The sequence below is a fragment of the Ceratotherium simum genome, chromosome 2 (assembly GCF_057802395.1).
Source record: "Ceratotherium simum simum isolate JZ-2026a chromosome 2, ASM5780239v1, whole genome shotgun sequence".
Lineage (NCBI taxonomy): Eukaryota > Metazoa > Chordata > Mammalia > Perissodactyla > Rhinocerotidae > Ceratotherium > Ceratotherium simum.
In genome coordinates, this window is record NC_141901.1 from 76,771,925 (window position 1) to 77,060,282 (window position 288,358).

General features: G+C 37.4%; 2 protein-coding genes across 5 annotated transcripts; one reads left to right on the forward strand and one right to left on the reverse strand.

Moving 5' to 3' along the window:
* Window positions 1-2,068: 2,068 nt before the first annotated feature.
* HS2ST1 (heparan sulfate 2-O-sulfotransferase 1) lies at window positions 2,069-195,156 on the reverse strand. 4 transcript variants are annotated; one of them, XM_087448068.1, is made up of 7 exons: window positions 194,725-195,156; window positions 42,260-42,498; window positions 31,304-31,389; window positions 23,346-23,484; window positions 12,061-12,158; window positions 10,051-10,208; window positions 2,069-9,093 (listed from the first exon to the last, which is right to left on the reverse strand). In XM_087448068.1, the coding sequence occupies exons 1-7, from the start codon at window positions 194,846-194,848 to the stop codon at window positions 8,864-8,866; spliced, it is 1,074 nt and encodes a 357-aa protein (XP_087304194.1). In that variant the 5' UTR covers window positions 194,849-195,156; the 3' UTR covers window positions 2,069-8,863. The 4 variants fall into 4 exon arrangements, with proteins under 4 accessions (XP_087304194.1, XP_004442969.1, XP_087304181.1 ...); XM_004442912.3 differs by having other exon boundaries at window positions 2,069-9,090; window positions 194,725-195,153; XM_087448055.1 differs by lacking the exon at window positions 194,725-195,156 and adding an exon at window positions 80,335-80,581.
* Window positions 195,157-195,574: 418 nt separating this feature from the next.
* On the forward strand, window positions 195,575-233,414 carry SELENOF (selenoprotein F). Its single transcript, XM_004442913.3, has 5 exons — window positions 195,575-195,883; window positions 204,291-204,458; window positions 223,865-223,928; window positions 230,249-230,298; window positions 232,535-233,414. The coding sequence occupies exons 1-5, from the start codon at window positions 195,662-195,664 to the stop codon at window positions 232,664-232,666; spliced, it is 636 nt and encodes a 211-aa protein (XP_004442970.2). The 5' UTR covers window positions 195,575-195,661; the 3' UTR covers window positions 232,667-233,414.
* Window positions 233,415-288,358: the final 54,944 nt, after the last annotated feature.

The window sequence follows — 288,358 nt, forward strand, 5'->3', positions numbered from 1 at the left end:
AACTATGTTTTCTCTATTTCCCTATAAACTCTCTCAGTGCTAATGATGTGAAACATTTCCAGGCATACCTTTAATTTTGAAGCTTCAGCTCTAGGGAAGTCACAGAGACAAGGTAGGGGCTGAGGTTGATTGGTGTGTTTCCCTAGATGCCTTTGTCATCAACCCACACGGCAGTAGGGAAGTTTTGGGGAGGTTCTTTGCCAAACCCTAACCCAGGACACAAAAATCTGATTGAGCATAAGGAGGCATGGGAATCAAACATTTGATAGCGAGACAGTGAATTCTGTCTTTGTCATCCTGGGTTCTTTGGGCAAACACTAGCCTGTTCTATAAACTTTCACCTGGAAAATAACTGTCATTGCATAACTGGGGCCAAGCAAGGGATGTTGGACATATGTACAGATGTAGTGTTTTGCAAACCCAAATTATCGCCTCCACTCTCCATTTACCGATCACATCTCATCTGTCACCAAATGTTGGGGTTTCGGGCTCTGAGATCATCTGCTTCTCCCCAGTCTTCTCACCACTTGCCTTGACAACTGCAGTAACCTCCTCAGAGGCTTTCCTGTTCCCACCTTTCAGCCCGAGATCCCATTCTCTACACTGCTGTAATTATCTTTCAAAAACTACAGTGTGACTACTTCATCCTCTGTTTACAACCCCCATCACCCACAGGTTAAAATACAAACTTCTTAGCTTAGGATTCAAGACTGAAAAATTTCCTTGGGGAAAACAGCAGAAAAACACAGTAAGCCCACAGAAGGACACGGGTTTCTCTGCTCTAATGAAGGGATAAATCTATGAATGTTTAGATTAAACTAACTTTTGTGAATAGGGCCCACATGGATCATATTGGTTCTACACAGATTTCAAAGAGCCAGTTTATAAGGAATTCTGAGAACACATTTGTTAAAATTGGGACTAGGTGTATTGCTTTATTTGTATTTCTTCTTGTTTAAATGACTTTGGAATTGAAATATAATAGAATTAAAAATTACATCTTAATGTCAATAATGCCTCTCACAGTAAAATCTTATCATTTTAACCTATGAACCCAATTAGGTGTCTAGCAAAATGGGAGGACAGATTCATTGGTCATGAAATTAAGCCTATCGTATAGATGAATATGGAGCATTACATTTTAGAGCAACCTAATGGGTACCAGGTGTCTAGAATTTGACTACCTGGGCTAGGTTGGTGCTTCTGCTATTTCAAGGTTAAAACTAAGAGATGAAGCTGTTAAGTGTATTAAATTAAAAGGGGGGTGGGGTGGGGCATGAATCCTTAACAAGAGGTGATTTGTCAGTAAGGTAAGAGAGATTCTTGCACAATGCTTTGTATTTCTTCTTTACCTCCTCTCTTCTCAACAACTAGAGGCCACGCCCCTTTTGTTCATCTTTCAGTCCTCATGCCTCAATCATGTTAATGGACGAGTGGATATACACTTCAACACAGTATATCCAAATAGATGATTCCTCTTTTTCTTTCATATTTATCATAGAAGATAATGTGAGCACTTCTTTAGTGCTTACTACGTAACAGGAACTAGGTAAGTACTAAGGAAGTTTACACATATATTATCTCACTTAACCCTCAAACTAGCTGTTGATATTAGTGTTATTCCCATTTTACAGATGAGGAAACTCAGTCTTAGGGAGGTTAATTTGTTCAAGATCAGAGAGCTAGTAAGTGGCGGTGCTCCAGATCCCACATTCTAACCACCATACAAACGCGCTGTACCTTGTATTTGCATCTTTCAAAAGTGACTTTCAGTTGTCCAGCTATGAGAATCTCCAGAAGCAATATGTACGTGGTGAAGGATTGGGGAAAAGGAGGAGGCAAGTACTGAATCTTATGGGAATATGCAAGATCAAATGTCATCTGAGACTTCAGTTTTCAAGGTAAAAAGCCAGGATATCAAGTTTTTCCAAAAGGAGCATGGTGATCTGACCAAGCTGGTCATCTGGTTTTGCATAAACACAGGGCAGAAAGGTGGGAGGAAGGAATAACTAGCCACACTTAGGGATCATCTTTTCACAAATCCCCACATGATTTTCAAACCAAAAAATAATCTATTCAAGGGACTTTATTCTCTCTCATAGAATGAAGTACATGAAAGGCAACAAAACCACAAAAAACAAAAAAAAACCCTCTTACATTTTCCTGTTGTTTCCCCTCACAGGTCTTAAGTGCTAAATATATTACCTAGGAGTCCATTATGCCTTAAGTAGGCCCTTGAAATATTTTGAAGCTTTCTTATCTGTTTAGTCTCATGCTGCTAGAAGTATAGCAAAACATAAAGAGAAGAGTGACCTTATAAACTTTTTCCTTGTTTGCTCAACTGGTTATTCCTGAAGTGGAAAGGGGGAAAACTTGCATTTCAAAGTCAGTTTTGTGGTGGATGCTATTGTTGCTGTTGTTGATGTTATTATTATTTTTTGTTTTGTTGCAAGGCTTTTGTTGCAAGGTGTACCACACCTATGCTCTGTGGTAACAAAGGTGAGCCAGGGTGGCATGCAGACAAGGAAGGGTAACGGAAGGGGAGATTCCTTCAGAGAAAGAAAACCAGTGGACGGTAATTTGGAATTTGCATTTTTGTGGAAGTAACAAGTAATTCAGAAAGTTCAACCGCTGCTTTAAAAAATAGCGAAGACAGGAGTACAGTGAAATTATGCAGGTTTAGGCAACAATCATTGCATACTAAGTTTATTTTTCAGATATCCTAAAAACCTGGAATTCTAAAATGATCAACTGACTTATAACTCTACGGCGAATGTCCTCTTTTCTTACAGAGTATAGATAGTTTCCTTTCTGTTGAAAAAGTGCAAATCATTTTACTCTAGGTACCCTGAGTTTTAAACATATAGTACTTGGCAGTCCACACTGCTCAAATATAATAATATGTGAACACAGCCACTTCTGGAATAAGCGAGTCCAACCTACTTTAGAACAATCAGCACTGCCCCCCTTTTCTCATAGGAAATTTGTAAATGGAAACAATAGCAGGTATCAGAACCAAGAATATCTACTCTATAGGCACATAAGTAAGGAGACATCAACAGTTTCTCAGTAAAAAGTAAAACTCAGTGGCATTCAAAAATATTTATTAAAATATCTTCTATAAAGTGACACAACTAGTATCCTGCAGGGTCAGAAGGGCAGGTCAGCTTCCTGACAATATTCCAACATAGCATATAAAAGCTATTGGTTATCAGTCAACCCTGGGCCAACCTTTACACCAATACTGTTCTTTGCATTTACTAAAGTCACACTGCTAAATGCAAGTCTGCTGAACACTCAAATCCATGCTGTCTGTTCTGCCTCTGTGGGTACAGAGCAAATTCCATTTAGAAAATTTATCACTGAACTGGTATTTTATTCAATCCAATATCATATAATATAGGAAGAATCAATTACTTGTACAGAACAATGAGCCAGGGGCTGGGAATCGGAAATCTACATAATTGCCAGTTTCTCTTTTAAGGGTGAAAAAACAATCACTAGAAATGTGTATTCTCAAAGAAACATTATGGACATGTCTAAACTGTGCAATAAATGTTAATCAGATTAACTTTTTCCTTTCAAATTTCCCTGTTTGGTGATGAAGATTTGCTGTGAGCTAACATCCATTACCAATCTTCCTTTTTTTTTTTTTTGTTTGAGGAAGATTGGCCCTGAGTTAACATCTGTGCCAATCTTCCTGTATTTTATATGTGGGTCACCACCACAGCATGGCTTGATGAGTGGTATAGGTCTGCGCCCGGGATCTGAACCTGTGAACCCAAGCTGCAGAAGCAGAGTGTGCCAGACTTAACCACTATGCCACTGGGCTGACCCCTCAAATTTCCTTTTTATTCTAAGTTGACAGCCCTTTCCTCATTTCCTTTTTTCTTCTAATTAAGTATATATCCTAAGCATACCCTGTAAATTCTCCATCTGAAATTTCAATACCAATGATGAAGTACAAAGCGAAAAGCAGCAGAGACATGTCAGTCTGCATGTCACAAATAAGCCAGAAAATCACGACCAATGATGATGCACACCTCTCTGGTGGCAGCGATATCCGAGAGCTAAGCTGATGACACTGAACACTGAGTCCACTTCGAAAATGTCTGTCAGCATCAAGGCTACGGAAGAAAATATTAAAACAGGACACCAAACCATTTTTCCCCTTCCCACTGAGTGTTTATTTTATAGCTTTTGCATCAGGTAATCAACTGAGACACTTCAACAACAGAAAGCTGGCAGAATGTTAAGGGAAAGGAGTGATTATCTCTCCAACAGATGTGACAAAATGGTTTCAAGTTGGAAACAGTATTGCATAAATAAGTCAACTGAACGGGGGAGGGGAGAGAGAAGAGAAAAAAAGCCGAGTCAGATGAAGGAGTGAGCATCTTCCAACATAGATTGGGAGGGAAAAAAGGCACTGTTTAGCTGTGTATTTATAAAATAAAAGTAAAAATATACAACCCATGTTTCTCAAAATTACATTCGATGCTGCTTTAGAGATGCTCACATAGCTGACTCGCAGTAGAAAGCTACAAAAGCTGTCTAAAGACCAGATAGACAGCACCAGCGTGTCTAACTCACAGGGTTAGCTGCAATGTGTTTTAAAGAGATCATCACCATTAGGGTCCTTTTATAAATAGTACTGCAAAGGTCACAAAGCTGCATGAACTTAAATTATAGGATAAATCTGACTGACTGATGGGCCATTTCAGTTTCTCAAATTCCCACTGCAGGAAATCAGGAGGTTAAGCTCCGCTCGGAGGAGCTGAATTGGCAGTGCATTTGAAACAGGGCTGCTTTTCCCCTCACCAGGCTGCCTGAACAGCAGGTTAGCTGGCAACACACAGCAACTTTGCAGAGGGTGAATGGATGCAAAAATTTAACAGCAACCACCCTGCTTCCTCTCAAAGTAAATAGCACTAATTTATGAAAAGGCGAATTTTCAAATCATAAAGTAGAAGCACCTGGGCCTCTTCAAGACAAACTTCATAAAAGGTTACTGTAGCGGGTGCTTCTCAGAATAAAGGATTCTAGGACTATAGGTGTGTTTGAGAATGATCAGTGGGAAAACCCAGAGAGATGGTTTACACAGATGTTCTCTATGTAGAATTTGAATATAAATTAAAATACCAGCTATGCACTTGGGAACCAGCCTTTAGTTAAATTCTCTAGTGCTTTTAGAATTTTTATTTCATTTTATTAAAAAAAGAGAATCACTGTCTACAAACTATTTTCTTTCTAACTATGCAAATACAATAAGCAAATCACCTGCAATATCAAAATACTCTTTGTAAATCACTGATGGCACTAACAATTTTAGGAATTTCCAATAGGACATATATTGAGAGAGATCAACAGTAGATTTCAAATTATAGGCATTAACTGAATTTTAGGAATAGAAAATAAAATTTAAAGTTTAAACATTAAGTTTAAGTTCTCTGATTCTCAATAATTTAATCCAATCATCAGGAATTCAGAAGCACCCAATATGTTCAAAGTTGCACAAATGCATATGGATGACAGAAAAGTAATCCCCATGCGGTATTTTAAGTGTTGCTATCAGATATATTTAAGTGATACTGCACAGATTAAAGCTGGGGTAAAATCAAAATATATCCTCCCCATTACATTTTAAAACAGTCACAATAATTTAGCAACAGTTGCCATTTCACAGCAATTAGAAACAAGCAGTTGATACAAGTTGAACAAAAAGGTACTCTCTTTCCTCTTTTAGGAAATAAACATATATAGATATAGATATATACACATACACACAACACATTATCTTTTGAAATTCAAAGTGGTTAATTTGCTTTAGTATTATATAAAAAAAAATTTCCCTATGATCAAAATACTGAAAAGCACAAAGGCTGAAAAAAGAAAACCACATTTGCCACTTTAAAAAAATACATTATTGTCCCAGTGGTTCTATTTATTTGATTATAAAGTTAGGTATTATAAGGGTCTGCACTGGGCAGACTCCTAGGACTATACTGGACCAGATGGAATTAAGTCTAACCCTTTCTCAGTCTCCAGGAAGGATACTCCTAACCCGCCCTAAAGAATGACAGAATAAATGCCCCTATTCTGAACTGTTAAACTGGGAAAGAAAACACGCCCACCTAGAAGCAATCTAAATCATAAAAGTTTACAAATCTGTGGGAAAGACCACCTAAATCAGAAAGCTATTCTTTGGATATAAGTTGGGAGCTTTTGGAAGTATATAAACTCTTTTAGGCCACTAGAGTACAGATCCCAAAATGATTTTTCCATAAATAATTTCTCTTATTACAGGGGTTGGAAACTACAACCCAAAGCCCATATCTGGCAGGTCACTTGTTTTTGCAATAAGGTGTCATTAGAACATAACCATGCTCATTCATGTATGTATTGTCTGTGGCTGTTTTGGGCTAAAATGGCAGAGTTGAGTAGTTGTGACAGAGACTGTATGGTCCACAAAGCCTAAAACATTTACTCTTTGGAGCTTTACTGAACAAGTTTACTGACCCCTGATCCAGTGCACTGAGTGCTGTTCTAGTTACCCAAACGAGTTAACGCACCTCAAGAAGATTCAGCATATACTCCAAGAATAACCTGCATCCTGCGGTTCCTCAGCAGATAAACATCAAACACCCCACCTTGAAGTGGTGCCTTACTTTCAGGCAAGGAAATAGTTTGTATGTATTTCAACAAATAACTGTAAAAGTTAACAAGTACAAAAAAAAAAAGAAAGAAAGCCAAATAAGAAAAGTATGCCTGTCGGTGTTCTCTTAATATTTTCCTATTATTGGGGGGAAAGGGTGTTAAAATGATTCTTTCTGTCAACTTCCTTTAGCCTTTCTTTAAATTTGTTTATAAGTGTTTTTTGATAAGTACTGCTCCCTCCTCACCTCCCATACAATTAATAACCTTTAAAGCAACCTGCCTAAAATGCTTACATTTAGTGAGGCCCTGTTCAGGAATATTTATTTAAACTAAACATATTAAAGATCATTCTTTTAGAAAATGTTTCTAAAATTCTTTATCTCTGTTAATCTAAGAAGGGGATGAAGGTAAAGAATGTATAAGGAAATTAAATGCTGCAAAATATACCTTAAAAACCAGAGGTATAAAATAGCTACCATTTCTGAATGGTAATGTAAAATAAAAACAGAAAAATCTTCCGAATTTGAAGAGCCAATTTCCCCTGCCCTGAGTCGACTAATGAAGTCTTTTTCAAACAGGGAACCTCCTCAACTCAAGCAGCTGCTCACGAATCTTTAAGAGTTCACAGATGTTTCATATCTCAATAGTTGTTGAAACAGGGAAGATAAAACACTGAGAAGATATTTATCAAACACAAATTTATATCAAGATTAACTTTTTCAACCAGTTTATAAGTGGACTTTTCCCTTTCTTTGTTAAAAAATGAATGGTATGAAACTACATGTTAAAGATGTTTCCATAATACCTTACATTTATAGAGCGCCTTACAAAGTGCTTTCATATGCCATCTCATTAAATCCTCACAACACCCCTGTGAGGTAGGTACAGCAGGTATTATTATCCTCATCTCGAGATGAGGACACTGAGGCAAAGAGAGGTTAAGTGACTTGCCCAAGGTCACACAGCTGATAAGTGGCAGAGCCAGGACCAGAAATCAAGTTTTCTGACTCCTTGTCCAGTACTCTTTCCACTGTAACTACTGCCCCCAATTATGAATAATGTACTGTATATCAAAAGTGGAAGGTTATTGAAGTTGATTTCAGTGATATCTTAACAGTAAAGTTAAATGAGAAATACAAGAACAGTAGGTCTGATGGTTTTACTTGACATAAAATTGGTGCAAAACCATTTTTGTCTAATTACTTATAACCTTTTGGTCCAAATACATAAAATATGCAGTATTTACAGCATTTTCCTTTTTTTTGTAAATGCAATGCTTTAAAACACATTATAAAGCACCTTAGTAAAAATAGTCTACAAGTAAAAGTACAGAATAAGTAGGAAAATCCTACCCATACCACAGCTCACTAATGGAGTTATAATATGGAGTCACCGATATCTCAGTTTACAGCTTTACAAATTACCCATGGAGAAACAAATACCAAACTTACATTTTTGATATTAATGTGTGGAAGCCTTAACTAAAACTTCAGGCAATGCCAACATTCTTTGAAGTATCTCCCCAATCTTAGATCACAGGGAGAAAGGAATGAGAAATACTGCTTTGACTCTTTGTATAGTATTAGTAATGGTTTAAATTGGTTTTCAACACTAATGATTATTTTTTTAAAGAAAATTAAAATGACATATAAATATGGGCAATTCCATCTACAGCAGAGACATTTCTTAGCAAACATGATCAAACGTTCCAATAAACTTCATGACACGTGATTCACAAAAACAAAGCACACACTGCCAAACAGTCCATAACACTATTCAGTGGAGGGCAATAAACCAGACCTCCAGGTGAAGGTGGAAGAGACAGATGGATTCATCTTCGTTCATGATTAGTGGAAAAAAATGCTTTATCAAAAACAGAATGTCAGAACTTTTTCTGAAATTGAATTTGCCTTCAATTAGACCTGCTATGTGTTTATTTTAGGTGATGTGTAGGTTTTTTCCCAGGCAGGAGATTATATAACTCCCACCAAAATTTAACCAGAAAAAAAAAAAAGGCTGAAACTTAAACTTCTGAGACCACTGACATACCAGCCAGTATCTACTTCCTTGACGTTACTGTGTGTTTCCTAACTCGGCTCAACGCAAACTGTCTTATACACCTATCAGCAATCCAGGTTGTGGAGCTGAGAACTAAGGTGAAGACAGGGGCAAAGTTATAGTTCAAGAATCTAACAGTCACACCTTGTACTCAGTTCGATTTAGGGTATATTTTTTCATAGAAAAAGTTTTGTGCGAGGATGTAGAGGTCTCCATCTTTTTCCCGTACAGCATGCGCTCTGATGAATTGGAACTGCTCTAGTGCAAATTCATAGAACTCATTCTCCATCTTCCAAATGTCAGATTGCTGTAGTTTTGCAATGGTTTGTTTAGTGGGGAGTTTCTTCTCTGTGGTTTTCCTAAGATGCGATTTCTTTCCTACTTAACAAAGGAAAAAAAGAAAAGGTAAATAATTCTGAGAACACACAAAAGGTCAATGCCTCTTTATTTGAAGACATGGTTTAAGTTAATATGACACAATGAAGGACAGGTAACATAACTGTTTAGTATTAATATCATTCAGGCAAAAATGCTTACCTAATCATACTAGAACTGTGACTTATTGTATTATAATGTAAATCATTAACCTGTTAAAGACTTAATGAGATGTCAAATAGTAATATAAAGACTGCCACTAAGTGTAGGCTGTCACCTTACATGCTATATTCTCAAATATTTGGTGCTATCACTAGTTCATTTTTTAAAATATGATAAAATATCTATTTTCAAACTTAATACTAATTTTTTATAATCTATATTCTCTATAATTATGTGTTAGAAGCTAGGGCATATACAGACCCTAGGAAAAGAGTTCCTATGATTGTATCTTACCAAAGAACAGCACAAAAACCCTAGAATTAGACTGGACCAACACAGTCACTTTCAGATATGCGATATTGTCAAAGCACACTTTTAGGAGTACTATAATGTAACAGACATAGCATATGATGATCACTATTAATGTGACTCAGTCTCATCTTCCCACCTCTACTCTAAATGGCATCAGGCAGGTCTAAGGGTGGAATACAGAGTTTGGTATCTGCATTATTGAATATTACACATTTCTAAGGCTGGTTCTGTAGTTTGTATCCTTCTGCTATGCTTACGATGCCTTCTAATTATCATCTAATGCACATTTATTAATTCAAAAAATATTTAATGAACACCATCTGTGTGTCAGGCACCGTTTTATACTGACAATGGTTAGGAGAAACAGACAATACACCTGCCTCTGGAGTTACTTTTTATGGTTTACTCAAGAACGTCAAATCACACATATTTTTCAAGTTGCAAACAAAGTGAAGGACAGCTTTCAGAAGAAACCTGTCCTTTATATACCTGTACGGTAGAGTTCTGTAGCACCCCTGAAGAAACGGGGCAAAGCTGCCTCCAATAACATGATAAAATCTTCAAGCTCTTCAGTCACTCCCACTAGAAAGTATTCATTAATTAGGTTATACTTGGCTTGATCCATAGCCCACCTGCTTCCCACATTCCTAAAACCAAAGGAAAGGAATTAAAAACCTGGTTGTGAAATCAAAGTATCTTTGATGCCTCTGACACTATATATTATGGAGAAAATAGATAAACACATGTCCATCCAAAGCCTTAATGCCCTTTTATTGATGTCCTCTGGGAGGCACACCTGTTCTGAATTTCCTTTGCCTCTATCCCCAGTTTCTGCTCAACTATGCAGTGCTAATTTAGACTTTACTAGAGGACACTTAATATACACAACGTTTAGTTTGACGGCAGTTAAAAAATGTATATGTATATAACATATATTCCCCCCATCTGATTTAGTGTGAGTGCATTTGATTTTTTTAACTATTCTAAACTAAACTCTGTTCATTTTAAGAGCTCTCTAGTAAGGAAGGTCTAAGCAATTTGTGTTTAGCGCTTATCTTAATTTAATTTGTGAGTTTAGGCTTTTCTGAAGTTTCTAAGGAACAGAAATAAGAAGCAGCTCTGCTAAGAATCTTTTATTTTTATTTTTTACATTGTCAGCTAATGGCTGTTAATAGAGATTTGGCCCTAAATAAACTCCACTTTTGGGTTCTTTTTAGCACTGACATTCCTTAATCCTAACTCCAGCCCTCCTTTAAGCAGTGTGATATTGAGCTGGTGACGTCACCTCTCTCACTGTGTTTTCTCAGCCATTAAAAAGCTGGGGGTGGGGAGGGATAAATTAGTTGATTTCTAAGGTCCCTCCTAGTTCTATGAATCTACGAAACATACTAAAGATGTTTAATTAAAATCTCCTCAATAATGCCCAATAGAACAATATCCTTTATTGTTTTAAGGCAGGAGTTGGCAAGCTTTTTCTATAAAGGGCCAGAGAGTAAATATCTTAGGCTTTGCAGGCCATATGGTCTTGGTCACAATTACTTAATGGTGTCTTACAGGGTGAAAACAGCCATAGACAATAAGTAAACAAATGGATCTGGCTGCGTTTCAATAAAAATTCATTTATATAAACAGGTGATGGGCCAAATTTGGTCTTCAGGCTATAGTTTGCCAATCCCCATTCTAAGAAAATGATTAAAAATTGAGAAGACATTTTTCCAATGCTTCCAATTCTTTTAATGCTATTACTATGTTTTGATATAATCTACTGAGTAGGACTTTAAGGTTCACAATAACCACATAACATGTCTCAAATAATGAAAAAAAGAACAGAAAGCAGTCCTTGCATTTCTCATTATGGTTTTAAGGAAGATACTAACTTTGAATGTGTTCCTGTGTTTTTCTAATTTTCCTATTAAAATGATTGATTAGAGCAAATAAATACATACAGTAATTTTTAAAAACTGAAAACTCAGCACATCCTGAGAAAATAAACTATTAAGGATAAAATATCTTTATTTTCCACCTCACGTTTATTAGCAGATTAAACCACATCTGTAACCTTGGCTTCTCCCAAAGCCAAAATCAGTTTAACAGTAAAACCAGGTGAATCATTTACCCACTAAGCCTTTTCTTGATCTAACATGAACAGGCTAAAACAGTAAGCTAGGGAGAAAATGAGGTTTTTGAAATGACCCCTGACCTCTAATTAAGAGCTCTGCTGGAATATAGCAAAACATGTAACATCAAAAACTAACAAAAAAATTCAAAAAACCAGCATCTGAGAAAACATTGCATGGATATTATATATGAAGAATCTACTTAATGCACTTAAAGGTAACCACAAAACTAGATATTACTTAATTACATGTTTATTTTAGTCTGGTCTTTCACTAACTTCCTTATCCTCCTGGCCCTTGACTAACACATTCACACTTGTGAAATACAAATTATAGAGATAATAAAGGAGATTATCAATTTAAGCCAACTTTATCTCCCTACCAGCATTCCGAGCTGTGGCCACAGAAGAACGGGATTTGAAGCCAGAGCTTCTCTGGAGCACAGTCCGAGCCGCCCTCAGCTACACATTCATCGAAGGTCTGGAACCAAGACAAAGAGCACACGTGAGCCATAAACCAAGTCTCACCTATCAAATGTCTTAATGTGGTAAGTTATTAAATAAACGGGCAGCACGGGTGGGATGAGACAGTGAATGAAAGGGGCAGGCAGCTTACATAGTTGAGATACTGAGGAAGGCTAATCATGGATTTTTCTCACATCTTTGTTTTATGCCAATGTTTATAAGAATTCTTTTACTATATGAATGGAAACCCCTCCAGATAATTTTCTGTCTTGAAAGTAAGTACTGGTTTATGTTGAATTTGTGTATTTTTATTTTCTTTCTCCTTACCAAAGGAAATTAAATAAAAACAAGGCTAAAGATACTCTTTTGTGAAATAATTATTTAAAAAGAATATAAAGTAGGACTATACTTGTCTTTTCTCCTTTTCTCATTAAAACAAGCAAAAAACAATTGTACAAAGAAGAAACGACCTCAGACACTTACGACTTGCATGCCCTCCTCTTCAAATGCATCTGACTGAATTAATTAAAAGAGAAAGAGACTCATAGGTTATAAATCTAAAATGAATCAACTTCACTTTCTTGAGGACTTACTGTCTGTCACAGGCATTTTAGCATTAGGCATTATCTATCTGAAAAGATATAATACTGAGATACCAGAGAACAAACTTGGGAGCTTTGTGTGTTGCAGTCAGGCATCTACAAATACAACCTGTTGTTTCTGAGAAGAGGAAGTGTGAAGGAGCAGAAGGAGGACTCGTCCTGAGTCCAGGTGCTCGAGTTTCCAGAACCAGGTTTGACCTCTATTTTAAGTAAGTCTTTAAGGCCTTCAAATCTCACTTTCTACTCCATAAAATTAGATAAACTCAAAGGGCCCTTTCAACCAAAAATCTATGAGAATAGGGCCAAAAAATCCTCAGATCTGGTACAGGTGGAGCTATAGTGGAATGATTCTCTTGATTCTGGCAACATTCAAGAGGCAACAGCAAACTGCAGCCCACAATTTATTTGCCCATTTCATTTACAGATGACTTTCGCTACGATATAGTGAAAAGCTCTTTTGATCTTGAATCCTGAACCTGGAAAACTTAAGTTTTGTGTTAGTTTCCTTATTTAAAAAAGGAGGACATAATCTTACTTTGAGGAAGAAATAAAATCAGGGATGTAAAAGAATCTACCACAAGGACTAGTTCACTGTAGGCATTCAATAAACGGGATGTAGTCTGTCTGTGCGTCTCTCCACCCCTCCTCGCTAATAGTGAACTACAATGTTTGCTGGTTCTTGTTCTCCTCGACCACCATAGCACGTGGCCCACTGACCACTCCTCCTTTCTGAAAATCTCTTGGTCTCTCTGCCACCAATAGACTGTTGTCTTTTTCTTTGAACACTCCCCTTTCTGGCTTTTGTTGGTTCTCTGTATCTTTCTGAATGTACCATCATCTTCTTTGAAGGCATGTTTTGTTCCTTCTACCAAGTACGGCAATTCATCTCAGCTCTCAGCTATCTTCTCTCTGCCCACTCCCTTCCTTAGCTTATTCACACTTCCTTGGCTTCCTTTATGATTCCTAGGCAAAAGGCTTTCAAATTTGTACCCCCATATCCATCACTTATCTATTTTCTAATACCTAGTGTGCATTTTCATTTGAATTCCTAGTATTACCTCATATTCAATATTTCTGGCAACAGAATTATATTGCCCCTTGTAATTCAGACTCAAGATCTCAGAACATTTCTTAATCTTTCTTTTCCCTTACCTCACATCCTTGAGGTAATGTCTTTCCAATCCATCTTTTCTTTTTCAATCTTATTTCCATCAAGATCTCACAATGTCATGTCTCGATTCTTACAATCACTTCCTAATTGGGCTCCCTTCCCTCCCTTCCTTCCAGTCTGCTCTGTACAGTTGCCAGATTAATCCAAGTAGTCAACTTCCAACATTCTCTACTCAAAAACTTTCCATGGCTTCCAATATCATAAAAAAAAAAAAATTCCAAAGTCTTTATTCTGGCTTTGAGGAATGCTTCATACTCTGACCTCAGTGTGCTAGTTCCAGCCTTATCTCTATGTGTAACTTCCCTCTTGACCACATTAACCTGTTTTGCAGTTTCTCAAGCACGTCATATGTATTTCCAAATCTATATACCTTTGCTGACTACATTTTCTTCCTCTGACAGTGCCTTCCCTCTCCCAAGCTGGTTTACATGAAGACTATCTTTCCAATGACTACTCTGGCCTAAAGTCACTCCTATTTTCCTTGAACTCGCATAAATTAATTATATACTGCCTCATAACAGCCAGCTCTGAGGATCCAGGTATATATATCTATATATACATCTTTATCTAAAGAACTTGCTTTGTGTACTTTTTTTTTTCACTGTAGTGAAAACTTCTTGGAGGGATCATACAATATCCACTTGTGCCCTCCATGGTACACAATATATTGCTATAGAAGTTGTCTGCACAATCAATGTTTGTAAATGGCTGGAAAGACTGCACTTTGGGGATTTACATGGGTATTAAAGGCACAATTCTTGTGGAGATGAAGACACGGGCAGTGAAATTTTTTCATGAAGAATTTTGACAATCCCTGAGAGTTCTCTCAAATTCTCTTGAGATCTCTCTCTACACACACACACACGTACACATACATACACACATATAAATAAATCCATAAATAACTTTAAGTGAAAAGACCTCAGTTTACACTTAAGACTCAATAAATCCATTTCAATAGCCATTACATTATTTCTGAATTTTACTAGATGGTCTGACTTAGATTTGCTGGCCTAAGTCACTTTCTAAGAAGTTGTTTTATCATCATTTATGCTAATTTGTAGCTCATAAAAATAAAAATAAAACCACCTATGTGTCTATCTATCTCTACCATGTCCCAATTTCTAAGAAATCTTTGGCTTGATGAACCAAGTAATGATATAGCAGAAGGTTTCTGACTCTATGCCTCTCCAATTTCAGACAGGCCCTAGATCATAGTATGGTGCTTCTGAAGCTCAGAGGTGCTTTGTTACACCTCTACCTGAGGTGTAGAGTACCAGACAGAAAAATAATGAATTGCTAAGGTAGACTGTGAGTTCACCCACAATGTCTACCACCATTTTGTGTGTGTGTGTGTGTAAGATTCAAAGACATTAAAAAGATTTTGCTTAAATGTAAGAAACTAGGATATTAAAAGAGGCTGCAGTATTAAAAGTTTCCATAGAGTTACTATGTGAACAACTTTGGGACTTGAAATATCCACTATTGGAATTAAAACTGATTAATGAATAAGCAAACAGGATGGCTCTTTTAACCCAAATTCTGTAGTTAGCCAACTCCTATATCCTGTGCTCTTGAAGTATTTTAGTGTTTCAAGCAAAGACAATCTGTAGATAATCTCCAAGTCTATTTTTGGCCAGCAGTTTTAAATCTGCTAGCCTACTCTGGAAGTCCAAGAGTTACCTCCAAAATCCATTCTTCCTCTCTTCCATAGTCATAGAGTTTAGCCTCCCTTGCAGTTAGGTATGGCTACGTGACTAAGTTCTTACCAGCGGACTGGAGGCAGAAGCGATGTGAGCAAGTTCTGGGTCACTTGGTTAAAAGGAAATTGTTTGCCCTCCACTTCCCTTCTTCCCATGGGCTGGAAGGCAGCCACAGTGGTGATCCAAATTCAATCAAGCACATAAGGACAACCCCCTAAAGAACAGCAGAGTAACAATGTGGAAGGAACACAGGTCCCTGAATGACAGTGTGGAGCAAAGCTGCTCCAAGAACCTGGGCCCCTCCCCTGTAGGCTTTTATGTATGAGAGAAATAATCTGATTCAAACTATTTGGGTTTCTTTGTTTTAGAAGCTTAGCATCTACCCTAACTAATTCAGCTACCAAATGTTTTATTAGACAATCTAAAAGTGGAAAAATAGTTTGGGTTTTGCCTCCTTTATGGTTCCTTCTAATCATCTAGGGGAGGTGTTTCGCTCCTATCAACTAAAAGAAACAATCCAAAGATGGCCAGTAGTAAGGAAGATGTAGAGGGGAAAAAAACCCCAAAACTATGAATAATCAAAAATTGGTGAACATACATGTGTGTGCCAGATCTTAGCATATAACAGAAATTTTCCCATTTCTATATAAATATTTGATCAATAAAGTAAACCAAGTATTTCCTAGAAAGAGACAATCAAATCAGCACAACTCAACACCATCTTTACTACATACAACCTGATGAATCGATCCACTGAGATCTTAGGATGAAGTGCTGCAGTGACCCCAGCAGTGACATCAGCACTTGGGCTTCTCCACTCACATCGCAGAAGACTGTCACTCAAATGCCTGGTCACCATGACTGTCCTGTTTATTTGCTCACTTCTATTAGCCTTTTCCTAAACATTCTGGTCACATTTCAAAATAGAATTTTCTATAAATAAATATTTTTCTCTTATAAAACAAACAAATCAAATAAAAACACTCCAAGCTCTCTTCCTCTCCCATAAAACCCAGCTCAGTCTACCATATAAATAAAGAGTTATGATCAGCTTTTTCACTTGAAAAAGATCTGTGCTTAGAAAGAGCAATTCTTTGTGAACTAGATACACATTTTTTTTAAAGGTTGATTTTTTTAAGTTTTTTTTTTAATGTTTTATTTTTTTTAAGAATTTATTTTTATTTATTTTTTTGTGAGGAAGATCAGTCCTGAGCTAACATCCATGCCAATTCCCCTCTTTTTGCTGAGGAAGACTGGCCCTGAGCTAACATCCGTGCCGATCTTCCTTCACTTTATATGGGACGCTGCCTCAGCATGGCCTGACAAGTGGTGTGTTGGTGTGCGCCGGGATCCGAACCTGGGCCGCCAGCAGCGGAGCGCGTGCACTTAACCGCTACGCCACGGGGCCGGCCCCAATACAAATGTTTTTAAAAGCATGAAATATTAAAATATTCTTGAGATCATTTAGATTATTAGTTTAGACATTTAACTCCTAAAATTGAAGGTTAAAAAAATTAAGCAAAATTTGATGCTTGATAGTGATGGCAATTATATTTACATTCAAACTCTTACTGCAAATGATCTTTTTCATATTTTACATAGAAAACTGAAGCTGAGAGTGAGCCCCCTCGATTTCCTGCTTAGATAAAAGCTCATCTGCATCTGTAGCCCCCCACTGCCTTCGTCTTTTAAGAGGTATTTCCTTCTCCTATCTTTGAATACAATTCTCACCCCCTTCTCAGACTCTGCTCCATCAATTTCTCTCCAGTTTCTTCTATCATCACCCCTTGCTCTCTTCAGATATATTAATATGCCCAAATGTCTGTCATCTTAAAGAAACATTTCTTCATGTTTTTTGTTCCTTTCAGAGTCAAACTTCTATCTCAAGAGTAGTCTTTCCTCTTGCTCTAACTTCATCTCTCAGTTACTTCTCAAACCCTTTGGATTCCCCTTAAACTCCTTTCTCTGACATCCCTAATGACTCCACATTGACAAATCTAAGGGACAGTTTTCAATCCCTAATTCACTAACCTCTTTGCAATTGAAATTATTTTCCCACCCATTTCAAGGACTCATCAGGTTTGTCTTCCGATTCTCTGACCTCAGTCTCCTTGGCATGCTCCTCTTTCTCTGTCTGCTCCTTAAATGTTGGCATTTCCCACAGCTACATATTTGCACCGTTCTTTTTCTTCTTTTTCATTCAGTTCTCTTTTCATACACTATATGCCTTTCAAGCGCAATTTCATTCAATCCCCTGTCTCAACTCTCACCTAATGTTGATGACTCCCAAATCAAAGATTTAGTGTAGACTTATTTCTTGAGGTACAAATACTATTTTTAGTGGATACCTCCACCTACTTATACATGACTAAAAATAATGTCCAATTTGAACTCATCAACTCTTTCTTCAGTTCCATTACAACTGATTCTTCCTTCTGTTTTCTCTCTTTTGGTGAAAGGAACCTCCTATGGTCCAATCAGAAACCTGGGAAGAAGACAGGTCAAGGCTGACTCTGGGCTGTGCTGAGATAGAGAAAACAGGTGTAACAAAAAGTTCTCAAACCTTTAAATATGTCATGTGCAAAGATATTATGTTACATTGCTTTCCTGTGGTGCTTTTTACATATAAAGTACTTTTTAAGCAAACAGTAATAAGTTCTCAAATGCCTTTGTAGGACAGACTAGTAAAATTCATGTTCCATAAGCAAACCATTGTCAGGGGATTGTAAGCTGCTAAGCACTATGGAGGTAACATTTTGTAAGCCAATGGTAAGATCAGATAGCGCTAAGTATGGATTTCTTCTAACCTCATTATTATCTTTTATAAATTAATACATATTTTTAGGTAGAATATTCTAAATTCCTTATAACTCCTATGCCTGTCAATAAGTCTAGTTAATTTACAGTAACAAATACAAAAATCAAATTGGGGTAGGCATTGTGATTTCTGGGACCAGGGAGTACTTACTTAACAACATAAACTGATTCTCCTTTAGATTGTTACTTTACTTAGAGCACGTAACTATTTACTCTTTCCATAAGTATAACCCCCTTGGTGTTCTGCTAATAAAACAACAATTAATAAAAAATGTTTAATAATCTATAGGGCAGTACAAAGCTGAAATCATATAGAATATTTACATATTTAGAAAATGTGAGTAATGAGATTATAGGTGCAGTTAATATTATCTGGAAGCCATAAGAAGGCCTATGCTGAAAGAAAGACTGAGAGACAAACTATGGCTTTTCAAACTTGCATATTTGGTAGATATTTTCTCAAAATGAACAGAGTGTGCCTGTTGCTTGAAAGAAAACAAGTAACAGTGTTAGCAGCCCAGTGATTCTCAACTGGAGCTGTTTTGACCCCCAGGTGACATTTGGCAATGTTTGGAGACATCTTTGGTCCTCATAACTAGGGGATGTGGGGGGGGGGGGTGCTACTAGGTAGAGGCCAGAGATGCTGGTAAACATCCTACAATGTATAGGCAGCCCCCCACAACAAAGAATCATCTGGTTCAAAACAACAATAGTGTTGAAGTTGAGAAATCCTGTGATAAAAGTTAAGCGTTCAAGCAAAAGAATAAAATTTTGTAAAACTTGATCTGCCACCATAAGCTTGACAGTTTCCTAATACCTAAAGAATTTTCTGATGAAATCAGTGGTGATATTAATGAATGTACAATTCTGATATTATACAATAAAATGTGTCAACATTTGGAAGGTCCACATAACTCAGTGAAATAACATATTCCAAATGACCAATGCAGGATGTTACAAAATTATGCTTGGTTAAAAAATCCATACAAAGTGTAAAATATATCAACGGATGTTAACGTAGCAGAGCATAAAAAGGTCACTGCTATGGTTTCAGATTCCACACTTCAACAACTTGAAGAAACGACAATTTGTCAAGTTTTAGTGCAGTATTAAAGAAGAATATCCATGATTTTCTGAAAAGGCTATTAAAATCTTCCCTTTTCCAATTATATATCTATATAAAGCTGAATTTTCTTTATATACTTCAACCAAAAGAACATACTGAACAGACTAATTCAGCAGCAGATGTGAAAATCCAGCTGTCTATATTAAGCTAGATATTTTAAAAACTTGTAAAAACACAAAATGCCACTCTACTTTTTTTCAAAATGGTTACTTGCATAAAAATATATTGTTACCATATGATAGGTTTCCTACTGTTATTTTTAAATTAATTAGTAGTTTAAAAATTTCTCAGTAAATTGGTACATTTACTGATATTGGTAAAGTTCAATGGCTATAACGCACACAAACAAAAGCTCTTTGGGTGTCCTCAATAATTTTTAAGACTTAAAAGGAGTTCTGAGACTAAACAGCTTGAGAATTACTTATTTATAGTTTTTAGGTGCTGACCCTTGGATTATTTAATATCCCTATTTTCCAGGTACTGGGCAAAGACTAAATCAAGTAAAATTCTAAAAAGCTATCATAGGTGTACATATGCCTGAAATGTGTTTGAAATTACTGTTTGACCGTGTAACCAGAAAGCAGTTCAGTACTACAGTTTAAAACATAACAGTTGCCATGAGTGCTGAACTATTATTATCTAATATGCTTCAAAGTATCACTCGAGGTGCAAACAATATACAATTTCATGGAAATGAAGCCATTGCAAGGTATTTCCTACATCATCATTGCCACTTTTTAATCCCCATTATCTTCAAATACCCTGCCATTTTCAAAAATGTTACATGCCATGCAGTCTTATCAACTTTACAGATACAAGTTTATTAATGAAAACTCTTGCCAGTTAAAGACATTGAGTTTTGCAATAAAACAACATCATTTAACTCATTAAGGCCCAGAATGTTACCAACATTTGTGTCATAAGAAACAAGCCAAATTATTAAAAATGTGTATGTTTCAAGACCCAAAAGGTCCATTTTGTCTATGACAAAACAAAGTAATTTTTCACTTTAATAAAGCATTTATAGATGGCCCTATCCTCATGAGAATTAAGGTAATGCAACAGTATCTTGCTGATGTTACAAATATTACATCTAAATAAACAAATGTATTCATATGTATTTTATAATGACATAAAAAAACAAAAACAAACCAAGCCCTATCAATGTCAGGGTGAAGAACGGTTAAATCTCCAGACTTAAGAGGGTATATCTACCTAAAACTTTCAAATGTGAAAAGGAAATCATGTTAAAATATCTGCCTCGATTTTTCTGTGAGTACTGAATATGCAACTTTGGAACACCTCTCACATAAAAATGCTGAGTAGCATGTTGCATTCCCGCTCTCCTTTTTAAAGGGATTAGGACTGTGAGCTCTGGAATTAGAGCATTTGGGTTTCAATTCCAGCTCTATAGTTCACTGGTAGTGTAACACTGGGCGAGGGGCTCAATGTTCCTGTGCCTCAGTTTCCTTATCTGTAAAATGGAGACAATGGCAGCAAGTATCCCCTAGAATTTATGTACAGGCTGCCTGAAAAAATACATATACGTAATTTAAAACAATGTTTGATACACAATAAGCACTCAATAAATGTGAGCTATTATTGTTGTTATAGTATTAAGTATTAATATTACCTAATTCCCCAGACTACATAGGATAGCAACCACAAAACCATGGCATCCAGAGCTGACAGTGACAAATGGTGGATGTAGGAACCTACATGACTGCAAATCTTTTCCTTAACCACTTTAATATTCTTTTGGTCAAAGGAGGGAGATGAATACTAACATTTACTGAGCAAGAGCTAAGTGTAAATGATAGAGCTAAAATAAAAAAAAAATTTTTTAAGTAAGTGTTGAAGTGGATTTAGAAATAACTGTCAATAAATTCTAAAGCACTAGTCACAAAATAGTTATATTAGTAGATCTTATAAAATTCTGTAGAATCTCCAAAATAACATAAGTATATATATCTTTAGAAGATTAAATAATGCTAAGAGATCAATGAACCCTGAAAAAAAAAGGTCTAGTCAGTTATCTATATTTGGATCAGTATCTTCTGCCTAAAGCTTTGAGACCAAGGAAAGAAACAGCAATTTCTAGAAAATAAAAAAGTAAAATACAACAAAAAACATTGCCTCCTCACGTGACATAGAGGGCACATATAACTTAGGAAAGAATTAATTGTTGGATGTTAATTATCATAATATATCAAGTATTTAGCATCACTCCTATGCAACACCTTAGGTTTAAAAGGTGCAGAATTTACTCATTCAACCATTTCTTAAGCACATGCTGATGAACTAGGTACTGTGCTAAATACTGGGGAAACAAAGATAAATGAAACGTAGCCTCCACTTCAGGAAGTTCACAACCTTTTGGAGAAGACACGTATGTAAACAATTCAAATACCACAAAATAAATGCTTAAAAAATAGAGATAGGAATAGAGTGCTCTGGGAGCCTTGAAAGGGACATGACTAACTGCCTGGGGCACCAGAAAAGACTTTATGGAAGAGGTAACATTTATGTTTTTTTATTTATTTATTTTATTTATTTTTATTTTTTCCCCCCAAAGCCCCAGTAGATAGTTGTATGTCATAGTTGTACATCCTTCCAGTTGCTGTATGTGGGACGCGGCCTCAGCATGGCCAGAGAAGCAGTGCGTCGGTGCGCACCCGGGATCCGAACCCGGGCCGCCAGCAGCGGAGCACGCGCACTTAACCGCTAAGCCACGGGGCTGGCCCAAGAGGTAACATTTAAACTGGATCTTAAAGGTGGACAAAGAGTTTTCCAGAGTAAAGGAGAGACATTCTAAGTACAGGGAACAACACGTGTGCAGAAAGTATGAAGCAATAATAAGTTTGGAGGACGATGACATTTTCCGTGGCTGAAGCACTGGGCGCCTGAGAGAAAATGAGGCAGGAGAGGTAGGTCTCAGATTATGTCAGATTATCGGCTCCCATATGGGCAATCCTGTGAGCAATGAGGTCCCAGCAAAGGTGTTCCACCAGAAAAGTCACAGATCAGTTTGGTTTCTTAGAAAAACAACTCTGATGCTCCCTTGGAGGACGCACTTAAATAGAAGACAACCCAAATCTAACCTGCTAAGTAAGAACTCTGTGGAGCCATTATTCTCTCCTTGCCTGAAAAAAAGAGCTGCTTTAGCAAAATAGTGTCCCTAAACTGATGGTCACAAATCAATATAAATTGAATCATCGGGCCGGCCCCGTGGCTTAGCGGTTAAGTGCGCGAGCTCCGCTGCTGGCGGCACGGGTTTGGATCCTGGGCGCATACCCACTCACCGCTTGTCGGGCCATGCTGAGGCCGCGTCCCACATACAGCAACTAGAAGGATGTGCAACTATGACATACAACTATCCACTGGGGCTTTGGGGAAAAAAATAAATAAATAAATAAAATTATAAAAAAAAAAAAAAAAATTGAATCACCAAGACTAAGAGAACCAAAGTACATACACAAATACATCCTATTAATGAATAATTATAATGGTCTCACAGAAAATTGTTAATAGGACTATAATGAAAGAAATATTCATCCCTAGAACAGCAGTAAAATGTTTTTTAAAGTGACAAAAAATTATGTATACTCCAAAATATCAACCATAAAGCAGCTTACTTTTGCTTCTTTATACTTTTGGGTTCTTTTCAAAATTTCCACAATAAGAGATTAGTACATTTATAATCAGTAATAAATTTTAAAAGCACACTGTTCATTGCATTTCATAAACAATTATCTTTATAAAAATCTTAAAACTAAAATATTACCTTTTTGTCTCCTTGTTTTCTTCTTCTTAATCCTGGTCTATAATCATCTCCAAATCTCAGAAAGTAGTAATAAGAAACTAGCCTCTCAATAGGATCCCTTATGACATTAATGTAAATTGGCTTTTTCTTCACACCAAATCTGAAATATAACAAAATTTAAAAGGTGAAATCGACATTTTCACTCTGTTTAGGGGTGTCCTGAAAAATATAAGTTTGAGGTATTGATTCTATACGGATTCTATATGGATTCTATAATTCATGATTCTACATGAATTAATTTAAATGAAACAGATTATATGAAGATTAGGAAATATTTTATGATTATTTATGATACAATAAAGTAAACAATAAAAAATTAAAAATTATGGCTTAAGATAAAGGAGACAAGGCAAAATTGAATGAAAAATAATTTTAAATTTTACTGGCAAGAATTACATAAAACATTTAAATTTTATGTAGCAATGATTTCTCATTTCTGGCCCACCAAACTACATAAACATCATCAACGGACACAGCTAAGTACACACAAGTGTGACCTCTTTTTTTTTTAATGTTCTCTCCCGCCTTTATTTTCTGGACAAAGTCACCACCTGTTAGGTGCATCTTCCATAGATGGCCACTCAGCCCCACAGTGGTCCCTGACTGGCCCCTTGGCTGGTGACTTCTACTACTGCTGATTTTAAAGACAAGATAGAAGAGAAAGACATCAAGTTTTCAGCATCACTTCCTTAGGGGACGACAGAGTTGAAGGCACACAGAAGGCTTTTACTTTACAACCCTTGCAGAGCCTAGAATGTCCAACTGGCTCCCTGCTCTAATACCCTCACTTCCCCCAGTCTTGAAACTTTAGTGTTATCCTGATTCTTTCCTTTCCTTTATTCTTCATTTAGGACAGTTTCCAAGACCTTTTGATTTTTTCTTTTGGAGGCTTTCTCACAGATTTGACCTGTCTTCATCATCCCCTTTCTTTTCACCGTTGCTCTCTTCCTGGGCTTCCTGCTTGGATTACTGCAATAACCTCGCTCGTTTTCTTGCATCCAGTTTCCCTCCCTTTCAATCTACCTTCCGAACCAATTCTCAACTGATATTCCTAAAACACCACTTGTTAGATCACTCTTCTTAGGAACCTGAAATAACTCTACTGTTTATGTTGACATCAAACCCAAACTCCTTTGCCTGGTTGTTAATGTCTCCTTGCCTATGTGTTACGTACCACCTTATTGATCTATCTTCAACTCTCCTCAAAGACACCATCTATCTGTTATAGGTCGGCCCACCTCTCCTACCTCCCTAACAGACCATACTTATTCCTATTTCTCCTTAAATGCCTTTGCTAATTCTGTCTCTCTTAATTAGAACGTCATACTCATTTTTCTATTCTTTTTTTCTATTACATTAATTCATTCAAAAAATACTTTTCTGTGTACCCAGTATATGCCAGGCACTATTCTGATTCTAGGAATACAGCAATGAAAAAAAAAAAAAGACAAAATTCCTTATCCTTCTGGGGGTAAGATTCTACTTGGGAGAGACAGAATATAAAAAAGGAAATAAGTAAATATGTCAGATGGTAAAAAGTACTGGAGAGAAAAATGATGCAGCGAAAGGGCATAGGGAGTGCCAGGAGAAGTGGGGAGAGGACAGTTCAAAATAGGGTTTTTCAGGAAGGCATCACTAGTACTATGTGATGAGAAGGGAGCCATATAGCTATCTGGGGGAAAGTGTTCCAGGAAGATGAGACTCCCGAGTGTGAAGGCCCTGAAGCAGCTAAGTGTCAGGTGTTTCTGAGGAACAGCAAGGAGATCAATCTGGCTGCAGCAGAATCAGAAAGGGGATAATAACAGAGAATGAGAGTAGAGAGATGGGGTGGGGTGGGGGAAGTGCAGAGCATGTGGGCCTTGTAGACCATTATAAGCATCAGGAGGAAGGCCTGACTGAGTCAGCAGAGAAGTGTCATGGTGTGGGATCTAAAGTACAGCGTGATGACTAGAGTTAACGATACTCTATCATGCACATGAAAGCTGCTATGAGAGTAGAGTTTAAATGTTCTCACCATAATAGTAGCAACAACAACAAAACGGCGATTATGTGAGGTAAAGGCTGTGTTAACTAACCTTCTTGTGGTAAACATTTAACAACATATACAGGTATCAAATCATCACACTGTATACCTTAAACTTACACAGTGTTATCTGTCAATGTTATCTATATCTAGCTGGGGGGGATAAGGCCATTGGCTGCTGTTTTGGAATAAACCGTAGAGGGACAATAACGAAATACATGGGAAAAATATGTTCTGTGGTCGCAGACTCCACCCTTAACCCTGGCCAGTCATGAGCTGTTCCTCAGGAGGGCTCAGGTAGATGAGTAGAGAACCCACCTTCACTCCAGGAAAATAAACTATTATTGACCTGTTAGAACGTGATCTTCCTAGGAAGAGAAGAGCATATTTGCTAGAAATCTGCGATGTTATGTGAGGATCAAAGGGGAAAAGTATAATCTGAGCAGCAGGTTGGTAAGGAGACATTTTAGGATCCTTATTCTTGCCATGTCAGCACATGTGGTTTGACAAGGCAAGGAACACAAACGAGGCTTGCTCCTTCACAGCTACACTCTCCACAGCTCGCATAGATGAGTGAACATCAAGAATGGTTAAAAGAACAGGTGCAGACTCAGAACATTTGGAAGGAATCTTGTCAACTGACTAGACAAAGCCTAAGTGGAAGATGATGAAGCTGGAAAAGGGCTGAACAGCCTTTGGGAAGCATCATGCTTTGAGATTTCTGCTTCAGACTAGATTTAACATCTCCAGTTAAGCAGCAGTCTCACTGGAGGCACTGCTGTCTTATACGTATTTATACTGGACCCTCTTAGCCCTCAAGTGTTCATAGAAACTTTGAAATCCATCTAGTGGCAAGTTCTCATTGTCTTGTTTCAAAAATAGTGAATGACTTGATGGTATTTGTTGGTCCCACTGATGACAATGTTGTGAATAAATGATTTTTAAAGTAATTATTTATTTCTTAAAAAGGGCATTCACCTACTATGCATCTATTAGAATGGCCCAAATTTAAATAAAAAGGTCTAACACCACCAAATGCTGGAGAGAATGCACAGCAACTGGAACTCTCACACACTGCTGGTGAGACTGCAAAATAACATAGCCACTTGGGAAAACAGTTTCGTAGTGTCTTACAGAGTTACCATAAAATCCAGCAATCCCACTTCTAGGTTTTACTCAAGAGAAATGAAAGACATACGTCCACACACAACCTGTATGCAAATATTCTAGCAGCTTTACTCATAATCAACAAAAGTTGGAAACAACCCAAGTATCCAGAAACTGGCAAAGGACAGAAATTATAGAGTATCCACACCATGGAATACTACTCAGTAAGGAACTAACTATTGATACATGCATCAAACTGGATGAATGTCAAATGCATTATGCTAAGTGAAAGAAGCCAGACTCAAAAGACTTGGTGACTGATTAGATACATGTGGTGAAGAAAAGGGTTGTCCAAGATGCCTCTCACTTCTTGCTTGACGTCTTGATAAATAAAGATGGATAAACTTCCCAAATGAGAGTAATGGAGGCAAATACAGAGTATTGAGCAATGCCTTATTAAGAGTTGGAATAGAAGGGCCAGCACAGATTCAGTCAGGGAGAAAAAGAAAACACCAGTAAGACAACATGGTAACTGAAAGAAGACAGAATTTTAAAAGAACATAACACTGCTCTGTGTGAGACACAGAACTATGTGCTTCACATACATTATCATATTTAATCCCTACAACCACCCATGAAGCAATTACTTTAATTATCCTCATTTCACAAATGGGGAAACTGAAGATCTGCAGTAATGCGGCTGAGACCGCAGAGCTGGTAAGGAACCGGCGGGGATTTAACTGCAGGTCCGTCTGACTTGAGAGATTGCTCCTTAGCCGTCTGCAGGATCAGTGCTGTAGAAAGAGCTAGTAGTACAGGGTCAATAAAAAGGCTACGCTCAGGGCCGGCCCAATGGCATAGTGGTTAAGTTCACGTGCTCCGCTTCGGCAGCCCGGGTTTCGCAGGTTCAGATCCCAGGCATGGACCTACGCACTGCTCATCAAGCCATGCTGCGGTGACATCCCATATATCAAGTAGAGGAAGAGTGGCACAGATGTTAGCTCAGCAACAATCTTCCTCAAGCAAAAAGAGGAGGATCGGCAACAGATATTAGCTCAGGGCCAATGTTCCTCACAAAAAAAAAAAAAAAAGGGCAACTCTCGTCTACTGCCTGTAATGATTAAAATAATTTAAAAAATGTCTCTACAGTGTTGTGACATATTTGTTGAAAGCTGTAGAAAACGGTGTAAACTTCAACTGGTTCAGCAGAGAAGCACAAGGTGAAAGGGACAATCTCACATGATCTATATACTACCAAACTCTATTTAGGCCTAAAATATTGTCACTTTATTCCTCTCTAGGATATTTCAGACCTAGTGAAGCATTTAATTATTTGGTTCTTGTCCTGACATATCTGCTTCTTTACTGATTCACCTCAGTTGTTCTGAAAAAGACAAGAGGGGTTATATGGAGACACCAAAAGGACAATGATGAAAACCCATGCTCATTCCTGGGGACGACCACAAAGGCACCCGCCTGATGTGCGCCTGAATAAAACTGACTATGTTGTATCTAAAATAATTTCCAAATACCTCTAAGATAGATGCTGACATGTGACCCCTTAGGTAGCTAGATCATGAAAAATCTCAGCAGAGTCTGATCGAAACCAGCATTAAAACAGTTTTCTTTTAGCCGAACATTATTCATTATAAAGGAAATGTTCCTGAAAAAGGTTTTTCAAAGACATGTTTTTCTTTTGTAAAATTCAAAGAAAATCAAAGTGCAGATAATAGATGCTGCTGATAAATGAGTAGTATGAATTTTAAAGGGAGGGTAATCTGTAATATTTACACTATTTATAACGAAACATAATGAACTGATAATTGTGGGAAAAATGGGGTTTCAGTGAACTCACTGAGGACAAGAACGGCACCTTATTCAACTTTATATTGCCCGCAACCTAGGAGATTTTGAAAATGTCCCACCTATACAATTGTTTTTAACTGGAAAATTTCTCAATTTATGACACTAATTATTATATCTACATTATTTAAAAATTTTGTTGTCCCCTAAGTGAAAGAAAATATAACAGTAATTCAACACTAGAGGGAAAAATGGAAGGGAGAACTAGGAATGTGCTAAAAAAGTCAAGAATAGGATTAAGACAAAAAGGAGCAAGACAAGATAGAAATGCAAATATGTAACAAGAAAATATTTCTGCTATTATTCTAAAAAACCAGATAAATATAACTAAAACATGGCTTGAGCAGAGGCTTGCAAACAGAATGTGTGCTTCTTATTGAGCAGTCTAAACTAGAAAGAACTTTTCATTTTTTATTTCTCTATCTTACTTCCTGGGTTTCCACTCTTTAATTTTTAGTGTCTCTGCTAAGGCAAGTGAAAAGTTATGTGATTAAATATTTCTTTCACCAAATTCAACTGTTCTCTCCTGAAGGCAAGTATTTTGATGGCCTCCACAAAGTACCATACCAGTCAAGAATATGTTTTGAAGAATAAAGTACTTTAAAAATTGGTAAAGTGATGTTTCTTTCCTCTTCCTTATTTACTTATGATGAGTATGGCTGTCAACCTAAAAATTTATTTTAAAAGATCCTAATTACAGCTACAATAGTTCTTGACTATATACATGAAAATACATTTCCTCTAGTTGATTTTTTTAGGTATTCGTTTAAAATCTTGTAAAAGTCTATTAAAAATTTTCACAATACTTTTCACTTCCAATAATATGAGACTGATTATGAAAACATTCAAACCCTTAAATGTTCATGTTAGTATTTAATAAGTGAGATTAATCTTTTCAAGAAGCTTTATACTTTTTCAACGGCAAGAATCCTAGCATATACCAAATCTTCATTCTAAGTACAAGACTTTTGCTAAAAGCAAAAGTACTCAATAGATTATTTTCATAATGAAAAGCTAAAGTATTAGAAACCAAGCTAGGGGCCGGCCCCGTGGCTTAGCGGTTAAGTGCATGCGCTCTGATGCTGGCGGCTTGGGTTCGGATCCCAGGCGCGCACCAACGCACCACTTCTCCAGCCATGCTGAGGCCGAGTCCCACATACAGCAACTAGAAAGGTGTGCAACTATGACGTACAACTATCTACTGGGGCTTTGGGGAGATAAATAAATAAATAAACTTTAAAAAAAAAAAAAAAAAAGAAACCAAGCTATGTGTGGAAAAAATAAATCATTTAGGTGAAAGGGTAACAAACAGTCAGTTGAAGGGTAATGCAGCCCTGAGGGAAAATATGCCTGTGAATGAAGTTATGAAATTGGTTTGACGCCTCTGTAAAGAAAAAACAGTTTATTTTAAAGCTGCCTATAAAATGTTTTCAATATTGCAGCATGAATTATTTATAGAAAAATGTACATCTAACTTTAAAGCTACCATTTTACTGAAAGATCTTGAGTACTGTGGGAGGAACTAGAAATAAGCATATATTGTTTTCTATATGTAATATTTGAGAGATTCCTTTTTAATTACATGCTTTTCAAAAAACTTAAGATTTATTATCAATCTGAATCAGTAATATTTCATTCAACTCTTTTTCTTTTCAAATTTAAGAAGTTAAAATGACAATGGGATATCAATTTAATTTTCAAATGTTACACAGAATGCTCTTTAAAGTTGACAAACACATGAAGGTGTATTACTTGGAGTCATGACTACTAACGAAATGACTGGGCGAACATGTCGAAGCTTAAATAATTAAAAAAATATATTTTTAATGTTTTTAAAGTTAGTGCAGAATCTTTTTTTTTTTTTTTTTGTCCCCCAAAGCCCCAGTAGATAGTTGTATGTCATAGCTGCACATCCTTCTAGTTGCTGTATGTGGGATGCGGCCTCAGCATGACCAGAGAAGCGGTGCATCGGTGCGCACCCGGGACCCGAACCCGGGCCGCCAGCAGCGGAGCGCACACACCCAACCGCCAAGCCACGGGGCCGGCCCAGTGCAGAATCTTACTAGAGAAAAGGTCTGATTTGAGATTTTGCGATAATGGTACCCTGTGTGCTACAAAAAATGTTCCAGTGGATTCATAAGCTGCATGTTTAGAAATATTCCTTTTGACCAGTTTTCTGATTAGTACTTCATGTGGCACAGGCTCTAGGGGGCGCCACATAGTGCTTGGATACTGTAAGCAGGCCTGTAGTTGTATGAACTTTTCTTGAGAGAATTATGATAGAAATATCCTGACTGCATCCCTCCCCCAAAATATGGAAAATGAGTTGTTTATCTCCTGTCTCAGGCAAATCACTATAAAGGAAAATCACCATTTTTTTAAAAGTTCTTTTGAACGTATCACAATTTTAAAGCTAAAACAAGGTGGCCCGAGGGAAAGTGCACATTTCACTGTGTCTTGGCTGAGAAGCAGACACAGCGGGGCACCAATAACTGAGTGACGGCTTCTTTGCTTTCTCAGTTCTCAGTCAATGATGGGGTAAGTCATAATCTGACTGGCCTCTAGGTTAAAACTTGACTCTCCTGGAATAGTGTCATTTGGTTGTATGAGAAACATAAACATGATAATGATAAATAACTTTAAAGGGTATTACCTAAATTTAATCTACCTTAAATTTCTAAAATTAATGACAATTATCAATTTATGAACACTAGAGGGCAGTAAAACACTAGAAGGTGTATTTAAATTACATATCTAATAGTGGCAAAGGCAAGCCAGTACATTTTTTTTTAAATCAAAATCAAAACAATTTTTATAAACCAAGGTTATCTCAATAAAAAAAAAATAACAATTTAATGAATTTATTCCTTGTTAGGTGGTTAAAGTACAAAGCATCCTTTAGTGTGTCATTTTAGGTATAACTTACTTTGCAAAATCCAAATAAGAAACGTGTCCATGATAAAACCCTGGTTTCATCTCTTTCCAGGAAGTTATATTCTTTACAAAGCGCACCTAAAAAAAGAAGAACATACTTATTACTTAAGTACAATTTAAAGAAAATGAAATTTGATGACAGTGAAACACTTTCCATTTAGGCATTTAAAACCAATCACACCAGTTTGATAATTACAGAGCATGAAACACAGGTTTCAACTAAAGAAAGCACAGTGTGATCCATAATTACTAATTCATCATAGAGAAAGCTACTATCACCATACACAGAAAAAAGTGAGAGAGGATCCTGAAGACAAAAATCACACAATGCAATCATTTACAATGCTGTACAGTGAGTACATTTACATGGGTGAGGGGAGGGTAGGTACCAGTGCACATGCTAAAGCAGGCAACACTCCAGTATAGGGACATTCTACTCAAATCTGTTTTCTTCTCAGAGACTCGTTATTCATAAAAATTCATATTTATTAACGACAACAAATAAAACGAAAATTAACTAATCCTTAAACCAAAATGATTCAAGAAAAGATGATGATTATCAGAAGACTTTAAAGAGCTAAGAGCAGATATCATAAGCTTGTTGGTAGAAAAAGATCAATAAAATTAGAGATGTGATATAGGTAAAACAAAATTTTTAAAAAATATCTACATATTACTATTTGAATTTACTGGAATTAAAACTACACAAAAGATTAGTTAATATGAAAAATTCTTTAAGTGTAAATATACTTAAAAAATTTTAAGAACTGGTTAATACAGAACTTAAACCTAGGTGTCATCAGCTGCAAAGCGGTAACACACAACTTCTCAAAGGAAAATGGCACATATTTTTGATAAGCAAATCCCTGCTTGATCAACGGCAAGTGGTTAGAATCTCTTCTGGAGCCGAGACACAGTGTGGGCGGGGGGTGGGGTGGAGTGAGGGGTAGGGGAACTACCACCCTATACTGGACTGAAGCATCCGCAAGCTGGAACCTCAGCCTCTAATGCACAGGACTGTCAACTGCACACTTCTGACAATTTATCAATCTTTCATTTACATTTTAGAATAGAGTTTGTCACATGGAGATATTCTGGAGCACTTCTTACCAGATTAGTCAATAAATTAATAGCAATGAATGATGATGGCTGCCTCCTGGAAAAGGCCTATTGGTAGGGCAGAGTAGGCAAACAGCAGAAGCAGCCATATGTTAGAGGATGTGAACTGGGGAAAAATGGAAAGTTCTTGGAAATTTATTTTTTAGGGGAAGCATTAATAACTCACATACTAAAAGAAATAATGAAGTTTTTAGAAGGGAAATGAAATGAACCTCAACTTACTCTCTTCCTCTTACACACACACACACCCTTAAAATAAAACCTGAAAATTGAATGTAGATAACAAAATTATGTTGCATTAGAAAACACACAATTAGGGCCGGCCCCATGGCTTAGCGGTTAAGTGCGCGCGCTCCACTGCTGGCGGCCCGGGTTCGGATCCCGGGCGCGCACCGACACACCGCTTCTCCGGCCATGCTGAGGCCGCGTCCCACATACAGCAACTAGAAGGATGTGCAGCTATGACATACAACTATTTACTGGGGTTTGGGGGGAAAAAATAAAAATAATAATAAAAAAAAAAAGAACAAAGGGAAAGAGTTTAAAAAAAAAAGAAAACACACAATTATATTTTAGCAGATATTTACAATTTTTCCCCACCAAAACAAAGAGCCATATAAATGTGTGATTTGATGTTCTCATGTTTTTTCCTATCTGTTCTTCAAGTAAGGCACCAAATAGAATAAAAATATCAAATGGCAAATGAAAAACAGAAAATAAAAATTTAAATAACCCAAAAGCTGCATCCTTAAAAAATTTTAAGGATTTGAAATGAAATGATTATGAAAAGTCCTTATAAGTGCCACTTAATGGTAAATTACTTCATATAAGCCTTTGGTTTTGTGAAAATCAGTTTCTGTATTTCAGCCAAAAATAAGGCGGAAATAGAAGGCAAAGAGAATAGGAATGGGAGGGTGCTTAAGACATACTTAGCAACTTAGCTCTATTTTCCAGATGCTGAGATTTAATATGGATATGATGGTGTAAAAGGGAAATGAAAGGAGATGCTGGACTGAAGTCTGAGAAAATGTTGTTATATAAGCCAAATATCATGGCGGACCACAGTACAAACCTAGAGATCGCTGTGCTCAAAGAGTCAGGCGGAGGGGCTGGCCCGGTGGCGCAAGCGGTTAAGTGTGCACACTCCGCTGCGGCGGCCCAGGGTTCGCCGGTTTGGATCCCAGGCGCGCACCGAGGCACCGCTTGTTAAACCATGCCGTGGCAGCGTCCCATATAAAGTAGAGGAAGATTGGCACAGATGTTAGCCTAGGGCCAGTCTTCCTCAGCAAAAAAAAAAAAGAGGAGGATTGGCATTGGATATTAGCTCAGGGCTGGTCTTCCTCACATAAAAAAAAAAAAGAGTCAGGCGGAGGTAAGAGTTAGGTATAAACCTCAAGTATCCTTTTCTCCTCCACCCTTCCTAAGGACAGTCAGGGTTAATCTAAAGCCTCCTAAGGACACACTTCATCCAGTGTGTGTCCTTCAGCGTGAGGTGAAGAGCCCAGGAAGCTGGACACTATCTGGGCTGCTGCAGGGCTTCTCAATGTGCAAACGAATCATCTGAGACTCTTGTTAAAATGCAGATTCTGATTCAGTAGGTCTGGAGCGGGGCCCAAGATTCTGCACTTCTAACCAGTCTCCACGTGATGGCCAGGTCAGCGGACCACACTGAGGAGCAAAGCTCCAGCATGTGTAGGTCCAGGAGCTAGCTCTTGGTTTTATTAAGGTGAGGCTTGTTTCTGTAGTGCCTGCAAAGGAGGCCTGAGGTCTGCAGAAGCTCTTCAGCAAGGATATATTCTCATATTGACTATTTTTATGATATAGAAAAAAATATACTGAAATAAAGCAAAATTTTAAAGATTAGAAGCTATTGCAATATATAAAACAGGAGGGGAGACAGGAGCAAAATGAACCCTGCCTACTCAATCTCCTCCTTCCACCCCCCACCAGTGATGCCCGAAGCTCACTGGAACCAAAGCGTTCCAAGATACATGGTTTAAAACTAATGAAATAAGAAAAAGGGCTGTGTCTCCAGTTGGACTCAGGGAAGAGTCTGGTGAAGGCAGAGAAGAGAACAAGGCATGACTCTTCCACTGCTGTCACCAATCTCAAGCTCTCTTGTTTAGAGTCATCATTTTAGAGGTGAGATATCCTGTACTTTTTATTTTATAGATAAAGAAACTGAAGCCCAATACCTTAGATTTTAGTCCAATCATCCTTCTATACCATTGGCTAATTTCCTTAATTTATTATTGTCCATTTTAAACAAGGGGAAAAAACAGAGGGATTTGAAAGGAAAGGAAAGCAGATATCATTCATATCATGATTCTGATCAACAAACTTGGACATTGAAAATTTCAGGTTTTATCCACTGCTATCCAAAATTCAATTTATTGGATTTTATCCAATATCAGGTTTTATCAGGAAACCCCTCAGATCCAGTCATTCAAAAACCCCTCAACCTCCAAGATCCACCAGCTCTGTTGATGTCTCTCTCTAATTGTTTATTTTCCTTATTACATTCGTTATAATCTCAACTTCCAATCCACCCTGTTCACTGCTCTCTTACTGGACAACTGTTTTTCAACCACAACTACTGACTTACTTTTGCCTCTTTATTGTCTTGGGTAACCTCAGGGATTGCTGAATACTGCCAGTCAAAACTAAGAGATTTATTCTAAGATTTTATTTATTTATTTTTTCCCCCAAAGCCCCAGTAGATAGTTGTATGTCATAGCTGCACATCCTTCCAGTTGCTGTATGTGGGACGCGGCCCCAGCATGGCCGGAGAAGCGGTGCGTCGGTGTGCGCCGGGATCCGAACCCGGGCCGCCAGCAGCAGAGCGCGCTCACTTAACCGCTAAGCCATGGGGCCCGCCCGAGATTTATTCTAAATGTCCACGTAGGACTTGGAATTTTATTTCCGAGATTCTTTCTGAGGCAAATTCAGGTGGGTTATTATTGCTTTTAAATTCTCTACACTCTCTTATTGTTAAAGTCTCCAAAACACACAGAATCTTTCTCTAATCTCCAACTAAGAGAATACTGAAGGCTACATACTTAATATATATCCATACGCATTTTTTCCTTTCATCTCATCAACATTTAACTAAGGCAGTATGTTAACGTCTCATTAAATAAAGCTGCGGCTGATTTACAATTTGCAATAAATCAAAAGATGCTGAGCTGAGATTTACCTTCCCTTTACAGGGAAGAACAAGTGCTAAGCAAACAAAGGATGTCAATAAGGTTCAAGTGGTGGTTCACACTAATCCACGGAATAGTCTGAGCATTCAGAAGCGTCATTCACATACTACCGCAATTCCCTTCCATTCTAACTGCTTCTTCAAAACGGATCTCCAAGGACAGAACAAACTAATTAACCCCCTTTGAAGAATAGTATTTATTTTGGTAAGGAAGATCAGCCCTGAGCTAACATCCATGCTAATCCTCCTCTTTTTGCTGAGGAAGACTGGCTCTGAGCTAACATCTATTGCCAATCCTCCTCCTTTTTTTTTTTACCCCCCAAAGCTCCAGTAGATAGTTGTATGTCATAGGTGCACATCCTTCTAGTTGCTGTATGTGGGATGCCACCTCAGCATGGCCCGAGAAGCGGTGCATCTGTGCACACCCAGGATCCGAACCCGGGCCGCCAGTAGCGGAGCACACACACTTAACCGCTAAGCCACGGGGCCGGCCCCCTTTTTTTGTGTGTGTGTGAGGAAGACCAGCCCTGAGCTAACATCCGATGCCAATCCTCCTCCTTTTTTTGCTGAGGAAGACTGGCCTGGGCTAACATCTGTGCCCATCTTCCTCTACTTTATATGGGACGCCGCCACAGCATGGCCTGACAAGCGGTGCGTCTGTGCGCGCCCAGGATCTGAACCGGTGAACCCCGGGCCACCACAGCGGAGCGCGCACACTTAACCGCTTGCACCACCGGGCTGGCCCCAAGAACAGTATTTTTTTTAAGTTTTCTTTTCGAAGTATTAATTTAGCCCCTTCTCCTTTTAGCCCTGTTTTGAGTACCCGTCCCTGTCTCTACTCTCTCCATCTCCATTTCTTCCCTTTCACCCTCTACTTGCAGTTTCTGCTCTTTCATTTCCGCTCTTCTCCTGCGCCACTGCCCTTGTCTTTCCGTTTGTTTCCTTCTGGTTTTCCTCTGCAGCGGGGCATTCTGCCAAGACCTCGAGACAAAGCTCAGGAATACAGAGAAGGGGGCTGGCCCCGTGGCATAGCAGTTAAGTGCGCGCGCTCCGCTGCGGGCGGCCTGGGTTCGGATCCCGCGCGCGCACCAACGCACCGCTTCTCAGGCCATGCTGTGGCGGCGTCCCATATAAAGTAGAGGAAGATGGGCACGGATGTTAGCCCAGGGGCAGTCTTCCTCAGCAAAAAAAGAGGAGGATTGGCATGGATGTTAGCTCAGGGCTGATCTCCCTCAGAAAAAAATAAATAAATAAAATAAAAATTAAAAAAAAAAAAAAAGGAATACAGAGGAGTAGGAGGAAGTGGAGATGAGGTGAGCAAGCTTCTACTCAGTTCACTTTGTGAAGTCTCACTGACTACACTTGGCACTAATGAAAGGTAAAGTGATAGGTGAAAAGGAGCAAAACTACTAGTATCAAACGGAGTTAAGGAGACACTGAAAACTGTGGCTTGGGGAGGGGAATTAAAGTCACCGTAGTGACTTTATTCAAAGAGAATTTCCATGCTCTGATTGAAATAGGCTACCAAGAAGGATGTTGCAGAAGTAGCAGTTAGATATGGTACATGAAAAGAGATGGTTTTATGGCTAGCCTGGAGCAGATCCTAAACTGTGATTTTTGTCAGATTTTATAACTCAAGCAGAGTCAGACTAGCAAGTAATCAGAAGAGACCTTTAGGGAAAACACAAGCAATGGAAGGAGTGGTGGTGTGATTTATTTGCTAGTTGAATCAGACCTGAACCAGTGCTGTAGGAAAAAACCAAGAAAGCACCATCTCACTAACAGCATATCTAGACCTACATTCTTAATAAGATTAATCTCAACATTATGATTATCTGTGATCACAAAAGAACATGTTTCACTATCTACAAGTAGGAATGTCATCCTGAACATCCTGGCCAAATTCCAACTTTGTAATTACTACCTATTGAATGAATACTATGATTAACTTGGGTAATTACTATACACCAAACTCCTACTCGAGCATATACTTAAAATAAACACTCATTGCACAGCCGTGGGTAGCTTTATGAGACTAAACTAGAGAGGAAGGCTTCTACACAAAGAGAAAAACTGAGTAATAGTTGGATAAAATACATGAAAGGTTCAGCGGCAATAGAGCATAATATCTTCATTAAAGTTCAGAATTGTGTTGTTCATCCTTTTTTTGTGGGAATGGTGGGTGTGTGTCCCAAATCAACTGACACAAGGGTAGATCTTATTACCATTAATCAGAGGGGCTCACTCTGCCAGTAATTACCATCATGATATTATGCTCAGCTAAGAAATGCCTTCAGAATCTAAATTGTTCATTCACTCATTTAACAGAAAATTTACACAGTATTTACTATGTCTCAGGCACTGTTCTAAGCACAAGGGATACAGTGGTGAACAAGACAGACAAGGTTCCTGCCCTTAAGGAGCTTATATTATAATAGAGAAACAGACAGACAGTAAACCAATAAATCAGTAAGTAATAGGAAAGATACAGAAAGAATGATGGTACACAGTAAGTTCAAGGAGGTATTTGATGTATAGGATGGCCAAGTAAGATTCTTCTAAGAGGGTGTCATTTAAGCTGAAACCTTAAATGGGTAACAGGAAGCCAATCCTGAGAAGCCGGGAGAAGTGCATTCAAAGAGGAAATGGTGTGCACAGAGGCCTTCAAGTGGGAAAGGCTTGGTGCATTCAATGAACCAAGAGCCCAGTGTGGCTAGTAAATAAGAGGTTGGAGCAATGGACAAGGGCTTGACTAAAAAGGGCCTATTGGCCTAGTTAAGGCATTTGGATTTTGTTGGGAAGGTAAGAATATGAATTTAAAGATAAGTACCTCACCATCCTGGGAAGATTATAACATGCATCTTCCCACAACCCCACTGAGAATCATGTTCTAGATCTTTGCTACCCAAACTGTGGTTCAAGGACCAGAAGCATCAATTTTGGCATCAAGTGGAAGCTTTTTAGAAATTTAGAATATCGGTCTCCATCTTAGTCCTTCTGAATGGGAATTTGCATGTTAACTGGCGATTAGGATACACATTATAGGTTAAGAAGCCTCAGTTAAAGTGCTGCTCTGAAAAGTTATTATCTACAACTGATTATCAAATATGTATTATCAAATAATACCAAACCATGGGCTCCAATGCAAATGACCAGAGGTTGGCTTAACAGTAAATTAAAAGAAAAAAAATTTACTACGTTGTCCCACAGAGAATGCAAATTCTGGATATTTCCAATGTCTTAACAGAAAGGTGTTAAATATGATCACAGATCTAAATATATGACAGCAGAAAAGAATTAAGAAAGATCATAAAAGATGCTGCCACTTACACCTATTTGACTTAGTTCCTTTAAAGATGTTCTCTAATGTACAGACATTTTCATGACAGCAGAGTAAACTTCATTTTCCAAGTAGAAAAGCTGACAGCTGAAAAGCTGTCTCTTGTCAATTCCTGTCTATTAACTGAGTAAAGCCCATCTCAAAAATATAACTCTCACGACTGAGTACACCTCATTCTTGTTACTTAGTCTTCTCATGCCTTATATTCTCCACTATCTTTTAATTTCCTTGTTCTAATTTTCCTTATTTTATCCCAACTTCTTAATTTTGAAAAATTCCTCATCTATAGAGAAGTTGCAAGAATAGTTCACTCTTTACCAAAATCCAGTGTTAACATTTTGCCACTTATCTCTTTTTTTCTCTCTACACGCACTCACACACTTAATTTTTCTCAACCATTTGAAAGCAAGAAGCAGACATTTTTGATCAAGGATCAGATCACATATTACATTTTGTTTCCATGTCTCTTTAGCCTTCTCTAGTCTAGAGAAGACTGTCCCACCCTACTCCTGACTCCGCCTGTCTTCTGGTTGTCATGACACTGACATTTTAGAAGAGTTCACAACAGTTGTTCTAGAGAATGTTCTATAATATGGATTTGTCTGTTTCCTCAAGATGAGGTCTAGGTTAAACACTTTGGTGAGAAACATTTTTGGTTAAACATTTTGGCGAGAATACCATAAACTGATGTTTTCTTTAAATGGTCCTCATAATTCCTGCATCTACATTTTACATTCCCACGTAAATTTAAATAAGCTCCTTGAAATATGGGGCCTTGCTTTTTATTTCTTTGGTATTTCCCTGAAGAATGTAGCACAATTTGTGTATATATTACATACTCAATAAATAAATGAAAACTTGAAAGCAGAGTTGAGAACTGTTTCTAAGGATGGCAGAACATACGTGGCTATTACAGATTTCATAGTTTTATACCAGACTAAAAATATTTGTGCTTTGCCTCTAAAATTTTTAAGAGAAATAATTAAGCATGTAAACAGTTTAGCACAGTGCCTAGTACAGTGTGTACAAAATACATCTAGGAAACAGCTGGGGCTAAAGGCAGATATTCAGCAGACTGGACTGCTGAGGTTGGTAGGTGACAGAATAAAGAGTTTGGGACCTATTATATCCCAAGATATTTTTATGAGTTAACAGAGCTTTAAATGGAATGTTGGGACAACAGCAGATTTAACAAAAATCTCATCTTTTAAGTCTCACTTGAGTCAGATATTGACTACAAACTATTTCTCAGAGAAGAAAGAAAAGCAAAATAGGTCATTTAATTCCTACTTTAATAAAACAGTTGAGAACAGTACACAAGAACAAAAATATGGTATTAAAATCAAAGTATGTTATACAAGATGGAGTTCAGGGAATATTTAAAAAATTATTTTCAAGGCATCCAATATAATTTAAAAGTTTACATTTAGATGAAATTTATTAGATTGAAAGTGAAATAAAAATGCTATCTGTCATGCCAAGAAAGGGAAGCAGTAACTATGCCTTGTTTGAAGAACTGCTTCCATATAGAACAAGAGACCAATAAACAATTGAAATATGGTATATTAGAGAACATTTGGCATCTAAGCCATTTCTAATTAAGACCAAGTTTTGCACTACCAGTTGACATTTTGAAGTATGTCAGCTAATGATTAAGACTATTCCTCTACTCTCCTCCACACAAACATGTTTTAAGCGTTGTTCGTTATGTAATCCAATTGCTTTTAAGATAGCATTTATGCTTTTCTTCTGCTGGTTTTTTTTTCCCTATATATAACTAACAAGCTAGTGAAAGGAAAACAGAATCTTTATCTCATCCAAATGCAACTGGGAAAATGTACCACCACAGGATGCCTATATATGTCATATGTGGTGAGCTTCTGTAGATTTATATGTCATGAAAAAAATGGTCAATGTCATTGTCAGACATCTTGTAGCTGCCAGACAATTTTGTAATGCTGGACACAAAACGACTCTAAAAACTGAATAGGTAAGCTAACTTTATTTTTCTAAAAAATACTACTAAAGAAACCTAAAATTATTATATGAACATTAAGAAATGTTCCTTTTAAATCAAGATATATTCTGAAAAGCAATCATGCAAACAGATTTAAAATCTACTACACACTGTATAAAAACTGATTATTTAAGATACTTGCCCTTGAGATACACAATATTATATAATGAACAGTTTTATGACCCACTTAGCTAAATAAGCTCATGTTTCTTCTCATTTATAGAAGAGTTATTTGGTTTGGCTGATGGATGTAGATTTTTGGTTCTGTGAAAAAGAGTAATTGGGGATACTGCAGACAGCCAAGAATTATATGAGCAGATAATATGCCATATACTATCAGCCTTTACAAACAGCTTTCTAGAAAGAAAGCGAACCTTAACCTTGGGTATTAATGTTATTCTCTTGCTTCAGTGGAAGGATTATAGGTATGCTCAAGAGTCCGATAACAGTCAATTCTGTAACAATAAAACAAGTTCAGCTGCTTTCAAACAGACAAATACATTCTAACTCTGACTATCACAACTACCTTTCTAATAAGGCTACCCCAATATGGTATTTGATCCTAGATTGTATTTTCAAATATTATCTTTTCTTCTCATGGGGCCCAATTTCCATTGCCTTCAATATTTGTAAGGAACTTTATTTATTTACAATCATACGCAGAACTCCAGTGTGGAGAAAATGCTAAAGAGATGAGTAAATTTCATTTCATGAGATAACTTCCTCCACTTTTCTTAAAACTGTTTCATAAAATTCTCTCTCCATCTGTTTATCTAAAGTTTCTTGACAACTTAAAAGGCAAGATTATGTTAAAAATATAAGCCAAAACCTCTTTTCCCCAGGAGTTTATAGCTAATATTTATATTACTAGTAAAGATAAGATGAAATTCAGGATGTTAGTCACAAAATTGAGTCATACAGAACACAGGTATTCATCAAATAAAGATTTCTCTATCATAAGTTGAGACATTATAGTGATTTTTATTGCAGGGTATCTTGCTAAAAATATTTCATATTTTCTCTTCAAAAATTCAAGCTATTCATTTATTTCACAAATACTGGAATACATACTTTATGCAACAAAATGTACCAAATATTGTAAAGAACGTAAAATTACAGAAAAGTTTGGTTGATCCCTTCCCCCAAGAGACTTATAATTCATTGGAATCAGCACAGATATCCCTTAAAATGCTTTGTTCCCTTGAGATACAAAATTTGAGTGAGGAAGTGTCAGAAAACATTTATGTATTCCCTAAGTAGTGTTTACCTGGTCTTGCAGTGACATCACTGGATTATTTTTGGTAGTGTTGATGTGAAGAACGTGGTATTTATTCTTTGCACACAGGTCATAGGCAATATTGGTAAAAGAGGTGCTTGCAGTTTTGGGGACTCTGTTGTAAATGATCACCATGTCCTCCTCCTCATCTAAAACCGCATCTTGCCGAGGGCCATCCATTGTATGTCGCTGCTCAATTTCTCGGACTTCATGTCTTGCAATAGCCCTTTCTGCAAAGAAAAACAGATATGAACTCAGGTTCTGTTTTTTTCGGTGAGAGAGAGCGGCCATGAGCTAACACCTGTTGCCAATCTTCCTCTTTTTGCTGAGGAAGATTGGCCCTGAGCTAACATCTGTGCGAATTTTCCTCTATTTTATATACGGCACGCCGCCACAGCATGGCTCAATAAGCGGTGCATAGGTCCATGCCCAGGATCCGAAACTGCGAACCCCGGGCCACCAAAGCAGAGTGCACGGACTTAACCACTACGCTACCAGGCCGGCCCCAGAACTCAGTTTTTAAAGACACTATAAGGAAGTTATAAAACACTGAAAATAATTTTCCGTTCTTGGAACATAATGTTCCTATTCAAGAACTGGGTAAGAGCAGCTGAAGAAATGTTTTGAGGACTAAAACTTCAGATTCACCTTTGAAGAGTAATACTTATGCACACAAAGAATAAACAGAGTCATCAAGTTTAAAATACCACAGACCAGAGAGTTCTTCAGTGTAGTTCAAAAGTCACTTTACATTCTAATAAAACTTCTAGGGCCAGAATTAATTCTCAAACACACAAAGACAGATTGCATGGAATACTAAATTTCACAGCAAAAAATGCATGTAGAAAATAAATCACTTATAATTTAAACAGAGATTTTGAAATTTGTTACTCAGGATTTAGTTACACCCTGGTTTATCAAAATGTAGCAGGGCAGTGATGATGCTTGTGTGATTTTAAGTAACAAGGGTAAAAACAACACCATAACAAATCCTTTTTCTTTTTGCTGTTGCATTACAGATAAGTCCTGGCTATGTTGATTCCTTAAATTCCATGGTTCCTCTAATTCAAATCACTGTCTACCATGCAGCTTGAAAAGCAGTTACATTTTGCTTTCTACTACTCTCTATTTAATATAAACTTCAAGTATTTTTTAGAATAAGGAAGGAAGAAAAGGGGAAGGAAGAAATGAGGGCAATAAAAAATCTCTAACAAGACTGTAAATTACTTTGCACAGAAGCAGCTGCTCACACATAGCATGCATCCTCCGACCGACCACCAGATCTGTCTGCAAGCTATCTCACCTGCCTTGAACACTCTTCCATTCTCCCTCTATCTTAACCCTGCCTGGTGAACTCCTCAACCTTCACATTGAATTTAATCATCACTTGCAAGGGAACCATTAACAGATCTCTAACTAGGTCAAGTCACACACACACACAACATATGTATACATACCTAATACTACACTTCTGGTACTTATCATAATTGCAATTTTATATCACATGTGTTATTATTAGTATCTGCCTACCATAATGCTGACGATTTAGTAAAGAGACAAGAAAAAGCAATGTGGTATAATTACAATAATAAGTTCAGGCTTCAAATATTGTCAGACCATGCATCTTAATTTTTGGTTCAGAAGATATGATCACCATGTTACAGAGAGTACACTCTGAGCTGAGGATTCACATTCAGAAGACTTGAATTAAAAGTGCCAGGCCTGCTGCTTATTAGCAGTCAGCTTTCCAAAACAGGAGGAGAAGCACGTATATGCTGTATGTATATGCATATGTATGCACCCTTTTTTTCCTTGGACGAGTTGGTTGGGAATGCGGGGAGAAAGAGATGAGCTCAATGTTGAACAAGTTGTTAGATTGCCTGGGTCATCCAGGAGATGTTATGTAGATAATTGGGCACATAGGTTGAGAGTTAAGAATAAAGGTTCAAGTAGAAGAAAGACCTCTGAGAAAACCATGGGAATGGATGAAACTGCCTAGATAATCTAGAATACGTAGCATGGGAGGAGATTCTAGGGCAGAATCTTAGGAAATACCAACATTTAAGGGGCAGGTGAAAAAGACAATCCACAGAAAGAGGCTAAGAATAAATGGTTAGAAAGAAAAAGGAACCAGGATAGACTTTTAAGAAGCACATACCACATGTTAGAAAGCATATCTCTCATTTTCCAAATGAGCCTATAAATCAAGGTAACATATGATGCTATAAGCATCTACATAGGATTCGGAAGTTGTTCCGGATTAAATTCAATAAGTATTATTGAAAGCCTGTGCACATTATTATATTCAATAATTAAAGGAATCTTATCTTCCAAACAACTTCAAATTGTCATCATAGTCCAAAACTATTACAGTATTGTTATGTCCACATATCCTCCTTTTTCTACTAAGAGAAATAAAACAGTGCTGTTGTCAGTCAAGTGCTGACAGAAGTGCGAGGTTTCCTCTAGCAGCCCAGATATGCATGAAATTGCCTTTAAAAGATTCACCTACAATCAAAAATGCTGAATTTACTTTCACTAGTTTTTCTAAAATTGAATATTTGGCAAAGAAGCAGATTTTATGTGTTATTTCATAAATAGGTATCCATTTTAACTATAGAAAACATAATGATTAAAGAAAAACTGCAATATTAATAGTTTTTATAATTACTCCATCTATTTATAAAATTTTACATGCCTAATAATTGCCTTGAAAATTAGCTAATAAATTAATTAAAAATATTTTTAAAAAGTTATTATTTAGTCTGGGGATTTTTTTATTTTTTAAGGTGCTAAAACTCTAGCTGGACTATGAAACTAAAATGTTTTAAAAATTAATCATTGTTCTTGGTTCATTATGCATATTAAATTATATGAACTGTATATTTCCCACAATTTTAAAAAATTTCTTAGATTATGAAAAGGTACAAATACGGCAGTCACTACTTTTCTCATTCAAATAATATATTTATATGCATTTCTTATTTTTCAAGTGTTTTTACTTTGCTTAAATGAACAGGATAATTATTAACATGATGTTATCCCTAAAACTACATAAAAGATAATGACAGTATAAAGAATTTTTATTAGCACTATCTCTTTAGAAAATCAAATCTCACTTAGTTGAACAGTAACAGTAACTACTGTTGATGGTAAATGACTATCTCTTTTCTCCTGTGACAATACTTAAAACCAGTAAGAGTGTTTGCAATATGGCCATATTCTTTACTTACTAAGTAGTCGATATTTCCAATTCTTTTTTTATCCAAGATGCTCTGCATCTAGTTAGTACAGCTTCTTCTGAGACTCTCTTAAGTCAACGGGGAAGGTTTATTAGTTACAGCACATTTGTAGTGCACTTAGAGAACGTAGGCAGTATATTTAAAATACTTAAGATGCATTTTGAAGTAATGTTTTTTCATGTTTGAGTAATCATTACAGAGAATCTGCTATGCAAGCTATTTCAGAACCACCACAAAATGTATAGCCTGCAAATAGCATGTGGTGCTATCTGAGAGTCATGAAATTACAGGCAGGTCAGGCACCACTAGCATTAATGTGCCCAACGCTGAAAATCGACATAGAACTCTATGGCAATTCTAGTTCTTTGGCTCCTGTTGAACGTGGCACATATCTCAATTCAATGAACCTTTCCACATGGCAGATTATCAACAAACTCAAGTCTGTTAAAAGACCATTCATAATACCAATAATTACCTATTTTTGTATTGACAGGGCATTAAAGGCCTCATTTATTAAAAGAATATAATGATAAAGCTAACAAAACACCAACCTAAATTCTACACAGCATTAAGTCACAAAGATGTGAATATCAGACCAAAGAAAAACTAGAAAACTGAAGAAAAGATTTTTTTTTAAATCACAACATTATCTCTTAATGACTAATTTTTTTAACATTAAGATTGCTGTTTTGGGGAACACCATTTCTCTTTGAACATTAATTAATATGTTTGTTCACTGTATTAAATAACTTAGAGAAGTAAGTTATGTGTTCTGTACAAATTAAAGGACTCATGAATATAAGCCCCTCCTCCTGCCAAAGCTCAATTTTGCAATGGTCTCAGCAGAAAATAAATTGTTCACAAATGCTCAAAATGTGTAGTATTTCTGTATTGTGGATAACAGTTTAGCACTAAAGGGATAAAAGAAACAGCAAAAGGAAAGAGCAATAAATTGCCTTGCCTTCAAATACTGAAACTTCTGCGTGTTCAAGTAAAAATATACCTATAGCTAGATAACAGGTAAATAATATATAAAAGGCAAAGAACATTACGGAAAAAATGACCAAATTTTTAATATCTATTATCAAAGAAAGAAAACATAGAAATTGTTAATAACAATATTAAGACTTCAGTAGATAATAAGCTAAGGTGGTTTATAAGACATTTAAGCTATATATGCATAATAGAGTAGAGCAAAAATATGCATTAGTGGCTTATAATGATTTCTTGGGTCACGGACTTCTTTGAGAATATAATGACAACTATGGACCCTCCCTCCAGAAAGGTTGACTTGTGCATTTCAAGGCTTCCACTTAGAGCCCACCCATGGGTAGGGGGGTCCATGACCCCAGATTAATTACTCCTAAAAAAAATGGCTCCTATCAGCAAGGCCTGAGAGTAAACTGCCTAAAGGCATTAGTACATGTATAGAAAAAAGAGGTTACTCACAAGTAAGGATTGTAGGCAAAGAGAAATCACAGAAGAAACTGGCAGCATCTATCTGAGAAATGTCTATGGGTGAGGATGCCGTGGCACAAAACTTGACCTGTCAGAACTCCCTGGCAAGTATGTCTATTGTAGAGCTAGATATGCTGGCCTCTAAGAGCTTGTGCTATCAGATACCTGAATTAAAGTGGATCCTTAGCATTTTCTAGGCTAAATCCTGAACTGTGTGAATCCCCAAATACTGTTCTGAAGAATAACTTATTCCCCATAAAATATGTACACAATGAGAAGTAGAAAGCAACAAAGTTGCACCAAAAGAAAGCTATGAGGCTATTTACCTGATTCTTTCTTTAGCACCATTTACTGTGAATGTACTGTCCAGCCAAACACTATCTGATCCTCATGGAAGTAGTATTTTGTAATCATTATGAATTAAATAAATTGATTGTCTGATTGCATGCATCATTTTCTTATGAATGTTTTTAGCCTGAATCAGTCTCCTTGAACTCAATCACCACAGGGACTGACAAAATAAATTTCTATATGGAAGGGTGAAGGCCAACTCTGAACACTGGCAAACGCTTTCTTGTGAGGTTTCCAGGCAGTCAACAAGGGATACATGTGTTATCATTACAACTTACAAATATGTTTACATGGACTGTCCTATAAAAAAGAGCTGATAGCACCTTCCACTTCAAGGCAGATGGCCTAGGCCTATGTTTCGCTATTCCTCCCACTACATACAACTAAAAACCCTGGACATTACACATAAGACAAACATAAGACTCTAAGAGGTGGAGAGAAGAAGGCAGACTAGTTAGGGCCCTTGGGACCTGAGGAACGACACAGTGGTGAATTCTCTAAGTTTTCTTTTAGCCTCATATATCCCAGATTTGGAGCAGTAGACAATGGCAACCCATAAACAGGCACACACAAAAACAATCTCAACAAAAACCTGCTCTCTCTAGCCAAAGGACTAGGAAAGGGACAGCACAGCAAGACAGAAAACTTCTAGACAATAACCACTCTACTCTAGTCAAACTCCACAGAAAAAACTGTGGCCCCACCTCCACATGCACAGGCCAAGTGGGGAGTCTAGACTTCCACCCTCACAAGGCTGTAACCAGGTGCCCAATATCCCTGAGGAGTGGTGTCAAACAAGGCCAAGTAGGGAGCCAGTATCTTCATCCCAGGCAGTAGGTAACAAGGCACCTCTGCAGTGTCAGTGGAGACCAAGAAAGGAGCTTGGATGTCTACCTCCACACGACAGTAACAAGAGGCCCCTTCCACTCCCTATTTGGGTGTCAGAGGAGACCTAGTGCAGAGTCAGGAATTTCACCATCATCCAGTGTAATGAGGCCACTCCCAACCCTGCTCAGCAGTAACAAAGAGCCTACTAGGTGTTGACAGGCCAGGGGGAACCCGGACTTCTATATCCACTTGGTAGTAACAAAGCAGCACCCCTTCCCTTGCCAGAGCAGTGTTGGAAAAAGTCAACTAAAACAGAAGGTTTAAATAAGATCCAGAGTCTCACAACATAATACAAAAATGTCTAGGTTTCAACCAAAACTGCTCAACATATCAAGAACCAGGAGGATCCCCAATTCAGTGAACAGAGACAATCAAGAAATGACAACACCAAGATGACAGAGACGTTAGAATTATCAAAGATTTAAAGCAGTCATGATAAAAACGCTTTCATGAACCATTACAAACGAGCTTGAACCAAAGGAAAAACAGAAAGGCTCAGCAAATAGCCTCAGTAATGAAATAATATACATAATGAAGAACTAAATGGAAATTTTACAACTCAAAAATAAAATAATCAAAAGAAAAAGCTCAGTGAATAGGCTCAACAGCAGGATGGAAGGGAAGGAGAAAAGTTTACTGAACTGGACAATGGAACAAAAGAAAGTACCCAATCAGAATAATAGTGAGAAAATATACTGGAGGAGGAAAAAAAAAAAGAGCCTCAGGGAACTGTGGGATATAACAAAGGATCTAACACTGGTGTCACAGAGTCTTGGAAGGAAAGAAAAAAGAAGGCAGGGCTGAAAGAGTACTCCAAGAATCATGGCTGACAACTCGACACATTTGGCAAGAGACATAAACATAAAGCTTCAAGAAGCTGAACAAACTCCAAATGAGATAAACCAAAGATATCCATGACAAGACATATCATAATTAAATTTCTGAAAACTAATGACAGAGAAAAAAGTCTTGAAAGCAGCCAAAGTAAATGAAGCCTTACCTATGGGAGAAACCTGGAATAACAGATTTCACATCAGAAATCATGCAGCCAGAGGAAATGGCCACAATGCTTTTCAAGTGCTGAAATAAAAGAATCCTATACCCAGAGAAAATAATTTTTAAGTATAAAGGGGAAAAGACATATACATCCTATGTTCATTGCATCATTACTCACATTTCCCAAGACTGGGAAACAACCAAAGTGCCCATCAGCAAATGAATGGATAAAGATGATGTGATACATATATATATATGTATATACACAATGGAATATTACCCATAAAAAAGACGAAATCTTGCCATTTGTGACAACATGGATGGACCTTGAGGACATTATGCTAAGCGAAAAAAGTTAGACAGAGAAAGCCAAATACTATATGATTTCACTCATATGTGGAATGTTAAAAAAAAAAAAAACAACAAACACAGGCACAGAGAATAGACTGGTGCTTACCAGAGGAGAAGGGGGTAAGGGGTAGGGCAAAAGGGGTAAAAGTGCATATGTGTATGATGATGGATGGCAATTAGACTTTGGGTAGGAAAAAACAAAGAATAAAGGGAAAAAGAAGATATTCTCATATGAAAGAAAACTAAGAGAATTTACTGCCAGTAGATCTATCCTAAAAGATTGTCTAAAGGAAGTTCTCTAAACAGAAAAGGATAAAAGAAGGAACCTTAAAACACTAGAAAAAAAGAACAAAAAATGAAAAGAGTAAACATATGGGTAAACACAGTGAGCTTTCAAAAATATTTTTGACAGGGGCTGGCCCCGTGGCTTAGCGGTTAAGTGAGCGCGCTCCGCTACTGGCGGCCCGGGTTCGGATCCCAGGCGCTCACCAACGCATTGCTTCTCCGGCCATGCTGAGGCTGTGTCCCACATACAGCAACTAGAAGGATGTGCAACTATGACATACAACTATCTACTGGGGCTTTGGGGAAAAAAAAAAAGGAGGATTGGCAATAGATGTTAGCTCAGAGCTGGTCTTCCTCAGCAAAAAGAGGAGGATTAGCATGGATGTTAGCTCAGGGCTGATCTTCCTCACAAAAAAATAAAATAAAAAAAAAATATTTTTGACAGAGCAAAAATTATAACACTATGTGATATGGTTCTAAATGTATGCAGAGGAAATACTGAAGACAAATATATTATAAATGGCAGACAGTAAAGGGATGTAAATGGAGGTAAGGTTTCTACACTTCACTTGAATTGGTAAAATGATAACACCAGTAAACTGTGCCAAGTGATATTTATATAATGTGATACATAAAGCAACCATGCAAAAGGCTATACAAACATTAAACTCAAAACGACTATAGATAGATGAAAACATAATTCAAAAAATATATAAAAGTAACCCACAGGAATGCAGAAAAACAAAAAACAGAACAGGAAACCAAAAATAAAAGTATCGAGGGAAATAAAAAAAATACATTGAAGTGAATGAAAATAAAACAAAATTTGTGGGATACATCTAAGGACTAAAAGGAAAATTTACAGCACTATGTTGCATATATTAGAAAAGAAAAGTAGTCTCTAATCAATAATCTGAGCTCCTACCTCAAGAACCTAGAAAAAGAGCAAAATAAATCCAAAGCAAGAAGGAATGAAATAATAAAGAGCAAAAATCAATGAAACTGAAAACAGAAAAACAACAGGGAAAAAAAAAAAATCAATGAAATAAATAGCTGGTTCTTTGAAAAGATCAGTGAAATGGATAAACCTTTAGCAAGACTGACAAAAACAAACAAACGCGGGGCTGGCCCCATGGCTTAGCGGTTAAGTGCGCGCGCTCCGCTACTGGCGGCCTGGGTTCGGATCCCGGGTGCGCACCAACGCACTGCTTCTCCGGCCGTGCTGAGGCTGCATCCCACATACGGCAACTAGAGGGATGTGCAGCTATGACATGCAACTATCTACTGGGGCTTTGGGGAAAAAACAAATAAATAAATAAAATTAAAACAAACGCAAATTGCTAATATCAGGAATGAAATGAGACATCCTACTAGAGATCCTGCTGGTATCAAAACAACAATAAGAGAATACTACAACAACTTTACACACATAAATTTGACAGCTTGATGAAATGGACAATTTCCCCGAAAAATATAAACTACCACAACTCACTCAATATAAAATTTATAATTTGAAACGCCCTATAACTATTAAGAAAATTGAATTCATAACTAAAAAATTCCCAAAAATGAAATCTCCAGGTACAGATGGGTCAGTGGAGAATTCTAAAAAATCTTTAAAGAAGAATTAACATGAATTTTACACAATCCCTTCCAGAAAATAGACAAGGAAACACTTCCTAATTCATTTTATAAAGCTAATATTACCCGGATACAAAAACAGACAAAACCATGACAAAAAAAAGGAAATTATACACCAATATTCCTTATGAATATAGATTACAAAACTCCTCAACAAAATATCATCAAATAGAACTCAGCAATATATAAAAAACAAAATTACACGGGGTCGGCCTGGTGGCACAGTAGTTAAGTTCACACGCTCCGCCTCGTTCACAGGTTCAGATCCCAGGTGCGGACCTACGCACCGCTCATCAAGCCATGCTGTGGCGGTGTCCCACATACAAGAAATAGAGGAAGATGGGCACAGATGTTAACTCAGGGCCAGTCTTCCTCACCAAAGAAAAAAGAATTACACACTATTACCAAGCAGGGTTTATTTTAGGGATACAAAACAGGTTCATATTATAAAATCAATAAATGTAATCTGTCATATTAATAGGCTAAAAAAGAAAAAAAAAACATAATCTATGCAGAAAAAGGATCTGACAAAAATAAACACCTGTTCATGATAAAAACTCTCAGAAAAAGTAAAATAGAGGGGAACTTCCTCTAGAAAAATCCTACAGCTACCATTATACTTAATAGTTAAAGACTAAATGCTTTCCTCCTAAGATCAGAAACAAGGCATGACATACAGTCTCACTACTCTTATTCAACATAGTGCTGGAAGTTCTAGCTAGTGCATTAAAGCAAAACAATAAAAAGAATAATAAATGCAGCAGCATACAGGTAAGAAAGGAAGAAATAAAACTGACCCTATTTGAAGATGACATGATTGTCTATGAAGGAAATCCCAAGGAATCTACAAAAAGAAAACAACCCTAGAATAAGTGAGCTCAGCAAGGCTGCAAAATATAAGATAAACATACAAAAACTAATTGTATTTCTGTAAACTAAAAATAAACACACAGACACAAAAATTAAAATTACAGTGTCATCTAAAATCAGACAGAAAATATCCAGTTGTAAATCTAACAATATTTATACAGGACTTGTGTGCTGAAATAAAGGTCGAAAACTTCTAAACTTTGATAAAAGACATGAATCCACACATCCAAGCTCAATGAACAACAGAAAGGATAAATTCAAAGAGACTCACACTGACACACATTGACTCAAACTGTTAAAAGACAAAGACAAAGCAAGAATTTTGAAAGCAGCAAGAAAAAAAGCAACTTGTCACACAAAGGATCTGCAATAAGATTAACAGTATATATTGGTCCACTTGATGGTGTCCCATAAGTTCCTTAGGCTCTGTTCACTTTTCTTCATTATTTTTCCTTTTTGCTCCTCAGACTCTACAATGTTAAATGATCTGCTTTAAGTTCACTGATTCTTTCTTCTGCCTGTTTGAGTCTGTTGTTAAACCTCTCGAGTGAATTTTTCAATTCAGTTTTTGAATTATTTAGCTTCAGAATTTGTTTGGTTCTTTTTCATAAATTCTCTCTCTTTACTGATGTTCTCATTTTGTTCATATATTGTTTTCCTGATTTCCTTTAGTTCTTTTTCCATGTTTTCCTTTATCTCTTTTAGCATATTTAAGATAGTTGTTTTAAAGTCTTTGTCTAGTAAGTATGGCGTGTGTTTTTTCAGGGACAGTTTCTGGAGATTTATTTTAGTCCTTTGAATTGGCTAAGTTTCCCTGCTTCTTTGTATGCTTTGTGATCTTTTTTAAAAAATTGGGCATTTAAAAAACAGTCACCTCTCTCAGTCTTTGCAGATTGTCAGGGAAGACCTTCACTAACTAGCGGATCCCAAAGCCTTAGGATCAGCTTGGGATGAAAGCTTAATGTCTCCTCAGGGCATAAGTCCTGACTGGACCTGTGTGTGTGCTTTTCAAAAAATTTTTATTTTAAACATTTTTGAAATTTTAAAATTAAAAAAAAATTTCCTGCATTTAAATATCTTAATTTCCCAGAGTCTCACCTCAGCTTCTACTTGGGGCCTTAGATTGTATTTCTATAATTTCTTGCCCCCAGGGGTCCACAGGTCTGCAGTCTCTTGCAGTTTTCTGCAGTATCCACCATTTCTTCTATGGCTTCCACCAGCCTGAGATCCAAACTATGCTGCCATTCCCTGTCTGAGCTCCAAGTCAGGTGAGATGGAAACCAGTCCCTTGAGCAGCCCACAGATGGGCCAGAATGTTGCAAACAGATTCTACTCTGCTCTTTCTGGCTCAAGGAAACAAACCACGAATTGGGCTACTTCTTCCCAACCACCCTGTGCCACAACAGGGAAGGGTGGGGCAAGGGCAAGTAAAAAGGCCATGAAATTTCCCACTGTTTTGAATGTGGCTTTTTCTGGATTGGGCATTTGTTTGGTTATTGTAGATCTCTGACTGGTTTGCAGAGCTCCTATAAAGTTATTTTAGTCTGCAGTGGTTTATTTAATGTTTCTGTGGAGGAACGAGGGCCTGGACCTTCCTAGTCTGCCATCTTGCTGAGTACAAAATCCTGATCTTGTACAGGATTTTGTGTGAACATAAGTCTTCATTTTCCTGAGGTAAATGCCCAGTAGTTCAATTGCTGGGTCATGTAGTACTTGTATGCTTAGCAATGAAAACATATATCCATACAAAAACGTAATAGCTAAAAAGTGGAAACAACCCAAATGCCCATCTACTGATGTATGGATAAACAAAATACAGTATATCCACTCAAAGTAATATAATGAAATACTGATTCATACTACTACAACATGGATGAGCTTTGAAAACATTAGGTTAAAGAAGCCAGACATAAAAGATCACATACTGTACGATTTCATTTATATATAATGGCCAGAACAGGCAAATCCATAGAGACAGAAAATAGATTAGCAGTTTCTAGGGGCTAGGGTGATGGGAGAAATAGGGAGTGACTGTTAATGGGTAGGTGTTTCTATTTGGGGTGATGAAAATTTTCTGAAATTAGATAGTGGTGATGATTGCACAACCCTATCAATATACTAAAAAACATTAAATTGTAAACTTTAAATGGGTGAATTGTATGGTACGTAAATTATATCTCAATAAAGTTGTTTTAAAAAACCCCAGAAATCTATGGGAGTGATAAACTGAAACTACACATTCTATTCCCCATCAAACTTTGACTGAAAAATCTTAGCATCCACTGATGATTCTTGCCTGAATCAATTATTAACTTTGATCATTGCAAAATGATGTTTTTCTAATTCTATCATTCCTTCTTTAGGAATTTACTAGTTTGGCAATTTTGTGTAAGGAAAGCCATAAAATATATTTTTAAAAATATAAAAGGGATTATACTCTACATACTACTTTGTAATTTGCTTTTTCATTTAGTATTATGCAGTACTATGATGCCACATCAACACATGTTTATCCATATCCAAAAAAAAAAAAAAAAGAGCTAGTAGTGAAAACCCAAGTTATGGGAAATTTTTATATGTAAACCTTAGAATATCTGAGCACCCATTTTAACCTTTAATCTCTTAATTTCTATTTATTTTAAAATTTCCTTTTTCTTATACATTCAAGAGGAAATGCACACTTACTTAGACAGACACATACTGATTGTGAAAAAGTACTCATGTGGGTGAAACACTGGAACAGACATTTCTCCTAAGAAGATATACAAATGGCCAACAAATACATGAAAAGATGTTCAACATCATTAGTCACTAGGGAAATGCAAATCAAAACCACAATGAGGTACCAGTCACACCCACTAGAATGGCTATAATTAAAACAAAACAAACACAGGATAATAACAACTGTTGGTGAAGATGTGGAGAAACTGGAACCTTCATACATCACTGGCAGGAATGTAAAATGGTGCAGCAATGATACCTAACAGTTTGGTAGTTTCTCAAAAAGTTAAACATAGAATTATCATATGACCCAACAATTCCACTCCTAGGTATATACCCAAAAGAACTGAAAACAGGTACTCAATAAATACTTATAAATGAATGTTTATAGTAGCACTATTCACAATAGCCAAAAGATGAGAACAACCCAAATGTCCATCAATAAATGAGTGAATAAACAAATTGTGGTATATACGCAATGGAATATTATTCAGCTATAAAAAGGAATAAAGTACTGATACATGCTACAACATGGATGAACCTCAAAAACATTATGCTAAGTAAAAGAAGCCAGATACCAAAGGTCAGATATTATATGATCCCATTTATATGTAATATTCAGAAGAGGTAAATCCACAGAGACAGAACATAGGTTAGTAGTTGCAGGCGATGGGGGTGAGGGGGATGGGGAGCACGTGCTTAATGGGTATGGGATTTCCTTTGGGGTAAACAAAAAGTTTTGGAACTAGATAGAGTTAGTGGTTGCACACATTGTGAATGCACTAAATGCCACTGAATTGTTCAATTTAAAATAGTTAATTCACATTATGACAATTTCACTTTAAAAAATTAATCAAAAATAATAAAGTAATCAGAACGTCTTATTATATGGGTTCATTTTAATAACATTAAAAACAAAAGCATTTATAAAACACTCAACAGTTTATAAAACACTTATTTATTCTTAATTTAACAAATATTTATTGTGCTTTCATGTGCAAAGACTTTTCCTAGGCCCTTGTAGATACGTTTTACGTATACATTATGTTTGCACGTTAATTACACATTAATTCTTAACATTAATGAAAATATATTATAAAATAAAAATCAAATTTTCTTTCCAAACTTCATCTCACTGATGAACTATCATTAAAAATATACTGGTAGGGCCGCCCCCATGGCTTAGCGGTTAAGTGCGCGCACTCCGCTACTGGCGGCCCAGGTTCGGATCCGGGCATGCACCGATGCACCGCTTGTCCAGCCATGCTGAGGCGGCGTCCTGCATACAGCAGCTAGCAGAGCGTGCAACTATGACATACAACTGTCTACTGGGGCTTTGGGGAGAAAAAGGGAAAAAAAAAAAAGGAGGAGGACTGGCAATAGATGTTAGCTCAGGGCCGGTCTTCCTCAGCAAAAAGGGGAGGATTGGCATGGATGTTAGCCCAAGGCTGATCTTCCTCACAAAAAAAAATATATATACATTGGTTAGGGCCCACAGCGGCATAGCGGTTAAGTCTGTGCGGTCCGCTTTGGTGGCCCAGGGTTCACAGGTTCAGATCCCGGGCGCGGACTTACACACCACTTCTCAAGCCACGCTGTGGCAGGCGCCCCACATATAAAAGTAGAGGAAGATGGGCACGGATGTTAGCTCAGGGGTAATCTTCCTTACAGAAAAAATAAAAAATAAAATAAACATATTGGTTAATGCTCTTGAGATAATCTATTAGGTAAGAATATTAAAGTAGCTGTTAAATATCTCATCAATCCAATAACGGCCAATATAATTCTTTTCTTTTTGTTGCTAAGGTTACTAAATTAAAGGAATATACACTGTACTTTACTTAATATACTTGCTAAACTTGGTTATATATATTCTTTAGTTACTACCCAAATTAAAAAATGTGAAATTCTTTTAAGTTACGACCTTCTTTTATTATCAATCTGAGAAATACTTAATCATCTATATAAAATAATAACATTGGTGACAGCTAACACTGAGTTCTCTCTGTATGTTTTAAGTGCTTTATATGCATCATCTAGCCCTGGTGGTCTAGTGGTCAAGAGTTGGCATTCTCTCTGCTGCTGCCTGGGTGCATTTCCCAGTCGAGAAGTACACCATCCGTCTGTCAGTTTTACTGTGGCGGTTGTGTGTTGCTGTGATGCTGCAAGCTATGCCACCAGGATTTCAAATACCAGCAGAGTCACTCATGGTGGACAGGTTTCAGCAGAACTTGCAGACTAAGACAGACTAGGAAGAAGGACCTGGCCACCTACTTCTGAAAAAAACTGGTCATGAAAACCCTATGAATAGCTGTGGAGCATTGTCTAATCTGATCTGACACAGCACCGGCAGGTGAGAGGATGGCGCAAAAAACTGGGCAGGGCTCTGCTCTGCTGCACATGAGGTCGCTAGGAGTCGGAATGAACTGGAGGGCACTGACAACGAAATGTATCCTCTGTTGTATGCATGCTCTGTGTAAGTGTTTTATATGCATTATCTCATGTTTTGATTCTTAAAACAACTCTAAGAGGCACCATTATTATCCCCATCTAGATGAGGAAACTGAGTCTCAAAGAAGTTAAGTGATCACCAGCTGCACACTGATGTCAGGACACCGTCCCAGGTCAATCTGACTGCAGAGCTTGTGCTCCACATTATACTGGTTGTCTGAGATTTAGTCTGTTTCTGTATTAGGAGGGAGTAGAGCCGCACAGCTAAATACAGCGTGATAATATTATTGAAGTACCTATTTTTTTTTTGCAAGTATCTGTTTTTAAAATACAAAATATTATAATTAAAAAGCATAGGTAAGCTGACTTCAAGACTTCATTCTTTACATATCTCAATCACTCGAAATGAATATTGACAGAAAATGGGGAGTCCAACTAATATGCCTTTTCCTTTTCTTGAGCTTTACCAAGATATTACATCTCAAAACATCTCTCACCTTTTTACAAACTTCTCAAATGATCTATTCCTATTTTCAATTTCCATATTGTACAAAATCAAACAAATGCCACTGTAATAAATGCCATAAGAGAGAAGAACAAAACACTTCTGGATCCAAGAATTGGGAGGAAAACCTTCTGGAGAAACATACACTGAGCAAGTTGAGCCATGAAAGAATGGGGCTGGCTTTCAAAATGTAGAGATGGGCCATGGGAAAGGCATGAAAGCCTGCATAGTGGCAAAAGTTGATAAATAACAAATACACTAGTATAATTTGATTATAAAATTATTTAATAACAGTAGTGTAAAACAGCCAAAAAAATCTATGACAATTTTAAGCTACACTGATAAGCATATAATCATCATAGTAACAACTGCTCTACTTATAGGGCCTTTACAATGGGCCAGAAGCAATGCTGCATGTTTAAATGTACATTATTTCATTTAATTCTTACAATAACCCTATACTTATTAAGGTAATATTATGGAAATTTAGACTCAGATTAATTACAGAGTTGTTAGGAACAAAGTCAGAATCCAAATCCTCAATCTGTATGATACCAAAGCCTATATTCCTATAGGTAATTATGGTAATTACCTATAGGAATGTGGTAATTAATGTTAGAAATCACAGGAAGACACAGTCCCTAAGAAATCTGTATTCAGTCACACAGGGATATTACGTATCATTTCAGGCACTCACAAAACTAGAGTATATTCAGAATGGGAATGAGCTGGATGCACCATGTCACACAAAGAACTGTTTAAAAAAATCCAACGCACTTAGCTAGAGTAGAGAAATTCCATAAAAGTACTAAAAGTAGAGGCTGGCCTGGTGGTGTAGCTGTTAAGAGCGCGCGCTCTGCTGCGGCGGCCCAAGGGTTCGCAGGTTCAGATCCCTGGCGCGCATGGAGGCACCGCTTGTCAAGCCATGCTGTGGCGGTGTCCCATACAGAGTAGAGGAAGAGGGGCACGGAAATTAGTGCAGGGCCAATCTTCCTTGGCAAAAAGAGGAGGATTGGCATCAGATGTTAGCTCAGGGCTGATCTTCCTGACAAAAAAAAAGAAAAAGTACTAAAAGTATCTCAAAATATTTGAAAAGTTATTGTGAAGAGGAGGCATCCTTTCTGTAGTATTACTCCAGAAGACAAAACAGACTGTGGCTCAAGTCTTTCAAATAATTAGTAGTGCAAAGTAAAGACATGCAGCTCAGGGGGAGACAAGCTCTCAGTCTCTAGAGATACTCATATAGAGGCTGCATGAGGACTTCCCAAAGGATGATGTAGATGGGATTTCTGCACTGATGAGAGCTGAAACCAAGGGACCTCTGGGGTCCCTTACCACCAGATAAATTCCATAAAGCTATGATATCAATTTCTCCTCTACAGTATAGTGTTTTGGAGGACTCCCTCTGCCCATCTACCCCCAGGGTCCCACAAGGTAGGAAAAAGCAGAAATAAAGACAGAAGCAGGCCAGAAGCAGCAGACAATTGAGCAAAAAGAGGGAGTGGAACGCTTACACCCCTCCCATAATCTTGCTTTATTCAGTGGCACCCAAATATATCTTTGTCTATCTTAAGAAAGACAAAGAATGTATCTCTAATGATTACTGCAAGAATTCAAATAATCAGCAGAGTCATACTGAACTATGTAGCTTTGAGTTATTAGAACACTGTGCTAATTTATAACCAAGTTTTTCACACTGGATTCATTAACTAATTCCATAAACAATTACCAAGAATCTATTAATTTATAAGTATTGCACCAGGTCCTGGAGATAAACCTACTCTTGGAGAGTTTGGTGGCACAGAATTATAATAAAAGTTATACAAGATGCAGTGGAGGTCCCTATGGAGGGATGGTTAGGAAAGCACTGGCAGAGGAGGTGATTGAGAATGGTAACGAAGTACCATCTGAGTAGAAAAAGAAAGGCATTCAAGGTAGAGAGAAAAGCATGAGTGAAGAAGCCCTTGGAGGCATAATACTGCATGGTGCATTTAGGCCCTAAAAGTCATTCTCACTAAGCTTACAACATGGGAGAAGGGGTAAGGGCAAGGTAAAACATGAGGCAGACAAGCAGGCAGAGGCCAGATTCACGGTATCTTAATCACCATGCTGGGAATATGAACCGTATTCTATAAGTCAGCAGTTCTCAAACTTCTTAGTCTCAGAACCTCTTTATATACGTAAAAATTGAGGACTTCAAATAGTTTTTGTTCAAGAAGGTTATATCTATCAATATTATATTAGAAATGAAAATTGTAAAACTTAAAAAATATTTACTAATTCATTTAAAAAATTAAAAAATATAGTAAAACATATTAGCATAAATGATATATTTTTCTGAAAATATTATTTTTCCAAAACAAAAAAATTTTAGTAAAGAGAGTGACAGTTTTTCATATATTTTTAAAATATTTTATTAGTTGCTTAGTTCACTCTTTTCTGATTTTGTAAACGTACAGTTTTTAAATTCTGCTTCTGATGTTGATTTTTTTTCTTTCTTTCTTTCTTTTTTTTGCTGAGGGAGGTTCGCCCTGAGCTAACATCTGCTGCCAACTGGGGACACCACCACAGCATGGCTGGTGAGTAGAACAGATCCATGCCTGGGATCCAAACCCGCGAACCTGGGCCCCCAAACTGGAGCATGGGGAACTTTAACCACTTGGCCATGGGGCTGGGCCCCAATTTTTTCACATTTTTGCATATCCTTTTAAATGTCTGGGGTAATAGAAGACAGCTAGAGTCTCAGACCTGCTTCTCCATTCAAAATATTAACTTATATTACTTGGGTTGGAGTCCATGAAGAAAATCGGACTCATACAGATACACAGTTGGAAAAAGGAATATTTTAAGAGATGTTGCAGATAATAGGGAATATTCTTCTTTGACACTACCCTAAAACTCAGCAAGTGTTGGTTGCAATGTAATATAAAACCATATTAATAAACTTTTCACACATTCTTATATTGACCTACCTTGTATTGTCATTTGGAAAATACTGGTTCATGGAGTTATGCAGACCCTCCAAATGTTAACACATTTAATTGTACAATTCCAAAAAAAAGCTCACATTCATTTGGGGCCTGGTCGGGTGGCGCAGTGGTTAAGTTTGGCAGCCCAGGGTTCGCAGGTTCAGATCCCAGATGTGGACCTACACACCACTCATCAAACCTTGCTGTGGCAGCAAGTCACATATAAAATAGAGGAAGATTGGCACAGATGTTAGCTCAGGGACAATCTTCCTCACACAGAAAAAAATCACATTCATTTTTTATCACCACCAATCTTATCAGAAAAGTCTCTAAGTATTGGAAAGCTACACGCTCATTGTGGCAGATACACGTTTTCTCAGATTTTATAACTGGCAACAAATATTGTCAGTTAGTTGTTTTCCTTGAAGTGACCAAGTTCACTTTGTTCATTTCTGAGAAAATGTCTGCCAGCTACCCAAATCTAAATAAACAGTTTGTCTGTTCGTTGTTCTTTCAAGTAAAAACAGCGTTCTAGTGAAAAAGTGGCTTGCAACTCAATCAACACAAGTGCTTTTCCTCAAGACAATCATTGTACTTTCATATGCAGAAGTGTGTGGTATACTTCCCATTTTGTCATAGAATATTAAAAAGACATGTACTAAATAAGTCAAGATGTAATAAAGTTAATTGTTTTGACTGCTTTATAAAGGACATTCTTACATAAAAATCTCTCTTTTTGGTATCTGTGAGTGCAAAGTGATAAAGAATACAATGACTGCTAGTAAAATTTGGTAGCATCACTGATTTTGTACCATGAGTACAAATGTCAACCAGTGAAAAGGGCAACTAACATCTTAAAATTATTATGAAAATAGTTGTGAACTACTATGTGAACCCCCAAAAGGGTCTTGAAGTCCTCCAAGATCCATGGACTACACCTGGAGAACAACTTCTATAAGCAATGTAGAGCCATTTTTGACGAGTTTTAAGTAACAGCACATGTGGGACTCCCACAATGCAAGACTCTACGAGGCATCACTTTATAGAGTGATTCCCCTTACAGCTGAGTACTAATGGACCGAAGACATAGTGAGGATTAAGACCTGAAGGCAACTGCAATAAGGATGAAGCTCAGGGACAGGTAGGGACAGGTAGGAGGTAAATTAATGGAATAGAAGCTTAGATGAAAAAAGTAGATGAGGGAATTGAAAGAGGATAAAGTGTTGTCTCTAAGCTTCTGCACTGAGGAAGAGGATGGTGCTATTCACTGAGTTTGAGAATAAGGGGCAGGAAAAGAAAAGAATTCAGCATATTTGGAAATCTACATTGAAGTTCAAACTGAGAAATTAAATACGTAGGTGGTCTTTTCAACAGTCTATTTTCATAAGGGCTTTTATTTTGAACTTATATAAGAATACCATCAACACTTACAGGTCTGAAAGATGGGGTAGAGAAAGCCCCACAGCAGAAAAAATCTGGACTGGAGAGTGTAATATGACATCTGCTCTCTCCCAGCCCCATGGATAGCCATAAATCCATGGTTTGAGCTTTTGGAGAAAGGGAATGCAGGAAGATGATAAAGGAGCTGTTTTAATGCAGGGCTCTGTAATACACAGGGGCACCATTTAAATTAGGGAAACATCAGCTACTAGAATAAATAAAACCTCAGTTGTTTACTACAACATCAGTTTAACTCCTGTTCAAGTTCCAATGTGAGTGCTCCTGGTTAGTAGGTGGCCTTTTATACAACGATTCAAGGAATCGGGGCTTAGTGGTTAAGTGCTCGCGCTCCACTGCTGGCGGCCCGGGTTCGGATCCCGGGCACGTACCAACGCACCGCTTCTCCGGCCATGCTGAGGCCGCGTCCCACATACAGCAACTAGAAGGATGTGCAGCTATGACATACAACTATCTACTGGGGCTTTGGCGGAAAAAAAAAATAAATAAATAAAATTATTAAAAAAAAAAAAAAAAGGAATCAGGCTCCTTCCGTCTCGTGACTTTGACATTCCCGCAGGACATCGAAGTCTTTTGCATCCAGCTAGCAGACGTGGCAGACAGAGCGGAGCAAATACAAGTTTCTTCACTATCTTGACAAACACTAGTTATATGGCTACACCTAGGTGCAAAGCTGGTTGTAAGAAATTCAGTCCTTGCGTAGGCAGTTGCTCCCTAGCAATAAATACATACTATGGGAGGGCAAGCATGAATAGTTGGTGTATAGTTAGCCATCTCCTCACACAGGCACACAAAGCAGATTCACAAGTGATAAAGTATGACATGGATGGGGGATACGAGACTTTTCTCCATTTCTACATGGAATCAATCTTGGCACCATGAGGGATCTAGTACTCTCTGACATTTCCTCTTGGGGCAGGAGCAGAGACAATGATACTTGATTGGGGATGGTTGTCCAGTGGACAAAAAGTTGACCAAGCAGGTGCTTGGAGGTAAAGGAGATTCTGCTTTTTCTTTTTTAAAACGTATGTGAAATAGCTCTGGACGATTTCCAGAAATATCAGAGAGGCATTTTAATGGAGAGTGAGGTCCTGGGCAAACATCTGGGGTCAAGAAGCTATTACATAACTCTGATTCCATAGACATTCACAGGGTCAGTGTGAAGGAAACTTGGATTATCAGTTTTTGCACATAGCGAGTTTTAGGTGCCCTTAGAACATCCGGGTAGTAATACGTGGGTTGCCGAAGACATACATCTCAGGAGAAAGTTCTGAACTAAAGATAGAAATTTAAGAGTCACAATACAAAGGCAACAGTTGACGTCAATGGAGTGAATGAGATCATGAAGGCAAAGTATAGAGTTAAAAATAAAGAACATTAAAACAGAATTTTGAGACCACCAGCCTTTGATCTAAAGATCTCTTTTACCAACACTACAACGTGTGCAACACAACCAAAAACAATCCTGTACTACCATTGCCTACTAATAAATATTTTAAGTGTTTTTGGACCACACTGTCCACTTTTAAATCTCCATATTTAGTACATTTCAACATATAAAGCAGTTGTAAGACATATATCCTTCCTTCACATCTCACTAATATGCCTTTGGAATGCTTTTTGAGGGCTTGATGAGTTTTGTAACTCACAAAGCACATATGTGTGCCTTACTACTATGGAATGCATTTAATTAAAATAAATTTCTACTAGCATTCTTTTTTAAAGTAAAAATAAAGATGTGATAATGTAGAAGATGTGAAGAAGTTGGAAAGTAAATTATTCAGGGAAGACACTTAAAAATTGTTCTTAAAATGTAAACAACGGAGGAAAAATACAATAGGAAGGACTTAATTACATGTAAGTTTTGTAATCCAGCTAAAATATTAATTTTGAATTAAACTGGCAGGAAGATCAAGAGATTTTCTTAAATTTTAGCAGAAGTTCAAACTGCCATTAAAATAGATGTGATCTGATTGTTGAAATACCATACCAAGAAGATTAAAGCATTTTCAAAATCAAGGAAGAAATGCCAATACGTCTACAAAGCTGAATTATTTTCACACTTCAACAACTGCACCTGGTGTTCCATTGACTAGTAAGTAAAAAGAATAAGGAGTAACTAGGACTCAACTCCAGCTGGGTTTGGAGATCATTAACTAAAACCTAATGCAGCAGCTGTTTGAAAATTAGAATTAGTGATGCTGAAAACTTGCCATTATCTCACTAGAGCTTGCTATGCATCATATTCTAGAGCAGTGGATTTCAATCTGAGCCCACATCAGAATGACTTGCAGAGTTTGTTAAAACACAGATTCCTGCCTTCCCACCTTCTTTAGTTACTAATTCAGGGCCCAAGAATTTGCATTTCTAGCAAGTTCCCAGGTGATGCTGATATGATGGTCCAGGAACACTTTGAGAATTAATGTTCTAGAGAGTATTTCTGTTGGTTTCTTAAGAAGACAGTTGCAGAATATTCTCTTTTCTATGTAACTAATTAATTAGTATCTCATTAATTTGGAATTTATGGTAATTTTAGATACAGTTTAGATATGTGAAAAATGCTACTCAATTTCATGATATAAACTAGGTGTGAGGGTGTTCTGGTCAAGACATCCATTACCTTTTAAATCATAGCACTGATTCTGCTAGGCTATGTGGGTGTCCGATCTCCCTCACTGCTCCCCACCAACCATTAGGTCTCCTAAGGCTAGGCAGTTCCTCCCTCAAGGAAGCTGTAACCATCATTATGGAAGCACAAGCGAAATGCTTAAATCATTCTTGAGAATAAACTGTTATCAAACCCTTTGAAATGCAATATTTATTAATACTGACTGACCCTCACTGCCCCCAACCCCTTTAGTTTGAAATCATAATTTCTGGATACAACCACTCATTCAAGAACTGTGTTAAAGTATTCATTTTGCAATATTTTACTACATATGAAGAAATTCTTATAAGACTATGATTTGCAGTCTTAGCTTGATAAACTATTAATCGAAGTTCAGGTAGACTGCACATTACCCACTGTGAAGGCTGAAAAAAACTTGTAATATCTTCTGAGAAACTGTGTTATAGCTTTTTAGTTGGATTCATGCTTTTAATGGGTCTCTAAAAACTAGTCACAGGTTTTAAGATTCTAGAGAAGTTCCTTTTTTTTTTTCTTGAGGAAGAGTGGGCCTGAGCTAACATCTATTGCCAATCTTCCTCTTTTTGCTTGAGGAAGATTATCCCTAAGCCAACATCTGTGCCAATCTTCATTTATTCTTTGTATGTGGGATGCCGCTACAGCGTGGCTTGATGAGCCACTGGTGTGTAGGTCCATGCCCGGGATCTGAACCCGCAAACCCTAGGCCGCTGAAGCAGAGGGCACGAACCCAACCACTATACTACCAGGCCGGCCTAAGAAGTTCATTTTTAAACGCCAATTTCCAAAATTCTCCTCCTTTGCATTATGTCTTGTGTAACAAAAAACAGTCATTATCCAGCATCCTGTTAACTACAATTCTTTACTAGCTGACAATTCCATGTGCCCACAGTGCAATGATGATTGGTATTCTCAGCGAGTTATCTTAAAATAGACTCAGGGGCAAAAGAGATTCCATAGGGCTGGGGAAGTACTGGAAATGAGTATTTTTTTAAAAACTCCCAAGGTGATATCTAAGAGTCTAGGTGACCTAAAAACTGTACCAATAGAAGCCATTACAAAGCATATTGGACAAGACTGGAACCTGGCTAATACATTTTTGTTAACTCTGGTTTACGACCCTGTAGGTATCATTCTCCACTTCATCCATAACTAACATATTATGGAAGAATTCTCTGTAGCATAATTTCTCATCTTTGGAGGTCAGTTTATTTCTAATGGAGTCCTAGTTTGTTTCTCAATTTTGGCTTTTTTTTTTTTTTTTTTTTTGGTGGCCTAAGATAAACTGCAAATAATAAGTCTCAACAAAACAAAATGGTTTTAAGGACAATTAAAATTTAGAAAAAAGGTTACAAGGTTACTTGATGGGCTCTACCAAATTACTCAAATTCTTAAATCCTTATTTATAATTACAAAAATTGATACTGCACATTAAGAGAAAGTTGACTATAAACCCCAGTGAAAAGGTAGAGATAGTCAGTCTGGACAAACAAGCAGGATTCATCTATATCCTGCCTACAAGAAACCCACTTTAAATGAAAGAAACAAATGAGTTACAAGGAAAAAAATATATCATGTTAACATAAATCAAAGGGAAGCTGGAGTGGCCATATTAATAACAAAATGGATTTCAGAGCAAAGAATATTGCTAGGAATAAAAAAGATTATTTCATAATAATAAAGGAGTCAATGTATCAAGAGGACATAATAATCCTAAACATTTGTTCACCTGTAAGAGAGTCTCAAAATACACAAAAATCTCAAAAAGAAAAATAGACAAATCCACAAGTATAATCAATGATTTAATCATTATTCTCTCAATAATTGATAGAATAAGTAGAAGAAAAATCAGTCAAGATATAGAAAACTTGAACAAACTATTAACTAATTGCCAATTGGCATTTATAGAACATTCCAACCAGAATTCAGATACACATTATTTTCAAGTGCACCTAGAACATTTAACAAGAAAGACTATATTTTGAGTTATAAAACAAGGCTCAATAAATTTGAAAGGATTCAAATCATACAAAATGTGTTCTCTGACTACAATGGAACTAAATTAATCAGTAACAGAAAAGACATTTAAAAAGTCCACAAATATTTGAACTAAATAACAAACATGCTTCAAGTAACCCATAGGACAAAGAAAAAACCAAAAAGAAAATTAGAACAGTCTTCTGAACCTAATAAAACTGAAACATACCAAAATTTGTAAGATGTAGCTAAAGCAGTGCTTAGAGGCAAACTTATGGCACTACATGTCACATTAGAAAAGAAGGTCTAATATCAATGAACTAAGCACCCTAAAAGACTAGAAAAAGAATAAATAAAAGCAGAAATCAATGAAATAAAAACCAGAAAAACAATAGAGAAAAATCAATGAAACCAAAGCTGATTCTCTGAGAAAAATCAATAAAAACTGATACTCTAGCCGGACTAATAAGAGAGAAAGAGAAAAGACACAAATTATCAATATCAAGTATAAGGAGAAGGCACCACAGAATATAAGAGAATATTATATAAACAACTCTATGCCAATAAATTTGACAACTTAAAAGAAACGGCCCAACTCTTTGAAAGACGAAAATTAACAAAGCTCCCTCCAGAATAGATAACTAAACCAAATAACCTTTTATCTACTACAGAAATTAAATTTGTAGATAAAAACCTTCCCATAAAATAAACAAACAAACAAACCCTCCCCCAGGTAAAACAATAGACCCAGGTGACTTTACTAGGAAATTCTACCAAACATTGAAGAAAAATACCAATTCAACACAAACTCGCAAAGAAAACTGAAAAGAACACTTCCCAACTCATTCTATGAAGCCAGCATTACTGATACCAAAATGAGAGAGATACTACAAAAACACTAGAGACCAAATCCCTTATGAACATAAAAGCAAAAATTAATAAAATATAGTGAGGTGAATATAATATATAAAAGGATAATCATCATATCCATGTAGTTTATCCCAAGAACGCAAGGTTGGTTTAACATTCAAAAGTCAATGCAATTCACCATATTAACAAGCTAAAAAAGAAATATCATATGATCATCTTAATATATGCAGAGAATGCATTTGCTAAAATCCAACATCCATTCATGATAAAAATCTCTGCAAACTAGGAACAGAAGAGAACTTCCTCAAACTGATAAAAGAATATCTTTGAAAAATCCACAGCTAACATCATACTTTATTGAAAGACTGGATGTTTTCACCCTAAGATTGGAATAAGGCAAAAATGTTCACTCTCATCATTTTTATGTAACACTGTCCTGGAAGCTCTAGCCAGTGCAGTGAGGTTAAAAAAAAAAAGAAATAAAGACACACAGATCAGACAGCAAGAAGTAAAACTGTCATTTGTCATAGATAGCATGATTGTGTAGAAATTCCTAAGGAATCTACAAAAAACCTACTGGAATTAATAAGTGAATTTAGCAAGGTTGCAGGATACAAAGGTCAATATACACAACTCAATTTGTTTCTATATACTAATAACAAATCAGAAATTTAAAATTTTTAAATACCATTTGAAATAGCATTAAAATACGGATAATTTTCAAAAAAATATGCTAAACCTATACAGTAAAAATTACAAAACATTGCTGAGAAAAATTAAATAAGACCTAATGTCCATGGTTGAAAGATTATTAAGATGTCAATTCTCCCCCAAATTTATATATAAATGCCATGCAATTCCAATCAAAATCCCAGCAGGCTTTTTAGTATAAATATTTTATATAATACAATTCTAAAACTTATATGGAAATGCAAAGGATTTAAAATAGCAATTTTGATAAAGAAGAACAGAATTGGAGGACTTATACCACTTTATCTCAAGACTTATTATCGTTACAGTAATGAAGATGGTGTGGTATTGGTGTAAAGACGGACATCAAGATCAAAGGAATAGAATAGTGAATCCAGAAATACAACCACACATATATGATCAATTGATTTTCAACAAAGTTGGCAAGGCAATTCAATGGGAGAAAGATCATTTTTTCAACAAAGGTATAGAAACAACTGGATAGCCATATATTTAAAAAATAAGAAAGAATCTTCATTCTTACTTCACACCATATACAAGAATGAATTCAAAATAGATCATAGACCTAAATGTAGGAACTAAAATTATAAAACTTCTAGAACAAACATAATCCTAGTAATCTTGGGTTTGGCTGAGATTTCTTAAAAACAACACAAGCAAGAACTACAAAAGCAAAAATCAATATATTCAACTTCATCATAATTAAAAGACACAAAAACTAAAAGGAAAGCCACAGACTGGGAGGTAATGTTTGCAAAATACATGGCGAACAAGATTTGCATCTAGTATATACAGAAAACCTAATTTTTTTAAATAGACAAAAGATTTGGACATTTTCTTAAAAAGGAGATATAAATGGTAGATAGAATATAAAAAGATGTTCAAAATTCTGACTTAAGGAAAAGAAAATTAAAAGCACAATGAGATACGATACATACTTATTAGAATGGCTAAAATTAAAGACTGACGTACCAAGTCTTCACAAGAATGTGGAGGAACTGGAATTCTCATGAACTGCTGGTGGGAATACAAAATGGGACAACCACTCTGGAAACCAGTTTGGCAGTTTCTTAAAAAGTTAAACATACATCTAGCCAAAGAACCCAGCCATTCTACTCCTAGTTATTTACCCAACAAAAATGAAAATCTATATCTACACAAAGTCTTGTGCCCAAATGTTCATCTTTATTTTTAATAGCCCTAAATAGGAAACATCCATGAGTCCATCAACAAATAAATGACTAAACAAATGGGGGCACAGCTATACAATGGATTACTACTCAATAAAAAGGAAAGACCTATTGATATATACACTATGAATTAATCTCAAAATCCCTATGCTGAATTAAAGAAGCCAGACACTGCCTCCCCCTAAAAAAGAGTACATACTGTACAATATATACAGTAATGAACAACAAAGTTGCTAGTTTCATAAAGTTGACCTTTCAGTCAACTGTTTGTTCCCCAACTAGTTTACACCAGTTATATTTAATATTGTAATTGCATAAATCAATGATATATAAGTGAAAAAAGAAGGCTGTTGCTTCCATGAAAATCAAACTAGATACTCTGGGAAGACCCAAGTAGCAACTGCTCTTGAATCAGATGTTGACAAGACAATTGCAAAAGACTTGAGGAAAAAATCTGGAGATCTAGATTGCTTTGCAAAGGTCTTAAAATTTTTTGTTACACTTTAAAGAAGCCTAAAGTGGAAAATACAGACTCTAAGTATCATCATAGATGTGCTTTATAAAACAAAAATAATGTGGAACTCCCATAAGTAAGGCCCATAATCAAAGAAAAAAAATATTTTATATTTTTGATATGTGCATGAATAAACGCACACATATATTTTGACTTAAAATATTTAAGGTACAATTTCCACATGCATCAAACAACAAAATAGGGGCTTAATTCCACGGAATAAGAAGGGTTCCTAAGGTCTTTCACATTCACTTTTTTTCTACTGTAAAAGCTAACATACTCCTGAAAAAGATGGATTCACAAAACCAGAAAGAAGAGGAAAAATAACACGTAATCTCACCATCCAAATATAACTACTATAAATATCTGGGAACATTTCTTTACTATTTTTTTCCTATGCTTTTATTAAACAATAATCATAAGATATAAACACTTGTATCTTGCCTTTTTCCCTTAACTTTACAAACATGCTAGTTCTCCAATCTTATTGAAAACATTCAAATAATGCATATAATTGCACCTGGCACAGGCTTTTAAAATCACAGAAGCCACACACATACATTTTGATGTCTATCTATACTGAGTACAAAGAGAGTCATTCATTTCTCTTCTTGAACTGAAAGGTAGAAGTTAAAGATAATATGGATTAGGACGAGCTAAAAATTGGATTCCTGATGAAGATACCATAGGCAATAAATAATTGCTACTTTACTTAAAAAAAAAAAAAAAAAGACCTGACCTATTATTTCTCCCTTTTATTCTCATTTATTACCTCAGTTTATTCAAATCTGTAAGAGCACCTTCTCAGAAGGACTAAGACAACCAGAAAATTACTGTTAACTCAAATAACAACCTGTGGCAATCATCAAAGCACTTCCCACTTCAAAGGAGAACTGGAAAAACAATTACCCGTGTGGAGCTTTTAAAAGTAGTTTCAAAAACATCCCTCACTTATGTGTTAAGACAGAACTATATCCTGACATTTCGTGCCTGGTGTCTAGCTGCTGCTTTCCTATGTTTGCATTCTAGGGAATCAATAAAATAAACATAATAAAGATGACAGGAATGGTAATGGTGTCAACTAAAAGCTAAGAACAAGTAGAGCTATAATGTCCAAAAATGTGGGTACTGCATGTAATTGCTGTTTACTTAATGGACTTTATTTTCTAATTTTCTAGCTCCATATAACAAAAGTAATGACGCATTTGAAAATTATGACTGAACAGCGCTATTATTCAATACCACACAACCCTTCTCCTGTTGAGTGTTTTGGCCTGTTGATTTTTTCCAAAGATTTGTTCCAAGCCCAACTTTCAATGGTTCTACACAAATTGTGAAGCATTTTACCTTAATTGCTCAGAGACTTAAAATACAAGGGTACTTTTCAGTTATCCAGCAAATTTTCTAAAATAAACATTACTTTTGGAATCCAAAGAAAATTTATTCTCACAGAACATATTATACTTATATATATTATGGCACAAATATAGCCACTCAGCCAAAATACACATTTCTATTCATGCATTTTGTGGCTACATATACACATCTGTTGATAAATAGTAAAACTGATATATAGAAACAAAGACTTGATGCATTTAGTAAAGTCCTATTTTAGAAGCATTTTTTATGCACATAAACAAAAACACATTTTTTTTTCAACAAGAAAGATGTCATTTTGGTTCCAAATAACCATGCTTACAGCAGGGCATACACTAACCAAGCAGAATATAAGATAGGACTGTAACAATAAAGTCTTTCTTTACTTTCACTTCTGACTACATCAGAATGTAGTAAACACCAAATCTCCATCAGTTGGTTCTTCGAGATAGGAAAAAAAATAAATCCAGTAACTGTTTTGCTTTACAATAAATTTAAAATAAAATTTTTTTGTTGATTATTAAACTAGTTACTTAACGTAAAAGGCACTTTAAATACGTTTATTTGGTCTCATAAAATGGTTCAATCTAAAGGCTTAACTTAGAGCCACCTATAAAATAACTCTACAGACTAGTCTTTACAATGCTAACCTTAAAAGTTTGTTCTTAAATTTACAAAATTTCTTACTTTCTACCCAGAATCATCAAGGGGAAATAGAATTAATTCTAAGGATATAGATCTAGGTTATTACCCCTTGCCATCAGCCCCTCTCCCCACAATATAGTACTTTAACTATTATGAAGACCCTACCTTTCTAATATCACTTCTTTCCCTTGTAGCATATTTTGAGTTAGAAGGCAGAATTGATGGAACTGTTTTCTATGTGGAAAGATTTGTTATACGTATCCCTTCACACAAATGTGTCTGTTATTCCGAGGGCAAAATCTAATCTTGAAAGAGTGAAAAAGCGGGAGAATAGAAATAATAACGTGGCTCCTCTTCACCTTCATTTTAAATCACCATCATGAAGAGAGCTGTTTTTAGACATGCTTTTAGCAGGCATGCAGTCATTTAACTTTTCCATGTGGTGTAAAGCTTTAAAAAAAAAAGTCTGGGCAGGAAATTCCTAGGAATCCCACACTTTTTACACAGCATTTCACTTAACATATTCCCTAACATATAGTTTTACAAAATACAGGCAGGTATAATCTATTCAATGATGACTATGGAAATACATACTATCCAATGGTACACTTATCATCTTGGTACTCTGGAAAAACTAAATAATATATAGGCTCTCTTCATCAGGAAGTTAATTTGTTTTGAAGAAACAAGGGTTATGCGTTTAGGCATGTCTGGTGGGCAATGCAAGAGAGCACTTTCTCTCTATTTAACACAGGTCTACCTATCCAAAAATATTAAGAGGAGGCATGCATAAAAAGAAAATGGGCTTTTCATTTTTATTTTTAAAATAATAACTGCTGTAAAAAGAGCAACTCAAAATGCATTAAAGACTTAAATGTAAGAATTGAAACTATAAAACTCATAGAAGAAAACATAGAAGAGCTTCATGACATTGGTTTTGGCAATGACTTCTTGTATATAACATCAAAAGCACAGACAACAAAAGCAAAAATAGACAAGCAGAACTACATTAAACTAAACCTTCTGCATAGCAAACAATCAACAGAGTGAAAAAGCAACCTATGGAATAGGAGGAAATATTTGTAAACCATCCTATCTGATAAGGGGTTATTATCCATAATATTTAAGGAACTCCCATAACTCAACAACAAAAATACAAAAACCCAATTAAAAAATGAGCAAAGGACTTGAATAGACACTTCTCCCAAGAAGACATACAAATGATCAACAGATATAGGAAAAGATGCTCAACATCACTCAACATTAGGGAAATGCAAATCAAAACCACAATGAGGTATCACCTCACACCTGTTAGAATGAATATTATGGAAAAAAACAACAGAAAATGACAAGTGTTGATGAAGATGTGGAGAAACTGGAACCCTTGTGCACTGTAGGTGGGAATACAGAATGGTGCATCCATTAAGAAAAACACTATTGAAGTTCCTCAGAAAATTAAAAACAGAAGTACCATATAATCCAGCAACCCCACTTTTAGGTATTTATCCAAAAGAACTGAAATCAGGATCTTGAAGAGCTATTTGCACTCCCATGTTCATTGTGGCATGATTCACAATAGCTAAAATGTAGAAACAACCTAAATGTCCACTGATGAATGAATGGATAAAGAAAATGTGGTATATACATACAATGGAACGTTATTTAGCCTTGAAAAAAGATGAAAATTCTGTCCTATGCAACAATATGGATGAACCTGGAGGACATTATGCTAAATGCAATAAGCCAATCACAAGAAGGACAAATATTGTATGATTCCACTTATACGAGGTATCTAAAGTAGTCAAACTGATGGAAACAAAAAGTAGAATGGTGGTTGCCAGGGGCTGGGGGACAGGGAAAGGGGGAGTTGCTGTTCAATGGGTACAGAGTTACACAAGATAAAAAAGTTCTAGAGATCAGATGTACAACAATGATGCTTATAGTTAACAATAACGTACTGCAAAAAAGTTCATGATGTTTTTACCGATTTGCTTTTTCCATCTGAAATTTTTTAAATCTTTACAATTGTATACAATAGGAGTTATATTAAAATGATAGAGTACTTTGAGAGGAAAACAAGCAATATATTCATGTGGCTGAAACATGAAGAAGTATTTTTAAAGGGATATGCAACAAAAAGTCTTGAGAGGTCTTGTATCCATCTACCCAATTTCCATCCTTTACAGTATGTAACCACTACTGTTAGCTCTCCCTTCAGAGATCAGTTTATGCATATATAAGCTAAAACAAAAAAATACCTCTTTTTTGACACAAGTAATAGGATAATATATACTTTTCTTCACCTTGCCTTTCTTTTTAACTTCAATTTATCTTAAGGATTTTCCCATATCAAAACATAAAGACCTTCCTCATTCTTTTCTTTTTATTTATTTATTTTTTTTCTTTGTGAGGAAGATCGGCCCTGAGCTAACAACTGCCAATCCTCTTTTTTTGCTGAGCAAGACTGGCCCTGGGCTAACATCCGTGCCCATCTTCCTCCACTTTATATGGGATGCGGCCATAGCATGGCTTGCCAAGCAGTGTGTCAGTGCACGCCCAGGATCTGAACTGGCGAACCCGGGCCGCCGCAGCGGAGGACGCGCACCCAACCCCCTGCACCACCCGGCCGGCCCCACTCTTTTCTTTTTAAAGCAACGCAGCACTTCACTGTGCAGATGTACCATAATTTATTTAACCAATCCTACCAATGGACATTTAGCTGGTTTCTATTCTTTGGCCACAATAAAAATATTCTGATATAACCTGGTACATACATCAAGTTACAGAATTTTTCAGATTCTTAAGAACAATAGTAAGAATGCTAAAGACTTCAGGTACAGAAACCTTTTTCTTCAACAGGTTTGGCTGACACAAACCTTCAATAAATGTTGTCCCTTATCTATAAAATGTAGGGTTGGGGCTAGATTATCTCTATGGTCTGACTATAATTTTTACTGGAGTTTCCAGAACATCTGTCACATACAATATTCTTAGCTTTAGTTTTATTACCTTCAATTAATTTTATTGAACTTATGTTTTCATTTGACATGTAATTCTGAAATGTTTTCACGACAGTAACCCTAAAAGTAGATGTTAGAATAATATACAAGGGCCGGCCCTGTGGCTTAGCGGTTAAGTGCGTGCTCTCTGATGCTGGCGGCCCGGGTTCGGATCCCGGGTGCACACCGACGCACCACTTCTCCGGCCACGCTGAGGCCGTGTCCCACATATGGCAACTAGAAAGCTGTGCAACTATGACATACAACTATCTACTGGGGCTTTGGGGCGAAAATAAAATAAAATAAATCTTTAAAAAAAAAAATAATAATATACAAAAGTAATTTAATTACCTACATGTATACTGGTTTCCAGGATGGCACCCCCAAACCCAAAATAAAATGCATAGGCTATTAAACATGTCATGTACTTAAAATAACTATTTCAGTGGTAGTGATAGACTTTGCTCATCTGTACATTCATCAGTACATTTCAATATCTTCCTTAGTACGAAAAGACTTGGTATGAGATAACCGCTGAGTGTTAAGAACACAGCCTATTGTCATAGAACAGACCAAAGCCACCATGATCAAATGGATGATCATGACCTAACCAAACATAATTTGACAATTTTTAAAACTGTAACATTAAGAAGGAGTAGGTTAAGTCTAGGGCTATTTATATCTAAAACATCATTGGTTAAAATAAAGTATGCGATCACTAATTTCATAAGACTTTTCATTGTTATTCTTCCCCCATAAAAGCATCCAAAATCAAATTCTACTAGATGAATGAATAAAACACTGACCAGGAAACAAACTCCCAATAAAATGTTAAATCAGAAAAGAAGCCACAAAAGCATATAGACAGTAGGATCTCAATTTTACTAAAAATAAAAATTATATGCATACACATAAACACAATACGTTGTGAGTATAAACTGGTATAATCACTCTGAGGGCAATTTGGCAACATAAAGAGGTGCGTCCTGTGCCAAGCAATTTTATTTCTAGGCATCTACTAGAAAAGCATTTGCTCCTGTGTACAAAGAAACACAAACAATAATGCTGACAGCTGAATTGCTTATAATTGGTTAAAAAACAAAAAAAAAATGGATACAACCTAAAAGTCCATCAGCAGAATAAATAGATGAAAGATGGCACATATATGTTACAAAGCAGTTAAAAGAATTAGTTTAGAAATATCAACATGGCTAGCTATCAAAATTATTGAGTGAAAAATACAAGCTGTAGAATGACACATACACTATGATAAACATCACTGCAAATAAAAGATTAAAATTTTTTTTCTATAGTTACATACATGTGTGTAAAAATATTTACCAAAAAATACTGGATAAATACACATCCAAATATAATAGTTAGATTACTTTTAAAAGAGAAATAGGGGATCAGAATTGGGAATGGTTGTCAAAAGTAACTTTAGCTTTATTTAAAATGTTCTATATTTTAAGAAATAAGTTACATAATTTTAAAAATGTAGCTATGGCTAAAAGTCTGGAAGTAAATATGCCAGTGTTAATATTTAATAATTCTGATAGAATAGGAGTGATTTATTTCCTTCTTTGTACTTTTCTGTATTCTTTTGATTTTTAAAATGTTTTTTAAAAAAAAATATTGAGGACAACCCTTGCACAGATTTATTGAGCCACAGAATTTTATTTTATACTATAATTACAAACATGCAGAATAAATGGAATGAATAGAAAACATTTTAACTTGTGCTTTTCAATAACAAGATACGTTGAGTAATTATAACAGTTATCCAACTCATAAACCAACTTAGCAACCTTCAACAGCTGTCTCACATCACAGGGAGACATTTTTCACTTTTGGAGCAAACGACAACTATCACCAAGATATTCAGAATTCACATTATATAATTAGTAAACATTCAGGTACCTCTTTTACAATCAGAAAATGAGCACATTCAAACAACAAAAACGCAAAAGTTTGGAACAGATAAAGCAAACGTCAGTATCCATGAATGTGATAAATTAGACAATAAGAGAAACGAATTTATATTATTCATTTCATTTAGAAGAGGAAAAAAACACTTCAATTACCAAAATGAATAACGCTTCACTTAATAAATATTGTCAGGAAATGAAGTGATATATGCAAGTGAATTTTCCAGATAACTGGAGCTTATCCTTCTAAACTCAAAACCTTTCAATTTAACCATTCTGATGAAAATCTCTCAAAAATTACATACTTCCCTGTGGCTTAAAACACATATATTGAATATAACCAAGGTTTTCTTTGAAAACTGTAGGTCAGCATTCATTCATTTATGCACTCATGCAGCAAATTAGATCTGTCTTCAAAGAGGTTGCAATCTAGATATTCTAATCTTGATATTAAATAGTCTGATTAAGGTTATTTTACAATTAGTTCATAAACTGAATTAAAAATAAAATTCTACACTGGAAATATCTAAGCACTTTTTCACTTCATTCCAGTATTATCTTTCACTTTTTCGCTAAATAAATCTGCTAGCCAAACAGTTATGTCTCCATAATCTAGTCCATGTTTTCACATCTTTTGAGTCTTTACTCAGTATTCACTCCACTTAGAATATCCTCCCTCTAAGTGCTGTCAAAAACCTACTCACCCTTCAAAGCCCATCTCAAATCTCAACTATAACGAGGTTTCTTCTATCTTCCCAGCGAAATCAACTGTGCTACAGATCTATGATATTCACTTTCCTGAACAACCTGTTTTACCTCCTAAACAATATTACTAGAAGTTGAACTTTAAATCCTGCTGGGACATAAACATTTACACAACAAATATTAATGTATTTCAAACTAACAAGTCACAGGGTCACACTCAGGATCCTCACTTGTAAAATACAGATAACATCAAATTTGCAAGGATATTGTGGAACTTGTAATACATAGAAGGTATCTATAACAAGGATGGATACATAGTAGATGCATAAAAAAGTGATAAATATTATGATCTACACTACAAGTGGAAAATCAAGTCAAGAAGCCACTTGCCAAATTATCATGATAATATCATTCTTTTCACGGCATGTGGGAACATTACAAAATCTTCTGGGCCCATGGAACTCAACTATGTGTTATCTCTAAGAGAAAAAGGTAATTTGGAACAGGGGTCATTTATTTTCCCTGAGTTCATGAAAAGTCTGAATCCTAAAGGAGAATAAGTTTTTCAAGAAAAGACATTTTAAAAACATTTTTAGGGCCGGCCCCGTGGCTTAGCTGTTAAGTGCACGCGCTCCTACTGGTGGTCCAGGTTTGGATCCCGGGCGCGCACCGACGCACCGCTTCTCCGGCCATGCTGAGGCCGCGTCCCACATACAGCAACTATAAAGATGTACAACTATCTACTGGGGCTTTGGGGAAAAAAAATAAAATAAAAACATTTTTAGAAATAATGCTTATAATTCCAATAGGTCAAAGCCACTTTTGAAAATTATTCATGGGTGTATTAGTTTCCTATTGTTGCTGTAACAAATTAGCACCAACTCTTGTGTCTCATGAGAACACAAAGATATTATCTTATAGTTCTGGATATTAGAAGTCCAAAAATCAAACTGTTAGCAAGGGTGCATTCCTTCTGGAGGCTATAGGGTAAAATCCATTCCCTAGAAGCTTCTTCCAGCTTCTAAGGGCTATCTGCATTCCTTGGCTCATGGCCTCTATTTCTACCTTGAAAGCCAGCACCACAGCCTCTTCAAATCTGTCTCACTGACTATGACCTCTGATTCTGTTGTCACATTTCCTTTTCTGAATCTAACACTTCTGCTTCCCTCTTCTAAGGACCCCTGGACTACACTGGGTCCATCTAGATAATCCAGGAAAATCTCCCCATCTCAAAATCCTTCATTAATCACATCTGCACAGTCCCTTTTGTCATGTAAAGTAACATATTCATAGGTTCCAGGGGACTATTATATGCCTACCACAATGGATATATTTATCTCTTTAATTTTATAAAGATTACTGACACTTTAACTATTTGATCCAATTTTTAATAATCTTTTAAAAGGAAAAGCTTACTACAAATACTTAGTAAAATGAATAGTTTCTCAACTCATAGAATTTGAAAGGTTTTTGAAACTTCAAGATTTTTTCAACATGAGATTTTGATTTCTTAGAGCCTCATTCTACTAGCCTGACACAATATATTTGCATTTTTGAAAATTTAATTCATTAAATGGTCACACTTATCAGCACATATACAACGAGGACAATTTTAGTGAATAATTTAAAATCTCATAATGAAAAGAATTACAATAGCTTGAAGAATAAAATTATCAGTCTATTATTAATTTATTTTCTCCCCTTCAGAATCTAGGAAAACCATACATAAACAGTTACCCTGGAGGCCACAGATCACAAAAATTGAAGAGAAAAAAAAAAACCAACTGCTCTAGCATAATAATTCTCCAAGTGTATACTATATATTGGTGATTTTCCTGTAATAATATTTGCACTCTAAAAGAGTTTACATTTTCATTTGTCATGGAATAACAACTCACTATTACCTTCTTCACTGGTATCTCACTAAGCCATTCTCACCACAAATTCCATTTTTTTTTAACACCTTGAAACAAAAAGTAGGGGGTCTACTCATTTTTTTAGCTTTAATCAAGATTAAGCACTATTTCTTTATATTTGAAAATCAATCCTCGCATATTCACCAAATATTACTCATTAGATAGGTAATGCAATCTGTTCAGCTACTGTCTCAATTGAGAAACCAGTAAAACTAATGTTTTTCCACACTTGTGCCATTATTCAGCCCATAACTGCTCATTGTGGTACTGAATATTATTATTCATCATAAGGAACTGTAAGTCCACTTAACACAGTAATGGCATTATGCAAACTAAAAAATTTACCATTTTAAATAAAAATGGTATTGAAGAATCAGAGAAAGAAAACAATTTAAGAGTTTTACCGTGGAGCTGCTGTGAGGGTATTTCATATTCACACTGCAGAATCTTAGTAATGTAGTTACTATGTGACAGTCTGAGCTCCAGCAGAAAATTCATATTCCCTTCTAGCAAAGATTCTTCATTATCTATTCCTTCTGAGCACGCAGTGGGGGGGTTCTTGGACTTCATCCACTCTGGTTCACCACTTACGTGTCAATAATCCCCTTGGGGAATATTTACGGATTAAATGATATGATGGCTGAGATATGCTACAGTGGGGGAGGTAGAGATGAAGTAAGATTGTATGTGAGATGACAATTATTACAGCTTGGTGATAAGCGTCTAAGAATTAATTTTACTATTCTAGTTATGTATATCTTGAAAGCATCCACAATAATTCAAATATATATATTCATATATAAGCATATAAATATATTTATATTCATAAATATAAATACATACATATATAAAATCTCAGCTTCCACAATTTATTAAAACATTTCAACAATGGCATTTATCATTATTATTTTTCAATCCAGAGGCTCATAATGATTAGAAGATTGGGTTTATAACACACAAAATGGATTAGGAAAAACCAAAGACTGAATGAGTCAGATGAAAGAAAGAAAATTATTTTTATAAAATCGGGCAGTAATCACAGATGGTCAAATTGAACGAGCTGTTCATCCAGAAAATCTGTGGGAGTTAATTTGGAGCCTATTCAAAACTTTTTAATTATACTGGTCTTTCATATATACATTCACAGCTTTTCAGGCCAAGAATCTCTGTTATCGGGACTACCTTCACTGTGAAAATAATTGAAAAAAAAACAATAAAATGGACAAAAAAAGCAAAATGCATTTTTATTAAAAATAAGAACTCAGAGCAGACAAACAGTAAGCAGGACCATGGATAAAAAGAATCTTGATTACTCTGGAAATTAACCCCTGATAGTAAATAGCTATCTACTGCCAATCTATAATAATCTTTGACAATCCATGAATATTTGCTGAGATAAAAGTTTCCTATATAACAATCTATAAATTAATTAAAATAACAAAAGAAGAAAGTCTCAAATGTATCAATAACAGAAATAAAGATGACCTTAACTTTATCGTAAGAGTTAGTGGTTCAAATTAGACCTTCAATTAAATTAGCATTTTAATATTCAGATCCATTTTGACCTTTAATATACAAATTTATGCAGAGTTGGGAAAGAGAACTGACATACCACAATTATTTTAAAACAGACTAATTTTCATCCAATACTGTTTATAATACTATCTTCAAATACAAAGGAGTTTATAAATTTATAAGTTTCACATCATACAATCAATTTTAAATGTTTTTCTATAATAGTCAAAACTTTCTCATGAGCCTGGTATTCTCAGTTCACTCACGAACAACCCTTTTGATATGAGTCGAGTTACCTACAGAATAATGTTTACTGATTGATACATTTAAGAGCAATTATTTTCTTCGGCTATTATTATTATTGGAGTCCTATTAAATATATCATACAATTTTTTAAATTTTAAAACTGCTTTGCAATCATTTTTAACAATTAACGACGTGTAATTCAATTATCTCTTGTGACAGAAAAAAGAATGGTGCATTGAAGCAGTAAATTATGTCATAAAATATTAGAATTAGAATTAGAATTAGAATATCATGGTGGTAGAGTAGAACATTTTCCATTTTCGAAGACTGACATCTAAACTTTTTCATTTGTTCTTTAAAAAATTGTCACCCAACATTTTTAACCTTTCAAACTTTGCCATCTCCATTATCTAAATAACATTCTCCTGTTTATTGTAATTTTAATTAATATAACAATAATTTAAATCAGCAAATTTTAAACAATAATATATTCAGTCACAGAATTTAAGAACCTGGAAAGATCTTAGAGAAGCTGCTATTCAAAGTGCTCGTCTGAATCCAAAGAAGGACCCTGTGCATGAGAGTAAATTAAATTCACTACTTCTTTAATCAACAAACTCTTGCTACCAAAAAAAAAAAAAAAAAATTCAGCCAAACTAAATAGCACACTAGTGCTTTAGTTGATTTACATTCTGGCATAAGCTCCACATGTCCTCCTGGGCTGGTAATAAACAATTTGTAGACTGCCAGGCGGTCCGTGGACCACACTCTGAGTAGCATTGTCTTAGAGATCATCTCTTTCAGTGGTTCTCAACCCTGGCTCCAAATGAGAATCATCCAGGAAGCTTTAGAAAATATGAACGCCTAGGTTCACCTTCAGAGATTCTGATTTAATTGGTCTTCGTTAGGGCTGGGGTGTAACTATTTCTGCTGATTTGGGCCCATTCCATTTTGCAGATGAGAACACTGAGGCTTAGAGAACCAAATACCTTATTCTTAGTTTACGAGACTTGAGAATCAAAGAACTGACTTTCCATACAATATACTTTCCACTATACCCCACACATATTAGCTACAATTACTACAGCACCATGCTATAGTCAGGATACAGGAGGAACAGAAACATTTGTGAAATTTTTGCTTTCTTATTACTGATGTAAGGGAAAATGAAGTAGAAAGAAAGCATTAAATGGTTAAGTTTAGCTTGCTTGAAGGATTAATCATATCTTCCTTAAGATACAAATAAATTTGTTACTTAAGAAAAATCTAAAAAGGGATATTACTAAGTTAAATACTCAGTGATTTTCTTCAAAATACTGATTTATGAATTCTAGAGCAACAAGCTATTAGCAAATTAACTTGACTATTTTAATGTCAAGTGGAAAGGCATATTTTTTTCTAATCTGAAAAGATTCTGTGAGCATAAAAGCCAAGTGGACTTCTATATCTTTCTCACCTGATTTAACGCTCACTGTAAAGAGTTAACCAACTCATCATGGTCAGTGACAAGGATGTGTTAAATAAGGGTCAGAGGGGGGCTGTGTATTTCTTTCTTTTTTTTTTTTTAATTTTATTTATTTATTTATTTTCCCCCAAAGCCCCAGTAGATAGTTGTATGTCATAGCTGCACATCCTTCCAGTGGCTGTATGTGGGACGCGGCCCCAGCATGGCCAGAGAAGCAGCGCGTCGGTGTGCGCCCGGGATCCGAACCCCGGGCCGCCAGCAGGGGAGCGCGTGCACTTAACCGCTAAGCCATGGGGCCAGCCCGGGGCTGTGTATTTCTTTCTGTAAGTCCTATAAACCAGCAAAGATAAGAGCAAGCTAGCATTAATATTTGTAACTGCTAGAGCGCTTTGTTTCTTCTGCATTTGAAAGGGAAACTTTCATTTTTCTTTTCCATGTTTTCATTTTCTTTTCTTCTGGGGCATGAAACCAAAAACGAGTGTGCATATTATAGGTCAAACTCAATTCTATTTATAAGACCAAGACGTTTAAACTTGGTCCTTATCCATTTGTACGTGTCCTTCTAGCTGTTTCTTCACCTTCTGGAGCTTCAGCTTCCTCACCTGGATACATCTCTCAGCCCCTTTCCCCAGCATCATCTTCCTGGCTGTCTTGCCCCGGCTGAATTAGGCACCTCTCTTTTTCGTTATTTTAACCCCCAATATACAGAGGGGTATCTCATTTTAACGAGAAGAATACATGGAACTGCTAAAGGAGAATATAAGGTAGCATATAACCAAGTACTCAGCTGTGTGGCTCAGATAATAAAAGCTATACATCTCAGAAGAAAGGTGGATAAATGAGACCTGGGATTGCTTTACACAGGAGATAGGATCTGAGCTGGGCTTTGAAAAATGGGCAGAATTTTAAGATGGAGGAAAGCAATTGAGCAGGTGTATTAGTGTGCTGGAGCTGCTATAACAAAATACTGGGTAGCTTCAACAACATACATTTATTTCTCATAGTTCTGGAGACTGTGAAGTCCAAATTCAAGGTGCCACCAATTTGATTCCTGAAGGTGAGAGCTCCCTTCCCAGCTTGAAGACAACCACCTTCTCGCTCTGTCCTCACATGGCAGAGAGAGTGTTCTGGTGTCACTTCCTCTTATAAGGGCACTAAATCCCATCATGAAGGCCCCAACTCATGAGCTCATATAACCTTAATCAGCTCCCAAAGGCACTATCTCTAAATACCATCACACTGGAGGTTAGGGCTTTAATATATGAATTTTGGGGAGGCACATTTCAGTCCATAGCACAGGGTATTCCAGAAGAGAGAATTAACATTAGTGAAAGCATTGAGGTGGTAACAAATATGGCATGCTAACAGAATTAGGGAGAAACCTGCTTCTTTAGAGCCAATGAACCTTGGAATACAGGAGAAAATCCAGGGGATAAAAAGAATGGGATAAGATTAGGAAAGGTCTAGAAAGCTAGCTTAAGATTCAACTAGGCAGGAAATTAGGAAATACCAAAAGTTACAGAGCCAAGTAGTGACAAAAGGAAAACATTCTTTAAGATTAGCATGGCAAAACTGTGCAGCACAACTTGCAGTAAGAATTAACACAAAAAGGGCTGGCCCCGTAGCTTAGCGGTGAAGTACGCACGCTCCGCTACTGGCGGCCCAGGGTTCGGATCCCGGGCGCGTACCGACACACTGCTTCTCCGGCCACGCTGAGGCCACGTCCCACATACAGCAACTAGAAGGATGTGCAACTATGATATACACCTATCTACTGGGGCTTTGGGGGGAAAAAAAAGAATTAACACAAAAAATACCCCAAATAACAACTTGAAACCAACGTATGTCCATTGTTAACTCTGTATACAGGGACCTTGGAGACCCTAGAGTTGAAGTAGCCTAGGAATAGGTATGAACTGAGATGTAAAGCACACTGTAACCCATAAGTTTGTATCAGATGTCAAGGAAGTTATATAAACAATCCAAAGGTAGAAAATTTGGGTCAGGAACTCCTTGGATAATTTATCATTTAACAGGAAAGCCTTGTTTTTATCGACCTCTCTCAAACATCATCATTATCCTATCAACATCAAAACAAAACACAAACAAAAACAACCCAGTACCCCCCACACCACCACCGCCACCACAATGAATTTAGTAAGAAAGAAAGCACTTGGGGAGGTTTGTTTCTCATGTCCAAACTAAGGATATCCAGTTATTTCAACCACGAATAAACACTAGGGCAAATTCTGTTTTGTTACCTTCATATAAAATAGTCTCTGATTTCAGTACAGGTTAAAAAAATAAATTATACTTTTTAAAAAAAACTTATTTTTCTGTAGAAAAATAATAAAAGAATGGTGGCAGTAAACTTGAGAAATATCAGCTTTCCTGTTTTTACACTAGTTTTTTTCATATAATCCTTTCCAACCATCCAGTCTAAAAGTGATGGGCCTCTATTACCTTTAGCCCTGGGGAACGAACAGCAATATCTCAGTTATAGGCTGTTCCACTCAAATAAGAGTACCTGCTCTTTAGAAATTTCTTTAAGAATATGTTGCTATCCTCCCAAAATTAGAGTCTACAAGTATGCATGTGTGCATGTATATATGTATCCAATATATAGTATATATCCACTGTTAAAATATCCAAAATGATAGGTTTTAGTTCCCTAATTTTTCCACAATTTATTTACAGGACGGTAAATAAAACAATGTTGTCAGTTTCAGATGGAAGAATAGAGAGTGAAAGCTCTTTACAAAAATAAAACTTCCCAAACTGAGTATGCCAACTATAAAAGGGAAAATGGTGTTATTTGTGCGAATGCTCTTCAATGGTTATCCAAATTTTTTTTTTTTTTGCTGGAGAAGATTCACTCTGAGCTAACATCTGTTGCCAATCTTCCTCTCTTTTTTTTCCTTCTCCCCAAAGCCCCAGTACATAGTTGTATATTTTAGTTGTGAAGTTCTTCTACGTGAGCCACTGCCACAGCATGGCTACTGACAGACGAGTGGTGGTTCTGCACGTGGGAACCAAACCTGGGCCACCAAAGCAGAGGAGCGCGCCGAACTTGAACCGCTAGGCCATCAGGGCTGGCTCTCAAATTATTTTTTTAAAGGCAATGAAATTATTTTCTCCCCCTAGCAAAGTTTTGAAAATAAATCAAATAAATAAAAAACAGAAGAATGTGGAAATGCTCGGATTTGAAGGGTGAGTCGAAGCTCAGCAGGCTTCTACCCTGGCTCTCAGAGTTGGTGTTGAAGCACCTTTTGTGGGGCTCTGAGGTTCACTGGTGCACTGTTGAGAAATCATGGCCCAGATTTACCTCAGCTAGGAGTTTCAATTTGGAGTTCTCCTGACATGAAAATCACTTGCCTAGCGGAGATATCTCAATTGTCTACTTAGAGTAGTTATTCTCTATTGTTAGACGCTTCAGAGAAATCGCATGAGACCTGGCAGAAGTGGGAGGGAGGTAACAGGTAATGCCAGAAAACATCTAGACATAATCTAAGGCAGTATTTCTTAACATTTTAAAAACTTATGTCCTATTCTGAAGAACAGAAAAGAAATTTTTGCCACTCGTCTCAGTTGAGGATCTGTAATTTTTCATCCCCACAAGTGACTGAACTTTACTCCTGTGGATTGTATTACAAAACAGTATCTTTTTCATTTTCATTTTCCCAGTATAAAATTATACTATCATGTTAAATATGCTTTTTCAAACCATATCACTACCTATTTTGATCTACTTCTAGGGTATGTTTCTAGTTGAGAAAGAATGGTCTAAGCTCTCTATGCTGCGCTCTCATTCAGGTTTCTAACATCGTGCCTCTTTCTTATAATTTTCAAACGTTGTCTACTGTATGCTTCCCTCCCACTGCTCAGTAGTAAAGTTACTTAATTATAGTGCTTATCTCACAAATCTCCAAGACATAGAGTGAGTTAGGGTATAAAACCACAATAATTTAACTATGCAATTGTCCTTATTTGATAAAGGAAAGTGGACACTAAAGGAAGAGTGTAGAAGCAGCTCATGAGAATACCAGTTAGACAGAATTCCAGTTGGAGAGAAGAAAGAGTTAACACAGGAAGCTGTACAGTTGAAAATTGACTCTGGCATTCCAATGGCATTCCATAACCAAAACTCGACACTGTTCTCAATTAGTGTTAATTAATTGACCTTCTTCATCTTCACCGCTGATAAAAATATGAAGAAAAACGTTTCTATAGGCACATTTCAATCTGTTTCAGACTCTTACCAATATACATAACATTGTTGTAAGGGTTCATTATGATTAATATAAATCAGAAAAACAAGTTGACTTTAAATTTCACCATTAAAATCAACATATTAATGAATGGGTTCCATTAAATTTCAGGATTTTTTTTTTTTTTTTTGAGGAAGATTAGCCTTGAGCTAACATCTGTTGCCAATCCTACTCTTTTTTGCTGAGGAAGATTGGCCCTGGGCTAACATCCATGCCCATCTTCCTCTACTTTATATGGGACACTGCCATAGTATGGCTTGATAAGCGGTGTGTAGGTCCATGCCCGGGATCCGAACCTGCAAACCCTGCACTGCTGAAGCAGAGCATGTGAACTCAACTGCTACGCCACTGGGCCGGCTCCAAATTTCAGGATATTTTAATCAAGAGTTTTCTGATCTTTATACCTAACATCTTTTTTTCTTTTAAACTGGTAATTGAAAATCTTTGTTTTCGGTTGGCATTCATCCAGAGGTTGTAGTGCAGGCTTCACACACCTGAAGCTGCCAAATATCCCCTCAGCCCCACCCCTGAAATGCTACTGAAGTTAGGGCATACAGTTTAAAGCTCATAATTGACACGAAGGGATACATCAAAAAGAACTTCTAAAAAATTTTGCCAATATTTTTTCTATTTTTTATTTAATAAGATATTCCTTATTTAACAAAAACTGCACCCAAACTATAAATTTTGAATAATTTTATAAAATGCTTACAATATTTGTTTTAATAATGTAAGACCTTACCTCCTCAAATAAAGGTATTAAGGTATTTTAAAGGCATTAAGGCTATTTACTAACATTTACTTAACTTCTATAAATCACTGCAATGCTGTATGTGACCAATTTACATGAGTCACCCATTGCCTGCCCACAGGCAAAAGAAAAGGTATTTAAAAAGTATGGCCTTACCCTGTTTTTACAAAAGCTGCATGCTAAAGCATGCTTTTAGAACAACTACAAGTATTCCTCCTTAGAAGACAAGAACATATCTCAGTGAAAACAAGGCCAATAAACAACTGCAGCTTCACCGGAAATTGTATAACCAACAGAAACTTAATGGACATGTCCAGCTGTAACAGAGCTGTGAGTGTGCCTTAATTATATCAGCACATCTGTTATGGAGACCAGTACCTGAAAAAAATGGACTTTCTTCAAAAATACCAAACTATTCTTAATAAAAAATGCAATTGTAATCTATTGGCTCACTTTTGTAAAGGAGGATAAGAACATATCTTTTTTTAACATAGTATCTTTTGAATCATAAAGACAGCCTTATTTCTACAAGTCTACTCTTCTCTAACTGCAGGAAACAAAAAAACCCACACTAGTAATTCTGTTCTAACGATAAATTTGTGATTGCACAAATGAAGTCATATTTCAGGTTACATTCTGCAAATCTTAATTCCTGCAAGAATCACATATTATAAAGAAGAGAAAGGTTTGCTAGAGATTCATGAAACTTTAGATCAAATTTTAAACAGAGTTGAGGAGGGAGTAAATTGTGTGGAATTCTTTGTGAACTCAGTCACCCTTTCTGACAAGAACACATCTTAAATCACCGATGAAAAGTATGTACAGCTAAATTCCTTCTACAGAGAAAAGGATTTCAAAAATGTAAGTTTTCCATGTGAAAAAAAATACATAAATGTGGTATTAAAAATATGATAATAGGGATATTCTACAAAGAGGTCTCTGTGCCATTTCTTAAAAGCTATTGCCTCTTAATTCCAAATTTACCCTCCTATACTCTGCTTTGTGATTCTGGGGCTGGGAATCTGCAAACTACATTTGCTCATTCAACCCTCAAACACCTTTTAACCAATTCCCTATATTAAATTCCCTCTGTTGAAACACATAGTGAATTTCTGTTTTACTGACAGAACCCTGGCTGATACAGTCTCTACTGTGATATTTGTAGCTATTTAACCTTTGGTAACTACTTTGACTGCAAAACATCTCTTTCCATTACTAAAATACACATTAAGCATGATTAGCACACTCTGGGGCATTTACTAAATAATTTCTCACAATTCAAAATTATATTCTTGCTATGATAATTCAATCACAGACGTATACAAATGTATACTTAAAACAATATGGAAAATGAAACAAAAAATATCAGCTTTAGAATGGGCCTTAGAAACCAAATACTATGACCTTGTATCCAAAAAAGTTCCTATTTCAATGGCAATAGCTGCCATTCATCGAGAGCCTAACATAACATGGCTTTGGGTACCTTACCTTTTCTTAACCCTCACAGCAATCCTATGAGATACATTTTATTATACTTGTTTCATAGTTAAGGAAATTTAAAAAGTTTTCTTGCCCAAGGTCACAACAATTTCTACGTGGAACAGCATTCAAACCCAGATCTGCCTGATTCTTAAAAAAAAACTATAAATGTCTCCATTTCAGCATTAATCCTGACAGAAATCTCTGTATAAACAATTGCTACCAAATGCCTTTATGATAATGCTGTTTCAATTGTTAATAGCTATTAGCATGCTCTTATATTAGGCCCTCTCCCTGTATCTTCTATATCCATTAGCCCTATTTTTGTCCTTTGGAGAAACACAGAACTAACTTAAATAATGCCTCCTGATGACAGCTCTTCAATTAAGGACTTAACATGTCTGTCCTTTGTCCTGTTTTCTCCCTTCTCCAATTTCCTCACTGGCTCTTCATCACTTAGTTTCTCTACGATGGATATGTTCTAGTAAGATGACCCCAAAGATGCATTTAAATCAAAATCCTGAAAACACAATACAGTTGGCCCTCCGCATCTGTGGGTTCCACATCCGGGGATTCAACCAACTGTGGATCAAAAGGTCTAAGATGGGGGCTGGCCTGGTGGCACAGCAGTTAAGTGCATGTACTCCATTGCAGCGGTGGGGTTAGCAGGTTCGGATCCTGGGTGTGCACTGACGCACCACTTGTTAAGCCATGCTGTGGCGGCATCCCATATAAAGCAGAGGAAGATGGGCACGGATGTTAGCCCAGGGCCAATCTTCCTCAGGAAAAAAAAGTGGGGGGGGGCTGGCATCAGATGTTAGCTCAGGGCTAGTCCTCCTCACACACACAAAAAAAGGTCTAAAATGGTTGCGTCTGTACTGAACACATACAGATTTTTTTTCTTGTCATTATTCCCTAAACAATACAGTATAACAACTGTTTACATAGCATTTACATTGTATTAGGTATTATCAGTAATCGAGAAATGATTTAAAGTATAGGGAACGATAAGCGTAGATTATATGCAAATACTACATCACTTATATAAGGGACTTGAGTATCCATGGATTTTGGTATCCTCAGGGGTCCTGGAACCAATCCCCACATATATGGAGGGACAACTGTAATGTTCTAAGTATAGTTTAAAGCTCAGTGCTTGAAAAAAACAATAACAAGAATGAATACCTTAGTGACTCATCACCCTGTTTGTTTTACATTTGGAATTTTGTGTGTCAGATTTTCTAACAGACATGAATGTTAAGAGATACATTCATTTATCCCATTCAAGATATCCTTATTGTGCACCTACTAAGAGCTAGGTACTACGAAACCTACTGAGGAGAGAGACATAAATAAGACATAGTTCTTGTCCTTAAGGAAGTCAAAGTCTGGCATTATCAAGATACTAGCATGAGCCTCAGTTTTATTGTGTTCATATAAGCACACATATATATATTAGTTTTATGCAAGTGATAGCATATTATACATACTGTTGCAAACCCCACTTTTAAAACATATCTTCAAGAACATTACACATTGTTTATATAAGTGGTTGTGCTTAACAGCAGCACCGTATTCCTCAGAATGCATAAATCAGAACTTTTTTAACCATTGACCTATAGATGTTTAAGATGTCCATAATTTCTTTTATTACAATTGCTGCAATAAATATCCTTGCAAATACATCATTTTGCATAAGTACTTATTTATCTCTAGGATAACTAGAATTTGTGGGTAAAAGGGTATGTACATTTAAAATTTGATATATATTCTCAAATTACTCTCCATAAAAGTGATACCAATTCGATCGGTTCTGCTATAACACTCACTTTGAAATGTGAATTTGTTCCAACACAACTGATATACTGGGAACAATTTGAGCATAACAGAAATTTGCGTTTGCTTATGGCCTGATTTCATCCCCAGGAAGCTCTAGATAAATGCAGAAAAATGCACCCAGCTAAACCGAGCAGGTAGGAATACACAAATCACACACACTTCAAACACTGACCAGCTACCTCAGTTTACTGCCTATGTGATGAGCCACACGATGTTACAAGTTTCCATCCCATTTCAGATAATCCTTCCTTCCACACTTCACAATAACTCACAAGATGCAACTCTTCCAATGCCCACTTCCACAAGCAAACTTCAGGTCTTTTTCAAGGTAAAGTGCCATACTTATTGCAGTTTAAGCATTTAATATATATAACACTGTGTTACAATTTTTATTAGATTCTTATCTTTTTTGTGTGTGCCACTGATGAAGTTTTTCAGTGTTGTGCTCCTAACCTCATTTTCCTCACTTTTTATTGCACTATTTGCCTAGCACAGTGATTTTTAGGAACACGTATGTCAAATTATGGCAAACCTGACTGAACTGTCATAACAATGTACGAGAATCTCTGTTGTCCAATACCCATTAAAACAGGGCATTGGAAATATACAATAGGTAAGAAATGTACCTTAGGGTTAACATGCATTTTAATTGTATTTTTAATATAAAGAAAAATTATCTTTAAAAAATATCCATTTTTTCTACTTAATAAAACTGGTCAGTTTTTGTCAAAATAATCTCTGTCAAAATAGACCTACTGACTTCAGCCATTCTACTACTTTCCTTTCTAATCTCTCAAAAGAATCTTGGCAATCCTGTGCCAAAATAGCATACCTGCTCCTGCCACACATATAAATTATCTCAAAGTACAAAACTGTGTTATCTCTAGACTGTTCTGTGATCTTGAACACCACATATTATAAGAAGCAGGAGCAGGATACCATTTTCTAACTGATATAAAATAAAGGAGAACAAAACTTTGGTTAAAATATCCAGCCAGAGTTGATGCATCTGTGGTATCACCATTTGTACGAAAATATTATTATCAACTACCAACTATCAGATGAGCCTTATTTAGTTTTTGTTTGAAAAACATGATTATGACAAGCAAGCTGAGTACCCTGGCTTAAAAGGTTACAATTCTTTATTATCCCAAGAAGGGATTCATTGAAGAAGTTGCCATCTTTGTAGGGCATTCAATTATTGGCTGAAAGGAGAAATCATTATCATGTGGTCTCTGAACAAGGTCTAAATAGGGTACTTCTGGCAAACTCAAAACAAGTATCCTGGAAGTGTCGGGGGTACATGTCTAGGGGGCTGATGGGATGGGCCTGCAGGGGATCTATTTGTGTGTAATGAAAGAACATGATTCTAAAGACAAATCAGTGGAAGCCTTCGGGTAAACACTCTCCACTAAATCTTTTAAATTACCTCTTAACTAACTTCCTAGCCAATATCTGGGATAGGAAAAAGGTCATCCTAAATGGGAGGAGAGGTGCAGCTAGGATATAAAGGAACTTGATATTAAAGGTAGGGGAAAGGACTCTTAGGTGTATCTTTATAGAATGGTGCTCAAAACTGTTTATGGTCATGCTTCATTTGGATGAAGGCTAAAGACCATATTATGGGCTGAATTGTGATAATACAATATAATACAAAATACATATACTTGGTCTTCGCCCTAGTTCCTGGTCAGAGCTCCTAAAACTTTTGTAATTTCCTAAGGGAAAAGAATGAAGGGAGCATCTTTTGTTATATTTGGTCTTTTATCCTCTGTTACTGAAATAGCTCCAGAGCCACAAAGGTGAAAAGAGTATCTTATGTTATTCATAACAAGCCCCTTTTAACCACATCTGAGTTTATGTTAATGAGCTGACTTTTGGAAAGCCCCCAGATAACCTCAGAACGGAGGGGCTGGTTGTCAGGGGTATGAACCATGTGATTAGAGGGTTGGGAAGTTTTAGCCCCCACCCCACCCTACGGGGGGCCGGGGGGGAGTGGACATTAATGATCAATGGTCAACGATTTAACCAATTATGCCTACATAATGAAACCTCCGTAAAAAGTACCCTAAGCACAGGGGTGTTGGAGAGCTGGTGGATTGCTGAACACGTGGAGGTGCTGGAGAGGGCAGGGAAGCTCCACACTCCTCCCCCACACCTTGTCCAATGCATCTCTTCCATCTGGCTGTTCCTGAATCGCATCTTTTTACAATAAACCAGTAAGCTAGTAAGTAAACTTTTTCTGACTTCTGTGAGCCATTCTAGCAAATTATCAAACCTGAGGAGAGGGTTATGGGAAACTCCAAGGTATAGCTGGTTGGTCAGAAGCACAGGTGACAACCCGAACTTGCAATTGGCATCTGAAGGGAGGCAGGGCAGACTTGTGGAACTGAGCCCTTAACCTGTGGGGTCTGATGCTAACTCACTCCAGGTAGTTAACGTCATAGTTGAATTTTACAACACCCCGTTGGTGCCTGGAGGTTAGAAAATTGGTTGGTGTGGAAAAACTCACACATCTGGCATCAGCAGTGTCGTGGAGCACAGAAAGCAGAAGTTTTCTCCAAATTCATATGCTGAAGTCCTAAGCCCCAGTACCTCAGAAGGTGACTGGATTTCGAGATAGGGTCTTTAAAGAGATAATTAAGGTAAAATGAGGTCAGATGGGTGGGCCCTAATCCAATTTTTTGCTGTTATTAACATAAATCACACACGCAGATTTTCATTTCTTTACACAAACTTGGACATAAAATTCTTATATTTTAACAAAAGGAAATTTAAATATTGGAAATGCATTTTCTGAGGAAGAAAGTCAGGATGAAATGATGGTTTCATTGTACAACTCAAAATAGTTAACGTAATACCGTGATGCCACGAAAAGCAAAACTTGGATTGATGAGCTATCAGAGGAGAAAAGAGAGAGCCCCATCTGTAACAGAGTAATAGAGGCAAACTCTGTGGGAACTAAAAACCTTGGAATTACTCAACACTTTATGACACACCAGGGACCATCATTTTTATCTCTCTTCTACCCCTCAACTTCAGAGCCAGAGATCTGAAATGGCTCGAGTTCCATTTGATAAGAGGAATTGTTTTTATTTAGTAAATGTGAACATCTCCCAGAATAAAATTTAGTAAAAATTATACGGTCACATTTTTTATTAACTCCAAATAACATCCTCACCCCTCTCCCAGTTAAGCCACACAAAATAATGGAAGATATTTTCCACGGTAATGGAAAAAAAAATTTTTTTAAAGATATTCAAATTGACTTATACAATCTCCCTGCCTGCCTGGCTTCCATTATTAGTATACTATGAGCAAAGTGATCAATTTCTATGGGAGTCAGAAAAAGTTTTTATTGTTGACAGCACAAATACACAGTATAGAGCAGATGCTGTCATCAAACTGTAGCATTCAGTTACTCTGCTTTGAAATTAAGTGAAGTACTTGTTTAAAAATGTTTTCTCATTAGAATGTACAATGATCATTTTAAATTCTATCTCCTGTAACAGGACATTTCCAGCATACTGCAATCTGGACTATGCCATAAACACTATTGTACTTGAACAGATGGAAATCATAAAGTGATATTTAGCTACAGATTTCCTGTCATATAGTTTTGCAAACTGAAAAAGGAGAAATCAACAATTGCAATCAACTAAAAACAAAATACTATCTAGTAAGCTAAAGTGATGCTAATGTGACATAGGAATACAAATGCCTCCAATTTAATGCACTGTGGCTTTCAGGGAAAAAGAAAATATTAAAATGATAGCTCACAAAGTTAGCCAAGATTGTGATGTGTGGGGGCAGGGCTGGGGGAAGGGGTGAAGTGTAAGATATCTACAACAGACATGCCTGGCGTTGCGCATAACAGTTTTAACTCATCAAGTGATGTATGTTCTAGTGAACTTACCATTTGATGGTTAAGAAATATCCAAGGGTATTAACAAATACCCTTTGAACTTTAGAGTCTTAATTCCTTCTTATAGAAAATGTGGTAATGATACTTGCAACCTACTTCATAAAGTTACTAAGGAAATTAATAAATTTATGCAGAGTACTATACACTGCAAAGTGATTTTAATTCCATGGAAGGTTTTTTTTTAACTCATTAGTAGATGGATGTCTAATCTATTACCCACGTGAAATAAGATCACATTGCTGATGCATATATCTAAACTTGTGAGTCCTGAACTTACACTTTGAAAATCAATATAGTCATCAAAACTAACATTATGGTGAAATATATCCATGCTCATGTGCTCAAAAATAGCAACCTAAAGAAACATCTTAATTAGTAATTTATATGTATTAGACTCTATAAATTTTACAAACACATAGTGTTTCAGTCAAGGTCCAATGAAGAATTAGCAACTACCCAGCAATTTAAAGAGGGAAAGTTTAATACAAAGAATTATTAACTAAATAGAGTATTGGAGTAATGAGATTGGCTACTAAGCAGTAAAAAGAAATCTAAAGAATATAAAAATAACAGACATAAGAAGCAACCACTACCCCTAGGACTGAAACACAGTGATCAAGAAAGAACCTCATATCCCATGCCTGGCTATGATCCAGATATTGTTGGAAAGGTCACAGCTATAGCTCACCGGATGGTAGAGAAGTTGCTGTGGTTTCACACCAGACAAACTTGCTGGAAATCTATCCTCTAGAGTGTTAAGGACAGCCATTCATTGGGGGGGGGGGGCGGGGGGGGGGTCTTAACAGAAGTACTTCGTTATGAAACCACTCAGAAGCTCCTGGTTGCCACAAACTGCAGAAGCTGGACACTGCTGCTGCAAATGCTACAGGCAGCAGAGGTACTCTGCTACAAAACCAGCTGGTGGGTGGAGGCGGGGTGGTACAGGGCCCAGGATGAAGCTACTGGCTGTTGGGTATTGCCAACCACTGTGCACTACAGGAGTCAGGGAAGATGCAAGCACTCCAGAACCATGAAAAGAAGGTCCCTTCCTCCTTCAATAGGACTGCGCCGGCACCCTCAACCGACAAAACCTGACACTGTGCCAACTGGCAAAGGAAAACCATTTAAAGTGTTCACCTCAATTTTTCCAGAGCAGCCAATAAAGGGTGAATATGGGGTTGAGAGGTAATTAACTGATGAGTGGAACACTTGGCTAGAATTCCAAACTGCTATACATTTTACCTGGAAAACTAAAAATAAAGATGTAAGTGAATGAGTCAAGGACAGGAAAACTTTGCATAAAATTCATTCCTTGAACCTCAGTTTACCTAATTTAATAATGAAGGAACAACTATTTATATTTAAGACTCATTTGAGGTGAACAGATTAATAAAATAAAATTTGAAGATTCTTATTTTATTTTATTTTTTGTGAGGAAGATCAGCCCTGAGCTAACATCCATGCCAATCCTCCTCTTTTTGCTGAGGAATACCGGCCCTAAGCTAACATCTATTGCCAATCCTCCTCCTTTTTTTCTCTTTTTCTCCCCAAAGCCCCAGTAGATAGTTGTATGTCATAGTTGCACATTCTTCTAGTTGCTGTATGTGGGACGCCGCCTCAGCATGGCCAGAGAAGCGGTGCGTCGGTGCGCGCCCAGGATCCGAACCCGGGCCGCCAGTAGTGTAGTGCGCACACTTAACCACTAAGCCACAGGGCCAGCCCCTGAAGATTCTTATTTGAGGCCTGTTTTTCCTCTGAAACTTAGGCTAAGCCAAGAGAAAGGACACATTTGTTAAAAAAAAAAAAAAAGAAAAAAATGCACTTTGTATCTAGTTACTATGCAAATAACTGTTTTTACCAAGTCTACTCTTGTTGAAACCTGAGACCTAATGACTGTCTACATTCCCTTTTGCTACCATGCCTGCCAAGCATTACTAAGCTTAAATAGCTAATATTTAGAATATTTCTCCTTGCCACGTAGGTATAGCATATTGGTTATAATGGTTAAACTACAGTATATGAAAAAAGCGAAGAAAATGGTAATTTAAAAAAGAGAGAAAGAGAGGCTGCTGGACACGAATTTTGTTCTTGGTTCCCTTCACTCTTAATTTTAGAGCCTTGGCCTAGAAACCTTATTTACTCCCATGTTGATGACTAAGTCTTCATCTTCAGGCTAGCTTCTTTCCTAAATTTCAGACTCTTAGACACCTCAAATACAACATACCATATGAAATGACCAAGTGCCTAGAAAAATATGTGATAAAAATTGACACCACCCCCAGAATAAAGAAAATGTGAAAAACCCAATAATGATGAAAGAAACTAAGCTGGTAGTCAAATATCTCCACTTTTTTTTTTTTAATTTTAAGAGTTTATTTGAACAAATATCAATTCAAATCAGCTAGCAACAAACCAATATGGGTTAGGAGCCAATATCTCTGCCATCTTTATACCAACACATACCCTGTCTCAAAAGGAATCAGATCCACATGGTTTACCAGTGAGTTTTACCAAATCTGTCTTTTAAAAAGAGTCAAATTATAAAAGAAGAAATGCTATTTTATGAGGCATTTAATATCTTATACCAACTTTAATAATAAAACTGGACACATATAGTACAGTAAAAGATTTTTACAGACCAATATACCTTATGAGCACAGATGTAAAAATCCTGAGTATTAGCAAATTAAATGTAATGTTAATAATAATAATTCAAGATTAAGAAGGGTTACAATAGCCAAGACACAGAAACAAGCTAAGTTTCCATCAATGGATACATGAATAAAGAAAATATGGTGTGTGTGTATATGTATACACATAGACACATATACATACACACACAATGGAATATTATTTGGCCATAAAAAATAAGGAAATCCTGCCATTTCAACAACGTGTTGAGGGCATTATGCTAAATGAAATAAGTCAGAGAAAGACAAATACGGTATGATCTCACTTATACGTGGAATCTAAAAAAAGCCAAACTCATAGAAACAGAGAACAGATTGATAGTTGCCAGCGGGAGGGAGTGGGGGGTGAGGAAAATGCGTGAAGAGGGTCAAAAGGTACAAATTTCCAGTTATGAGATGAACAAGTTCTGGGGATGTAATGTACAGCATGGTGACTACAGTTAACAATATTGTATTGTTTATTTGAAAGTTGCTAAAGAGTAGACCTTAAAAGTTGTCACAAGAGAAAAAAATTTGTAACTATGTGAGGTGGTGGATGTTAACTAAACTTATTGCGGTGATCATTTCACAATATATACATATATCAAATCATTATGCTGTATACCTTAAACTAACACAATGTTATATGTCAATTATATATCTCAATAAAACGGGGAGGGAAAAAAGACTAAGAAGGGTTTATCTTAGGAATGATGGGGCAGCTCATTAAGTGAAAAACTTCTGAGTATAACTTATATATTAACAGATTAAAGGAAAAACCAAACTACCATTTCAGTGCATACCAAAAGCTTAGTTTATCTAAAACCAAATTTAGCAGCTTCGTCTTCAGTTTTATTCCTCCTCCTGTGTTTTAGGTAATCAGATATATATATATAAACTTTTATGTTTTTTGTGAACTTTTCCCTCTTCCTCACTTTTATCCAATTCCTCTTGATCATAGCTCCAGAGTTAACCTTTGTTACTAGAATAGAAATAGAACTCTCTACTGGATTCCTTGCCCGAAACAGACCCTCATCATTTGATGCCCAGATTATTAGAGTCTACTAATGAGTCTCTCTGTCTCCAGCTCCTTTAGTTTTAGGCACTGAATGTTTTTATACACTTCCCTTCCCAAAGAGAAAGCTTATTTTAAAAAGACATCTGAAATAAGATTCATCAAAAGAAAGCAAGCCACTATGTCTACCTTAAGGGTCAACATATCTGCCATAACTGTGAAGCTTCCAAGCACCCAAGGTAAAAAGGAAAATGCAATCTTTTACAGAAATCTTCATTATCAAAAATGAAGAAATAAATCATTTCCTGAAAGCAGATTATTTCTCTCCAGATAAACTCTCTTAGAAACTTTTCACATGTGAAATTATGTAATACAACAAACAATGTCCTCAACAATAGTTTTCCAGTAAATAAAACAGAATTCACAAACCTGGTTCTTCCAAAGACTTTCAAAGAAGTCGAAAGTATAAAACTGAGGTACAGCTCAGTAATTTTATAGTATACTAGGGTGATTTAGTCCAGGTATATATTCTCCTCATAACATAAATGGATCTAAGGAGAGGATTTATAGTGCCTGGAGGGAAGGTTGGGTTGCCTGTTCTTTAGACAAAACGTTTCTAAATTACACTGGTTAGAGCCTTAGGAGTTCCCCCAAAACGCTAAAAAGGGCAGGTTGGTATAGGGCAAAAAGTGAAGGAGGACAAGGTAGCATTCTAATCCCCTTTGTAAATCAGAGCTACTCTAGTTTTATGTTAATATACAGGCATTTAAGCTATAAGGTATTATATGAGTTCCTAGAAAGAGACTTTGTGTTCTGCAAGGTCACAAACTATAAATAATTGGCCTTGGGAGGAAAAACAGGGTTAGTACAGGCCACTCAAAACTTATGCAATTTGAACCAGAGAACAGACATAATAAAAACTCTGATAAAAAGTCATGTTAAGGGACTTAAATGAAAAAGTGGACGAGATGGACCTAGTAGACATATACAGAGCACTCCATCCAAAAACAGCTGACTACACATTCTTCTCAAGCGTGCATGGAACATTCTCAAGGATAGACCATACGTTGGGAAACAAAGCAAGCCTCAATGAATTTAAATTAAAGATTTTTTTTTATTTATTTATTTTTCCCCCCAAAGCCCCAGCAGATAGTTGTGTGTCACAGCTGCACATCCTTCCAGTTGCTGCACGTGGGACGCAGCCTCAGCATGGCCGGAGAAGCAGCGCGTCGGCGCAAGCCCGGGATCCGAACCCGGGTCGCCAGCAGCGGAGCGCGCTCACTTAACCACCAAGCCACCGGGCCGGCCCGCCTCAATGAATTTAAGAAGATTGAAATCATAACAAGCATCTTTTCAGACCATAATGCTATGAAACGAAATCAACCATGAAAAAAAAACTGGGAAAGTGACAAAAATGTGGAGATTAAACAACATGCTACTGAACAACCAATGCATCATTGATGAAATTAAAGGAGAAATCAAAAAATATCTGGAAACAAACAAAAATGAAAATATGCCATACCAAATCATATGGGTTGCAGCAACAGTGGTCCTGAGAGGGAAACTCATAGCAATACAAGCCCACCTTAACAAACAAGAAAAAGCCCAAATAAGCAACCTTAAATTACACCTAACAGAACTAGAAAAAGAAGAACAAACAAAGTCCAAAGTCAGCAGAAGGAGAGAAATAATAAAAATCAGAGCAGAAATAAATGAAATTGAGACCAAAAAAACAGGAGAAAGGATTAAACAAACAAAGAGTTGGTTCTTTGAGAAGATAAACAAAACTGACAAACCCTTAGCCAGACTTACTAAGAAAAAAAGAGAAAAGTAAATAAAATTAGAAATGAAAGAGGAGAAATTACAACAGATACCACGGAAATAGAAAGGATTATAAGAGAATTCTATAAGAAACTATATGCCAACAAATTGGACAATCTAGAAGAAATGGATAAATTCTCAGATTCATACAACCTCCCAAAACTGAACCAAGAAGAAATGGAGAATCTGAATAGACCAATCAGAAGTAAAGAGATTGAAAGAGTAATCAAAAACCTTCCAAAAAATAAAAGTCCAGGACTAGATGGCTTCTCTGGTGAATTTTACCAAACATTCAAAGAAGATTTAATACCGATCCTTCTCAAACTATTCCAAAAAATAGAGGAAGATGGAACACTTCCTAACTCATTCTACGAGGCCAACATCACCCTGATACCAAAGCCAGACAAAGACAATACAAAGAAGGAAAATTACAAGCCAATATCGCTGATGAATGTAGATGCAAAAATCCTCAACAAAATATTGTCAAACCGAATACAGCAATACATTAAAAAGATCATACACCATGATCAAGTGGGATCTATACCAGGGACGGTTCAACATCTGCAAATCAATCAATGTGATACACCACATCAACAAAACAAAGAATAAAAACCACATGGTCATCTCAATAGACGCAGAGAAGGCACTTGACAAGATACAACATCCATTTATGATAAAAACTCTCAACAAAGTGGGTACAGAAGGAAAGCACCTCAACATAATAAAGGCTATTTATGACAAACCCACAGCCAACATCATACTCAACGGGGAAAGACTGAAAGCCACTCCTCTGAGAACAGGAACGAGGCAGGGCTGCCCACTCTCACCACTCTTATTCAACATAGTACTGGAGGTTTTGGCCAGAGCAATTAGGCAAGAAAAAGGAATAAAAGGAATCCAAATAGGCAACGAAGAAGTGAAACTCTCACTATTTGCAGATGACATGATTTTATATATAGAAAACCCTAAAGAATCCGTTGGAAAACTATCAGAAATAATCAACAACTACAGCAAAGTTGCAGGGTACAAAATCAATCTACAAAAATCAGTTGCATTTCTGTATGCTAATAATGAACTAACAGAAAGAGAGCTCAAAAAGATAATACCATTCACAATTGCATCAAAAAGAATAAAATATCTAGGAATAAATCTTACCAAGGAGGTGAAAGACCTATACAATGAAAACTACAAGACATTATTGAAAGAAATCAATGACAACATAAAGAAATGGAAAGACATCCCATGCACATGGATTGGAAGAATAAACATAGTTAAAATGTCTATATTACCTAAAGCACTCTACAGATTCAATGCAATCCCAATCAGAATCCCAATGACTTTCTTCACAGAAATAGAAAAAAGAATACTAAAATTCATATGGAGCAACAAAAGACCCCGAATAGCTAAAGCAATCCTAAGAAAAAAGAACAAAGCTGGAGGCATCACAATCCCTGACTTCAAAACATACTACAAAGCAATAGTAATCAAAACAGCATGGTACTGGTACAAAAACAGACACACAGATCAATGCAACAGAATTGAAAGCCCAGAAATGAAACCACACATATATGGACAGCTAATTTTCGACAAATGAGCTAAGAACATACAATGGAGAAAGGAAAGTCTCTTCAATAAACGGTGTTGGGAAAACTGGACAGCCACATGCAAAAGAATGAATGTGGACCATCTGCAACACACTATTTGACATTGGTTATAAAGGAATCTTTTCGGATGACATGCCTACCCAGACTAGGGAAACTAAAGAAAAAATGAACAAGTGGGACTTTATCAGATTAAAGAGCTTCTATAAGACAAATGAAACCTGAATCAAGATGAACAGACAACCCACCAGCTGAGAGAAAATATTTGCAAAATATATATCTGACAAGGGGTTAATCTCCATAATATATAAAGAACTCACACAACTGAACAACAAAAAAACAAACAACCCCATCAAAAAATGGGCAGAGGAAATGAACAGACACTTCTCCAAAGAAGATATACAGATGGCCAATAGGCACATGAAAAGATGTTCAACATCACTAATCGTCAGGGAAATGCAAATCAAAACAACACTATGATATCACCTCACGCCCGTTAGAATGGCTATAACCACCAAGACAAAAAACAACAAATGTTGGAGAGGATGTGGAGAAACAGGAACCCTCATACACAGCTGGCAGGAATGCAAACTGGTGCAGCCTCTATGGAAAATGGTATGGAGAGTCCTCAAAGAATTAAAAATAGAGATGCCCTATGATCCAGCTATCCCACCACTGGGAATCTATCCAACGAACCTGAAATCAACAATCCAAAGAGGCTTATGCACCCCTATGTTCACTGCAGCAGTATTCACTATAGCCAAGAAGTGGAAGCAACCTAAGTATCCCTCGACTGACGACTGGATCAAGAACATGTGGTATATATATATACAATGGAATACTACTCAGCCATAAAAAAAGACAAAATCGTCCTATTTGCAACAACATGGATGGGCCTGGAAGGTATTATGTTAAGTGAAATAAGCCAGAAAGAGAAAGACAAACACTGTATGATCTCACTCATATGTGGAATATAAACCAACACATGGACAGAGAAAACTGTATTGTGGTTACCAGGGGCAATGGGGGTAGCAGCTGGGCACAGGGGTGAAGGGAGACATATATATGGTGAGGGACAAACAAAAATGTACAACCCAAAATTTCACAATGTTATAAACTATTAAAATATCAATTAGAAAAAAAAGACATGTTAAGTTCCTAATAATTATTATAGTAAATATAGAGTACTATTTTTAAAATAGAAGTGAAGAGAGCTTGACAGAAGAGGATATAAGAAACAGTTGTATTATGGAAAGAGGGGCAAAGTGAATGAAAATTGTGGAGCACAGGCAATAAATACTTCTAAGATAGAGCACGTGGCCAAATAGAACGCAGGATGAATGAGCTGCAGGCACTCGGTCTCATCACTCCGAGGAGTCTGTGCTGCATTCAGCTGCCACACTGGGAGTGCCAGGAACCACCACTACAGACCAACTCCACTCCACACTCCACCTGCATCGTGCCCTTGTTCACCACTTGTGTATACGCCAAATTCCTCTCTGAAATGAACGGAACAGATTACGCTGTGTTTCTCTAACTTGTTTTTTTTAAAAAAACAATTTTACTGAAAGGAGGGAAGCAGGAGAGAAAGAAAGAGAGGAAGGGAGGGAGAGAAGAGAGAAGAAAAAGAGGGTGACAAAGAGTGAGGAATTAACTAACTGACTGATTAATTTGGAAAACAAGTGCATTACACTATCTTCCCTAAAACTGACTTCTCCCATCCAGGTTTCTAATGGGAGGTGAAGAGGTAACGTCCTCAAGATTAAATATCACTGATAAGCTAAGATTCTGGGAAACTATGCCATTCTGTTTTTAACTGGGTCTATCCAGAGTGGGTTGGCACATTTAGCTTTAAATTCTAAGTTCAATGAAGACATAATAACTAGAAAAACCTTCATTCTCATTGAGAAAAAGAGCTAAATTACTTTTCATTGGCTTTAATTTTCAACTCTGTGACAGAAATTCATAACTGTATCACTCCAAACCAGGAAGTTTAACTTAAGAGTAAGATGGGCCACCTTAAGACATTTCCTTCCAAAAGCCATTCTGGAAAACACCTAACAAAAAAACTGATACCAAAGGAAGGTACTGCTAAGTAAAGGCATGTTATACAGCTATTTCCAAATTTCATTTTGTGAGATGAATGTTGACAGTGCTAGAAAAATCTATGATTTGGATACAAGTGCCAGTAAAAAGGTGAAATACTGATGGGGAAGTAATCCTCAAATGAAGAAAAAAAAACATGGAAAACTGCTAAGCATTATCGGCAGTTTCTATTCTCTGAAAGCACTGCAAGACAGTATGGTGAAGAAGCGTGAATCAATTAGTTATGAATAAATGCACTGCACATATACTAAGAACACTTTGATAATTGTATGTTACTACACAGACACAAAAAATGAGTTGAGCAAGAAATCAAATTAACCTTCCTTAGCCACTAAAAAATATACCTACATTCATATGTCCTAGGTATGCTACTTGCATCTCCAAAATCATGAATAAAGAAGAAAGTTACAGCATCAGTTCTTCAAAGTATATACCTGAGACCTGAATCTGTCATTTTGACAAACTACCTTTGGCTTTGGACTATATTGCTACCAAATAAGAAAAATTCTTGTCTACCCTGATAGAGGTGTTCATTATGAGATTAAAATTTAAATTATGCTGATTTTGCTAGAAAAGACAGATGGCTGTCTTATAAAATAACAATACACAATGCCCTAATTCTATTATTGATGAGAAAATTAAGAAATAAAAAGGAAAGAGAATGTGTTGATAGAATTAAACCTTTAAACCTTTCAAATGGTATTGAGAATACAGGGAGGGGATACGATTTTGGTAAAAAGTAAATGTTAATAACTAACCGAACAAAAAACATAATGGAACTGGTACCCTGCAGACTTGACAAAAAAGAAGTTCAGGATGTCTATTTTATGTTCAGAATGAGTTGGTGTTCATTAATAACAATATTTCTCTATAACAGATTTAAAGAAACCTAAAAAACATTCACTATTTCCACAGATCCTAATATATTTTTATGCAGAGTAATTTTTTTTTTAATCTCACTTGGTTATTGCCAGGACACTATCCTGTCTAAAAATTTCCTCAAAAATCTTAACACGATGCTACAAGGTAGGTACTATTCTTATAGATGAGGAAATTGTACCATGGAGAGGTTTAGAAATGTGTTCAAGGTGACAAAGCTGGTAAGGAACAGAGCTGATATATAAACCTAAAATAGAAGAAAAATTTCTGGTTTCTAGCCAACCCATTTTCCTGTGTAATTAATATCGACAGCAGTTAGTTTTCTGGGTGAGCTGACATTGTTAGTTAAATGCAATTTCCACAGGAAAACAAATTCTGAATTACAAATAAACAAATTTTACAGAACAAAACCTTTTTTGTAATTTGGGAACTCTTTCTTTATTTCATCACATCTACTGTCTTGGATGCAACAATATTGTGGGGAGTAAAACACAGGTAGATGTCTCACAGGAACTTTGAAGAGTAGAGCCAGGCAGCACAGCATTATAGTATAACAAATGCTTTTGAGCTTAGCAGGCACTTTAATTTAATTCAGTTTCGTTTGAATACTTACTAATTCACAGTTCATTCTGTTTTCTTTCATTTTGAAGACTCTACAAAACTTGAGAATTAGAGTAAGCAACAGAAATTTGAGTTTTTTCTAACTTTGATATCTTAAAATCTCCATTTGTTACTTTGTTGCTTTCTTATCCTCCATTTTCCTGCCTCTAGTAATCTCCTACAGCCCTATACCGTACCTTTATAACATCTCTGTTGCTTCCTACTTTCATTTGGTTATTAATTCTCGGCATCATCCCAGAAATCTTTGTCAAATCCTATCTTTCCATCTATAAGGCCACTGTCATGGTCTCACTTTTTTTTTTTTTTTTTTGTGAGGAAGATTGTCCCTGAGCTCACATCTGTGCCAATCTTCCTCTATTTTGTACGTGGGACACCATCAAAGCATGGTTTGAGGAGTGGTGTGTAGGTCCACACCCAGGATCCGAACCCACGAACCCCAGGCCGCCAAAGTGGAGCACGCGAACTTAACCACTATGCCACCAGGCTGGCCCCAGAGTCTCACATTTTTTCATCTCTAACTTGTATGTTGCAACTGGTTCCCTTAAATGTAGTAACTCTTTATTGCTGTTCATGTGCCACAAGACAGAATTTTATGACAGGAGGGGAGAAAGGAGGGAGATTATTATTTTATCCTATTTTTGAATCCAAACTCTTTAGGTTGGCAAACAAAGCTCTGAGTAATCAAGCACCAAACAATCATTTCCAGTTTATCTATCCCCACTTCCTTCTCCTTGGTGGATTTCTCCCTACTCCCTGTTTAACACAGTGTTGTACAGTTCCCTCCACTCTAACTACTGTTCCTTCTTCCTGGAATGCCTTTCTCATTGAGAAAACTTCCTACTCAATCTTCAAGGTCCAGCTCAAATCCTACCTTCCATCAAGACATCCTCCCTCTAGACATTAAGTTACAACAATCTGTTCCCACCTGGAAGATAGCAGAACACATTTTACAGTTATCTACTATTTATGTGTCTGTCTTCCAAACCAGAGGAGGTCCTTAAGGATAACAAGCAAGTCTAGTCATCTTTATAACCCAAATTTCTAATCCAGAGCCTGGCATACAGTAGGTACTTGATTAGTATTCACTGTTACAGGATTAAGAGTACAATGTTGGAGTAACATTAGCAAGACAGTAAAGTAACAATTCCCAGCCCTCGTTTCTCCATGGAAATACCAATTTAACAAGAACATAAGGACCAAAATACCTTTATAAGATTTCCAGATTCCATTGAGAAGTTGCAGCACCTCTAGGTGAGCACAAAGCCAAGAATAGCTACATTGAAATGAGTAAGAAGAAAATTTCACTGTACCTGCATCAGTTCCTCCACCAAGCCAGTACAGATCAGCATCAGAAGATCACCCTGGCTTGGAAACTTCTAGTCAGTAGGGGGGAAAGCATGCATACAACATGCTGGCTTTTCAGAAGGAACACCCAAGAGACTAGTTTCTGTCTTGCCCAACTCTTAACCAAGGAGGCAAAAGACTTGTACACTGAAAACTACAAAACACTGTTGAAAGAAATTAAAGAAGACAAATAAATGGAAAGACATCCCATGTTCATGGATTGGAAGACTTAATATTGTTAAAATGTCCATACTACCCAAAGTGATCTACAGATTCAATGCAATCCCTATCAAAATCCCAATGGCATTTTTTACAGAAATAGAGAAAACAATTCTAACATTCATATGAAACCACAAAGAACCCCAAATAGCCAAAACAATCTTGAGAAAGAAGAACAAAGCGGGAGGCCTCATACTTCCTGATTTCAAAACATATTACAAAACTACAGTAATTAAAACACTATGTTATTGGTATAAAGACAGACATATAAACCAATGGAACAGACTAGAGAACCCAGAAACAAACCCACGCGTACACAGTCAAATGATCTTCAACAAGCGTTCCAGGACTACACAATGGGGAAAGGATAGTCTCTTTAACAAACTGTGCTGGGGAAACTGGATATCCACATGCAAAAGAATGAAACTGGACCCTTATCTTACACCATACACAAAAATCAACTCAAAATGGATTAAAGACTTAAACATGAGACCTGAAACTAAAAAACTCCTAGAAGAAAATACAGAGGAAAAAGCTTTATGACATCGGTCTTGCAACGATTTTTTAGATATGACACCAAAAGCACAGGCAACAAAAGCAAAAATAAACAAGTAGGACTACCTCAAACTAAAAATCTTCTGCACAGCAAATGAAACAATTAACAAAGTGAAAAAGCAACTTACAGAATGGAAAAAAATATTTGCAAACCATATATCTGAAAAGAGGTTAATATCCAAAATATATAAGGATCTCCTATAACTCAAAAGCAAAAATACAACTCCATAAAAAACCTGGCAAAGGACTTGAATACACACTTTTCCAAAAAAGACATACAAATGGCATACAAAAAACATATAGGTATAGAGAAAGATGTTCAACATCATTCATCATCAGGGAAATGCAAATCAAAACCACAGTAAGACATCACCTCACACCTATTAAGATGCCTATTATCAACAAAACAAAAACATAACAAATGTTGGTGAAGATGTGGAGAAACTGGAACCCCTGTGCACCACTGGTAAGAATGTAAAATGGTGCAGCTACTATGGAAAACAGTAGTGAGGTTTCTCAGAAAATTTAATATAGAAGTACCATATGATCCAGCAACCCCACTTCTGGGTATTTATCCAAAAGAATTGAAATCAGGATCTTGAAGAGATATTTGCACTCCTACGTTCACTGTGGCATGATTCATAATAGCCAAGAGGTTGAACAACCTAAATGCCCGCTGACGGATGAATGGATAAAAAAACGTGGTACATACATACAATGGCATATTATTTAGCCTTAAAAAAGGAAATCCTGCCATACGCAACAACGTGGATGAACATGGAGGTCATTAGGCTAAATGAAATGAGCCAGTCACAGAAGGACAAATATTGTATGATTCCACTTACATGAGGTATCTAAATAGGTATCTAAAGTAGTCAAACTCACAGAAACAGAAAGTAGAATAGTGGTTTCCAAGGGCTGGGGAGAGGAGGAAATGTGGAGTTGCTGTTCAACTGGATAGAGTTTGAGTTATGCAAGATGAAAAAGTTATAGAGATACATTATACAACATTCTGCTTATAGTTATAAATACTGTATCGCACTCTAAAAAGTTTGTTAAAAGGGTTGTTGTTGTTGTTGTTAATGTAGTGTCACAGAGTGGCTTCCAACTCCTGGTTAGCAACCCTGTGGACAGCACAGCAGAACCCTACCTGGTCTTTTTCGGGGTCTTTTTTGCGCCATTCTCTCACCTTCTGGTGCTTTATCAAACAATGCTCCACTGCCGTTCACAGGGTTTTCGTGACCAATTTTTTTCAGAAGTGGGTGGCCACGTCCTTCTTCCTAGTCTGTCTTAGTCTGGAAGCTCCTCTGAAACCTGTCCACCATGGGTAACCCTGCTGGGATTTGAAATACCAGTGGCATAGCTTTCAGCATTACAGCTTTCAACACACAGCCACCATAGTATGACAACTGACAGACGGGTATCTTTTGTACCAATTCTCCCCACATAAAGTAGCTAACGTAACACTAGACCCATGACACTTGAGAGGCACTAAGGAAAAAAATCCTGTCGTTATAGCATTTTGTAACTCCATATCCTAGAATCCAAAGTTCCTTGTATTCATTAGGTGGCAAATATTTGTTAATGATATGTTTCTAATTCTAAGCAGAAAACCCAGTATTGTTAATAATATGGTACATAACACTTAACATATTAATAAAAAAGCCATTTTTAAAATTTCTAGATGCCTTTTTTATTTTCTTAAAAGCTATCCATATATAAATAACTTGGCCTTTATAGTTTACATATGCATTCACTCTTTTCCCTTCATCTTTATCACTTACTCTAATTAATATTTTTTTCCAGTCTAGATTGCCTTTTCCCCCCAGTACGTTGTCTCAAATTCTTTGTGTATTCAGAAGTTATAAATAACTGTTTTTAAAAAAAACATTTAAAAAGCAAAACGAATTAAATATAATCACTCAAAAAATTTTTTCTGGGCCGGCCCCGTGACTTAGCAGTTAAGTGCGCGCGCTCCGCTACCGGCAGCCCGGGTTCGGATCCCGGGCGCGCACCAATGCACCGCTTCTCCGGCCATGCTGAGGCCGAGTCCCACATACAGCAACTAGAAGGATGTGCAGCTATGACATACAACTATCTACTGGGGCTTTGGGGGAAAAATAAATAAATACAATTTAAAAAAAAAATTTTCTCTATTTCCACAAATATTTTGGATTAACTGGATGATATTCTGCAGTGATGCAAAATGAGACCTGGAATTTAGTGATTTAATTTGAGAGATAAGATGAACAATTCTGTTTCAATTACTCTAGCAACTAAACACAACATTTATTATTACAATCATAACATTAGAAACGTGTTGACAACTTTTCAACTGAAACCATCAAGGATTTAAAAAAAAAAAAAGAGGAAAAAAGCTAGGTATTTAAAATGTGGCTTATTAGGGTTTATTCTGACTGCCTCAACTTTATTTTCTGTCTCTACCATATCTTGAGACCAATTCTCTTCCCTAATCTTAGGAAACTACCTGAAAGACCAATTAAGAAGCATAAGCACCATTTTCTATCTGTTTTAATGCAAGATGGTCAGAAGAGCCTGGAAAATCTGAAACACATCAATACCAAGTCCCAGTCACTATATATGGAAGGAGTAGGCAGCCTTTAGGTTTCGTTGCACTTTGTTAAAATGGGATGACTTCAGCTCAACAATTCCATTAATCTGTGTGGATAAAAGAAGCACTTTTTCTATTTACAGTGGGAAAGGAAATTACTGAAAACTTCTATGTGAGAATACTGTTTCAGATCTGGTGCTGACGAGTTCTTTAATGAGATAGTCTCTAAGGAGTGGGTCTCAAGAAGCCCATGCAGAATTGTAAGACCAGGACAATGTTACCAAATCCCCAAAACAGTTTAATAACTGAAATGGAACCCAGCTTTATAACATATAAAATCACTAGTACAAACCTCCATTATAGCACTCATATACTTATTTCAGTCTTTCTCAGGAGAAAACTCATAACCTAAAGGATTGTAATCAGTCAATAGTCTGCTGAATAAATGAATGGTTTTGCTCCTTAAAGCACTTTTGAAAGACCTACCTTCCAAAGTGTACTAGTTGGTTTTAAACCAAACAAATGCAAACCAAGCAAAATTCAAAAATAATTTTTAAATTAAAAATAAATTCAACGTATCCAAACCAGATGCAGGAAATGACACAAGAATGTAGCGAACTATTCTGGTATACTAAAAAACAAAACTCCACAATCTACAAATGAAGTAGGACCCAAAATATATTAAGATGTGCCATTAGGTATGCTTTTTAAAAAAGACAATAGGGGGGCCGGCCTGGTGGCGCAAGCAGTTAAGTGCTCACGCCCCGCTGCGGCGGCCCGGGGTTTGCCGGCTTGGATCCAGGGCGCGCACCAACACACTGCTTGTCAAGCCATGCTGTGGCAGCGTCTCATATAAAGTAGAGGAAGATGGGCATGGATGTTAGCCCAGGGCCAGTCTTCCTCAGCAAAAAAAGAGGAGGATTGGCAGATGTTAGCTCAGGGCCGATCTTCCTCACAAAAAATAAATAAATAAAAATAAAAAAAATAAAAAAGACAATAGGACTTATAATTAACCTTGACAATTTCCAGAATACAGTGATTTGTACTTTAAGCAGCTGGTTGCTAAATTTGTGAGATAGATACATGTACCCATTAACAGTACAGTACTGCCCTTTTCCAAATGCTTGATTAATATTATGTAAATATTCCCCCTTTCTGATCAGGACCAGGCACAATATTTCATTAAGATATGCACACAATACACTGAAGTCAGTTCACATTACCACAATAACATTTCTACAGCAATAACTAAGTATTAAGCAGAATGCAGGTCGGCTTATGGACAGCAAGACAAAAAACAAATACCCAGCAGTAAAAATTTTAAAAATGTATATTACTTTTACCAAAGTCAAAGCACAGAAGTCTATTTTGATTTTTATGTGCTTTTATCGCATTTTAAATTATAAATAAGAAAGCTTTCGTTAAAAGCTTTGGTACTTCAAAATATTTCAGATTTATATCCACATGAAGACAAGAGCAGAACATCTACTTTTAGTCTACTTATGAAAATATCGAACATGGAGATACAAAAATGTGTAATACAAAGTAATCTCTTACTCTAAATTTCTCTATTGGTTCCTTAATCCCCTGAAAGGTACTCTATCAAAAAGAAAACAAGAGGAAAAGATAATATGCTCTGTAAACTAATCTCTCTACACTTCACCAAGGTCACTGATCTTACTGTTACTTCCTAATTCTTGTCCTATAATATGTAAACAGTAATTAAGAAAAACATCAAGAATCATATAAAATCTAAAAAAAATTTTCTGTATTTCTCTACCATAAACAGTAGGGGGGTAGGGGCAGTGGTTGGTAAGGGTGGGGAGACAGAAATGTTAATGTCTATGTGATAGATTTTACTAATGTCCTATTATTAGCTGCCCCTGCTTTACTGGGCATATTCCTATAGGAGAGTTATATTTTCTGCTTCCATTTGACCTGCTTTTACCAATGAAATGCGAAAGTGACATGCGCCAGTTCCAAGCAGAAGCTTTAAGAGCCATCATACATGTGTGTGGTGATGGGTTGTAATTAGTATTTGGGTGGTGAACATGATGTAATCTATGCAGAAATAGACGTATAATGATGTACACCTGAAATTTATACAATGTTATAAACCAATGTTACTGCAATAAACAAAAAATTAAAAAAAAAAAAAAGAGCCATCATACAAGTTCCATCACTCTTTTTCCCTCTCCTTCAGCCTAGGTCTCAGAATGAAGAGGGCACAGAGCAGAGCCTCAGCAGATCTGCAGAGTAGACATAATATGAGAATAAATAAGCCATTGAGCTTTTGGAGTTGTTTGCTATCACAATTTAGCAAAAGCTGTCTAATACACCCTATCTATGGCAAGTGGGAGAGGTGCCCCATATTATAAATACAGACAGTAAATAGTCAAATGGTATATCTCTATGGCAACTTTCAATCTAAAGCCTGTATTTGTGTCCATAGGCACCAGCCTAGTTCTACATTAGGAGACTATCATAACAAGACCAGCTGCTCCCATTTTCTTGGACGTCCCTCTGATGTCTGCGATTCCATTTAATTTAAGCCTACCTACCTTTTCTTTCTACTACTTTCCAAAGATTCCAGGAGGTCAATAATAACACTTATTATAGAATACACAGGGTAAGGGGATACAGAAAGGTAAACACATAATACGCACTGTATGCAGAGAGGCAGTAGCAGGCAGCTGCACATTAACAATATTGGACACTAATTTTCTAATCTCAAACTCCTTCTGAATTTTGCATTGTAGCTATAGAATTAGCACCTAGATTTTAATATTAGCTATGAGGAATTTTTAATATAAGGGGGTTTGCGTAACCTTCTTAAGATACAGCCAGCCAAATATAAACAGTCATTACACCTATTCAAAGTCTTCTTAATTTTATTCTCCTCTGTTTCCTAATAAATTCATTGCCATTTTAAAAGGCTTGTCAAAACATTAATTTATGTACTGGGCTAAAAGGTTACTTACTGCTGTATTTAGAAAGTTCACTAAAGAACTGTGCTGAAGCTTTTAAATAACTGATAGTGGAGTAAATGCAATTAAATAAGGCATTCATATGTTATTTTTGCTCAGCAATTATATTTCAAAATATTACAGTATATAAGTGCTTTGTCAAAACATGACACAATCAGTCTTCATTTTTGCTTAAGTGCTAGATATAATTTAATTACCAAATTTCAAATAGGAGCCATTAACTAATGGTATATGTCCTTCAACATGTCTCACGTTATTTTGCCCTAAGAACATGAGTTGTGAAAAGAAAAATAATGAGACAGATATCCATGTAAGACTTGTTGAACTTGTCTCATGATTTTTTAGTCATCCCACATATGTTGATTCTATCTAGGGAAGATTTTAGACAAGTCGACTTAGCTTCTGTGAAATTTAACACAGCAGACACTCAATTTAAACCACTTGTCAGGAAGACTAGACCCAAAGCAGTGCCCAAGAATACCTGATTTAAGTAATTTTCTTTCTGATATGGTATTATTTTCTTTTCTCCACAATTCAGAAATCTGAGTACCTTTTCTAGCTGTTATATGCTACAATTTAAAGAAGCAATTTTTACTTTTAGACAAATTTTGCAAACAAGGTTAGAAAGTAGAATGACTTATACCATTTTATTTTACTGAGAATAAAGATAATATAGTTGAGATTGTTGACAGTTTTAAAAATAGATGCACAGGAGTACACAGAAAATCATTAAGTGCAGCATTTAAAGGAGAATTCTATGCCATTATGTTTAAATGAAAGAGGCAAGGACATGGGTACCGAGAGAGTAATGGTATTATGCATTAGCATTGTGCATAAATGATAAACCATGTCACACTATACCATACTACTTAAAAAATATGAAAAGCCATGTGTCATGGAGTAGACTTAGAATGGAAAAAATCCTGTATAGCTGTGAGTCATTGGAGATGTCAGAGGAGTGCCAAGTATTTTGAGGTGAAAAAAAATTTTGAATAGAAAATAACAGGTGAGAAGTTAAACAGGAGAGGTGGTTTTTTCCATCACATTGTAACCAGCCTTGCTATGACGGCAGTGCACGGGTACCAGTACAACTCTCTCACAGTGCTTGAGTTCACGTCCTTCTGTGTATTCTCTACAATACCCAGAGGCCTGAGCCAATCATTGTGGGAATCTTGGCAGGATTTACAAATTGAATATTTGGTAGATCTTTTTATTCATGTGCTAGGAAGCCAAAGACCACAAAATCTAGATGCACATACAGATATATGTATCTCTTAAGATTTTATACAAATGTATGTGTGTGAGGGTATGTGTATGAAAGTGTATTCTAGAATATAGCTTTTCTTTTAAGCTAGAACAAATAGTCTCATAAACTCTGACGAATCTCAGTTCCTAAATGACTTCCATCAGCTTCTAGTGTAACCAGAGAGTTGAAAGAAAAAGACTAAGAGATTATTTATGCACAATCCATACAGAATTTGTTGACCAACAAGCTTTCATGTTATTGTTAGAAAAGAATTTAACCTTTCTTCCTACTGCACTGGACACCATTACCCACCTAGTTGAAAAGCCCCACTTTGTATACAAAGAATGTTAATAATGACTTGTCTTTAACTCAGCAGCTGCTAATGAACAAAAATTATTGCTAATAAAAGAATTAAGCCAATATCTTATGTTAGGAAATATCTGAAGATTCATTTAAGATTTATTATAATATGCTAATATTAGCAGAATTGACTAAAATCATTCAAACTTAGAATACTCATAGCATGACTTTGAGTAGCAATCTTAAGCTTTAATAATTTCAAGTAGAACGAGTCAATATGAAATGATTCAATCTATTTCACTCAGAATTTTCATCTTGACCATTCTAATTAACTAAAATTTATTATCATTTGCCTATTAATCATTTGTGCACAGAATTACTGAAGTGGTGCCTTTAATAAATACAATCTCATGGTAATAGGCTTCATCAATCAGTAAGCAGGCAGTGCCTATATATGCAAACCAGCCCCTGTTGACTACTAAGTGCTCTGTGTGCATTATTTACTTTGATGCCCTTTATTTAAGGATTCCCTGCATATTTGGGTAGTGCTATAATAGTGAACTAGCTCAGCAACTCCTATGGCTCACAGCATTACTAAATGTCTTCTCCTGGATATTTTGGCAGCAAAAAATAAGCTGAGGGGGTTATGTCAATGCTAAAATTTTTCATTAATTCATTACTATCCCCAGGCATTAGTAGTGCATTTTAAGGTAATGGAAAACATTACAAGGAAAACAATAACCATTTCCCCAAATCTCACTGGGACACTTTAATAGCCTATTACAAAACTTGCCATTATGTTTCAAGAATTTCAGAAAAATATTTATCTAAAATTTTGTTTTCATAATAACAGATTAGACAAGAATTTCTCCTGTTCTATCTAATATTTAAAATATTATGAAAAAAACTATTTTTATACAAAAATAATACAGCTCTAGAATTACATCTTTCTCTTCACTCAGTTAAAACTGTAATGAGGATATTTTCTTTACATGGAAGAAGTAGGGGCAAAGGTAATCTAATCTTCCACTGCTCACAAAATTGCTAACAAAAATCCACTCTTGTCTGAAATTATACTCATTCTAAAAATTTCTAATGAAAAGTTATTTCACTACAGGAGAATTCTTCCAAACTTACTAAGTTTTGGTAACGTGATTGGAGGAGAACAAGGATTGGCATGTGAAGTCTTTCACTAATTACACTTTGGGAGGATCTCAGTTCTTCCTATAAAAGAGAATCTCTTAACGCCACAAAAGCAATCTAAATACTTACGTATCCAAAAAGTAATGATCTATAATGGAAGAATATGAAAAATATTTATCTCACTCCTGTTGTACAACCTATGGTTGAGTGAGCTGGAAAATCGTCAGAGGCAAATGCACAGAACTTTGCCATTAATGCCTCTGCCCAATTAATTTTGTTACTGTATTTTTCTTAAGATTCTTCTCTTTATAGCCACTCCACATCTTCCTAGAATCTTTTATTCTCCCTAGTTTTCTCCATTAATGGAGGCTAATGAAAATATACATTCATTTAATCTTTAATTATTGAATCCAGGATTGCTACAGAGAAATCATGTATCCAGTGTTATGATTTTGCCAACTGTGTAAATCATTGACATCTATTTAAACACAGAACTTCTAAAATCACTTAATTTTGGCTTTTATTGTAGTTAATTTTTTAAAGACTATACCTTAATATTCACTCTATCATTAAATATAATGATTTTTAAGAGTCAATTTTTTTAAAAAACATGAAAATAGATTAAAAGATTTACTTTGCCTAAAAAGTGGTCAGGATTGATTTGAATATTTAGGAAAATTATAGGATCAAGTACCCCCCAAAAGTTCTCAAGCTATCTAGGCCCAAAACATGAAAAGCTCAAGAAAAATCACAAAGCCAACATATATAGAAGAGGATTTTGCCTCTAAGTGGGCAAAAGGGAATTCATACAGGATAAACGATCCTTCTGAATTTGAGATTTATAGCAAAGATATACACTCAGTGGCCAGCCCTGGTGGTCTAGTGGTTAAGATTCGGCGATCTCACTGCCTCAGCCAAGTTTGTTTCCCGGTCAGGAAACCACACCACCTGTCCGTCGGTTGTCATACTGTGGCAGCTGCATGTTGCTGTGATGCTGAAAGCTACGGTATTTCAAATACCAGCAGGGTCACCCATGGTGGACAGGTTTCAAAAGAGCTTCCAGACTAAGACAGACTAGGAAAAAGGACCTGGCCACTCACTTCCGGAAAAAAATGGCCACGAAAACCCTACGAGTAGCAGCAGAGCATTGTCCCATACAGCACCAGAAGGTGAGAGGATGGTGCAAAAAGATCGGGCAGGGTTCTGCTCTGCTGTACACAGGATCACTAGGAGTTGGAATCAACTAAAGACACTAACAACAAATATACTAGATATTTTTTTTTAAAAAAAAGCTTACTGGAGGAACATGATAACTATCTTTAAACATGTCAACTGCCATCATGTGGAAGGACAGGTTAGAGAGATTAGATTAGGCTTAATTTGTTAACTCCAGAGGTCAAAACTGAGACCAAAGAATGGAGACTAAAGAATGGAAAATAAGAGGCGACTTTAGTTCAACTAAAAAGGAATTTTCCAATAACGAGAGTTACTTACAGTTGATTATCCTTTACTAATGTTACTATTTCTAGAAATGTTAAGTAGAGATCTGATGCTGGCCTATCAAAAACAATATGAAGTAGATTTCTATACTGGCTGAGGGGGTGAACTCTATGCCTTCTAACTCTCATTCTAACTCAATATTCTTTGAAAAACTTGAAGCTCTACAACACCTTAGTGTTCACCATGACTCCACTTCCAATGTTCCCAGATAGGATATTTTTCTTCTATATTCTCATATCAAACTATGTATCAATTAGTTCAGGGAACACACTCAAACTGGTGCATAAAATTTTATTTTGTCATTCTTCAGATGACAGTGACTCCCATACAGAAGTAAATATTCCTTTTATAAAAGCTTATAAACAATATTTGCTGTGCAATGCGCTCCTCCGCCAGAGAAGCACCTCCTTAGTAAATAATGACATATGAGCATAGCTTAGGTACTAAAGTTAAATGGTTGAGATGTATGGCTGGCATTCAATAAACAATTTTTGAATCAATAAACGAACAATAAAAAGTATTTGGAAACTATGTTTGGTGGCATAAGCAAACATTTTCCTTAGCCATATACCAAGAATCCTATTGCTAAAAAACACAAAAGGCTACACTAAGCTGCTAAAAAACATAATTATGTATCTGACAGTGCCTATAAAGGTAATAGCATCAAGCAAAATTCAAGACAAGCAGAAAAGAAATTACAAAAATTCACTATTTTTGTTCTAACACAAACCCAGAATATGCACCACTAAGCACATTTGATTAAATGGGTCAATGGTAATGTAAGCACTTAACTTTATAATGCTATTTCATGAAAAGGGAGACAAAAAATAGCTTTTGTTCATGAATGCTGTATGCATTCAAAACTCATTTGTTAACTGCATATAAAATCCCATCTAGTATGAATACTAATGATAAATTTCTATCCAACTTCAAGACTGTATAAACATTATTCTAATTTTTCTCCTGAATTTTAGCTTCAACTTACTTCATATCTCACACAAAACAGATGTAAAGCATCTTCAACAGCTTTTGATTTAACCCTATGTCTTACTTCTAAGAAATCAACCATAACCAATCAAGTGTTTCCTCAAAACTTATGAGGCAGCAACACTTTGCTTTCCCTTTTCAAAGATCCTTCTTCACCTGACCCATCACTTAGTAAAGACTCATTCTTATGGTCTGGACTGGGATCCATGGAGCCCCAGAGCTTCGGTCACATACTCCCCCCCGCTCACACAAGAACTTACAGCTCAAATCCCACCTCTGCACCTAATGCTTCAAAAGAACAACAATATGTTTATGGGCCTTACATTTATATATGCTAAGCTTCTACAAAAGACTTTAATTAGAGTTCCACGGCTAGAAAGTTTGAAGAGCTATTACTCTAGGCTACATTCTAGACTGAGCATCGATTCCCAAAGAGGTTTCAGATGACCCCCAGAAAATCCAATCATGAATAAAACAAGGATTTTCAGGATTGTTGGTGACCAAAAAGTGGACTACACAAGGTATTCAGTGAAAAAAGGAAAAGAAATTGGTATTTTGTTGAAAGGGCAAGTAAAAGAATAAGAATTTTGTATAATAAAACAAAAAACTACATTGAGGTTGAGATACACAGGCTTAACATTTAAGAGTCTGAATAGTAGCTACATATAAAGTTGTCACCTACCAAAAGACTTAGAAGTGTAATTTAAAAAATACAATAGGAATTGATATCACAATAAAAACTTTTCCTAGTCTTTTTTTTCAAACTACACTTTATTTTTAAAGTTCTTTATTCTAATCTCTGAACTTCTAAAAGGCTCTATTAATTTTCAGAGCATAACTGTTTTAGATTTTTTTTAACCATTTAAAAGTAAATACTTGAAGTTACATTAAATTTAGATTTCAAATTTCCTCCTTTGCCGACAGCCCATATAGAAAAGAACAGGACAAGGACAATTTATAAAACAACCACTAAAACAGACTTTTTTCCCCAAAAGGAAATAAAGATTTGAATCTCATGATACTAATAAAACTTAACCCAGAGATTATATGGGTATGTTTTGGAGACAGGAACTTGGTTCAAAAAGATAACAGATTATGAGAAACAGCCTATGTACAGTAAATCCAAAGGTATTCATATACAGCACCTCCCTTCTCCTGACTGTCCCCACCAAACACTGGAGCATTTTAGGAAAATATGTTTTTAAAAAATATTTTTGCTCTAGCTTTTCATCTATTTTTCCTATTCCCCAAATTAATATAATGAGATTATCAGGGTTATGCTCATTTGAATAAACACAAAAATTTTCCCCCATTATACTGGAGACTAGGCTTCTGGATACCTGCTCACTGGGTACCTCTCACTGCCCCCACCCTCCCTAGGCATTGGGAAGTGGAGGGTCGGGGTGACCAGTGCCAAGCAGGAGTTACTGTGATTCAGACTCCTTTTGCATATGTGCTCACATGGACTACAGAAACCCTTCCCCAGCTGAGGCTGAGGTTTCTCTTCCTTTTCATAGTCCCAGGCTCACGTGGGAACCCCTCAACCTACCAATTCACTCAACAATAAAGCCTGACCCACTCTGAAAAAAAACAACAACAAAAAAACCCGAAACAAACCCTGAAACCAATTATATTGCAGACACTAATTTTGATTCTGAGTGACTGGTATCTTAAATATCTTTAAAATAGTAGGAGTATTTGGCTACTCTTCAATAAAAACAACCGAGGGTAAAATTGTTTCAGTAGTTATAACCCAGAAAACAGAATGTTTTCCCAAGTGCAAAATTGAATACGTTCCCACCGTCCTATATAGCTGAAGCATACAAAGCTATAAAAGGTAAAATGCTTGCCATGCCTTATAAAGAAAAAGACAGTTGAAAAAATGCATACAATGAAACTCGGCAAAATCTTACAAGCTTTTAAACACACAATTCTAGGTGTCCACAACAATCCATTAACCAAAAACTACCAAGTACATCCTACTCTTTGGATTATTTTTTAGAACATGAAGTCTTTTGTGTTAAAATTTCTCCCATGCAGTCTGATGCCAAATGCTGTCCTTTAATCCAAGTGCTAACCTTTTATTCCAAATTGGAAGTGAACATAATTTGGAAATTTTACATCCTCAAGCTTCTGGACTTTAAACTAAAACTCAAACACTGAGAGATAAGCTCTGCATACTATTTTGGCATGAAATAGAAACATTTAACTGTTGTCTCAGTTTCTTTTACCATAAAATATGGTGGTTATGATCTTTCAAGTTCTTGTGTTTCTAAAATTGTTTTTTAAGTTAGCATTCATTAGTTTCCATTTGTATAATCTAATTCAGCCTTAAGAAATAACTACTTGTCCATTTTATGCTAAGCAGTCAAATGTAAATGTTAATTCTTCTTCTTATGTACATAAGGGTGAAGGCACTGATTATCTTCTTTCTAAGAACCATTCTATTGTTGGGGGTTTCAATGAGTTCTTGTTTTTTAATGAGTCAAAATTTATTAAGAGTTGGTTACTGCATAACATGGAACCCTTGTTACCTGTAAAATACAGAAAATTAAAAATTAATGTTCACAGTCAACCAACTGGCAAGATATACTTGTTGGCATATTATTTTCAACTTAACGACTTAGAGTAATTTTCTAATGTAAAAAGATGCATTCCAAAGACTGTTTTCTGTCAGAAACGCTATTTACAGAGGTAAAGGTAATGTGGAAATAGAGAGTTGTGCAGAAGACAAGAATTTCATCTCTTATAGAAAGGATAAAAGGGGGCACAGAAGGGGAAAAAAAGGGGGAAGTCACTGCATACAAGAAAAGTTGTGAAAAAACTCAGGAATGTGAGACTTTACTGGGCCTAATTAACAAAAGCAAGTTAGAAAAGAAAGCATAGTTTGAAAAGGATGATAATATATTCTATTTGGGGCATAACGAATGTCAGAAATATAAGAGCCCAAGTGGAGAAGTCAGGTGATATTGGTTTAAAAAGTCTACAGCAAAGAGCTGAGAGCTCAAGATGTGAGACTAGATCAGATAAGCAAAAAGAAAGAAGGGAGGAATAACAAATGACACGGTAAAACCACTAGGAACAAAGTAAATATTATCATTTTCTAAAAAGTACAGATTACATCAGCCTCTGAGATATTCCTTGAAACCTTTTCAAATACCTTGACTTTTAATTGTGCTTTGTATATTTTCTGAAATATAGGGTTCTTTCCCTTTAAGAGTTAGGCAGATTAAATATAAGCACCAGGAAACAGGCTTTTAGATCAGGGCTTCTCAAACTTTCATGTGTATAAGAATCACTTGGACTTATTAAAATGCAGATTATGAGTCAGTAAATCTGGGGTGGAGCCCAAGATTCTGCAATTCTAATAAGTTCCCAGGTGATGGCCACAGAAGGCTATTCCAAGGACCACAGTTTGAGTACCAAGGTTTCAGATGAAAATTTCTAAAAACCAGCCATGAGATTAGACTTTGGAAAAGAAGTAACAAAGTATTAGACTTAGTGAATTTCATTGAAAAGTTCAATACAAGATGCTTGAAACATGGCAAAAATAAATTCTGACTGAAAGAACACTAACTTTTTTAAAAGCCATATTAAATGTTTGTGTGTGCATGTTTATGGAAAAAGAAACCTAAGAAAATTCAAGACCTCAAAACCTATAAAATCAATCTTATAAAAAAACAACAAAATAATTCCCACTAAGAAGAAAACAGAAATGACTTTTTTGTAGTAAAATTACTGTGAACAGTAAGTAAAATAGAGACATTATGTCACTTGTGAGAACAACAATTTGTTTAGTGGTTTGCTTTATGTATTGCCTGGAAACTTTCTAGTGCAAGAGACTTATTGACTTAGACAAGCATATTTGAGAAGGTACTTGAAAAATAATTTCTCAGCAATAGCTCTGTAGAAAATTCAATGACCTGTAAAAAACATGCTCCTGAGTGCTGTATGTTCCTGTGGACACCGAATGCATTTGGTCACGCATTAACTGTGCTGGTCAATCCTGAGGACATTTTAGTGCTTACATCAAATTTCCCTAAGCATTTAAAAGTATGTTGTATATGAGAGCAAAGATAAATAGGAAGCTTTTAGCTAGATCAAAACAAAAAGATGACTTAAAGAATTATGTATAGACCAACACAAGGATACCCTGGGCCTCTAGGTACTTCTTGCCTCTGTAGCAATCAGGTGCAGCCAATGAAAAGCTAATAAGGATTATACATTGCTTTTTCAGATAATGTACAGTTTTAACCCAAAGATGTATGCTTTTCATAGTTTAATTTCTAAAACCTCAAGCAATATTTGCATTTGGGACACAGCCTAACTGTTCTATATTTTATAAGATAAAAGATCACAGTGTTTGGGCTATCATTATATTTCTTTAAACAGACTCACTTTCATCTTTAGCTCTTAAAAACAAAAGTAACTAGGGGCCGGCCCGCGGTGGCGTAGTGGTTAAGTTCGCATGCTCTGCCAGGGTTCACAGGTTCGGATCCTGGGCACAGACCTATGCACCGCTTATCAAGCCATGCTGAGGCGGTGTCCCATATAAAGTAGAGGAAGATGGGCACAGATGTTAGCTCAGGGCCAATCTTCCTCAGCAAAAAGAGGAGGATTGGCAACAGATGTTAGCTCAGGGCTAATCTTCCTCACCAAAAAGAAAAAAATGTAACTATACACAGGTGAATATATCCTGGGGGTATATATTTTTCAGATACTAGCTTAAGTGTGCCACTTACTAGTTTTTGATGAACTTGAACTCTAATCAGTATCCCCCAAGGTTGCTGAAATTTCTGCTCAGCTCTTTAGCCTCACAGTCAATGCTGTCTGATGGGTTTCCGAAGTCCTGCTCTGGGCCTGGTAGTTATTAAGCTACCAGACGTCAAGGAGAGTTTACATGCGGATATTATATATAGAATACTCAATTCTCTGCAGAACTCTCACCACCAGAATTTGGCCTCAGTTCCCAGCTTCTGTGTACCCTTAGCCCAGTAAAACTGCTGCTTTCTGCTTCAGCTCTATCCAGCACTGAGAATTGGAAAATTCCCTCAAGGAAAAAACCAAAATAAATACGGAGATCACTTCATGAGCTTTCCTTTTCTCAGGAATCAAAGTCCCTCAAGTCCAGCTTACACTGGTTGCTTTCCAAGGCCTTCAACAAGTTGTTGTACATACATGGCCCAACTTTCATAATCAGTTTCAGTAGGAGGGTTCATTTGATACAAAAACCAATTAACACAGCCTGAACCAAAAGGCTCACTGACTTTACCATTGTGTTTTTCATTTCTAAAAATTTAGTTTGCGTCCTTTTCAAATCTGCTATGCTGCGTTTTATGGTTACCTTGCAGATATTTTTATGTATTTCATAATTTGTAAGCACAGTTGTTTTAAATCTGCGTCTAATAATCTCATTATCTAAAGTCTTTCGAGTTCCAATTCTATTTATTCTTGCTGGTTCTTGTTCAACTGTCTGTTTCTTCATGTGCCTTGTTATCTTTGACTACTTGCTTGAAAATATATTTGTAGAAGTTCACTGTAAGATAATGTGCCTCATCTACAGAAGCTTACATTTGCTTTGGGGGACACTACCAGATTGGACCATCTCCCGCCAAGCTGGGCTACATGTACCTGACACGCAAATAACGTATGAAAGGCAGTCTGTGGCCATACTTTTCAGTTACTTCTTTTAAAAATCTCTTTCTATTTTATTCTCCTATTCTGCTCAGCATTCAAACATTCCTCTCTTCAGTCCCTATCTGGCTACAGGCTGTGATACAAAAAGTGGCTATCTTCAGAACTTAAGTATTTTTAAAGCATTTAAAAATACACTTTATCCAGTATATTTCTTTAATTTCAGTGAAAAAGTTTATCTGAATAATTTAGCTTACCATTTTAAGAAACCAGACACAACTGGTGCCCTCTCATCATCTTAATTCTCACCTTCTCAGAGAGCAATGAATCTAAAATAGCTCCCCCAATCACTTTATCAGTCTATCCTCTATTATTTCCTTCATAACACTTATTACTCTATAAAATTATCTTTTTTACTTATTTTTTTGCTATTCCTGAATAGAATGTAAGCTTCAATGAAGCAGGAAGCTTGTCCATCCTGTTGAGTAGTATATCCCTAGAATTTATCCAGCACAGTTACTGACATAGTGTAGTTGTTTCAGTGTATTAAAGGCCTATGTCAAATCAATAAACTAGATTACAAACCTGAAGTTTCCCAATAAACTAGTCAGCCCTGGGAAAAAACCCTTTTATTTCATTTCTTTCTTTAGACAAACCTCCAGTTTCTAACAGCTCAGTCCCAAGTGGCCAAAGCTAATCCCCTCTATCTTACCCTTCATGTCATCTCTAGCTTGCTAAGAAACGGCTAAATACAGAGAGAAATAAAATACAATGTCGGCGTTTTTAAGAGTTTTTAAGTATCAGATTGTGAAAATGACTATAGATCATATCCTGGTAAATAGATTAATACTCATTAGAATTCTTAAACACCAAGGTAATCATACATGCAATAAGAGTAGCTATTTTTACATAGAGATGTTAATACTTAGGGTAAAGGGTTTACAATAGATTTAAATTTTTATGTTTAAATGTATACCTTTGAAAACAAACAGGTCAATTATAAAATTAACTGTAAATTTTTGTGTGAATTTTCCAATGGAGAAACAAGAAATCCAACAGTTAAATAACCATACAGGTTTGGACTCTTTTATCTCAAAAAGCAATAATAAGATGGTAGAGTTGGGAAAGGGAAAAAAAAAGTCCTACAACTTCATTAAGTTAATACTTTTATTTTTAACACATATAGTACCTTTTATGTTAAAATTTTTCTTGAGGAAGCAATAACTCACTTTATTCTTTACTCTGAATTAGCAGGGTTAATGCTACAAAGAAAGTTTTGTCAAAAGAATGATTAGGAATGTGAAATATTCACATTCCTATTCTAAGTACCCTTACTCAGTTAAAAGAATTCCAGAAAACTTCATTATTTAAAGAAAAGTCCGTACTGTTATTTGAAGATGTGTGGGCAAAACACTGCAAATCAGAGTGTTAAGCAATAAGCATGCATTTTTAGTTTATTACCTCTTCAAGAAACAATACAGCTTTTCTTTTGTAACAAAAGACAGAGCCTAAAGCATTAGCTTTACTTGTCCCAACATGAGGCTTAATCATTGTGCAACCCCACCACAGCCTCACATCTCACAAGGTGTAATTACAGTACACTTTCATACTTTCCTTCCGAAACCACCATCATTAAATTTTTTTAAACGAAACTAAATCCTCAAAAGGGTGGGTGGGGGGAACATCTTTGTGTTGAAAGTTTCAATCTCCCATTATAGCTCCTATCACATGTACTTTGTACTCTAGAATTAGCCAACAGTCAACTTGGAGTTTTTTTCACTATGGGACCTAGTAAGCTGTCAAAAAGCAAAGGAATTTTCTTGCCCATAATAATGTTAAGAGAAAACGTGTACCTCATCCAATTTCTCGACACACCACACACATACACCTGCTGAAGAGCACTGACAAACATGTATAAAACTGCATATTCTGTGGAACACTACTTTGTATCTATACAAACACCAGTTTACCAAATGGCATCAAGAGAAAATGCAATCATATTGAACAGATTATATGATTATTAAACGATTATACTAAGTTTTCCCTCTTGGTGTAATTTGGCAAATGTGAATTTATGTAAATGTGCAATGATACTTCATAGATAATGTAATTCACACAGAAATGGGACTAAAATCCTTCTTTAACATACTTCTTAAAACACTACATTTATAAACAGTAGTGTCAATATGGTGGGTTTTTTTAAGTATCGTTAAGATACGAGGACATGACCTATAGGGAATCTAGATGGGTCAAATAGTAGGTATATGGTTGTGTTTTTTTTTAAGTGTGATTAAGATACAAGGACATGACCTATATAGAATCTAGATGGGTCAAATAGTAAGCATACATATCTCAGTGATAAGACTGAATTTATAAACCCCTAAGAAGAGGGCATGGAACCAACTTTTAAATTATCTAGAAACAAAGACAACAAAACTTTAAAATAGCATGTTCCAGCAGACATGTAAATAGGAGCAAAGAAATACCACTGCTGTATTTTTGCAAAGGGAAAACAATTTTGATCTAAATACTAGATAAGCATGTGTAGTAGATATAGGGGAAACCCTGCCCCTCAAATACTCTTGCCAGTTTTTAGATTTCTAAGTATGGTTGCATAAATTACCAACAGGACCTTATATCACAGAGGATTAAAAAGCTTTTGAAATCAAAGTCAGTACATACAAAGGAACAAAAAATTAAAGTACTACAAAACCCCAAGTAACTTGCAGAGTACAGTTACTCAAAATAAGAAAGTTTTCCAGATAATTAAAATCAAATCTCTTTGAGACTCAGAGTATATTTAATAACTTTGGTTACTAAAATGTATCTTCCTTCTTAGAGTATTTTGGACATACTTTAGCCTCTTAATATTGAAGAGTAGTAGAATATGCCACCCCAAAATATAACTAGGAGTTCAGGACATGCCACTCCAAAATACGCTGCCTTGGTTATTGATTATTTTGAGCTACAGGCACTCGAAAAACAGCAAATGCAAGGAGAGACTTCCCTGAACTTCCCTTATCTGCCTAAAGTTTCTCCAAAAGGAACTCAACAGTCATGAGTCCCCTCCCTAGGAGTTTCATCAACCAGGGAAGACTGACTCATCACAGGAGACTAGAAGTCAACACCACACCCAAACTTTGTCACAGACTATCATACCTCCCACCTATTTTTCTAAGGGCCCATTCATCTTTCCTAAAAATCATTTACTCTTCCCTAAGAGGCCTACATGCCCCCTCTCCTTTCCCTATTAAGATGGTATTTAAGTTTAAATTCTAAGCCAACTCAGGGAGTTACTCATTTTTCTCTGGGTATCTCCCACGTATACATGAGGTGTACATGTTAGTAAACTTATGTTTATTTTTCTGTTGTTAATATTTTATTTACAGGGGTCTCAGCTAAGAACTTAGAAGGGTAGAGGGAAAATTATTTTTCCTCCCCTACATTAATATGAGTATCAAAGGGCCTAAGGGCCTAATTCTGCTAGGTATTTTTATACATTTTCTCATTTAATCTATATAACAATTCTATGAGACAGGTCTTATCATCTCCATTTTAGACATAAGAAAACAGAGACTTGGAAAGGTTAAGCTTCTTGCCAAAGGAAGTGACACAAGTAAAATTTACACTTAAAGGTGTTTAACTCCAAATACAAGCTCTTTTTAAAATAAGTTGTTCACCCAATTTAAAAAAAAGAAAAGAAAACAACCTATTAACCTGGTTTTAATCTGACATGCATATACAGAGAGCTTCAATAGCAAATGTAGGCCAACTATATGCTAAGAGTCAAAATCTTTAAAGAAGTGGAAGATAGAGGTTATGTTACGCTGTTTCCCTACGTTTCTTAGTGTAAACAAAAGGTAAAATGTATTTGTGATATAAATTAAACTGCAAGTGTCTTTAAGACAATGGACCCATCCATGTCCTTCTGAAACCTCCACCCCAAGAGAATTGGTATTGATGAATCTATTAAATGGATTAAAGAACAAAATAAAAAATAAAGAGTGATTCATAACTATGAAGTAGGGTTGAAGAGAAAGGGGGGGAAACAGAGGATAAAAGAGAAAAAAGAAGGAAAAAAATCAAAGGAATAGCAAAATGAATTATATTTTCTAAAAAGACTTTTTTGAGTGTTAAAAAATTGTAGGAGGAGGAGCGTGAGGAAATAAACATCCCAGACCCCTGTAATAAAAGATTAACAAGAGAAAAATAAACAGAAGTTTACTAACATGTACACCTCATGTATACGTGGGAGATACCCAGAGAAAAATTAATAACTCCCTGAGGTGGCTTAGAATTTAAACTTAAGGCAAGAAAGATACCATAGAGGAAACACAATACAGTGAGGAGAGCAGAGTCTAAACACTCACTGAGACCTGTTATGTTGGCATTTGAGTCCTGGTCTTTCCAGACGCTGCTTTGGAGTTGACCTGCAATTTCCTTTTCCCACAGGAGTAGGTATGGTAAGAAAGAGTCCTGAACTGTTGTACAGGCACAACGACATCTCCTGCCAACCCTGCCACCACCCTCATCACCTTTGCTTCTAATCACAGTCATTAGAAGATTTAAAAGAGGTATTTTTTATCTTATTTTTCATCTTCTTGATGTGACCTCAGAAGGAAAGCCCTTGATCTCAGTCAGACCTTCACCCCCACTGCAAGTGAAGCTGAAGTGAGAGACTAGCGACCCTAATTAGGATCAGCACAGGAGGCCAGTCTCTTATTCTAGAAATCTGAATTGTAATAGGGGGAGAAAAAGGTGACCCAGTGGCCACAGACCCAAAAGGCAAAAAGGGAGATGGTAGGAGTTAGCAACAGGAGGAGGAATAATGCTATAAATTTGAAGAAAGTGGATGTACGTGCTTGGCTAAGTGATCATGTGACTTCTACATATTGAGCAAATAGACTACTTGTAACTATGCAGCAGCTATATGCATGTATTCTTGAGCACAATCTTAAGACTTAGAAGAGTATTCTGAGTGGCATAAAAATATTCCAGGGAAAAAGAATGACCTGTAAGGTCTCAAAAGAGAAGAGGAAAGAATACATACGAATGCCAATAGGTATGCTTTGATATTAAGCATAAACAACATATGTTCTTAAAAAACAACATCTGTGGAACTTCTCAGAGTTCTCTTTCAGAATATCTGTCTGGGAAAATAAAAAGAGCAAGGTCAGCATATGGACTGCAAATAATATGAAATAGGTCTATCAATTCTGAATATTTATTGTATGAATAATGCCTGAGATCTACCATGATCCCTCACAGGAGCCTTGATGCAGTCAAATCATGGTCCAAGCTTTCTTAACAATATATCTACCATCAGCCACATCTATAAAGAAAATCTTGAGGTTAATATTATCTAGCCTTGAAAACAGTGATGGGAACAAGGGGAAAAACAGTTGGTGCTCTTTCCTTTTCTGACTAGCATGGGAAATAAATAGCTCTTGATACTGAATGCTTAATTATTTGGTCCACATGGGTGGTTTAAGGAGATCTGGAATAAACCTGTTCCCTACCATTAATTCTCCTGGTTTATAGAGAATAACATCACTTACTGGGCAAGCAACATTTACCAAAACAAAGAGGATAAAGCAGAGTATTCCTTCTGCTAGAGAAGACATAAAGGGCAAAGAGATGAGAGAATTTTAATAAGGAACTAAGAGGATTTCTCGAAATCTACTCAATTAATTATCCATGATAATAGAGTACAATATAATTGAAAAATTCCAAGAATTAGGACACAGACATCCTTGGAGGGCCATTATTATACCCACCACACGCAAGAGAAGCAGAAGACTGGCTGGATAATATGGGACTTAGGATGGAACAATCGTTTAGCAGAAGACACCAAGCTAGTGAAACTAAGTCAACCCTGAAGCTGACAAAGTATGTAGCTAAGGTAACTGTACCAAACGTGCACCAGGAAAGGCTTTTTGTTTTGTGAATTTACATACATAAATATTTATATAAAAAGTTCTTCTGAAAATCCACTAAATGTTATAAATCCTTTTTTTTTTTTTTAAAGATTTTATTTATTTATTTTTCCCCCAAAGCCCCAGCAGATAGTTGTCTGTCATAGCTGCACATCCTTCTAGTTGCCGTATGTGGGACGCAGCCTCAGCATGGCCAGAGGAGCGGTGCATCGGTGCGCACCCAGGATCCGAACCTGGGCCGCCGGCAGCACAGCACGTGCACTTAACTGCCAAGCCACGGGGCCGGCCCTAAATGTTATAAATCTTAAATCACATAATGAATCACTTTTAATAAAATAAATTTAGAAGTAAAACAGTATTTAGCAAATACATCAGAGAAAATAATCCTTGATTCTGTGAAATCAGGGCTGTTCTGAAAAATCCGGGAGAAGGCTTTTTCTAATTTTTGAAGAAATAAAGCCAAGCTCATTAATGGACTACAAACAGGTAACGAACACCTTAACATGCCAAGCAAAGTCCATAAACTAAGATGATTTTATAAAAGGAGAATAATTTGTGTTACTTTCTTAAAAACCACATGTCAATTCCCACCTTCTAGGGGAATAGAAATGGTTGGTTTCCTTTGTATGGTTGCTGTAGATCAAAATTATCAGGTGCCGGCAAAATGGGTGAAGGTGGTCTAAAGGTACAAACTTCCAATGATAAAATAAGTAAGTCCTGGGGATGTAATGTACAGTAGGGTGACTATAGTTAATAACACGATATTGTATATTTGAAAGCTGTTAAGGGAGTGGATCTTAAAAGTTATCACAAGAAAAAAAAATTGTGTCGCTATATGTGGTAATGGATGTCAAAAAAAATTATTAGTCATATGAATTAAGGTAGCAGTAAGGGGGGACAAGCATGCAGTACAATACTGTAAAAGGCTGAGAAGCTTTGGCCCTTGAAAATAGGTTCTTCTTACAGACAGAATCTCCCTAAACTAATGAGACTGAGAGTGTCAGATATTTTCTCAAGCAAACAATGCAGGATGTTTCTTTTGTTTTTTTGAGGAAATTTAACTTCAAATACATTCAAAATATCAATTGTAAACGTGTACTAAGAATGGAATTGGCATCATTTTGTTAGAAATTTATATACTTTTAGAAACTATTTGACCACAAATACCAGAAGCAACACTGTAGAATAGGTTTAAATTAACAAATTAACAAATCGCAACGCTTTTATCTAAAGAGCATTAGAGCAAAACTGGCTTAAAATTAACCAAGAGCTGGCTTTACATAGATTTATAAACAACTCTGAGGAACTAATTCACATTAAACAAACATAGAAGAACTTGATTTATAAACCAGAATGCCAATTTATAGGATTAATTAATGGACAAAACTAAAACAGGGGAGTCTCTATCTCTATCTTTCAATGACCATTGCAATAAGCATCTCCATACAAAAAATATATAGCTAAAAAGTATTTAACTGGTAATTAATGGATACTAGTAACTAAAGAGTAAAACAGAATGAATGAATATCAACATCTAGAGAATTGAGGGAGTTTTATACATCCTTTAATTTCCTGCAAATGCTAATAGGATACTTAATAACTTGTATTCAATTGGATTAAAATATTATCTGTAAGAAATGGCATATTTCTTTTCAATATTTAACTCAAATGAAGCTACTAAAATCCCCTAAGAAAATAGGATTAAGCTGAGTATATCTTAATCTCTCATTTTCCCTGCTTTTAAAGCCCTAATTAATCACCTTACCTCCATTTCCTCTACTTTTAATAGGGGAGGGGATAGGGGAAGACAACAAGGGACAATTGTGAGAAAAGCTTCCTCCTAGAGCGAGTTAAGGTAACAAAATGAATTCAAAGCTAGACATCAGGTAAACTAGCCAAGTTAGGTCAATATGTAGCTTTAAATCCGACACCAGAATTCTATGAATACATCCATTTCTAGGCCTTATTGGAAATTTTATCTTAAGTTTCTTAGTACCTATTTTTTTAAATCTCAAACATATAATATTAACTTGTGACTTTGAAAACACTGAATAACATTGCTAGGCCCCAGTTTTCTCATCTATGATATTTGCTTTGACAGAGCCGAAGACAGTGCATGCTAAATGCCTTATGTAGTGCCTGTAAACATCAGGCATCTAATAAATTGTTATTACTCAGTTGAAATTGCATTTCTTTAGAAAGGGTATTTTCTGTACTGGTCAGGAAAAACGGAGGGGAAGAGGTCACCGAAAGGTTCTCTAGCAGTGGTGGTCTTCAACAATCACAATGCACGAGTCCAGGACGGAAGGCAGTGAGACGCCAAGAGTCCAGGCTGACTGGCTGGCTCTCTCCCTTTCTTCCTTCAAAAGGATCTGAAGCTTCAGTTCATGCCATTGCTTCAATTTCTGCTCCTCTGCCACAGTAACACCCTGCTCCCTCTCCAGAGCCCCTCCCTGAAGCAATACTCTATTACTAAGCAATATACTATACCCGTTATGGTGCTGATAGGTACTCTTCAAATCTGTGACATCAATTCAGAATAACAGGGGATTTCAAAATTCAGTAATATTTTATGGTCTTATATATTATTAATTCATTTTTTTTAGCCAAAAAGAACTGGCTGTAGTGACTTTTCCACTATTTCTTTTCTTCTTGATAAAAATGATGTTTCCATTAATAAAAATTAAGCTGTCTTCAAAATGGTACTTCTTATTTACTCTAAGATATTCTGATAGTACCGGATGGAAAATGACCAAAAATAAAAAGTAGTTTCCTAGAGCTAAAATTAACATTCTCCTTTGATCACAATAAACTCTGGATTTACTTGGCATAAATTCAAGGTAGACAAAATGTTCACTAATACTTAGCATTTTTGGTCACCACTGGAAACATAAGAGAAAGTAGAATTAAACGTCATCCCTAAACTTCTCTCCTTTACTGTTTATGTAACTATTCACAATTTCTAAAGTAATAATATATGCACACTGCAGAAATTTTAGGAAATAGAGAAAAGAAAAAAAATCAACAAAGTGACTCATCATCCTAGAACCACTGTTATTTTTTCACAGCATCTAATAGTCTCTTTTCAAAGCATTTTTTAAAATGGGGTTATAATTGCTATATGTACAACACAATTTTGTAATATGTATGCTTTATTTAATATTACTAACCATTTTCTCTGAATATGGTATACATTGTCTTTGAAGACACAATGTTTAATAGATAAACTCCACAACAGTTATTATATTTTATTTTTGTGTCCAATAGTTTATTGTCTGTCTCTCTCATTAGACTGCAAGTTACCTTAGGGCAGGGGTCCTGATTTTCTCATTCCTCACTGCATACGCACTGCTTAATACAGTGCCCAGCATGGAGCAGGCAGGTGTTCAATACATATTTGTGAATAAATGAATGAGTGAGTGAATGAACTTATTTAGCCATTTTCCTATTGTTAGAGATAATTCTTCTCCCTTAAAGCAACAATATATCAGAGTTTTCATAACACAGCTCATGTAGTATAGTAATTTGCCTTTTATATTGAGCAAGATTTTCTAAGGAAAACATAATAAATCCAGTGGAGAGAGGGATAATCTTAAACAGAAGTAAAAACAAATAAGAATACATTTCACACCCATTAGAATGGCTATTATCAAAAAACCCAAAAACAGAACACGAGTGTTAGTAAGGACATAGAGAAATTGTAATCCTTGTGCATTGCTGGTAGGAATGTATGGTGCAGCTTCTGTGGAAAATGGTACAGTCACTCCTTAAAAGTTAAACACAGAATTACCATATCATCCAGCAATTCCACTTCTGCGTATATATTCAAAAGAAGTGAAAGCAAGGACTCAAACAGATATTTGTACACCAATGTTCACAGCAGCATTCTTCACAATAGCCAAAAGGTGGAAGCAACCTAAGTGTCCACTGATGGATGAATGGATAAACAAAATGTGGTATATACATACAATGGAATATTATTCAGCCTTAAAAAGCAATGAAATTCTGACACGTTACAACAAGTATGAACCTTGAAGACATTATGTTAAGTGAAATAAGCCAGGCACAAAAAGACAAATACTGTATGATTCCACTTATATGAGATACCTGGAATAGTCAAATTCATATGGACAGAAAGTAGAATAGTAGTTACCAGGGACTAGGGGGAGGGTGAAATGGGGAGTTGTTATTTAATGGATATAGGGTTTCAGTTTGGGATGATGAAAAAGTTCTAGCGATAGCAGTGGTGATTGCACAACAGTGTGAATGTACTTAATGCCACTGAACCGTACACTTAAAAATGGTTAAAATGGTAAAATTTTATGTTAGATATATTTTATCACAATAAAAAATAAAATAAATAAAATATAAAATCAAATAAAGATAAAGATTCATAGTAAAAATACAAACTCTAGGAACCAGTGTTTTCCAATTAAAAAATTTCACCTTTTAGGTAAAGCACTGTCAAAAGGAACTGAGATACAGTTCTATGTGGATTTTACCACTATCAATATTCCATCTCTATTACTATACACATATAGTCATTTAATTAGGAATGTAATTATGACAAAATACATATTCTCAATGTTCAGATCTTCTGCAACATGCCAAATTATACAACCAGAGATTTATTAAACATTCAACTACAATATCATCAGATCATTTAGATGCTACTCTATTTAAATACACTAAGTCTGACTCTTGGCCACGTACAGATAAACGATGCAAGGAAAAGAATATTTCTCAAGGATTTCAAAATTGATATTCGAGACCTAAAAAACAGAAAACTTCCTTTTAATATTAGGTATTCCCTACCTTTTAGAGTGAAACTCGTCTAGTACAGATACCTCTGAATTTCCTCCACCCTTTGACACTGCCCAATACTATTTATTGACTAAAACAAGCAAGGTACATAAGAGTTGATAAATTCTTAAAATTCTCTAAAAACTTAAAAATACTTAGAGTTCTTGGGGCCGGCCCCGTGGCTTAGCGGTTAAGTGAGCGCACTCCGCTGCTGGCGGCCCGGGTTCGGATCCCGGGCGCGCACCGACACACCGCTTCTTCAGCCATGCTGAGACCGCGTCCCACATACAGCAGCTGGAAGAACGTGCAGCTATGACATACAACTATCTACTGGGGCTTTGGGGGGAAAAAAATACTTAGAGTTCTCTAAGATTTTTATTAGCTTTTATGTGTGTATCAACAACACAAAAATCAATGCTCTGAACTTTTCTTCAGTTACTTTTTAATTTCTGATGTACAACGCTACAGTTCCACGTCTCAAAAACAGAAAATAAGTGTTACCTTCAGCTAATATATTCATTCTCTTGAGTAATTAGTCATAAAAACATTACCAAATAACCAATAGAATAGAGAGAAGATTTGATAAATCAATGATACTGACTTGCTTTCTTTTGGGCTTGAGATTAAAGGCCTTTCCTATTTGAAAGGTTGTTTAAGTATTAAGCCAGTATCCTCACTTAAATACAAGACGTTTCATATTTTATTAGATGGTCTTTCACATGCTCAGATGACCAAAGAATCATAATTCTGTCTTAGTAAATGTCACCACAATAGCTGCATTATCTCAGGACATGATATTACAAATATGTAGTGTGTCTTAAAGCTGCCAAGCCAATATGATACAAAATACCTCAAATTAATCAAAGACATTTCTGTTAGCCTTATAATACACTCAGCTACCGCACATAGCTTAATGTGTATATTAAGAGTCAAAATCACACAAATTGAAGGTAATGGCAAATAGCAAATAACTATTTGCCCACAAAGGTCTCCCAAATAAAAGAATGGAACTTTCAGAGGCGCATGCAATGGAGTGAGAAGCTTCTCTCCAGTAATTCTACATTGTTTGATGACAAAAACAAGTAAAGAAAAAGACCAGGTTCTTGTTTGGGGTTAATATCCGTCACGTAGATAATTATTAGTCCAGTGAGAGTTGAATTACTATTCTTCCTATATGAAATAAGTTAATGTAAAACAAAATAGTCTTCAAAAATCACTTATACCAACCAGATTATGATGCCATGGTTTTCAAGAGAACAAGTAGAAAAATGAGGAGCCATGGGGCGCAGGAGGCACTGGGTATGTTACTTTCTTTAGAAACATGGATGTACAGGGGCCAGCCCTGTGGCTTAGCGGTTAAGTGCGCGCACTCTGCTGCTGGTGGCCAGGGTTCGGATCCCCGGGGCACGCACCGATGCACTGCTTGTCAGGCCGTGCTGTGGCGGCATCCCATACAAAAAAGTAGAGGAAGATGGGCACGGATGTTAGCCCAGGGCCAGTCTTCCTCAGCAAAAAGAGGAGGATTGGCATGATGTTAGCTCAGGGCTGATCTTCCTCACAAAAAAATAAATAAATAGATAAATAAATAAATAAATAAAACATGGATGTACAATTTTATAAAGATCAATTTACACTGTCTCATGTTCTAGAAATAATACTCATTCAAATAAAAGAAAACCCTTTTCATAACATATAATTTGGATATGTTATTCATTGAATTAGTCAAAAGTAATGTTAAATTAGGCTCATCTTCTTCTTCTTTAAAAACATTATAGCTTTATGTTGCCTGTTTTCAACTGAGAAGAATCAATTCTAATTATCCCTAACCAAAGCCAATGGTTTCAGAAAGCTTTAGTCTCTCTAACGTATATCCCATTAGGAGGCATTCAGCATTGTCCTAATGAAAGCTTTCCAACAGAACAGTTCACCCTTCCCACTCATGGGAATAAGCAGCCAGATAGATCACTTCAATGACAAAGATAAAAGACGAGATAGCAAGTTACTTTGCCATGGCAACAACTTTAAAATTCTAAACAGATCACTTTCTCCTATTTAAATATAAATGCCGTCTAAAGCAGCTGCTACAATGACTGACAAGTTCTCAATCAAAATCTATTACCAAGAGGGTTTCCAACTCAGAATGTGTAACAATATCTGCTACTGAACAGAAACAGAAGCTTAAAATTTTTCATTCCAAACTGTTTCAGCTATAGATATCTAAATTGCAGCATTCCAGTCTTTAATCATGTGTTTCATAAAAGTGTACTTTGGTTTTATTCTAGAGAATTAGGACAAAAAAATATCTCAAAGACACATTTGCCATGGCATTTTAAGTTTGGGTTTATAAAGCTGGATCTCACAAGAGCTATTTAAATCCTCCAAAGTATTTGGTCAAAATGTATAGCCTGTAGAAATAGCTAGTAGAAAGATGGTATTTTTAGTTATTAGCCCTTGTACCCCACACTAAAATAGTTAGGTTCCCACAGGAATTTAACCTGAGAACAAAAATTTACAGGATTTCTCTATCAATAATGCTTTTAAATATATATATATATAAAGATTTACTAAATGCCATCAGTTACATTCAAATGAATAAAATAATATTTGGCAGAAGGTCTAAAACACACAGTACTTTAAAATGAACCTAAATCTGAGGTAAATCGAAGGTAAAAATTCAATCCTGACTTTTTACTTCAGATTTAAAATCGAACACATATTTGTATTATCCAGCACAGTTCAAGGTCTTCTTGATCTCATCAACAAAATTTTACTGAACACCAACTACATGAGAGTCAAAAGTTCTGCCCTTGCCTTTAAGCAGTCTATCGTTTAGTAGCTTATCTACAGATTCAAATTTCTATTTAAATATATTACTATCTAAAAAACTATATGTCATTGTTTGTGCTATCCTTTCAGCCTTTGATCCTTCTAGGGGGAGAACTACCAACTAAATTTACTTCAACCAGAGAAAAACAAAATTAAGCTGCCTTTTATATGCTGCCAATTGGCATTTTGAGCACTACTAATCCCAACAGCACTCCTTCCTTTGTCTAGCATCAAAATAAGAAAAGCCAGAATTATAAAACACTGATCTCCTTTCCATAGAATATGACTTTTAAATCACATGGAAAGTATCACAATTTTAAGATACACATATAAAAATTATTTCTCTGCCAAAGTCCTGAAGTACTCCACAAGAGAAGAAATTAAATGTAAGGATACACAATCAATCTTAAAAACTACAGATTACCAAATAAGAACCTCCCAGAGACTGTCAGGATCCAGCCAGTTCCGGAGTTGCAAAGGGAAAGATAAACTTCTGTACTCAGAGTCCCAAAAAGCTGACTTCAGTCAATTTGACCCCCTAGATAATCAACATCCCCCATAATCAATTTAAAAGGCTCTAAGAAGACCAAAGAAGATCCTAAGAATTTGGAATCCACTTAAAAAAAAAGAGTAACTTAAGAGTCTTAGATGGAAGACATGCTAAGATGTGAAGACTACAGATCTGAACTCTTAGATTGCTCTGCAAATGCTACGGTGTCACAGGCTCCTCTGAACTAAGAGCGAGCTAGATGATTTCTGATGGAATAAATGGAAAGCAATAAGAAAAGTTAATATATGTTGAGGTATACAAGGAAGCCATTTTGGTTTAAAACTGATTCAGCCTGACCTTGTTTTTCAAAGAATGGCCTGACCTGGCCTGTCAAGCATTTACTGTACCTCTGCTTTAAACATCTGCAGTATCCCAGAGCAAAGAATGCTGCCTTTAAAGATAGGGATGGATACCACCTCCCTACATCAGCATTTCTTTAAAGATAAGCATTCCTTCTCAGAAGCCAGGGTCAGGTTGACCTGCTGTATGTAGCAAAACATCTTGTGACTGTAGTAAAAAGAAAAAAAAAAAAAAAGTATTCCTGTCATATTTGATGTATGTTCCTTGCTCCAAAACGGTATATAATCATGCTGTACACCTTGCTTCTCCGGAGTGCATCCTTCCCTGGTGGAGGCTGATCTCCTGGGCTACGGTCCTCAGAATTGGCTCATATAATAAACTGATTTGGCTCATATAATAAACTGATTTATAGATTGATTATTGGATACTTGTATCAACATTTCCAAAACCCAAAGACTTTTATGGATTTCAAATAATCGTATTTTGCATCATTAAATAGAAAACTGGCTTCAAGGAGAACAACTTCAGTTTTTAAATTAACTTGAGATATAATTTACATATGATAAAATATGCTAATTTCAAATGTACCATATAATGACTTTTGGAAAAATAATTAAGTTATAGGCTATTTTCTTCAACTCAAAAAGCTTCCTCAGGGCCAGCCCCATGGCCTAGTGGTTAAGTTCGCCACGCTCCACCTTGGCTGCCCGGGTTTGGTTCCCGAGCGCAAGCCTACACCACTGGTCAGCAGCCATGCTGTGGCAGCAACCCACATACAACAAATACAGGAAGATTGGCACAGATGTTAGCTCAGGGTGAATCCTCCTCAAGCAAAAAGAGGAAGATTGGCAACAAACGTTAGCTCAGGGTAAATCTTCCTCAGCAAGAAAAAAAAAACCTCCCTCAGTCCTCTTTGAAGTCAACTTCCTAACCCTGGCCCCAGGCAACCAATGATGCACTATCATTACAGATTAGTTTTTGCCTTTTCTAGAATTTAATATTTAATCTTTATTAATAATTCTGTGAGATAATGTGCTCAGTGAAGTTAAGCAACTTGGCACAATTTCACACAACTCCAAGATTCGAACTGAGGATTGGAAATCAGGTCTGACTGTTACCAAAATCTACTATTAGGTGATACTACAGGATTTGGGTCTTGTTCATTTTTGCATTCCTAGCATTTTTGTATACCTGGCCTCTGAACAATGAATTGAATTTAAGGAAACTGACTTGAACTGGGCGGGACTCAAGAAAAAGAAAGATTCATTTCAATGATAAATCAGTAGGTCCTGATCATTAAAGGGAATAAAGAAAGATAAAGGGTCCTTGGATGGTCCTTGGATGTTATTTGCATAGTCTCAAAGTATCTCCTAAGAAATTTATTAACTACAAAGGGAAAGATAGTAGCTTTACAGTGGAGAAATCCAGCAGAAACCACCATAACTAAGTGATCAAGATCAATATCACTAGTAAATGAGACATATTGACTTCACGGGCACCAGGATAAAAAACACACATCATTCCTGTGGTATTCTTGTCAAATATGCATAACTTTAGTCTAATCGTGAGAAAACATTGAACAAACCCAAACTGAGGTCATGAGAGACAAAGAAAGTCTGAGAAACTATTACAGACTACCAGAGAATCAAGATGAAATGACAACTAAATCTAGTGTGGGATCCTGGATTGGATCCTGGTTAGAAAAAGGGCATAGTGGAAAAACAGGTGAAATTCAAATAAGGCCTGTAGTTTAATTAATAGTATTGTACCAATGTTCATTTCCTAGTTTTGATAAATGTCCAAGAGCTAACACAAGATGTTAACATTAGATGAAGCCAGTAAGAAATGTGTGGAAACTCTGTACTATTTTTGCAACTTTTCTGTAAGTCTGAAATTAGTTCAAAATAAAAAGTTAAAAAAACGGGATCTTCAATATTTTTCTGCAACTCAACATACTTCATAATCTTGCAGTAATGAATGCACTTAAACCAAACCTATGATGAACCTATATATGATCAATTTTTGTTAAATTCAAATCATGTCAACATTTATTGAACATAATCTCTATGTAAATTAATATAGAATGTGGTGATATGGTGACTGCCTTCAAGCTATTTATGATTTAGTAAGTGAACTATGACAAATACAAAAAGTTGAAGGTCAAAATCTGGAAAGAGCTAGTTCAAAACACAAAACCAGTTATTCTGAAAAGTAATAGTTTTCACAACTTCTGAGACCGGAATATTTTTGCTTTTTTAGTCTTTTAAGAATGAAGAATTCAACTTCAGATAGACTATAAAATATAAGTACTAGATCCTCTTCTTGCACAAAATTCCTACAAGTTCTTAATAAAAACATGAGATACCATGGAATAAAATTTGAAAGCCCTAATCAAACCCACATGTATGACAGGTACACACTATAGGGACATCGTCTGTGAAATGTTCATTTCCCTACTCTGAGATTGAAATTGTAAAGAAGCTACCATTTGTATTCAAATCCCACATCTTCATAGCCACACTGTCTGTCGGGTCTAGGGGTAGACATCGGACCTAAACTGAGTCTATCATAAAACCTCACTCCAGGTGCAATTTATATACCAGTTAAGCTTTTCTGGTTTAAAATAAATTGAAGAAATTAAAACTAAGAATGAGAGGGAGGCAGTCAGCTTTATTGGAAAGACTGGAAGGACACTGGGTAAGCTCATAGAACTGAAGAAAGAATTAAATCATCAGGCTTTAGGATGGCTGAACCAGGAGAGTTCTGTAGACCTCAACAGCATAGTATACATAGGGGTCTCCCCTCTTGGATGCCACCATCTCTATGTTAAGCCACAACTGATCTAGGACCAGTTGACACCACTTTGGGGCCTTCTGCATAAAACAGAGACTTGTAAATGATGCTAATTGGCACCTATTAGATGTACAAATATTAAAATATTTGACCTATAAATTATTCTATTACATCAAAGAAAGGAGTTTTCATGTACATTTTAAGGCCTTTAGATCTGCATATTTGTATTATCTCTTAATTTACTTGTATAATTTTCTTATGCTTTTTTTTCTCATAAATTATAGGCAAAAGCTATGTGTGAACCAAAATAACTTTAAACATGGACAATCAATCACCCATGCCATCACTGGAAAAACTGAATAAAAAGCACAAATGCTAAAATCAGGCTTAAAATCTTTTAATTTGGATTTCATTAAGCAGATTTACTCATTCATTTTTTTGATTCATAACTGACCTATATTTCTTTCAGGTTCTTCTCAGTATTGTTCGATTGTATACACAGGAAATTACCTTAATCATGTTTATTTGCATTAATACATCATTAATTATAAAATGTGCACTGGTAGAATGAATAACTTGAACAAGATTTAATCATTCTGTTATGAAATGTTAAAGATGTCTCTTTACTCAAAATATTTTATATAACTCAGTCTTGTCAGTAAACAAGTTTAATCTAATTATTACAGCTAAAAATTAAAATCCAACTAAACAAAGAACAATTTATCAAATTGTGTTTATAAATTTATAAAATTAGCTCCTCTGCTTCATAATTCTAAGTTTTGGTAATACTCATACAAGTAGCCATTTGCTTATAATATGTGTTTTAAAATATAACATTATTATAAAAGTCTAGCCTTTATTTATTTATTTTTTGTGTGTGAGGAGATCAGCTGTGTGCTAACATCTGCCAATTCTCTTGGGGTTTTTTTGTTTTTTGTTTTTTGTTTTTTTTTTTTTGCTGAGGAAGACTGGCCCTGGGCTAACATCCTTGCCCATCTTCCTCTACTTTACATGGGATGTCACCACAGCATGGCTTAACAAGCAGTGCACCGGTGCGTGCCTGGGATCCAAACTGGTGAACCCCGGGCTGCTGCAGCGGAGTGCGCTCACTTAACCGCTTGCACCACCCGGCCGGCCCCAAAAGTCTAGCCTTTAGAAAAAAAGAACATTAAATCATTCCAACCTTCAAATTGAGAACAATTATATGGAATTAGCTGAGAAGGAATGACCTGCAGCTGCAACCTCCTCAACCCACACATCTTTGCACACACGCACAACTGCTTATAAAGCTACTTCAGCAAGCCAGAATAAGAGGAGTGGGCTCCCTTTAGACAAATTAAGATGTTTGCTTCATCTTAAGAAAGAAAAGACACAGAAGAAAAATTTATTCTTAAAGCAAATCCTAATTGAGGCCAGAAGGACCTAACTAGATACTTGTAACTGGGTATAGAATGAAGAAAATAAAATTTTAAACCTGAAAGCCAATTTTAAACATTAAAGGCAATTTTAATCCTTAAAGATTAACTTCGTTTACAAACAGGCTTTTAAGAGAGAATCTCTGTAGGTAGATCAAAGTTGTTGTAAGTCAAGCAAGAAAAGTACCACTTTATATTCAGTATTTTGCAGCACAAAATATGAAATTACATTGCCTTCAGGTCCTGACTGACCTTGTCTCAGATGTATAACCTAGAGTACATTAGCTTCTCTACGTCTTAGTTTCCTCATCTGTAAACACCTCATAGGTTTGTTGTAAATATCAATGTAATAATACATGCAAAAGGCTTGGGACTGTGTTTAGCTAGTGATTTTTTTTAATCGGTAGATAAAGTAAGGGGAACTTTTTACATTATATAAGACACTGTTGTGGCATTGTTCTAAGGACCAATTACTTGCGCCCATATAAACTCAAATCTGGATTAAGAATAACCACATAAGGCAACACACTATTTGACATTGGTCATAAAGGAATCTTTTCAGATGACATGCCTACCCAGACTAGGGAAACTAAAGAAAAAATAAACAAGTGGGACTTTATCAGATTAAAGAGCTTCTATAAGACAAACCAGAATCAAGATGAACAGACAACCCACCAGCTGAGAGAAAATATTTGCAAAACATACATCTGACAAGGGGTTGATCTCCATAATACATAAAGAACTCACACTACTGAACAACAAACAAAAAACCCGATCAAAAAATGGGCAGAGGAAATGAACAGACACTTCTCCAAAAAAGATATACAGACGGCCAATAGGCACATGAAAAGATGTTCAACATCACTAATCATCAGGGAAATGCAAATCAAAACAACACTAAGATATCACCTCACGCCCGTTAGAATGGCTATAATCACCAAGACAAAAAACAACAAATATTGGAGAGGATGTGGAGAAACAGGAACCCTCATACACAGCTGGTGGGAATGCAAACTGGTGCAGCCTCTATGGAAAACGGTATGGAGATTCCTCAAAGAATTAAAAATAGAGATGCCCTATGATCCAGCTATCCCACTACTGGGAATCTATCCAACGAACCTGAAATCAACAATCCAAAGAGGCTTATGCACCCCTATGTTCACTGCAGCAGTATTCACTATAGCCAAGAAGTGGAAGCAACCTAAGTATCCCTCGAATGACGACTGGATCAAGAAAATGTGGTATATATATACAATGGAATACTACTCAGCCATAAAAAAAGACAAAATCGTCCTATTTGCAACAACGTGGATGGGCCTGGAGGGTATTATGTTAAGTGAAGTAAGCCAGAAGGAGAAAGACAAACACTGTATGATCTCACTCATATGTGGAATATAAACCAACACATGGACAGAGAAAACTGTATTGTGGTTACCAGGGGCAATGGGGGTAGGGGGTGGGCACAAAGGGTGAAGGGAGACATATATATGGTGATGGACAAACAAAAATGTACAACCCAAAATTTCACAATGTTAAAAACTATTAAAACATCAATAAAAAAAAAAAGAATAACCACATAAAATAATCCTCATGGGAGGCGGTTCTAAGAGGCCCCTTTTAACACTTACTCCCAACCCTAATTTTTCAAATAAGACTGATTAACTAACACTACTTCTGGGAATTAAAGAGATTTATAAAAATTTATGTAAATACCTGTTTATCATAGCATTATTTATGATATTGAAAAAGTGGAAATAATATAAATGTCTAATAATAGAAGACTGCTTAAAATAGTAATCAACACAAATGAATATCACCACCACTACCACCACCAACACTATAATCATCATCGCTAACAATTTTCAAATGCTTACTAAATTCCAGGCACTGTTCTAAGTGCTCTACATATATTAATTCATTTAATCCACAACTCTATAACGAGATGTTAGAGATGAAGTGATAAAATATCTTATCCTAAGATAAGGCTAGACAGGGAGGGAACCAAGATTTGAGCCCATATAGTTCCAATGCTCTTAACCATTAGGCTATGCAACTAACATTGCAAAGAATTAGGTTACTATCTTGACTGAATTGAGCTATATCTTTAGTACTTTTAGAGAGCTTTTATTTTGTTTTTAATCTTTGCTTGCAACATCTATTCCAAATATTCATGCAAAACAAAGAAAGATAACACGTATACAGATGTTTTTCATAGAACTTTGATGTGGCCAACAAAGTCAATAGTTCTTAATCTTGGCTGAATATCATCATCTGGGGGGCGGCCCCATGGCAGAGCAGTTAAGTGCATGGGCTCCGCTTTGGCAGCCCAGGGTTCCCAGGTTCGGATCCCAGGTGCGCACCGAGGCACCGCTTGTCAAGCCATGGTGCGGTGCCGTCCCACATAAAGTAGAGGAAGATGGGCACAGATGTTAGTTCAGGGCCAATCTTCCTCAACTAAAAGAGGAGGATTGGCGACGGATGTTAGCGCAGGTCTGATCTTCCTCACCAAAAAAAAAAAAAAAAAAAAAAATTCGTCTGGAAAGCTTTTAAAACATACCAACACCCAGGTCCCAACCTCAGAGTTCTAGTTTAAGAGGCATCCTTATCCTAGTCCAATTAAATCAGAATCTCTGAGAGTGGGGTTTAGGCATATATATTTTTTTAATTCCTCAGGTAATTCTAGGTAGAAACAGAGTTGAGAACCACAGCTTTAAACAGTGAGGGTCTGGGGGGAGGAGATACTTTACGTGAATTTTCAGCAGTTCTTGTCAACAACCAAGAATCCTATTAGCAAACAGATTGAATAAGAGGAACACAGGCAAAAAAAAGACTCTGGGACCAAGTATCAGAACCAACTGGGAGCCAGCCCAGTGGCGTAGCGGTTACCTTGGCACACTCTGCTTCAGAGGCCTGGAGTTCACAGGTTCGGATGCCAGGTGAGGACCGACACACCGCTTGTCTAAGCCACGCTGTGGCAGCATCCCATTTAAAGCAGAGGAAGGTTGGCATGCATGTTAGCCCAGGGACAATCTTCCTCAGCAAAAAGAGGAGGGTTGGCAACGGATGTAAGCTTAGGGCTAATCTTCCTCACACACACACACAAAAACTAAGGCAAAGAGATTCAAGCAGTAAGAGGTAAGGTCCATGAAGCAGCTACTTCCAAGGTCAATGACCAGAGCTCTATCCTTTGGACAAGAGCAAGCTGAGATGCCAGGGTTCCTTTTTGGGATACTAGTTGATTATTGGTAGGAATGTAAAAGTGGAATGCCTCTCAACCTGGCCTCAGAAAAACTAAAGTTCTGTGAAAGAGAGCTTGAGGAAAGGGGTCTGTGCTTTGGGCTGGGCCTCCAAAGGGCTGCACCTGAAAAGTAGTAATCAGGTGAATCAGAAATAAAACAGCCCCTGTAGAGACTGTAGCAGCCTGGCTTTAAGCCATCTACAGGGCCTAGAAAATCTCAAGTCCCCAAGTTGAAGGTGATTCCAATTGCTAATACCCCTGGTGCCTGACCTGGGGAAGCACAGGAAAACCTTCTCTGGAGGAAAATAACAATGTGCAAGGCTTCAAATTAAATCTATAAATAATTTTTTAAATACAAAGCCCAACAGAAAGTAGTCAAAGGAGACAGACTACCTAACAAGAACCAACAGGAGGTGAAAAAAAGCACCAAAAACAGCCTACCAGGACTCCAGATATTGGAACTGTCTGTCGTTGACTGTAAACAAACTACACTTATGTTCAAGGAATTTTTTAAAAAGACTAGAAAAATTTGGCAGAGAACTAAGAAACTCTAAAAAGCAACTAAGCAGATTTGAAAAAGAACCAACCAGAAATTCTACAATGAAAAAACAAAGTAACTAAAGTTAAGAATTCAATGGATGAATTGAACAGCAAATTACATACATCTGAAGAGTTATTGAACTAAAAGATCAAAAGAAACTCTGCAGAAAAAAGCAGAGAGAGAAAATAAAAATTACAGAAGAGATACAGAGAAAACAATGAGATATTCTAATATACATTTAAGAGTTCAGAGGAATAAAAAGAGATCATGCAGCAGAGGCAATATTTGAAGAGATAACGGCTACGTATTTTCCAAAAGGAATAAAACATCAGTCCACAAATTCCAGTAGCCCAATAAATAGAAAACAGGATTTGTTGTTGTTAGTGCCTTCTAGTCAATTCCAACTCCTAGGGACCCTGTGTACAGCAGAGCAGAACCTTGCCTGGTCTCTTTGCATCGTCCTCTCACCTTCCAGTGCTGTATCAGACAACGCTTCACTGCTATTCATAGGGTTTTCATGGCCAATTTTTTTGAAAGAAGCCAGGTCCTTCTTCCTTGTCTATCTTAGTCTAGAAGCTCCACTGAAGCCTGTCCATCCTGAGTGACCCTACTGGTATTTGAAATACCAGTGGCATAGCTTTCAGCATCACAGCAACACACACACAGCCGCCACAGTACAACAACCTACAGACAGGTGGTGTGGTTCCCTGACTGGGAAACAAACCCGGGCTGAGGCAGTGAGAATGCCGAATCTTAACCATCAGACCACCAGAGCTGGCTAGAAAGCAAGATCAAGACATGTATTTAAGAAAAAAATAAAGGATTTCTTCAGGCAAAAGAAGAAATATCCCAGAAGTGGTAGAAGTGGAAACGTAAGACCAACAAAAATGGAAAGTATTGGGGCATCTACGGAATGAAAAGAAATCAGGCTGGGGTATATGAAAGCAGAAAAGGGAGAGAGGAACGTAAGAGAAGCACGGGGAGGTGTAGAGAAATATGTATTCTTTCCAGAAGTGAAAAAAATCTTAAGTCCCATCATCTTGGTTCAAGACAACTATATAGAAAATATCAAAGAATTAAAAATCCCAAATTAAACCAAATCCCAAAAAGCACACAAGATACGGTATGAGGATCCATGGTCCATCTCTCTCCACCCCCAACCCTAGCAGCACAGTATTTTTAACAAAAACCCAAAAACAAGCATAATTCATCTTCAGAGAAAACGTATTTTAAAAGCTCATCTGTAAACTTGCTGTTTAGATCTTGAAACACATTTTACCAAAGAAATGAAGTTATAAATGATGGACAGATTAGATTCCCAGGTCACCCTATATTTCACGTGAGAATTACAGGTTGCAATGACAATGAAATAGTATTATTATTATTTTTTTTTTTAAGTCTAAAGGAAAGTTTTTTAGAGTTTCAATGTCAGTTGAAACTTTTTCTCAGTTGCTTAGGTACTAAGACAGTCTCTTTTCTCCTTTTCCTTATCTCACACCCTTATCTAGCCTCAGAAACATCCTAACAACTAGACCAGGGTGTGGGGGTAGGATATGTAGGTACCAGAAGTACCTATGAAGTGTTTGCCCTGCTTTTGAATTAAGACATAGCTCAGTGGTTGGAGGAGAGAAGTCTAAAATCACGAAGGGGAGTGGAATGATGAGGTAATGGGAAAATAAGGAGGAAAAGTAGAGAAAATAAGTTATATGGCTTTTCCAAAAAGAAGTGAGAAATAGATATTCCTACCTAAATGATACACATGTCAAGAAATCATACATTTGGAACAACTTTACTTACAGAATTCGTACAAAGAAGAATTTGATGAAAATATCTTTATCCATTCCTTCAGCAAAAAATCTAGTTTTCTACACTACTCAGCTGAATGGTACTAATGATTTCATATTCATGTCTCTATGCAAACATGAGAGAATAAAATTAGTTTACAACACTTATTTTTAATAGGACTGAAATTAAATCTCCAAATATATGATTTCTTAGCATCTTAAATCTTAAAATCTAACAGCATGAAGTTTTGTTTTGTTTTTTTAAGCAAACCAAGGACATTTAAACAGTCCACAGAAATCGAGGAGGTTAGAGAAACCACTTCTGTTTCAAAGACTGGAGAAACAGGTAATCCAAAGATGACCTGAGCCAAAACCATACAAACAGCCATTATGTTTTTGCCAGGACTTCAAGAACTCTGCTACCAAACACATACATATGCTTTAGGTATCATGCAAAGCCTAACATCTGAATAAATAAATCCTACAGCGAAAGAAATACAGTGGAAGGGTCACATATTAGTGAACTAGTTAATATTCCACTTAAAAAAAAATAAAGATCCTAAAACCCATTCAAAGACTAAATAAAGAACTATAATTACATTGATAAACTTAGCACATGTCTCAAGTGTTAGCTGCTTTAGTATAGCATTTCCAAGATCCCTAATGGTTAAAAAAACAAACAGATCAACAGAACCAATTAAATCAATTCTCAGCAATATGCTCTAACAAATAAGCTAATATAATTTACTATAATCTTCCTTTCAAAAGGAAAATAGAGATCCTTGTCCAAATAACTCCCTTGTACACTAGCATTCTAATCCTAAACCCCTCAAGAATGGAATACATTCTATTATTTTTAAAAATAACCCAAATTAAAGTTTAGTATGAGAGATTTATACCATGGATTAAAATGTAAAAACAAAAGCAGTACCAACAGCATTCTTAACAAAATAATTAATGGGCAAGAATCACTATTAAAAAGATAATGATTACAAATGGTATTTAGGGGCTGGCGTGGTGGTGTAGTGGTTAAGTTCGCGCAGTCCAGCTCCCAGGCACAGACCTACACACCGCTTATCAAGCCATGCTGTGGCAGGTATCCCACATAAAACAGAGGAAGATGGGCACAAATGTTAGCTCAGGGCCAATCTTCCTCAGCAAAAAGAGGAGGATTGGCAACAGATGTTATCTCAGGGCTAATCTTCCTCACAAAGGAAAAAAATGGTATTTAACAACAAATTTTATTTAACAAATTTACGATAAAAATATATTTCCCATCAGATTTCTAATCTAACTAAGAAATAATATTAGTACAATTAGTATGAGTATCTCCCAATGGCCAAATCCAGGCAGAAGCCTATGGGCTCAGCCCCTGAGACAGAAAGAAGGAAGTGAAAATTGAGAAATGAGTCTAAAAGCTAATAGGCAAATGCTAACACAGAGTATACTCAAAATCTTTTCTGGTATTAGTAGATATTATACAGACCTTATATTTTATCACTTATTCCTATCATATCCTTGCCTAAACTATGCCTTTCCTGAAAAGGGTAAACATAGTCCTATATTCCTCACTTTAATATTTTTTTAATCCATTATGATATCTAAAAATGTGGGGAATATATCTAAGTAGCTCAAGCCCTACAGGATCCCAAAGGTCATCTATCCCAGCGATTAGATTTCAGTCACTGGCTAGAGATTTTAATCATCTAAGGAGTTAAAAAAAACAAAACAAAAAAACCAATGCCCAACCCTGCCACCACACCAATTATATCAGAATCTCCAAAAGTGGAGCCTAGGCACTGGTAGTTTTTTTTTTTTCTTTAACTTCCCAAAGTGATTGTAAAGTGCAGCTAGACTTGAGAACCACTGGTCTATCCAAAATATTGCTAGAATTCTAAGGATTAAAAACTAAAATATGCTCAATGACACTCTAATGTCACAGCCAGAAGAGGGCAGCAAGGAGCTATTCTGGAAAGCCACATATGGAAAAATAAGGTATTAAGAAGCTGTCCCCAGGGAAAGACCCCACAGATATTCAAGTATTCTGGGACAAACGCCATGCCTCCAGTGGTAAGGAACCAAACAGAGAGAAGCCAGCAGACAGAGTGAGTTGAAGGAAAAAGAGAGAGCCAGGGAATGTCAAAGAAGTGCCTGGCACGAAAAAAGACCATTAAACGGACGAAGAGGCTAAGATTAGAGTCACTAGCAAGCAGAAGGTAATTCTCCAAAATAAGGCAGAAGTTAGAACAGTTTCTTGAAGCCTTCATCTTCAACAATAACAATCCCATCTGAATTAGAAAAACAGTGCGGCTCCTGGGAGGTGGTGTTGGAATTCACAAAAATAGAATAACTTTAGCATAAAACAGGTAGCTTAAAAAAAATCTTGGACAGCATAATATAAAGAACCAATACGAGATACCAGAGTGATTCACAATAAAGAATATATTCTCATTTTAAAGTCAAAACTACAAAACTTATTACTTTTAGCAATGAGTATATGATTTCACATCTCTCTTCTACAGGATGCTTGGGAAAAAAAACAACTAGATGTTCCAATTCAGGCAGTTATCTACAGGTATTTATAACCTATATATATTTTGGCAAAAAAAAAAAAAAAACTCTTATTTTACAGACTAATCCTTCTTTTCGTTGGCCATTAGGAAACTCAGAGCTTTTAAGTCTTTCTTTCTGAGTCATGTAAACATTCATGCGCAGGTTTTCGTGTGGACCTAAGTTTTCGTTCAATTCATTGGGTAAACACCAAAAAGTGCGATTGCTGGATATGGTAAGAGTATGTTTAGTTTTGTAAGAAACTGTCAAAGTGTCCTTCGAAGTGGCTGTACCATTTTGCATTCCCACCAGCAATGAATAAGAGGTCCTGTTACTCCACATCCTTGCCAGCATTTGACATTGTTTTGGATTTTTACCATTCTAATAGGTGTATAATGGTGTCTCATTGTTGTTTTAATTTGCAATTCCCTAATTACATATGATGTTGAGCATCTTTTCATATGCTTATTTGCCATCTGTATATCTTCTTTGGTGAGGTGTATGTTCAGATATTTTGCTCAATTTTTAACTGGGTTGTTCGTTTTAAGGGTTGAGTTTTAAGGGTTCTTTGTATATTTTGAATACCAGTCATTTATCATATATGTGTTTTGCAAAGACTTCCGCCCAGTCTGTGGTTTACCTTTCCAATCTCTTAACAGTGTCTTTCACAGAGCATTAAGTTAGTTTTTTATTTTAATGAAGTCCAACTTACCAATTTTTTTTCATAGATTGTGTTTTTGGAATTATGCCTAAAAAGTCATCTCCAAACCCATAGTCATCTAGATTTTCTCCTGTGTTATCTTCTAGGAGTTTTATAGTTTTACGTTGAACATTTAGGTCTATGATCCACTTTGAGGAAATTTTTGTGCAAGATGTAAGACTTTAGATTCTTTTTTTGCATGAGGGTGTCCTGTTGTTCCAGCACCATTTGTTGAAAAGACTATCCTTTTCCCATTGAACTTCCTTGGCTACTTTGTCAAAGATCAATTGACTATATTTATGTGGGTCTATTTCTAGGCTATTTTGTTTCATTGATCTACTTGGCTATTCTTTCACCAATACCACACTGTCTTGAATACTGCAGCTGTATAGTAAGTCTTGAAGTCTAGTAGTGTGAATCCTCTGACTTTGTTCTTCTCCTTCAATACTGTGTTGGATATTTGGGGTCTTTTACCTTTCCACATAAACTTAGAATCAGTTTGCCAATATCCACAAATAACTTCCTAGGATTTAGATGGGGATTACACTGACTCTATAGATGAAATTGCGAGAAAATGACATCTTAACCATATTGAGTCTTCCTATCCATAAACAAGCAATATCTTCCTATTCAGATCGTCTTTGATTTTTTTCAGCAGAATTTTGTCATTTTCCTCATACAGATCTTGTACACAATTTGTTAGATTTATACTAAGGATTTCCTTTTTTTGGTGCTAACGTAAATCTTGATCACTTTTTAATTTCAAATTCCAAGTATCAGATTTATACCTATTTCATGGTTTTTTTTGCTAATGTAAATGGCATTGTGCTTTTAATACCAAATTTCAATTGTTCACTGCCCCTATGTAAGTATTTTGTATTTTTACCTTGTATCCTGCAACTTTGCTATAATTGCTTAGTAGTTCCAGATTTTTGGTTGATTCTTTGGGATTTTCTACATAGACCATCATGTCATCTGTAAACAAAGTTTTATTTATTCCTTTCCAATCTGTATATCTTTTATTTCCTTTTCTTGTCTTATTGCATTAGCTAAGACTTCCAGGATGATGTCAAACAGGAGTAGTCAGAGGGAACATTATTGTCTTTTTCCCTGATCTTGATCCTAACAGGAAAACATCTACTTTCTCATTACTAAGTATGATGTTAGCTGTAGGGTTTTTTGTAGACGTTCTTTATCAAGTTGAGGAAGTTTCTCTTATTCCTAGTTTGCTGAGGGCTTTTATCATAAATGGGTGTTGGATTTTGTCAAATGCTCTTTCTGCAACTATTGATATGATCATATGATTTTTCTTATTTAGCCTATTAATAGTAATGGATACATTAATTACTTTTTAAATGTTTAGCCACTCTTGCATACCTGGAATAAATCCCACTTGGTCATGGTATGTAATTCTCTTCACCTATTTTTTAACTCAATTTGCTAATAGTTTGTTGAGGATTTTTGCAACTACATTCATAAGAAATATTGGTCTGTAGTGTTCCTTTCTTATAATGTCTTTGGTTTTGGTATTAGGGTAATGCTGGCCTCACAAAATGAGTAAGGAAGTATTCCCTCTGCTTCTGATTTCTGGAAGAGACTGTAGAAAACTAGTATAATTTTTTCCCTTAAATGTTTAGTAGAATCAAGATTTTTTAAAATAAAACATTTAGCTTTTCAGATAGAAATGTGGACACAATAGCGGTTGCCTATTTTTAAACCCTTAATATCTTCCAGGCAATGGTTCTAATACTTTAAAAATAGTACCTTTGTAATCTTTTCAACAAACCTATGAGTTATTAACCTCTTTATTAGACCCTTACTATATATATATTTTTAACGAGCTCAAATAAAGTACGTACCTTGCCTCTGGTCACAGCTAGTATATATAGATTTGGTGTTTTAACCCACGTATATTTAACTCTTAACATTTCTTTTATTTCTTCTAGATTTTATTATTAGCAAAAAAAGAGAAAACTGGGAGTTAGAGAAGAAAAAAGAGAAGTGAATGAAAGACCAGACACCTTGGCAATTCACCCTTAGGAGAGACATGGGAAGTAACATGTCACAGTACTGTATATTTTACACCTTCTGAGAAGCATAACATAGTGGTTAACAGTAAGACAGCCCAGGTTTAAGTCTTAATCCCATCACTTGCTAGATGTGTGACTATGCATCATTTATCCTGTGAAGCCAAGTTTCTTTCTCCGTAAAAATGGAACAATTACTTACTTACCCTTATAGGGTTTTTGTAAGGATTAATTATCAAATTAAATAATAATCCATGTAAAGAATTTAAAGTAAGGAATTTTTTCTTTAATAATTTGCCATTGCTTTTTTTTGTGTGTGTGTGAGGAAGATCAGCCCTGAGCTAACATCCATGCCAATCCTCCTCTTTTTGCTGAGGAAGACTGGCCCTGGGCTAACATCCATGCCTATCTTCCTCCACTTTATATGAGACGCCGCCACAACATGGCCTGATAAACGGTGCGTCGGTGCACGCCCAGGATCCGAACCCGGGCTGCCAGCAACAGAGCATGCATACTTAACCACTACGCCACGGGGCCGGCCCCTGCCATTGCTTTTTAAGATGACAAAATGTATTCAAAACAACTTAGATTCTAGGGACCGGCACGGTGGCACGGTGGTTAAGTTCACGCACTCCACTTCAGCGGCCTGGGGTTCACAGGTTTGGATCCCGGGCGCAGACCTACGCACTGCTTATCAAGCCACGCTATGGCAGGCATCCCACATATAAAATAGAGGAAGACAGGCACAGATGTTAGCCCAGGGCCCATCTTCCTTAGCAAAAAGAAGAGAAGTGGCAACATATGTTAGCTCAGGGATAAGCTTCCTCACCAAAGAAAGAAAAAAAAACAGACTCTAAATGTTCAGAAATTTGCTGATTACCTAAAAATTCACTTTGCACATACTGACAATGTGCAGTCCACAACTCACTTGCTAATTTAGGTTAAGATACCCCCATTCGTTACATAAGGAGCAAAAAGTGGCAGATCTTTTCACAGCATTACCATCTGTAATTTCAAATGACAAAACTGTAAATGATTTCAACGTTAAATATAATACATTTTTACTGTGCAAAGATTCAGGGATGAGAAAAGTATAGGTTTTCCTTTAAAAAATCACAAGTCAAGGGGCCAGCCCTGGGGCGTAGTGGTTAAGTGTGCGCGCTCCGCTGCTGGCGGCCCGGGTTCGGATCCTGGGCCTGCACCGACGCACCACTTGTCAGGCCATGCTGTGGCGGCATCCCACATAAAGTAGAGGAAGATGGGCACGGATGTTAGCCCAGGGCCAGTCTTCCTTAGCAAAAAGAGGAGGATTGGCAGATGTTAGCTCAGGGCTGATCTGCCTCACAAAAAAAAAAAAAAACACCACAAGTCAAGACAGCAGAACAAAAAGTCAGATCATAGAAACTGACTGGAAGTACAGCCATCACAAGGAGATAATCTGATGGAAAAAAGAGTTCCCTTTACCATCAGTTCCTTTTGGGCAGGTTCACATTGCTCAAAACCAAATTTTCATGGGAGAATTACTGATATTTTTCTATAGCCATGGTGGCCAACTGGGAATATCTGTTTCAAACTATCTTCCAGCTATAAGTATCTAGGCCATACTATGTTTTTATAAACTTTGAGGACTTGATTGATTTCTTTTCAGCACTGAATCAGACATAGAATTGTTCCTTCAGAAAAATCCTGGCTTTACCTGCAGGTACTCTATTGGCCTACTTTCCTCTGAATGTGGGACAATCTTGGATTTAAGAGAAAATTTTTTTTTAATTCTGAATTTTCAGAAAAGGAAATTATCATTTGCATATTTATCCCTTAAAGCAATAGCTCTACTCCTAGTTGAAAACCCAAAATAACTGCTGCTCAAGCCCTTTCTCCAATTCTCATCAACAGAGATGTAATTATATATATATATGCATCTATGTAATATATATAATAGTATTATACATATGTATACATATATACATATATAAATTATAAATATACATGTGTACGTATACATATAGGGAGAGAACTCTTATTTAAAGGATATGCAGGTCAACCATTTCTTGATATACAGTAGGTTTTAGTTTGGTTTTTTGCTTTTTTTTTCCTTGGATCAAATTTGCTTGTCTATATTTTTGTTTCTATTTTTAATTGAAGTATAGCTGAATACAATACACAATATTGTAATATTGTACAATACTGTAATAGTTTCAAGTGTACAACACAGTGACTTGACATTTATATCCATTATGAAATGATCACCCTCATAAGACCAGTAACCATCTGCCATCACACAGTTATTACAATACTGTTGACTATATTCCCTATGCTCTGCATTACATCCCCATGACTGACTTATTTTATGACTGAAAGTTTGTACCTCTTAATCCCCTTCACCTATTTCAACTTTCCCCCCAACCCCCCCACTCCAGCAACCACCAATTTGCTCTCTGTATCTATGAGTCTGTTTCTGTTTTGTTTTTTTAGATTCCCCATATAAGTGAAATTATATGGTATTCTTCTTTCTCTGTCTGACATTTCACTTAACATAATGCCCTCTAGATCCATCAATGTTGCAAATGGCAGGATTTCATTCTTTTTATGGCTGAGTAATATTCCATTGTCCATATATATACACACCATATTTTCTTTATCCACTCATCTATGAATGGACAGGCTGCTTCCATATCTTGGCTATTGTCAATAATGCTGCAGTAAATACAGGGGTGCAGATATCTTTTTGAACTAGTGTTTTTGTTTTCTTCAGATAAATACCCAGAAGTGGAATTGCTGGATTGTATGGTAGTTTTACTTCTAATTTCTTGAGGAACCTCCATACTATTTTCCATAGTGGTCGCACCAATTTACATTCCCACCAACAGTGCATGAGGGTTCTGTTTTCTTCACATCCTGACCAACACATTATTTCTTGTCTTTTTGATAACAGCCATTCTGACAGGTGTGAGGTGATATCTCATTGCGGTTTTGATTTGCATTTCCCTGATTACTGATGCTGTGCATCTTTTCATGTGTCGGCCACCTGTATGTCTTCTTTGGGAAAATGTCTATTCTGTATTTCTTAATCAGGTTTTTTGGTTTTTTGATAGAGTTCTATGATTCTTCATACAGTTTGGATATTAATCCCTTATCAGATATATCATTTGCAAGTATCTTCTCCCATTCAGTTGTTTGTCATTTTGTTTTGCTGATGATTTCCTTCACTGTGCAAAAGCTTTTTAGTTTGATGTAGTCCCATTTGTTTATTTTTTCTTTTGTTACCCTTGCCTGAGGAGACATATCCAAAAAATTACTGCTAAGACTGATGTCAGAGTTTACTAGCTATGTTTTCTTCTAGGAGTTTTATGGTTTCAGGTCTTACATTTAAGTCTTTAATCCATTTTGAGTTTATTTTTGTATATGGTATAAATGGTCCAGTTTCATCCTTTTGCATTTATCTGTCCAGTTTTCCCAAAATATTTATTGAAGAGACTGTCTTGACTCCATTGTATATTCTTGCCTCCTTTGTTGTAGAGTAACTGGCCACACAGGCATGGGTTTATTTCTGGGTTCTCTATTCTGTTCCATTGATATATGTGTCTGTTTTTGTGTCAGTACTACACTGCTTTAATTGTAATTGTAAATGAGATTGTTTTCTTAATTTCTCTTTCTGGTAGTTCATTGTTAGTGTACAGAAACACAGCTGATTTCTGTATATTTATTTTGTATCATGGAACTTTACTGAATTCATTTATTCTAATAGTTTTTTTTGGTGGAGTCTTTAGGGTTTTCTCTATATAGTATCACGTCATATGCAAATAGTGACAGTTTTACTTCTTCCTTTCCAATTTGGACATGTTTTTTTTCTTTTTCTTGTCTGACTGCTGTAGCTAGGATTTCCAACACTACATTGAATAAGAATAGTGAGAGTGAGCATCCTTGTCTTGTTCCTGATCTTAGAGGAAAAGCTTTCAGCTTTTCACCACTGAGTATGATGTTAGCTGTGAATTTGTCATATATGGCCTTTATTATGATGAGGTATGGTCCCTCTATACCCACTTTGTTACGGGTTTTTATCATACATGGATGTTAAATTTTCTCAATTGCTTTTTCTGCATCCATGATCGTATGATTTTTATCCTTCATTTTGTTAATGTGATGTATCACTCTTCACCTCTAATAAAAATTACATCTCAGCATTATGACCTCAGCTTTCACTTAGGATGCTGTAAGAGACAGCTTTGTGCACACCACTACATCATTCAATACCCCCTATATGAGGCCACAATCAAGAATTTTCTTTCAGAAATACGCACTAGGAAAAGTTTTGCCCCTTCCAAGCAACTAGTGTGCTTTATTTTTGGCTTCAGAGAGACAAAAACTCTCAGATCCAAATTCCCAGCTCAAATTCATCAAGATGTACCCTTAAGATTTATACATTTTAATTTTTAATGTCCTTTATATGTGTTTTACCCTCCACTCCAAGACCCAGTGGAAGATCCAGCACACAATACTGTTAATTGCCATGTCTCTTTAGTGTCCTTTAATTTCCCTGACCATTTATTTATTTAGTCTTTCATGATACCAGTATTTTTGAAGGGTCTAAGCCAATTGTTTTGTAGAAGATTTCCTATTTGAATCTGATTGTTTCTTTTTTTTTTTTTTTTTTTTTTTAAGATTTTATTTATTTTATTTTTTCCCCCCAAAGCCCCAGTGGATAGTTGTGTGTCGTAGCTGCACATCCTTCTAGTTGCTGCATGTGGGACTCGGCCTCAGGATGAACGGAGAAGTGGTGCCTCGATGCGCACCCGGGATCCGAACCCGGGCCACCAGCATCGCAGCGCGCGCACTTAACCACCAAGCCAGAGGGCCGGCCCGTGATTGTTTCTTCATTAAATTATCATTTAAAAAAAACTGGCATAAGAACCAGTCAAGCTGTATTCTTCCTGGTGCATCATATCAAGAAACATACAATATCAGTTGATCCCATAATGTTAAGTTTGATCATCTGGATAAACTAGTAAGATTTCTCCCCATCCCATCCAAACAATCTTTCACCCAATGGTTTCAGCAGCTTATCTCAAATATTTCTGTGGTGCTTATTCTATTTACAGATTTTTCCATTTCTATAATTCATTCTACATTTCTTAATACATTTTAAAGGAAAAAAAAAAGCAAATGACCACTTTCCAACTATGGACCTAAAGGCCCTGTGTTACAAGGGTCATGGGGAGGTTATGTGGAGTGATTTTTGGGAATCCTGAAGAGTATCTCTGTATCTTACTACTTTTATATTGGATTCTATTTAAAATTTCATGATTAAAGGGTTTTACTAATTGGGGAAAAAATACTGAAAACCATAGCTTAGAACAGCACTGTCCAATACAACTTTCCGCAATGATGAAAATGTTCTACACCATCAACAGTGGCTGCTAGCCACATGCAGCTATCGAGTACCTGAAATGTGGCTAGTAGGACCAAGGAACAGAATTTTTAATTTAATTTAAATTTAAATAACCACATGTGGCTAATGGTACCATATTAAACAGTGTAGGCTTAGAGAATCTCCATTTTAAAATTATCATCATTTTTTGGCATAGTTTGCCACTTAAATGCAAACAAATGTAATACAAACTTAATCAGCTTTTAAAAATAATATGGTAAGAGGAGTAGTAACTATCATTTGAGAACTTTCTATATGCCACATTTTATATCAGGTATTTTACATATCTTCTCACTTAATCCTCAATATGACCCTCTAATCAAGAGTATACCTTTTTGAGAAATGTTTCATAATGAAATTACCCACATAATTAGAGCAGAGTTCTCATGAACAAAATACATTTAGAAACACTAGGGTCGGTTAAACTGTTAATTGAATCTGTATTTTAATATGCTAAAAATTTTAATAGCAGAGTAAAAGCATCAGTTGGAGGAAACCCATAGCTAATGAAACCTTTAACAGCTAGTTGTTTTTTAAAAATTAGCAACACCTTTACCACTCTGATTAAAAATAAATGGCACAAGGGAAACTTTAATTTCTAATGTCACTGGACAGCTTAAGAATATGGAGCGGGGCCAGCCCCGAGGCTTAGTGGTAAAGTGCTCGCACTCCACTACTGGCGGACCGGTGTTCAGATCCCGGGTGCACACCGAAGCACCGCTTGTCCCGCAATGCTGAGGCGGCATCCCACGTACAGCAACTAGAAGGATGTGCAACTATGACATACAACTATCTACTGGGGCTTTGGGGAGAAAAAGGGAAAAAAAGGAGGAGGATTGGTAATAGATGTCAGCTCAGGGCTGGTCTTCCTCAGCAAAAAGAGGAGGATTGGCATGGATGTTAGCTCAGGGCTGATCTTCCCCACAAAAAAAAAAAAAAAAAAAAAGAATATGGAGCATACTGTGCCTGGAGCAAACAATAAGTTTTTACAATGAAAAACAAACCACAATTCTAGTCATTAGGCAAAAGTCTGGTTAAATAAAGCTATTTTGAAATTTTCATTACTGATATATAATTTACAGGAATGAAAACAGCAAAATCCATAAACATTCTCCTCCAAATGTAGTATTCTATCACTAAAAGATATGTAGTGAAAATATGTCTCCCCCTCTACTTTCACCTCCCAAAAAAGAGATTTGAAAAGTCTCCATGGTTTCACACATGATAAGCATAACCAGTGAGATCCATCAAATCAGAACCTCACTCTCTGATAGAGTACATTTGCAAAAACCTCAACAGTTTAAATTTGAAACTTTAGTTTACAAAGTAAGTTAATATCAGTACCATGAAGTACTCACAATTCTACATTCTTTCTCTCCTCTGGACTTTCGCATATATTGCTCTTCTTCTTGAGATGCCCTTTGCGGCCTATTCCATCTCCTCCTTGGTATAGGCTGTTCACTATCCTAGGAACATCCTTCTAACTTTTAGCCTACCCTGTCTCCTTCCCTCAAATGGCACAGGATTGGTGTGAGGATTTAAATAAATATTTAAATAAAAATAAAAATGCCTGGCATATAACAACTCTGAATAAAGGACACACAATCATTCATATCTACACATCCAGCTAGCACACAGTATCTGGTCCATGACAGGCACACTCTAAGCATATGCTGAAATAAAAACAACCCAGAGGAAAAATGTTTTGAGGTAAACAGAGGGAGGGGAGATAAAGGAATAGGGTGTGTTCTTTTGGCATAAAGGAATTTGAATATTTTGAAAATCCAGTTAACCAGAACACCCTTCATCAAAACTAAACAATTCAACTTGCATGTTACTATACTTACAGAGACGTGTAATATGCAAAGAACAGAAGTTTTTCTTGAAACAAAAACAAGTGCACAGAGGTCACACTTCTGACACCCTTTTTATTTAATATATTTTATTGTAATTGAGAATAAACAATGACTTGTTCTGTCTAATATAACATGATGCTATTGGAAGACAATTCTCCATTGGTCTCTCACATTTCTGCATGCCCTGCAAGCAGAGGCACTGACTGTTCTTTGCTCCAGACTATCTTTTCAAGGGCTGTTGTAAAGCAATAGCCGGGGAAGACAGAGATAGTGACTCCCTCTGGAGCAAAACTTTGTGCTCCTTAAACTCAGGGCTCCTCTCCAGTGATGTACCCCACTGGGTGCGTGGGTGTCATCCAGTCTATTTCATGTCACCTTATGGTAGGTGGAGCTCAGGCAACTGGTGCAAAAATGCTGATACTTGGGCCGGCCCCATGGCTTAGCGGTTAAGTGCGCGCGCTCCGCTGCTGGCGGCCGGGGTTCGGATCCCGGGCGCGCACCGACGCACCGCTTCTCCAGCCATGCTGAGGCCGCGTCCCACATACAGCAACTAGAAGGATGTGCAGCTATGACATACAACTATCTACTGGGGCTTTGGGGGGAAAGAAAAAAAAAAATGCTGATACTCATGTCTTCTTACCAGCATCCATGAAACTACAGCAGGCTAATCGATCGGTTTGCAATAAAATCTCAGAATTTGTACATCCATAAAAATAATCCTGTGGAAAAATCAGAGGTCTCACAAATCCAATTTTTTTTACTTCAAGTTTTTCAGAACATATACAGTAATCCAATCAAACGTCTTTTGTGAACACTGGAAAGGATAACTATGGTATCCATCTGCAATGCAATCATTAACTAGGTTATTTTGTTGTTTTCTAGATACCTATTTCCAAAACACAAAAATACTTTACATGTTTTCTAGCCACAGGGCCTATGCTTACTCATTAAAGATGCTCTTGACATGATGGGCTCTTTAGCCAAGTGGCTTTCAAAGAGTCAGTACACGTGTTCTGTGAAAGATTCTTAGGAATTCTGTTATGTAACTACCTATACCTCACTCAGCTAAGACCACTGCTTTAGGAGTCCAGCCTCATAACCAAAGAGACTCCCACTGTTATGGCAGTGCTCTACATATACTCTCTTATAAACACTGGAGATAGCGCAGTTTGGTAAAAAGAGTTCTAGTCCTAGTTCTAACCCTGCTAAATGAATAAGTAACTGCAGCCACATCATCTAATTCCATGCTTCATTTGCCTTACCAGTACAAGAAGACCTCAATGGACATTACTAAGATCCTTTCAACTCTAAAATTCTGTAATTCATATGCTACCAGTTACTAAAATTGGTGTGGTTCAATGGAAGACATTCACCTACTACAAAAACAATAACAAAAATACTTCAATTTGGCATTCCTTTAAGATACAAAAGATGCCACCTCTGGGTTAGAAAAAAGTTAAACACGAATCACCTTCTAAATTGAAGGAGCAAAAGGTAGGTAGCCATGTTATTAGTAAAACCAGATGCTTTTTGGCCCAGACCTAAACTGTCAAATACCTATTGCCTAGATAGGGTGTTAAGGGTTTCCCTAAACATACAGCTTGGAGCATTTATCCTACAGACTTTCTATTTTTTTAAAGAGCCTCGGATATCAAGAAGTTATTTTGTTATCCAAAATAAATACAGTCTTCTTTTTGGGGCCACTAATTCATGTTTCTGTAATAGTGGATTTATATTTGAAGTTCTTCTGAAGTTTGGCACATTAATAATTATGGTTCTTCCCTCAGTCCAATATAACAGTAATCATTTTGTTTATGACAATGAGTTCAAGATTGTTCCAAATCTTATATAAAATAGATTGTATAAAATCTATAGGTACTGCAAAGCAACTTTAATTAGCTAGAGAGGCCTGATGGCAGCATATTTTAAGAGACACAAGGACTCAAGTCTAACTTATTAGCTCTTTGAGTCTTATCAACCTATTTTACTTCCCTAAGCCCCAGTTTCTTCAGAGAATATCTGGCACACAGATTATTGTAAGAATTAAATGAGATTATGTCATAAAGGGCCTAACACAGACTTGGACACAAAGTAAGCGTTCAATAAATGACAGATAATATTACTAAATGATCTGGAACTCTTTGAGTTCCACGATCTTTTCCCTGTCTTCCCAATGGTATCCCCTACTATATTCTAACAATATTGTAATTTTCTACCATACCATATGACATCTCATCTGTTGAAGATATCTTATGTGCCTCCATTTTTATACTTTTGACCATGCCATACTCTCCGCCTGCATTTTCCCCATCAAATTCCTAACTGTTCTTAAAATCCTTGATCAAATTCCATTCTCCTTTCAGAAAGTCAGACCCCTGGTGCTTGCAGCTGGCGCTCAAAGGAAAACAAATTATTAACCACGAAGAAAATTTAGAAGGCTGTAAAAGATAACAGGTGCTGGCTTTGCAGAAAGTAGAAACCAGCAGCTTGAACATTAGAAATAGGCCAAAGGAGTAAATCTTCATTTTGAAGCTAAACTTATAACAAAAGTGGGGCAAAAGACAGCAGAATGTCCAGTATACACAAGAGTTGCTTCATGACTATTAGAGTTAATGAATGTGAGAGAAAAAGCCTGGAAAGTTAAAGTTATTTTTTTTTCACAGTTCTATGCAGATTCAGGAACTGGGATAGCTATGTTAGAGAAAAAGGCTCACCATGACCTTTCCAGCCTTCAAGCAAATATGCTTTCCACCATTAAAAAAAGAAAAAATCCTAGGGCCAGCCCCATGGCCTAGTGGTTAAGTTAGGCGTGCTCTGTTTGGGCTGCCCAGGTTTGAGGGTTCGGATGCCGGGGGCGGACCTACACCACTCGTTGGCCATGCTGTGGCGGCAACCCACATAGAAAATAGAGGAAGACTGGCACAAATGTTAGCTTAGGGCAAATCTTCCTCAAGCAAAAAGAGGAAGATTAGTAACAGAGGTTAGCTCAGGGTGAATCTTCCTCAGCAAAAAAAAAAAAAAGAAAAGAAATCCTAAATATCAAGATACCATTTAGAAAAACACGTCAACCTATACTAAATGCGTCATTTTTCTTATCACTAGGTCAAAATTTTTTACATCATTCTGGCACTTAACATTTTCTGATTTATATACTCAAATTTACCTCCCACTCTACCTCAAAAGTCAAATCCTCAAAAGCCACCTGTCTTCAAAACTTTCTTTATGCTTCTCTTTCCAGTATCAAATTAATTTTTTCTTAATTTTATAGTATTTGCAAAAACCAGCCTATAGGCTCTCTTCATAATTTATTTTATTTTTTTTAATTTTTTATTGCAGTAACATTGGTTTATAACATTGTAAAAATTTCAGGTGTACATCATTGTACTTCTATTTCTGCATAGATTACATCATGTTCACCACCAAAATACTAATTACAACCCATCACCACACACATGTACCGAATTATCCCTTTCACCCTCCTCCCTCCCCCCTTGCCCTCTGGTAACCACCAATCCAATCTCTGTCCCTATGTGTTTGTTTATTGTTGTTATTATCTACTACTTAAGAAATGAATAACAGACATTAAATCTTTCAAAGTGACTTTTGAAATCTTTTGCAAGAAGGCTTCAAAAACAAAAATTTTGAATTAAAATTTTTATCTTTGGGGACCAGGTTCTCCCAGTGTCAGTAGCTGGAGGGTCCTATTTGCCCAGATGCTGGTTAATACGATATAAGAGTAAATTTACTCTTCTTTCTTCAATAAGAACTCAGTTTTTTCTTCAGAAAAAGTGAGATGCAAAGCTCAGTATTAGACATTTAAACCAGACTAATAATCAGTGGTTCATATGTAATATTAACACTAAGACTTTACACTAAGTACGAAGTTCTAAATTTCTTATTCTAAATTTTTAGAATCCTAGGGCCGGCCCTGTGGCTTGGTGGTTAAGTGCGCGCGCTGCGATGCTGGTGGCCCGGGTTCGGATCCCGGGTGCGCATCGAGGCACCACTTCTCCGTTCATCCTGAGGCCGAGTCCCACATACAGCAACTAGAAGGATGTGCAGCTACGACACACAACTATCCACTGGGGCTTTGGGGGGAAAAAATAAAAATAAAAAAAAATAAAAACAAAATCTTAAATTTTTAGAATCCTTTCAGTTAGAAGAATATGAGCTAAAATCAGTACTTTCTGTTCAAAATTTATTATTAATATTCCTTGAGCAAGTCTTTAATACTATATTCCAACATCTAATTTTAGATCTTAACGGTCATCACAGTATTTTAAAGCTGGAAGAAACTTTAAATATCTCATGCTTATTATGAAAATATAAAGCTTAAAGTAAGCCTAAAAGAGAAAGAGGTAGAATCCAGAAAGTTTGGTAATATATATGATAATTGATATATATATATATATAAAAGGAAAAAGACTCAAGGATGACTCCTAGTTTTCAAGCCTACGAGATATGGAAATATTAAGGGATCATGGACCCAAGTAGAGTTCAGAAGAGAAACTAATTTTGGGGGCAGGAAGAGTGGAATAAGAGAAAGGTTGTTTTGTAGTTGTTGTTTTAAATAAACTGAGTATGATGCTAACCTTACCTTATCAATGAAGAAAAGCTTATTTTTAATTCGGGAGATGGATTAGAGGGGGGGCAGGGATGGGGGTGTTGAAGAGGCTACTTATAGCCTCAGCTTGAAGTAGGAAATCTCTGTCTCCACCCCATACATGGATTCTTTTTCATTTCCCACAAATAAATAGCTAAATTGGTATCCCAGAAAAAGTCTTCCAAAAACTTGATTTTCTTAGAAATAATACAAAATATTTTCATTATTTCTGAAATAATTTTACTTATATTTTTGAACTCTAAAAAGGTTCATAATCTTTGTCCCACCCTCCTCAGCATTACTTTAGCCCTTTTCATGTGAACCAAATAGTAGAGCATAAAGAGCCAAGATAATCTAATCAACAACAACCTATTTTAACTGTGCATTGTAAATTAAAGTCTAAATGAATTCTACTCATTATCTAAAATTGAAAGGGATTGATCTCTTATTTGACAGAGTATTTACTAAAGATAAAAGAGTTGGCTGGTTTCGGTGGTGCTGGCACTGTTAATTGTGCCTGCCAACAACCTAGTCCCATAACACTGAATTGTGTTCATCCAATGGTTCCTTGTCAACACGCCATAATCACATTTCGACACACATTAGTAGATTTTAACAAAGTCCTTTGTGTCCCCTTATAGCCTAAGTTCACAAGCTTTTTAAAGACTTTTTTAAACAGGAAAAGTCTTTAAACAATCAGCACTTAACATTCAGATAGAAGGATGAAAAAATCTAGATGCAGACTGGTTTTATCACTATTAATAACCTCGAAGTGGGGTATCAAGTTTCTGCTCATAAAGATTTCCCTCCCAAATTTCACTCATTTTTATTTATTATTTAAGAGATTGATTTGGTTTATGAAAATATTTCTGAAAAAAAACTCCACACAGAAGTTACCTAGCAAAAGGAGGGAAATGGGTTCAGTGAGAAGTACCAGAGGCTTTGACATATCTGTAATATTTATTATGAATGTGGAAATATATAAATATTTAATAAAGGCAACTGGTGGGTACACAGGCTACATGGTAAGTATATGGTGGGGGAAAATGATATAAATTACTCTGTTTGTCTCTCAACCCACCATCTCTACCCCCACTCCCAATGGAAACTCTATGGCTAAGAGCAATTTTGGTCAAGAGGAGAGACGAAATAGTTCACGAATATTATTCATTTCACTGGAAGACAAATCCAGGTAGTTTACAGAAAGCAAATGACAGGAATGGTGTTATACCACTAGAGACAGAGTAGGAAGGACTGCAGAAAACAGGCAAGCACCAAAACCAACTATGATATAATTTTGCCAAGAATCAGCCTGGATCAGTAACCGTGGAGATGCCTGTAAAATTATCCTTAATATCATTTTTTTTCCAGTTCGACAACAGATTACAGCTGTTTGGGCCACACATCTTTGATCAGCATGTGAGCAGCTTTTCTACCTTCCAATGTGTTTTTAATAGTCATCGTTTTCCAAAGTAATATGAGAATTTTGGTTTAACTTATTTTCTCATACCCAAATATGCTGAAATAAGATAGTCATCAGTTTTTCCCCAAGTGGCATCCATTACTCTGAGAGAACATTAAATACCAGTTTAAATCTAATTGGACTTTCTGCCATAGCCTACTGAATTTGAAAATAACACATGTGAAGTCACTTAAGAGCCTCTTAAACATGTAGCTTAGTAAAGAGTAATTAAGTATTAGAATGATAAACCTATTTTAATAACATCTGCACATGCAACTTCAAAAATCTCTGTTCTAGTTTTTAGAATGAGAAAAAGGACTAGAACACACATGGTGGATTACAAAACACCTCATGAAAATGTGGGGGATCAGAATTAACCGCTCTAAAATATCTATCTTTGGCAAAAGACTCTGAAAGAAACTTTGACCTCCCCCCTAACTGCCTAAAAGAATTTAAGATACAAGGCCTGTCCCCAGGACAGGCCAACACCACAGATAACACTGGGTTTCCGTAAACTGTGAGGGTCCTTGCTAAGCCCATTCTCATCTACCAAATATTTGCTTTTCCATCTCCATGTGAATTGCCTTCCTCCCCTTTGAAGCCCCAAACCACTATCCTGAACACGTTCCTCTGTCTTTAGCCAGAGATACTTAAGGTGGCAGCTTCAGCCTTTCTGGCTGAGTTGCTCAGTTTTCCTGGGTTTCTCTCATGTATACACGTTATAAAGCTTTCTTTGATTTTCTCCTGTTATTCTGTCTCATGTCAAATTAATTCTTAGACCAGCCAAAGGACTTAAGAGAGGGTAGAGGAATATTCCTCCCCTACAAAAACATATTGCTAGCAGGAAACGGACTGTGATTTTATTCCTTCTCCTGAATTATAAATTATAGAGGTAACCAAGAAAACCATATTTCTCTAGCTATCTTGTTACTTCCTATATTTAGAAAGAAATAACAGTTCACTATTAAAGGCAGTTAAGTGATAAGCCTTTTGGTCTTTTGGCCAAATCCCGTAAACAACTTTCAAATTGTAGGTAGCATTAACAATGCTCATTTTAAGGCGACCATGGTAAACTTAAAAACATAATCTAAAATATTCATCATATATTAGTCTTGTGACTATGACAAGAATTTCCAGGATTGAATTAAAAAACAGGCTTTCAACTTAAGCTGCATGTGAGAATCACCTAGGGAACTGAGGCCCAGGCCACATCCCAAACCAATCAAATCAGTCTTTGGAGGGAGGGACCCAGGACACCAGACCTCTGAAAGCTCCTGAGGTGATTTCAAAAAGTAACAAGGTTAAGAACCACTGCTCTAAGATCCTAACAGTATAAACCTGATTCAGTATTTCACAAAGAAAAAACACACAAACATACATGATATGGAGTAAAAAAAATAAGTAGTCTGCTTTTTTTGCAGGACAACCTACAGTAACTTTTTTCTAAGTGATCCTGACATACTTCAGCTCAAACAAATTAATTTTTCTACCACAAAAACAAACTCACATCAGATAAAAGAGAGAAGCCACAGAACTGGGAAGAATGAAAACACTTTTTACAATTGATTATTGTACATAGCCGCAATTAGTCTGTACCCTGAACTAAGTGTGAGATGAAACATTTATTTTTCCTAAGGACTTACATTTAACTCTCGTTCTTAACAAAAATAAAAGTCCAAATGGTAATGATGAAAATGGTTCATCCCTGTCAATGAGAAAACACCAAGTCTGAAAGCAAACCTCAAGAAGCTCTCCTACACATTTTATATGGCAAGAAATTTAAATTGAACCATTTGCATAAACATTTCACAACTATATTTTTTTAAAAAACAACACTTAAGTTTTACATATGTTCAAGTACTAATTAGTATTCAGAATGAAAGACCATACTGAAATTCACATCCAGTCTCTCCCTTAAAGGAAGTTTCTTCTACCAGCTGAATTACTTTTTTTTCAAAGCAGCTTTTACTTTATCATAATAATAGTTTGCATTTATACTGTTTTGACATTCCCTAGGCTCTCTAAGAATCAATTAATCCACCCAACACCTCTGTGAGGTGGATACTAATCAGTTACCCACACATTACTCTCCTTATTTCTAAGACTGTGAAAAACTTACTCATAAGCAGTTGCTGAACTGAGCCAAGGTGAACGAGACAAAAAAGAAATATCTGAACACCTGCCAACATTCACTGTTTTGTTTTGGGTTTTGGTTTTTTTTTTTTTTAACTAATCCACCCCACCCCATCTAATAAAAGGAAGTTATAACATGTGAACATTTATCCCACTGTTTTTCATAACTGGGATATCACAAAAGCTATGTAGGGAGTCCTTGCCTTCCAAAAAAAAAACGCTGTCAAAAGAGAGCAAGTACAAAGAACTCAATTAGGAAGAGAATGTAAAGGATGAAGAGAAATGGGCAAGAGGAATTATTCACAGCAACTTAATTGAAAGTGACTGATATTTTAAGTATCGGAAAAGGAGATTCTCATTTAAAAATTAAGCAACAGGGCTTTAATCAAGTCTAGAAAAATATCCCCATTCCCATACAGAGAAGTCCATGTACACTTTAATTTCAAACTGCTCACCTCTGTAAGAAAATAAGCTCAGCCAACTTCTCATGAACCTAGTATAGACCTTCTGGGAAAAAGATGTGTCTCCAGCCCGTCTTCAAACATAAAACAAAATACACTTTCTACACCCTGTTCTTCCAACGCACCTTTCTCTTGACCAAAAGAAATCAACATACCATCTTACCTTTCCTTCCAGAGGATTTTACAATATTAATGCTACAGTAACAGCTCAGTGCAAGGCACCAACGCTAAAAACATTTAACAGGTGATCTGGTTAGATATCAGAGAATGACTGTTGTTTGAGTACACATGTAACAAACGTCAATGACAAAAATGAAATGCACTTTAAAGGACTGATTACGTAGTTCAAGATCTATAAGCACCAGTGCGGTTTTACAGCTTTTACCTAATTAAATAAGTGTTAATTTAACACTTATTAACATTAATTTAACAGTTAATGTTAAATAAGTGTTCCTGAAGTAAGTGGAAGACAGGTGGAAGAGAAGGTACCAATGAACGCCAGTGCAGAAGATAAAGGTACCTCAGGAAAACAATAGCTATACTAAAATTGACTGGCTCAGATTTGAAAGGGATATATATACACAAGATAGAAGGAAAGGCAATCTGACAAGAACAAATATAAGAGAGATGCAGATTTAAGAAAACTGTGAAAGACCACAGCTAGGAATAAAAAATTAACCCCTTCCCCATAAATAACATGCTAAAAAATGTGAGAGATGGAAGCACTCCTACATTGGGAAGGAACCTGAGTAAAATGTCCTTCAAATCTCCTTTCAAATAAAAGATTCTATTATTTTATGATTCATTCACTCTAAGTCACAGTAAAATTCTGCCATCACCTAAAAGTCATCAGAAATAAGAAAGAATGCATACTAATCTTAAACTGCAAAGGACTTAACATTTAATGTTCCTCAAAAAGCTACCTATACATTGTCCTTCATAATTAAGTACAAAATATTAATTTCTTTGCACTTCCACATTTAATTCCATATCCATCTAACTGAAAATTTTTTGACATATTTAGATACTCTGTAGTGGCCATACCTCCCAACAAATACCTGTGGAGGGAAGGAAGGAAAGGGAGGGAGGAAGGGGCAGGCTTACCATTTCCATCCTTTAAAAAACAAACACACATTTTTGATAAGTATACTTAAACAAAGAAATAGTTTGCAAAAAGTGTTTAATCTGAATTTTATTTAAATTAATTTATTCTAAAATGTCACTTCCATGGAATAAATGCATGCCCTAGAATCAAATTCATCTAAGTAGCTTAAAATTCCTCTTTTCCATTGCTATAGGAGATAATATAAAAGAATGGTGAAATGCAAAATAAATAAAAACTTTTTTAAAACTTGGGTTTGAGCCACTTCCTAAGCTATGCGACCTTAAGCAAGTAAAATATTTAACCTAAGCCAATTTACTACTCATCTGTAAACAGGGAAAATATTAACACCTGTCTTAGGACGTTGTGAGGATTAAATAAGATGATTCATTTAAAGTAATCAGAATTCCTGAAACATGGTAAAAGCACTCATTACTTACCAATGATTAATTTAAATGCCAGATATTAGAGAAGTCAACTAATAATATACACCTGTAGCTAATTTTCCTCTTAAAGGTGAAGCCCAAGGATAACTATGTAAAAATCAGGCACAAAATAAGTATTAACTTAGAAATCTAGCCAATACAATATGACATGCTATAGAAAGAAACAAAGGGCCGGCCCCGTGGCTTGGTGGTTGAGTGAGCGCGCTCCACTGCTGGCGACCCGGGTTCGGATCCCGGGCTCGCACCGACGCGCTGCTTCTCCGGCCATGCTGAGGCCGCGTCCCACATACAGCAACTGGAAGCATGTGCAGCTATGACACACAACTATCTACTGGGGCTTTGGGGGGAAAAAATAAATAAATAAAATCTTTAAAAAAAAAAAAAAAAAAAAAAGAAAGAAACAAAAACACCATTAGCAAATGAGATTACATCTCTAAAAAAATTAAATGAAAGCAACTGAAAAACCTTTAGAGTTTAAAATCTATTAGCAAAGCAGCTTCCTGAAAATTAATAGCCTTCTCACTCTCCAGCAAAGAGCGAGAGAAAGAAAAAGAAGCACGGGAGGTGTGTAGGGGAAGGCCATTCCAATAACAACATCAAATGCACTCGTGTGCTGCATAAACGACATTTCCGTCATGGTGGTCCCATAAGATCAGTACCATATAGCCTAGGTGTGTAGTAGGCTATACCACCTAGGTCTGTGTAAATATAACTCTATGATGTTTGCACAACAACAAAATCACCTAACAACGCATTTCTTAGAACATATCCCCATTGTTAAGCAACACTTGACTGTACATATACATACTGTTTTTTTAAAAAAAGACTGCATGGAGCTGGCCCCGTGGCATAGTGTTAAGTTTGGCGTGCTCCATTTGAGCGGCCCGGGTTCACAGGTTCAGATCCCGGGTTCGGACCTACACCACACGTCAGCCATGCTGTGGCAGCGACCCACATACAAAACGAAGACTGGCACAGATGTTACAGTGCGAACCTTCCTCACAAAAGGTCTGTCGCAAGACAGAGGGAGGGGGAGGGGGGAGAGAGAGAGAGAAAGAAAGAGAGAAAAAGAAAGAAAAGACTGCATATAAAAACTGGTGAAATCCAAATAAAGTCTATAGTTTAGTTAATAGTATCAATGTCAATTTCCTGGCTTTGATAACTGTACTATAGTTTTATAAGATGTTATCAATGGAGGGAGCTGGGTAAAGGGTAGACAGGAACTCTCTGTACTATATTTGTGCAACTTCCATGTGAGTCTAAAATTATTTCAAAATTAAAAGGTTTTAAAAATGCAGAAAATACACCTCACAAGAAACTTGTATAACTGAGATAAAGCAAACTATAAACTTCCAAAATGCAAAAGAATAAACTAATAGAAATAACAAATAGTAACAAAGAGAATATGAATAAACAAAGAGAAATATGTTTCCAGATGGGGAAGTCACAACACTATCATTCTAATCGTATTATTAATCTTAAGTGGTTCAATTTCTAATCCTAATGCCTTTTCCTTTTATTTAACAAACGGATTCTGACGTTCAACCGAAATAAACAGACAAGTAAAGCAGACAATCATGCAGGAAGGATTATGCCTACCAGGTACTAAAGAATATAAAGCTATAAAAATTAAAAGTAGTATAATCCTAACACAAGAACTGTTAGACAAAGCAGTGTAATAGGATGGTCCAGACACATGCCCTATTCCCTATATCCCTACAAATCTAAATTCTAGATGGACTGAGAAATAAAGCAGCCAAAAAATAAAACAATAAAATTTTATGATAACTTATAAAATATCACTAAGGGTTTCTGGTCTGACATGTAAAGAGCTTAGAAGTCACTACAACCCTCCTCACAAGAAAAAAGCTGAACAAACTGAAAATCAAGAACTCTTCTTAGATCCATCAGAGAACTGAGGTCCAGGGCTAGCTGTTGCCCTGAAAACTGGAGAGCTGGGTTAATAGAGAGAACACAACTCACAGGAAGCAGAAGCCCACAGCTGGGACCAGCATCCCTAAGAACTCTTCAAGTATAACTGTCGAATTGCTGAAAGCTCAGCGTGCACTAGGTTGAGAGCTAAAAACTCAGGGAACAGGCAGTCTTGAGGTGGAAGACTTTCCTGAGTTTTACCTCCAAGAGCACCAACAAGTTCACCCAACAAAGATCTGAGAAAAATCCCCTCATACTTCTGGAATAGGTGGGTGAGGGCATTCTGAAATAGCCCAGCGCTCTCTCTGTTCTCCATAACAGACTCCTACCCTCAGAGGAAACTATTTTACCAAAGCCTAACCAACCTGAGGGGAGGGAAATACCTAACTTCAGTCATCTCTAGCCTTCCTGCCTCACCTAAGTGTTGACGAGGGGAGGGCAGGGAAACTAAAAAGCACTCAGGAAAGTTCCAGCCAAGAGAAAAAGACTCACTAAAAGACGGAACTAATCATAGGATTTAGAATTCTGTCTCTCCCCTGTCAACGCAAAATAACCAATAACCATTCTACAGATAAGAGAAATAAGGTGAGTTTACTAGAGCCAGAGTGAGGATTATAAACCGAGAAGGCCTTAGAAAGCGTTCCAGAGAAGCACGTTTTTTTATTTTTTTTATTTTTTATTTTTTTGGTGAAGAAGATCAGCCCTGAGCTAACATCCATGCCAATCCTCCTCTTTTTTTTGCTGAGGAAGACTGGCCCTGGGCTAACATCTGTGCCCATCTTCCTCCCCTTTTTTATATGGGATGCCGCCACAGCATGGCCTGACAAATGGTGCATCGGTGCGAGCCCGGGATCCAAAGCCGGGCTGCCAGCAGGGGAGCGTGCGCACTTAACCACTATGCCACAGGGTCGGCGCAGGAGAAGCATGGTTTTCAGTACAGTCTTATATTTTTAGAACAAAGAATATACATTAAACACACCCAGGATACATTTTTATCAAAATTTCAAAGAGGTATTCAATTGCAAATTAGCAAGTCAACGTGAGCACGATGTCAGGAAAGGGACTAATCTGGGCGTTACCAATAGGGCGTTACTAATAGGGTGTAGGAGGGGAAGTATGCATTCTTATCTTAGGAGAGTGTATTCTTTACTTTAATGCTTAAGCATATGTACCATTTATGTTTGATAGGCCATAAGCCAGGCTTTTTAGTTCAAGCTGAATCAGTTTTGAACCAGAATAGTTACCCCATATACCTCAATAAAACTCTCGTCACCCCCCTACACCTTACCTACCATCAATAAGGCTCCTATACAATAACAGGTTACAGCTGAAAGAACTACAAGCCTCAGGAGTGACTAAGGAAATACACAGACAGGGACACCAGAGGAAGTTTTAGCCGCTGGCACCACAGTTACAGCAATCAGTAAACACAGCCTAACGCCCAGCCAGATAACATAAAATCTCACACCAAAGCCCTATTTACCTGAGTTCTTTTTACTCAATATATCATGTTCAGCCATTAATAAAAAAAATTACAAGGCATGCTAAACGGCAAAAACCAGTCTGAAGAGAAAACACAAGCATCAGAACCAGACTCAGATACGGCAGAGATTTTCAGCATTACCACAATGGGAATTTAATAACTATGATTAATATGCTAAGGGCTTTAATGGAAAAAGTGTACACCAGGCAAGAACAGGTATAATATAGGCAGAGACATGGAAACCATCAGAAAGAATCAAAAGGAAATGACAAAAACCAATAACACTGTAACAGAAATGTAGAATGCCTTTGATCAGGTCATCAGTAGACTGGACACAGCACAGAAAAGAATCAGTGAGCTTGAAGATGTGTCAACAGAAACTTCCCAAACTGTAAAGCAAAGAGGAAGAAAGAATTAAAAAAAAAAAAAAAAAAGTACAGAATATCCAAGAACTATGGAATAATTACAAAAGGTGTAATGTACGCATAATGGGAATATCAGAAGAAGAAAGAGAAAGGAAGAAATATTCGAATAATGGCTGAGAATTTTCCAAAATAAGTGAGAGACCAAACCACAGACCCATGAAGCTCAGAGACCATCAAGCAGGATACATACTGAAAAAATCTGCAGTTAGGCATATCATATTCAAACGCAGAAAATCAAAGACTAAGAAAATCTTGAGAGAAGCCAGAGAAAAAAACACCTTACCAAGGGGAACAATGTTAAGAATTACATCGGAATTCTCTTCAGAAACCATGCAAGCAAGAAGAGACTGAAGTGAAATACTTCAAGTGTTGAAAGAAAGAAAAACAACCTAGAATTCTGTATCCAGCAAAATGATCCTTCAAAGGTGAAGGACAAATCAAGATTTTCTCAGAGAAACAAAAATTGAAGGAATTTGTCACCACTAGACCTGCCGTGCAAGAAATGTTAAAAGAAGTTCTTCAGAGAGACAGAAAATGATATATGTCAGAAACTAGATTTACAAAAAGAAAGGAAAAACTTTACAGAAAGAACAAAGGAAGGTAAAATAAAATACCATTAAGCACATACACATTTAGATAAAACTATATATATATATATATATATATTTATTACAGATACCGACTCCAGACAAGGTTGACATAAGGGAAGCCATATTGTAGAAAAGAAATTATATTGTAACTTTGAATGACCTCTGACATGCTTTGTGGATTTTATGGACCCTCCCAGCTGCAGTAAGTTGATAACTTTGTTCTTTTGAGTTCCTTAGGTACGTGATGACCCCTGGGCAGAGAGTCTATGCTGATAGCCATCATCAATGACAACTGAAAGATCAGGGTATAGGGTGTTGCTCTGGTCTCGGACGCATAGCCAATAAAACAAGACTATCAGGAACTAAGAACAGATGTACGCCTCCACCTGGAGATCAGATGGATCCCCCCAACCTGAGACCAGATGCCTCTCTCACCCAGAGACCAGCCCCCTATATAACTGGCCTGTAGTCTTTGTTCTGTTAAGACGGTTCTTTCGGACATTAGTCCACTATCTTCCCCTCTGCTAGCAAGCTGTAAAAAACTGCCCTTTCTCTGCCACCATCTTGCCTCTTGATGATTGGCTTTTGTCTTGTGGCGAGCAGATTGTGCCCTTTGTGTGGTAACATTACATCCTCATTTTTTTTTTCCCCCCAAAGCCCTAGTAGATAGTTGTATGTCATAGCTGCACATTCTTCTAGTTGCTGCATGTGGGACGCGGCCTCAGCATGGCCGGAGAAGCTGTGTGTCGGCGCGCGCCTGGGATCCGAACCCGGGCCACGAGCAGCGGAGCGCGCTGACTTTTCCACTAAGCTACGGGGCCGGCCCTACATCCTCATTTAAATACATATATAACCAAAGGCAAAAACCCAAAATCTATTGTTTACATAAAAATACCATGAACCAAACTGAAAAGCCAACTACTATCTACGGAAAATTATGACAGTTAATAGTCAATACATTTTTTTTTTTTTAAAACCATCCACAGTGTGGGGAGGGGGAGAGCTAAGGACTGACTTCTCTGACTGGTGAATTTGGGAGATGGAACTAGGCCTGCTTTGTCCAGTGACTCACAAGGTTCTTTCTCATTTAGAGCCAGTCTTATCTGCAGATGCACACAACTGCCGCTGCTCTATGCTGCAGGCTTAAAGGACCAGACTCTGGCCTCGTAAAGAGGCCTGCAGTTGTCTAGTGCAGCGACTGGCTGGCTAAATCTTAATCAGAGATGAAGTATTGGAAAAGCCACCAAGGCAACATTTCTAAGCCAAATCTTCCAGTCCAGCTTTATTCCAACCAAAATTCTGATCTCCGTCTGATTTCCTTATATATTTACTCAATTGGTACAGAATTCAGGGGGTACAGAATTCAGGGGGTAGGAGGGGAAGGTATTAATAATCTGCTCCCTAGACCCAAGCATTTATCTCCAACATTAGCTATGTTTTTTAATTTCATTTAAATGTTTCACAAACCAAGTATTCACTATTGAAAGGGCTAGGGTGTAGATATAGAGACAGAAATACATAGATGGAGAGATAAATACAGATAATTTGTTTTAAAGAAAAAAGAACAGTTCTATGGTACAGCAGAGAGCACTTTCCTTCTTGGACTTTGAGTATCATGAGGCCATCAGAAGGATGAAATCAGAGGTGGATTTACACTGAGAAGCTAATCAAGTTTAAGCTTTAGGGCCACACACTTGGCATGAGCCCCTGTCAAAAGTCCTAGACTTTTGTACTCTTTTTCTTAAAAAGAACTGCTAAAATTTCAAAAGTCTGAAGCCTCACAAAACCTGGATCAGCTCTGGATGAAACTCAGGAGGGAAAGCAGAATAAAGCCAAATGCATTCTGCATTGGGGTCTTTAATTATGAATCCAACTAAGAAGGTTTTGAAACTCACAAGTTATTATAAATATTCTAGAATATTACAGCTAAATGTAGCAAAATCAGTCCAAGTTGTTACTTCACAGTTTACCACAATAAAAAGCTGAAACCCGATTTAAAGAAAAGATGCTTATTTCCCCTCCTCAAAGAGGAGGCTTATTATTCCACTGTTATGTTGGCTATTATGGTAGCAACCTAGGAAAATGTTTATGATCTGATGTGAAATGAAAAGATAAAAATATTTTAATCACTTCTATCTAAGGAACCTATATGAAAGAACTTTGCAAATGGTTTTTTTAAGTATGTGAAATAATAAGTATTACTTTTTCTTTCTTCTTTTTTCCAAATAGTCTAAATTACTTTTATAATTTTTTTATAATTTTAAACTATAGCTATAAAGAAATAAAAATGATCTTGTGCAGTTTTAATGGTTCTGAAACCAATTCCATAAAGAGTTCCAAAATATTTTTAGCAACTGTATTTTTTTAATGTATAACTTTCTCAAGGTGCTTTCTTTGAAAAATATTTTTGTCCCATTATTTTATGTGCACACCATAATTATGTTACCTTCTTCAGAACTGTGCTCAGAAGCGTTTAAGGAAGACAGGTTCACCATACTAACTTACCCTAAATTGTTGTACTGTTCTTGCCGCCTTCCATCTCCTCCCTTGAAAAGAGCTCCCACTTCTTATGTCTGACAGTACATGTGCTTTTAGTAACTATCCTACCTACTTCCTATTACTAATGCTGTTCTAACGTAGAAAGCAGGAAAGACTGACAGGTATTACTATTTATTACATCAGTAATTTTAATTTTATATATCATAAATTAATATACTTGATCATGACCCTAGCCTAAAATGAAATGTTATGTAACTTTTGTGCATCACTTTATTTATTCAGGAATATTTTTATCCCCAGGCAAGATTAAGTTCTTATTGTTTTTGACTAAAAAATAAATGGGTATATTACATTAACTATGTGAAATTTTATGTATTATACCACGGACAACCAGAGGAATTGATTTTAAAACAAAAAGCAACAGAAGCCGGCCCAGTAGCGCCAGCGGTTAAGTGCGTGCACTCCTCTGCAGCGGCCCGGGTTTCGCCAGTTCAGATCCCAGGCGCGCACCGACGCACCACATGGCAAGCCATGCTGTGGCAGCATCCCATATAACGTAGAGGAAGATGGGGATGGATGTTAGCACAGGGCCAGTCTTCCTCAGTAAAAAGAGGAGGATCGGCATGGATGCTAATTCAGGGCTGATCTTCCTCACCAAAAAAAAAAAAAAAAGATTTTCTTAAATTAAAAACCACCAAAGAAAAAGATTACTTCCATATCATAAATTTTTTTGTAAATAACCAACAACATAGTCTTAAATTCTCTGTCAAAACGTAGTTAATAATCAATATATATGGTTCTACCTTGATGGATTTTACATGGAAAACAACCTTAAATCACAGTCAGAGCCTCTAGTATCACAGTAAGATCAGCATCATCACAAATCATTTATGCTACAATATCTTAACCTTGATTCTTATGATCAGATGCCTGATTTTCTGAAACTATCTTGGTTATTACCAAATTAATAAGACTTGCCCACTTCACTTTTATTTTCTGACCAAAATGCAAGTATGGAATGTGCTTTCCCTGGCTCCTTAAATAAAAGGCAGTAAATATGCTACCACTACAATATTTACCTCAGAATCTGAAGTAAGGGTTATATTTCACTGAGGTTGAAAAGACCATCTACAGAAATCTTCTTGGTATTTTAATACCTCAATGCCCACCAAAAGAAAAAAAAAATGGGCTAAAAAAATTAAAATGGCAGTTATTTAATATCTACACAAATATTTAACTTCCTACCTCATTCTACCTTTCTCACTCATTCTGTATTACATGTACATCTACAAATCTCAACAATTTTTCAGGACAAGATAGGATTAAAATGAATAATAAATATGAAAAAATGTATCATCTAATTCAAGTTAGAAAGTCAACTGCAAACTTAACTACATTTAACACCACTTAAATAAGTTAAAAATGTTAAAACTTGTTATAACACACATCACATACAACCTCCTTTATGTGAGACTATAACTAAAACAACCTACTATTCTCATGTAGTAATTTTTTAAACTACCTCTCATTTCAAAGAACATTATTTTTAGAGACAGGAACATTCTTTTTCCTCCATTAACTGTTTGGTCATTTCCAAAGAGTATTCATTCAGCATACTACAAATGTCCCAGATTTACTTTTATCATTTCTTTTAAAGTGTGAAAAGACTCCATTCCTTACTTCTCTGCCTCACCTCTTACATTTCTCCTAAGAGTCAATATTACTGTAAGTATACAAGTAGATAGAATACTCAATTTTTGGTGTTTAGGAGATTGTGGATTCATGTAAGAACAAGACACAAAACCTTGCATACTTGGTTAGGAAGGCAGGTGAAAGTTTTCAAATTAAACTGGTAATTCAACGTGGAACAGGATCGGGGAGAATGGTGTCTTGAGACATTGCTTAAATAGAAAACAAAAGAAAAAGCCCACTCTTCCAATGTGATTATAAATTCAAGACAAAAATCTACTTAGAAAATTATAGGGTCCCTTAATAATTTTCTTCCAGAAGGTAATTCCCCAAAGCCCAGACTAACATATGCTTAAGTTTTTGGCACCCAAACGAAAATTAAGACATAATTTCCACCTACGGGGTACTACAGTTCGTATGAGGATAGGGGAAGGTTAGGTAAAATGTAAAAGGTTCTCGGAGTTCTTCAATTCAATTGAGTCATCTTCAATTCTGGATTGGTAAACTCACTAAGAAATGAGTTAAGACAAGTCTTAAAGGTCCAGCTAAAATGCAAGTAAACGAAAGTTCCCAACAAATCCAGCATCTCTTTTAAAATGTTTTCACTGCTAATTAGGAAAACCAAGAGTTACCTATAAGCATAAAAAGCTATTATAATATGCAAATAAAATTACTACTCTACTCATGAAATTGTGTATAGCAACTATATGTTAAACTTTCAGTAAGGCTAACCAGTACCTAATAACGTTATAATGCCAGAAAAAAAGAAGTAGCAATAATATATGATGAAAAAGGTGATCATAACAGTTTCTCTCACATAGTCTCTATCTCTCTGGCCTACCAAATTTTCTGATTGCAGAATGGCACATAACTGTTGACTTGAGTTAAAAGGACTTTGAAGCTGTGTAAGATTCAATGCTGTTCTTTGGGATTCTCATAATTCTAGCAATAAATCTAAAAGTACAACCTATTCTATTTTATATGAGTGAAAAGTTGAAATTTCTAAATTAAAATAAAGGATACAGAACACATTTTTTCCCCTCTATTTGAGAGTATGACAATGAATCCCTGTGGGAAAATTGACAGTAAAGGAACTACCACATAAAACGTTTTCCACAGTGGAGAAACAGGCTTGGGGACTTTCTTCCCTCACTAATTTGACTGTCATTAACGCTTTAAAAAAACTACTTAGAAGCTAAGGAGTTATATTCTACATATATGCATGCACACACACAGAAATTCCCACTACAATTCAAATTTAATTTGCATTTTATAAAAATCTATCCTTAAACTGCCAAGTTGGCAAGGATTAGTAGAAAAGAGTGAAGAAAGTTCAGTCATGTTAAAAAGCCAGAGCTTTAATTTATATGAAAGTAAATAGATTTCTATCTTTAGGATCAAATAATACGAACTGCCAGCGATTTTTACTCCTTCCTAAGACAGGAAAGAAATAGTTAATCTCAATGTGAAATCTATAACACATGTAACAAAATCATTTGATTTATCTGAACACTTAGAAAAATGTGACCCTAGGAGGTGGGGCACTAGGGAAAGCCTACAGCAGCAAGAAACATAAACTCTAAACTACCTTAAACCAAAAAGACAACAACCACAAAGAGAAAGTAGATATATTATTACCACTATTAATAGCAACGTATAATTGTAGTTTTTATAGTTTACATTTTGACATTCATTATATCATTTGAAGATCATTTGATCTTTCCAGTAACTCTCTGAGGGCAGCAGAATAAGTATCATTTAGATTAAATGAAGTTATACTTCTAAAACACTTAAAACATGCCTAGTACACAACAAGTATTCAACAACTGTTAGTTATTACTGTCTGGTACAGATGAAGGTTCAGAGGTCATGATGGATTGGCATTGGTGCGAAAAGCAGAAAACCATTTAAGAAACAAGGTTCCAATGGTAAAGAAGAAAGAGATTCAAAACAAGTAAAAGACCAAAGGGAAGTCAAAGTGGTCATGACGAAGACTAGAGTATACCTAGTCACAGGCTTAATTAATCACAGAGTTCCAACCTGGGACAAAAGAAAAAGGGCATACAATGGCGCCTCATCAATCAGACATTCCTAGACAGGCTCATCTCGAGTCAGAGACTATGACTAACAATTCCCAGGATCAAGAGCCACAGGCACACATACCCTCCACTTTACTTGCTGAGAAAGCTATTTTGATAAAATATCAAATACTAAAGTATCATCAGAAGTTTGCCTTTTTTGTTTTAATCTTCAAAACATGAAGGGAAGATAAATTCATGTTCTAGAGGACAATGGTGAATGGTTTTTATCCTATCCTATTTAACAAAATGAAGAAGCTGTCTAATAAAACATACCTTAAGATCACGTCAAGTCAGTCTTTCTAATCAGCTTTTCCATGAAGAAAACAACTGAGCTAAGCTGGTTTTCTGCCAAAGGTGTATAACACACTGGGAATATGCAACATTTTATGAAAGAAATAGGTGTGTTTTGTTAAAAAGCAAGAGAACTATAATGAAATAAGAAATGCTGGCAATTGGAGGCTTCTTCCTAACTTCCAAATACAAAATAATCACAAATTTCAGTAATATCTGATCAAGAATCTTAGTGTCAAAACTGACTGCTGAACTAGTTGCAGTTTGACATGGAGAAAGCTTCAACAACTAAGTCAAATGCAAGGATGAAGAAGGATCTTATTGATTTTATTTTAATCCAACAACTCAATTTGCTCAAACCTCTAACATTCCTCCCTATATTCAGAATATTATATTTTTATCACTGAATACTTAAAATACTGTCCTTTTATATCACAGCTTAGAAACTGAAAGAACCACAGATAGCCCTAATTAATAACCAAGCTCTTCACAAGAACAAAAATAGGGTAGAACTTACAACTCGTTATTGAAGACCAAATAAAAATTCATTTTTGTAGGACTTTAGTTATGATGTTTATGCTCTGCAGCTAGATTTTTTTCTAAAGACTTCATTTTTTAGAAACATTACTATTAACTAAAACAACAGGTATACTGTAACAAGGCATTATTTTGAAAGCATGATAGCAATAGAGACATTAAAGAATTCATTGTCTAAAGACAAGTATGAAGACTTGGATACCAACACCTACCTTCTGACTTATTTACCAGGAAATAATAAACTAGATTGATCAGCCCATTTGCTATACTGTTTTGCTTCAAAGGATAAAGGGAATACATGCCAGGAGCATGTTATCAACCAACCAATAACATCTCTAAATTACATTCATTAAGCCCAACTCAAACATAATTTATAATTACAAATATGCCAAGAACTAGTCTGTACCCACATCACCACTTAGCCTCAAATCCATAACCATCCTGAGCAAAACGTTATGGTATTTTCCAACAGAGTTCCTCTTTCCCAGCCTAGACAACATCTGATGATTCTCTGAACTCATTTCTATATGCTTAACTGTACAAATCACTTATCTCTAGCTATGTCATAAACTTAGGAATAAATAAGGGAAATATGTAAGGCGATAATAATGGATGATTTCTAAATTGTACTGGAATTTACGAAAATGGGCATTACTTTCCCTCTAACTCCAGTTTTAAATTGGTACATAAGTACCATATCAATTTGCAATTTTTCAAACCACCATCTTCCAAAAGGAGAATCCAACAATTTCAATTAAAAAGGGTTGTCCCTGGTACTTTATAGTACCCATAGGTTCAGTACAGCATAACCACCTTTAGCAGAATTATATCATGCAAAGTTGAAGATCTAGTAACTATAACAATAATGTTCACCTTAAGGTAAACTGGGTGCATTTTCAGCAGATACAACATTATTATTATAACTACTAGTGGCACCATCATCTCTTACAATTCCCTTCTTTACCGCTTAGCTTGGAATAGGGGTATTACAGAAGGAATACAGGAAAGAAGCCTCTGAAGAGGACTATCCATCCACCCACACCCAGCAAGGATGTGACCAATTAGCTCAAGAACCACACTAACAGGAAAAGCAGAAACCTCTTCTGAAGCCAGATACTTCACTGGCCAGTCAGAATGAGCCTCCATCTTAGACTCAGCTGCACCTAAGGGATGCAATAAGGCCTGGTTTCTTGAAGTTAGAATAAAATTGGTAACACATAACAGAATTTTAACTAACTAAAGTCCACCTGAAACTCCATGGGGAAGGAAGGAGGTGGGGCTATCATGAAGAAGACTTGCCTCTAACTTTCAGTAGACAATTTACTAAGGGCCTGTGCTCAACACCATGCTAGAGAATATGAGGAAAGAGAGAAGGATAAAACATTATTTCAAATAATGTTTTTATTGTCAAAATTAGTTTTTATTGTCAATTCTAATTCAAATTATCCAACTTCATTACTTTCCCCTAAGTCAATCTGGGGACGCACAATCAAAGATAACTAGGTCACCTGGTTTCCATTTCCAGCCAAGATGGAGTAACAGGGGATTTTATCCTCCCACCCACAACTGAAAAAGAATAGATAAAATATATAACAACTGTTTTCAGACACTGGACATTAGACCGAAAATCAGTGCAGGATGGTGATCCCCGAGAAAGAGAAAGGAAATGAGGTGAGTCATATGACTGCCTGAAGACAGTTTCCAGGCTGAGGCACAGAGAAGGAGAACTTAGATGGAGCCCAACAGTCACCCTGAATTAAGGAGCCAGAACTTGGAGTTCAGGTAGGCCAAGGCAGCTGGAGTTTGCTGGGAAGAATACTCAAGAGGACAGAGCTGTAAAAAAGAGAATTTTCAGCAGAGATCACTGCATATGTGTCAAAAAACTAACTGAGGCCACCCAAAAGGGGCAGGTGGAACAATCTCTGGGGTTCACTCAACCACCATTCCCACCAGCCAGAGTGCAAAAACCTTGTAATACACAGGGCAATGGGCAGAGTACTCTGAAAGGAACTCCCAGACTAAAGCCTATTCCAGCCCCATCTAACAAACTTAAAAGCAAACCTTGAAAGGATCAAACTGTTTCTAGGTAATCTGAATGTGTCCCAAAACAAAGCTTAAGAATATTTATACGTACATGAAAATATCCAGCACTTAATGGGGTATAATTCATAATGTCTGGCATCAAATTAAAAATTAGCAGGCACATAAAGAAGCAGGAAAATATAATCCATAATGAAGAAAAAAGCAAATTAATAAAAAGTAAACCACACAGATGATAGAATTAGTAGACAAGGACATCAAAGAGTTATTCTAACAATATTCCATTTGTTCAAGAAAATAAAGGAAAGTAAAAGCATTTTAAGGAGAGAAATGGAAGTTTTTTTAAAGATCCAAAATGAATTCTAGAAATGGGAAACAAATGCCTGAGATGAAAAATACACTAGATAGAATTAAAAGCAGATTACACACTATAGAAAAAAAGATCAGTGAATTGAAGACATAGCAGTAAAAACTATCTCAAACAATACCACAGCAAAAAAGACTAAGAAAAATGAACTAAACATCATTGAACTGTGGGACAACTTATGTAGCCAATATATGGGTAATCTGAGCTCCCGAAGGAGAGGAGAAAGGGTACATAAAAACTATTTGAAGAAAAAATGGCCAAAAATTTCCAAATTTAATGAAAACTATAAACCTACAAGTCCAAGAAGCTCAACCAACTCCAAGCACAAGAAACTTGAAGAAAAACACAGCAAGGCCCATCATAATGGAATTACTCAAAACCTAGTGAAAATCTTAATAGCAGTCAAAGGACAAAAAAGACATTACGTACAGCTGAACAAAGATAAGAACGATGGCAGCCTTCTCCTCAGAAACAACACAAGCCAAAAGACAATGGAGCAACATCTTTAAAGTACTGAAAGAAAAAATGTCAACATAGAACCCTATACCCAGCAAAAATATCTTTCAAACACTAAGGCAAATAAAGACTTTTTCAGACATACAAAAATAAAAAGAATTCATCACCAGTAGACTTTCAGTATAAGCAATTTTTTAAAAAATCCTTCGGGATGAAGGAAAATGGTATCAGATGGGAATCTGCATCTACATCTGCAAAGGAACGAAAAGCACTGGAACTGGAAAATGTATGAGTAAACATAAAATACTCAAAACATTTTTTAAATCTCTTTAAAATATAATTGATTCCTAAAACAAAAATAATAATAATGTATTGTAAGACTTACATGTAGAAGTAAAATGTATAATAACAATAGCAAAAAATGAGGCGATGGGAAATGGAAGTACAAAGATTCAAGTTGCTATATTATACATGAAGTAGTATAATGTGTACCATAAACCCTAAAGCAACTGCTATAAAAACACAAGAGAGGGCACTGCTAATAAGTCAGCAAATGAGATGAAACAGACTAAAAAAGTACTCAGTTAAGGCTCAAGAAGGCAGAAAAAGAGAAAAAAGGGAAACAGGAACAGACAGAACAAATAGTAACTCAGAGATTTAAACCCAACCATATCATTAATGACATTAAAAATATAAATGCTCTAAACACTCCCATTTAGGGCCAGCCCCGTGGCTTAGCGGTTAGGTGCATTTGCTCTGCTGCTGGTGGCCCGGGTTCGGATCCCGGGCGCGGATCCCGGGCGCACACCCACTCCCCGCTTGTCCGGCCATGCTGAGGCCGCATCCCACATACAGCAACTAGAAGGATGTGCAACTATGACATACAACTATTTACTGGGGCTTTGGGGGAAAAAAATAAATAAATAAAATTATTAAAAAAATAAATAAATAAAAATAAACACTCCCATTTACAAGGGAGACTAAAATTGGATGCTAGTCCCAACTACATGCTGTCTACAAGAAACCCACTTTAAATAAAAAGACACAGGTTAATATTAAAAGAATGAGAAAAGACATACCATGCTGACACTAATCAAAACAAAATTAAAGTGGCTATATAAATATCAGAACAAGTAGGTTTCAGAGCAAAGAATATCACCAAGGATAAAGAGGGTCAGTTCATAATGAAAAAGAGGTTAATTAATCAAGAATACATGACATGCACCTAAGGACAGTACTTCAAAATACATGAAGCAAAAAGTAACAGAACTTCAAGGAGTAACAGACAGATCCACAATTATCATCAGAGACTTCAAAATCCCTCTCTCTATAATTGATGGAACAAGCAGGGAGAAAGAAAATCAAGGATATAGAAGACTGGAACAACTTTACCAACCAACTGGACCTAACTGACATTTACAGCATATTCTACCCTAGAACAACAGAATATACATTTTTCACGTTCACACAGAACATTTACCAAGACGTTTATATTCTGAGTCATAAAACAAGTCTAAATAAATTTTAGGATTGATTCGGAAGGATTCAAAAAATTTAAATGTATGCTCCTCCTTCCACAGTACAGTTGTAATTGGAAATGGGGTAAAAACCCCATTCCCCAGCCTCATTCCTCTTACATGTATATGGTTACTAGTCCTCATCAACAAAGTGAGGGTAAAAGAAGCCAAAGAAATTTAGAAGGCAGGATCTCCTGACCCTGCTCTTGCCTCTTCCCCAGACTGACAAGCAGAGAACTCCAAAGCCTGAGAAAACGGCAGAACAACATGACAGAAGGTACCCAAGACCCTGAATCACCCAAGTAGAGGAAAACCACCCACCAAAATGACCACCTAATACATAAATGGAAAAAAAAAAAAGTCATTTATGTGTTTGTTAAAAGTCATTATTGTGTTTAGCCAATAACATCGCTGACTTAGTTTTATTGTTATTTTGTGTGTGTGAGGAAGATCAGCCCTGAGCTAACATCCATGCCAATCCTCCTCTTTTTGCTGAGGAAGACTGGCCCTGAGCTAACATCTGTGCCTATCTCCCTCCATTTTATGTGGGACGCCACCACAGCATGGCCTGATAAGCAGTGTCTTGGTGCGCGCCCAGGATCTGAACCCCAGGCCACCAGCAGCGGAGTGCGCACACTTAACCACTATGCCATGGGGCCGGCCCCATGGACTCAGTTTTAAAAGCAACTAGCAATACTCTTTAGAACAGGAAGCTTCTAAAGAGTTTTATGCAGGGCCAGTCCAGTCGCGTAGTGATTGGATTCACACACTCCACTTTGGCAGCCTGGGGTTCAGCACATAAATCACCAACTAAGGGAGAGCAAACAGAGAAGAGTTCCAAGAACTGAGCCCTGGGGTGTTCTTATGTTAAGAGGTTGAGAAGAAAAAGAGAAGTGACCGGTAAGGTGGGAAGAAAACCAAGAGTATGATATCTTGGAAGCCAAGTAAAGAAAATCTATCAAAAGAGAAGTGATCAATTGTGTCAAATTCTGCTGATAGGTCAAGTAAAATGAAGATCAAAAATTGACTATAGGATTTAGGGACGTTACTAGTGACTTTGGCAGTTAGAGACAGCAAGAATAGACAATTTTTTGGAGTTTTACTGCGAAGGGAAGCTGAAATATGGGACAGAGGTTGGCTGAGAAAGGGAGAGTCAAGAGAAACTACTGTTTTGTTGTTTGGTTGAAGGAAAAAATAGCATGTTCATAGGCTAATGAGAATAATCCAGCAGAAAGAGAGGAAATGATGATTATGGGAGAATGAGGGGAAACTTCTGGAACCACGTTTTTTAAGTAGGTGAAGGAACACGATCAGGTGCACAAGTGGCCCGACAGGCAATTAATCCATAGTTAACAGGCAGAAAGGCAGAGTACATAAACACAGCTACTAGTAGATGTAAATAATTAAGCTATAGTGAACCATGATTATATAAGTACATCCCTCAAAGTGGTCTTTCTGGAGAACAGTGTTTGAATACTATTATTTCAATTTCACTAAGTGCCAAAAGCTATTAGAAGGCTTAACAGAGTAGCAGAGAGACTTCCTGGGATTACCTTAACTGAGATCAGCTGTTTCAGGTGACTACTTCATGGCACTAGATAGCCTCTCCAGGACTCCTAAGTGAGGCACCAAATAGCAATTCTAGAGTAACAGCATTCCAATTAATCCAAAGTCCTCCAACAGCAGCTACTGTGAGGTTTTCAAACAATTTCAGAAGTAGAGAAATTTATCATTCTTGGGAACATTTTATAGGTATCGTTTTATGGGTTCAGGCACTTGTAAAAACCACCAAATTCCAAAGAGCAGTCTCAACCTTGGCTCTAGAGTTAGTTCATTCGTTTAGGGGGGTTTTAAGAACATAGTGAGTAACATAATTTTCAACAATGAAGATGCTACATAATCCATTCTGAGTTACTGCCCTCATTTAAAAGAGTATGTCCTAATGCATTCAGAAATTTATGTAGTGGTGTTATAAGCATATGAACAACAAATATTATTTTAAATGCTTAGGCCCTATATAAAAAATAAAATTATCAAGCACATAATTCTAACATTTACGTAATGAAGGTTTCATTGCACTGTTCCATTAGTCAGCAGTAGCAACAGATGTGCTCTTGAGATTTGAACAGAACTACCTTGTAAAAGCAACAAATTCTGACATGCACAGTTCTAAGTAAACAGCTAAGTAACTAAGTAGTACGCTAAGTAACAGTTTTCATTTTGACTCCATGTCATCTTCCCTCATTAGAAAAATTAAATATATAGTTTAATAAAATGAAGCTTTTTCCCCCATAACACCCCAGAGAAATTTTTTCATAACTAATATGCTTGTATCCTAAATGTAACTCACAAGCTTCAAGTTGCAATGTTAATATTGCAAGTTTGCAATGTTAGTTGCAATATGTTAAAGTTGCAATATGTTAATATTAAAGTTGCAGTATGTTAATATTAAAGACAAAAAACACACTCACGGCATTAAATATAAACCATCTACTACACATCAGTGATTCTTACCACTAAGGGAATCGCATACTCCTTTGCAAATCTGATGAAAGCTATGCATATAATTTCAGGGAATTTATGGATTCCTCAAAGCCTATATATGAGTCGCTGAGGTTTTCAGAATCTCTGATTAGTGGAAAAGAATGGAGTTCAAAATTGATCCAAAAACATAAGAAAACTTAATATATGAATGAAAGAAGACTTGTAACATAAAGTCGGAAAAATGGATTATTTATTCATATAATATTTGCCCTAAGTGTCTATTCACTGAGAGAAACTGCAGTAAGTCTCTATAAGCATATGAATGCTTTAAAGAGCTAAATGCAAACAATAAAAATTATAAAATACTGTAATAAAATATAGAGAATGTACATAATCTTAGTTGGAGGAAGTCTTCTTAAGCAACACAAGAAAACTACTTGCCTAAAATGATAGATGCAATTGTTTAAAATTTTATAGCCTCTGTATAAGCAGAAATACACCATAAAGTCAAGGGACATGACAGATTTGGAGAAAAACAGATGTAAGACATATGACAGGGGCCGGCACAGTGGTGCAGTGGTTAAGTCTGCACGTCCCTACTTTGGTGGCCTGGGGTTCACGGGTTTGAATCCTGGGCACGGACTTACTCACCACAAATCAAGTCATGCTGAGGAGGTGTACCACACGGAAGAGCTATAACTCTACAACTATGATACACAACTATGTACAGGGGCTTTGGGGAGAAAAAAGAAAAAAGTTAGATTGGCAACAGATGTTAGCGCAGGGTCAATCTTCCCCCTCAAAAAAAAAAGACATACAATAGATAAAGGATTACCATTTCTAATATTTAAAAAAAAAACTAAAAATTGGTAAGATAAACTACCCAATAGACAAATAAAAATGAACTAACACGTACACGATGTCAACCTAATTAGAAGTTGAGGAAATATAAATTAACACAACATATCATTTCACAGTTTCAGACTGGCAAAAATTAAAAGCTGACAGCATTCAGTGTTTGTGAGTGTACTGCCAGTGTAGATTACAGTTACCTTTTGGAAAATAAATTCTTTGGAAAGTAACAGATTTTACAATCTGTTAAATTATAAAATAAGTATATCTTTAGTCCCAGCAATCCCACAAATAGGAGAATTTATCCTAGTGAAAAATGACACCAACACATAAGGAGTTAAATGGACAAATAAGGATGTTCCTTGTAACATTGTTTATAACACCAAGGAACAAATGAAATAGTAAAAAAACAACAAAGTGGTGGGAGGAACAAATTGAATTTCCATTACTGGTATAATGGCTTAATAATTTATGATATATGCATACTATGGAATATTATACAGCTATTAGATTAAGTCAAATTTATACGTATTCACCTGGAAAGATGTCTATGCTACTAAATGAAAAAAAAGCAAGAAGCAGAGTAACATGTATACTATGATCCCATATTGGTTTAAAAAAAAGAAAACTATATTATGTGATATTGGGTTTTTCATGAATTCCTGTTTATATACTTAATTTCCCAAGCGGTCAATGAATACAGCTGAGTTTTTAATACATCTATTACTCTATTAGAGACCTCACCATCAAAATGCTCTCAAATCAAGGTACAAACAGGCATTACCAGACAATAAAATCCTTTGGAATCTTCTACAACAGAAAAAATAAACAATAAAAACTACTTTTAAGAGCAAAAATGTTTAACAGTTTTTCTAATGCCAAAATAAAAATGCTTTTTAATGCTGTGATTTTATACTTACAGAAAACGACCACCGATTGTTTTTCCTGTAGCAGGAATAAGCTATCTATTTCAGCCGTTTCACTGGGTAATATAATTATGTTCATTATACGGATATAAACAAGGGGCAGACATTACACTAAACCAATTCCTTTGTGTCAGAAATTGGATTTTCTCAGAATGATATTCATTCTTAGCAATAAATGCAATTAAACATTGGTATCACAGTTTAAAATTTCTATTCAAACTGCTAAATCTAAGCGTAATGTCAATATGAAGTCCCAAGCAGCCTGGTATAATTAAAGGAGCACTTGATTTGGAATCACACATACCTGGGTTCCAACCCTGGCTCTACACTTCCTTTGTGGTCAAGTTATATAACCTTTGAGCCTGGTCCCACACCTGTAAAAATGGCTTTCTATGGTGGTGTTGGACGATTAAATAAGAACACTGCATATGAAAGTGCCTAGTACAGCATCTGGTTGTCACATTATGCCTTCTTCTGCCTTCCTTTCCTAAGGAACATTACTAACTGGCAACATCTATTTTAGTACTGCTTTTGATAAGACTTTCTCTTAAAACAAATCAAAAGACTGCTGATATAGTTATACATTTTATTTGCCATGTTTTCACATCTCCAGAGAATTATTAGGTCCCTCAAGTGTTTTATATTTGAGGCTCCTTTTCTTGGCTCATTTTTGAGAATTATTTACAGTAGTTTGATCCATATTTACTATTTCTGATGGAATTTAAAGGTTTCTTTCTTGTAAAAAATCACACACACCAAAAAATATGTTATTTTCTACTCATGGCTTTCTACATCTTCAGATAACTCTCTTTTTAAAATCATTTGGGTTGTGTCTATGGAAACCACTTTCAAGTATTATGAAAAAATATTAGGCAAGGAAGGAAAATCAAAAATTGAAGTCATCCTAACCCACTGTAATGTGTCTAAGAAATCCAAATAGCAATACAACAAAGAATAAGTACAAATTTTTTTTTTTTGGTGAGGAAGATCAGCCCTGAGCTAACATCCATGCCAAGCCTCCTCTTTTTGCTGAGGAAGATCGGCCCTGAGATAACATCTATTGCCAATCCTCCTTTTTTTTTCCCCCTTTTTCTCCCCAAGGCCCCAGTAGACAGTTGTATGCCATAGCTGCACATCCTTCTAGTTGCTGTATGTGGGACGCGGCCTCAGCATGGCCGGACAGGCGGTGTGTCGGTGCGCGCCCGGGATCCGAACCCGGGCCGCCAGTAGCGGAGCGCGCACACTTAACCGCTACGCCACGGGGCCGGCCCCAATAAGTACAAATTTTAATTTTAATGTAACTTGCAAATTTCTCTAAAAGGAGTCATTTTTTTTCTGTAAAGCTGGATCATGAGGTCAGAATATGTCCCTGAATGCTACTAAAAGGATCCAAACAAAAGAAAAGGCATATTGGCCAACCTTCAATATTTCAAGTGAATATTTTTTCCATCATACAAGACACATATTAATGAAATCATAGTAAATAAATTTGATATCTTTTCAAAACCTTACAAGGTAAGTTTTACCCTAAAGTTGAGGACTCGCATTATCCTCTGCACCTCTTCAACTTTAGTTGTACTTTAATTCGATTTATTTGATGCTCTTTGATACACTGCTGTTTAAAATGTCTCCAAGGCTTAGTGCAAAGTCCACCAAAACTGCAAATAGCTACTATCTGTAATATTACAATTATTTTCTGATACATTTTTCCTAAATATTAATCATCACCCACAGTAGCATCTAGCGGCTATTAATTAGTCTAAATTATCCTGCTGCTAGTATTTTATTGCTTGCTTCTCAAAAAGGATTCAAAACGATGATGCTGAGGTGCAAGTGTACGCATAAAAACACTTCACATTACTTTTCCATATTCAAATTACAGCCTCTTAAGCCGACTTTTAAGTGCCACGTACATTTTTACATCAAAATGTATTGCTGACATTCTTCTTACACTCCTTCCCTATCCCGAGCCCTTCTCAAATGCCAAAACTCCCTACTATTCTGAAAGTACCTATTATCTGAATTATCTGAGCATTCTTTTGGTCTTTCACAACTTCACACTCCAACTTTTTGTAGTTCAGACCTCTTCTCTCACTAAAGTAAGCACTGTTAACTCCTTTAGGTACTTAACCATATGGTTAACTTTTTGATGATCTTACTTTTTCTTTCTTAAACTTAAATCTCACTATAATTCCAATTCAGCGTTCCCTCCTCCTCTAAATTCACTACATCAACATTGCCGCGAAGCAACGTACATATACATCCCTCCTCTTAAGCCCCAAATATGCATCAGCTTAGCGCCACTGAAAAAATTTAAATGCCTGGATGCCTCGTTTCGGTACCTCGTTGAAGCTTTCTATTTGCCTTCCTGTCCTACCTGGGCAGCCTATTGCTCCCGTCAGTTGTGTGGTCCCTTGCTGCCCCCAGCACAAGCGTGCAACTCACTACAGTGTATTTCTTCTACTCACCATCATTCCCAGTATCTCCCTCCATTTCTGCGCATCTATCCCTTCGTGAATCTCCTCATCCCCAAAAGATTCCGTATCCAGGCGCCCAAATCTCAAATTAGACTACCCCTCACCAGACATTGCCGGGGATTTCTGTACGACTTTTAATTAAGAGAACACGCCAAGGCTGAGCGTTTCTGTCTCCTCCAGCGGTACCCGCTCCCCGCCGAGTTCGGTCTTCTCTCGCTCTCTCTCCGTGGAATGCCTACTTCGGGGCAACCCCTTTGGCTCTGGGAAGCCCAACCTTGCAACCTCTGCCCCGTAACCTCGCGAGCCCAGCACGCCACTCAAGCTTAATTCACACCATTCTGGGAGCTTGTGCTCTCGATGCCCCCAGTCCCGACTCTCTTTGCAACCTCTTTCAGCCTCCTACCCCCTAGCCAGACCCCAGGTTAGACGAACGCCCACTTGCTCGGGTTGCAATGCCTCCCTGGCCCGGCCCCTCCACGCCACTCAGCCCGGAGTGGCTCCTCTCCTCACCTAGCTTCGACCGGGACTCCTCCAGCTTCTGGATTTGGTTCTCCAAGAAGAGCATCGCCACCGCGAAGGCCACCACCGCCAGCAGCTGCAACTTGGGCGGCATCATAATCCTGAGGAGCCCCATGAAACCCGCTGCTCGGGATCAAGACATACCGCGGGGGGCGGGGAGAGGGGCCCCGGAGGCGAGGGAGACGCCGGGAGGAGCCCACCGAGCCGGGAGAGAAGCAAGAAGAGCGCGACGGCGAGAGAACCACCGCAGCGACCCCCCTTCTCGCCTCCCCAGTCCCCCGCCCCCAGGCGCCAGCACCAACGCCGCCGGTGCCCGCTTCTCCTTGGCCGACTCAGCGGCCGCCCTCTCCAAAAGCCCGCGCAGCAAGCAGCGCGAAGCGGCTGCCGGGCTCTCGCCTCCCTCTGCTGCCTCAGTCCCCGACCCCCGCGCCTGCCTGCCCGCCTCCCTCTCTTCCTTCCTTCCCTCCCTCCTTTGCTCGCGGCCGCGCGCTCCTCCGCCAGCGCTGCGGCTGCGGCTGCGCCGCCCTCGGCCCCGCCCCCACCCCTCCCCCTCCGCCACCACGCGCACGCATCCACGTACGCTGCTCGGCAACCAGAGGCTCCGCCCCCTGCTCCCGTTCAGTTGTGCTCATTGGATCGGAGAACCCCGGCGCTCCGTTCTGGGTTCGTGTTACGGTTGGTTTCCTTCGCCATAGGTGTCAACCAAAGCGGCGTTCGATTGGGTAAACTTGGAGAAGAAGGCGGGTCGAAACTGAGGAAGGCGGGGTTTCTTGGCTGCTTGAGGAAATATCGCGAATGAAGGGAAAGAGCCCGAAGAAGCACGGATTTGGGAAGTTTAGGAAACTGCCTGATATGGGTTATCGAAAGGACCTAGCGACGTTATATTTAATTCAAATGTAAAGATGTTTGATCACCTTTAAGCTTTCATATGCCCTTAGGTAATACTCGTCTCTGCAGAATAAGAGACTGGTGGCAACGGCCCCTAGCGGCCTGTTTTGGATCAGGCTCTGGAGTGGACGCCCCCAGCCGAGGGGTCCTCGGGGCTGCCAGAGACCCACGGAAGACTAAGGTAGCGATGGCCGCTGGGCCGGGTGGATGGCTTCGGCCGGCGTTTGGGCTTCGGTTGCTGTTGGCGACTGTGCTTCAAGCGGTGAGTGGAGATCACCTCCGCGGCAGCCCCAGGGCGAGTGGGAGGGATCGCGCCGAGCAAGACGGAACATTCGGTCCCGTTTGGGAGCCACACTTGAAAAGGGTGGGAGGACTGGGCTTCCTTAGGCGACATTCCTTAGGAAAGTGACGTGGCTTAATTCCTCGTTTGTTGCTTATCCTTCCCCGCCCCGGGTTTCTAGTGGTTCTTTCTCCTGACTTCAGACTATCTTGAGTACTTATCTTCTCTTGCAGAGCTCCAGCTAAAAACAGTCTGTAAATCACATGGTGAAAAAAAATGGTAATAAACCCTGGAAAGTAAAGACAGTTGTTTTTAAACGGGCAGAAATGCAAGGGACTACCGTTCCTTACGACGAGCCTCCCAAATCTTAGAGGAAAGCCCTCAAGCCTTTGGTCCAGGGTACGCTGTCTGTTGACGTCTTTCTCTCAACTGTTAGTAGTCTCTCTCATTCACTGTTAGACAGCCTTTATCTCCGTTCTCTGGCATTCACGTACCGCTGGGTGCGCTTCTGTGCCATTTGTGGTTTGAAACAACATTGTTGCAATTAAAGGAGCTACTCTATACTGAAGCATAATTTACTTTTGAAATTGGTTTTCTAAAATGATAGCCTTCATCTCGTTTAAAATCGGGCAGTGTTAACCAAGTTTTTTATTTCGTTTTTCCCCGTTAACAGAACAGGCGCGTTCTTAATCTTTGAATGGGGAAAGGCTAATTTTGACTTATTTTCCTATTCACTCAGGAACAACTTAATATTGGTTAATTCCTCCTAAAAAGTTTGCAATCCGTGTTTTGCTATGTGAAAAATAAAACTATTTTTATGAGCGCTGTGCATTTACACATTTCTTTTATCAGCTTAATTCTTAAGGTATTGTCTTTACTGAGCCTGCTGAAAAGTTTTCTCCTAGGAGACCTGGTCTAATTGATTTATTCAAGGTTTAGGGGACTTAGGGCCTATACCGAAGGCCTCTATAAACACCTCTGCTTTGCTTTCATCAAGGAGTTTGAAGATCCTGCCGGCTTTCGCAACCATACTTAAAGGTGGTACTTCAAGTCTCTAATTAGCGTTAAAATACTCTGTTATTCAAGTATTTAATGCCTTAGAAATTACTAGAAAACCTCTCTCTAAACTTTCTACTCAGGATTTTTTTTGCCAATCTCAATGTAATTTGAGTTCACCACCATGCAAAGAGAAAAACGAAGGACATTTCAAGTTACTTTCTCCTAATTTCCCTGTCTCTTTGTTTCATTATTTATGGTGTGTAACGACCCCAGAACTTAGTGGCTTAAAATAACAATGATTTCTCATAATTCCGTGGGTCTGCTGAGCGGTTCCTCTGTTGATTTCCTCTGGCATCATTTATGCAGCTGTGCTGAGCTGGTAGGTCAGATGGACAGAAAGATCCAGAATGGCTTCATTCTTAGTTGGTGCTGACTGTCAGCTAGGGCAAGTTGGTTCTCCTCTATGTGAGCTCTCCTCCTCCAGTAGACCAACTTCTTTTCATGGTAGTCTTAGCAGGACTCCTAAAGACCAAAGCTGCGTTGCCTCCTAAAGCCTTGCCTTGGAAATCATATATATCACTTCCACCTCACAATATTTGTCAAAGCAAATCACAAGACCAGTCTAGATTTCAGGAGTGGGGAAATAGACTCCATCTCTGCATGCGAGGAGTGACATAGTCATATTGCAAAGAAGTGTACATGCCAGGATAGGAGGAACTTATGGCCATTAAACAATCTACCCCAGTGACCATCCACAGAATTCAAGCCAGAAACTTCAGTGTCATCTTTGACTCCTTCCATTCCTTACATACCTCACATCCAGGCAATTACCAAGTCTTGTTGATTTTACTTCCTAAATATCCCTCAAATCCATCCGCTTATTGTTAATCCCTCATTCAGGCCACCGATACCTCTCTCCTAAGAAGTAACAGCCTCCTGGTTCATGTTTTGAATTATCAGAATCTAAATGGTTGGCTTTGCCAGCTTCCCAATGGCCCAAGCTAGAAATTAGTGATTTTAAATTCTTTTTCCTTTCACTCTCTGAATCCAATTAGTAATTAAACTCTTAAAAATCTCTAAACCAGTCCACTTAATTCTGTCTTCACAGGTAGTACCTAAATTCAGGCCACCATCTTTGCTTTCCTGGAATTACCACAACAGCTTCCTTAACTGGTCTTCCCATCTCGCTTTTTCCCTTTCTGATCCAGTCTCTACAATGCATCCTTCTAAAACTTGAATCTGGCATTATTAAAACTCTTCAGTGGCTCCCTGTTACTTTTAAGGTGAAGTCTGGCCTCCTTAAAAGTTCCTTAACAAGGCCTGTTCTACCTGATATTGTCTGTCTATCCAGGCATAATTCCCAGCATTTACCTCTACTGGGAGAGCAAAAAGGTAGAGGTAGAGAATTGGGGTCACTTGTTTTAGTGTATCTCACATACCCTGTTCTCCCTCACCAGGCCTAAAGTAAAGTGTTTAGATAAAATGCAAGGCTTAACTTCCATCCCATTTCCAGATTTGCGAAGTCAGATATCCTCTCTCTGTTGCATAATCTATCATCATACGATGTTACACAGATCCACGATCTTAACTGCACCACGGCTCTGTGTGTGTGTTTGTATGCCCCTACTCCCCTTACTCCCGTGCCAATTAGGATGTAGACAAAGGGAATACAGGGACTGTTTTTCATTTATATATTTTTTTTATTGTGCCTTACACGTGTTTGGTCATTTAAACCCCTCTGAGGTCTGAACGGCCCCCTAGTTCATTTGTGTTCATTCTTTGGTATCAGAGTCATCAGGATATCTGTAGTTTGCGTAGAGTGGTGTGAACCTGACCCATTCCCACAAATAGAAAATGACTCTGAAAATAGGGAGTCCTAAGCAGTTCACCCCTGTTGAACTGTTTTAACTTCCCTAAGGTTTATTCCTGTCTCTTTTGTAATGACTAGTGTTTTTTAAAAAAGAAGGCAATAAAAGCCTTGAAAATGAAAAGGGAGGTGTGGAGGATTGTTGGAAAAAGACTGTGAAGTTAGAAAAACTGCATTTCAGTTAGCTTGAGGGGGGAAAAGGCCAGGTGGAATAAGTGGTTGGCAGTAGTAAAAATAAGCCAAATCTCTGGAACCTGGCAGATGAATAAAAAGGGAATGAGGGAAGAATTTCTTGGCAGGTTAAGGTTGAACAGCTGGTAGTTGAGATTCAACTACTGGTGTGGATAAGAAGACTTAGCTCCTACTTTGTTAATTCACACCTCTGAGCCCTTAGACTAGGCAAGTTGAGTTTTTGTCACTGTCTATGCTTCTGAGTAGCTCTTATTTACAGTTAATAGCAATGCATAGTTATCAGCATTCCAATGAGGTGACAACTGGGAGGATATAAAGTGATTTAATCTGAAAATACTTTCTGGGTATGCTTAAGCATTAGAAAAGTAATATTTTAGTAAGGCCTAAGGGAGCTGTTTTCTAGAGCACCCCAGAACTAAGTAGTATTCAGTTCTTTATTCAGCTCATAGGTGTTATTTCTTCATTCAGAAAGGCACCGTACTGAAAGCAGTATAAAATGATATCGTTGCTTCTGAGACACAACACCCTGCCCCCCCACCTCCCTTTTCTTCACAGGTTAGCATCTGGATCATTCTTATTTCAATGGGTGGCACAATTATAATTGTCAGAGTTTTTATTGTTATTCTTAGTGATACATACGGTAATGGTGCATCATGGATTCTGTGATCAATGGAAGTTAATAACAGAGGTTAGGGGTTTTGAGGGCAGGCCAGGATTAGAATCTTGATGCTGCCACCTCTTGTTTGCTGTGTTGTCTTAGACAAATTACCTTAACTATCCTAAGCCTCTTGTTTCCTTCTGTGTAAAATGGAGATAATAATACCTATTTCATAGGGTAGTTAAGATTAAATGGAATAATGATGTAAAGTGCTTAGCAAAGTGTCTGGTGCTTTTTAAGAGGTTGCTGTAATGGCCGTGTTTCTCGTATTCGTTTTCATGGGGTTCATCTGTAAACCCATTTATTTGCTTTGTCTTAGATTTGGAATCTGTTCAAATTTACATGAGAAACCTATGAGTTTTCTGAGAGTAAAGACTAGTTAAGAGGGGCTGGCCCGGTGGTGTAGTGGTTAAGTTCACGTGCTCCGCTTCCGCAGCCCAGGGTTGGCAGGTTCAGACCCCGGGCGTGGACAGATGCTCCGCTTATCAAGCCATGCTGTGGCCGTGTCCCATATAAAGTAGAGAAAGATGGGCACGGATGTTAGCCCAGGGCTGATCTTCCTTTAAAAAAAAAAAAAAAAAGCCCCTGTGGACTTACCTACTTGAAACCAAAAAAAAAAAAGACTAGTTAAGAGACAGCTAATCATGTATATGTATAAGTATAATAAAATGTATGGCTATACCAGACTTTTGCCTGAAAAGGTAATGTTACGATATAGTTAATCCAGTTTCCCTGCTGACAACCCTCATCTACAAGGAGCTTAATAATAGCAGAAAACTAAATCTATGAATAATGCATGGCAGAAAGAATGGAGTCTCTTAGCTTGTCAGTCCTACTTCGAATTGGGGAAAGTTAACTTGTAATCCCAATCAGGGTTATCCCACCCTGTCCTTACAATCTTTATCTTTCTTACAAGTGTGGCTAATTATTTTAAAATTCAATATTTGGCCTTAATGTACACATTTAAATGCTATTCAGTTACTTTTTGCTAATAAAAAGATGGGCAGGCATAATTTATAATTTTGAACTCCTATATTATTTAGCATTTGATATTTATCTGTAAAGTGCTTAAAAATATGTTCTAACATCCTTAGATTCAAAGCCTTGAGTCTGTAAAACTAATGATAGAAGAGCTAGAAAAAAGTAGTTCACTCAAGATACCTTGTATCTCCCTACACTTCTCCTCTATCCCATGACTAATTAATGGTTACAATATAAGTAGTATTCTGTAGTTGTTAAGCGTGCTTTCACAGTGTAAGGTGGGAAAAACGCTAACCTTTATTAAGTACCCATTGTGTACTAGGTAGGATACTAGATGCTTTCTCTGCTTTTTCTCCTTTAATCCTAAAAACTGTAAGATAAGTGGTAATTATTCCTATTCAGAAATTCAGGAGTAAAGTTGCTCTGTGCTGGCATTTGAATCAAGATGTCATCAGACTCCAAAATACATATTGTGCACGTTCATGCCACCTGTCAGTAGGTGCTCAATAAATGCCAGAATAAAACCAACGAGTACGATCACGTGATTATTCTTTTGAGATTCTTGTTTTGTAAAGCATGCTTTGGTAACAGTTTTTTACATTTGTTAAGCAGTTCACAGTTTCAGTGTGATTTCACTTTTATTACCTGCAATACAAATCACTCTAAAATTTAGTGGTGTAAAACATTCGTTTGTTTTGCTTTCAGATTTTGTGAGTCAGCAATTCACACAGGGCACAGCAGGATGGCTTGTGTGTTCTGTGGTGTCTCAGACTTCAGCTGAAAGACTGGGGCCCATGTGAAAGCTCTTTACTCACACATCTAGTAGTTTATGCTGATGGTCAGCTGGGGGCCTCAGTTGCTCTCTACCTGGGCCTCTTCATGTTGTCCCCAGTTTAGGCTGCCTTACAGCATGGTAGCTAAGTTCCAAAGGAGTGTTCTGAGAGAGACAGAGGCACAGAGCATGTGTGAGCACTAGCCAAGCAGATGCTGTTTCCTTTTTTATGACCTCCCCTCAGAAATCACGTAGTATCACTTCCTTTACACTCTGTTGGCCAGAACAGTCACAAGCCCCTGCCCAGATTCAAGGGGAGAGAACATAGACCCCCACTTCTCAGTGGAGGACTGCCAGTCACATTGTAAGAAGAACATGTGGGATGATGTGTACATATAAGTGTGGCCATCTTTGGAAAATACGAATTAACCTGTGAAATAGGTCAAGCAGATGACTTTACTAATGGAGAAATTACTCAAAGTACTAGTACAGCACCAAGTGTCTTAGGTTCCTCCCACTAGACTGGGATAGTTGATCTATTTTGAAGATTACATACATTCCACATTATTACGGAGATGAGGTAAAAGATGTATAAGGTATCAAATTAGGGTGTTGACTAACTTCAGACCAATGGGATGATCAGCATTTTGGAGGAGTATGCTGGCAGTGCTTAAAGTTTTTTACCTTGGGAAATGCTGTTGGGTTTTAATCTGCCTGGTTAGTCTAGAAGAAGGTTGACAAACTACAACTCTTGGGCCAAATCCAGCCGGTCCTGTTTTTGTAAATAAAGGTTTATTGGAACACAGACCCCCATTCATTAATTATAGTCTGTGAGTGCTTTTGTGCTGCAATAGCTGAGGTAAGTAGTTGTAACAGAAACCATATAGCTCCCAAAGCCTAACCTAATTACTGTCTAACTCTTTACGTAACATTTGCAGGCCCTTGGTCTGGAAGATCAACCAGTTGCAGTCCAACAGTCTGAAATTCCCCCTACTTGAGGCTGTGGTTTTGACCAATTCATTTGTTCAACACATGGGAACCAGTGCAACTGCTGGAAATACAGAGAAAGAACTTACTGCTTGCCCTCAAAAAAGTTCACGGTATTGTTGAGGAATCAGACAATCCTAGATTTACATAGTACAGTGTCATGAGTGGTGCTGTTGTATAGCTATGTACCAATTTCTTTCTCAGAAAAGTACTATGGCTAAAGATTGGCATCTGATCTTTTTCAGAGAAGGCTTCCTAGAAGACTGATATTGATCAGATTCCTGGAAATAAGTAGGAATTAACAAGGTGAAAAAAGAGGCTTAGACAAAGGAAAAGTATGAGCAAAAATTTGAGTAGGAGTTTTATACTTCCAGGTACTAGAGGAATTCATTATAGCTAAAAAGTAGAATGGAATTGGAGAATTAATGGGAGGTAGGCCTGGCAGTGACCATTTAAGCCGGAGGCAGGAAAAGATTTAAGAGTTCTTTAAGAGACAGAATTGTCAAAACTTATTAGTTAATTGATTGTAAGAATGGTGAAGAGTCTGCAGTCTAGGATGACTGACCTGGGCAACTGGGTGATCAGGAAAAATGGTCCCATTTTACTAAGATACTGAATACATTGGGGGAGGAATAGATCTAAGGAAAAAAGATAAGTTTCACTGTTGGAGATTTTGAATTTGCAATGCCAATGCAACATCTAAATGAGACATCAGGTAGGCCGTTGGCTTCGGAAGCTTGACCCTCAAGAAAAAGACTTGGGAGTTTTCAATAAATGGGCATTTGAAGCCGTGGAAAAGATGCAGTCATCTACATAAAGTATGTGAAGCAGAGAGAGAGCCAAAAATAGAAATGGGAAACAACAGCATTTAAGAGATGCATAGAAGAGGAAGGAGGAGGAGGACAAGCCCATGGAAGGAGCAGCCGGAGCAGAACAGTTTTGAACACCTTTGCATTTAGTGATTTTTAGCAGATTTAGTCGAGTGGTAGGATCAGAAACCAGACTATAGTAACAATTCAGAAATGACAGAATGTGGGGAGAGCAGTTAGAACCATAGAGTTTGAATACACTGAAGAATTGAGTTATCCATGAAATTAAATTCCTGTGGAGATGCAGAAGATAGAATCCAAAGCACAGGTAGAGGGCTTGACCTTAGATGGAGGGAAGTATGCCACATTCACTGAGACGTGAGAGGAGAATGGATGAGGGAAGAGAACTAATATTTTTGAAAGCCCACTTTTGCCAGTCCTTCTGGTTGGTTGCTTTACATAAGTCATTTCATTTAATCTTTCTTGCAATCTTTTTTATGTACTAAGTATTGCTCCTTGCTGTGTCAGTGAGCAAATTAAGGCTTAGGGAGATTATCTTGCCCAGAGTCGCACATCCTGTAAGTGGTCAAGCTCGTGCCTAAACGCCAAAGTTTTGTATCTGATGTGCTCCTGCTCTCCCCAACCCTGTCCCCTTCCGCACCCTTCCTCTGCTAGTTGTGAGTGAAGATAAGCCTACCGGGTGTGGTAGAGATCTAGAAATTAATGTTACTCTATAGGCTCATATGAACAGGTGCTAAGTTCTTGAAATGAAATGGGAATTTGTTTTTCATCTAAGGAAATTCCTTTTAAAAAACTACTGAATGTTTAATAAAAGGTATTATAATATACATATCATAAAGAAATAATATATCTTTTTTTATAAATCCATATTTAAACTGAGCTGAAATGTGACAAATTTTTAAGAAAAAAACTTGTGGGAGAGGTGGGAAGAACCAAAGACTCATATAAGGTTCTAGAGTTTCAAAATAATTCAGAATTTGTCTCCAAATGAGGCATTTCAGTAACTCATCTCCAGTGTGTTAGATTTTGACAACCCTGGTTTCTCCTTTTTTGGAAGCTTTATAAATATGCACTTATGTTTTAATTCTCTGTCTTATTTTCAGGTGTCTGCGTTCGGGGCAGAGTTTTCTTCAGAGGCTTGCAGAGAGTTAGGCTTCTCCAGCAACTTGCTCTGCAGCTCCTGTGATCTTCTTGGACAGTTCAGCCTGCTTCAGCTGGATCCTGACTGTCGAGGATGCTGTCAGGAAGAAGCACAATTTGAAACCAAAAAGGTAATGTTTTCTAGTATCTCTCTTCCATTAGATGGTTTAATTGAAATAGGGTGAAATATTAAATTGCTTAATCAACTTAAATATAAAGAAATCACTAGCTTTTACATTTTGTAGTTTTAGAAATTCACTGATTTCTTGCCTGGCCTGTTAGATCAGTCAAAGCAAATAGGAAGGAAAAGTATGGTTATATACCAGATGCCCATTCTACCATGGCTGTCCGGCAGAGGGGAGCAGAATTACTACAGCTTGCTTGGATCCTAAAGCATTCCAGTATTCCTAACTACTGGCCACATGAAACCAAAGAATAATTAATTAGTTGTTTTTATTCATTTGTAATAAGAACCCCATCTTATAATGAAATCTGACATGAAAGTAAAGCACCTATTACCTGGCACATAATTGTAGACAATAAATTATAACTTTTAATATGGTTAACAAAAAATATGGTCTGTTAATTTACACACCTGTTACTAGTATTTCCAGACTCCTAACCTCATCTTTAACACTGAAAACAGCCAAGGATAGGTAGTTGTAACTCTCCAATAAAATCTGCCAATTTTTGACCCACTGTTCAAATTAATAGTAAACTTGGTGAATTTTTAAATTTTCATTAAAGACTTTAAACTTCTTTAAATTATAAAGTAGCCTGAAAAGATCGTTTACATTATCCAAATAAAACTGAATTAGTGAGATCCCTGTTTTGGGGGTGAGAAAAAATGTTAGCATCTGTCTGTTATGTTTCTTTTTAATGTTCTCTTTCACTTGTACATACTGAATTCTATTTGAGGTGTTATGGTTTTTAAAGCTTTCAAACAGAGATTGTGTCTTCTCATTATTAGGTAGTAAAAGTTTATTTCTAACACTGAGTACAATTTTATAGTTCTAGAAGAAAAACAAGCACATAAGCTTTAAATATGTTAATGTTCAACCAAAATTTAATACTTGATTTCTCAGCTGTGAATCTGAAATTCACAATATCCCACAAAAGGCTTCCAAGTCTTCCGGATTTTTCATTTTCTTGGTTCACATATACCAATAATATATTTTAATGTTTAGAAGATTTCTATACCATATAAGTTAGTTTTTATTGCATGTAAATAAAATCTAAACAAGTTTTGAAAACTTGACTTTAAGTAGATTTAAGACATAGGACTTAACTAGTTTAGTAGGACCTTCCCCCCTTGTTTTTTCTTTTGTTTTATTTGTTTTTTGATGAGATATTCACATGGCACAAATTGTTGGAGGAATCTGTATGAGTCATCCTCTCATATATAAGCTGTTATTCTATGGCCCATATTACCACTCAGCCAACAATGATTATTTCCTGAGATACCAAACTTACAAGGATAGAATAACAAGGGGTGTTTTATAATAAACAATCTTTATCACACACGCACCCCCTTGTAATTAAGGGTAAATTGAGAGGTTCTACCCTTTGATATCAGATGTGCCTAAACTGCAAACCAAGTGCACATAAAAATTCTTTTTACTTATTGCCCTTTCTCAGTAATCCTTCATAATACGCCAGTTTTGTGGTATAATTTTAGTGGAACCAAACTTAGATCACACACTTCTCCAATTAATTATATTCCTGTTCAGTTTTCAATATTAGTTGAGCTGTGTGTGTTATCTTGACACCTTTTAGCAGCTACAGCTCAGCAATAACTGTAGGCAAGTAGTCTGCCAATTAATATAAGCCTAACTAATTACAAGCTGAAATGATTATTGTATCTAAGTACAAGCAAGCCTGTATCCTAATACACCTTTTATGCTGTATCCATTGGTTTTTTTTTAACTCCTAGCTCCTAACCTCTAAGATGTACTTACTTCTCATTAAGCATTTGCTAGCACCCTGTTGCACAAAATCAATGGATGGTTTTCTTTAAGAAGGCTAGTGGAACCAAAGCATAGCAAAAATACTTAGAAATATTATTGGAGGTATAAAGGTATGGCAAGTTGGACACGCTTCCATTTAGATGCAAACCACAATCCAATATAGAAGTAGTACTTGATTTAATCTGTGCAGTACTGTTCTCTGGATTATTGGTACATGATCAAAGGTAATAACATATACAATATTTTTCTCTCTCTCACTCAACTCTGGCTTAAGGCTTAGTTTTGAAATCATAGTTTAATTTAATCCTAGTTTAATAAGAGTAAAATTCTACAATATATAAACTAGTGCCTTGCATAAAAAACATTAAAAATACTTAAACATGGTCGTGTGTGTGTAAATTATTGCAAATATAAATTCTTCAGAAGAGAAGAATTGGAGTTTATGTATAGGAATGTTTTAACAATTTATGTATAATAAAGAAATGTTACTAGAATACTCACTTTGGTTCTTGGTTAGTTGCATGCTTTATAGGGCTGTCCAGGAAGAAGGCTAATCATTTTTAGGAATGCTTATTCATTTAATAGCCTGAATTTAGCCTTTGATAGCCAGAGCAGAAAATTTTCTTTAAAAAAAAACTTATTCACAATAAAAGCAGAAAATGCCTTTGAAATCCATTATCATTCTGCAGATAGATAATCCATTATTCTTTTTATTTGGTCTTGTTCTCCTACCTCCCATTTTGGTCATAAAGGACCTACTAAGCATCACAAATACTAGCTAGAATGAAATTTTTTGGTAAGCTATTTTACTACTGTTTTAACTAGTGTTGCTCGGAACTGTGTACCTAGATACCATTTACAAACATTAGTGAGGATGTTGACTTAATTGTGAAGAGCATACTAATTTGTAGCTTGAAGAAAAAACATAAAACTAATGAGATAAAAAATATTTAAATCTTGCTGCTGTTTTTATATGGTTAGTATTTACCAAGTAGCATAAGTGATTCTTCAGCTTTATGTATAGAATCTTAAGATGGAAGGGAAGCAACTGTTCTTTTTTCCACTACTGATTGGCATTTTCCTTGTGGTGCGGAAACATGGTAACTGCCAGTTCTTGAGTGTTCTATCTTATGATACAACTTTCCCACCAGAAAAGGACTAATTCTTCCTCATTTACATTTATGAAATATTTTAGACAAGGATTGTTACTAGCTTAAGTCGGGTCATTAACCAGTTATTAGCTAGGATGATGGAGTAATGTAAGAACCATTAGCTGCCACAGTAGCTATGTGGAATGTTGCTCTGGGAAGCAGACAGATGAAGCAGTTCTTAGGTAAAGAGCAGGTTAGGTACGAGGTAAGCAATCCCATAGATATGTGTCCTATTTTTTTCCTCAATTACTAGAGTAAACCACTTTGACGTGAGCTGTTTTTAAAGATTTAGCTCAAGTGTCCCCTCTTCTGGGAAGTCTTTGCTAATTTCCCCCTCCCTCACCCCCACTGCTACCACTCCCAGGGTAGGTTAGCTACACATCTGTATTCCCAGAGCACCTCAGGATACTTTGATTTGCATTTACCTACACTATATTGTATCTGTTGTTTTGCTTTGCTTTCTCTCCCAGTGAATTATGCTCTTTGAAGTGGAGGCCTGTTTTTTTTTGTTTCTGAATCCCCAGCCTTTAGCATACAATATTTCATAAGTTTTTGTCCTTGAATAGGGCTGTTTTTGCTAAGAACAAGTTAGAACGTTTTTACTAGAACAAATTTGAAGAACAGTTTTTTAACTTCTGTTTTCTAAGATTTATAAAATTAAATGTAGTGTTTCAATAGATGGGTTATTTTTCTCATCTTTTTATAATCTTTCCAGTTCTGTGAATTTGAACTTGATTATGGCAAGTAGGTGCTTTTTTTTTCCTGTCTTCTCATTCAAGTTTTTCATATCTTGCTAACAATGATTTCAGCTTCTTCCAGACATTGTTATTGTAGAACTTTTGTTTATTTCTCCTTAATTACATGCCCCTATTTCCTTAGCTAGTACCTGTTCTTTTTAAGATCTTGGTTCACCAAGATTGTTGTAGTCCCACTGCTTTTTTTTTCTTCTTCCTTTGAAATATTTTTACTTAATTGGTTTTTAGTACTTCATATTCTTTTGTGTTCACACCTACCTTATCTCTGAACTGCTTTTCTCAAGGTTTGGCTAGTTACCAAACCAGAGCACCTTCTGGGAGAAAAGAATCCCCTTGGCTGAATTACTCATGTATATGAACCAATAAGCAAAGTACTTCCACTTAATTTGCTGTTCATTCAGTCTTGATTGTGTCAGGAGAGAGTTTAGAGCAGGGGTCAAGAGCACAGGTTCTGGAACCAAACTACCTAGGTTCAGATCCTCTGCTACTTGGCCGGCAATCTTAGACTAATTACTTGATCACTCTATGCCTGTTTCCTCATTTATAAATTGGAGATGATCGGGGGCCAGCCCAGTGGCGTAGTGGTTAAGTTTGCACATTCTGCTTTGGCGGCCCAGGGTTCACAGGTTCGGAACCCCGGGCACAGACCCATGCACTGCTTATCAAGCCATGCTGTGGCAGGCATCCCACATAAAATGGAGGAAGATGGGTACAGATATTAGCTCAGTCCCAATCTTCATCAGCAAAAAGAGGAGGATTGGCAACAGATGTTAGCCCAGGGCTAATCTTCCTCACCAAATAAATAAATAAATGAATAGGGGATGATAATAATAGTTTCTATCTCATAGGGTCGTTATGAAGATTAAATGGTTAATATATGTACACTGCTTAGAATAGTGCCTAGCATATTATAAGTACCGGGTAAATACTTGGGGCTGGTGGTGATGACAGCAGTAGTAGTAGTATCTGATTTGCTGATGGAAAAAAAACAAGAAAAACAGAAAATTTGGAGAACTCAGAAAATAGCATAATAATGATTGCTGTTGGCAAAGTAGAGTAAAAAAAATAGATAAGAGACATAACATGAACTATTAGATTTGCCAGTGATAAAAGTTTGGAACCAAATTTTCTGTTACTGTACTTTCAGGCAGCCCTGGTAGTCTTCAAATTCAGGGCCCGGGTTCATTTCCCGGTCAGCAAACCACACCGCTTGTCTGTTATCTGCGGTTGTCATACTGTGGCCGCTACGTGTTGCTGTGATGCTGAAAGCTATGCCACCGGTATTTCAGATACCAACAGGGTCACTCATGGTGGATGGGTTTCAGTGGAGCTTCCAGACTAGGCAGACTAGGAAGAAGGACCTGGCTTCTTTCGAAAAAATTTGCCATGAAAACCGTATGAATAACAGCAGAGCATTATCTCATACAGCGCCAGAAGATGAGAGGATGGTGCAAAAAGACCACATAGGGTTCTGCTCTGCTGTACACAGGGTCACTAGGAGTCAGAATTGACTCGATGACGACACTAACAACAACCACTTTTGCCACTTTCAAGTTCCTGGATCAGTTGAGTCAAGAAGAAATATAACAATTAGTAGTATGAAAACTTTTACCATTTGCAACTACTTATGTGGAACAAAATACGGAAATAAATTATGTCAAACGTAACCTAGATTTCATATTTTTGAGTCCTGCTGATTGACACATTTTAATGAGCAAAATACTACAAATTTGAACTTTTAAAATGTGTACCATTTTGATCATTTTAAGATGCCATACAAAAGACTGCATATGGAAAGAAAACATTTTCCTACTAAAAGAAATTTTCAAAACCATTGATAAAGTGGAGCTCGATTTTAACAAACCTATTCCAAAAATTGAATGAGACTCATATTTTAAAGTCAATTTAGGATAAAATATATTATTAGTTTTCAGACTGCAGATCAGATGGAAGCCATGATATTCTCTGAAACCAGAAATAACATAGAAAATAAATTAAACTGTGTGTTTTCAGTGTAAAAATAATCACTTTGTGAAAAAAAGCAAGCTCTCAAACTAAACACAATTATTTCTAATTGTCCTACCAACATTCCTCTGCTACTTATTTATATTTTTGATCTAATACTTGATAACACAATTCAAAGGTTTAAGAAGATTTTGGAAGAGAAAAGCTTAGAAGTGATTTCTTTTATTTGAATTTTGGAACACCTTGGTCTCGTTCACATAATACCAGTAGAAGGCTAGGTGGCAGATCACCAAATTACACCATTACTAGTTCTGGAAAATAGCTCAACAGTTCAGGTATTTGATAAAGGGCTTTTATTTTCGCTTAAAAATCTACTTTTCAGATAATGTAAAAGAATTTATCTTCCATAATGATTGTATTACACTAGATTTGAATAAATGGACCTAAGTAGTACATAAAATAATTATAAGAATATAGTTAGATCTCCTCCACTTCCCACTACATTACCTAGTTAGAGTTAGACTAATGTTCAGTGACCAGCTCTATGTACTAACATTCCCATTTTCTATGTGTATAATACTCTGCCTTCACATTTACATGCACTCTAAGCAATCCAGAGACAATACACAGGTAAAATTAACGTATGTATAGTTTATTAGAAGTTTATCCCCTTCTCTCTTTTTATAAGAGTTTTTGAAAGAGTTGAATTACTCCAGGATCTTCAGTTTAGTTGTAGTAATTACATTGGCTCACCTTTGAGTATTTATTTTACTTTGGCTATGTGCTAAATGTTTGACCTACATTATCTATTTAATCCTCACTACAACTCTATAATGTAAATACTATTATTCCTGTTTAACGGAAGAAGAAAATGGAGTGTCATCTGCCCAAAGTTACCCAGCAATTCAGTGCCACATCCTGGCTTCATCTCAGGTCTGTTTGACTCCAGAGCCCCAGGTTTTTAAACCTCTACGCTATTTTGCCTTTCATCTTGAAAATGTTAATAGTAATACCTACTTCACAGAGATACTGTAAGAAAATGAATTAGTTAAATATAATAAAACACCAGACTGGCTTTCTGCAGGTCCTTCTTGCATTTATAGTTAACAATTTTATTTATTTATTTATTTTTGGTGAGGAAGATTGACCCAGAGCTAGTATCCGTTGCCAATCTTCCTCTTCCTGCTGAGGAAGATTAGCCCTGAGCCAACATCCGTGCTCATCTTCCTTTATTTTTTTTTTTATATGGGATGCCACCGCAGCATGGCTTGACGAACAGTGCGCAGGTCCGTGCCCAGGATCCAAACCAGCAAACCCTGGGCCACCAAAGTGGAGCATGTGAACTTAACCACTACACCCACCGGGCCAGCCCTATAGTTAACAATTTTAATAACACAGTTCCATCATTAGTTTTTATTTAAAATATCAAATCTTCATTCCTCAGTTTACCACAGACTTTAATGGCTCTGATTACTTGGTGTTTTTCAAGAATATATTAACAAATTTGGCTTTATTTAAAGCCCAACCAAACAAGTGTTTTAAATAAGTCACATAATTTTTCTTAATTCTGGGAAAAGAGCGGCAAAACATTCAGTTACTTTCAATTTACATGGAAATTCGGTAGCCAATTTCAGAGTAATTTAAAAGTCAGCTTAAACAGCATTGTTCAAGACAGTGGCAAATTTTAAGCTTTCGCCTATCAGAAACAGAATGCTAGTGATGTATAAAACATAGGATGAAATGGAGGTTAAGCTAACTGTGCATGAAATTGTAGTCGCTAAAGAAATTTCACAGTTGCTTAAAATAACTTCACTTTTGTAGTGTGTCGTAGCATCGGTACATGAACTGGTTTCTTCAAAGGAAACAAAAATATGTGTCTTCAACAGATTATTCTAATTATAATATAAAAACATTATTCACAAAGAAGCTTTTTTTAAAGATCTAAATATTTGGCAACAGTTCAAATTCAGTGTAAGAATCACTAAGACTCCCAAGTAGCAACAATACTAAATAATGACTCAAATATTTGTTTAATAATAATAGCCACTAACATTCATTAAGTGCTCATTAGATGAAGGCGCTGTTCCAAGCACTTTGTGTGAATTAATTTATATAATCTTCGCAATAACTCTGTGAGGTAAGTACCACTATTATCTCCATTTCATAGTTGAGTCTGAGGCCTAGAGATCTTGCCTAAAGTCATACAGCTCATAAGTGGCTATCAATGTATGTATCATATATTTGTGTAACACAAGTTTTAAAGTCTATTTTGTGTAGTTATTTAATTGAACTGAAAATACCATTTAAATTTTTTATATTTTCTAAAGGTGGCATTTTATCTGCCTTTAATATGAAAAATAGACCTCGTCAACTTTTTTAGGTATTTGGAGATTAGGATCAGCTTCTATCTAAACATAATTAAAACAGTCTGTCACATTTGCAGATTGTAATATTTGAAAAGTAAATAAATTCTTAAGGTAATTCATGGTCTATCTCTGGGCTGCCTGACAGCTACCTTTCCTGGACATACCTACCTCAGAGTCAAAATAAACTTTCTGTCTATACACTAAATATTTCTTCTTGGTATGGGAGGCTCTGAGAATGCCAGAATAAGATAATAGTCACTGTTCTCGAGGAGTGAAAGAAGTAGACATGGAAATTGGACTGCTAGAATGCAGTTGGCAGGATATGCTGTTGTGCTAAAACATAACGTCCAATGTTATGAAGGTAACCACTAAAGGAATTAGAAGTAAAATAAATAAAAATTGGAAGGAGAAGGGAATCGATAAATCTCTTAAAGTTGATATATTGAGAACTATAGGTATAACCGTATTAATCATTATGAAAGTGACCAACAGAAAACTAAAAACAGTTTGAAAGCTATTGACTGGCAGTGGGAGGCAGAGGAAAATTTTTACTTCTTATTTTATACCCTTTGGTACTATTTTTTTATTATTATTATTATTTCCAGGTGCATTGATTTCTGTACAGAATTCAGTGAGATGTTTACTGTAAACAAAATGTACTTATGTGCTATGAGAGCACACAGAAGGAAGGGCATAAATATTTGACAGGTCAGGTAAATATCACTACTTGCTTATATAGAAGTTGATGCATATGATAAATTGGAAAATAATTAGGAGAAGGTCATCTCTGGCAGAGGGGTAAGTTCATGAAAAGACAGAGTCATGAGAGAGATGGCCATCTAAAATAAATCAGATAGCTTGGTTATGATGAGAGATAATTGTTACCAAACCAGGGTCGTTTTCCCACCTCATGATATGCCAATCACCGAGATGAGTTTGTAGTAGAGAAAGAGTTTATTGACAGAGCAGCCAAGAAAGGAGACGGAAGAACAAGTCTCAAATCTACCTCCCTGAAAATGAGATTTATGGGATAGAGGGGCAGGGTGGTCTGAAGTGTGGAATAGATGATTGGAGGTGAAGAGAAGTGAGGTAATTGATGATCTGCACGAGCATAGTCAAGCTTCATGGCTCTTCATAAGATGCATGTTCACAAAATGGTGATGTATGATCTGAGGGTGGAGTTTTAGGCCCCCTGATGTCAAAGGATCACCAATCAGGCATCCGAGTAGGCCTACTTGATGAGTCGGTGGTCTTATCCAGCCTGAACTGGACAAGGAGTCCACTCTCAGTTCCTGAAAAACTTAAGCACCTGTTACCATGGTGACCCAAGCATCAGAGATGTTATCTGTAGCAGGGCTTTAGTAATGCATTATCTAACTACTCTCTGCAAACAGACAACTGAGTATAGTTAAAGCAAGTTGGCCCCCAGTTTCATGATGATGGTTAGGGAAAATAGGGCCTGATAAAAACTTTGGACTCTATCTTATAGGTAGGGAACAAAATTAAAGGATTATAAACAATGAACTGGCAGATTTGTATTTTAATAACTTTTATTGTTGGCGTGAACAGTAGTTGATAGGGCAGAGGAGAATACTGCTGCCAGAAAAATAACTTATATTGCCATTATCCAGAGGCAAGATATAAGGTCTTAAGCCAACACGTTGATAGTAAAAATGGAGAATAAGGGACAGATCTGAAACAGATTTAGGTAATAAAACCTACAGGGTTTACTGACTTACTGGATTGGAGGGGGGAACGGATGAGTGAAGATGGTTCCCAGTGTTTTTATTGAGAAACTGTAACCCAACACAAGAAGGCTACAGTAGACTTCAGCTAGTTACAAGGTAGTCCTTTAAGGCAATGGTGGTGGATGGGAGAAAGGGCGGCAGCAGAGGATAACTTTTAATAAAGCCTAAGTACTCCTTAGCTACAAACTGCCTTTTCAGTATTCTTTTTGAAGAAATAAGTGTTAACAAAGTTTTAATTTAGAAGGCCATGAAGTTTGTCTGGGTACTGTAATGAATTCTAAAATTGATAGTATACTTGTCAAAGAGTGAGCAAAAAATAAAAATGTGTGGAATGGCCTAGTTTCTTTTGAATGTTTCATATTGCTGCTCTTAAGATTTGGATTATTATAGCTTTATTTTTGTATCTGTTCTTCACTTAAAATATATTAGGTGGTTACTTTACGTGATTACTTTCTTTACTTTTAATAGAGAAACCATAATTTAATTTGTTAGCTGTTTTGTTTGTTAGATATGTAACCTTTTTTTTTTTTAAAGATTTTATTTATTTATTTTCCCCCCAAAGCCCCAGTGGATAGCTGTATGTCATAGCTGCACATGCTTCTAGCCGCTGATGTGGGACATGGCCTCAGCGTGGCCAGAGAAGCAGTGCGTCAGTGCGCACCTGGGATCCGAACCCGGGCCGCCAGCAGCGGAGCGTGCGCACTTAACCGCTAAGCCACGGGGCCGGCCCTAACCTTTCTTATAATTTATTTATGTTTTTTTCCCCCCAAAGCTGCAGTAGACAGTTGTATGTCATAGCTGCACATCTTTCTAGTTGCTGTATGTGGGACGCAGCCTCAGCATGGCAGGAGAAGCGGTGCGTCAGTGCGCGCCCGGGATCCGAACCCGGGCCGCCAGGAACGGAGCGCGCACACTTAACCACTAAGCCACGGGGCCAGCCCTGTAACCTTTCTTTTTTTTTTTTTAATTTTTTATTTATTTTCCCTCCAAAACCCCAGCGGATAGTTGTATGTCATAGCTGCACATCCTTCTAGTTGCTGTATGTGGGACGCGGCCTCAGCATGGCCGGAGAAGCGGTGCATCGGTGCGCACCTGGGATCCAAACCCAGGCCGCCCGCAGCGGAGCGCGCGCACTTAACCGCTAAGCCACGGGGCCCACCCCTGTAACCTTTCTTAAAGATGGTCATAATTGCCCCTTTTTTATCACAAATAATCATGTTCGGTATTGGAGTGGTAATAGCAACACTAGCATCAAGAGCTGAGGTCTCTTTTGAAGAGTAGCTTTTGCTGCCCTAATTGGCACCTTCGTGTTCAGTTTTTGGGGCTATTGACTATTTAGATGTTGAACTATATTTTGCCTGGATCTCAGTTTTTCAAATTAATAGGAAAATAGGTTATATTTTTCAAACATTTAGGAGCAAAAAGACATTGAATTTGTTGTTATTGAGTACTATCAACTAAATAGTTTGCCATTTTCTAAAATATTTTTACCTTTATTATTGATGGGCTAGTTGCTTCCCCCCCCACCCAAAGCCCCAGTAGATAGTTGGTTGTCATAGTTGCACAGCCTTCTAGTTGCTGTATGTGGGACGCGGCCTCAGCATGGCCGGAGAAGCGGTGCGTCGGTGCGCACCCGGGATCCGAACCGGGGCTGCCAGCAGCGGAGCGCGAGCACTTAACCGCTAAGCCACGGAGCCCGCCCGGGCTAGTTGCTTTTATTTGAAAACTGCTTACTAAGATATTCAACCTTAGAGTCATTATTACCAATTCTTTGGATATTTTGACCTCAGGAAATACAACGGCTATTGTGTCAAGTTGTTTCCTTTCATTGTGTGATATGTCCTAAGTATGAGTAGAATTGAATGCATTGCTCCCCAATGATGACCCTGGATTATTCATACTTGTAGCTCAGGTATGTACAGAAGGGTGTGTGTGTGTGTCTGTATCTGTGGGTGTAGTTGTTTCCAGGTGAAACTTTCATTATTACAGTCTTACCTTTTGCTGATGAAATTCTCTTTGTTTTAGGTGCATATACAAATTCTGTTTCTCATCACAGTAGTGAAAGAAGCCTCATTCTTTTTTTTTCTCAGATTTCGTAGTTGGAATGGTCTAATTTAGAATGTGGTGATGTCAAAGAAATGTTTTTATTTTTTAATTATTTTATTTTATACATTTTCATTCAGCTTTTTAGTGGAACAGTGATTGTATCTTTGTGGAAAGATTCCCCTAGTATATTCTTACCTTCTTTAGAGCCTAATTTAAATTGAGGTAGATGTTACCTTGCTTGTTTTGTAGCTTTCTCAATCTCAAAGCAGAAACTAAAGACACAAAAAGGAATAGCATTTTAATAGTGTAGTAAGTTTTAAAATTAGAGAGCTTCCGAAGGCCTAGTTGTTCATTGCTTTATATTTTTTCAGAGTTTAGTAGAAAGCACCTAAAAATAAGTAGTGTAGTCTCAGAAGTGTGATATTAGAGAATTATATTTACCAGTTTGGTTTGCTAAAATTGTAAAACTGAACTTATTTCCCTAATCCTCCGTATTCATTCATTGTTCCTATGCAAGAATACCATCAGTCAGGGTGTGTACAGAAATGTCAGCAGATTCACCGTTTGCCTTATACATTTGCTACTTCAATGACTTAATCGAAGTGAAATCTTGACAAAAACTTATTACTAGATCACAAAGAATTTAGTACCCTAATTATATGTCCATGTATAATGGTAGCTTATTGTTTCTAGCACTTCAGGCACTTTAAAAAATATCAGAAATATGAGAATGCTTTGATGAAGAATAATGAATTAAAATTTAAAACATCAGCAGATCACTAAACACATAGTTTTGGTTGAAAACATTTTCCCTGAGAATTAACTGGCCAAATTTTGCTAAAAATAGATTTTGCATGATACATTTTTCCATTATATGAAAGGAGTAAAGTTGATTTTAAGAAATTACACTGGATGCAATTAATGTTTGGAAGAGTGGCGCATTTACGTACTTGAGTGTATCGTAATTGTTTTTTATTTAAGATCTCTAAATAGTATAGTACTCAGCTTTCATCATGTTATAGCCATACTTCCTTATTTTTAAATTCCTACATTTTATTTAGGGTAAGCCTTCAGTAGATCTATAAATTATTCCTCGGATCTGAATTCTGTTCAGCAGTTAAAATTTTTCCTTTTGTTCACCTAACATTAGAGCATTTTCTTCATATTACTAAATATTCAAAATTTTTTCAGTTTTTTCTAATAGTACTGTTGAATTTCTTGAATACTAAAGTTTTGCCTTTAAATAAAAGAAGAGTTTGAAAATAAGAATGTATGGCTGGGGGCCGGCCCCATGGCTTAGCGGTTAAGCGCGCGCGCTCCACAGCTGGCGGCCCGGGTTCGGATCCCGGGCGCGCACCGACGCACCACTTCTCCGGCCATGCTGATGCTGCGTCCCACATACAGCAACTAGAAGGATGTGCAGCTATGACATACAACTATCTACTGGGGCTTTGGGGGGAAAAAAATAAATAAATAAAATTATAAAAAAAACAAATGTATGGCTGCAAGCAGTACTTCATAAGGGAAGAAAAACAGAGTATGGCAGCATTTGTCTTGCTGTAGTCACTGCTTCCCTGGTTTGCCTTTTAGAATTACTTTGGTTAGTCTGTTGAGCAGAAGCCTACTGTTTGATCGTTTTGCAATTTTTGCCTCATTAATAGTTGAGTATAGTCCAAGGCAGTGATTCATCCCTGGATGCCCATTACAATCACTTGGGAAGCTTTAAAAGTAGTAACAGTAATTAAAGTACTGATGCCTGGATCTCACCCCCAAATATCCTAATTTAGTTCGTCTGAGGGGTTCCAGGGATCGGTAATTTTCAAAATCTTGCCAGGTAATTCAAGTGTACAGTCAGGGTTGAAAACACTGCTTTAAGGTAATTTAAATTTGAAAGCTTGAGAAATTTTGGAGTGACCATTCTGATTCCAGAGGAACAATGAATGATAACCTGGAATAGTCCCTAAACAGAAAGCTCTATTAACTATGAAAATGGGGTTCAAGTACACAACTTAAAACTTAACCAATAGTCTGAAAGAAAGTATTGTAGGGCCGGCCCCGTGGCTTAGTGGTTAAGTGCGCGCACTCTGCTGCTGGCAGCCCTGGGTTCGGATCCTGGGCGTGCACCGACGCACCGCTTCTCTGGCCATGCTGAGGCCGCGTCCCACATACAGCAACTAGAAGGAAGTGCAGCTATGACATACAACTATCTACTGGGGCTTTTGGGGAAAAAATAAATAAAATTAAAATAAAAAAAAAAAAGAAAGTATTGTAATAATAGCTATTGTTACTAATTAAGCATCTAAAAAATCTAGGCTTTTTGCATGTTGCATGGTTTTTTTTGGTTTTTTGGTTTTCTTGGTTTTTAACTCCTTTTAGCAACTCTGAAAGGTAGGGACTATCTCTTTTGTTCAAAGAGTAAACTGAAGCTCAGAGAGAATGACTTACCTAAGGGGACATGCTGCTTGTAAGTGGCAGAGCCAAAATTGGACCATATACACATTTAATTTTATAACTTGAGCTCTTTTCACTATACTGTTAAAAGATAAACTGAGGCATATTAAAAATTTTAATAGTTTGAGCAAAAATTGATTTGAATCAGGCAGTGCCAAACTGGAAGTGGTTAGGAGCGCTCCACCAACAGGAGTTAACGGCAAGACTTTTATAGAAAAGATGCAGAAGTAAAGCAAGGAAATTATTTCATAAACTGTCGCTGAAGTGGTCACCTTATTTGGGAAAGCCCAGTTGGCTGTTTGTGATTGATTGTCTTTAGGTTTCATATCTTAACTTGGAGGCATTTACAGGCTGAGGTTTTGGTTTGCTTACATAGGCTGCTAATGCCTTAGAACCACCTCAGTCTAATGGCCTCCTTGTTTAATTAAACAATACTATGCTGTATGAAAATTTGATATTTAGTTTGACTTGGCTTTAAATTAAATAGTTTGTTTCAAGGGTTTCTTACTGTCACATTTCTTTAGAGCCATGGGTATCAGCACCAACCAAAAATACAGTAAGTGCTTGGTGTTGGGAAGTAGTAGAATATTGCTGACTTGGACCAGGTTTACAGATCGGTGGTCGTGGTGGTGGTGGTATGATGGCAGTACAAGTTAACAAATGCAACACTTTTTTTTAATTCAGAAAATTTACATAACTCACAAGTGTCACCTTTGTTCAGTGTTATAAATTAACTTATTTTGGAATCTAGTTGTCTGGGGAGAAACAGCATAGACCAGTTTTTTTTGTCTTACTATTAATCTGAACTGTTTTGTAGCAGCATAGTTAGACTTTAATTACAGCGAAGTTATCATCACAAACTAAATATTTTGGTCTTTTTTTAAATGTGAAAACCTCATTACAACCCTTTACTAAAATTTTATAACAAGAGGTTGGTCAGGTGCATAGGAGGAGGAAAAAATCATTATATTCCAACAGTAGTTTATCAGGGAAGTCTTTCTACGATGGAAGGAATACATTGTCCCAAAATATTAGGAAAGTATACAAAATGTATGGAATCTAAAATTGAGATACATACAAATAATAATCTTGGTAATATTTTAAATATATTTATTTAAATTGGGAAAAAATCAGCTAACCACAAAGCCAAAATTTATTTTAAGAATAATAAATAAAAATCACTTATTTTTAAATGAGGGAAATTAGCATATTCAAAAATCCTGCCACAAGAGTTGGCCCTGTGGTACAGTGGTTAAGTTCAGCACGCTCCACTTCAGCGGCCTAAGTTCAGGAATTCAGATCCTGGGCATGGACTTAACACCGCTCTTCAGCCATGCTGTGGCTGCAACCCATGTACAAAATAGAGGAAGATTGGCACAGATGTTAGCTCAGAGCTAATCTTCCTCAAGCAAAAAAAGAGAAAGATTGGCAACAGATGTAGCTCAGGGCGAATCTTCCTCAGGAAAAAAAAAAAAAAAAACCCTGCTACAAATAAGATAAATTAGTTATGGAGCTGAAGTAGTTAGATATTTCCACTTCCCACATAGAAGACCCTATCAGAAGTTTAGGAACATGTAATTCTAATGGAATAATGATCTACTAGTGCTTAGAGTTAGAATGTCTATACAATAAGGCTTCTCTAATGCATATAGAAAAGAGGCCTATCAGCTTGCTATAAAAAAAAAAAACTTGCTGTATAAAAGTTATATAACTTGCTTCTTTGATTTCTCTTCTATTGGTATTTTTCCACAAATGTTGAAGGTCAGTGTTTTTGTATGCCAGTGGTATTACTTTAAAAACTAAAAATGCTAAGAGTGAAAGTCAAGGAATTCCAAGTTTTAACCTTTTTTAATCCTTTCATACTTTATGCCCTAGAGAATTCCTATTATAAGTAGCATATATTTCCTTGTATGTGAATTTGTGTGATGCCAAAGACGCTTATGATTACTTTATAAGGCATTGAAAATTTACCGCAATTTGTAGGTAATTTAAATTATTTACCATGAAAAACAAATATTTTCCTATGAACACTACAGATTCGTAAGTAAAATACCAACTAGCATCACAAATTAATGCTTTTAGAATTTGACTTTAATAGTGTAGGCAGCTTTGAGTTACATTTTCTTTTTGTTTACTCTAGACTGTAGTCTACAAAGTATGTCAGAGGCACTTGAAATATTTTTAAAGTTGCATGATGAAAAAAGAGGCATTTATTCTGTGAAATAAATAATTCTCTCCATTCGGCACACATACATTGAGCAGCTTTGTGTCCAGTTTTGGGGGGAATTATGATAAATAAGACATTTCCTGTCCACAGCCAAGTTATAGAATATTTATAGGACATTATGATAAGAACAGAATTCTGTGGAAAGTCCCTAACAGAGTAGGAGATCAACAGAAGTTTTCCTGGAGAAGGTCACATCTGAGCTGCCTATTCATGAAAGAATATGTTGCTAATATTTTTAATTAACCAGTTGATGTTTTGTGGTGCAGAGAAGTGCTTTCCTTGAATGGGTTACAAGTGTGCTAGGATACTGAGTCCTTTAGTCCTTGGGACAACCAGGTGGGGTCTGGGATGAACAGGGACCCCCAGCCTAGTCATCTCCAGTTATAAGCAGCCTCTTCCTCTTACCTCACTGCTCCATACAGTTGTTACCATTTTCCACGTGTCAGGATATGAAGAATATTGGGAAAGTAGTGTAGAGAAATGCCATTATGTAATGGAATCTCCACTTAGAGTTTCCAAGAGATCAATCAGACTTGGAAAAAAAAGATTAATAACCAAATTTTAATATGACCTTTTTTTTTATTTTCTTAATTCTGGTAAAATATGCATAACATGAAATTCACCATTTTAACTATTTTTAAGTGTACTGTTCAGTGACATTAAGTACATTCACATTGTTGTGCAACCATCATCACCCATCTATCCAGAACTTTTTTGTCTTCCCAAACTGAAACTCCATACTTGTTGAACAATAACTCCCTATTCTTCCCTCCCCCAGCCCCTGGCAACCACCATTCTACTTTCTGTCTCTGAATTGACTGCTCCAAGTATCTTATATAAGTGGAATCATGCAATATTTATCCTTTTTTGACGGCCGTATTTCACTTAGCTTAATATCTTCAAGATTCATCCATGTTATAGCATATGTTATAATTTCCTTCCTTTTTAAGGCTTTTAATATGTTGTTATATGCATATACCACATTTTGTTTATCCATTCATCTGTCAGTAGACATTAAGTTGCTTCTGCCTTTTGCCTATTGTGAATAATAATGGGTATACAATATCTGAATCCCTGCTTTCAATTCTTTTGGGCATATACCTAGAAGGGTAATTGCTGGATCATATAATATTTTTAATTTTTTTAAGAAACCACCACACTATTTTCCATAGTGGCTGCACCACTTTACGTTCCCAGCAGCAGTGCACAAGGGTTCCACTTTCTCCACATCCTCCCCACCACTTAACTTGTTTTCTGGTTTTTTGATAATGACCATCCTAATGAGTATGAAGAGGTTTCTCAGTGTGGTTTTGTTTTGCATTTCACTAATGATTGGGCATTAACATCTTTTCATTAGCTTATTGGTAATATGGCCTGATATTTTTAAAGATATTTTGGGGGGACTTGTCTAACCAAGATTAACCAAATCTTATTCAAAGACTACTTATCGTATAGAATTAGATCAACCTAATCTTAAATTTTTACTGCTGCAAAGAATCTTAGAGATATCAGAGTTCTTGATCTGAAATCCATGAGTAGTTTCAGAGTGCATGAATAGCCTGAATTAAAGCAAAACTCCATCAGATTCTCAAAAATATCTGTGACCCTCAAAAATATAAGAACTATTAATCTAGCCCAGAATCACCAAAATGTTAAAAAGTTATCTTTTGGGTAGGTGGAATTAAGGTGATTTTTTTAATTTCTATGTTATGCTTTTCTGTATTTTCCAGAGTATTTAAAATAATCATGCATAGTGCATGTGATTTTTATGCTATTTTAGAACTTAAAAAGTAAAATCCATATTTAGCTCTTAGATGTACAATAAAAAAAAAGTCTAAAAGCTAAGAAGAAATAAAATGGACATAATATGTTCTTGTCATTGCCTGCTTTCTCTTAGAAGAGTTACAGCATTCCCAAGTCACTACAAAAAGAATGGGCAGGCTCTGCAGCTACAAAGAAGTGATGTTTACCTTTGAATCCATTTCAACTGAATTCATTGCAGTAAAATATTTGCTTTTGAGGTTTTTCTTAATGAGCCTTTACTATAAAGAGAATGTGCAGGTTTTATAGCTAGAAAGCAATATTTATCATTGAATTCATTTAAACTGAATTTTATTAAATTCTTCATAATGAGATTTTACTGGTTTTCCTATGATATCTTTAGATAGTATGTACTATAATTACTTTTTGAAGGTACTGGCTATTTGTTCTGTTTAATTTTAAAACATTGATTGCTTAATTTTAAGAGCAACCAGAAGGAATTCCCATTAAGTGTGTATGTTGGATAAATGGATACATACCTATGTTCAATTTAGCGTCCTCAAAAAACTGTAGGAAATCTAAGATTTTGTGAAGAGCTTCGTAGAATATCTTATCTATTCAAATTCATTGTCAAGTCTCCGTATCTCCTTCAATCTTTTTGGCTAGATGTAAGAATACTCCAAGTAGGGCTTAAACTCAAACCATTTAATATTCTTGGGCCTCCGTTTCCTCTTCTGTTAGACTGGATCTGGAGAGTCCTATCCAACTCGGATATTTGTTTGATCTATACATCTGCTTAGTAGGGCCGGCCCCATGGCTTAGCGGTTAAGTGCGCGCGCTCCGCTGCTGGCGGCCCGGGTCCGGATTCCGGGCACACACCGACGCACTGCTTCTCCGGCCATGCTGAGGCCACGTCCCACATACAGCAACTAGAAGGATGTGCAGCTATGACATACAACTATCTACTGGGGCTTTGGGGGGGGAAATAAATAAATAAATAAATCTTTATACATCTGCTTAACTGTAATGTTTATTCTGTGAAATTTTATATTTATTTTATAACTACATTTTTTAATTTATTTCTGTTTTCCCTTTTGCAGCTGTATGCAGGAGCTATTCTTGAAGTCTGTGGATGAAAACTGGGGAGGTTCCCTCAAGTCCAGGGTATGTAAAATTAACTCTAGTAAATTCTCAGTTTAATAATTTTAAATCAACGTTTCACAAGAATAATTCCATTAAATATTCCCAAGAATAAGAATTTTTAGGATTATACTTTCTCAACAGTATATGAATTTTTTCCACATTAGTTTTCATGGAGATAGAGTTTTGTAGTAATTGTTGAATACTAGGTTGCTTTACTCCAAGCAAGAATAATATATGAAATTTAGATTTAAATACAACACGTGATGAGGTGGTTATTTTCTTAAAAGGAGAACCTTTCCTTTAAGAAGTATAAATTTTATGAGAGCCTTTTTTTTACCAGATGTAAATGTAATCCCTTTAAATAACATACCATTCTAGTATATTTTAAATGTAAATTGATTTATATAAACTCCTAAGGAACAATTGCATTAAATAAGAATAGATCTGTACAAAATGACAAATCGTCAAGAAGAGAATTAATTGCCATAGAACTTGAGGTGCAGAAGAGAGGAAGTTATACATGTTTATCTTCAGAGGAAATTTTAAGGATAATATGTGACAGGATAATTGTGAAAGTGTATTCTTTTGGTTGACATCAAACAGTAATGGAGTTTGCATCTCCAAAAAGACTTGGACTAAGGCTTTCCTCTTCTGTCCTTGCATGTCACTTGAAAATCAGTTTTATGGAACTAAACTTGTCTGAAGGTAATGAAGTTCTTTTATTTTTTAGCTGAAATATATCAGTGCTCTATTTATATGCCTCCTTCCGTTTTTGTTTCTGCTGACTTTCCCATGATTTCTTGCCTTGTTTACTTAATGGCAAGAGAATTTTTTGGATTTAGTATTTTATAAAATTGCCTATATTAGCACATGCCGTTTATTGCTGACCTAGAATTGTTTATAATAAAATATTGCTCATTTTGGCACAGAAACGTAAAAGAATAGTTTACTGGGGGACATTTTACATGAGGTCCAAAGCAAATACACATCTAATTAGATACATTCTTTGTTAGAATAAGCACATATTCTGATATAGCACAGAATGTAACATCTATTTTTGCTTAGGGAAAAAATTCCTTACTCTTTATGAATTTTTTGCTTCAAACAAACTCAGAATTGTACCACAGTTGTTTGGGCTTCTTTATATCAATTCTCTGAATGATAGTGTGATCACTCTTATGCCTAGAAAGTTTTGGCAATTGCTTTTTAATTATATTGATTATTCATATTTACCGACTTGTTTTATTAATAATCTTTTGTGACTTACATTTTCATGAGGTCAAGAGTAGCTTTGATACCACAATCAGTTGTCCTATTTTGTGATATCAGATTTTATTGCGTCCATGGTAATAATTTCTACAATTGGTAGTTCAATCTTTAAAAGTTTGAGTGTAGTTTATCAATCCTTGTCATAGAACTTAATTATATATATTTCTTATGTATAGTTAAATTATCAAACTTTGGGTACATGTAGTCATACTGTCTTTTCCTTTTGAAAACAATTGGGTTTTAATTCTATGTATAAATATTTAATTAGTACAAGCTTACCCCAAAATGAAAATATTGTTTAATTCTATAATGTGTAACATTTAATATAATTATATATAATACCAATATTTTCTGAGCCCATGAGAAGCTGGTATATTGTTAGTATAACCATTATTATATGCCCATTTTCAGACTCACTGTTTTAAAGATATTCTGGAATAGGGCCTGAAGGAGAATTGTCACTTTTTACAGTAATTACAAATACTGAACTAACTTGCACGTTATCATTGCTTCATATTCTTTGTCGTCAACAACAGGTAGCTTCTGAGATTATCATGATAACTTTTGTTATACTTTAGCTTACAATACATTGTAATTTTTTGAGTTCACCTAATTTAAATTAGCCATGTCATAAGACAGAAAAGTAAGTTAATGTTAAATTATTCCAGAAGAAAGGATTTAAATTTTGAAATATTTTATCCACATTAAACCACTCAGTGTTTGTGAAAAAAAGGTCCCAGATCATATTCCTTAGCCAATTCCCGGTATGCCTCCTAAAATACTTTTGTTTTCCATGCTTTGGTTATTTAAGTAGGAAAGACAGTATGTATAGTAATTTCTCATAATAGATTGGACCTAATGTTTTATAACTTGTGGTGACATCAAAAGTAATAATGTAAGTATGTTATCCTTCTCAAGCATGATTCTTACCATGTTAAGGATATGTCTGTCTCTCAAAAAAATGTGAATTTCTCCTAATTTTGTAGGTCTTGGCAAACTTTTTCTGTACAAAGCTAGATAGTCAAACTTTTCAGTTTTAAAGGCAACAAGGTTTCTGTTGCAGCTATTGAACTCTGCTTTTGTAGTATAGAAGCAGCCATAGACAATACTTAAATGAATAAATGTGGCTGTGTTCCAATAAAACTTTATTTACAAAAGCAGGTAGGCCAGATGTCGCTCATGGACCATAATTTGCCAACCCCATGTTAGAATCATAAACCTTTGGATGCACAAAGGAATTTTAAAATGTAGAACTGAGATAGCAAATAGTTTTTTACTTCTCATACCAACTGTGGGTGATTCACCTAGGATTATGATGCTACATTGGCGTTTTGCTGGAAGGTGTACTGATTCATTAGCAGTATCTTCATCAATTTTTCTCATTTATAAAATGGTTAATAGATGGTATAAAATCAGTTAATGCCTACCATATAGGACCATTTTGAGGATTAAATGAGATAACACCTAAATCACTTAGTGTGTGTCTGGTACAAACAAATACAGAGTAGATCATTTACTAATTCTATCAGTATTTATTGAGTGCTTACTATATGTCAAGCACTATTCCAGTACTGAGGATATTAAGTGGGAGGTATTGTTATTGTATCTTATCTCCCTCTTTAGTTAATGTTTCAGTTACTAACCATGAGGCATATCCATACTCATTTATTGGCTATCTTTTAAAAAAAAAATTCAAATCAGTACTTCAGTTACAGCTGCAGCCTGACTCCTCTTTATATGCAAAATTTTGTTTATTTGCCTGCAGCCGTTCCTCAACCTATGACAATCTGGCTTCTCTTTCTGCCATTTTACCTCCTGACTATTAATCTTACTTGACTCTCTAGCATTTGAAACTCTCTTCCCTTCACTTATATGAATGCCTTACCTCCTACTTTCCTTCTACTTCTGTCAGGTCTTTCCATTCTCCTTTCCTGGCATTTCATCTACCACCCACACGTCAAATGTTAGTGTTAGTCACTGTCTATCTTCATGCTTTCTTCTTTTCTTACTCTCCTGAATGATGTCCAACTTGCCTCAGTTTTAATTACAGTATTTACCTGATGATTCCCAATCTATATCTTTAGATCAAACTTTTCTTTTGTTAGAAATCGCATTTCTGACTACAAATGGACATTTCCACTTGTCTGATCTCATAGGTACCTTAAACTAATATACTTATGAATCACCTAGGGATCTTGTTAAATGCAGAGTGTAATTCTGTAAATTTGGGATGGGTCCTGAGAGTCTGCATTTCTAACAGTCCTACAGACTGTGGCCCACATTTTTAGTAGAGAGGCTACCAGCATGTCCAAAAACTGAATTAATCCTCTTCTCTGATAAAAGTATACTCTTTTCTTCCCAATTTCCATAAATGGCAGTGTCTTCAAGCAAAAGCATAAGCATGAAACCCAAGAATCATGATTAATCTGTCTTTCACACTTTATACGCAGTTAGTCACCAAGTTGTCTTTTTCCCCTTCTTAATAACTTTCAAATCTTACTCCTTTGGCCTTCTCTATGATTTTAATCAGGACTTGAGCATCTTTAGCAGAAGGATTAGTTACTTGTTATCTGGTCTACCTGTCTCTGTTCCCTTTTCTTACTTCTATTGCCTCTTCTACACAAATACCAAAAAGACCTTTTCCATAAGACAGATTTGATTTTGTGGCGCTCTTGGATGAAATCCCATCACATACGGAATAAATATCAAACTCAATAACATCATATACAAGACCATCACAACATGGTTTCTCTTTTCTAGGTTCACATCTCTAGTTCACGTACAGAATTATTTGCAGTTCTCTGAACTCTGACCTCTAAGTCTTTGCACACACTGCATGTTCCTCCTGACTTATGCCCCTTCCCAATTCTTGTGGCAAACTCATTCAAAATTTAGTTCAAGCATTATTTTTGGGTGCCCTTTGGACAGAATTTTTCACTCTCCCTTTGTATTCCCACATAATATTGTAATGTATTTATTTGGCTTACTGGTCTTTTGCCTCTACCAAACTAGGAACTCCTTAAAGCCCAGAATTTTAAAATTTTTTATCATTAATATACCCATAATCTACCTAACACTGCAAGAGGAATTCAAATATTTATTGAATGAGTGAATGGATTTACTAAATTTAATTCAGAGGTGCCCCCACTTTTGACAAACGGGAATCTGGTGAAAAACCTTTGTTTACATTGGTTATATACCCTTGATGGATTTATATTCTTCAAACATTCCTTTTCTGACTTTATTATTCTGAACTGAGAGGTCATAATCTTTTTAATTTGTCTTATCTTTATGATTCTACCTCCAGTCTCCCCAGATTCTCTTAATTATTTAAGTTGCCCTTCTCTGAATGTTTTTAAGTGCTTTTAAATTGTCTTTTGGGAGGACCCAAAAGAGTTATAATTTTGCACTCCAGATGGTTTGTATATGATAGTAAATTTTCTTATATGAGAAATACTCTGTTAAATACCCAGTAGCTTTCATTGAGTAGAGTTGAGAATTCATTTCTGTTGTTGTTGCTGTTCTCTTTGTATTGTTATTTCTGGGTATGATATGATATTTTTCTTTAGATTATATTCTGATTCAAATATATTTTCAATCAATGGGAAAACATCTGATTATCATTCCATGTAATTTTATGTGACAGTTCACAGGTCTCAATCATACCTGCCATAAGCCATTATAATCAAATCTTAAAAGCAGTGGAGTACATTGTATGACTACTTGTAATGTGATCAAAGGTATATCATTAGATCTAGCTAAGTATATTTTGTCTCTTTTTTCATTTATGTTTCCACTTGTTTATGATTCTGAAAATAACTTAATTCAAACGTTTCTCTTTAATCTCAAGACATATTCTTCCTTTTATCCCCTCATCCTCACTTTTATCCTCTTTTTGGAACAAGGAGGAGGATAGATTTTTTTTATTAATACTCTTTATAGTTAACTCTGAAGAGCCTCTGAATTATAAGAGTCCTGCAATTTTCCAAGCAGTGTGTAGAGCAAAACTTAGGTCTCACCTCTCCTAGGGGGCTGCACAAATGACATGCCGATAAGAATCCTGAGGGGAAAGCTTAAACATTTAATCTGTTTTCTAATCACTTCTGTATATTTGATCACTTTGAAGTGTTGTTTAAAGAAGTGCCCTTATAACTGACAAATACTTAAATTGGCATAAGGACATTTTCTAGAAATAGATAACTGGATTAATTTCTTTAGGAATCTCAAAACTGATATCATTGAGCTATTTTTCAAACAGCAGAAAGTAAACTAGAAAATAAGTTACCATACGGTCTTTTTGCAAGTCCCTTATATTCTCATATAGCCTCTCCTAGTGCCATGGGTATATAATAAGTACTCAAATATCTGTTAAAAAATTAATTTACTGCCTGTAAAATGAGATTTGCTACTCCAGAGTATTTAACAGATATACCCTCATTCAAAATTAGGAGGCTTATGGATCTGTGCTTAGCAGAGAGCAGAGAAAAGAACTGATGAAAATAGTCATTAGTTACTCATCTTAATATTCCTTTTAAATTTTTTCACTCATTCCAGCCTGTTAAAAATCTGTTGAATGAATAAAGGTATTAAATGTGCCAGGCTCTTTTATGGATACAAAAAATATATAAGAATGGTTCTTTTCCCCAGAGAAGTTTCTTCTGTAGAAGGGAACACACTGTGTTAAAGGGTGTTTTGCACAGGTATGCACATAGCATTTGCCAAAGGGATGGTATAAAATGTGACAGGGTATCATAAGATCATTTTTGTTTGAGGATTTAGGAGTCTGCAGAGTATTTGGACAAATCCTGAGGATAAAGTTAATAGAAAAGATATTCTAATAAGCCACAATAACATAATCAGTTTTATTTTAAACTAAATTTTGTAGGGGAAGTTTATTTTTTTAGTTATTTATTTTTTTGTGAGGGGCCAGCCCCTCTGTTTGAATTTTCTTAGTCTTTCCATATAGGATCTAATTTTTTTTTTTAATTGAGTTTATTTCTACTTTTTGTATTGATCTTTGTGGCTAGCTTGGATTTGAAAGTGAATAATTTGAATCTTTTTCTTCTCTTCAGCTTTTGTCAGGAGTGATAAACCCAAACTCTTCAGAGGACTGCAAATCAAGGTAAAGTGATTTTAATGGAATTCCTTTTTTTCCAGCATTAATTTATTTCTTTTTTGAATCACAATAAATATTTGAATAAATAATCAGGGTTTTTTCTGTTTTTTTTAATATCCCAAATCCATCCTCTTCTTTCCATCTCTACATCATCCCCTACTCCAGGCACCATCCTCTTTTCCTGGACTGCTGCCAAGCCCTCATATCTGGTCTCCCTTTTTCCACTCTTTCTGTGTTTAGTCTGTATTCTACATCACCAGAGTGAATTTTAAACATTTAAATCTAATCATGTCACTGCTCTGTTTAAATCCTCTATTATTTTCCTATTTCATATAGAAGAAAATTCAAACTCCTAACCATGGCCTACAAAAGCCTTTATGATCTAGTCCCGGTCTTCTCTCTCTTTTGCTCACTATGCTACGGCCATTCTTCCTTGAACAGCCCAGTCTCTTGCTTACCTCAGGGACTTTGTACTTTCTGTTCCCTCTGCCTGGAATGTTCTTTTACTGACTCTGATAAGGCTGGATCCTTTTCAGCCTAATAATCAGTTTTTTTTAAGAGACTTTATTTCTTCAAGCAATTTTGGGTTTACAGAAAAATTGATCTGAAAGTACAGTATTCCCGTATACTACCCCCCCCCCCCCGGTTTCCCTTATTATTAACATCTTGCATTGATGTGGTACATTTGTTACAATTGATGAACCAATAGTGTGGATACATTATTATTAACTAAATTCCATAGTTTGCATTAGGGCTTATTCTTTGTATTGTGTAGTTCTAGGAGTTTTGCCTAATGTATAATGTCATGTATCCACCATTACAGTATCATACAGAATAGTTTCACTGCCCTAGAAATCCCCTGTGTCCTGCCTAGTCATTCCTCTCCTCACCCGCCCCAAGCCCCTAAACCCCTGCAACCCCTGATCTTTTTACTATCTCTGTAGTTTTGCCTTTTCCAGAATGTCATGTAGTTGGAATCATATGGTATGTAGCTTTTTCAGATTGGCTTCTTTCACTTAGCAATAAGCATTTTGTGGATTACGCCCCATATCTTTTCTGTAGCTGGATAGCTCATTTCTTTTTAATGCTGAATAATATGAATAATATTCTGTTGTACCATGGTTTTTTTTCTGTTCACCTATGGAAGGACATCTTGGTCACTTCCACTTCTTGGCAATTTTGAGTAAAGCTACTGTACATATTTTTGTGTAATTTTTGTGTAGACATAGGTTTTCAACTTATTTGGGTAATTACCTAGGAGCACAATTGTTGGATCATATAGTAAGACTGTTTAGCTTTGTAAGAAACTGCCAAACTGTCTTCCAAAGTGGCTGTGTCATGTTCCGGTCCCACTAGAGATGAGTGAGAGTTCCTGTTGCTCCACATCCTCACCAGCATTAGGTATTGTCAGTGTTTTGGATTTTAGCCATTCAAATAAGTGTGTAGTGTTATCTCATTGTTGTTTTGATTTGCAATTCCCGAACTGAGCATTTTTTCATAGCCTTATTTGCCATCTGTGTATCTTCTTTGGTGTATCTGTTCAGATATTTTGCCCACTTTTTTTATTTTAATTGTGGTAAAAAAAAAAAATAACGTTAAATTTACTGTCTTAACTATTTTTAAGTGTACAGTTCAGTAGTGTTAAGGATATTTACATTGTTGTGCAGCAGACCTCTAGAACTCTTTCAATTTGCAAAACTGAAACTGTGCCCATTAAACACTAATACCATCTTCCCCCAGCCAATGGCAACCACCTTTCTACTTACTGTTTCTGTGATTTTGACTACCTTAGATGAATGGAAATCATACAGTATTTGTCCTTTCATGACTGGCCTATTTCAACATTGCTGTTATACGATCATTCTCTCATTAATTATTTTGAACTTGTCTGCCTCCTCCGTTCGATTTTAAACTCATTTAAGAGTTTGAAAGTATCATGTATACAATAAATATTTGTTACATTCAATAATAAGCTTAAATCCCAAATAAACTGTCTTGATAACAGGTGTTTTTCTCTTTAGAGGTAAAACGTAATATTTTTTTAATTCGCATTTTTTAGGAAATCCCGTTAAACTCTTTCGAAAAGACTTCCTTTAAGACCTGTTGTGATGTTATGTCTGAAAGCTTTTTTTTATTGTTACTATTAAATTTAGTTAAACTGTATTGAATTGGTTTGGATCTTGGTTGAGGCTGAGAAGGCTCTTCTAAGCAGATCGTAATGATGATGTCTCTTTTTTTGTAGTATGTTCGCGGTTCAGACCCTGTACTAAAGCTTTTGGATGACAATGGGAACATTGCTGAAGAACTAAGCATCCTCAAATGGAACACAGACAGTGTAGAAGAGTTCCTGAGTGAAAAGTTGGAACGCATATAAATATTGCTTAAATTTTATCCTATCCTTTTGTTACCTTTGTATCAAATGAAATATTACAGCACCTAGAAAATAATTTAGTTTTGCTTCCTTCCATTGATTAATCTTTTACTGTGGGGCATTATAACATCTAATTAAAAGTTGAAGTGGCAAGACAGCCCATGATATCTGAGTTGGCAAGCTTAAGAAAACCCATTTTTTATGCATTTCCATCCTCCTACATTTGTTGATACCACTAACGAAATGTTCGTAATAGACTTGTGGTTAATTATGCAAACGATAGTTTGTGATAATTGGTCCAGTTTTTGAACAACAGATTTTTAAATTAGAGAGGTTAATAAGGGAGATGATTGCTATGCCTCGTGTGCTGTGTGCTCCTTGAAAGTAATGACAGAAAACTACAGAGCAAAGAAAATATACCAAGCCTCAACAGATTGCCTGCTCCTCAGATCCTCTCACATCGTTTTGTATTACCCAGCTTTTCTTTTAATAGAAACGTTATAGTTTATAATGAATGCAGTGCGTAAAATCTTTATGGCTTCATTATTGTGAAACAGATTCAAGATCTACAGTAAGAGTGAAACATTCACGAAGATTTGCATTAATGAGGACTACACAGAAAACCGTTTTGAGGATTTGTGTGGATCTGATATTTAGCAAATTTTTGTGCATTAAATTCTTACAGAAAAGTCAATTTAAAAATCAGTCATTTGTAAGACCAAAATATAAATAAAAAGCTTTAAAAAATCTATCTGAATTTGACATTCTTCTAATTTGTCCTTTCATGTTTAAAAATGACATTTCTCAATGCATTTTTATTATTTTATTTTCATATAAGCCTTTTTTTCTTATAACTTCTTATTGTGGGTGATATTGCTTTATATTTGTCTAGCAGTTTCTTATTTTCAAAGTGCTTTCATTTGTGAGCACATTTTTCTTGATATCTTATGTAAGGAATATCTCTTAAAATATATAATTTCTATGAGTTATTAAAAATGATAATTTTTTCTTTGCTTAACCTTCTATTTGATACAAGTGACTTCTTCATGTAAGATGGTTTACTAAGAACAACATTCATCCTAATGACTTTAGGTCATTTAAATCTCTTACTAACTTATCAAATTGTTCTACTATCGTATTATGTCAACTCAATCTCAGGATAAATTCTTATAATCTGGAAACTTTCTTAATTTTTGATTTTGAATTAAACCATCTTAATCAAGGATATTTGGAAGTCTTTAAAAACAACTCTACCAGAAAATATTTATAGAATATTTATTTTTAATAGAGATCAATTTTTAATCTTTACTAGCATCTTGTGTCATGTCATATTTAAAATTAAGTATCTTTTTAAAGTCAGCAAGAGAATGAATAAACCCTGGGCAATTTGGTTAATCAAAATAAAATACTATGAGAAGTCCTGGCCAAATAGTCTGTAGTCTACTTTTGGTCATCCCGAGTAATGGCAAGGGCCATCATTTTGATAGTACAAGGCCCTGCATAATGCAGCACTAATCCCTGATGGTGGTTATTACTTCAGAACAGGAGGGCGATGAAGCCAGTCATGGACAGTGGAAAAAACAGCAGGAGAGGAGTTGCCACCACACACGCAAGAATAGTGGGATAGAAGGGATGAAACTCAGACCTTCTGCAATCGGCATAAAAAACTAACTGGACTGGTCTCTGGGCAGGAAGAGCCAGTTAAATGAGTATCTGGCGTTGGTATTAAAAAAAAAAAAAAGTGAAGAGAAGCCCAAAAAGTCTATTATATTCAAGTTATGTGAGATCAAAAGAGGCTGAAGAACCCCACAGTATCTTAGAGCCTGAAGTTCTTTAGTTAATGAAGAAACATGTTTATCTACCAAGCTCCACTTTTAATTGGGAGGTTTGAGTTAATCGGCCAGTTCCAACTGTTTTTCACCAATTCCAATCAAAGAACAGCTAAAAGCTTTTTAAAAAAACAAAGGAATCTTGATTACCAAGAAAGGGGTATAAATAATGATCCAAAATGTACCATTTTGTAGCCAAATTCTGACGTTTGATTAAGCTTATTCAAGTTCACAAATATGGATATGTAATAGTCACTTGATATTTATAGATTTGCTCCCCCTGCCAAAATGATGTTACTCATAACCTAAAACAGTTAATTTATGTCTAAATTCCTGAATTTGGCAAAAGCCTTTTACAAGGAGCTATGAGCAAGAAGTGACATTTCCTGTTTTAAGAGGATTTGAAGCTTGAAAGCTAGTCTAAAATTAAAGTTAATAAAATGCATAAAATACATTTGAAAGCAAATACTGCAAAACTTTGGAAATTAAAATTGGCAGTAGTTCCTATGTGAAAGCATGTCTACAAATACACGGGAACTAGGTGTACAGATTCCAGATAGGAGCACAGCTAGGTAAGTATCTCTTTTACTTGAAAATTAAAAGTACCTTTTAGTTATATTCTGTGGTGACAGAGGACTTTTTCTGGGAGGAGAGGGCCTGCATTTGTGATGAAAAATTCAAAATAGACCTTTGCTGATTAAATATAAACATTTCACCTTTGAACTGGTCCTTGGCCCAGGAATCAATAGCATGATTATTTATTTATTTAGAGATACTGAGGGAATAAAACTAAGAATAATTGTCTGAAGCCTCTAAGACGAGTTCCTTCCTGTTAGCCGCACTTGAAACAAAATTTACGAATACAGCATTTTATCCATCCAGCATTATGAAGAGATTGAAGTTTAGACCTTGAAATTCAAAACTTTTAAAAACCATTTTGGAAGAAAACTAAACTACAGTAGATCTTTATTATTCATGAATTCCATATTTACATATTCACCTACTCATTAAAATTTAATTGTAACCCCAAATCAATACTCCAGGCAATTTCAAAGTCATTCACAGATGTGCGCAGAGCAGCGAAAAATTTGAGTCACCCAACGCACATACTCCCAGCCAAGGTCTTGAAACAAGGTGACACCTTGCTTCAGCTCTCATGCTGTAAACAAGTATCCTTTTCACAGTTTATTTAGTGCCACGTTTTTTGCATTTCTGTGCCTTTTGTTGAGGATTTAGCCGTTTAACATGGCCCCTGTGCATAGTGCTGAAGCGCTGTCTAGTGTTCCTAATAAGTGCAAGAAGGCTATGTTGACGCGCCTCATGAGAAAAATACATGTTTTAGATAAGTTTTGTTCAGGCATGAGTTACAGTGCTACTGGCTGTGAGTTCAATGTTAACAAATCAACAATATATATTAAATAAGGTGTCTTTTCATAGAAACATAAAACAAGGTTATGTATTGACAGATTGACAAAAATGTTGTGACCAGAGGCTCATGGGAACCTGATCCTGCATTTCCCCTAGAGCACTGGTATTTGCTAATTCAGAGTTTGCATCAAATTTATAGAACATAATAACTACCACGAGTACCAAGAACTGACTCTAACTTTTTTTTTATGTTTTTATTGAGATATAATTCACATTTAAAATTTACCCACAGAGTGTGCAATTCAATGGTTTTTCAGTATATTCACACAGTTGTGCAACCATCACCACAATCTAAGTGTAGAACATTTCATCACCCCAAAAAAGAAATCTTATACCCATTATCTGTCACTCACATACCCACCCACCCCCAGCCCTAGACAACCACTAGTCTGCTTTCTGTCTCTATGGATTTGCCTATTCTGGATATTTCATATAAGTGGAATCATAAAATATGTGACCTTTTTTCCACATGTTTCCTGGCTTCTTTCACTTAGCATGTTTTCAAGGTTCATCCATATTAAAGCATGTATCAATACTTCATTCCTTTTTGTGGTTGAATAATATTCCTTTGTGTGAATATACCACATTTATCCATTATTTGGTAGACATTTGAGTTTTCACTTTTTGCCTATTATGAATAATGCAGCTATATACATTTATGTACAAGTTTTTGTGTGGAAATATTTTCGTTTCTCTTAGATACATACCTAGGAATGGAATTGCTCAGTCATATACTAACTTTTTGAGGAACTGCAAAACTTTTTCAAAGTGACTACACCATTTTACATTTGCGCCAGCAACGTACAAGGGTTCCAATTTCCGCACATCCTAAATTTCTCGATCTCTCAGTAAGAGTACTCATTTTACAGTCTCATCATCAGGGGCCATTAGGATGTGTTAAGCACTTTGCCCTCCAATAAATGGTCTTCAGACTGTAATTCTTTAATTCTTTAGCTGATATGTTTTATTCTCTCAATTTTACCTGCCTCTTCTGCCTTCTGTCACTTTACTGGATTTTAACTCATTTTTCTCTTTCCCAGCTTCAGTCATGAAAAAAAATTACAATGTCCCCACATCTGGTAGAGGTCACATTCTAGTGGGAGAGGCAACCATTAAACAAAAGTACAAGTATATAATTGCAATTATGGTAAAATCAATGAAGAAGAAAAAGTTACTAGGAGAGAATTAGAAAGGAAACTAATGAGTTCAGGGATCTATGAAGGATGTGACATTTAAACTGAGGCCTAAAATATGAACAGAAGCTATCCAGGAAAAGAGTGAATTGAAATGCCTTCCAGTCAGAGGGAAGAGCATGTGCAAAGATCCTGATTTAGTAGAGAGTCTGGAACTTTCACATACCTGAAAGAAGGCCAATGTGTCTGGAAACTAGTGAGCCAGAGGGACGAGTAGTAGGAAATGAGGTTGGGAAGGTAGACAAGGAAGATCCAGTTCGTGCCATCTTAAGAATTTAGCTGTATTCTAAGTTATTTCTAGAATAAAACCAGAAAAGGAAAAAACCTTAAGCTGGAGAATGACAAAATCCAATAAGATCAACTCCGAAAGTCATGAACAATCAGCAAATATTCCATCATGCCTTAAACACTTAAGTGCTTTATCTAGTGCTTTCACTAATGACTAATAACCTCTTTAGGAACTTCTAGTATACAATTTGCTCTTTAAAACTACTCATCAACTTGCTTTGAGAAAAAAAAAGACAAGCCTAAGCATAAATGTTAAATTTTATGAGATTCCAATGTTCATCTGTGTATATATTCAAAGGATTCTTAGAATATTCACTAGTTATGTCGATATGAATAATAGGAAGTACTTATTAGTCCACACCACACTCAGGCATTCTCCTCGTCCCATCTTTGAGCTGAGCACTAATCTCAATTCTAGCTCCAGTGAAAGATCATGGAGCTCCAGCCTTGGAAATATTTGACTCAATATCTATGTCTTTTCTTGTCTCCACCTCCACTGTAACTAGTACCAGAGTTCTTGGAACTGGTTTCACCTCCTCCTACGCGCAGACTTGACCAAGTCCCTGGTTCCTGTTGCCTGATCTCCCACATCATGAATGCCCGTATGCCCAACCAGACCACCATATTTGCCATCCCAGATTTTGAAATCTATTCTCCTGGCCTGAATTGTGTTTCCATTTCCTCTTTCCTGGCTTGAACATCTGGATACTGATCCTGTGAACAATGACTAATTCATCTACTTTAAATCTGCATATATTATCTCTTCATCTTAGTCCAACAATACAGGACTCCAATTCTTCCCCATATGGAATGAAACCTCTTTGTCCAGCTCTAGTCCTTGCCTATCCGCTGGGTATCAGCTAGATCTTAACCGACAGGCCCAGCCCTGATCCCAGCCAAGCATCTTCTAGCCTAGTTTCTATTGCTGCATAACAAACCACCGCAAAACTTAATGGTCTGAGTGGTTTAAAACAATGATTATTTATTTTGCTCACAAACTTGTTCTTCGGGCAGGGCTCCGTCAGGACAGCTCACCTCTGCTCCACAAGGTCAGCTGGACCAACTCAACTAGGACACGAGGATCCACTTCCAAGATAGGTCACTCACACAGCTAGCAAACTGGCACTGGGTGTCAATTCCTTTCCCTTGGGCAGCTTAGGCTTCCTCACAGCGTGGTGATTGGCTTCCAAAAGCAAGCATCCTAAGAAGCAGGAAGTGGAAACTGCCCATCTCTTAAGGCCTGGGCCCGGAAATGGCACAGTGTCACTTCCACCATATTTTATGGGTCGAGTAGCCACAGAACCCAGAATCAGGAGAAGGAAACATAAGCTCAATGGAGGAGTGTCAGAAGAATTTTGGAGCCATGTTTTAAAACCACCACACCTACTCATCTACAGCCCAATGCATTTGGGTGACTTTTTTTTTTTTTTTTAGTGTGTTTTTCTTTTGCCTTAAGGGGCATTTTTCTCACTTCAGACTTGCTTTTAGTGCTGTTTGAGAAATTCTTAGTTGCTGCTTGTGGTTCTAGGTCTATCCATTGGTCAGGCATTCCCAATGATTTAATTGGAACAAAAACTTGCCTCTCAGACTTCTAATTAGAGCAAAGCAACGTTGTCAGTTTTGTACTGCTAATTTTCAAAGCAACGTGAACATCCCTAAGTTAGCTTCGCACAAGACCCTCCCACCCTTAAAGTAGAGCTGATGTAGGACACCTGCCCACTCTCCCAGCACAAGTCAATAATTCTGTACATCCGGTCACCTTATTTGTAATTGGTATAAATAAACATCATATTCATGAGTACGATGATTTATTTTTTTTTGCTGAGGAAGATTCACCCTGAACTAACATCTCTTGCCAATCTTCCTCTTTTTGCTTGAGGAAGATTTGCCCTGAGCTAACATCTGTGCCAGTCTCTTTCTATTTTGTATGTGGGTCGCAGCCATGGCATGGCTGCTGACAAGTGGTGTAGGTCTGCGCCCAGGAACCAAACCCGGGCTGCTGAAGCAGAGCCTGCTAAACTTGACCACTAGGCCATAGGGCTGGCCCAATGATTTGTTTTACTTTTTATTTATTTATTTATTTTTTTTGAGGAAGATTGGCCCTGAGCTAACATCTGTTGCCAATCTTCCTCTTTTTTCTTTTTTTCCCCCAACGCCCCAGTACATAGTTGTATATCCTAGTTGTAGGTCCTTCTAGTTCTTCTGTGTGGGATGCTGCCTCAGCATGGCTTGATGAGCAATAGGTTGGTCCACACCCAGGATCCAAGCCAGCAAACCCTGGGCCACTGAAGCGGAACATGCAAACTTAACCACTATGCCATGGGGCCGGCCCCTGATTTGTTTTCAATAGTTAACATTCCCTCCTGTGATGTGTCAAGTTGGCTAGGCTATGGTACCCAGTCATTTGGTCAAACACTGGTCTAAATGTTGCTGTAAAGGTACTTTTTAGATGTGATTAACAGAATCAGTAGACTTTAAGTAAAGCAAAGTATCTCCATAATGTGGATGGGCCTTGTCCCATCATTTTATGGCTGTAAGAACAAAGACTGAGGTTTCCCAAAGTAGAATTCATTCTGTCTCAAAAGTACAACACAGGGGGCCAGCCCAGTGGTGTAGTGGTTAAGTTTGTGCACTCTGCTTCGGCAGCCCAGGGTTCACAGGTTCAAATCCCAGGCGTGGACCTAGGCACTGCACATCAAGCCATGGTGTGGCAGCATCCCACATACAAAATGGAGGAGGATGGGCACAGATGTTAGCTTAGGGCTAATCTTTCTCAAGCAAAAAGAGAAAGATTGGCAATGGATGTTAGCTCAGGACCAATCTTCCTCACCAAAAAAAAAAAAAAAAGAGTATAACACAGACAACCTACCTGAGTTTCCAGCCTGCTGTCCTTCCCTACAGATTTCAGACTCAAGACAGCTACATCAACTCTTACCTGAATTTCCAGCCTGCTGTAATCCTCTACAGATTTCAGACTTCTCAGTCTGAATATAAATAAAATAGAAAGAGAGATTCTATTGGTTCTGTTTCTCTAGAGAACCCTTACTACTATGCCTCTTGCAATATTCTGTGCATTAATGATTAACTTTCACTTATAAAGATTTGCAAGAAAAAGATCAACACAAGTCTAGACTATTACAGGCTCTATATACAACCTATGTTCAGAGATTGTCAGACTGAGAGTACTCCGGAATTTTGACAGGCTCTGCCTCATAGCCACCTAGCCAAAGTGCCTTTGTCAAGGTGGCAGTGTTTTCCTCATTAGCAGTAACATATGGGATTGTGTTTATGTTTGACTGTATATAGTATATACCATCAAAGCTGATTAAATGAGTCATTTAACACTGTTTAAAAGAAAAGAGTTAACAGATGTAAAAAAGAAAAAAAGTCATCTTTTGAGTATAAACAATGATATCGATTGGTTCAGAAGTTTCTGAAAGGCAGAACAATAGTGGGAAAAATATGTTTTGTAATTGATTTGCAAACAGAAGTGGAAAAGTTACTCGCATAGCTCCAGAAGAAATACATCTTGTCAAATTAATGTAATCTTTTTCGACAGTTATTGGCCTGTTAGAACAGGGAGAAATGATGGATGTAATCTATTCTCCATGTAGCCAGATATTTTATCCTGTCTGACATTACCTAGTTATTTGTAAACTAGAAAAACTATGATTTACACCTGAGTTCTTAAGTGAGTGCATTTGAGAATGCTAAAGTATTTGTTCTCAGTTATTTTCAATAAATCAGTATCCACATAGAGCAAAGCAAGTGGTATCTTCAGGTTTCCATGATGATATGACTTGCTAGAATCATGGTACTTGGCAGTGAGTAGCCAAGAGAGGGGGAAAAAGTACTAACAGTTGGGGATTCTCTTTGTCATTCTTTCCATTGGCATTTGGCTTGTATTGTTTCCCTTCCCTGTGACTTCTGGAATAGACTTGAAATCTGCTTCAGTCTCACACTCCTTGGTGCCAGTCATCTATGAAGGCAGTCCCTCTGCCCTTTCTTTTTAATATTTGGTGTCACATCGATTTTTCTCATGATCACTAGGTGTATTGGAGCTTTGTCTCCTCTGTTCTCTCACCATGTTCTGAGGTACTGAGGACTTATGAATTTTGGGCGGACACAATTTAGCCCATAACACTGCCAAAAACCTGATTTCAGGCAGGTGTGGAGAGAAGTGAGTTGAAGAGAAATTAGGAGGTGGGAAGTAGTGATAACTCTTTGGAGAAACCTGAATAACACAGGAGAGAGGTAGATTGGATTTGAGAGTCAAAGGAGGGGTTTTTTTAGCCTGAGAGAAACTTGAGTGTTTTATAAACAGAGGGGAAGATGCCAGTGAAGAAGGAGAGGTAAAATGAGGGAGAGAGGCAACGGTCAGATACATGTGTGGAGAGGCTTGGCTTCGACCAGAAGGGAGAGCCTAGAGGACAAGCGACAAGGATGGGCAAGAGCATAGACAACATGGTAGGGAGATAATATGGAGAGTTTAGGGACCTCAGCTTTCTCAGTGACCTAGGAGGCAAGGTCATTCATCAGGATTTGAGAAAGCAGACAAAGGATTGAGTAATGGATTTGTAAAGGTTTGGAATCGTTGCTGAGGAAAGCAGAAGAGGAAGTAGATGGAGGACAAATCTAGAGTGACACTGACCTTCCTAACTGAGTCTCGCCCTGGATCTTCACTACCCTACTGTGTGAGTTTGGCTAAATTATCTAATCATTCTTTTTCATCTTCTTCTCATCTGTAAAATAGGGTTAATAATAGCTATTGTGAACACTCCACATTATTGTGAGGATTAAATAAGAAAAAGGTTAAATTTTCAGTGATGTTATTAGTAGCAATCTGGTTCTTGCATTACCCACCACTAGTACCCTGGTTTAGCAAACTAGTTCTAACTTCTCATTTTTCTTTTTTAAAATTTTTATTTATTTATTTTTCCCCCAAAGCCCCAGTAGATAGTTGTATGTCATAGCTGCACATCCTTCTAGTTGCTGCACGTGGGACGCGGCCTCAGCATGTCTGGACAAGCAGTGCGTCGGTGCGCGCCCGGGATCCGAACCCAGGCCGCCAGCAGCGGAGCGCGCGCACTTAACTGCTAAGCCACGGGGCTGGCCCTCATTTTTCTTTATTCAAGCTTCACCTGGGCCATTTATCAAAGGCTCATTTGTCTGATTACATAGATCTGATAATTTATTTCCCATTCAAAAGTTATGCCAGGAGGTGTTACCTGGCCCATTTAGTTTCAACTATTTCCAGAACACCCCAAATAAAGCCTGTTTTTTCTTAAAATAAAACATACACATACCAAAACATTTTCAAATTAAAATAGGCATTGAACAGACATAGTTCTGTCAAGAATAATCTCTGCTCTACTCAAAGCTAGTTTACAGGTTTGTAAATTGAGACCAGCCCTTGCCTCCTACTCTATAGGGGCAGTGAGTCAGGATTTCCTGAAATTAAGCAATTATGTAAAATGCATTAGTGGCTTCTAGAAGACCTCACATTTCTTTGTGCCAAGAAATTAACGTGTTTTCTTCTTGGCATCTCTTTCATATTCCCCAGTGACCTTAGTTAAAGTCCTTCCATCAGCCTCAGTATGACAGCGGAGCTAAAATTCATCAGTGAAAGGTTATTTTTTCTAAAAATATATAAGTCTAGTTATTGATTGCTACATATCAGTGAGAAGATCAGATTCCAAGTTTAAATTATGATTTTTTACTAATCAAATCTATACTAGCTATTAGTCCAAGTTCAATTCCTTGCATTGCTCAACCCAATTATAATCTGGTTCCAGTCCCCCCCTCAAACAGTAATCTCCTAATCACTAATCCCTGTTCTCATTCTATTTGAACTTTCTGTACCAATTGCACTTCTGTCTTGAACACCTTTTGCTTCTAGCACACCACTTTTTACTAGTTCTCTTCTATTTTCTCCTCTGCCCGCCCCCCCCCCCCCCACCGATATTGCAAATTGTCCCTCCTCTCTCTGTCAAGTGTCAGAAATTCAAAGGGCAGCAGGGGCCAGGTCAGGCAGGTAGCAAAGGTCAGATAAAATCAATAGGGAGTGATAAGTACTCTGGCAAAGAGAAAACACATACTCCATATAAAGGCACTGACAATGGACAAGTTTTTAAACAGTCTTGGCCAAAAACCCTTTCATGGACTGGACAGCTGTTCTCAGAACTCTTCCTGTCCTGGACTCTGAGGACAGAACCCATTTATAGGGTGTTTTGTGTACCACTTAACCCCTGCAGAATAAAACAACAATCATTCTTGACTTTGAGTTCAGGGGCCTTGGGTAAGTCACCCAACCTGATTGACTTTTAATCTGTAAAATAGAATTCCCTAGAGGCTCACTTAAATTTGTTTCTCAACATGATGCAAAAAGCATTTTGCTAAGTGGCAGCGACATCTTTTATATCTTAAAAGTTTTCCAAAGGTCCCTTTTCTGTGTCTCTAAATAGGAGAGTCACCTCCATGCATCCTGAGGTTCTCTCCCAGCTGTGTCACCCACCCAGAGTTTACTTACACTGTTACGTCTGACACTGTGCAGAACTAATGAGGGAACATGATAGTTCATGAGAAGGGAAGAACTCCCCTTCTTCATGCAGAAGTCTTAGGGTTTTGTGCTCTGCCTGTGCAGTATTGGAAGAGTCTGTTCTCCTGGGCTTAGCACAACAAATATGTATTTGTTTAACATCCTTTCTCACTGAAGTTCAATTTTCTATGAGAAAATTTGTTTCAAAGACGAATCTGAATGAAAACCCTACATCTGAAGGTGCTTTTTCTTGCACACTCAGAGTAGACATTTTGAAAAATAATAGAAGAGAATTTTCTTGAGAAAGTTCTTGAAATGATGTACAGTGTCACACAGTAGTTTTCATGTTTGCTGAAGCTGCTACAAAGACACCAGAGGAATTACTCTTGGAGGAAAAACTAAAAAGCTACCCCTGCTTCTCCACTGTGTGTTACCATCAGCTTAGCAGGGCCAGTTCAGTTTGGCTCAAGAGCCACTGGTCCTCATTTTGCAAGGTTCTGAACAAGTGAAATAGTCCCTGCCCTTAGTTTGAAATAAAAGACAACCCAGGTTGATGAGGTATCAGACAAAAAGAGACACAGGAGGGGCCAGCCCCACAGCTTAGCCGTTAAGTGCGTGTGCTCTGCTACTGGCAGCCCGGGTTCGATCCCGGGCGTGTACTGATGCACCGCTTGTCCAGCCATGCTGAGGTGGCGTCCCACATACAGCAACTAGCAGGATGTGCAACTATGACATACAACTATCTACTGGGGCTTTAGGGAGAAAAAGGGGGGAAAAAAAAAGGAGGAAGATTGGCAATAGACGTTAGCTCAGAGCTGGTCTTCCTCAGCAAAAAGAGGAGGATTGACAGTTGTTTTATTTCCATCTTCCCCTAGTTCATCTGGCCTGCCCTTTCTCTCAACTTTCCCTCTAACCATTGATACAAATAAATTCCGTTGCCTTACATTGGTATTCCCTGCAAACCCCACTAGAGTGTAAGTGCCAGGAGGGCAGGAACTCTGGTCCACTTATTACCATTGTATTCACGGGGCCGAGTCTGGTGTCTGGCACAAAGGAGGTGCTTCATATATACTTGTTAAAGTAAATGGAATGTTCATTCACAGCACCAGGTCTTTGTCCCAATAATTCTCTCTACCTGGAATGTCCTCACTCTATCTCCAAATTCTCAAGCCCACATTTTTCTCTGTTATTGACTGAATGTTTGTGCCCCCTCAAGATTCATATAATGAAATCCTAACCCTCAATGTAATGGTATTAGAAGGTGAGGCCTTTGGGAGATGTTTCGTTCATGAGGGTGGAGCTCTCATGAATGGGATTAGTGCCCTTGTAAAAGAGACCCCAGAGAGCTCTCTCGCCCCTTCGACCATGTGAGGACACATTAAGAAGACAGCCATCTATGAACCAGCTCTCACTAGAAACCAAATCTGCTGATGCCTTGATCTTGGACTTTCCAGCCTCCAGAACTGTCAGAAATAAACTTACGTTGTTTATAAGCCACCCAGTCTATGATATTTTTTTATAGTAGCCAAAACTGACTAAGACAATCTCATTCTTCTAATGGGGATGGCATTTCAACTTTGCTCTGTATAATTTAGCGCTTGAATGTATCCCACATTGGTGACAGCCCTTCAATTTTCAGGCAAAGACACGTGCGACTGGTAAGTTCTTTGCTGCTCCTAACACATTTGGTTGCTCAGTGAACACTGAAACTCCTCAAGTAGACACTTACTCATAATATCTGCAACTTGCCAGAAGGAGCTCCACTTAGGTTTTAAGGATCAGGACCGCAGTGTTCAGCTTTCAAATAAGACAGCTTAATTCCAGGAAAGTCTGAGTAACTGCAAGAAATCAGTCAGAAAGTATAGAACAAGCAGCCCTGATCCAAGGAACATGAGATTCTCCTTATAGCAAAGTCATTTCCTAAGAAGGGTGATAAATTCCCTTGACAGGAACATCTCGGCCTGACTTTTCTAAAGATCCAATTCCTCCCCTCCACAGAACACATCCTTGCTCCCATTTCCACGTGGACTGAATAAAAACGCTTCTGTGGGGTTCTTAGGTATTTGCGGATGACAGCTTCTGGGATCATTTTTGCCCTGCAGTCATTCAAATGAGTATTTTGGTCTCTTGTGGACTTGAACGCAAAGACTCATGGGGGCACTTGTTTCTCCTTTGTGACAAGAAGGAGATAAACACCAGTTAAAATCCAACTTCTGTGGCAGTGACATATGACCCCAAACAACTAACAATTGCAGAATGGACTTAGAAAGAAAGGGAATTTTTTTTCCCCAAAAGTTTCCACTTGACAGAAATGACCAGTTTCTCTATCATTATGCAAGCTGTGACATACTAGATGAATTAAGGTCATATTTTATCAACTGGAAGCTCAGATCAGGACTCTTCTGATTGTAATACTAGAAATCTAACTCAAAGTAGCCTAAGCCACATAGGCAATTTAGAGGCAAACTTAACTGACAAGTCTCCAGGTTGTCCAGCTTTAGGCATGGCCTAGGGCGGGAGTCGGCAAGCTATAGTTTGCCCATTGCCTGTTTTTGTAAATAAAGTTTTATTGGCACACAGCCATGCTTGTTCTTTTACATATTGTCTATGGCTGTTTTCAAGCTATGACGGCAGTATTGAGTACTTGCAAGAGAGACTTTATAGCCAGCAAAACCTCAAATATTTACTATGCAGCCCTTTCCAGAAAAAGTTTGCCAGCCCTTGGCCTAGGAGCTCAGATGATGTCATCAGGATTCTCTATCTCTTGGCTATGATCCTTCTCTGAGATGGCTTCACTCCTTTGGTTCACACGTGTCTCCAGCAACTCCATGTTGATATCACTGCTTTCTGCTAACAGTCGTCAGAAGAGCACTTCCTTTCCAGTAACTCTTGCAAAAGTCCTAGGATTTACTCTAAACCTTGGACTGATGCCTTATGGCTAGGAGGATGGACTTACACTGATTCGCTCAGGCCTGGGTCATACCATCAGCCCTGGTGCTGGGGTTGAGTCAGCCACCCCCAAGCCACAGGGACTAAGAATAAGGGAGAGATTGTCCAAAAGGGAAGGATGCTAGGAAGGCAAAACCTACAAATGTCCATTACTAAACTTCTCCCTCCACCTCATGGTTGGTCACATTCTCGTCCTGGACATTTCTCAAGGCATGTCAACGAGACCTTTGTGTGATTCCAGTGACCCTTAAGGAGTTACTATTAACAACAACAACCAGTTGTTATTGATGAGGTTTCAGTGCCAGACACTTATTAAACACTATCTCGTTTATCCTCCCAACAGCTTAAAAACTAGCCATTTTTATTTCCATTTTACAAATGAGGCAACTGAAGATGAGAGATTTATTAATAACTTGTCCTAAAAGTCCAGAGTCAGAAGTGGAACCTAGATCTGTTTAACTTCAAACGTCAACTATGCTGCCCCACCTCCCCAACCTAGCCCAGCCTCGAATTTCTGGGAATTCCCCACCACAGACTCAGTGCCTGAATGCCTGAGCCCTGAACTGGGGAGCAGGAGGCCTGAGTTCCAGTGAACAGCTCTGCCACTAACTCCCTGCGTGACTTATAACAAGTTACACAATTTTTGGAATCTCAATTTCCTCATCTGTAAAAGGAATGCTTAAACTACCAGAACTACGTAGAACTATGTTCTACAGAACACAGGGGCTTCTGTGGCAGTGCCTTAGAGTGTGCCATAGAGAGCAAGGGGATGCCAGGCACTCCCTCCCCACTCATTCCATCGCATCATCTCCATTGCCTTCTGTTGGGCTTCTTTTTAAGTCTAATATATAAAGAATAATTAGTTCTGTTAAAAAAAAATTTAACCATGAGACTAGAAGACCTCCAAGATCTCCGTCAGTATTCTCTGCTTGTTCTTGCAAAAGCCCTCTTCACCTTTCCCCTGCTCTCTGTCCTGGGAGGCTGACCTGTATGGGCTACATCAACAAGGTCCCTGTGCTCTGGCTTCCTGTTGGGCCTGACCAATAGGAAAGAGTAGCAGAAAAATAAAGGATGGAAGAGGAGACAGGTTGGGGTATTAATTCTTAGTGGCTCAGTGGCTAAGTTCAAAGGCCACAGCTCCTGTTGGGTGGCCCTCTCCTTTGGCTCTCTCTGGGAAGCTGCTCCATTCTCTGGCTCCATCTGGTCCAGAGGTGGTAACGGCTCACTGCTGTTGCTAGCCCCGGGGTGCATCACCATCCTTTGGAATCTTGTTGCAATGAAAGTGTGTCTGGTTTATGTCCATTCCTTTGTAAATAGTCCCTTCTTTACCCATTTTGAGTGGGCCATCAGAACCCTGACTGTATACTCTATTAGGACTTTAGGATCTATGATTCTATGCATAGTAAACTTAGGTTCACCTACCCACTTTCATATCCATTCCCACCCTACTTGAATGTCTGCTGAGTGCCAGGCATTGACAGTGGATGAGGCTTTGAGTCAAAAGCCTTCAACAGAAATTGTTTTAGTCCTCCTTTTTCCAGCAGAAGTAGGCAAAAGATAGCAAAACAAACTGACATTTGGGAATTTCTTTCAAAACATCAAAAAGGGTAAGCACATACTTTTCCCAATTAGTATTGCTTTTATTCCTTCACTCCTCCATTTAACAAACATTTATGGAGCACTTGTGTTCTAGGCATTGAGCTTGGCCCTCAAGATACAGGCCCAGCGCAAATGTCAAGGATTTCACAGACCCATGAGGGAAAGACAAGTAAATGAGCAATTTGCCTATCATACTGACTCATACTCTGGGAATACCCATTCCCAGAATGATTCACTTTCAGACATTGAGATATCCTGCAGCATTAAAGATGGCTCAGTATCAATCTTTCAATAAGAGTTGTAGTGAAAATGTGGTTAACTTCAGTAAAATAAATTTTACTGTTAAAATGTATATGTCTCTATAATAAATTCTCATTCATTTGGATTCTATTAATTCAGATTTTAAGTAATTCATTAAAGTATTCATCTTCACTATTGATTAAAATTTCTAAATATGGTAATTACTTCCCATGCAGATTATCAGTCTTTTTCATTAACATAAGGAATTTAACCCAAAATTTAAGGTTGCTTGGGTTAATACAAATACATAAATAACTAAAACATAATGGAAAATAGGAGAACTGTGAGAAGTATTAATGCTCAGAGAAAGAAGGGTAGTAAGGAGATAATATTTGAACTGTGAGGGCCAGGGATGGTTGGTTGGTAGAGCTTAGAAGAGGGAGATCAAGTGTTCCAGAACGAGAGAAGAACATGACCTCAGGCCTGCCAGCAAGAAATTATAGAATGTGCTTCAGACACTACAAATAGTTCACCTTGACTATAATGCAGGTGTGGGAGACATCTGTTGTTTTTACCATTCAACAACCACAACAATTCATCTTTCTTCTAATATATATATGATACACCATATTGTACTTGGAGAATAACTCCTCCCTGCTGTTATCTGATTACGTGTGAGAGAGGTTGACAACCTTCAGCTCCAAGGGTGGGCCCCAATTGGTCTCAGTTAATCAGCATAGTCTAGTCCCCATGCCACAGTTCCAAGACAGGTATATAACCCAATTTAGACCAAGGAGAATCAAATGCAGAACTTCTGTTTGAATGTAGCAGAGATTTAGCCAGAATTCAACTTTGAGGGTTTTCTTTCACTAGATTTGAAGTTCAGAGAATGTAGAGGCAGGAGCTGCTGCAGTCAGCTTGTGACAATGAGGGGTATTGAGTATTCCATTAACCAACCAATTACATTAATCAATAAATTCCCTTCATATCCTAAGCCAATTTTAATTGGAATTTCCATTAAAAACATGTAGAAGAAAAGACAGCAATAAGACTGGAAAGATAGTTTGAAACCAGAGCACGAAAGACCTTGAATACCAGGTTTTGAACTAGATTCAATAGCAAGATTTTTAGCAAGGATTGACATAACTCTTAGATTTCCCTTGGGGGAGTATAAAGCAGTTTCACATAAATTATCTCATTGAATCTTTACAGTTACCCAAGGCCTCACATATTTTTATCTACAACTCACAAACAAGGAAATGGAGTCCCAGAAAGGCCAAATAACTTGCTTATTATTTATTTATTTTTTCTTCTTGAGGAAAATCAGCCCTGAGCTAACATCTGATGCCAATCCTGTTTTTGCTGAGGAAGATTGACCCTGGGCTAACATCCGAGCCCATCTTCCTCTATTTTATATGGGACGCTGCCACAGCATGGCTGGACAAGCAGTGCGTCGGTCCGCGCCCAGGATCTGAACCTGTGAACCCCTGTGAACCTCGGGCTGCAGAAGCGAAGTGCTCGAACTTAACCACTACGCCACTGGACCAGCCCCATAAATAACTTGCTTAAAGTCATGCAGCTCTTGAAGGACAGAGCAAAGTCTCGATCTTGGGTCTTTGATTCTGAATCCATGATGCTCATACCAAAGCTGTCTCACCAACATGCACAAAGCACTGAATCTGAAGATCTCAGAGGATCCTTACCACCAAGATATCTTTGATTTCATGACCTACCTGTGTTGGAATTGATGTAACTTTTGGACAGAATGAGGTGATGCTACTACAGATCTCTTCTGATCCTAAGAAGTATCTAGACTGCGTTGCCTTGGAAAGAAATGGACTTCACGTACATAAGGCACTTGACTATTCCTCATCAGCATGGCCATTGGGCAGGTCACTTAATACTTTTTCATTTGTAAAGTGGTGATGACAATAATTTCCACTTCATTGAGTTGATATGAAAACTAAATAATATGTAAATTTCCTGGCTCACAATACGCATTCAGTAAAAGTTAGCTGTTTTTATTATAGAATGCAATAGAAGCAAGGCTTTTGAATCAGACAGACCTGGGTTCAAATTCTGACCCTGCTGCTAACTGCCTATATGACATCCAGCTAGACATTAAGTCCCAGGAGGGCAGGGACCACATCTGTCCTTATCCCTGCTGAATTCACAGAGGCCCTGGGTGGCAGTCAGTAAATGCTTGAATGAATTGAAGCAAATGACTTAAATTTTCCAAGCCTGAGTTTTAAAGATAGAGATAATAAAATATAGAGTACAAGACGATTGTAAAGAATAAAGGATACAACACATATAAAACCCTTAGCTCCATGCCTGGCCCGTCATAAGTGCTTAGCAAATAATAAGTCAGCTAATTTCTATTGAATGCTTACCATGTGCCAATCACCATTCTAAATGCTCTGCATATATTCTTTCACCTAATTCTCAACCCCCCATCCCTATTTTACAGATACATCAATCGAGGCCCTATTTTTATTATTATCCAAAGTCCAAGGCTTTCTTTTCTTGTCTTTTAAAGTTTGGGCCCCTCGAGACGTCTAATTCAGGGCCCGTTAAATGATGGCTTCTCTTTTTTCTCTTTTGCACTATTAGGAAGAAATAAAAGCTTCTTTCTTTGAAAACACAATGAAGACTTTTCTCTTGGTCCTCCCCCTCCTTCCTCCATTATTTCCAGAGAGTGAGGTTGGACGGCCTGAGGTTTTTGTCTGGCAGAAGCCCTTTAATTCAAAGACCGCCAGCAGCTCAGTGAACCAGCCAGGCCTTTGCCCTCTCCTGGCTGACAAGGCAGCAGCGGCGTCGGACCTCCCAGTTCGCGTTGTCTCTCGTTCTTTCCTTGAATTGCCTGCTGCCATCTGCTGGCCAAATTAAATTAAAATCATCACATCGATGTTTTCAAGTTTCCAAATGAGGCACTGCTTCCCCAAGTACTTTCAGAGGCTGCCCAGAGGCGAGGTTAGCAGATCGACGAACCTGGCGAGTCTGCAGACCTCGTTCAAAGCTGAGGCGCTCAAGCAAAGACGGTGGGCGGCTGATTTCCATCCAGAACAGGGAGTGAATTTCCATTTCACCGCATTGGTGAAATCGGGGTCCCCTCAAACCATTATCCCTAAACGAATCCTCCTCCCATCCTACAAACGTGCCATCTTGTCCAGAGCCGCTCGTGTCGCTCCCGCCATCCCTCCAATGTCCCACCAACCTCCCTGACATTCTTTCATCCGCTCTAACGACTTGCACAAGACTCGTATTACCATGACAATCATCTACTGAGGTTTTTTTTTGTAAATAGTTCCGCTCAGACAAGTTACAAGAGTAGTACAAAGAAGTGCCCTATATCCTTCTCCGGGAGACCCCATTCAAGTTTTCCCAATTGTCTCAGTAGCTCCTTTATAGCAAAGGATTCAATCCAGGATCACATGCTGCTCCAGTTGTCATGTTTTTCTAGTACCTTTCAATCTGGAACATTCCTCACTCTTTTCTTGACTTTCATAACCTTGGCATTTAAAAAAATTACAGGCCAGTCATTTTGTCAAATGTCCCTCACTTTGGGTGTGTCTGATGTTGTCTCATGATAAAACCCCGTTTATAGATTTTTGGCTAAAATATAACACAGCTATGTCTTTTTATTGTATCCTATCTGGAGGTACACAATGTCTATTTGTCTGTTTCTGATGGTGTTAATTTTGATCAGTTTCATTAAGATTGCATCTGTCGGGCCGGCCCCGTGGCTTAGTGGTTGGGTGCGCGCGCTCTGCTGCTGGCGGCCCGGTTCGGATCCCGGGCGTGCACGGACGCACCGCTTGTCCGGCCATGCTGAGGCCGCGTCCCGCATACAGCAACTAGAAGGATCTGCAGCTATGACATACAACTATCTACTGGGGCTTTGGGGGAAAAAAAAAAAAAAAAAAAAAAAAAGATTGCATCTGTCAGATTTCTCAACCGTGAAGTTACTTTTGTTCTTTTGTAATTGTACCAGTTTCCTATTGTTTCTGTAACAAATTACAGTACAACAAATTACAAAATTAAATCACAAACAGTGATTTAAAACAACACAAATTTATCATCTTACAGTTCTGGAGGTCAGAAGTCTGATGGGTCTCACTGATCTAAAATGCAAGTGTCACAGGGCTGTGTTACTTCTGGAGGCTAGAGGGTAGGGTCTGTTTCTTTGCTTTCTCCAACTTCTACAGGCCACTTGCATTCCTGGGCTGGTGGCCCTTCCTTCTATCTTCAAAGCCAGCGGGGTAGCATCTTCACATCTTTCTCTGACTCTGACCTCTGCTTCTGTCCTCACATCTCCTTCTCTGACTTTCCTGCCTGTCTCTTTTGTTTGTAGGAACCCTGGTGATTCCACTGGGCCCACTGGATGAACTCTCCATGTCAAGATGGTTAACTTAATCACGTCGGCGAAGTCCCTTTCACCATGTAAGGAAACATGTTCAGGTTCTGGGATAGGATGTGAGCATCTTTGAGGGGCTGTTACTCTGCCTACCATAGTAATTAGTATATATTTTTGGAGAGATACTTTGAGACTATGAAAACTTCTGTTACTTATCTCATTTTCACCCATGAGTTTTAGCATCCATAATGTTTCTTGCTTGATTAATTATTACCGATGTCAAATGGTGATTTTCTAATTCTGTCATTCCTTCTACATTTATTAGTGGGCTTTCTACTGTAACAGGGAGCTTTCTCGTCTCTCCATTTATTTATCCATTCATTCATTTATTTATATCAATGAAGATTCATAGGTCCCTTATTTTGTTTAATAGATTATGATCCATTATTAATGATATTTATTTTGATGCTTGTGGAGGGGAGGAAGACAATTCCTCTACCCTCTAGGTCTTTCTGGCTGGTCTAAGAATTAAATTGATGTGACAGAATAAAAGGAGAAAATCAAACAAAGTTTAATAACATGTATACATGGGAGAAACCCAGGAAAACTGAGTAACTCACCAGACTGGCCAAAGTCGCCACCTTAAATATCATCTTCAGCTAAAGATAAAGGAGGATGGTCGGGGTAGTGGTTTGGAACTTCAAAGGGGAGGAAGGCAATTCACATAGAAATGGAAAAGCAAATGTTTCGTAGACAAAACTTTGATAAGAATGGGCTTAGCAAGGACCCTTACAGCCTAGGGATTCCCGGATTCCCGGAGTTATCTATAGTGATGGCCTGTCCTGGTGACAGGCTTTCTATCTTAAATTCTTTTAGGCAGTTAGGGGGGAGGTCAAAGTTTCTTTCAGAGTCTTTTGTTCTTAAAAATAATCAAGCCAAAGAGACACATTTGGGTGGCCAATTCTGCTCCCCTACACTTGAATTATCCCAGATTTGGCCAGTGGGAGCCCCATCAAGCTATCTTTTGTGTGCTTTTCACATTCCTTATCATTCTTTGAGCACTTCCTTACTTTCTGTCATAAAAGATAGTCTAGACTCATCTTGTCATTTCTCTGCTCCAACCCTGGAATCAGCCATTTCTCCAAGGAGACCTGGAGGGAGGTGCTCAGGAACCAAGATCTGAGCAGGACGTGCTCATTGCTACCAGGGTATTACTGAGAGCTAGGAAATACATGTATGTACACACACACAAACACACACACACACACACACACACACCTCTTTTTATTTCTCTATCTATCTGTATATATTGAAAACCAAGAGTTCATAATGATAACTACAACTCTAATTTACTATCACAGGGTTCATTTTAGGTTTTCTTCCTTCCATATTTGTGCTGGCTTTGTGAGAACTTGACTCAGAGTTACCATCGATCTATTTACTTATTGGCTCAATCTTGCTCTACATAGCTGATCTCTTGACCCTGCTGTGTGGCTGTCCTCCTCTCCTGTGGGCTACAATCCCTGCTCGGGCCCGCCTCCTCCACTCACGCTGCCTGCCTTATTTGGGCCTGCCTAATGGATTTTTTTTTTTTTTGTGAGGAAGATCGGCCCTGAGCTAACATCTGCCAATCTTCCTCTTTTCGCTGAGGAAGACCGGCCCTGGGCTAACATCCATGCCCATCTTCCTCTACTTTATATGGGATGCCGCCACAGCATGTCTTGCCAAGCGGTGCGACGGTGCACCCCCGGGATCCGAACCAGCAAACCCTGGGGCCGCCGCAGTGGAGCACGAGCACTTAACCGCTTGTGCCACCGGCCAGCCCCTGCCTAATGGATTTTTGAGGAAGGAAGGAAGGAAGAAAAGCAGGCAGGCAGGCAGGCAATATTTTTTTTTTTTAAGGGAAAAGAAAGAGGAAAAGACAATCATGTACATTTTTAATGGACTTTACGACTATTGTAACTAATTATTTGTTTAATGGTTATTTTCTCCACTAAAATTTGAACTCCATGAAGACGGTGGCCGTGCCTGCCTCGCTCGCTGTGGATTGACTCCCCAGGGCCTAGCACAGTGTCCAGCGCAGTAGGTGCTTAATGTGTTTCTGAACAAATGATTAAGTCATGTAAAGCAGCAATAGCAAAATTATAACTATTGAACAGTTTCTAAAACAGCTAAGAGTCCACCACCTGAACAAATTACCAGTGTCCACATAGCCCAAATCATCTGGAACTTTCTCAACCAGAAACCAAATTTTGACAGCTCAAATAAACCTGCTTTTTTTTTTCTCCAAGGCTGAGTGCCCTGGGATAAAGAGATCTTCTCATTTATTGAGGTTTTTTTTCTTATTAAACATTTCTTTGGTTTTGGAGTCTAGTGTTGTTTCAAATAGATTTTTTTAAATGAAGAATTTCAATACAAAGTTGTATTCTGAGACAATTTCAGACATCACTGTCCTGCACCATTTGGCAGAACTGCTGTTGGCCACACAGGCAGGACAACGGAGTGTTTCAGAGTTTTGTTGTGAGGAATAACTGCTACCATACCTAGCAGTGCGCCAACAAAATGGATGTATTCCTTTATGCCAGGCCTGTCCCATCATTTCCCACAAGCATTTTTTTTTTTAATAGCTATAATTATTCGCCTCCGGCTTCTCCCAGCAAATGTCAAAGACAATCTTGACTACAATAGTGCCTCTCCTCGCCCCTCTCTGTTTTCTTTTCAGACACGAAGTCCTAGCGTTTGTACTTTCACCAAGCAAAAGGCGTCTTTTTCAGTGACTGATGGAAATAAACAGCTGGACCCTTTCAGAGGGCGCATTAGGAAGTGATGGAATGTGCTGGAACACAGCTGCTGGGAGGGCTGAAAGTGGTGGCTCAGCACAAAGGGCTACAACTTCGGGCATAAAGAGCCATACTTTTTTCCTCTCTCAGACAACCTGCCCCTCTGAAGGCAGGGGTCTTACTTCCCACTGAGCCAGGGGGGACTGTGGTTCAGCGGGAAGTAAGCATAAGAGGTGCTGCCGCCTAGGGGTTATAGCATCAGCCGGGAGCAGAACGGGGCCGCGTGCAAGAACTCGGGCAGCTTTGGGTGCCAGGACTTCTCAGCCTCTCACTGGTCTCCATGGTGAGGCCTAGAGTGTCCCTCTCGAGTCCCCCTCTCCCCTCACCCCACAACATCCCCAGCTACAGCCATGGCTGCCTGGCTGTGCAGACCCAGCAAAGGGAAAAGATTTGAAATCCCAAGGGGTACTTCTGACTCCAGGCCCTGGGGAAGGAAGTGAACTGTCCTCTCTTTTAACCGTCTCATCTGCAACCAGACTTCCTAACCCAGTGGTTCTCAACCCTGGTTGCCTAGGATCATTTTATTAAAATCCCAGTGCCGAGGAACCACCACCACAGCTTCTGATTTAATTGGTTCAGGTGGGGCCCAGGCACAAGTCCATTCAAAAGAGGCCCGGCGATTCCTCTGAGCAGCCTGGGCTGAGAACCACCATCCCCACCCTTGGTCCTGTCTAGGCCTGTGAGGCTGAAACCAAGAACACCAGGGAGACTAAGCTTCCCCTCAGCACAGAGGTTCTCTTCCTTGGCACACATTAGAATCACCTAGGGATCTTTCTAAAACCCCAGTGCCCATGCTGCTCCCCAGATGAACGACATCATAATCTCTGGGGGTGGGACCCAGGATCTGTATTTTTTTAAAGCCCTTCAGGCGATTAGGGCAGCCGAGTTTGAGAGCCTCTGAGCTAGCGGTGTTTCCCAGTGTCTTCTGAGATGGTGCTTCTCAAACTTCCGGTAATGAAAGACTAGTGTGGGTTTTTCTTTTTTTTTTTTAAACTTTTCATCCTTTGCTGACTGATACTTTTGTAAAATACAATAAAAATGAATCACTAGAAAAATGAGATTTAAAAAACAGACATATAAAATATAAGCCCAGATATTTTAATTATTAGATTGAAAGACAAAATTGCTATTAAAAGTTTCTAAACAGTCTCGATTTCTGTACTTATGGGCTATTGACAGTTTGTGAACCAGTCCTGGTCTGTGGGCCACACTTTGAGCAACAGTGTTCCGAGAAACACCATCACAGGGACTGTAGATAGATGTTGTATGGTGAGAGGGGGATCAGAGATTTGATGAATAGAGTAGATTATACCCTAAGTTTAGGACCTCAAGGGCTCTAGGCTATTAAGTGCGTTGAGAAGTTCTGAGGTAACAAAAACTGTTTAGTTTTGTTTAATTCATTGTTTCCTAATCTTACAAGATGGGGACACTTCTCCCCCCAGCACCTCTATTATACATATATTGTGTTATCTGTTTACTGATTTAGTCTCAGTCTTATAAAGCATGCAGACTCACCAAAAAGAGAGACACATCTTTGCAGAATTATTTCCCTGCATTGCCCTATGCACAGTTGTGCCTCATTCATCTGTGGCTCCAATTTCAGTGACTGGTATTAGCAGCCACCCAGTGACATGCAGACAGTCATGGAGTCCTGCCAGCTCTTCCCCTAAACGTGTTGGGGTCTGTCCACCCCTGTCCACAGGCTCTACCTGAACACCACCATCTCTCTCAAATTGCTGAAACACCCTTCTTGCTGGTCTCCCTGCCCTTGTTATGCCTGCCCTCCTCTGATCTGCTCTTTACGCTGAAACCGGTGTAAACCGGCGAAACCGACTCTGTTGAAATTCATATCTGATCATGTTACTCCTCTGCCTACAGCTCTTATTTGGCTGCCCATTGTCTTCAGTGTCTTCACCCTGACAAACAGTGCCCTCTGCCTACCCCTTCAGCCTCATCATTCTTTACTCTCCACTTGTCCACACTGAACTAGTAGCAATTCCCTAAACACAGGGAAACATCTTCTAGCTATCCCCACCTCTCCCTCTCACCTTGCCCTCTCTGGCTAATTCGGTCTTCAGGGTCAACCTAGATGTCCCTCCCTGGGAAGCTTTCCCTACCCACCCAGCCTAGGATGGCTGTTGCCCTCCTGTGATCCCTCAGGACCACTTATTATACATACTGTGTTGTGATTGGCTATTGACCCCACCAGACTTGAGCTCTTCAGGACAGGGTTGGTGTCTTACTCATTGTCCTTAGCACCTGATACCCTGCCAGCACAGACAAGGAAATCAATACATGCTTGTTGAATGAATAGATTAATGAATGAGCAAATGGATCGCATGCCATCCATGCCTGAACCACAGGGGTCCCGGAAGAGCCCTTAAGACTGCTCTGCAGCATCTCAGAGAGTCCCTGGTCCCAGCTAGTACCTCCATTCTAAACTTCATCATCAATCTGGCCACCTACAGGCTCTCTTTTGTCCTTTTCTCTGGATTCTGACTCTCTACTCAGCTCCTTCAGGCTGACCTCTGTTGGACCATCTGCCTGGTTTGTACTTTGGGTTTTGTTGTTTTGAAGCTGCTTCTCAGATCAGTCTCAGAGTCATAGTCCACATCCCAAGGATCATTTGGGGTCCTCATTTCCTGACTCTAGATTAGCAATTTGGGCTCCCACTTTTCCTGGAGGAGTTAGGGCATCTGGGACACTGCACCTACAGAACACGATCCCCCAGGCCGGGGTGATCCGGCCAGTGCAGAGGAAGACTTCTTGAGACCTGGGGAATTATAAACCTGCCGGGCTGCTTATTCTGTTTGCTCCTCTGCACTCATTCTCCACCCTTCTCTGCCCTGCTCTGTGCATCACATAGGCTTCCATGCCCTGTGGGCTCCTGTTGGATTTAGCTAACATAATGCACCTGCAGGAGATTGGAGGTTGAGAGGAGAGAGAAGTCTAGAATGTATTCCTTGGTTTCATCCTGCTGGGCTGGGGTTGGAAGTGCCTGAATTCCTTTATGAACACAGCTCCTGTGGGCTGGCTTCTCTTCCAGGGATCCAGCTCTCATCAGCTTCTAGTAACATCGTTCCCTACCCTTGCCCCATTCAGGCTAAGGGTGGCAACGGCTGCCTGCTACTGCAAGTTCCTGGAAGCTTCACAGTCTCTTGTTGGTTCTCACCCTGCCCACACCTCTGTAAATCATCCCTTGATGAAACTCGCTCACTGTCTGTGTCTTGCTGGGACCTGTCTGGTGAGATCCTCTTCTAGTCCAGTACCTCCACTTCATGGCAACCAGAACCGACGTTGCCTGGACTAGCCCAGTGCTCTTTTCCACTCCACTGTCATCACTTCTCTTGCTCTGGAATCTAGAATCTAAATGTTAAACATATAGCGATCATTTGAGTTTTTCTGATATGCCAAGCACTGTGCTGAGTGTTCTACATAAATGATCTCATTTAATCCTGACAGCAAGCCCGTGAGGCAACCCTGTGAGGCAGATGTTATTTATTATCCTCATTTTTAAAATGAAAAACCTGAATCTTGGAGAGATTAAGTAATCAGGCAGAAGTCACGTAGCAAGTAAACAGCAGAGCAGGGATTTTGTCTGATTGCTTGACTCCAAAGCTGGTACTTTGATAACTACGGGGTTATTTGCTGTTGGGATGACCCCATCACACTGTTGACTCTTTGAGCTCACTGTCAACCTAAACCCCATCAAATGATAGGTGTGGTCTGGCTGGGGCCTGCTGGGAAATCAGGATGAGGGTAAAACCAGCCCAGGAGACAGCACTGAGATGAGAGTTCTGCTTGAACAAAGGGGTTGGCAAAGAGTCAGAGTTTAAAAGGCAATGGTGGCGTCTCAGCAAAAGAAAGGGCAGAGGAGGCTTCCGGTGCAAAAAGCTGGAGGCTGTTTATATTGCACCCCGAAAGTGACCAGCCTTGGCGCCCGTAAGGCTAAGTACCGAGAGCCACCGAGCTCACAGAGTGAAATCAGACTGGTGCTTGGATTTTAAACCGCAGGAGAGCAGACTTGGCCACTGTATCTGCTGGGAGCCGTCGCCAGGCATCTCGGCCAGAGTCAAAGTAAACATTGTCTATTTACCACTGCCATCTCTGGGCAGAGGAGAAGAAAACATGAGCCTTTGAACATGGAAAGACCAAATTTCTCTCTCTTGGCGTTCCTCTGTTCTCAAGTGGCCCAAATGTGATCAAAATGAGTCCTTTATTTTGTCACCTGTTGCCAGTAAGAGTCAGAAACCTGAGTTCTATACTTTTTTGAGCTTCCTTATATGTGTGTTTATTTTTTCTCTTTATAAAAATACATTTTTGTGGAAATTTAAAAAAATACAGAGGAAAAAATGAAATAAATAAAATCACCTTTAATCTCACTATCCACAGACAACCACTAATCACAATTTAATATATAATATGGTTTCAGACTGCTCCAGAGAACTCCTTGGAATATGGAAGTGTCTAGTCCACCACACCCAAGAGAACGTATGGGCAGTGTTCCGGGTCTCCCACGTGGATTACACCAGAGCGGGTCCCTTTAATTTCCTCCACGATTTAGGGTTCTGCCTAAGATTTTCGAGTAGGGTAAACAAAGGTCCTTTAAAAAGGCATGAAAATTGTTATCTGCATCTTCATGGTTAATGGCTTCATAGTCTATAGATAGGTCATAATTTGTTAAACCATCCACCCCCAATTGGACAAGCTCTGTCTTCAGAAGGGTATCTGGGAGAGGACAATAAGAGATCATCAGTTTGAGAGAGTTTCAAACACTCTCCCAATCACTAAGGCATTTGTTTTACTAGAATTAAGTCCAAAACTCTCCAGTTCCGAAAGGCTCCTTAAGACTGTTGGTCCTGTCAACACCTTAGTATCCTTCTCCACCAAATATTTGATTAAGTTCACCTCCACGAAGAATAACCATTTTAGGAAAGAAAAATAATGCCATTTAATGAATATCTGCAATTTTTGCTCTTCCCAGTGAGTTCAGAACTGTGGATGAACCCACTATTCCTTCCAAAGACGGAGAGTAAACTACCCTAAGATGTTTTCCTATGAAACATGGATAGTTGCGAGTTTTTTTCTGTTCTAAGTTACAGAAGGAGGTTCTCAGTGTTGGTGGTATTTCTACATTGTAGGGTTAGCTACAGATGAAGAAAACGGGCATCCCATGTTATAAGCATTTTCCCAAGCTCCCTTCATTGTATGTTCTCTCAAGAGTGAAGTTATTATTGAGTATGTACCATCGTGAGACTTTTCAATGGAGAACTATGATTTCAAAAGTACTACATTTACAAGATGGTAATTTTGGAAAACAGTATTATATATATGATGAAGGAGTCACCATGCCTCTGAGAAGTAGTGAATGCTCTCAACAGAAAGTGCACTTGTAGAAGGAAGAGAAAGGCTGAGGTGCCAGGGGAGGAGAAAAAGAAAGAGGAGGCCACGGTAGCCGTGAAGATGCTGCCCCCTTCCCTTTGCGCGAAGCACAGCACCTTACAGGAGGCCCAGGCTGCATTTTCCATCAATGCTTCCTCATGTTAAGCTTTAGACACCCGCTTTCCAGGCCCATCCTAGTAAAGAGCATTTTATTCATAGAGGGATAGCTTTCAGATCCTTCTTTTTCACGTTTGAAGTAGCAATTTCCCAATTCATTATTCCAATTTTAGCAGTTTTGCTTCTCGTCATAATTGTGTAGAGACATTTTAAAGCCTTAATTCATTTTGCAATACTAAACAGTTCCCCTTTAATCGTTCATGTCAGACACCTATTAACATTTCTTAAAAATTTATAAAACAATTCTGAGCTGTCAGAAAAAAAAGCCTCTTTAAAATTCAGATTATTAACTTGCTGCCTGTTCTCCATGTTAATGTGTTTTCTATCAGTCACTGGTGTCACAAAACTATTTGTACAAGGCTTAATATTCAAAAAGTAATTTTATATTTTTACACATGGGAAATGTTTTCCTACACAACCTTGTCTTAAATATGCTGTCTGTCAACCTCTTCTATTTGCTATATTTTGCTTTATCTTTGACTCTTCTCAATGTCTTTCATCTGAAGGGGCTGATGACCACGATCTGAGAAATGAGGCAGCTGTCTACACAGTTGTTAAGAGCATGGCTTTGGAATCAGACAGGCCTGGGTCTGAGTCTTAGTGTGGCCTCTTCCCAGCTATGTGAGTAGGTTAAAATCTTCTGAGCCTCAGGTTCTACAACTGTTACCTTGAATGATAGTACCTACTTCAGAGGTAAAGGTCAAGGTGAAGCCCATAGCATGGCCCATAGAAACTGCTTTATAAACTGTAGCTACACACACGCACATACACAGACACACAGAGTATATGTCTGGTGACACTGTGGCAAAATTACTCAGTGTCCTTCATTTTCAGGGTCCCATAGTTGACAGCCATTTCTATCACTCACAGAACAACTTGAATAAAGGTGTGGGAGAAGGCAGAGGTTGGTTGGGGATGAAGTCATCAGGGTTTGTTATCTTCATCTATGGCGTTGAAAATAGGCTAGGTGGGTAGAAATCATGGGCACAAATAAAACTTATCTAGACAAGTAAATAATGTGAAATGAGTTACAAAATATAATAAAACACTGTGAAGATTATTTTTTATCCTCTTCCATTTATAAATACTCTTAGTTAACTACAAATCAGAGATTTCAAATAGGCATGGTGAATGTGTAGTTAATAAACAGTTATTGAGTATTACTCCATACCCAACACACGTTGAAGAGAATATAGAAATATGAGCGCATTCCTGCTGGTGTAGCGGAGATAGAGGTCCTGGAGGATGGGTGAAAATCCTGGCTCTATACCCATTTGCTCTGTGATTTTGGGTGAACAACTTAAACTTTCTTCATCTGTGAAATAGAGATAAGAGGAACTACCTCACAGGTGTTTTAAAAGAGAGACAGTGGATGTAAAGTACTCACCCCTATGTCTGGTCCATAGAGAGTGCTCAATAAATATCACCCCTTCTCTTCAGAAAGCTTACAGGTTTTGTGAGGAGAAATAATTAGAAAAGATGGTTCAGATGCTAAGATGCTAAATACAATCAAGGGCAGAGAGAAAGAAAAATGTGAATGTAGAATGGTGAGTGACGGCTCCTGGAGGAGGGGTCTTGACAAAGTAAAGTGGTGCTGATGAGAAAGCTATCATTGATAAAACCAGAAATCCTCCAGTTTTTTGTGCTTAAGTGAAGGAGGGGCCTAAGTCTGGACACTCTTACTTCCTGGAGCATGACTCCGTCTAGAGCCTGTCGTTGTTTGCTACAAGATAGAAGCAACTCTATCTGTCTTGGGTTATGAATCCCAAGCAGCAGCCTGAGTGGTACAACATTCTTCAGTGTCCCCTTCGAAAAGCCAGTGTAAGCAGAATACACTCAAGACCAAAAGGGAAGGCCCCATTCCACTGCTTTCCCTGCCTGCTGTTGCCTAGTTTTTAAACTAGAACCTTGTTCTTGTCTTCAACAGTTTTAGTTTTTTAAAAGCAAAGAAGGAGTGAGGGTGCTTCAGACAAAACAAACCTCCTCTGCTGTCACCTATTGTGTGATAAAGTCCCCACTCTCCCCTCTTCTTTCCTGCTTTGGAACCCAAAAGATGTTCAACATCCAGCAGCAGAATCTCACTGACAAGTCACAGTGGCCCTGAGGCACAGAACACATTGTCCCCTCTCCTGGGGACCTGTTGCTCTCCTGCACTTCACTCTCATCCATGTTTTAAATTTCCCCCTTTTTTCTGACCGCAGTGAAGGAGAACTCAAGGGAGGAGAAACAGTCCTGAGAAGCAAATTGAGGAGCAAGTTGGGCGTATGAACCTAAGCCATGTGCGTTTACCCTCGTGCCCTCTGCAAATGGCTCCTAAAACCACAAATAGATTTCTTTCCTCAGATTACTCTCTATAACAGCTAGACATTTCTGTTCCAGGATACCAACTAAAAAGAGACCTGTGGTCACATCTTCCCTTTCCTCCAGAGAGCAAAAAAATGAGTTAGAGGGAAAAATAGCCACAGGTAGGCTTGCGAAAGCTCGACACCTACCAGCCCTGACATGCTTTAGGAAGGCTATCAACATCCCCAGTCAAGGCCTTATGGGCCATGGCAGCGAGAAAGAACTCTCTCTGGCTCCTACAAGAGCTGGGCCCAGAGCAGTGGGATGCGCACGGGAACAGAGGAAGCTCATTCCATTGGAGGCTCCAGCATTCCCAACATCAGGGCTTCCTGGGGGCTTCCGAGCAAAGCAAGCAAGTAGTGAAGGAACATAAAACCCTGCCACTTGGAACAGCTGAGGGAAGGAAGGACAGTGATCTTCAAATGTGAAAAGGGTCGTTATGGGGAAGAGAGATTAGGTTTGTTCTAAGTGAACTTGGACCGGGGGTTGGATCTACCACCAGGGTCTAGATTCAGATATCTGTATTCTCAAAGCATGAGTTGTCCAAATGAAAGAATGATTTTAGGAAGTAGAAGCATCATAAGAGAGGTTGTACTGGTCAACTTACAAAGTGCCTCCCAATTCTGAGATTCTGTGAGGAGCAATGGAGGAAGGTGCTGCATATCCGTTTCCTTCTTTCTCTTCTCAAGAACCCAAGTCTGGTTTGGGTACTTCACCGTGATTCTAGGCGCTCATTCCACGTGACCCACTGCATGACCTGGGCTAAACCAGTCAGCTCCTCACACACACACGCAGCCATATTGATGGATTCAGTGATTATTGAGCATGTCCCTTTAGATTAAATTACAAGAATTTGCTAGAGATATTAAAACAAATATGCTTTCTCTTTTCTACCAGATATGAGTAAGGAAGCAAGAAGCCCTAGTTGCTGTTGGCAGATAGTTGGCACCACTAGAAAAGCCATCTTTAAGAGAAAAGCTGAGATGCGGGTAGGAAAGACACAAGGACTTTGGTGCCATTATTGAGTCTTGAATCAAGCCTTACCTCCGAAGTCACATCTTCCTTTGGGCCTTTCAGTGCGGAGAATCCATAAAATCCCTTGATTGTTCAAGCCAATTTTAGTTGGATTTTCTCTTATTTGCAAATAAAAGTGTCTTAACCAAAGTGGGGGCAATAATAGTAAAAGGCGTAAGTCTCAGTCACTGCCCTCAAAGAGTTTCCAATATAGTTGGGGAGATGAGACATTTACAGGATAAGTAGAGGGATACAAGAGAGGAATATAAGAGTTATCAGACATGATCACATGAGATAAAGTACCAAATGAATATCACCAAAAACATGAAAATCACAGGAAAGACAAAAAATAGTTCTGTAAGCTACTCAAGGACAGGCACTATATCGTGTCCCCCTCTTGTCTTACTTGTGGTAACCATGGTGAGGTTGTGTGGCCCAATAATTGAGAGCATGGTTTCTGGAGCCAGATTGTATAGACTTGACTTCCAGCTTAGCCACTTACTACCTGAGTGATCCTGGGCTAGTAACTTAACCTTTCTGCACCTTAATTTTCTGATCTGTAAAATGGGTTTAAAAACAGCAATTACCTCGTAGGTATATTATACAATGTGCAGTAAGTATTAGCTATTACTATGATTCAAAAAATAGTTTTTGCATCTCTATGATATGTCAAACACTCCCTTTGGAATATAACAACAGTGAATGAACCATTTGCCTTTAAGGAGGTTACAACTTTGGTGAAAGATACAGAATAGTAACAGGCAATTGGGGGCTGTGATAAATAAGCACAGGGAGGATGGATTAGTTAATAGTCTTTGGTTATGAGAAACAAAAAACGACTGAGCTCTTTTTTAAGAAAAAGGAATTTTTAAAGTAAGGATGTAGAGGCATGTCAGAGTGGGTGAGGAGCAGGAACTGGAAAGTCATTGGGAGCCCCAGAAATACTCTTTCTTTGCAGGTTGGCTGCATTCTTCTCTCTTTTTCCCTCTGCAGACTGGCCTCCTGCTTCTCTGTCCCACAGAGAACTATGACCATCCCACAGTTCGCACCTGAGTTTGCGTATTCTAGCCTTACCTAGAGGCTGGATGGCTGTCTCTAAGTCTCTATTCCAAATTCCTATGGCAGAGAATTTTGTTGGCCCACTTAGGTGAGGGATTCAATCCTGGTCTAATTGGCAGGGTCACAGCAGAAACATGGCTGCTGGGAGCCACTGACTGTAAATCACGGGGGAGAGGGTAAGAGGGTGTCAGTTCCCGGAGAAGAAAGCATGGCTCATGGATTGATTAGATACCTCCAAAGGACTCAACTTCAGCAGGGAATCTAACCCAGCCTTAGTCATAGGAAGCTTCCGAGAGGACATCATGTGTAGGCTGAGATTTTGAAGATTAGTGGGAATGGGAAAAAGGTGAAGGGGATGAGAAAAGGATATTCCTGTAACAGGGAGGATCATGAGAAGAGAGAATGTGGCATGTCTGGGGAATTTCAGGGAGGCCAGTGACAAGAGATAAGCCTGGAAAAATAAGCAGAAGTTAGGTCATAAAGAGTCTTGTAAGCTTTGCTGTGTTCGGACTTTACTGTGAGTTCAGAGGGAAAGCATTAAAGATTTTTAAAGAGAAGTGAGGAACATGATCAAATGTTTATGTTGGAAAAATTATTCTGGCAACGATATGGAGAATGTATTGGGGTTGGGGGAGACTGGCAATCAGGTGAGTGGGGTGATGGTAACCTGAACTGAGGTAGCGATAGTGAGAATGAGGGAAAAAGTGGTGTTGATCTTAGGACTCCCACATTAGCACAATGCCCGATTTATATTAGGATGTTTGCTGAATAATGGCAACACAGAAATCAGATAAACTGGAGCTGCTACCTCTAGTTCAGATATTTCTTGTTGCTTTAATAGTCAATGGTACTAGACCGGAGGAAGGGCTGCTAAACGCTGGCTGCAGGTCAGCACCACTGAAAGATCGATTAAAGGCACTTTCTCCCACCATCATTTGTAAGGGTTTGTGTCTCTTGATGGGCTGGTGAACTTTAGCTGTGTAACTCAGGCAGGAGAGAAGAGTTATGGTTGAAGGCCAGGTTGAGAAGAGGAAAAAAACAGGAAGAGGAGGAGGAGGAGGAGAAGGAAGAGGAGAGATGGATAGCTTAGATCTTCTTCCCCACTGTCCCTTTGGTTGAAAGAAACAGAAGGAATTATTTTCCAGTGAGTCTTTGTGAGACTTGGGAGGGGGATGAGGGCCAGAGGACAGCTGTTCACAGGAAATGGTGTGGGATCCAAGCAGGAAAAGAAGAGCATGGTGGCTGCTGTGGGGGATGCAGCTGATAAGAGTGTTTCATGGGCCCACAGGAAATCTCCTTTTAGAAATACCTGGAGCGAGAGGGAGGGAACTTAAAGGGAAGGACTGAGTTCTTGCTTCTGTGAGTGTGTGTGCGAGTGTGTGTGTGAATGCAAGGCGCCTGGGGTGGAAGTTCAGGCATGCCCTCATAATTTGGGCAGAACCATATAGAAACCTCATTTTCTACTTGTAGGCTGGAGGCCTGGTCTTTGAACAAGACAATCATCTGGTGTCAAGGAAACAAATAGAAAACATACTGGGCAAGTATTTAACTATTTATTATTTTGTTCCCATATCACATGAGTGGGGGTATTTTTGCTCACTCTCTGGGGCCACAGGACACACTACCTCACCAATGTGGCCTCAGTGTGGATCTTCCAAATGCCTCAGAGCAGCACAGCTGAGCTGGACCCTGGTAACGTTCCCTCAAGCTCACAAGGGCATTTTCTACCAATCAGGCAACAGAGAAGATTTCCTTTTAAAATCTGATACTGTGGTCCATAATTTTCCTTCTTGTTATGTATCTAGAAGTCTTCTTATAAGATAAATAATATTTATTTATTTTTAATTTTATTTATTTAATTTTTTGGTGAGGAAGATTGGCGCTGAGCTAACATCTTTGCCAATCTTCCTCTATTTTGTATGTGGGACACCACCACAGCATGGCTTGACCAGTGGTGCATATATCCGGGCCCGGGATCTGAACATGCCAACCCCGTGCCTCCGAAGAGGACTGCAGAAATTTAACCGCTACGCCACCGGGCCAGCCCAACAATATTTGTTAGTTTTGTTTTTTTTAAAAAAAAGCCACACTAAATCAATAATTTAAAAAAGCAAATAAGGGTAACACTTTGTAAAGGTGTTTTTAACTATGAAAAGTTCCATATATACTTTTTTTTTTTGTGAGGAAGATCAGCCGTGAGCTAACATCCATGCCAATCCTCCTCTTTTTGCCGAGGAAGACTGGCCCTGAGCTAACATCTGTGCCCATCTTCCTCCACGTTACGTGGGATGCCGCCACAGCATGGCCTGACAAGTGGTGTGTTGGTGTGCACCTGGGATCTGAACCCGGGCCGCCAGCAGCAGAGCGTGCAGACTTAATTGCTACGCCATGGGGCTGGCCCCCCATATATACTTTATAAAAAACTAATAATGAAATATATGATCAGAAATTTCCATTTAGGTTGCAAAATGTTTATTTGCCATCATATGTAGTTAAATTTACTTCTGATAGCAAGTGTACTACATGAGAACACTCAATAGTCTGGAAATAGATGCTTCTTTTAGAAAATCAACTGTATTGTGCTCTGAGTATGTTAAATTTGACTAATCTTGAGGAAAATTCCTTTGATGAAAAGATTCAAGTCTGGATATTTTGCCAGAAAAAAAAAAAAGCTTTGTTTTCTGAGGAAGTTGGTGCATTTAACTTGTGTTCTATTACCTTGAGGATGACGTTATTTCCTGATAAGTGGAAATGCTTTTTTTGAAAAAATAAGGAAAGTCCTCGAGTGCCCTGCTCACATCTCTTGGCTTCCACTATTTAGTAAACTCCAGGATTTCCAGCTTTTCTATCTCTTCATGCCTGAGAACTTTCTCCAGAACTGAGAAAAGCTGCCACTTAGCACGCAGGAAGTGCTGGAGAATTAATACTACCCAGAAACAGTCCTCAATAAATGACTAATAGGAATTGGTGTGTAAATACCCCAGCTCCACCCTCCTTGGGTGGGATAGTTCTGACATGTGTGTTTTATACTGTTTCTTACAGTTTCCTTGTGGGATTAAGCTCCAACATCACCCACAACAGTAGTCTCCTTAAAGATCCACTCTTAAATTAATTAAACAAGGAGGACATTAGATTGAGGTGGTTCTAATGCCTTAGTAGCCTATGTAAGCAAACCAAAACCTAAGCTTGTAATGCTTCAAGGTTAAGAATAGAAACTAAGGGTAACCAATCACAGACAGCCAACTAGGCTTTCCCAAATAATGGAACTTTAAGCTATAGCCAATCAAATAGTTTCTTTGCTTTGCTTCTGCTTCTTCTCTATACAAGTCTTTCCCCTAGGGACTGGCCCGGTGACATAGCGGTTAAGTTCGTGCCCTCTGCTTCAGCAGCCTGGGGTTCACATGTTTGGATCCTGGGCGTGGACCTATGCACTGCTTATCAAGCCATGCTGTGGCAGGCATCCCACATATAAAGTAGAAGAAGATGGGCACGGATGTTATCCCAGGGCCAATCTTCTTCAGCAAAAGAGGAGGATTGGCAATAGAAGTTAGCTCAGGGCTAATCTTCCACACCCAAAAAAAAAAAAAAAAGGAAAAAAAAAGCCTTTCCTCTAGCTCCTGTCAGTCGAGTGCTCCTAACCACTTATGGCTTGGTGCTACCTAATTCAAATCAATTTTTGCCCAAATAACCTCTTAAAAATTTTAATATGCCTATGTTTATCTTTTAACAACCCTTTGTTAGCTGCCTTCTGTATGGGACGACAAATTTTTCCTTCTACTCTTCCAGGTTTTGTGCCTCGTCTAAGAACTAAATTGATGTAAGACAGATTAACAGGCAGAAAAGAACCAAATTTAATTATGTACCTATGCACCAGAGTTTCACAAAGACATGAGACTCAAAAGGCAGCTAGATGATTGAGATGGATACCATCCTGAGCTAAGGAAAGGGGTTTGGGGCCTCTGGGGGGAGCGGGAGGCAATTCCCTGGAAGGTAGGAGGAGAAAATATATGGTAAACAAAGGAGGAGAAGTCTCTCAGGTAAAAAAAGTTATCTCTGGTAGTAGCTCTGTTCCTGGTACAAGTATCCTTTCTAATGGAAATTTCCTTTATAAATGCAGATTTCCCCCTGTTTATAAATGTAGATTGCCTTCAACTCAAAATAATCCACATGTCAAAGCAGCATATTTTGGGATGGTACGCTCTGAACCTCTTCACTCTCATTCTCTGTGGTCACTTCCCCACTTCCCTTACAGTAGTCTTGGCGTCTCCAAAATTAGCCACTGTACCCAAATCTTGTCTTAGGGTCTACTTCTGGGAAACCCAAACTAAGATAGGCCTATTTGTTGACAATGGGATCATTCTGCTATTTCAAATTCTGTTGAATGCTGGTAAAGTGTCAAAGCATAATATTCAAACTATCAAAACGATAACTCGCATACAACAAAGAGTATGTGTCAAGGTTTTATTTAATTCATTTATGAAGGTACTGGCAGAATAACAAAACTGATTCAATGTATATAGTTAGTAGAAAAAGGAATGCTGAAATAAGATTGCTAAATTAGATGTAAAATTGGTGAATGTCCTGCAGGGCAATAACATCATAACTTTTGAATTATATTATCACTTAGAGGAACAAATATCATCATAACTTATTGATACCAAACCTCTTAGTCTCAAATTCGTGTGCCCCATGCCCAGCAAGCTGAACACTGAGACATCAGTGCTTGGAGATGGAGAAAGATTTATTTGAATTGGCCAAAATGAGTAGGTGGGAGCCTGGGTTTGCTCAAATCCACCTCCCCAAGAACAAAAATCAGGAGGGTTTTATAGAGTTCGGCAGGAGGGGCTTCAGGGAAACAAAGGGGTCACTCCCGATGAGCCTCTGGGCAATCCGACTTCTGGGCTTCAACAGCTGCTGAGGGCCAGCCTTCCGTGATTGCAACCTCCCCGAAGGCATTCTCTTTCTCCTGCAAAACAGGCTCACAATTCCTCTGGAATACAAGGTCACAAATCCTCAAGACCCCTGAGTCACCCCTCAAGTTAAACAAGAAAAACAACAAGTAGGTTTAATATCTACGGTACCCATGAGGTATCCAGCTTCATTATCAGTTTTTCTAGAGATAAACCCTAATTTTATAGACTTATAAGAAGTTGGGGCCTCTGATCAATTGGTAATAGTAAGTCAATAATGTTACACTTCCGATGGGCTTATTAGAAAATGCCCAAGCATGTTCAAAAGGTCACCCAGTTGTCGTTTTTACTTATTTCCAAGTTTGGAATCGTTTTTCTGAACAACAGAATAATTTTAAGGTGGTTTATAAGTAATCTACGGGCTAAAGAATACAACATTCTTAATGGTAGATCAGTAAGTTGTGAAATGTCTGTGTTTGTTATATATATATATATATATATATTTTTTTTTTTTTGTGAGGAGATCAGCCCTGTGCTAACAATTGCCAATCCTCCTCTTTTTTTTGCTGAGAAAGACTGGCCCTGGGCTAACATCCGTGCCCATCTTCCTCCACTTTATATGGGACGCCGCCACAGCATGGCTTGCCAAGCAGCATGTCGGTGCGCGCCCGGGATCCGAACCGGCGAACCCTGGGCCGCCGCAGCAGAGTTCGTGCACTTAACCGCTTGTGCCGCCAGGCCGGCCCCTGTAATATATTTTAAAATATTAATTTGACTTGTTTGGAGCCAGAATATGTTTTGAAGACATTTTTAAAAATGAGAAATGTTGCACATTTTAATACAGAATTAAAAACATGTAACATAAACTATCAAAAACAAACTTTCTATCATGTATGTGTTTTTGGGTTTTTTTCTGTTTTAATTTTAGTTAAGTGTATCTAGTATTTTGGGCAAATTATCTGTAAATCCTAGATCTGGAAATTGGTTACAGATGTATTGTCTCCAGATTTCCCTCATCGGCAAAAGGTCTTTGGGAAAACATTAATTATACTAGTGTTAAAAACAAGATGTTACCAGACAAGAGGGCCCAATGCTCGATGCACATAAAAAGCCAATATTTATGCCACTGTCTTTTGAGAAGAGAAGAGGTTAACTGGCAAGGAGACAGGAGTCAAGGCTTTCAAATCTGTCTCGCCTATCCAAGGTTTGGGGTAAAGTTTAAGGGATTAGGGAAGGCCAGGCGGTTTTCAGAGGCACTGGCAGGATGAATTTTGATTGGTGTGTCAAAGTTTTTTCTTCTGTGCATGCTCTGGCTACATGACTTGCAAGTTTTGGCTTGTTGCCCCTGAAAAACTGCCCTAAGATTCTGTTAAGGTGGGGTCAGTCATGGGAGGTTACCAGGAAAAGCACAGTAAACAGGGGTAAAGTTGTTATGCAGATTTAAGTCATGGCCTTCGTCATGATAAGAGTTTTTAGAGATTTAGAGTCATCCTTCTCTTCCTGGCACAGAGAGGGAGACACCCTTACAAATGGAGATTTCTCTTATAAATGTAAATGTCCCTTACAAAAGGGTAACTTCTACTAGGTTTTCAGAGCTTTTCCTGTGTCTGCTCTTTCTTAATAATCATCAGCTCAAAATAATCCTTATGCCAAAGAGGGATATTTTGGGGTGGCAAATTCTGTTCCTGGTCCTGTGGTTACACAGACAATAGGCCCAAAATGGAGTCACTTATGCTAAGCCCCAAGTCACCAAACCAAGACTTAATTACAGTTTTGGCTCTCTCAGAAATAGAATCATAAGCCAGTCAATCAGGAATCACATGGTGAGCACTAGTGAGGAAATCTGCCTGATAGACCTGGTGACGCAAAATAACCAACAACCATTCCATAGATAAGAGAAGTAAGGTGAGTTTTACTTGAGCCAGAGTGAGGATTATAACCGGGGAAAGCCTTAGAAAACTTTCTGGAGAAACATGGTTTTCAGTACAGTCTTACATCTTTTTAGAACAAAGAACATACATTAAACACATCCAGGATACATTTTCATCAAAGTTTCAAAGAGGTATTTAGTTTCAAATTAGCAGGTCAACATGACCCTGATGTCGGGAAAGGGACTAATCTGGGCGTTACCAATAGGGTGTTACCAATCCGGTATAGAAGGGCAAGTATGCATTCTTATCTTAAGAGAGTTCGTTCATTTTTCTCAGGATTCCTTTGACTATTTGGGCTCTTTTGTTGTTCCATATAAATTTTAGGATTCTTTGTTCTATTTCTGTGAAAAATGTTGTTGGGACTTTGATACGGATTGCATTGAATCTATAGATTGCTTTAAGAAGTATGGACATTTTAACTATGCTAATTCTTCCAATGCAAGAGCATGCAATATCTTTCCATTTCTTTGTGTCTTCCTCAATTTCTTTCAACAATATTTTGTAGTTTTCACCTCTGGTTAAGTTTATTCCTAGGTATTTTATTCTTTTTGTTGCAATTGTAAATGGGATTGCATTCTTAATTTCTCTTTCTGCTACTTTGTTGTTAGTGTATAGAAACGCAACTGATTTTCGCATTCTTCAACTTTGCCATATTCATTTATTATTTCTAAAAGTTTTTTGGTGGATTCTTTAGGGTTTTCTCTATATAAAATCATGGCATTTGCAAATCGTGACAGTTTCACTTCTTCCTTTCCAATTTGGATCACTTTTATTTCTTTTCCTTGCCTGATTGCTCTGGCTAGGACTTCCAATACTTTGTTAAATAGGAGTGGTGAAAGTGGGCGTCCTTGTCTGGTCCTGTTCTTAGAGGGATAACTTTCAATTTTTCACCATTGAGAATGATATTAGCTGTGGGTTTGTCATATATGGTCTTTATTATGTTGAGGTACTTTCCGTCTATACTCATTTTATTCAGAGTTTTTATCATAAATGGATGTTGTATCTTGTCCAATGCTTTCTCTGCATCGATTGAGATGATCATGTGATTTTTATTCTTCATTTTGTTAATGTGGTGTATCACGTTTATTGTTTCCTGGATGTTGAACCATCCGTGCATCACTGGAATAAATCCCACTTGATCATGGTGTATGATCTTTTTAATCTATTGTTGTATTCGATTTGCTAGTAATTTGTTGAGGATTTTTGCATTGATGTTCATCAGTGATATTGGCCTGTAATTTTCTTTTTTTGTGTTGTCCTTGTCTGGTTTTGGTATCAGAGTAATGTTGGCTTCGTAGAATGTATTAGGAAGCTTCCCCTCCTCTTCAATTTTTTGGAAGAGTTTGAGAAGGATAGGCATTAAGTCCTCTTTGAATGTTTGGTGGAATTCACCAGGGAAGCCATCTGGTCCTGGACTTTTATTTTTGGGGAGGTTTTTGATTACTGTTTCAATCTCCTTACTGGTGATTTGTCTATTCAATTTCTCTATTTCTTCTTGATTCAGTTTTGGAAGGTTGTATGATTCCAAGAATTTATCCATTTCTTCTAGATTATCCAATTCATGAGCATATATCTTTTGGTAGTATTCTCTTATAATCTTTTGTATTTCTGAGGTGTCTGTTGTGATTTCTCCTCTTTCATTTCTGATTTTATTTATTTGAGTCTTCTCTCTTTTTTTCTTCATGAGTCTAGCTAGAGGTTTGTCAATTTTGTTTATCTTTTCAAAGAACCAGATCTTGGTTTCATTGATTTTTTTCTGTTGTTTTTTAGTTTCTATTTCACTTATTTCTGCTCTGATTTTTATTATTTCCCTCCTTCTACTAATTTGGGGCTTTGTTTGTTCTTCTTTTTCCAGTTCCTTTAGGTGCACTGTTAGATTATTTATTTGAGATTTTTTTGTTTGTTGAGGTAAGCCTGTATTGCTATAAACTTCCCTCTTAGAACCGCTTTTGCTGTATCTCATAAATTCTGCCATGTCATATTTTCATTTTCATTTGTCTCCAGGTATTTTTTTTTCCCCTTTGATTTCTTCATTGACCCAATCGTTGTTCAGTAGCATTTTGTTTAATCTCTACATATTTGTGGCTTTTCTAATTTTCTTCCTGTAGTTGATTTCTGGTTTCACACCTTTGTGGGCAGAAAAGATGCTTAGTATTATTTCAATCTTCTTAAATTTATTGAGACTTGTTTTGTGGCCTCATATGTAATCAATCTTGCAGAATGTTCCATGTGCATTTGAAAAGAATGTGTATTCTTCAGTTTTTGGATGGAATGTTCTGTATATATCAACTAAGTCCATCTGGTCTAGTGTGTCATTTAAAGCCAATGTTTCCTTATTGATCTTCTGTTTGGATGATCTATCCATTGCTATAAGTGGAGTGTTAAAGTCCCCTACTATTATTGTGTTACTGCCTATTTTTCCTTTTATGTCTGTTAATAATTGCTAAAAAGAACAAAGCTGGAGGTATCACACTCCCTGATTTCAAAATATACTACAAAGCTATAGCAACCAAAACAGCATGGTACTGGCACAAAAACAGACATGGAGATCAATGGAACTGAATCAAGAGCCCAGAAATAAACCCATACATCTATGGGCAGCTAATTTTCGACAGGAGCGCCAAGAACATACAATGGAGAAGATAAATGGTGTTGGGAAAACTGGACAGCCACATGCGAAAGAATGAAAGTAGACAGTTATCTTACACCGTACATGAAAATTAACTCAAAATGGATTAACTCAAAATGGATTGAATGTAAGACCTGAGACCATGAAACTTCTAGAAGAAAACATAGGCAGCACGTTCTTTGACATTGGTCTTAGCAACATATTTTCAAGTACGACGTCTGACTGAGCAAGGGAAACAATAGAAAAAAATAAACAAATGGGACTACATCAAACTAAAAAGCTTCTGCATAGCAAAGGAAACCATCAACAAAGACAACCTAACAATTGAGAGAAGATATTTGCAAACCATATATCTGATAAGGGGTTAATATCCCAAATATACAAAGAACTCATTCTGTTACCACCCAAGGGGCGGAGTCTTCTCCCTGCTGCAAGACATGGCAATAGTCAAGAGGCAAGGTGGTAGGAGAGAAAGGACTTTTTATTACAGCTTGCTAGCAAGAAGGAAGATGGCCGAATAATGTCTGAAAAAAACCATCTTACAGAACAAAGATTATAGGCCAGTTATATAGGGGGCTGGTCTCTGGGTGGGGGAGGCATCTGGTCTCTGGGTGGAGGCATCCATCTGATTTCCAGGTGGAGGCAGACATCTGTTCTTTGTTCCTGATAGTCTTTTGTTTTACTGGATATGCATCAGAGACTGGAGCAATGCCCTGTACCCAGATCTTTCGGTTGTCATTGATGATGGCTATCAGCATAGACTTTCTACGCAGGGGTCATCACATTCCTATGGAACTCAAAAGAACAAAGTTGTCAACTTATAGCAGCTGGGAGGGGCCATAAAATCCACAGAGCATGTCAGTTAATCAGAGGTCATTCAAAGTTACAATAGGGTTTATTTTCTACAATATGGCTTCCCTCAGGTCAACCTTGTGTTGAGCTGGTATCAATACATCTCAACAACAAAAAAACTAACAACTCAATTAAAAAATGGGCAAAAGATCTGAACAGACATTTTTCCAAAGAAGATGCACAGATGGCCAACAGGCACATGAAAAGATGTTCAACATCATTAATTATCAGGGAAATGCAAATCAAAATTATGATGAGATATCACCTCATCCCGTTGGAATGGCTATAATTAACAAGACAGGAAACAACAATTGTTGGAGAGGATGTGGAGAGAAGGGAACACTCATACACTGCTGGTGGGAGTGAAAACTGCTGCAGCTACTATGGAAAACAGTATGGAGACTCCTTAAAAAGTTAAGAATAGAACTATCATATGATCTAGGTATTCCACTGCTGGGTATTTATCCAAAGAACATGAACACATGAATATGTAAAGATACATGCACCCCTGTGTTCACTGCATTATTCACAATAGCCAGGATGTGGAAGCAACCTAGGTGCCCATCAAGGGATGAATGGATAAAGAAGATGTAGTATATATACACAATGGAATACTCCTCAACCATAAGAAATGATGAAATCCAGCCATTTGTGACAACATGGATAGAATTTGAGGGTATTATGCTAAGAGAAAAAAGTCAGAGGGAGAAGGTCAAATACTTTATGATCTCACTCATAAGTAGAAGATAAAAACAACAACAAGCAAACACATAGAGACAGAGATTGGGTTGGCGGTTACCAAAGGGGTAGTGGGGAGGGAGGAGGGCAAAAGGGATGATTGGGCACATGTGTGTGGTTATGGGTTGTAATTAGTCTTTGGGTGGTGAATATGATGTAATCTATGCAGAAATTGAAATATAATGATGTACACCTGAAATATATGTAATGTTGTAAACCAATGTTACTGCAATAAAAAAAAAAACAGAGTGCATTCTTTACTTTAATGGTTAAGCAGATGTACAATGTACGTTTTATGGGTCATAAGTCAAGCCAAATCAGTTTTGAGCCGAATAGCTACCCCATATACCTCAATATATAAAAATCTCTTGTCAGAACACTGCATCCCCTAAAGGAAAGTAATGTTGCAATAACCAATCCACTTTTCTGCCTAGTATAACTTCCTCATTCCTGCTCCTTTCAGTCTGTAAAAGTCTTTCATTTTGTACAGCTTCTGGGAGCACCTTTCCATCTGCTAGGTTGGATGCTGCTTGATTCGTGAATTGCTGAATAAAGCCAATAAGATCCCTGTAGTGGTCAAAAAATAAATAAATAACACAGGACATATATCACCATCCTTTGAAAATTGTTCTTTTTTTGGTTTTATTTTAAAGGAATCTGAATGGACTTCTTTAAGATTACAATATTTTTTTCTTCCTCGTGTCAAATTGTGATCAATGATGTAAAAAAAATGAAGATAATCAATTTCTTCCTTCCACTGTATTTTGTTAGAGAGCCCCGAAGGATTGTTCCATTATCAGCTAATGAGACCCACCTTCCCACTGCGGAGTCTGGTTAAACATTCAATTTGAAAACTCGGACAAGATGTGCCAGGAGCGCACCCTACCTCCCTCATACCAGGCAATTTGGAGTAGAAAACCTTTCCATATTTTCAGGAATTAAGTGGAGGCAGTTGAAGAGACATTCTCAAAGCCTGAGTTTAAATAGGTTCATTGCCTCCTTGATCTCTTTGAAAGTCAGCAACCCCTAAATGCTGGCAGGAGAAGGGAGAATTCTCTCTTTGTAAATTGAATGACCTGATATTTGTCTAGTTGAATTCCAAGAGGAAGCATGATGTCATTTCAACCACTGGCCAGAAAACTTCTTGCCTAATGAGAACTTTGGGCTTACTGGAAGCCAAGAAGGCCATTGTTTACAGGGCTTAAAAACAGAGGTCCAAGATCCTCTTTCTCTGGCTTTAAGGAGCAAAGGAACAGACTTGCTAACCAGCCCTTGTCTATGAGCAAATTTTAGACAATGGCAGACAGATAAATACAACAGTCTCCTCAAAAGGTTATAAAGTCTAAGAGGTCAGTAGGACAGGAGAGAGAAGGAGCTGAAATGCCATCAAAGATGGGTTTTCTGCCTCCTTATTAATGGTGCACAAGTCATCCCTATCTGACCCCAAGCGGGGGCTGGGTTTCAGCCCAGCATCCTGTGGTAGGTGTTCCCCCAGCTCTCACCAACTCCTGCACCCCCCTCCTCCCTCAGCTGTTTGAGCAGTTGCTATAGGGCTTGGATGGCTTCCGCCCACCGGCAGCTGTTGCGATATATTCTGAGGGTGGAAGCAGATCTCTAGATCTCTGGTTACTAACTACTGAGGGCAATACCAGCAATATAAGAAGAGAAAAAGTACAGTGGGATGATTTCTACTTGTGGTGCATAATAAATTATATATTAGGCAAAAAAAGTGTTAAGGAAAACACAGTGAAGCCCATTATCCAATAGAAATGGTGTAAGATCTCTGATCACTTTTCTTTTAAAAAAACAGCTTTATTGAGGTATAGTTGACCTACAGTAAACTGTAAATGATTAAAGTGTATAATTTGCTAAGTTTTGACACACATACACACTTGTGAAAGCCCATCACCACGGTCAGGTTCATCACCCCCAAAGTTTCCTCCAGCCTCTCTGTCAGCACCCCCCTTTCCATTGCCAGCCCCTCCTACACTCCCCTTTCACCACCCCCAGGTGAGCACATCTGCTTTCTGTCACTAAAGATTATTTTCAATTTCCTAAAGTTTTATGTAAGTGGAATCATACATTCTATACTCTTTTTTTATCTGGCTTCTTTCACTCAGCTTATTATCGATGTTGTTGTGTGTATCAGTAGTTCATTCTTTTTATTGCTGAATAGTATTCCATTTATGTCTATACCACAATTTGTCTATTCACCTATTGATAGACATTGGCTTGTTTCTAGTTTTGGATTATTACAAATAAAGCTACTATGAACATTTGTGTACAAGTCTTAGTATGGACGTATACTTTAATTTCTCTGGAGTAAATACCTAGGAGTGAAATGGTTGGGTCATATAGTATGGGTGTATTTAACTTCTAAAGAAACTGCCATGCTACTTTTCAAAGAGGTTCCTCTATCTTACATTCCCACCAGCAGTATATGAGGAATCTAATTCTTCCCTATCCTCACCAACAGTTGGTATGGTCAATCTTTTTAATTTTGGACATTCTAATAGCCGTGTAGCAGTATTACACTGTGGTTTTAGTTCGCATTTTCCTAATGGCTAAGAAGATGAGCATCTTTTCCTGTGTTTATTTGCCATTTGTATATCTTTTTAGTGAAGTGTCTGTTCAAACCTTCGGCCTGTTTTTTTTTTTTTGTGAGTAAGATTGGCTCTGAGCTGACATCTGCTTCCAATCTTCCTCTTTTTGCTTGAGGAAGATTGTCCCTGAGCTAACATCTGTGCCAATCTCCCTCTATTGTGTGTGGGATGCTGCCACAGAATGGCTTGATGAACGATGTGTAGGTCTGCAACTGGCATTTGAACCTGCAGACACTGGGCTGCCAAACCAGAGTACATGAACCTAACCACTACACCACTGGGCCAACTTTTGCCCATTTTTTGATTGGGTTATTCATTTTCTTATTATTGAGTTTTGAAAGTACTTTATATATTCTGGATACAAGTCCTCTATCAGATGTGCTATGCAAATATTTTCTCTCAGTTTGGGTCTTGCTTTTCATTCTCTTAACAGTGTCTTTTAAAGAGCAGAAATTCTTAATTTTGATGAAGTCCAATTTATCAAATTATCTGGTAATATTTCTAGAAGGATGGAGCACTATCTGGACAGTGAAATGGACTCGATGCAATTTTAAGTGCCTTCTCAGATTGGTGACTTGATTTTTAAATGTGGCCTAGCAAGCCCTTTCCTGGTCAAATCTCATTACCCAAACAATCAAATAGCTACAAGATATCCAGGTTCCCGTGCATACTTACTTATTTCAAGCAAACTTTGATAAAGCAAAATTTCAGTACCAGAAGGAAATCTGGACTGACGCAGAAGGGTGTGCTGGTGCTATTTTTATAAATGCAGCTCCAGGAAAGGATAAAGCCATTGAGCTGAGCTTCTGGGGTTGTGGGCAGAGAAGCCTTGTCTTCAATCATAGGGGATAATAAAGGCCAGAACATTAGGCCCAAATCATCCATGAATCAGGGATAAAAAAGATTCCAGATCTGCCACTAGGGAAGGAGTGAGCTGTGACTCTACACAGGCATTGGCTGCTTCTGCATTTTAGCAGGACAAATTCTCCACATGCCTCCAAAGGAAGCCAGAGCTTGACTATTTTAAATTATTTGCAATTTAGATAAAGGACTGTGCCTAGACCCAAACAATAAAAATAGCAGTTCACATAGCTAGTGCTTATGCTTGCTAGAGATAGGTGTTTTATCGTAGCATCTTGTGTAGCCTCCTGACAGCCCTGTGAGGTGGGAACTGTTATGGTCTCATTTTCTAGGTGAGGAAACTGAAGCACAAGGTTAAGTAAGCAGTAAAGCCAGACAGTTCTGACTTCAGGGTCATGGTCTTCCTCCCCGTCGTCTACTGCTGCTTTTTCATAGCCCTACGTAATTTGACTCTTTCACCTCAGTGTGTGGTCTTTGAGTTAATTGTATCTTGCGTATTTTAGTCTATTTAGTCATTCACTTAAATAGGGGATAGAAAGAGGTCACACGAGGACAAATATGAGCACCATGCCAAGCCTAGGGGGAGTGGGCGATGCTTCTTGACTAGTGCCCTCCTTGTGTCCCCAAGCCCACACCCCAGCCCCTGCAATCTGGCACAATGAACTATCCTCAGCGCTTGCACTCTATTGGGGGGGCCTAGTTAGAAGTCTGTCTCCCTCACGAAACTGGAAGCCCCTGAGGGTAGAGACTGTCTTATTAGTGCCAGTGCTTAGTCTGTACTTGATATATATTTTGCTGATTGAAGGAATGAAGGAATCTCCTATTCCAGCCCTGATGAAGTCTTTGATTCTAAATTTAGATGGTTAAGAAAGACTGATTGCTTCATGTAAAAACTCAGTCAGCATCCAGGTAACCAAGGGCAAGTGCCAGATCCATTATTCCCATAGGAAAGTGGTCAGACTAACTCCAAAGATGGCTCAGAGATCTTTATTCTGGGACCACACTATTACCTTGTTACCAGAATGATTCAGAGCCTCTTTGTGGACATATGTACGCTAGAAACTATGGATTTTGATAGGTACAATCAGGAGATCACAGGCAGTCCTCCCGAGGAGCCTATACCATTGTCGTAGAAGGAAAGTAGTGGGAAACTTCACCCGGACAAGGCTCTTCAAAAGAATCCTCAACATTATAACAATGTCCCTTATGCTGTACTTGGCTACCACTGCACTGTTCTGTATGTGCATTCACTCACTTAGTCTCCAAAACAAGATAAATAAACAATGAATCACCAATAATAGTGAAACTGACATCATGTGCCTTCTGATGTGGCTCAAAGGGAAGTACACATTACCTATGCAGTATTTTTTTTATTGTGGTAAAAAAAACACAGCACAAAACTTACCATCTCAACCATTCCCAAGTGCACAGTACAGCAGCATTAACTATATACACATTGTTGTGCAACACATCTCTAGAACTTTTTCATCTTGTAAAACCGGACTCTATATCCACCAACCAACTGCCCCCATCCTCCTCCTTCCAGCCCCCAGCAATCACCACTCTTCTTTCTGGTCCCAAGAGTTTGATTATTCTAGATTCCGTGCATATGCAAAGCCATGTATGGAATGGCATCTGTTTTTCTGGCCCACTTCACCCAGCATGATGTCTCCAAGATTTATTCATGCTGCAGCATATGACAGAATCTTCTTCTTTTTCAGGCTGAATAATACTCCATTTATGTATATACCACATTTGCTTTATCCATTCATCTGTAGATGGATGTGTAGGCTCTTTCCATCTCTTGACTATTTTGAATAGTGGTGCAGTGAACACGGATGTGCAAATATTTCTTTAGGATCTTGCTTTCAATTCTTTTGGATATATATACCCAGAGGTGGGATTGCTGGATCATATGGTAATTCTATTTTTAATTTTTTAAGGAAAGTCCATACTATTTCTCACAGCAGCTACACCCTTTTATATTCCCACCAATGGTGCATAAGTGTTCCAATTCCTCCAAATCCTCACTAACACTTGTTATCTTTTCTTTATTTTTTTACTAGTGTTCATCTTAATGGGTGCAAGATGATATCTCATTGTGGTTTTGATTTGCATTTCCCTGACGATTAGTGATGTTGAGTATCTTTTAATCTGCTTGTTTGTCCATTTGTATGTCTTCTTTGGAGAAACGTCTATTCAAGTCCTTTGCCCATTTTAAAATTGGATTGTTTGTTTTTTTATTGTTGAGTTGAATTTTTTTCTCTTTTGAGAAAGACTAGCATTAATTCTTCTTTAAATGTTTGGTAGAATTCTCCAGTGAAGACATCTGGTCCTAAGCTTTTCTTCGTTGGGAGGTTTTTGATTACTAATTCAGTCTCCTTACTAGTTATAGATCTGTTCAGATTTTTTATTTCTTCATGTTTCAGTCTTGGTAGGTTGTATATTTCTAGGAATTTATCCATTTATTCTAGGTTATCCAATTTGTTGGCATCTAATTGTTCATCCTAGTCTCTCATGAACATTTTTACTTCTGGGCATCAGTTGTAATGTCTCCTGTTTCATTGCTGATTTTTGTTATTTGAGTCCTTTCTCTTTTTTATTTAGTGAGTCTAGGTTTGTCAGTCTTTTCAAAAAACCAACTCTTAATTTTGTTGATTTTTTTCTATTGTTTTCTATTCTCGACATCATTTATTTCTGCTCTAATTGTTATTATTTCCTTCCTTCTGCTAACTTTGGGTTTAGTTTGTTCTTCTTTTTCTGGTTCTGGTATAAAATTAGGCTGTGGATTTGAGATCTTTTTTCTTCTGTTAGTGAAGGCATTTACTGCTATTAACCTTCTTAGCTTTTGCTGTATCCCATAGATTTCGGTACGTTGTGGTTTTCTTTTTGTTTGTCTCAGGATGTTTTCTAATTTCCCTTGTGATTTTTTTTCTTTGACTCATTGGCTGTTCAAGAATGCATTGTTTAATTTCCACATATTTATGGAGTTTTGAGTTTTCCTTCTGCTATTGATTTCTAGTTCTGTTCCATTGTGGTCAGAAAAAATACTTGGTATGATTTCAATCTTCTTAAATTTGTTAAGACTTGTTTTGTGGCTTAACATGTGATCTATCCTAGAGAATATTCCTCGTGCACTTGAGAAGAATGTGTATTCTGTTGTTGTTGGGTGCAGTGTTATGTCTGTTACGTCCAACTGGTATTTAGTGTTGTTCAAGTCCTCTGTTTCCTTATTGATCTTCTCTCTAGTTGATCTATCCGTTATTGAAAGTAAGGTATTGAAATCTCCTTCATTAGCATACAAAAACTCTATCCCTTTACATTTCTCCCCAACCTTATGTTATCAATGTCACAGATTACATCTTTTTAGAATTTGTATCAATTAACATAGTTTTATGGTTATAGTTATTTTTTATGCTTTTTTCTTTTAAATTCCATACCTGAATTAAAGGTGATTTATGGTTCATCATTACAGTATTATAATATTCTGTATTTGTCTATATATTTACCTTTACCAGAGAGCTTTATATTTTCATATGCTTTCATGTTGCCATCTAGCATCCTTTTTTTGTGTGAGGAAGATCAGCCCTGTGCTAACATCTGCCAATCCTCCTCTTTTTTTGCTGAGGAAGACTGGCCCTGGGCTAACATCCATGCCCATCTTCCTCCACTTCATATGGGATGCCACCACAGCATGGCTTGCCAAGCAGTGCATCGGTGCACGCCCGGGATCTGAACCGGCGAACCCCTGGCCACTGCAGCGGAGCGCGTGCACTTAACCGCTTGGGCCACCGGGCTGGCTCCCAGTCTAGCATCCTTTTGCTTCAAGTTGAAGGACTCCCTTTGGCAGTTCTTGTAAAGGCAGGTCTAATGATGATGGATGCTCTCAACTTGTGTTTATCTGGGAAACTCTTTATGTCTCCTTCATTTTTGAAAGACAGTTTTGTCAGAGATAGTATTCTTGGTTGGTAGGTGTTTTTTCTTTCAGCACTTTGAATATATCATTCCACTCTCTTCTGGCTTGGAATATTTCTGCTGAGGAATCTGCTGATAATCTTATGGATGCTGCCCAGATAAACAAAGCTGACAGGGATCATCACCACTAGACTTGCTGATGTGAAATGAAACTGAAATTTCTTACCCATTTCAATGTAGCTATTCTTGGCTTTGAACTTGCCTTGGGTGCTATGACTTCCTGGCTTTTGGAGTTCTCATTAAGGCTTTTTAACTGTATATTGTTAATTGAGTATCTCTGTGGAGGAATAAGGTCTGGGGCTTCCTATTCTGCCACCTTGCTTATGTCACTCCATAACCTATGCAGTATTTTTGCTAAAAATGTTTAACCTGAATCTAAATATGAAGAAATTGTCCAACAAATCCAGGGACACTCTGAAGACAGCTAGCATGAATACCTGAAAATGTTAATGTTATGACCCCCCCCCCCCCAAAAAAAGCAGAAAGAATGTTCTGGATTAAAGGGGACAAAAGAGATATGATAGTCAATGCAGTGCATGAAGCTTGATTGGATTCTGAATTTTTAAAAAAAGCCCTAAAAATCATTTTGCAGATAACTGAGGAAATTTGGATATGTACTGCTTATTTAAAATCAATAGTAAATGTCTTAGGTATGATAATGGCATGGTGAATATATAGAAGAATGTCTGTTCTTGAGAGACTCATGCTAAAATATTTAAGGGGGAGATGTCATGATATCTGCCATATGCACTCTCACACACAGAACAAGCAAACATATGACAAAATGTTAACTGTTGGTAAATCGATATTAAGGTTATAAAGAATAAAGGTTATTCTTTAAGCTTTTCATAGATTTATTTTTCAAAATAAAAAGTTGGGGAGAAAATCCCTATGAGACATTATTCTTATCATCCCCACTTTACAGAGAAGTAAACTGAGGTTTAGCATGGTTAAGTAGCTTACTCTAGGCCACACAATAACAAAGCTGGGAATTCAACCTGAGTACATTCACACAACTTTCATGTTTTATTAAAGTGAATTCACAGCATGTGAGGTAGGAATTGTTGTTGCCCTTTTTTATAGAGAAGGAATCTGAGATCCAGAGATGATGTGGAATGGCCAGGGTCATGGGGTGTAGGAGGTTGAGCCAGAGCATCAGCCCAGTGTTTACTTTGGAATTTGGTGCTCTTTCCATTATGTGTTGCTGAGAGAGGGAGGGATTGATTTTTTGATTGATTGATTGGACAGAGGCTAAAAGCTTTACATTTTCTCTCCCTGATAAAATTCCCACCCTTTACCCTGACAAGTATTTTAGTAAGATCTGGGAATGGGGCCAGTCATGAGATATGATAACTATTGGCTCAGTTTACAGTCTGATGAATCCCATGAATGTGCTGTTATCTTTGCCTATCCTCCTCCTGTCTTTACCCCTGTCCCCACCCTCCCCATCATGCTCTCTCTCTCTTTCTCTCTCTCACATGCACACTGTCCTACACGTCTTACTCCTACTCACCCTTCAGGCCTCAGATTAAATTCCATTTATTTCAGAACACTTTCTTAACCCTCACCAACCGCTACCCTACATCTGTCTCCATAGGTTAAGATGCCTTTTCTTTCAGAGCTCCCTCTAATCATGTCTAATATTTATTGGGCACAAATTAAGAGCACTTAACATGTATAAACTCATTTAGTCCTCAAAACCTAGGAGATCGATAGTAATATTACCATCCCCATTTTATGATGAAGAAATCAAGACATAGAAAAGTTAATTAACTTAACCTAAGATCATGCAGCTAGTGTAAATTCAAACACAGGTATCTGGTTCAGAGCCTAAACTTTTAACCACTATGTGGTGATTGTTTTTCTTAGCAAGTGTAACAGTTGCAAGTATTTGTTTATTGTTTGTCTTCCCTGTTTAACTGAAAGCTCCATAGCTTGTTCACTAGTAGATCCTGACCCTTAGCCTAGGCCCTGCTACCATCAAGGCCCAATAAATATTTGCTGAATGAATAGTAGTGTAGGTAGTTGACGAGAAGAGCAAGGCATCAGGAGTCAAACAGACCAGAGTTTGTCACTTGGCCACTTAACAACCAGGCTATTTTGGATGGGTCAATTGACCCTGCAATCCAGCAGTTTTTGCATCTTAAAAGTGGGAATTAAATTATTGTGTGAATTTATTGCGACTCTGAGGGACATTGTGTTGTGAGCTGCACTCCTGTATAAATGTCACTTATGATGGTTTATCGCACCTGATGGGTAACTGGGGCATGGTTCTTTCCACTTCCAAGAGAGCAACAAGGTAGAGACTGTGTCCAGAAAAGTGTCACTTCCTGCCTCTGCCAAGCAGGCCTCCGGGATAGGCCTGAAATTCTAAGTTAGGCCACAAGAGCCTGCCCAAAGAGGCCTGACAGGGAGTTGGCTGAAGTGCCCACGGCTGCTCCTCTCCTTGTGACCTCCACTTGGGGTGTGAGACTCGGTGTGCCCATGTGGAGCTGAGGGCTGAATCCAGGGATGAGGCAGTGCATGGGGACAGAGCCGGGGCAGAATGTGAGAGTACGAATGAGAGGGACTGTGAAACCACTGTCATCACTCATCGACACAGCCACCTAACCCCAGGGAGGACTACAAGGGACAGACTGAAGACTCTGCAGAAGAGGGTCCTTGGGCACTGTGAAATTTGTTCTCTTCATGTGCCCTGTTCTAACTGCCCATGGTCTGCCGTCTTCTGTTCAGACACAAGGGTAAGCCCAGGATGAGCAGGTAACTGGGAGGAATGATGTGATTAGGCCCATCCTGAGTGATGTTGGGGAAAATAAGTAAAGCAAAGTAAAGAAATCTCAGAAAAACTTGGGCTCAATTGTATAAAGCCTAGAAGTAATACTAGTTCTTAAAAAATATTTCTTAGTTGTCTATGTCTATGAATACTAGGTTACTTATAATTTGGCAGGATTCTAGTAAGATTGTTAAACAGATGTTTTGTGAAGACTAAGAAAAGAAAGTGGACCTCTTGGAGCCAGAATGAAGATGGCAGGAACAAATGATGCCTTTACTAAAAAGGTTGGTTGCTTACTTACAGACCACGGGAAGTTGCAGACCCAGCAGGCCTGGATTTCAGTGAGTTGGACAAGTCTTCCCGAAGGACATGGGAAGAGAAATGCGGGTTGGATACAACTGTCTGCCAGACCCTGGGCTAGATGATGGGAATATAGTGATGAATAAGCACAGTTCTTGCCCTCAATAAGCTCTCAATTTAGTGGAGTTTTGTTTAGGTTAATTCCAAGCAGTTAAACAAAAATATCACAAGATGGGTGGATTGATGAAGAGTTAACTGGATTTCTACTTCTAGTGTACTGCTATTCAACTTAAAAAAGTTACAGGAATGGAGATACAGAATGCATGACAGTCGAATTTTTAGGTGACAAAAATCTGGGAGGAGTAAAGGTTGGATATATGAATCAACACTTTTAAAAAGTTCTGACAGATCAGAATCAGTTAAGTCCAAGTTGAATCTTAACTTAGTTTCAAAATAATTAATTAGGCAAGTATACTGCTAAACAATCTCTGACTTTGTTTATGTTTTTAAAAAAAGTGATGTTGCTTTAGTCAATCACGGACTTAGTATGAGCCAGGAGCAAAATGTGGTTGCTACAAACATGAATGGAACCAGAGGATGTAGTAATAGAAGTTAGTGCATCTGGAACAAGGAAAGTTGTGTCACCACTGTTGACTGTTTGGGTCTAGTCTTACCTGGAAAGAACAGTGTGTGTTCTTTTAAGGATATGTTCATACGTTCCCTATTCCTCCACAAAGTGTGTCTTGCACTTGTGGTAAAGAGATTGTTGAAAACGCATTGAGAATTTTTATAATCACCCAACCAGAAGATGTTGTAAATAATGACCCAGACTTAGGGCCCAGAAGCCAAAATAGATTGGTCTTCATTTTCCTGGACCTTGTCATGAC

Bases quoted from the DNA above. Each gene is read 5' to 3' on its own strand.
- HS2ST1 (XM_087448055.1), bottom strand. From the start codon at position 80,500: ATGAAGTCCAAGAACCCCCCCACTGCGTGCTCAGAAGGAATAGATAAT. The intron at 23,485-31,303 runs GTAAGTTATACC...GTTATATTTCAG, and splicing joins TCTTATTTGGATTTTGCAAA to ATTTGGTGTGAAGAAAAAGC. The intron at 9,094-10,050 runs GTATATAAAGGA...TCCTTTGTTAAG, and splicing joins TACAGAACTCTACCGTACAG to TAGGAAAGAAATCGCATCTT.